Below are 288358 nucleotides of genomic sequence, written 5' to 3' on the forward strand. Positions count from 1 at the left end.
ACGATCCTACATTGTAGCTATTATTATCAAAATCTCCAGAGGAGGAACTGAGGTGAAACCCAGGCTCAGAGAAGTGACCTGCCCGAGGCCACCTGACATAACTGGCAGGCCAAGACATGGGCGCTTATCAGGAACCTGACCACCACCTTCATTTTGTCTCTGCCCCTGAAAGCAGTTTCCAAGCATTAGGCCAATGTCTGTCTCTTGAGCCAACAACTTCCAGATTAGACAGTCAATGTTCAAGATGGGTTTCTGCACCAACTTAAAGCTTCGGGGGTCTCAGCAGCCTCTCCTCCTCTCCGCAATGAGGTGGGGACATGCACATTGGGGATGGGGGGACCCCAGGTGTGCCCCCACCCACAGACCCCCTCATCGGTAAACAGATGTGATCTCTCACTAACAGTCATAGCTCCTCCTTTTATTTCTTTGAACAAACGTATACTGTTCTGCTTTGTTTGATAAATGTATATATTAATCTTATTCTAAACCCCTTGAAGGCACAACTGCCCTTTCCACCTGATGCCAGGTGGGATTCCACTGACAGGGTTAACAATGCCTGCATCTGACCACCAGACAATGGCAGAGTGGGAAAAGCTCGCCCAGTCCAACGTCCTAATGTTACTAATGGGGAGACTGAAGTTTAAGCAGGGTCCGTGACTCGTCCAAGGCCACAGAATCAAGACCAGGACCTCCTCCCAGAATCTCTGAGGGTATGGCCCGGCAATCTGCATTTTCACTGGCTCCCAGCTGAGTCTCTGATGTATACTAAAGTTTGAGAAGTACTGAGCCAGGCCGCTGAGCTAAGAAATATCGTAGGATATTCTCCAGCCTCCCTTGTCCTCCTTCCAATGTGTATCTCCCTTGATCGCCTCTGTATTTATTTATTTTCAGTTTTTTGTATGTTTGATTGTTGTTTTTTTAAAGACTCTGTGAAGTGGAGAAATAATAAATATTAAGGTGTGGTAGGGGCTTGAGTCAATAAAAACCCTGAACTTTATCCTTTCACTCAAAATCTAACAAAAAGATTACATACAAATATTTGTCCCTATAGGATTTTCTACTTATTTTCATGTTCATTAGTACAATGCTATTGATTTATCAGTCTTTTCTGCAGGACTGCGAACAGGATCAAATTGGGCCTTAAGCCCAACATGATGAAAGGAATTATGGATGATGATGACAATAGTAATAACAGCTATAATTGAACATTCACTCTGTCATAGGCACACCACTGTATTACATGCCTGGGTTCCATCCCCAGAGAGTCTATTTAATTGGTCTGGGTTGGAGTCCAGGCAGGCATACTTTTTAAAAGCATCTAGATGGGTCAGGGTGGTGTGGTTCAGTGGTGCATGCACCAAGAGGTCACCAGTTGTATTCCTGGTCAGGGCACATGCCTGGGTTGTGGGCTTGATCCCCAGTGTGGGGTGTGCAGAAGGCAGCCCGATCGATATTTCTCTCTTGTTGGTGTTTCTCTCCCTCTCCCTCCCCTTTCCTCTTTCTAAAACCAAAACAAACAATAAAAACATATTTAGATTTTAAAAAAAAATAAAAGCATCCAGTTTGTTCTACCATAGCCAGGTTGAAAACTACTATATGCTAGTATAACACAGCCTCTGGTTAAGTACGCTACCTAAGGTCAGCTGTTAGTAAGTGGTGGAGCTTGGTTCTGAATTCAAATCTGCCTGGGTCCAGAGTTCGGTTCAATCAACACCATCTCTTTGACCATGACTTCTACCATTCTTATTCCAATACCACCTTTCCTATGAACCAGTTTTACAACTCACACAGCACATTCAAAGACATAGAAAAAGGACGGTTCTCCAGTCAGCATATCTTCTGAATACTGTTGCTTTCGAGAAACATTTCATGACTTCTTAAGTAATCGTCCTACTCCTCCTAGATTTGGCCTCTGAAAGGTATTCTAAGTATAATGGCAAAACATCCAGTTTTCCTATGAGCTTGTAATTGAAGTGGTTCTTTGGGGCAAACAAACTATCATTTTATCGAAAATTTTAATGGAGACAATTCAGTGTCCTGGGAATCAGTTCCAGTGTTTGGCTCGGGTTTCTGGCACGGAGCGCTGGGCCCTGGCCTGGAGCCTGCACCGGGTCACCTTCCAGCTGCACCTCAGGGCTGCTCGCCAAGAAGCCGGCCTCATGGCAGCACTCTCCTCTGGCTTCACACCAACGCTGAGCCTGAATACCCAACCCCGAGGAAAGCAATTCACACTGCAACTCACAAGAAGCAAACAACTCTGAGGAGTCACCTGGAGTGGCATTGTAGCACACACTGACTTTTCTGGGAGAAGAGGGAAGGGTGTTTCTCAAAGTTTATTTTACAGCCACAAAGTTGTGGGTTGACATAGCCATCACATAAAAGGGAAAAACATCTGTCACTTCCATTTGTAGCCAAGTTTCTGGCAGCTCTTTCAAAAAGGGAGAAGACTAGAGATTAGCTATCCTGGTTCAGGGGCAAACGAGGGAAGAGCTTAAAAATGTGGTCCCTCTGCTAACAGGATGGATTTGGATATATAACTTCATCTCACTGTGGCTCAGTTTACTCATATATAAAGTAAGGTTTGGGTTTATTAAGTGAACTCTAAATCTCAGTCCTAAAATTATATGTATGCGTACATAGTTACAGTTTTCCTACTTGGGTATAACCACTTGAAATGCATCCTCTTATTAGAGAAAATTTGAATTTCTGAAAGTCCCAGGTTGACATTAAAGATGAAACTTAAGAACGAGGGGTTGTAGAGTTTTAGCTGTAAGAGACCATTTTGATCATGTACTTCAATTTCCTAAGTTTATCTTCTCCCTTCTGTCTTCTTTTTCCTTTCTTCCTCTTATCAACAAATATTTTCTGAGTTCTCGTACGCACCATACATGAGTGAGCTAAGTGCTGGGGACCGAGACTGAGTCCTCGCCTTAAAGAACTCCCAGTAAGCAGAGATAGACAAGTGAACAGGTGATTGAAACACAGGGAAGTAAGAGCTACAGTAGAGATGACTATAGGGTGCAGTGGGTGGGGATGGGAGTCATGGAGGATTCCTGGAGAAATTACATGGACGTTGAGGCCAGGAGAGGAGGCCCCCTTTCTAGGTAGAAAAGCAGCATGTCTTTGAATATCACAGGGGGGACTCTGGAATGGTGGGGAGGATTGCCCAAAAGTATGCAACTGGCCAGTGGGAAAGGTGGTGGTGGAACTGGAGCTCCAAAGAGTACAGGCTTGATTGAATGTGATAACATGAGTTACTAGTTTTGGTGTAGGTGAAGCATTGCAGTTCCTGTCTGTGCTATCGCCAACTTCATCAAGAGTCAGGTCCCTTCATGGGGCTCTCGGGGCTTAGGATCTCCCCTCTCAGGCTCCAGTGTCTTCAGCAGTAGCTCATCAACAAGGCATGACCACATCACAGGCGCCTCATCTGAGAAGCATCACCACTAGTCTCCTATGGACGAGCATCTTCCAGCTGCTGAGTGGTGTGGACAGATAAAGATCCCAGCTCTGACTGGTTTCAGAGATGAATCTTTGTTAGTGACAGCTGTTATAGGACAATTATAAGCCATGATGATTGTGTTCAAATATTTGAAGGGTTATAAGAAGGGATTAGATTTGTTCTGTATGGATTGAAGAGGAAGAAAAAGAACCAAATGAATATATAGGTACAGATAAGCATATCTTCCCTAAATAAGAAGGACCTGCTTGGCCAGCATGGCTCAGTGGTTGAGCGTCAACCTATGAACTGGGAGGTCGTGGTTCAATTCCTGGTCAGGGCACATGCCCAAGTTGTAGGCCCAGTCCCCAGTGTGGGGCATGCAGGAGGCAACCAATAGATGATTCTCTCTCATGATTGATGTCTCCCTCTTTGAAATCAATAAAAAAATATATATTTTAAAACAAAGGACTTGATGGTAGTTGCATTGGTAAGTAGTGAGTATCATTACACAAAATCTCATTAATATTGATAACTAGCTAATTGTGGTGATAGCAAAAAGTACTTAAAACCAGGCAAAACGACCACTTCACTGGGATGTGACAGAGGGGATTCATGCCTCTAATAGGATTTGGATGACAGAGACAGGATCAAATCTTTCCAGCTCAGAACTTCTTTGCTTCTGCATTTTCACAGTTGGCCTGGCCAACCGGGGTCTAACTACTCTAGTTTGTTATGTATTCTTCACAAAGCATTACTTTAAGTTCTAGTTAATTAGCACTCGCAAGCATACTATCTTTACATTTTTAAGCAAAGATATACATATTGTAGGTTGAGTTGTGAGGGGGGTTTTCACATAAAACATTAATATATTTACTGAGGTACTGAAACTGCCATACTTACATGATAAAATGGGCAATTTGGCATGTGCATACGTGCACACTCGACACCCACACATCTAATCTGGCGCATGGGTACTGCCTCACTGTAGGTATACTCTGCGTACGTACACGCCATTTGCTAGGACTCATTTGCTTACAGACCCAGAAGAAATGTGACAAACTTCCTTTGCTTTCTGTTGTGGAAACTGTGCTGCTGTTCCCTTATTCTAAACATGCAGAGAGGGATGGGAGAGTAGAGTCGGGAAAACTGAGGATATAGCGGGCAGTTCTGACAGGTGCAAGTTAGATTTTGTTAACCCTGAATTATTTTCAGAGAACAGTGGTAAAGATGAGTTATATTGTTTTTTAAAGCAGACTACTCTGTTGCCCACATATTAAAAGGAAACATAAACTTTGTTTTTACCTGCTCTCTATGCTTGGGGTATGTAATGTGTTTTAAATCAAATATATTAACTAATAGTCTGTTTTAAATTAGTATATGGATAATATATTACCTGGGGTCTAAAATATGTATTTTTAAAACAACATAATAGCTTTTTCAAACAGAGAAAAAGAATGCAAACCCATTTTTAAAATGTTCAAAATCAAAACAACATTAAAAGGACCAGTCTAAATGAGCTGCCTCTGCACTAAAAACCACAGAACAGAAATGCCTTTAACATATTGTGCAAAGGAACCTGTTCTGTACTAGCTCCCTAATCTACCTGAGAGAGAAGCTCATGTTCAACTGCACATGAAAACAAGAGGGAGGAGGAGGAGGAGGGAGGGGGGGAAAGGAGGAAGAGGGGAAAGAGGAGAAAGGAAAAGAGGGGGAGGAAGGGGAAGAAGGGGAGGAGGAGAAGGAGGAGGAGGAAGAGAGTTCATAGCTGCTGGTTGTAACAGTTCACTGTACATGAAGAGTAATGCTGGGTGTGGCTCAGGCAGTCCCTAAGCACTGTGTGTGGTTACTGGCAACAGCCTATGGGATAGCTGTTTATTGCGAATAGAACCAGTAAATCATTTCTTTCAAGGTAATCCTGTGCAAGGCTTCTCTTCAGAGTCACAATCGTCAGGCCTCTCGTGCAAATGTATAATTCTAGCTTTACAATGTACAAATAGGGTAGCATATTGAGAAGGGCACCACCAAAAACGCCCAGCAGAACTTGCGGGGGCAGCAGCAAGTAAGCTGTATATTGGCTGGTAGCCTTTCCCCCTTCCAGTTGTTTTTCTTAAGATAAAAATGTTTTTGCTAATGATTTTTTTTAACCACAAGAAAGGCAAAAACAAGGGGCTACCAGGCAAAATGCCCTGCCATCACTGCAGGGACAGAGCCAGAGCCCAGGTGGGGCCGTGGCAGAGGAGGGCAGTAGGCCATCCTGAAAGGAAGACGGGACAAGCAGGAGCAGGGGAAGGGACAAAGTCTGCAAAGCAGAGGAGCAGACGACAGAAGATTCCACAGCTGCTCGCTGCAGCTGCTCTGACAGGCTCCTCTGCTTGGGAGGAGAGGCAAATGTGTTTAGAAATGAAAGGCAAGGGGGGGGGGGTGTAGAAAAAAATGTACCTCCCCTTTCTGACCAGCTGCAGTATAATCTTCACAAAGCTCACCCTGTTCTCTCGAGATGGTTATTTTTAGGGTTCAAATATAGGCAAACTCCTAACCAGCAAACCCTGTGTGCTTCTTAGCTGCAAGCTCATGGGCACTCCATTACTGAGAGCAGGTGGCAGCTTCCAAAGACAAAGTTAGAGTTGGAGCCTTGAGCATTAGAAATGGCAGCGACTTAGGAATATGATAGTTTATGGCCGTGCCCGCCTGTTTCTGAACTCATACAATGCTTTGTCACATGGAACCTTAACTTTTATACGCTTTAAGTCACATAACGGCTGTAAGTCATTATTTTTTGTTTTAAACTCAAGTACAAATAAGGGCAGTTTATTCTTCTACACTGAGCTGATTTCCTAGAACTCTGGACCTATTGACCTCTGTACTACCCTGAGGACTGGCTCTGGTTGGCTTGAAATCTTATCCTGAGGAAATCAATCCACGGCTGGGGAGGGAGAAGGCAGGGGCAGGCCAACTCCCTCCACCCATGTTTTCTTCAGGATCCACAGGCATCTGAAGCAGTACAGTTCTGACTTCCTGATAGAGGGACCACTTAAGATTAGAAAAAGGTGTTCTTCTAAAATGTCAGGGACTGAGGGAAATCACAGGAGAGGGAGAGAATTAACAGTAACTGCATAGTAACTGGGCTGCTTTACAACCTAAAAAATAAAAGAGGCTTAAGAAGATTAAAAAGTCACACAGGAGGGTCAAAAGTCAAATAAAGGTCTATTATATTCCAACTCCCACAAGACACCCTGGAGGTCTCATAATTCTAGAGACCTCTTCCCTCTCGTGGTTTACAGAACACAACCAAAGAATGTATGTTCAGCCGAAACCGGTTTGGCTCAGTGGATAGAGCATCGGCCTGCGGACTGAAGGGTCCCAGGTTTGATTCTGGTCAAGGGCAGGTACCTGGGTTGCGGGCACGTCCCCGGTAAGGGGCGTGCAAGAGGCAGCTGATTGATGACTCTCTCTCATCGATGTTTCTAACTCTCTATCTCTCCCTTCCTCTCTGTAAAAAATCAATAAAATATATATATATTTTTAAAAAAAGAATGTATGTTCCATTGATTCAAAAAGTTGAAGCCATTTCTCAGGCTATCTACACCTTCGCACAGGGGTGGCTCTCTCCCCAACTCCAGTCAGGTGCTTGCAACCACTTAGGCTTGCTCTGAGGCCTCCAGCCAGGCTCAGTCTAAGGAGGCCGAGGGCTAACAGTTGTACCATCTCCCAGCTCAATTAGGCATGACACACTTCTGGAAGGGACTGTGGTCCACAGAGTATGTTGTTATCTTCTGAACAGCCTTAACGACAACAAACATGCTACTAGATGCAGAGCACTTAGTCGAGATGTGTTCTTACGAGCACGTCTAGAGAACTGAGATAATTTCAATGAGCAAATCAACTGACAGAGTAACAATGCTGACTGCTAGCATACAGCCACAGTCATAATCTCATCCCACTCTGTCTAACCCTAAAATATATTACTGCTCCCCAAGTCTGTCTGTTCCATAAAGGATGTCTCGTCATTGTTCCCACGTGCTTCCCTCATTCCTCCCTTCATGCCCAGATGCTATTGAACCTTCTGTCTAAAAAGCCTTCCCTTCTCCCCACCCGGCGAATCCCACCCCATCTCTCAAGGCCCTTTGCAAAACCCACCTTTTCTCCACTGAATGTGCTTATGACTCCAGTCAGCAGTGGCCTCTAAAATCCTGAACAGCCATAAAAAGTCTCCAGCTTCACTCTCAAATTTTATTATGTTCAACTTGGAAGTTGACTGTGAGTGCTCTGTAAACTCTCATTTGTGAATCCTCCAGGCGCTAAATTAAGCATCCTGAAGGCAGAGGCTCTGTTGATGGACTAAAATGACTGTGGCGACAAAAAAGCACCATAACAGTATTATTCCCTAACCCCAAATCTATCCTTTTCTATTTTTTTTTAATTTTTTTACTTTGGGTTTAAACCAGATCTGAGCAGAGGAACACTGCCCTTTGAGACTCATCTAAATTGGCTCAGCTCCCACTCCTGTGTGCAATGGGAGCCCTACCTTCCTTCCTGACTGGGGATTCTGGAAGAGGGTAGGGTGGTTTACTGGTACAATTTCTTTTCCTCGTTGCCTCTGGCTCCAATTTCTTGCATCTGTAGACTCGGTTCAGTGGACAGAAAGAACATATTGCTGTCTCTGAGCCCAACTCCACACACAAAACTCGGCTCCTTTTTCTGCTTCAGTAAAATGGGCCAAAGCAGAAGTGATGTCGGCCTAGGAGGAGAACCGGAAGGGAGGCATGTGTGCCTAGATCTTCATTCATTCTTTAATGGGCTACTCTTTGCTTTTGAAGATTTAGAAGAAAAATACTTTGTGTTAACTCTTTATTGCATAGAGAAATGCTAGAAATTTACTTAGAATTTCTTTGCCATTTTCTAAATATCTCTGATGTATTACTTTGCCACATAACAAAGAAAGGAATGAAAGTGGCTTTATTATTTTTCATGTATAACAGCCTAGTAACTGCTAATCAAAATATATGGACTTTTGAAGTTTCATAGTTTTACCTCAAATAGAAACTACTGTGTTTTCTGTTTCTTTGGTCCAAGCGGGATGCTTCTTGTTGTGAGGGACAGTATAATACAGTGGATGACTACAGACTACGGCATCAGTCTGTGGGTTCAAACCCTATCCCACCAGTTCCTAGTTATGGGCCTCTAACAACTACTTAACCTCTCAGTATCAAAGGGGGATAAAAATAATGCATAGCTCATGTGGATTAATTAAATAAATATGTGTACTGTGTTTTGAACAAGCTAACACATAGTGAACACTCTATAGGGGTTAGTTATTTAACAGTTTCCACATGAAGTATTGACAGTTTAAGACCCAAGACATGCATGCTTCACTTTTGTTTTGTTTCCTAAGCAGACATCACTTTTTCATCTGGTACCACATAGTTTGTGCTGCATATGCATTGCTCTGGGCTGAACTGTGTCTCCTCCAATCCATATGCTAAAGCCTTGACCTTCAAGACCTCAGAAACGGCTGTATTTAAAGTTAGGGCCTTTAGCTGAAGCAGGTTTGGCTCAGTGGTAGAGCGTCGGTCTGCGGACTGAAAGGTCCCAGGTTTGATTCCCGTAAAGGCATGTACATTGATTGCGGGCACATCCCCGGTAGGGGGTGTGCAAGGGGCAGTTGGTCTATGTTTTTCTCTCTCATCGAAGTTTCTAGCTCTCTATCTCTCTCCCTTCCTCTCTGTAAAAAATCAATAAAATATATTTAAAAATATATAAATAAATAAAGTTAGGGCCTTTAAAGAGGGAACTGCATGATAATGAGGTCATTCATCCAAAATGACTAGTATCCTCACAAAAAGAGGAGATAAGGATACAACAGAATAGAAAGAGGGGTAATCATGTGAGGACCCAGAGAGAAGGCAGCCAACCTCGAGCCAAGGAGGGGGACTCAGAAGAAATCAAACCTGCTTATATCTTCATCTTGGGCTTCCAGAATTGTGGGAAGATAATCCTCTGCTGTTTAAGCTGCCCAGCATGTGGTATTTTGTTATGGCAACCCTAACAAACTAAGACATGCATCCAAATTAAATTTTGTTTAAAAAATTAAATATGGTGGAACATTAATGGTTTGTTATTACATTCCTGACTTCACTAAATTAGTAAGGTGTCTCTAAGAGGCTTTGATTTTTGTGAGGCTGAAATCAGAATGGTGAAGAGCATTGTTCTCTAGACCTGGTTCTGCCACTTTTGAGTCATGTACCTTTAAGAACGCAAAACCTGCATAAGCGCCAGTACTTCCTGAATGTGTCAAGGATGTGAGGGCGATCTGGCTGCGACATCTGTCACCCCATTGATCGCCAGGGTTGATTCGGCTGATCTGGCTGGCTAGGCGAGTGTCCCCCTCCTCCCTCACCGATCCATGTGCGTCCCTCCCGAAGCTGCGCGCTCGGTCGAAGAGGAAGACTTTCTCCCAAGAGGAGAGGACCGGTCTTCGGTCAAGGGTATACGAGTAGCTGCGCTCCCCTGCTAGAACCTCCAAACAAGCTCTCATGAATGTGTCAAGACTAAATGAGATAATGTGTAGCACAATGCTGGGCACATAATAAACATTAAGCTAATACAATTCTGTCTGTCTATCTAGCTAGCTATCTAAATGTCTTCTGATGGTGGTGGTGGGGACAACAGGAGGGAGACATTTTTTCAGTATCTGATGTATTATACTTTTTTAAAAAAAAAAAAACTAGATTAGGAAGCTGAGACCTATAGAAATTAAATAATTTTGCTAAGTTATAGAGAGAATGATGAAACTGGGATTCACAGGAGAGTCTGTCTGATTCCAAGACCCATTCTCTTTCCACTAGACCACATTACCTTTCCCATTAATTTTCTAAAATTTATGCTGGTTCTACTATGCTGTCCATAGTACTCACCTTACATGCTTCCATACGGAGCCAGAGCATTAGGAAATTAAATACCATTTTAAAAGAGTCTTCCCAAATATAAAAGAAAAGCAACAAAAGAAAAATAAGTAAAACAAAACCCAATCTTTTGATAGAAGTAATAGCAATTCTGGTAACTTTACTGTTCTATAACAAAGACAGCTTTGGTATAATGGTTTCATAAGAGCATGGCAATAGTGATTTATATTTTCACAACACGGTGTCCTGATTTGAACCAACAGACTATGCTTCCTAAAGGATTATAACTTGTGCTGCTATTGGACCTACCCCAGTGTCTAATTTTAGCACAAAACTTGCTTTGGCAGTATTTAGTCCTCGTTAAATAAACAAAGTGTGTTCTCAATTACTAAATGATAGCTCTCTAGTTCATTTTGTAACTTTTCCACACCCCAAGTCAGGAATCACCAACCAGCTACCTATAGAGTTATTTTAAGATACCTCAATAAGGCGATTTTTTTAACCTAGTTTCTTCAACAAAACAAGCAAATAAAATAGTAAAATAACTTTTTTATGCAGACAGAAATGAAGTAGGTTTTTATTTTATTTTTATTGAATTTATTGGGGTGATACTGGTTTGCAAATCCATGTGGGTTTCAAGTGTAAAACCCAAGAAAACATCATCTGCACTTTGCATCGCCCCAAGCAGTCTCTTTTTGTCCTCATTTGCCCCCATTTTGTCCCATTTGTCTCCACCTACCCCCCTGCATGTTCCCTCTGCTAGCACCACACTGTTGTCTGAGTCTATGTATCATATATATGTTGTCTGTGTCTATGTGTTCAAGATAATAATTTATTGAATCATTTGGTTTTCACTAAATTATTTCCTCCAAAATAATTAATTCCATCATGTGAACAGTTAATTCACATATTCATTTTATTTTTGTTAAAAACAGACAGGCTCTTAAAGACGATACCATGCAACAACCGTTTTTTAAATGGCTAAATGAGAATGGCCAGTCTACCACTTCAATTAAAAACAAAGCTGAGTGATGGGAGTATTTTTTTCTAAGATCTTGTGAACTACTTTGTTCTGGAAGCATTTTTACTACTTCACTAGTTTGTACTATGACAGAAGCTTGGTTTGCATGATATTTAGATACTTGGCTTTGAAATGTGAAAAACCCTATGCTCAAAAGCTTTTTAATCCATTAGAAATGTTTAAGATGCTTACTATAAGTTACAATGAAAATCTGCAAGATAATTAATTGGATTGTTATTGTCAATGGAATGAAGAAGCAAAGACTGAAAATTGGTGTTTTTTTAAAAAAATCATATCAAAAAAATATCAATAGAGCATAATTTAAGGTAAAAAAACAAACAAACAAACAAAAAAAAGACACAAAACCAAAACATTCAGGACTATAAAGGCTTTTCCTGCTCCTTTCGCCCTCTTTGAGAGGGATCCAAAGCTTTTACAAAGGGTCTGAAAATTCACATGTTCTCCAAAACCATTAAACATGGAGCATAGCCTAGGATGCCATTTCATCATTGTCCTATTCTAACTCAAGTACAGAGTTATGATGCCCTCAGAAAAAGGATGGAACCACTCTATGAACAATGACTACATTTCACTTGAGTTTCTGTGATTTGGGGGTCTCAGAATGAGCGGAAGAGCTGAGAGGGTTCCTAAGTAATGCAAGCTTTTTAAATGACATTATTTCCTAAACCAGGGCAATATCAAATTGAAAAAAAGAATCTGTAGAATTTCCAGTCAAGTGGCACAGTGAGTTCATGCTTCAAGTTATCCTATATGCTCTAAACACATAATAATGAAAGATAAACCAAAAAAGAGAAAACTAAAAGGTCATTGCTGTGTTCAAAAAAGGTAAATAAATATCTTTGTGGACAAGAAACACAACAGAAATGAAGTGAGCTGGGCTAACGCTGAGGCATATCAGGGTCTGGTTCTTGAAGCAGCTAGTGGAAACTGGAAATTCAGCTCTTATGGAATGAATACTGGGACTAAATAACTCTACTCAAAATGAGACCAAAGCCAGTACTCAAAGCTAGACCAACTGAGCTGATTTCCCCAGGAGTCTCTTCCTGCTTTAGCACTGAAAACCCCAAGTCCTTGGGAAGCATTAATTCCAGACAAACAGCAATGGTTGATCAACTGACTTTCCCTAGCCCCATAAAAAAAAGGCTGGATAAAACTGCTGCCAATATTCTGCCTAAAGCTGTGAATTTATGAGAAGCAGTGGGCCCTGGAAAGCAAAAGGACAAAAACAAAAAACATCACTACAGCAACTGAACTGAGATATCAGCTGGCTCAACTACTAGATTGGCCATATTTCCAGTATTAATAAGGAGCACTTTAATATCTTGTTCTGGATTGGGGTGTGGGTTGGGGATAAAGGGGTGATGGAAATATCCATCAAATTGGAGATGGGGTAAGAAAGGATGACAACAAAAATATCTCCCAATCAAAGTGATTGTGCAAATCAAAATTCCAAAACATATAAAGAAGTTTTAGTGCTAAAAAGGGCAGTTGGGCAATGATGGAGTAAGTGGTACCAGATTAGCTCTCCTATAAAAAAAAAAAAAAAAAAAAAAAAAAAAAAAAAAAAAAAAAAAAAAAAAAAAAACCTTTTAAATGGGCAAAGGATATAAAACAATTATCTTCAGAATTTGAAAAAACTGGCTATGACCCCTGGGAGAAAGAACACAAATGAGATGAGTCCCACAAATGCCCCAGCTTTTTGCCTAAGGCTCTGTGGATTGACATACCAAAGAGAGAGAACTCAGGCAGGGCAGAGTAGTTTTGCTGAACGTAAGAAACATTGGAACTAGGAAGGTGACTAATTTGAGAAACAGAGTACCAGACCAAGAAGGAGAAAGATGCACAGAGACAGAGCTCCAGAAAGCTGCATGAGGGTCATGTTGAGTGTTTGAATATTAAGATGCACGTGCATAATAAGGCAGTACTCCAAAGGCCAGGCAAAGAGCAATTCCTCAGAGAACAAATCTAACAGCAAGAACTACTGGGGATTGAAGACATGAGCAACACTTTCACAGGGCGAGGAACCATGTGAATTCCACCCAAGGGGGAGACCTCTTAAACATGTGGGTTCTGAGAGACAATCTTCCATGGCATTTCTACAAGTCTTGTGGCACCTTCTGTCCCTGACTATCTTTCCAAAGTTGTTTGTATAGCCTTTGAAAGGTATATTGTTGCCCTTTCGGACAAAGGGAAGATTTGCTTCCTGACCAGGATAATAAAGAGAATGGTTCCTTTCAGGGCAGTTTGGGCAGATTTGCAAGCAGCTACCTTATAAGATGAAAGGTTTCCTGAGGTTAGGTTCCTCATCTGTGATCCAGGCTCACTGTACTAGTATGTGTAATATCCACTGAGCTTACTCCGCATAGCCCTCTTGGGGTTTGGGGGACAAGGAAAACAATAGAACAGGAAGCTCATGAATGCCTGCTGTGCTATGAGTAATAAAGTCTTCTATTTCTGAACTAGAAGTTGTATTTAGGCAACCGTTGTAGTCTCATTTGCTGGTTTGCAAGTAGGGGTAACATCTAGACACTGAGTAGTCCCCCTGACTTGAAAGCAGACACTTAATAAAGACCTCAGGAAACCATACTATAAATGCATGGCTAATGTAGCCCTAGAGTAATGAATTCTTTAGGACAGGGGTTGGCAAATCAGGCCCACAGGACAAATACAACCCAAAGTCTGGTTTTGTATGGCTTTTAAACAATTTTGTTTTGTTTTGTTTTGTTTTACATTTTTAAAGGTTGTGAGGGGGAAAAAGAATATGCTAAAGAGATCATATTGGCCAATAGAATCTAAAATACTTACTACCAGGCCCTTTAAAGAAAAGCTTTACTTCTGCTCTAGACTAGCGATCGCCAACCTTTAGGACCTCAAGGACTACCAGTGTTTTGTGGACCACCAGTGGGCAACCACTGTGTCCAGAGGTTTCCAACCTTTCGTACCTCATAGACCACCTGTTGGCGAGTGTTGCTCAGACCATCTTAACATGACTTAAAAACAAGTCTTGGAAAGATCATGCTGTTTTCAAGTAAATTAACTGCCTGCTAGAAAGGAAGACAAGAAAATCTAGACACTCAATATCATGATAATCACAATTTTCAGCACCAATAAAAAATTTATTAGACAGGTAAAGAAGCAAGGAAATGTACTTCATAACCAGGATAAAATCCATCAATACAGACTCAGAATTGACTGAGACAGTAGAATTGATAAAAAAAGAACTTTAAAATAACTATTATAAATATGTTCAAGGATGCAAAGGAAAACATGAAATAATTTTTAAAAGACATATGTAACTTGTAGAGTGTGAGAATATATTATCTGAAATTAAAAAAATTAATTTCATTGGGTGGGCTTAACAGCAGAAGATTAGACACTACAGAAGATAACTGAACCTGAAAAATAAGCAAGAAAATTATACAACCTGAAGCACAGAGGAGGGGGAAAAAACACCACACACACAGACATCCAGTGACCAGTGGGAAAATATCAAGGAGTATAATTCAGAAGGAGGAGAAAGATTGAAGATTGAAATGTTCCCAAATTAGATGAGAACTCTAAACTCACAGTTTGAAGAAACTCAATAAACCCCAAGAGGGATAAACACAAGACCACCACACCAAGGGATATCATAGTTAAGTTGCTGAAAACCAATCATAAAAAGAAAAATCTTGAAAGCAGCCAGATGGGAGGAAAAAGACATTACATTCAGGAGAACAGAGATAAGAGTGACTGCTGATTTCTCATCAGAAACAAAGCAAGCCAGAAGATGTGTGTTGAAATAAAACAACAACCTAAGAATTTTTTTATCCAGAAAACATAATCTTCAAAAATTAAAGCAAAAGAAAGACACTCTTAACCAGCAGACAATAGAGAGGGTTGGAACGATGATGCTGGAGAGAGGAGAAAGTTGCTAAATCACTGTCTTTAAGTAGGGGAAGAGATGCACAAAGCATGGGGATTTGGAGCAAGGGGCATTTCATTCTTAGTTACAGGAAAGAGGGCGTGGAACATGGGCACAGATACCAGTAGGTGACATGGTGGTGGTGGTGGTGTTGGGGGAAAGGGGTCTATGTAAGTTCTTTTCTGGTTATTCCCATTTCTTAGGAAAATAGAAAATAAGGACTGAAAGGAAGATGGAGAAGGAGGTGATGGTGGCTTGAAAAGCATGAATTAGGAGAGTAAGAGAATGAGTAGATTAAATTTGCCATGTTTGGTCTTTTCAATCGCAGATATTTTTTAAACAGTTCTCTAAACATTTTGCTCCTGAATATATATGCATGAAGAAACCATCATTTTGAAGTCAAGTAATAATCAATGTCACTCCCTCTTTATTATGCATACTAGAGGCCCAGTGCATGAAATTCGTGCACTGGATGGGTAAGGTCCCTCAGCCTGGATTGCAAGAGGGTACAGGCCAGGCTGAGGGAACCCAACAGTGCATAACTGGGCTTGGGGAGGAATGTGGGAGGATGACCAGTCAAGGAGTAATCATGGGAGGGCTCCAGGGCGTGTCCGGCCCATCTCGTTCAGTGGGGATGGGCCAGACCTCAGCAGCAAGCTAAACTATAGGTCAGGGCATCTGCCCCCTGGTGGTCAGTGCATGTCATAGCAAGTAGTTGAGCAGCCTTAGCATTTCATTAGCATATTACACTTTGGTTGAATAGATGACCAGATGACTGGGCATTTAGCATATTAGACTTTTATTATATAGGATTATATTCCAAGAGATAAAAGTCTGTCCTGTAGTAAGGGTAGTGTGCCTTGGAGATATAAGCTAAATGAATGGAATGTTGGCAGATTTGTACTTGTACTTTTGAAGAAATTAGATTGAGGTTTTGTGTTTTGAATTTCTTCTTTATTACAAGACTGTTTAAAAAATCAGCACATTACAAATTTAAATACATTTATGTATATTTCTCTTTACCCTAAAATCATAGCTGAAGTACAAATTTTAAGGAAGAAATTAATGTTATTCAGGAATAAATGGTTATTTTAAGAGGAATATTACTAATTATTTCAAAAAGATCCATGAAGCTTTCTAATGACCACCTGACATGGAAAACTTTAATAACATAAGTGGTTGTTTTTCCATTGTCTGCAGATATCATCTACTAAAATCATCTCAAATGAATAAGGGTATAAGTTTTGTCATAAATATGATATACATCAAATTATAAATCCATACAAGCTCCAATAAGGTGACAAGGAGACTAATGATCATTTTATATTTTGTCTATTGATGCAACTCAGGAAATAGAAAAGCAATCTTGGTGTTTTAAGAGACATGAGCAGCATGTTGATTTTCCCAAAACATCTTACTCTCCTAAAACATTGAATTTGCAAGAAAAAAAATTCATACCTAAATTACCACATTTTTAACTACATTCACATGTATGTATATATTTGTTTCCAGAATCTAAAGCTTTGTAAATATTCATCAGCCCAAACCCCTCTGTTATGGGGTCTTTAGGACAGGTATTCCAAGTCAGGGATCTCCTGCACCCCCAACATGCTGATCCAAAGGACAGGTTCTTAACAACTGGCACACTTTTTTTTTAATGAGGTAATGGATTTTCCCTTTGTGTGTATGTTTATAGAGTATTATTTCAGAAAATTAGGCCACTTCTTATAAACAATTACTGGTCAAGTTTGAGAATGAGAAGTTGTTTTTTTTTAAAAAATCACTGGGAAAATGCAAAATCAACCAAAAACTCAATAAATACACTCTACTTTTTGGTATAACTAAAGCAAAAAATTAATCAAACTAACTCACTGGTTCCTAGAAAACATGTAAGGTTCTAAAAAGGCTGTTCCAATTACTCTTAAAGGCAAAGGAAAACAGTTACAATTTTGGGGCAGAACTATTTATTCTCCTTACTTAAAGTTTCATTAATAACTTTAGGCAGCTGTTCACTTTGAGCAAGGCCCATCCAGTCATTCTCAGATACGTCTGATTTTTCCCATATGGGCAATTTAAAAAATACTGGTTGAAAAATGAATAACATAAATATTCAGATGATATCCAACCCATGATCACCAGGGCCTTTGGATCTGTGTAGGTAATGAGGTAAGCTTGTCCTCTGAAGCTGTTTCTCTACAGGTTAAGATAGCATACCAAAGCAACCTGGAATCCTTTAATACTACATTATGAATAGTTGAAACATTATGGGGAAGACTCAGATTTAAACTAAAAAAAATTTAAAGGGCTATTCAGATTTTCAGCCCATACTACTTCTTGAAGTAATAAGAATAATCATAATTCACTGAAATGCTTTTATTACTTAGCCGATTTTTTTCTTTTCATTCCCTCAGAGAAAGGAAATGTAATGCAAATAAAGGCAAGTTTTAGTCATAATGCCTCAGATATAAGGTGTTCCTGATAAGTTTTTAAAAACTAATCACTAAAATTAGCTTTTTGTTTTATTCACAGGTTTTAATCACCTCAGCAATTCTTGTCCCTCATTTGCACACACAGTTGAATGTTGGCTGTGTTACTGATGCACTCCAATTTCATTCTGCTACATCAGCCACATTCAAATTTTCAGTTTCTCTGGTCTAAATTTCTTTGCTTTATTTTTTAATATGTTTTTATTTACTTCAGAGAGGAAGAGAGAGCTAGAAACCGAGAGGGAATCATTGATTGGCTGCCCACTTTGGACCAAGCCCACAACCCAGGCATGTACCCTTGACCAGAATCAAATCTGGGATCCTTTGGTCTGCAGGCCAACGTACTCTGTCCACCGAGCCAAGTTGGCTCGGGCTCTTTGCTTTCTTATAGCAGTGTATCTATTTTCTGTTAGAAAGGACAGCCTGATTTACATTGATTATTTAGATAAACAGTTAATCCTAATGCCTTATTTGCATCATTAATATCAAACTGAAGCTGTAAAACCTGGGGTCAGCCCCAAAAAAACCCTGTCTTATGTAGAACTTGACTTGTTCTTCCTCAGGAAAAGGAGTCTCTGTGCTGCCTCTGTCTCTGTTTGAGAGCACTCTGTCAACATGCCTCCTGAGGTGCTGTTACAGGCACCACTGGTGGCTTCTGCAGGCGGGGCACCTCACCTTACCCACTTACTTGTCATGTAAGTACTTACAGATATTAGTCCTGAATACATCTTTGTCAAATTGATAAATAATTCCATAAGACAAGGGGTTTGACCTTGATGACCTCCAAGTTCCTTTCCTGACCTAAAATGCTATGATTTCTATTTGTCTTAACTGTCACCTATAGATTTTAAGAACTCTTAGGAATGTTTATGTGAATATACAAAAGTTGGTCATCAATCACTTTCCTGCATTATGTTGCTGATTTAAAACCCAGTGTGAAGTATAATCTTGTTAATGGTTATTCTAGATCAGTGTTGTTCAATAAAAATATGACACAAGTCAAAAATACAAGCTACGTATATAAGTTTGAATTTTACTGTTTGTAAAAGAACCAGGTGAAATTAATTTTAATAATATATCGTATCTAATACATATGTCCAAAAATATCATTTCAACATGTAATTAATGTAAAACAATTGTAAAAATATTTTACATTCTTTTTTGTGTGTGTGTTAAGTCTCCAAACACCAGTGTGTATTTTACACTTGTACATCTCAGCTTGGACTAGCCACCTTTCGAGTGCTGACTTTGGATAGTTACTGGCTGCACTTTTGACAGTGCAATTTTAGAGTGTGATGCTGGAAGTGCTCTGTGGACAGGAGTAAAGCCTTGGAATCAGAATCTGCATCCCAAAAAGCACACCTAGAGTCTAGGTGGTTGTGTGGACATTGAGTTTGAGAAGCACTTTCTAGAGAGAGCATCCAAATCCTTTTACCAATGAAACTTTGTTTTGAATATTTTTTATAACTTTTACATTTCTAATCTGTATACATTTTTAATGAGTCAATATGCTTCCTAGCTTTCCTTCCCACTATTTTTTTAATGAAGGCAAGCAATTTATTCCATTACTAGAGGCCTGGTGCACAAAAATGTGTGCACTGGAGGGGGTCCCTCAGCCCAGCCTGCACCCTCTCACAGCCTGGGAGTCCTCAGGGGATTTCCTACTGTGGGCCTAAGCCAGTCTGGTCTCCCTCTGTGGGAGGTGACAGGACAAGCAATCAGGGGATGGTGCTGCCCCATCACCTCACCACTGCTGCTGCCCAGCCTCTCTCTGTGGGAGGTGACCGGATGGGAAGATCAGGGGACAGTGCCCCTCTTCCCCCCTCGCATCACCGCCTCCCCATCACCGTTTCCTCCCTCTGCCCACTGGCATGCCCCTTGGCTGGCCTGGCACTGCCTGCTTGCTGGTCCCATCCCCTGCTGACTGGTTGTTCTGCCATTTGGTCTATTTGCATATTACACTTTTATTATACAGGATAAGCACTTACACGGTTAGTCATAGAGAGTAGCAGGCCTGCTGGATTTACTGGTGAGTGTAAAACCTCCCAGAGGTTTTTTGGTTTCTCTTCCTCAGTTTGGTGAGCAGGTTCAAATAAGAGATCTGTGGTTCATTCCCTTCAATAGCAGGTTTGATTCGTTTTACCATTCAATAACTCCGTCTCTAACAGTCTTGGGAAATTTCCTCAACTGTAAAATAAGGACAATACCCTTTCCTCAGGGGGCTGTGAGGATTAACACAGTAACATATATAAAGTGCCCCATTAATGCAGTACTTAACACACCCTCTTTTATCTAAGGGGGCATGGGTCAGTAGCGAGGCTATGGCATACCACACTGTGGTACCTGCAGTGGACTCATCACAGAGTATGCCTGGCTCTCTTATTTCAGAGGGTGCTGGAATTACTCCTTCCAGAAAATGAGGCTAATTAGTTTTGGGGGCCTGCTACCATGTCACTCACAAGCATACACACTCTTGGGAGAGAGGATATAAGATTGAGGCCCACTAGCCTATTAGCTGACAGAATAATAGCCACACCACACGAGCATCCGAATCTGGGTGACTATTCACAGATGGGATTTTTAGAACTAGAAGGAATAGGACTGATGGATATCAATCATTCATTTTACTAATCATTCATTTTCCTAGGAGGGTAAGTGACTGTCTCAGGGTCAGAGAACATTGTAATATTTAGAGTTCCTAGTTCTGAGCTGGCCTTGTTTTCAGCTATTCCACCCTTTCTGAATCTTGCCTCTGTTGCTCTATCCATAAAGCATTTGCTCTACTCCTTTTGCTTTATATGCAGGGTGAACCCCCCACAATGTATACAACTGATGTTTATTTTCAGATTCAACCCATTGTAATTATTTATTAAAAGTATGGCTCCGAGTTCTTATCTGGAGAAGGATGCTGGATGAGTGGGAATTTAAGATCAATTGGGAAGAACGAGTGAACGTATAGGTTGGTGTGACAAAAGCATTGGAGTCCATTTTCATTTTCTTGCTTTCATGCCATTTCCAGATACTCTGAATGTCTACTACTACGTATAGGTTCACTATAAACATTATTCCAACAACTTGACTTTAGTTGGTTGAAATTTAGTACCTATGTTCAAATTCCAATTTTGTTTCAATAGTCAGGAATCTTTTCTTGTTGTCTTAGGCATATCTCAGCCAATGAAAATAATTTCCCTCCTATGTCAGAGGCTTACTCAAAGAAGAAATAATCAAAAGCCTACTTTTTAAAAAGTCTGTAAAACGTGAACTTTAAATTCAACATAGAGTATTTCTGTTATAAAGGAAGGTTTCTTTTCCTAACTTCTTTCCTCCTTTCTTTAAAAAACTTTTTTTTTTTTTTTTTTTTTTAATTAATTTAAGAGAGGAAAGGAGAGGGAGAGAGAGACAGAAACATCAACAATGAGAGTGAATCAATGATTGGCTGCCTCCTACACCCTAAAACCCAAGCATATGCCCTGACCAGGAATCCAACCTCGACCTACTGGTTCACAGGTTGATGCTCAACCACTGAGCAATGCCAGCTGGGCCTGCCTTTCTTTTCCTTCCTTCCTTCCTTCCTTCCTTCCTTCCTTCCTTCCTTCCTTCCTTCCTTCCTTCCTTCCTTCCTTCCTTCCTTCCTTCCTTCCTTTTCTTTCCTTCCTCTCTCTCTCTCTCTCTCTCTCTCTCTCTCTCTCTCTCTTTCCTTCTTAAATAAATAGGCCTTAAAAAAGAGCACAAAACCAGCTCTGGCTGAATGGCTCAGTTAGTTGTAGCATTGTCCCATACCCCAAAAGATTGTGGGTTCAATTCCAGGTCAGGGTACATACCTAGGTTGTGGGTTTGATCCCATCAAGGCAGGTACAAGAGGCAACACATCAATGTCTCTCTCTCACATGGATGTTTCTCTCTCTCTCTCTCTCTCTCTCTCTCTCTCTCTCTCTCTCTCTCTCTCTTTCTCTCTCCCTCCCCCCTCCCCACTTTCCTCTCTCTCTAGAATAAAAAAACACACAAAACATATTCTCAGGTGAAAGTTCTTTTAGAAAGAATAAAACCAAACTCCACTGGCAGAAGAAATGGTAAATAATTTCAGAATGGTATGTAGAGTGCATTCCCATCCCCCCACACAGTCCTACTGCCTTCTCTGAGTTCCTGCTAGTTTTGCTGAGAGAAGTAAGGACCCATCATGGACATGAATCCCTGTTATAGGAGATCTTGACTCCCAATTCTTTTATCCCCCATTCTTCAAAGAGGGATTGCTGCTGGTGGTGTTCCAATTTCTGTATTCCAATTACAAAGGAGGAGTTTTCTCATTAAAATTATATTGAAATTGGTATGTGGGTTTCCCTTAACAGAATTAAATAAGTTACTGAGAGTTGGCCTAAAAAGCTGTTGGCCATTTTAAGATTATTTCTATGAGAAAATCATTTATAGATCCAAAAATTGGCTGACCACCAACAAATATTTGAAATACAATCTGTCATAGGTTGAGAAACAGTTGGATATTTTTTAAAATTTGATTTACACAAATTCTTTCAAGTGTGCATTAAGCCACAAGCATTGCTTGAGTTTCTGAATAATTGCATTAACAAATGTAGTACCTGCACTAACATATCAGTTAAAGCTCAAACATAACCTGGGGATCCACCATACTATTTGTTTTCCTTTTGTATATGTTTGAAATTTTTCATAATAGAAAGGATTTTAAGAAACCCTTCAAACATAAATTTCAAAAATCCCCAAAGGATCAACCTAGGGCAAAATTGAGAGGCAGTATAAAAAAACCCTAATAAGAAATAAAAACTTCCCCTAGCCATTGCTCAGTGATTGGAGCATCAGTTCACGAACTGAAGGGTTGTGGGTTCGATTCCTGGTCAAGGGGAGGTACCTGGGTTTCAAGTTCGCTCCCCACTGAGTTGAGGCCTGTCCGGGAGATAACCAGTTGATATCTCTCTTGAATTGATGTTTCTTGATGTTTCTTTCTCTCTCTCTCTCTCTCTCTCTCTCTCTCCCTCTCTCTCTCTCTCTCCCTCCCTCCCTCCCTCCCTCCCTCCCTCCCTCCCTCCCTCCTTCCCTCCTTCTTTCCCTCCCACCTCCCTTGCCTCCTTCCCTTCCACTCTTTCTGGAAAGCAATAGGGAGAAAAATCATCAGGAGAGGATTAATAACAACAACAAAAATAAGTAAAAACTTGCATTTTGAATTGCATGTATAATATAGACAGCAAACCAGCTATCAAAATGTTTAAAACTTTTGAAATAAGGAACCTATTTAAAAATCTATGAAGTCTCACATCACTGTTCTGTTGTTCATAATTAAGAATGTTTTTCAAATGTCTGTAATACTTTTTAAAAAATCCACTGTAATTAATATTAAAAGGAAAATTAAATTCTTCTTTTAAAGTTTTTTTTAGTATATTTTCCTCTTCAAGATGTAGCTTAATAGGCCTATTAGAATTCCTAAGATAAAATTTTATTAAATTCAGAGTTAAAACATTCACTCTTTAGATATCTACAGTCAACTAATAAATTTTCTACAATATCTCTTTGTATCTTTTATAAACAAAATATTTTCAGAACCTACAATGGCATGATATGAGAGTAATAATTATCACAGACAAAAATAATAAATGAAATATGATATGCCCTCTGCTATGTACCTATGAGTTTTACAGAATAATCGTTACAACAGATGTCCTTAGAGAACCAAGGAGAATGAGAAAGTGTAACGGTGGAGGAAGTCATGGAAGATATTTTCTGTTGTCTTCCACTGTGTGGTCTTTTACCGCACTGTTCTTTAAACAAAAAAGGTCTCCGCAAGGGCAAATCCTGCTTCAAATGTCCCCTTGCCCTCCTGACTAGAGAATAATGTGTTTGTGTAGTATATGATTACACCAGACAAGACTATGAACACATGTGATTTACTCAATGATCCTATTCTGCTTCCTTTTAAAGATAAAGAATGCATTTAAGTTGATTGTGCCTGAGACTGTAATAATTCCTTAGAAGGCTCCATTCAAACAGACAACATTAACTTATTTTAAAACACTCAGCGCATAGCCATTTCCTTGGTATTCATTTTCTTTCCAGACAGTATCAATTAATACTTTCATTTATTTCGAAAGAGGAAACTATGACACAAGTAATTACTTTAAAATCCTTTTAATTTTTTTTTTTTTGTATAACCAAAACATCCCCATAAAATGTTCACTTTTCAAAAATCTTCCATCGGTGTAAGATGGAAGGAACAAAAGGAACAACTGAAAACAATACAATCACCAATGCAACATCTCCTAACAGGAGGCCAGGCCAGGGTGCAGATCTCATGAAAACAAGCCTCTCGCATTCCCAGAACCATATCCCCCACGAGGAATCTTGGCCTCTTTAGCTTGCTGGGTGGCAGAGCCCAGAGGAATTACTCAAACTATGAAAATCCCCAAGCATGGTTACCTAGGGGGAAAGGAGGAGACACATATGACTTGAGAATGATAATTATTTTCTTATAATAACTGTAAAGAAAACAATCTTAAATGGTAAAGGTTGCATTAGCTCCAACTTCTTAGTGTATGTATTTACCAAACATAGCAATTGTTAGCTAAGGTGAAAAACACAATGTACACTTGCCATTATACTTGCCATTTGTCTTTAAATAATATTCTCGAAAGCTCGCACACGTATTAATTATGGATACATGTAAATGGTACTTAAATTAATAAAACAAACATTTGAGAGCTGTGTACCAGATGTACTGTTCTAGGCACTTCGTATGGTTTATTCCACTTAAAACCTTGTCTCCAGAGCTCTTGCTTTTAATTTAGCTCCAGTTGTGTAATGGAAAATTGGATTTTTAATCCCATAATCACACTGAACTGTTCTTCCCATATTGTAAATTCTATTTCTTCTCTGTGAACTTTCACCTCTTTAATTCATTGTTCGTCTTCTACCTCCCATTTACATTCCGGTTTTACCTGCTTCCCGGTACAAACTGGACCCCTAGCCACTTCTATTATGCCCAAACGCCTGCCCAGGCCTCTCCTGCTGAAGTCAAATCAACGGGTCACCTGTATCAGCAATTTCTGTTACTCTACTGCTTCCAACAGTGAAATATTACTGCTCATCTAATCCAAGAAAAATTCATACTGCCTGTTGTGAAGTGGTCCTCCATTTCTGCTCAGCAATCCTTTCACTGACATGGAACAGCATCCTTAGCAGCTGTTCCAAACTTCTAGAATTAAGTCCCCAAAAGCACCCATCTATCCCTTTGTTAATTATGTTACTAAAATGGATTTATCTAAAAGTCACCTAAAGGAGGGTTGCCAGATAAAATACAGGATGCCCAATTAAATTTGAATTTCAAATAAACAGAAATCGTATTTTAGCATAAGTATGTCCCAAATATTGCATTATAGAAATACAGTGGTGCCTCACACAACGAACTTAATTCGTTCCAGGAGCAAATTTGTTATGCGAAAAGTTCGTTATGTGAAACGCGTTTTCCCATAACAATACATGTTAAAAAAAATAATTCGTTCTGTAGCATAAAATATGCTAAGATGACATAAAAAAAGATAAATTTTTTGTTATTATTTTTATTTAGATACATCTAAAAACATAATTTTTTTTTAAAAAAAACACATTTTTTTAATTTTAAGACAGACTAAGTAGAGTCTACCGAATCTTGCACATCTTCATCCATTTTCTGCTTTTTGGCCGATGGTTTCATGAAAAACCTGTCCAAAGTCGTTTGTTTTTCTCTTTTCTCCAACATCTGCCGGAAATAACGGACAAGAGTATCGGAGTAAAGATCGTTGATCCTGTTTGCTTCAGCTGAATCCGGATAGTGGGCATTGGTAAACTCCTGAACTGCTTTCCATTTGACCAGGATGTTCTTGATGTCAGCAGTTGGGATTGGTTGATTGTTTGATTGTTGCTCCTCGTTATCAGATGACGCTTCCCTTTGAGCATTGTCCTGTTGCTGGACCAGAAGTGCTTGGAGCTCTTCAGTTGTCAGCTCTTCTTCGTGTTCCTCAATAAGCTCCTCTACATCCTCTTCTTCTACCTCTAATTCCAACCTTTGGGCCACTGTGATGATGTCCTTCACCACTTGTGTGTCATCAACTACTGCTTCTTCCTGGGTCCACGAAGGCACAAGCATCTTCCAAGCAGAAATGAGGGTCCTTTGTGACACTTCTTCCCAGGCCTTCTGTATAAGTCGTATTGCCATAAGGACATCAAATTTCTCCTTCCAAAACTTTCGGACAGTCATATTGTCTCCACCAAACTCGCATTCTTCAAACACCTTATTAAAGAGGGCTCTAGTGTAGAGTTTTTTAAAGTTCGCAATAACTTGCTGATCCATTGGCTGAAGAATGGATGTGGTGTTTGGTGGCAAATACTGCACCTTGATAAAAGGATAATTTTCCTGCAATATTTCCTCTAGGTCTTTTGGGTGAGAAGGGGCATTGTCAAGTATCAGAAGGGCTTTGAGCGGCAGTTCTTTTTCCAGCAAAAATTTCTTCACGGCAGGAGCAAAGGTTTCCAGAATCCATTCGTTGAAGATAACTTGGGTCACCCAGGCTTTTTGATTGGACTTCCAATGGACAGGCAGTTTGGACTTAATAACGTTATTTTTCTTGAAAATTCTTGGATTTTCAGAGTGATAAACCAATAGAGGTTTGATCTTGAGGTCTCCGCTGGCATTAGACGAAAACATAAGGGTAAGTCTGTCCTTCATGGCTTTGTGTCCTGGCAATTTCTTCTCCTCTTTTGTAATGAAGGTTCTGCTCGGCATTCTTTTCCAGAAAAGACCCGTTTCATCGGCATTGAACACTTGTTGTGGGCAGTATCCTTCATCCTTAATACATTTTTGAAAGTTAATAGAGAACTTTTCTGCTTCTTTCTTGTCAGCACTGCCAGCCTCACCATGCATAGTAACGCTGTGGATTCCACACCTTTTCTTAAATCTAAAAAACCACCCCCTGCTGGCTTTGAATTCTTCTTCATTATCTTGATTGCTGCTACTTCCAGGGACGTTTTTCTTTAGATCGTCATAAATTCTCTTGGCTTTGTGACAGATAATATCTTGGGTTGTTACGTCACCTTTCACCTGCCTGTCCTTAATCCAAATCACTAATAACCTCTCCATTTCCTCGTGGATTGAAGACCTATGTTTTTCATGAAATAGTTTTGATACTCCTTTGGCTACTTTGGCTGATTTGATTGCATCCTTATTTGTCAAAATGGTGAAAATGGTGGTCTTGCTGAGGCCAAACTCTTTGACGAGGTCACACTGTTTTACCCCACATTCACTCCTTCTAATTATTTCCTGTTTCATTTCAACAGAAATCACCTTCCTGCTTTTTTTAGAAGCCATGATATAAAAAAAATATTGAGTTTAACTTAAAAGGACGACTGCCGTGATACGTGCGTGATTTAATTCGTAATGAAGAACGATTGCCGCGATACGTGCTTAAGTTAAGCGCAGTGACTAACGACTGCCTGCAGTGCCTGCGCGGAAGGATGCAATACATCGGCAGCGATCGTGGAAGCTCGGGCGAAGCAGTCGTGGAAGCTCGGGCGACTTCGTTGTGTGAAACGAAGTTCGTTGTATGAATCATGAAATGAAGTTCGTTGTGTGCAGCGTTCGCTGTGCGAGGCGTTCTTTATGCGAGGCACCACTGTACTCAAATGCATTTAAAATAATTTAAAAGTAGCAAACTATGAACCGAGAGCCTACCAACTATTGCATAAAGCATACTTAATATTAAAAACTTATTCATTGTTTACCCGAAATTCAAATTTTACTGAGCATCTTGTATTTTAACCTGCTAAATCTAATTTATTCAAATCCCCTTCTCTCCATTCCCAGAAGTGCCCTTCCTTTTTTCAAAGGTTAATTCTCTGACCAATGGTATTGATATTTCTCTTCATTACATTTTCTTCTCCATTCTACACATCCCTTCCCTTTTACTTTCAGACATGCTCAGATCATCCCCACTATGCTATTAGTGGTCCCAATTCTTCATCCCTCCATGAACCTCCATGCTTTTTGTCATGTCACTCTGAAATTTCATGAAGGAGGTGAATTCTATTTCCCTACCCCTTGCAACTGGGCCTGGCCATAAGACCTGCTCTGGCCAGTAGAATAAGTGCAGAAGTGCCTGTGTGCCAATTTGCAGGTTAGTTTCTGTTTGTCCTCTTAAAACTGTTCTCCTATCTCCATGAGAAATGTGTCCACACAAGCCAGACAGACCCAGGAGGAGGATGACAGGTAAATAAAACAGAGTCCAGCCTAGTAGGCTTGCAGATGCAGAAGAAAGCCAGCTGAGATTACTCAACTCTTAAACATGTGAATGATAATAACTTTTTTAAGCTACTGTGTTTTAGAGTGTTTGCTATACAATAAAAACTAAATGAAATATCTATCCTGAAAAACCTCTTCTTGGCCTTACTATACCAAATTTCTTTCTTGCATTTCCAAACTGCTGCAAGTTTCCCCTGTATTTTTTTTGGTCTCTACTCTCCATCACCTATTCTTGTTACCTGAGCCATTCTCTTAAATTACACCAAAAACCTCCTAATGGTCAGACCCATAGCTTCAGCTTTGTCCTCATCCACTGTGGCCTCTGTACAGTACTTGAAACTAGATCACCTGACACCTCAGTTAAATTTTCCCCTTCTCGATTGTACTGCACTCATCTCAATTTCTTTGTTTCATCTACTTCGGGGGTTCACCTTCTCTCTTTCACTCTTCTGGGATTTTATCGATTCTCCCAATGGCAGCTATCATATATTTGACTCACACGTATTTATCTCCACCCCAATTGCCCTTCTAAGCTCTAATTTAATTGGTTCTCAAAGTAGATAGTGTGCATTAGAGCCACCTGGAAGGCTAATATTCAGATTGCCTCACTTTCAGTAAATCTGGGGCGAGGCCTGACATTTTACATTTCTATTGAGTTCTCAGGTGATGCTGATGCACCACTTTGAGAATCACTATCCTAGTTTCATATTTCCAACTGCTAGTTTACACCTGGCTATCCACAGGTGTCTCAAACATCACATACAGGGTCAAATAGGTGTGTTTTTTAAGTCTTTGTTGAAAATATTACATTTGTCTCCCTTTCCCCCCCATTGACCTCTTATAGCCTGCCTCCAACTACCCCTAGACCTCCACCACCCTACCGTCTGTGTCCATGGGGTATGCACATATACATACAAGTTCTTTGGTTTATCTCTAAAGTTTTTATTTGTAAGCCCTAGGAACCAATTTGGGCTAACTAAAGCAAAAGCAAGAATTTATGAGGGAGCTCACAGAATCGATGGGAAGGCTGGTAAACTGTGCTCCAAATAAGAAAGGAACCAGAAAAGAGAGGACTTGACAGTAGGAGCATTACCTCAAAGTCTGAAGAAGTAAACAGTGTTTTGTGTTGTTGATTCTCTCTGTTCAAGATTCAATTTTAAATGAGAGTTCCCTACTCATTCCTCAGTTGTGCCAGATAAAAGCGATAGAAAGGATTATGATGGAAGTAGCCACCAAAGACTCCTCTTCTCTCATGCTCTCCTCCTGCAGGCTCTCATAATCAAGTGGGTGAATTATTACAATAACCTCTTAATTGGTTTTCTAGCCCCTAATCTAATCTCCAAGTCATTTTCCACATCATCTTTAGCTATCTCTTTAAAACACATGTCATTTTCTTCTATGCCTTGTCTGGTGTAATGTTCATGTCTTATCTTGTTTTAAGTAAAAAATAAATAAATGCTTTTCTTTATGTATTGTACAAGTGGCTGGCATACTTTTGCCTTAGCAGACTCATAAAATGGAAAAGTAGTTTTAGAAAGCAGGGAATACTTAATCTCATGATTAAATGAGCACATTAGTAATCAAGGCAAGGGTCAGAGTAGTCCCAAAACTTTGTATAGGACCTCTCTAAGAGCCTTTCAGAGATCAAAGTCTCATCAGACTAAAAATTACCTCATGGCTCGGCCAGTGTAGCTCAGTGGTTGAGGGTCAATCCAGGAACCAGCAGGACATGGTTCAATTCCCAGTCAAGATACATGCCTGGGTTTCAGGCTTGATTCCCAGTAGGGGGCATGCAGGAGGCAGCCACTCAATGATTTTCTCTCATCATTGATGTTTCTAGCACTCTCCCTCTCCCTTCCTCTCTCTGAAATCCAAAACATATTTAAAATTTTTAAAAATAAAAATTCCCTCGTAACAATAAAATGAGCTGGTCCTCATTTTATCACCAGCATCTAGTCATAGTTGGCACTTAATGAAATGAATAAAGTCTTCATCTCCAGGCCTTCCCTACTTTATATTACAGGCATATCTCAGAGATATTTCCAGTTCATATCCAGACCACCACAATAAAGTTAGTATCACAATAAAGCAAGTATTAATCTTTTTGCTGGTAGAGGGTACTGCCTTCAATTCGCAAAAAAATAAATAAATAAATAAATAAAAATTAAAAAAAATCAACATCTAGAAGCACAATGCAGTGAAATGCAATAAAACAAGATATACTAGGTATACTGGTTAATAATTCGGATTTTTTTTCAATAGATAGAAAAAATATGTTTATATATGTGATTTGATATGTATGCTATTTTGTTGTATTGACAGCAAGCTTCAAAACTTCATATGTCAAATTTGCTGAAGGTGTTTAACATCTTAGATATTTTTATGCTTAAAAATGTCAAATTTCGTGCCCAAATAGAGTGTTTGTGGGAAGTTTTAATTCATTATTTTGAAAAAGTGCTGCTGAATACTTTGGGAAGCTTATTGTGAACATGTTCCATCTCAAGATACTTGTGAATGCTGGTTTAAAGGTGATGATTTCAATGTGAAAGACAAAGAAGTCAGGTCAACTGAAAAAGTTTGAAGACCAACAATTACAAGCATTATTGGATGAAGATGTGTGTCTAACTCAAAAACAACTTGCAAAAAGATTAAACGTTGCTCAACAATTTCCGATCATTTACAAGCAATGGGAAAGATGTTAAAGGAAGGAAAATGGGTGCCACATCAACTGAATGAAAGACAAATGGAAAACCAAAAAGTCATCAGTAAAATGTTGCTTCAACGGCACGAAAGTCTGTTTTGCATCGAATTGTGACTGGTGATGAAAAGCAGATTTATTTTGAGAATCCCAAATGCACAAAATCATGAGTTGATCCAGGTCAACCATCAACATCGACTGCAAGGCTAAACTAATTCAGAAAGAAGACAATGCTCTGTGTTTGATGGGATCAACAAGGTGTGGTGTATTATGAGTTTCTAAAACCAGGTGAATCCATTAATACTGATCTCTACCGACAATAAATAATCAATTTGAACCATTCTTTGATCGTGAAACAACCAGAATGGGACAGAAGACATGGGAAAGTAATTTTGCTTCGTGATGATGCACTTAAAAACCAGTTAAAGACATGTTAAAAGTTCTTGCCTGAGAAGTATTAACTTACCCGCTATATTCAGACCTTGCCCCTTCAGATTACCACTTGTTCCAATGGATGGCACACGCACTTTCTGAGCAGCACTTCAAAACATACAAATAAGTGGAAAATTGGGTCTCTGAATGGTTTGTCTCAAAGCAAAAACAAAAAAGTTCTATTGAGATGGTATCCACAAATTACCTGAAAGACGGGGAAATGTGTAGTTAGCAATGGGCATTACTTTGAATAAAGCACTTACGATGTTTCTCTTGAAATTATAGTGTTTTCTTTGATTACAAAATCTGCTAATATTAACCAATACACCTAGTACATGTACTGTACTATCTCTTAACTGATTTCCTGGTCTGCAATCTGTCTCCCTATCTTCTCACTACCAAATCCTTCCTGTATACCACAGCTAAATCAAGCCAATTATTTGCTCAAAACCTTCCGACTTCCCAATACATGCTTGCCTACTCTAAACTCCTCAGTATTCAAAGCCTTCCATAACCTGGTTCCAACCAATTTTCTTAGGCTCTCTTCTACTCCTTATATTGTCAACCAATCTAGATGAATAAGCTTTCTTTAACATAACTTACTTTTCCTGCTTTTGTTATTTTAATTCCAGTTTTTGGAATGTCTTTCTTCCATGGAGTCTATCCTATCCTACATTCAAAGTCTAGTTATATCTGTAAGTGATCTCAATCTTTCTTAACCCATGACCCACCATCCCAGGCTCTTATTGGTCTTTTTCCCTTGTAGCCCATATATTTTAATCCCCTGGTTAAATATCTTTCTATTTGAAGCTTTTGTTAATGTCTTATTTATATACATATATCATAAGAGTTAAATACATACCTCTTAAATTATCATTGTACAGTTGTATTATTTGTCCTACCAGATTTTAAGAGCCACAAGTTTAGTGATTTACACATAGTAGTGATGAGTAAAGTCTGTTGAACAGATGACTAAATGGATGCCTATAATGTGGGGCTAGTGGTTCAGACTGGTTCCCTTGAGATAGCAGCCAGTGGCTATGCCAGGAACTCCTGAAATGCTGAAATCAAGGGGTATCAAACTTGGCAGCTTGGATCTGGAAGGTGAGTCTAAACCAAAGATGATCAGGTTAAACAGAAAATAAAATGCTATGAAATAAAAAATAAGCATCAAATAAAAAGATCCAAAGATGAAATATAGAGCAAAGGGTATGGTGGAATCAGGCAAAGACACAGTAGAAGCAACAGTAGTTTAATAATAAGCTAATGGGGATCTGGGATGGTGGACTCCTTTAGGGGCTTGTACATAGCATTTACCAAGTCCAAATAAGTGGTTTGCTAGTAAAATGGAGTTGCCTAAGAATCAGAAGTTGGGTTGGCAGCCATTTATCATTTCTAGCAAAGAAACATACTGTAACAGCAAATACAGTGAGATATAAATAGACCTACTTTGAGAGGTAGATTTAATCTGAGCTCCATTTTCTTGCTTCTGCCCTGTGACCTTAATCCAATTCACAAATTTGCACAAGTTCACATTTAAGTTCTAATACATTTTTTACTTCTCTAGATTATGAATAAAGAGAAAATATTTAAGAGATATAATATCACAGTGCCCAATATGAAAACAAAAACTCAAGAATTTTTGTGACATTTTTTAGACATTTAATATGCCAATCAGTTAAACTATAATAAGAACACTATACCTCATAACCACTGACTTTTCTGCATTAATTGTTCTGTTCAGACTGCAAAAATCCCAAGAATATTTTATACAGGTTTCTAAAATAAAAACCTCAAAACTTAAAAATGTAAAACAAAAAATCCTAAATAGAAGAAATGCATATTTTATTGTTGAGAACTCTAAAGGGTTTAATTCCTACAGCTACATTGGCCTAAACAGAATCTGTTTGCCTGTCAGTGTGTAAGGTTGGGTTGAGCAGCTGTCTGCCACACATAGCATTTCCTTGTACTAATTAGCAAGCATTGTGGTGAAGACTAATGTCCACATGAAAAGCACAGCAAAATTCACTTTAAATCCTATTGTAAATGTGCAATAGTCCTCTGCATGGATTGTAAAATAAATTTTGTTATTTGGAAATTAAATTAAATGCTGAATTATGTACTCTTTTAAAGTCAGTATTATTCTTCTTGATATTACTGAGAGAGGATAAACTATCATTAATATATTTGGCAAGAGATATAGAAAAATAAAAAGAATACTTAGCAAGGAGCTAGGTAGCCAGGAACTCACTGACTCTGTGTGGTCTTAGGTAAGTCATTTATTCTAATTCTCAATTTCCTCATCATAAAAGCTAAAATTTCAGTGATTCTTGTGGGAAAGACTGCCTGTGGATATTATGAGTTGGTAGATGTAAGAAGGGAGGGCCTGGATAACAATAGCTACACAACATTTCATAAGGGATTCTGCCAATGGTCTAAATAATTTCCAGGGTCTTTTGCAATTCTAAAAGTCTGCTTTTTACATCCAATCAATGGAATTTTAATAGCTCCTAGCTTTCATCATTATACTCTTCTTATTAATGAATAAATGTATTTTAAGAAATAGAGCCGGGACCGGTTTAGCTCAATGGATAGAGCGACGACTTGGGGACTGAAGGGACCCGGGTTCGATTCCGGTCAAGGGCATGTACCTTGGTTGCGGGCATATCCCCAGTAGGGGGTGTGCAAGAGGCAACTGATTGATGACTCTCTCTCATCGATGTTTCTAACTCTCTATCTCTCTCCCTTCCTCTCTGTACAAAATCAATAAAAATATATTAAAAAAAAAAAAAGAAATAGAGAAGCTGCCTCGAAATGAAAATAACTTACAGTTACTGAATGCTTATCAATTCTAAGGTATTAACTCATTTAATATATGTAGTTCAACCCTCACAACAACATTGTGAGGTAGGTACTAATATTATCATCTGTATATTACAGATGGGAAAACCGAGGCTCAGATAGTAATTTGCCCAAAGTCACAGAGCACGTAAGTTGGGAAACTCATGACAGTACCCACCATTGTTCCCATCCAAACAAGAGGGAAAGGGTATTTTTATAAAATCTGTGTGGTCAGAAATGAGGGAAGGCAGAAACTGGGAAAGACAAGAATGAAAGGGAGCCAAGCCTAAGGCTCTTGGGCCTGAGTTACAACTAAAGTCTACTTGGATTCACAAAAGCTTCTCTGAAAAGGGTGAATATCCCTAGGAATGATTTTCCTTTAATTATCATTTCATTCCATTATGTTTGAGACATGTTCTTTTTGACTGATCAAATATTAATTTGTGTTGGCATATCAAATGTGAGGTTCAGATGGTAGAGACTAATACACCATAAAGATAACCTTCCCTTCCCAACAGTATGAAGAGTGATCTAACTCAGTGTTTCCCAAACTTCTCTCATGATGAGAATCACCTGGTGGAGTTGTTAAAATACAGATTCCTGAATCCCAACTAAGAAGTGCTAAACTAGAATTTTTGGGAACATATAGGTAAAATTGTATACTTAACTAGTGCTCTGTCTTAGATTCTAGTTTAGCACTTCTTAGTTGGGATTTAGAAATCTGTAGTTTAACAACTCCACCAGGTGATTCTCATCATGAGAGAAGTTTGGGAAACACTGATCTAACTGAAGTTTGTGGTCCTGACTGTGCAATATTAAATGCCAATCCGCACAGCAATTCTACCTTTTCTGTCTGGATGCACATAGCAATCTGGGTATAGGAACCCAGTTAGAGCTGGTGTCTTGCCAGATTAGTGATAGGAAATCAACAAGGCAAAGGAGATGTGGTTCCTGCCAAGAGAGTGGTAAAGTAACTTTAAAATAGAATGCAGCTGGAGATCAAAGGAAGTGAAGGCAGGAGAAGACTGATAGGGATAAGAAAGAAAACTGTGGACTGGAGGTTCCAAGCCAGAGAAATCTGAGAAGGGTGAAGAAGAGTGGGGAAGAGCACTGGAAATGGGATTCAGGAAACGGAGGGCAGTTGTACTGGAAGTAACTGAGTGAGAAAGCTAGGATGGAAGTTCTGGACAGAGAATATGAAAGCTGCATTTACAAGGTTATAGATGAAACAGATTGGGTGTATGACAAGTTCCATGGTGAGAGAACATAAGCAAGTGGCTGAAGATCACTGGAGACAGCATGTCAAGGAAATCTGAGACTGATGCTTGGAGGGCTGTCTACTTGGGTGATGAATTCATTCAGTATGAGGGCAGGAGTTAAGGTAAAAACGAGACTGTAAGTCATGTGTCAGTCGTTAATAAATTTAGTCTTGAAAGGCTAGGTATGGCTTAGTAAATACTGTGTATTCCAAAAAGGGAATGCTTCTGCCTTACCTTCGAGCTTTTAGTCTAAAAACAATTCATACAGATGCAGAAATAAGTAGCAGCTTTAAGAAAAATGAGTTGCCTTTAATTTTTAAGACTAATCTTTGCTCCACTTTTCAGACTTGGTAAGAATATCTGCTTCACATTTTCATTCTAAGGCTAGGTTTTCTCTGCTAAAATATCATGGAGTGAAATCAACAAGCAAGAAAAATCTCAGTTCCCTGCTCTCATACATTTTTGGAATAAATGTGTTTAAAGTAAATTATACCTTATCACCTGAGATCTGACTTAAATACATCTGATGAGACAAGTTCCCCAATACTCATATATATATGAGTATTGGGGAACTTTTTTTTAAGTAATTTTTTTTAAGTATAATCTTGATAGTACAGGATGGCATGCTATTTACTGACAGACTAACCTTTACAAAAACTTCCACCTTCAACAAGTTGAAATTATTGTTACTAATCCTTCAGAATGTCATTGTCTGCCTCAAAAAGCAGCATGTTTTGTCCAAGTCATACAGAAGTGGCTAGATGGGCACCATTTGGTTACCAAATGGTGCAATGCAGAGGGCAGGGAAAAACTATTTCTGCAGTGTGTGTTACTGTGCAAGGAAAACAAGGAAATGTCAAATATGATTCCTAATGTCAAGAAGCTTATAACTTATTGGTCAGTTACATAATGCTTGAGGCCAGAGGCATACCTTACATTTTTAAAATCACCCACGGTATCAAACGTAAGCGTTTATAGATATCAACAAGAAGTTAATATAAAGTGGAATCAACAGTAGAACAAGTTTAGAATTAAGAAATAGAATACACATTTAATATAGGTGAGAGAAAGAAATAACAGTTGAGCTAGTATCACTGTAATCTATGAAAAATTTTGCTCCTATTCTAACTTTACATTTTTATTTTGGGAATGTAGCGACATGTAGTAGGAATTCCCTATTCCTATCATTGAAATATTTAGGGAAGAAAAGAACCAGGTCAGCTTTTCCTAGAGGCAGGAATTAGAGGTCAGGCTTATTTTGTGTTAGGACATCTAGAGTGGCTTAACTGCCGAAACTGGTTTGGCTCAGTGGATAGAGCATTGGTCTGTGGACTGAAAGGTCCCAGGTTCTATTTCCGCGACCAGGCCAGCAGCAGGGGGCAGTTAGGGATGACTAGGCCAGTAGGGTGGGCAGTTAGGAGAGATCAGGCCAGCATGCAGAGGCAGTGAGGGGCAGTCAGGTCGGGGGGCGGGGCAGTTTGGGGTGACCAGGCAGGTGAGCAATTAGGAGCCAGCAGTCCAGGATTGTGAGAAGTCTCTGTCCAGAACTTCCATCCTAGCTTTTTCCCTCAGTTACTTCCAGTACAATCATCCTCCGTTTCCTGAATCCCATTTTTATACACTTGGAGATCCGGCCTAAACTGGGAGTTGGACATCCCCCAAGGGGTCCCAGATTGGAAAGGGTGCAGGCTGGGCTGACCCTCCCACCACCTGTGCATGAATTTCGTGCACCAGGCCTCTAGTAACAATATATAATCCAAGAGGAGAAGGGTTTCAATAACAAGTTGGTTAATAGTTTAACATGCTTAAAAGGGCTGTTGCTTAAAGGTTGTTTCCTTGGCTATCTGGGACAGAATGCAGGGTTAAACCACTCAGCTGCCTCCTGCATGCCCCACACTGGAGATTGAGCCTGCAACCCAGGCATGTGCCCTGACCAGAAATTGAACCAGCAACCTTTTGGTTCCTGGGCAGTTACTCAATTGTTGGGCGAATAAAATATATATATATTTAATGGTTTTCTATTTAAGACCTTTTATTATTGAAAAACATACATTTTATTGAGAAGGTAAAGTGTTGATCTGTATCTACACATCTGAGACTAGTCTTTCCTGGCCCCTGGAATGTGTATGTAAAATGAGGATCAAAGCCCAGAAGAGTTCACTATCAATAACAAAGATTACCCTGGCCGGTGTGGGCTGTTGGTTGAGCATCACCATCCAGTGCACAGAAAGGTCTCCGGTTCAATTCCAGGTCAGGACCGGTCCTCCCAACAGGGTGAGTGTGGGAGGCAATCAATCTATTGATGCTTCTCGCTTTCTCCCTTCCCCTCTAAAACCAGTAACAACATAATTTTTAAAAATAACAAACATTATTTGTGAAGTCTTCCTAGAATGTGACTTAACTTTGAAAAGTGCTGTGGGCCTTTGGAGCCAGGGAAAACTACTCTTAAGATTTGCTGCTCTATATAGACACCTTGTTTCTGAGATTTGGGATTTTAATTGGACATCACCCTGTGTGTTTGGTCTCTTCCTTCCTAGCCATGATCTACTGGAAATGTTCCAATATAAATTCTAGATAGGATATTTAAATGAGGGTCCTGGAGAGCTTCAGCATCAGATCTAATATTGCTCTTTTCTGAAAGCTTCTTTCATTTTTTGTTCCTCAAACATCATCTTTAATTTATAGGCTCATTGGTCTCTCCCTTAAAACTATTACTGATAATTTATGGAAGTAGGAGAGCTGAGAGTTGTTTTTAATACGTTTTGCTTCTCCTTGTAACAGAGAAGATTAATTGGTTAAAAAGATGAGAACAGAGAGATATTCAGCTCACACCACAATGATTAATTTGACTTCCCTTTAGTTTAAAAAAGAGAGAAAAAAACCCTTTTAGCAAAAAAAACAAAAAACTTTATTTACCATTCAGGCAATACATATTTATGTGGCTACCTTATACCCATGCAGGTATTTAAATAAATTGCATAAAGTTTTATGAGAGTGGTTATAGAGTTGATAGCAATTGCCTCCAGGGTTTGCCCTACTTACTTAAGCCTTCCAATCCCTTCAGCTAATTGATAAGGAAAGAAAGATGGTTCCCACTGCTTTTCTGTGGTTCTGTTCTTTTTCTTAACTGCCAGAAATTGCCATCTATCTCGAATCAATTACCACTTATAGGTATGTGACACATAAAACCCACAGATCACCTTTATTTTTATTTTATATATTTTTAATTTCAGAGGGGAAGAGAGAGGGAGATAGAAACATCAATGATGAGAGAAAAATCATTGAGTGGCTGCCTCCTGCAAGCCCCCTACCGGGGATTACCTGCAACCTGGGCATGTGCCCTGACCAGGAATTAAACCATGACCCCTGGTTCATAGGTTGTTACTCAACCACTGAACAACACCAGCCAGGCTCCACGGATCACCTTTAAACTTTCATCCCAAATATTTGTTTCCTCACCAATGTAGGTAGTATCATTTTTCTGACAATGGGGGAAAATCACTATAATTCTGATATCCCGAATATGCAAATTTTTATTTATTTATTTATTTAACTTGACTATATATTTTGCTCTACTTGAGAATCACTATCAAAAACTGTACAAGACCTGCCGAGACCGGTTTGGCTCAATGGATAGAACGTCGGCTTGGGGACTGAAGGGTCCCGGGTTCGATTCCGGTCAAGGGCATGTACCTTGGTTGCGGGCATATCCCCAGTAGGGGGTGTGCAAGAGGCGGCTGATCAATGACTCTCTCTCATCGACGTTTCTAACTCTCTATCTCTCTCCCTTCCTCTATGTACAAAATCAATAAAATATATTAAACAAAAAACTGTACAAGACCTTCCCTGGATCTATAAGATTATGGTTCCTGGCTGTAAACAGTGGAGTCCACTCTAGTTCAGTGGCGAGCAGTCATTCCTCTGTGGGGGCACTTCATCACAGTGGCATGCACTCTCAGGGACCAGGGATGTTGAATATCCTGCGCAATGAACCGTTTCATTCAAAATACCAAGAAAAGCCCCTGGAGAAACACAGAACTCAGAATCAAGTTCACACGTATGCCAACTGTGCGGTCAGATGGGCCCAGTGCTTGATTTAATGCTCTGCAGTCACCATTTTGAAAATCTTGATACCTTTGTGTTTGAACGTCTATTTTACAAATGAAGTCCAGTGGTACAATGCATCATATACACAAGCAGAGGCGGCGAGGAATGTGTCCTTTCTTCCTTGCCACCCTGTTTGGATACAGTCTTCATGATCCCGCATAAGCACAGGATTCTGGTGGACCTATGACGTATAAGAACTCTGAAGTCACAGAGTGAGTACAAGGTAAGCATATTACACCTATGACTGATTTAATAGAGGTGCTGACAGCTGACAGAGAAAATCATTGAGTGGCTGCCTCCTGCAAGGCTATGATTTCCATTGGAACCAGACCATGCTTCAGGTATAGAAAGAAGGCAAGGCATCCTAACAAAGTGAGAAAAAAAACCTGTCGTACCCTTTCTTATTTGGGCATTACCTTTTACACCGAAAACGGTGCCATAGAAGGAAGGTGTCAGGTAGGGCAGTCCATAGTTGCTTTTCCTTTTAGGCCTTCCTTACCCAGGTTAGTAGATGTGTGCCAATCAAGAAGGGAAATAAAAACAGCCGTGTTGGTTTTGTGCAGCATTTACACTGTTCTGATAAGCACGAAATACATATATGCATGTACAAGCTATGAAATATGAATTGTGTAATTCCCATGTATGAGTTAAATGCCCTTATATTTGCATTTATAAATGGCATTGCACAATATGAAAATGAATGGTAAAATTTATCCTAATAATTTAAAACTCAAATTTTTCTTTACTTAGAATGGCATTAAAAACCAAATAGAAAAATCATGACAAGTTAAAGGAGAGATGACAAGACAAAAAAACACCAACTTTATATTTTAGGATATATGGCACTTTTTCCCTGCCTTTTGAACAAAGGACCCCACATTTTTCATTTTGCTCTGAACCTCACAAATTATATAGCTTGCCATGACTGAACTAGTTGAAACAGAAATGACTTGAAGGATAGTATTTAGCTCACAGATCTCTGGGCGCTAAATACATAGCTAGAAACAACATTCAGGAAGAAACAAACTAGGAAGGACACTCATCTCACATCACAGAAACCTATCCCAGCACCACCTGCCAGTCAGCACCTGTAACTCTAAAAATGGATGTCAGAACTCCCCCCAGCTACTCAGAAGAACCAGACACCTTTGCCATGGTGTTTGCCAGAAAATCCCATCTCCCTGAGTGAAGTTGAGGCATCATTTTGCTCACTTTCACAACCAGGTTTTGAATGGGTGCATCTGATTGCTGGAAATTAGGTCATATTTAGTGATACTGCTGAAGCTATGTCATTATCATTAGCATCTTCTTTAATTAACTCCACATACAGTGAAGTGACTTCAGTAGCTTAGGGTTATTCACACCATGAAAAGTGGCCAGTGCTACAAATCAGGATCTTTCCCCTCCCCCAGCTACTGTTGAAGATTCACTAGCACTTCATTCATCTCAGGCCAGCATTCTTGTTGCAATTGAGTCTGGAACCTGTAGTTTTTATTTTCTAAGCTTCTAAAGTACAAGAAAGCGAGCTAAAAGGGTTGGATGGGTAGTAAGTCATCTTACAGTATCTGCCAGAAAATTATGGTAGCCATTGCTTTCTGTGCTAGGGTATAAATTGCTAACAGGCAGAAGCTAACAGACATTGCACAGTATTGGTGCAGAAAGCTGGGAAGACTTTTACTACAGGCATGCATGGCAATGTGAGCATAGGTCACACGATGAAAATACATTTCTAAGGTGCTAGACCACATGTGTCAAACACAAGGCCCGCGGGCCAAATCCGTCCCGCCAGGCCTTGCAATGTGGCCCGCACCGCGCTGTCATCACTGCCCTCCGCTGCGTTTCCATCACAATGACAGTTTATGACTGTTCAGTAAACCATTCGGCCCGCGATTTAGGCTGGATTTTAGATTTTGGCCCCTTCTCTGATTGAGTTCGACACCCCTATGCTAGACTATAATCTCTATAATGATAGGGACCATGTGTGTTCTGCTTCTTACTATATCTCAAATCACCTGGCAAATAGAAGCCACTCAACAATAACAACTAAAAAGGAGGTACTTTAAGGATATTAAATGTAAAGTTCAATTTTGGCATTTCTCATATTGCATTAAATAAGACAATTTCAAATGATTTTACTGTTTTTAGGTGAGTTAAACTTCTGAAACTCAAGTTTATGATACTTTCACATACATTCTCATTTGAACCTTAAAACATTTCTGAGAAGTTAAAACAGGAATTACTATCCATTTCATAGATGAGGAAACAAGCTCCAAAAAAAAATAGTGATCTGATCAAACTCGTTTTTCATTCTGATTCAAAATTCCAGAGTTCTTTCATACTTCAAGAGAATATATTTATTTAACACATTTTATAGTGATTAATTAGGGGAGTATTACCAGGTTTTCAGTTGAACATCCACTTAAACTCAATACAGGCAATGAACACACTATCCTAGTTTCGTGCTGCAAATATTTTTCAAGAGTGACTATTCTTCCCTTGGAGTTCTAGGATTGGAACTGTGGTTGCCTTTTCTTAAAGTAACTGATTTTGATTCAAGGAGGAGGAGGAAAGAAACACTTTTCTAGAAATAGCTAATCTGTGAAGTGGATGCTTTTTACCTTTTTCTAGTTAGGAATAGAATTAACTTAAATATTATGGATCTATTTTATTATAATACTAGAGGCCCGGTGTACAAAATTCGCACTGTTGAGGGGGGTACCTCAGCCCAGATTGGGAGAGGGCGCAGGCCAGGCCAAAGTTCCCACTGGTGCACTATCGGGATTGTGGAGGGATGCGGGAGGTTGGCCAGCTGGGAAGGGACCAAGGGAGGATTCCAGGGCGTGTCAGGCCTATCTCACTCAGTCCCAATGGGCCAGACCCCAGCAGCAAGCTAACCTTCTGGTCCGCGTGCCTATCTCCTGGTGGTCAGTGCACATCATAGCCAATGGTTGAGCAGCCTTAGCGTATCATTAGCATATTACGCTTTGATTGGTTGAATGGACGACCAGACACTTAGCATATTAGGCTTTATTATATAGGGCAGTACAGAGATTCTCAATCATACATTATTTGAGAATTGTGAATGTGGTGGGTGCAGTTACCAACAATACATATTCCTAGGGGCCCGTCCCAAAAAATGTGATTTTGTAAGGGCCAAATATTCAACTTTAAAGAACACTCCAGTGCCAGAGAATGCTATGAGAACCGCTGGTATTGTACATCTGACATTCAGCTTGTGCAAAATACTTATTTTGGCAGAAAATGCATTTTAACATGGGTGATTATTTTTAAATCACTCCCATAGCCTTCTAAAACTTAAATTTAAGAGGTTATGCATCTTAAAAATATTAGGCCATTTCCTACATATTAGAATTCTTGCCACCTATATTTATAATCATGCTCGGAGCTTGAAAACTGCAGGCTAATTTACTGTGGTAATCAGTCTCAAATCCCGTGGAGCATATATTTATATTAGCATTTTGTTACGGAATTCACAGGCAGCTTCTTACCAGCAATCTGATTTTGAGCCTTTCGATTTTAAAATGTGAAGAACCACAATGGTTTTCAATGAGGACCTCTCACAGCACTTCAGATGGGAACCTACTAACCGTTAAGAGACACCGGTAGTGTGGAAGAATGAGCACTGATTTGGGAAGATTGAAAATGACGGTCAAAAATACTAATTCGGTGGTGGCACAGCTCATCTTGGAAATCATGGTTTCTGCCTCCTACCGCTTTCATCTTCTTGTTGGGAAGAAATCCTTATGGATTTTTTTATTATGTGAAATTGTTTCAGTCTAGGAAACGGAGGTCCTAGGATAGCAAATTTTTTGTTCAAGGTCACGCCCATTATGAGTAACCAAGTCAGACCAAAAAAAACCCCACAAACAAAAAAACCTTATCGGTTCCAATATCATGGACTAACCAGCAGCATGGTATTACCCCTTTTCTTCTTCCGGATTTCAAACTGCATTCCCTACTCCGCCCCCCGCCCCCGCCCCCTTTGACTAAAGTTGTTTGGTCCAAAGGCCCTTCCCCGCCGCGTTTGGCTTTCCGCCTCCGGATAGGAGAGCCTGGCACCTGTTAATGAATAACAACACCGCGAGAGAGTCGTCCGCATCCGACACGATGGCTTTCATGGGCAGAATATTTCTCGGAAAGGCGGCAAACCCTACATTCCTCTGGGGGCGGGGGGCGGGAGAGGAGGGAAGGCACCCGTAGCTGACATGTCCCGACTTGTTCACGCGCACGCCCGGGGCCAGTGCCCTGACCCGAGGTGCACATCACGGGAGGATCTACCCGGGCGGAGGGAGAGGGAGGGGCGGAAGGAAAACACGGGGGAGGGCATTCCGGCGCACGGGCTCTGCCAGCTGCAGGCAGAGCTGAGCTGAGCGGAGCCGGACGGGCATTAACCTCCCCGGGAGGCCGGACGGGACGCTGCGCAGCGGGAGGCTGAGCGTGGCAGCGCGCGCCGCGCGTCCCGGCCGCGCCCCCCGGGCGGCCCCTTTTATAGGCCGCAGCCCGCGCTCTCGCGCGCCCCCGCCCCTCCCGCGAGGCCGCAGCGGCACGAGATCTGCGCCTCCACCCGCTCGCTCCCTCCCCCGCGGGCGGGCGGGCGGGGGGGCGGGTTTCCTTACCTTGTAAAGCGCCGTCTCCGCGCCTCCCCCCACGCCTTCTCTGCGGGGCGCGAAATGGCGGCCGGCGAGGCGAGCGCGAGCGCCGCAGCCCCGGGAAATCCCGCCCAGCCGCCCCAACGGCCCTGAACACGGGCGCCCCCCGACACCCCCCTCCCGCAAGCCCCTCCGAGCCCATCCATGACATCGGCGCTCCACCGCCCCCTCCCTCCGCTGTCCCTCACCCAGGTGGCCGTGCCCACCGGCCGAGTCATCGATCCCCCGCCTCGGGCACGGGCCCCCCGCTCTCCACCGGCCTCCTCCCTCGCTGCGTGCCCGCGGGCGGGGAAGAAAACACCTTTCCCCGCCGCCGGGGTGTCCCGCTCGGGCGCCTTCCCTCCCGCCCCCGCTCCTTCCCTTTCCCGCCGCGTCCCCTCCCCCAACTACTCGCGGCGCTCCCTCCCTCCCTCCATCACACACACCGCCTCCTCCTCCTCCCCCTCCCCTCCTCCAGTGGTTGCGTCCGTGACATCATCATCATGGCAACAAGAGCTGCAGCCTGGGACCGAGGAGCCCGTGTGATTCCCGGCGGCGGCGGACGCGGCGGAGGCAGCACCAGCACCGACGGAAGCGCGAGGGCTCGTCTTCTCCGCTCGCCCCTCACCGGCTGCTCCTGAGGAGGCGGCGGCAGCAGCGCCGACCTCGCCCGCCCGCCGCCGCCGCCGCCGCCGCTCCAGGTGTCCGCGCCCGGGGAGGGGGCCGCCGCGGAGGCGCGGGGACGCCGCTGCGGAAGGCACCGCCGCCGCCACTGCTGCTGCCGCTTCCAGGTCGCCGCCGGCGGGGAGGCGGCGGCGGCGGCGAACATGTTTTCAGTGCGGATAGTGACTGCCGACTACTACATGGCCAGCCCGCTGAAGGGGCTGGACATCTGCCAATCCCCTCTCACGCAGGCCCCTGTCAAGAAGGTGCCGGTGGTGCGAGTCTTCGGAGCGACCCCGGCAGGTAAGCGGGCGCGGGGCGCGGGGGGCGGGCGGGAGCCGGCGGGGCGCCCGGGCTGCCCTCCCCGCCGCGCACACGCGCGCGCTCGCCGCCGCCGCCGCCGCCGGCCCTCTCCGCGGAGCGGTGCCGCGGCTCCCTCCCCTCCGCCCTCGCCTTTCCCTCCGTGCGTGACAAGAGGCGCCACAATGTGGATCCGCGGGAGCGCGGCGCCCCCTCTCCCCCAGCCCCCAGGGCAGGCGGCGGGCGCCTGGTGTTTACACTGCGCGCGGCGGCGGAGTGCGGGACCCACGCGCCGGGCGGCGGCGGGGGGAGTCTGCGCCCGCCAACCCTGGAGGCCGGGCCAGGTGGCCGGCCGCGCCACGACCTGCGGGGACGGGTTCCCGGGGCCCCCGCTCCGAGGTCGGTCGCTGGTGGGACCTCGAACTCCCCCAGGGGCCCCCCGAGTGCCCCTCTCCGGAGGCGGCTTTAGGAGGCGCGGGGAAGTGTCAGCTCCGCGCCGCCGCCTCTCCCCGGCGCTCTCCCCGCCCCTCCCTCCCGGAGACGCGGTCGGCTGGAGAGTGGCGCCCGGGGCCAGAGTCTCCGTCTCCTCGGACGGACTGGCAGTGTGGCTCCGCTGGCCGCGTGTGCAGGTCGTGACTCCGCCGAGTTCACCGCCTGCAGGGCTGGGGGCGGGGCGGCGCCTTCAGGTGCAGTGCCTTCGGGGGAGCTCGCGTCCGTCCGTGGGCAGTGGGAAATGCGGGTTCGGGGTGCCCTAGGTGAAACCTCTCGCTTAATAGCGTACATTTCTTAGGGACCAACGCTACACCGAGCAGCACAGACATTGCACATGCCCCTACGCCGGGTTGTAGAGCTGCCTTGAGTACATTGCACGTATATTTACAGCAGCAGCAGCAACAACAAAACTATCTTTGAAGAACGAGGTGGGGACGGACAAAGGCTCCTTTCTCAAGCTTTTGGGGGTGTGTGTGTGAAAAATATCAATAGGATAGTGGCCAAATTTAAAAGCTGTTGTTGGTGGTTGTGCTTTCCTACATGCTTTCCGAACTGCCTGCATGAAATAACGGAGCTGCCTTGGGAAAGGGAGGATCTTCCAGCTGTGTGTTGTCCTGTGGGGTTTTGGATAGCAATTCCCACTTGATGCTCCTTGCCCTAATCACCCATTCATCTTACCACCGTTTCTGTAGACGGCCACCATCACAGAGCTCCTTTCTCCCCACACAAGCACTCCTTCCAAGCAGTTATCTTTTAATGGGAATTCTCTTTGTTAAAAATGTCAAGGTTGTTAGTGTGATTTGGTAATTTCTTTTTAAAATAGTGAAAAAAGATTTTGGTGATAAAGACCTTGCAAGATGGGGGGAATTTGAGTGCTGTTAACCATTTGTTGAAAATGTAACACTTTAAACTTTGGAGGCTGGAAAATGGAGGCAATGAAAATGTGTTCTGAGGGATAGATTCTCTGCCCTTTTGAATATAGTGGTATGGTATGGTCTTTGTGTCTAATTGAAATTTCAGTGTAATATACTATTTGTTATTCAGGTGCAGAGAATGAATAACATAATGACGTTGATACAGCTATGTTCAGCCAGATTTCCAAATTATAAATGGACATGTTCATAGGATATGCTGTGGCATTTCTGTGTATTGCAGTTTGCATAATTGGAATACTTTTCTATAAATGTTTTTTTTACACCCCCCCCCTCTACACAAGTCATTAATTATGTATCCCTCAGTGATTTTCAAGCTCTGTTTTATAAAAAAGTTTTGTTTGTGGAAGTAAATAAATTTTACTATAAGCTAGCAATAATTCTATGACGTGAAAAAGCGGTCCTTAAATAAAGAATTTGTACTTTCGTGTTTCTCAGTATTTAAAAAATATACATATGTAAACTACTTTATGATAATAAACATTTATATCTTCTGGACATCTTACAGTAAATTACACCACCCCCCACCAAAAAACAAACAAACACCATACTATTTTGTTAAACTTCATCTTGAAATATATAATATAAATTAATATAAAAGTAAGATTTTTTTGTACATATATTGAGAATATAAAACTTGCTACAGAGAAACCCATACTTCAACTTGTTAAGGATTATCACATTGAATTTGCTGTAAGTATAGTTTAAAATTTTTTCTCTCAACAGGTGAAAAAATTTGAAGTCACTGGAATACATTTAGAGTTTACAGCTTTCAGAAATCAAGCCTGCATTTTTAACATGTCCAAAACTCCCAGTGAAGTTAGCATTAATTAATAAACAAAAGCTGTGTAATTATCTGATTCTGAATTCTTTCTCCAAAGAAAACTTCCAGGCTACCTAATAAAATAAAATTTGAAAATAATTAATAAAAAAGGGAGGTCAGTCTGGCTTAGTAAAAATCTGAATGCTGCATTTTTTAATGAAGACACTGTTTGAAAGTACAAACTATGTTTATAGATTTATGAATTAGTAGATTAACAAAAAAAAGTGTAATACCTGATAAACTATGCTAATAAAGTACCATACTTAAGTCTCATATGTAGTAATTAATTTTGGAAGTCTTTAATTCTTTATCTTGGTTTGGAGACAAGGTGTTTCAAAACTTAAGTTTGCTTTACAAATGAGATTCTAAAAGCAGCAGCAGGAGAAATTTTCTTCCCCCAAAAGTGGTGATTTCATATTTATATTATAATTTCTGACCTGATTGGTTTATTATATTTTTACTAGTTCAGTTTTTCTGTTATTGCATGAAAATTATTTTTCTGCTTTAGAAAACAGTCCAGTTGACCTGATTGTCCTGTATTTTTTTGTTGTTTTTAGTGCATATCTTAAATTATTTAAGAAACATATTAAATGTCTTAGTTTTAAAAAGCTCCCATATCTTAAGTTTGTGAAATTTGAAAAAGTATTTAAAAGTGGCATATTCAAATTTGAATGATAAATCCTTACTGATTTAAACCTTGTTGACTGAAGATATTGATACCTGAGAGAATCAGTTAAATTTTCTTCATCTGAGTGGAATGGAATTACTACTACTACTACTATCATTATTACTACTTAGAAAAAAAAACACCCTCTTCTGCTTTTCTTTTAGTCATTCTTTAAGTGTCTTAAACATTGTTTTGACATAACAATGTATTGAGCAGTATAACAACATTTTGGTAGCTTGTTTAATGGAGGGGGAAGTAAGGTTATAAATAACTTAAGTACAAGACTGTTTTTTCAGGCTTCATTGTGAGGAGCTGACTCAGGTGGACCTGGGAATCTGTCCAGTTTCCACATCCCAACTCTAGCTTAGTTGCTGGATGTATGTTGAGTTTAGATGGCTCTCTCTCAGCACCAAGTTAAACAGAATTACACTTTCAGAAAGCTTTCCTGCTGAGATGCAGAGTAGGAGTAAATAGAAGAGTGTAGGGTGAGTGAGATGTTCACAAAGCAGTTAAAGTAGGCCAAACAGACTGATAGAGGGAGCTGCATGTCTTTAAGATTATTGTAAGGAACTCTGCCAGTCCCCTAAGTCTGTCCAGCTAGTGAAAATTCTGGTAGATGTTCTAGATGCTAACTGTAAAACATGAAATCAGATGTTTCAACTTAAGAACTTGGTAATTCTGAAATGCTTTATAATTTATGTTGTTGCTTAATAACCTCAGTTTTTTGGTAAATTTGTGAATTATTAAAGAAGTTTGAGATGATTACAGTTTTTAAAGCTATGGCATTTATCAACTCAAATTATAAATATAATAATTTCTCTAATACAGTCTTGTTTGTTCATAGCCTCTTTTTGCTAACCCATTTAAAAATATTTTAAGATTATATAACACCTATTTGATAAAATTACTAGAAAGATGAGTACTACTGAGATTTAGTGATTTGCCACAAACAAAATTAGTCACTTTATTTAGTAGGTATTTGAAGTCCTGAGAAGAAAATTTTATTAGCTTTCTGTATTATATTTGATTTAAAGTAACAATCAGTAAATCAAAGGCTTAATCAGGAGCCTCTTAAGTCTGTGGACACAGTAGAATCTGGTAATATGCAATTCCATTCATTCAGTGAACAGTTAATGAGAACCTGCTGTGTAATATTTAGCTATTTTTTTAGGTGCAGTTGTTTTGAACAACTTTTACCCTCCAGAAGCTTACAGTGTGGTAGAGATGATAGATATGTAGACATAACTCAAACATAGTTTGAAATATAATAGACATGTGTATAAGAGCCAGGCCTCAAAGAAGGACATGATTAGTGACATGTTCTGGTGGCAGAAAGGGGAGTCAGGGAAGGCTTCATGAAGGAAGTATGGATTAAGTCATTTTAAAGGAATTTTAAAAGAATTTTAAAATTCTGATAGAGGAACAGATACAAGGTAATTTATAAGTGAAATTAAAATTGCTCTTGGCAGGGCAGCTTGGCAATGCATGTCAGAATCCTTGAAATGCTATTTTTTGACCCAATTTCAGTTTTAGGGATTTTAATCTATGAATGTAAATCTTTGGGCAAAGTCTGATTATCTTTTGAATCCATCTACTTTTCATTATTCATTACCACCCTAGTCTAAACTAGCTTTTTGGGGATGCATTTGCAACAATAGCCTCCTAATCTTGGCCTACCCCAGTCCATTTTGTTTCCTTCTAGTCTATTTTCTACATTGTAATGAGAGGGATCTTTTCAAAATACAAACCTGATTATATCACCTACCACTTGATAGGCTTCAGAAGCTTTCCATTGCCTTTAGGATAAGGACAAAGCTACCTATCTTGTGTGGTGGCATCTACATGTCTTATAAGGTCTTGCATAATCTGGCCCCTACCTTTCTATTCAGTCATGACTTGAGCCATGTTCCTCTTACCTTGCTCTTCGTGTTCCAGCCTTATTGTCCTTATTTCAGTCCCTTATTCTTGCCATGCTCCCTCCCACAATGAGGCCTTTGTACCTGCTGTTCCCTCTGCCTAGAATGTTTTTTCTTTTCCTTCACCTTTACTTTGATTTATCTTTCCTCAGGGAAGCCTTCCCTATCAAGACTCTCAAAACTCCATAAACTCTCCTTCATAACACTTGCTCTAGTTGTAATTTTATAATATGTTGGAGATTAATGTCTTTCTCCCCTCTCCCCCCTAACTTCCCTAAATGCTGGTTTTGTGTTCATTTTTGCTCGCCATTATATAGTCAAAGCTTTCTACATGCTTGAAACAAGCATTAGTTGCAGGAATTAGTCAATAGATGATAGTCATCACAGAAAACAACTCCAAGTGTCCAACAATTGGGAAATGGTTACACAAATTGGGCATATTCATATAATAAAATTTGTCTTTAAAATAATGTTTTAGAAGAATATAAAACAATATGGGAAAGCGCTGTCAATATATTATGCAGATAAATCAGTTTACAAAATAGTCATTTATTAAATATGCAGAAAAAATACACCAAAATCTGAATTTTGTTTATCTCTGGGAGGTGTGTTTTGTATTTTTCAGATTTTTTACAGAGAACATGTGTTGATTTTACAATTTAGTAAAAAATTGAACATGTACAAAATTAAGGAAGAACTGATATTTTAGATATGGTTCCTATTTATGTAGTAAAAAAAAAATTGAGGTTCACACTGAGCACCAAAATAAGTATCAACCAAAATGCATAATTGCATGATTATAGTGTCTAACTTGATTATATAAATTCAACATAGGAACTGCAAAATGATTCTTATATTAAAGCAGACCAGTAATTTCTGGTTTTATCATACTCATTTATATGATTTTTAAATGTTTTGAAAAGTAATGTGGTTTTGGCACATGACAGCAATGAAACAGAGCAGACACCAGAAAAAAAAAAATATATATATATATATATTTATGAACTTAGTATATGATAAAAAGAATTACTTAGTAAACAGTGTTGAGATAGCTAGTCATCTAGGGGTGTGGGGGAGTTGGCTTCTAGATGAATCAAAAGGTTTAAATATGAAAACAAGCAAAAAATGTAGGATAATTACTTTTAATATAATCTAGGAACAGTGAAAGCCTTTCAAAGAATGAAGTAGAACCGAAGCCATATTGCTGAATTTCACAACATAGAAATAAAGTTCTGTATAGAGGAAAAAAAATCAAAGTTAAAAGAGAAACAGACTAGTAAATCTTATTTGTACACTTTTCACAAAGAACTAATTTCCTCTTAATATATAAAGGGCTCCTAGAAAATAATCCAATAGAAAAAAAGAAGCAAAGAGAATTCATATAAAAAGATATGCAGTTTTATTTATAATAAAGATGTAAATGAAACCTATCATTTACTACCTATCAAATTAAGAAAGATTGTTCACATACTGTAACCTGAGGAGTGTCAGAGGAAGGGGAAATGGACATTTCATAAATTGCTGGTGGGAATATGAAGTGCTCATTTTCTATGGAAAGCAATTTGGAAATCATTTTCAAAATTAAAAATGCACATATATTTTTGCATTAGTAATTTTATTAAACAATTTTATCTTATAAAAGATTGTATATGTGGCAAATGAACATGTAAGAATATTTGTGGCAGTATTATTTGTCATTGCAAAGGATTGGAAACAGCCTAAACATAAATCAGTAGGGGAATGGGTAAGTAAATTATGGTATGTCTATTCAGTAAAATACTAGGCAGTATTTCTTAGAAATAGTGAGGCAATACTACGTATACTGCTATGATGTCACATCTAAGATATATTAAGGGGGGAGGAACAAGATTCAGGACTTAATGTATAGTATCATGCCATTTGAGTGGTTTTTAAAACCATATTTATATGTAAATATCAATATATATTATAAATATAAAATACTGTAATGTATTTTTGAAAGGATACATAAGAGTTTGGTAATAGTGAGGGGGACTGGTGGCCTAGAGGACAAAGGTAGGAGATTAAATTCTTTTAGTATACTGTTTGGTAATTTTTGAATAATTTTTACCATGTGCATGTAATACCTATTGAAAAAATTAACTTTTATATTATGTTGTGCTTGCTGGAATTGGTATGAAAGAACAAAAATAAGATCATTTACAACTGTTTACACGTAGTTGTAACAGTTGTTAAATGATTACTGCAATACTGTTTAATTTTAGGTTTTGCTGGAGGTCTTCTAATTCAGAGCTTACAATTGATGTTATGTGGCTTACTTGGAGGGTGGCTCTAGCAGAGTGGGATCTGAAGAAAGGCTGTGAGGTTCTTGTAAGCAGATAGCATGATAAACAACTAGCAGTTTCTGCTCCTTTTGATATTTTAAGTGCATTAAAGGAGATGCTCTATTTTGGGGAATCTAGCCAACCACACAGTGCAGAGCTACTTATTTCTCATGGAGAAGGGATCCTGGAGCTGCTACCAGTTTGTAGCATGTCACCCAGTGCAAGGTGCAGCCCACTGAGATGAGAAGACAGTATGGCAGGGATGTCATCCAGGGGGGACCAGCTCTTGGCCTGACTCTGTTTTTGCCTGAATTGGATTCTTCTAGCTCTTGTGTCTGATTTGCCATTTAGCTTGCTGCAGGATGACTGTCTAATAGTGCATCTGTGTGCTGCAAAAATGAAGCATCATTGTTATTTTGAAATATTGTTCCTGATGTGGAAAAGCTTGGATTTTAAATTAGTTCATATTATTACAAACTTCATTTAAACCTTTTCTTCTATAATTATATTAAAAATGTGAGGCTTTTTTTTTCACCAAGCACTGTGTCGATTCCTCCACATGCCCTCCTGTTGGTCAGTGTGCTCAACAAATATTATTTACAATGTGGAAAAGGTTGGGAAACACTTTCCTGGTTAAATAATGTTATTTTATACCAGAAATCCCTGAAAGCTAGGTAAGTAAGCACAGGGATTTGTCCAGTATCCTATATAGTTGGTTGATGTGAGGTTGGGTCTGAAAACTGAGGATTTTAACTCTCAGCTTTCACTGTCTCACACTGGCCCGCCAAACCTGAGAGTTAATTGGAGGAAGACATTGATAGCTGAAAGGTGAATATACAGAACTTTAGAGAAGCTGCATATACACAGCTTAGAAATCTTTAAGGGCCTACTATGCCCAATAGTGCTTAAAAATCTCCCTACAGAATAGGTTATAGTATGATTTTTTTATGATAATTGTAGCTATTGTCTTTAAAAATAATAATAAAGGTTAGATTATAGCAAGAGGAACTTAGGAAAGATACATAAAAATTGATGCTAGAATTGTATGTATAATTTTTTCCAAAGAAAAAGGGCATTCCTATCAGGAAACCTTTCAAGTTCTTTTGCTAATATTAAATTTTCTTTCATTTTGCTTGTGATTGTATTAAAATATGAGTGGAGAATGATTTGGAGTTAAGTAGGTTGGTTGGGATTAAATAGGATTCAAAGAATGTTGCCATTAGCCTTAGATAAAATATGGGATACAGTGTGGTATATTGTCACTTTGGTACCTGCTTGCCATTTTAACACCACAGTGATATTAATAGAGAACATTCTAGAAGTAACTTTGGGTAAATTGTGTTAATTTGTAGTTTCTAAGGTAGGATACAAGGCAAGAGTACTAGGTGTCTTGGGTTTTAAAAGAAAAAAAAAAATCCACTGTCCAAACATAAAATGAATGCATTATTGAGACAAATATAAATTATAAGTAAAATCCTCTTATTTTTCAGTTTTTGGAGGGTCATTCCTTTTAAGTTTTCCAGATCTGTGTTTCTTCCAGTTCTCAATAGATTTTTAAATATTTCATTTTTTAATGAAAAATATTTTATTCTTTAATTAGTACTGGCAAACTGGACTGTTTTCTGCAGCAGAAATTGAATATATGCCTAGCAAAGTAAATTTTGAGAAAAAGGAGTCATAATTGTCATTGGGAAATTTAGGGATTTATTTTTTTTCCAATTCTATTTTCTTTTTAGATGATAGTTGTGGGAAATACTAAGAATTTGAGGTCAATTTCTTTGGGGACAGTTTTTCATTTCCTTTGGGTTGAAAGGGCATATACTATATAAATGATTAAAAAAAAGAAGAAAGTGTGTTACCCCAAAAATGTTTGTGTAATATATAACAATATAACAAGAGTTTTCTATTTTTCTTCCATTTATTACCTTTACCAAGGAAGTATAACAAGAATTAAATGAACTACCTTATTTTGTATATATATTTACACTTCAAAGTAATTTATATATTAAATTAGATTTGTTTGAGAAGATGAAATGGAAGACTTTGTAAGAATACATGTTGATATGTGAAAAAATGTGAAGTTAAAACATGTTGGCATACTCCTAGTTTCTCAGAACAAGAAAATGACTAATCTAAATTTCATTTCAGAATAAAAACCAAGACAAGCCACATAAAAGCAACTTAAAATTAAACTGTCATCATATTATTTGTTTTAAAACTATGGAGTAATATATCTGAGGAAGATTTCTCTCAAAATTGTTTTTCTCAATTTCAAGTAAGTAATTTATTTTGGTTAATATATTGGGGATAAGGGGGGGAGAGCCTTGGCATTGAAATTGATAAATCCTACTTATCCTTAAAGTGACAACTCAAATGTCAACCTCTTTGAAGCCTTCTGTGACTCCTTAGCCCATTCCTAAAAGATTTTCTTTTTAGTTTCCCATAGTCCTAGCCCCCTTTCATATTGCTGATAAAGGACTTACTACATCGGGTGTTGTGTTTGTCTGTAGGAATAAGGCACATGGCACTACCCGGAAGTGCCTCCTAGCACCCCCTAGTACTCTCCACCCTGCTATCTAATGCTGAGGGAAAAAGTTATTTTATTTCTGTGAATCTTAATTTCCACCTTTGTAAAGTTAGTTGATTATTGCTACCTCTTTGGATTATTATGATTAAATGCAATTACCAGCAAAAAAAAAAAAAAAAGTGTATACACACTTTGACAGCTGATGGTTCAATTTTGAAAATGAAATGTATTTTAATAAATACTGCCTTTATAATTATTCAAAGTGTGTGTATTCTTTTTTGGGGACACCTTATATATATAGTAACATAAGTGTCACTTTACCCTTCTAAAGCCAGAATTGGCTGCATTACTTCTGTGTATAGTAAGCACTCTTTAAAATATTTTTCTTTTGAACACACAACACAGTATACTTACGATATAGAATTGTACACTTGAAACCTATAACATGTTATTAACTAATGTCACCCTAATAAATACAATGAAATTTAAAAATATATATATTTTACAATACTTCACTTAAAAGAAAAGTTTGACTTGAATTGAAATGAAAAATGGAATTTTTGTAGCATGTATTCATCCTTCACAATAGGATAAACTAAAATACCTGCACATTGTGGTGTAAGGCTTTTTACAGTTGGTCACTGACTCACATGTCTACAGGCCATGTAATTACCTGTTTGAAACACTTTTTAAAAAATGGGTTTTTTTTTTATAAGTACCCCACCCAGGCTTTCATTTTTTTAATTTAACTGTTGATTTTACACACACACACACACACACACACACACACACACACACACACACGTACGTGTCCAGGCCTGATATTGCTTTGAAGAAGGGCAAGGTTAAGCCATTGATCAAGGAGTAACTACAGTTTTCCAGTGCTGCAGATTAGGTTAAGTGTAATATCTTGTGAAAAAACCTTATTTTTCAAAGCCGAATAATGCCTCCTTTTTTTTTTTACATGATGGTAGAATGTATTGAAAGTATGTGTGTCAGTGGTCATAGTAAATAGGATTTGTTACTGTAGTAAATAGGATTTTTTGCTTTTGCCTTTTGTGAAGTGGTAACACACAAAAAAATTGGAAGCCTGTTGTTTTTAAAACCTGGATTGTGGTTTTAAAATTCTTTATTGCCTGGAGTGAATTCTTTATTGCCTTGGAGTTTTAATTCTCTTCATCATATTTTTTCTACATATATATTCAGGTTTTATTTTGTTTTTTTGGTTTTTTTTTAATAACATTGTTTTTCTTTTTTTCATGAAGTCAGTAGAAAGACTTGAATTAATTTTGATGATCACTCCTTGGTTGATGATGCTTAATGATTTTAAAAAAGAAGTCAGGTTAGTCAAAAGACTGTAATTTTACATCATTTTACAAATGGGTGATAAACCATTTATTGAGCCCTTCCAGTATGCCCTGTTTTAAGTTATTTAATCTCTTTGCAACAACTCTATAAAATAGGTACTGTTATCCCTATTTTACAATTGAGGAAATGAGGCATGAATAGGTCAATTAACTTTTGCCTGAAGTTATCCAGCATATGTTTATTTCATAGCAGGTAAGGATTAAAATGAGGAAACATGTATTAAATGGTCATTACCTGCCTAAACAGAAGTGGAGAAGCAGTACTTCTAGAATTTGATAATAGTCATTATTGAGACATGACTGACCATGCATCTTTTCTTACTACTTTTTTGTATGTTAATATACCCTGGTATTCTGTACTGACCCATTTTTTTTTTCCTTCTGAGTAACGTTAATGTCTCCTCTAATTCATGCTCCCATTTGGACTGAATTATTTTGTTTTATGTATGTGTCTTTATAAGGTGATGGTAGGACTTTTATATCAATGTGATATAAAATATTTTATAAGTTTAGTTTAATTAGACCAGAAGTATATGAATATATTCTCGTTGTGAAATTTTATAAACTGAAACAGATAAAAGCAAAACTTTTCCTTGACCACCAATCCTTTCCCCCCTCCCAACTTGTATGTTTTTGCATTACGTACAATCTCTCCAAAACTCAGTGGCGAAAGTTAATAGCCATTTTTTAGCCCATGAATCTGGGCTGGGCTCAGTTAAGCTCTGTTTCTGCTTCTGGTTGGGCTGGCTTATGTGGTGCAATTAACTGATAGGTCAGTTGGAAGCTGGATATCGGTGCTGCCTGTTGGCTGGGGAGTTGTTGGACCATGTATCTCTAGCAGGCTCCCCTTCATCAGGAGGCAGTACTAGGGTTTACAGGAGTAGAAAGTGAAGGCAAGACCCATATAGTTTTTTGTTGTACCATGGTTCAAAGCAAATCACATGACCAAGCCCAGAGTCAGTGTGGGAGAGGTTTTGTAAGAGCGTGTGACTGACTCATTATGGGGCTATTACTGCAACAATCGACTATACTACTATTTCTGGCTGACTCGTTTTTCAGGAAACATTTCCATTGTGACAGTGCCCTGTAAGCAATTTATTCAACAATTTATGTAAACTTAGTTTATTTGTTCTTGTTTATTTCATTTTCATCATCCCTTAGCATCATTACTGGTCCCATTCACTCATCAAGTATCTACTGAGCACCCAGTAAGTGCACACAGTAAGATATTCAAGGTGAGCAACAGATGGAGCAAAACATAAATTTGCCTACCTGTTTTATTATGTAAACAATTCTATAAAAGCAGACAGTTGTAACAGGTTTGTTTTTTTAACGACCAACAGCCCATAGTAGGTTCAGCATCTCTTGTACTGCATTTTTTAAAATGTCTTATAAGGATTTCATCAAGTGAGAAAAAAACTAATGCAAGATTGTTTCAATCTGTACTCCCACCAGCAATATGAAACTTTTTTCGTGTCTTCACCAAAATTATGTTCTCAAATGCTTTGATCTTTGCCAATTAATAGATAAAAATATGGATCTCAGTAAAGTTTTAATGTGCATTTCTTTTATTATGCATGAGTGTGGCTGTCTTTCCATATGCTTGAAAGCCATTTGTATTTCCTTTTCACTGTACTACTTGTTCATCTTTCACCCATTTACCTGCTACCATTTGGTCTTGCTTTTTAATTCCATGAGGCTCTTCAGATATTAGAAAATAGAAAAATTGGTTTCTCTCTGTATTGAGTTGCACATATCTTTCCCATTTTGTTCGTTCTTATGGAAAATACTTTTTTTTCATTTTATAAAGAACTTTTATATCTTAAATTAGGCTTTTAGATCACATTTAGTTGAAGTTAATTTTAAATATTAGGCATGGAAGAAAAAAAATCCTGATTTTATCACATCATATTTATAGAACTAATCTTTTAAAACCCTGACTTCAAATGAACAGTTTCAAAAGGATCCTATCTTTGATTTACTTTTTTTTTTTTTTTTTTTTTTTTCTGGGTTTGGTTCTATCGTGAGACCAATCCTTAAAAAGAAAAAAGAAAAAAAAAAAAAAAGATTTTTTTTTTTTAAATTTGATTTGAGAGAGAGAGAGAGCAAAAAATTAATCGTCTGCCTCCTACATGCCCCCTACCTAGGACTGAGCCTGTAGTTCCTCCTGTACCCTGAGCAGGGATGAAATGGTAACCTTTCTATGCAGGACAGCCTCCACCAACTGAGCTACACCCTCCAGGGTCACTCCTTTTGACAGATAATCCAAGAAGTAGGATCATCCTTTGGAGAGCTTTTTAGATGATTAAACTGTATAGCATAGATGAAAATACTTTATCATATAGAATAAATTGTTAATGTTGCTTTGAGTTTTATAACATATACAGTGCTCTAATCTATCCTAGATATCCTATATAATAAAAGGGTGATATGCAAATATTGTAAATAGAATGACAGAATAACCGAACAACCAATCAAAGTGTAATATGCTAATGTTCTGTTAAGGCTGCTCAACCACTCACTGACCACCTGGAGGCAGATAGTCAACTGGTCAACCAGTTGCTATGATGTGCACTGACCACCAGGGGGGCAGATACTCTGTCCGATAGGTCTGGCCGATTAGAACTGAGTGAGATGCCGCCCTCCTGCGGTCCCTCCCCAGCACTCAGCCTGGCCTGTGCCATCTCACAATCCGGGATCCCTCGGGAGATGTTAGAGAGCCAGTTTCAGCCCGATCCCGCAGGCCACTCCCCTTGGAAGGGCACAAGACACTGGGTTCATGGCTGGCAAGCACTGCTGCCGGGCCTCTCTGGATTGGGACTGATTGAGAGCGAGCCTGGAGCAGGCACAGTGGGGCTGGGATGAGTGGGAGCGGCAGGGTAGATTAGACCAGTGGGCCCTGTAGAAGAAAGATAAAGAGACTAAGGTTTTTGAGAAAGCACTAATGTTAACTACTACCTAAATAATATCGTACATTTTAAATAAGATTGTAGGAAGCTAGGGAGAGAGGATAGCAAAGGCATATGTGATCTGAACAGCATCTGACATGAAATACTTTGAGTTCGTCCTTTGAAGATCAGAACACTGAGAGGCTAGATAGATTAGCACAGGGGTCTGCAACCTTTAAGACATAAAGAGCCACTTGGACCCGTTTCCGAAGGAAAAAAAAACCTGGGAGCCGCAAAACCATTGCGACATTTAAAACAAATATAACACTGCATATATTGTTTCTTACCTTAATGCTATATACCGGATCGTGCAGTTAGCTGTCAATCTGAAGAAAAAAAGGACTTTTTCACTTAACAATGTAAAATATATTTTTGCAAATTAATAGCTAATTAAAATATTTAATTTACCTGGTTAATGGGATTTTTGCTCCTGAACCTCAGTGCACAGTGTCAGCACATCAGGGCTGTAAGACGTTACCTTCATTTTCACACAGGCTTGCAAGTTGTCGGAGCCGTGGTAAAGCTTCAAAAGAGCCGCAGGTTGCCGACACCTGGATTAGCATGTTTTGAGCCACTTAATTTGTTTTCTAAGTCTTCAAAGTTGGCAGACCCTTCATACATAATTTTGCCCAGCAGCATAAAAAATAAAATGAAAACAGGAATCCTTAAGTGATTTTTAGTAAGGAATGGTTGAAAGCCAATTTCTGCCATACTTTGCATAGTTTTTAGTTTTTCACATCTAAATCATCACTTTTAAAGCACTTAAACCAGCACTCACAAGTATCTTGAGATGGAGCATGTTCACCATAAGCTTCCTGAAGTATACAATAACTTTAAGCAGCACTTTTCTTCAAAATAATGAATTAAAACTTCCTGCAAATGCTCTTTTTTGTTGGCACAAAATTCAACATTTTTAAGCGTAAAAATATCTATGATGTTAACGTCTTCAGCAAATTTGACATAAAAAGTTTTGAAGCTTGTTGTTAACACAACAAAATAGCATACATATCAAATCACATATATATATATTTCTCTCAACATATGTGTAACTCCATCTATTGAAAAAAATTTGCATTATGAACTAGTATGCCAATTTTGATTTAGTTCCATTGCCTCATATGTTATCAAGTACTATTTTTCAGGAGATGCTCATGTGGATTACTTTTCTGAATTCTTGAATAGCTGAAAATGACTTTTGGCTGCATTCACGTGTTAATGGCAACATGGCTCAATACAGAATATTCTTGTATCCCAGGCTTTTCCTTTAAAATTCTCTAAACATTATTCTGGTGTCTTTTAATTTTGACTGAGAGGAGAAAATCCTTTTGATATAGAAATGCTGGTGCTTTTTATTTGGGTATTATTCTTCTGTTATACCTTTGGTTATTGCTTCTATTCCATTGGTTGTGCGTGTGTCTCTTGGCAGTTTGTTCCTAGTGTTTTCCTTTGGCCTCCTTTGTTGTCTTAGCTAAAAGTTTGGAATATTCCGTGACCTCTTCCTTATTTTTTTAGTAGGTTGTTTCTTTAAAGCAATATTCAGATGTTTGTAATGAGTAACAAGAGGCTGAATCTTGGGTGTTTGGTCCAATGTTTATTACCTCCTTTGTTTAGGGGCATTCTCACAATGTACTAGCAGTCATCTTCTATAGAGAAATTTGCGGATTCTGCTAGTTTTTTGGGGCCCCAGGTGACAAGTTACAGTAGTAGTATCAGTGAGACCAGGAATATCTTCTCTCTCCCCCCTCCTTTTTTTTTTTTTGCAATGACCAAGCTGGGATCACTGAAATGGGCATTCACAGTGCAACCCTGAACAGATTTGTGCTTTCTCTGTCCAGCCCTCCTTTTCTTATAACAGGCATGCTCCTTACACAGTAGCAATGGGACACAGCCATGGGTCTCAATACCCTGCTTCATGGGAAAATTTTGTTTGTCACTCCCCCCTCTGAGCCAAACCACATTAACCCTTTCATTCTTTACCCAGAACTTTTCAGCAACTTCTATGACTATATACTTCTCATAAAAAGTACAGGGTTTGCCCTCATCATCCACTTCAGTGAGTTTCTGGCAGTGCGTGCCTGGGAAAGAGATGTTCAGCTTCATCCTGAAGCACCATAAAAGAGCCCCACTTCTTTTTTCACCTCTTTTCCTTCTGATTTTTAACTTTGTCCTTTTGCATTCTTGGTGAACATTTTTGTTTTCATATTCTACATTACTGATATGTTTTTTGGCAGTATTCTGTTTCTCATCCAGTGTGGGTTTTGCTATTGTTGTTTGTATTTTCTTTTTTTCTTATCTCTTGAGTTCCATTTATATCTTAATCTGCATATGTCTATTGTATTTTTATTTATTCCTGATCTTTTTAGCTGATTATCTTCCTTATGAAAAAATGTTTCACGGAAACTTTTTATCATGTATCTTGAGAACACACAGCACATACTTTCTGTATTCCATTTCTCAATGTAAATTATTACAGATCATTTTCTTTGGCATTTTAAGAAGATATTTTATCTGTGCTTCTGAATGTTTGTGTAGGTACCATCCTTAACCATCTATAAACAAGAAGCTATTTATTCAGTTCTGGTGTTTTGCCAGTAGACAGAGTATGGAAAGTCCATATAGTCATCTTCATTTCTCACTCATAATCTGATAGAATTGCCCTCCAAAATATATGAAGCTAATAATTGTGCACAGCCCACTTACATGAAAACATTCATCCAGTGCACCTCTACTAGATTGAAGTTTAAGAGTTTTCCCCCTGTTCTCACTGTATTGTCTCCAGCCTCTATTTTGTAGAAGGGAACTTATTCTTAGATAACCTGAAACAGTGTGGTGTGCATTTGTCTCACCAGAGTATTACATAAAAGTCTAGAGGATGTAAAGGTCCTTAGGACTTTTGAGCATTTCATCAGTGGTGGAAACTATTTAACATCCCAGGATGGAGAGAGCTATGCCCCATCAGTTATGTTGAAATTGGAAGTTGTGAATAGGTGAAGAGAGTTATTGAGTGAGAATATAACCTTACACATCTAAGAAAGTTTTTAGTAGGCATCTGATTTATTTTGGAGCAGATTCTTTGTCCAAGGTAGGGCTGTATACTTAAATATTTTAGTGAAAAATTGGGACATGGGTTATTATGTATTTCATTGATTCTGAGAAGTACATTTCCCTCCCATTTTTTATAACTCAGTAATTGGGGTGTATCTTATAACCTAGCAGCATTTATTTCTTAGTGCAAAAATTAATAGTGTCTTTTAATCATTGACATCTTAGAGTCAATGAAAACTATATTAATAGATGACTAGCTTAGTGCCATTTTAAATTGAATCTCCCTTTTTGTTTTAAGTGTAGTTAATAATAGCTTTTCTTTCCTCTGGTCAGTTTTGGCCTTCCTAGCTTTATTCACCTGGAAACCTGATAAAGATAGGCTGTCAATTGTGTAACCTAGCACCATTGCTTTTGGTAAAAATGATTCATGATTAATAAATTACATATGAACTATAAATACTGGTGGGATATTACAGCTTTGGGTTTTCCTGAGTGTGATAACTTTTATAGTTGAGCAAGTCCTATTATAAGTCTCAAGAAGCTGTATCTATGGGACTGGATCTATTGATGGCTATTTGTTACCTCTAAGGTAGGGTAGCTACTACATCAGTCCATGTGATGGCATGTTCTTACTCTTGACCTGCACACCCAGGAGTGCCAAAACAAATATCCCTTGAATTGCTCTGAGGACTCCTGCTAAAGAATAATTACCTGATACTGCCTTGCTGGCATGTTTCATGTTTTATATCCTGCTAGGTATAACCAATATCTAATGTAGCCTGTTTGGGTGAGTCTCAGTGTCTAATTAAGCCTAACAATAGGCATTATATTTTTATATCATGATTTTCTTTTTCATTTTGTTATTTTGTTTGTAATATTTGCTGAGTGAATCTGCATTATTCTTCTTCTTAAGAATTTTAAATTATGAATATATAATAAATATGATAATATCTAGAATATGTATAGATTAAGGAATAATATAAAGAACATTTGTCTACTACTTAGGATGAGAAATAGAACATTACAAATATCTTTGAAATTCCTAACTGCCTCTTCCTCTCCTATCTATTTTGGTTCCTAAATCATTTACTTGCTTTTCTTTAGTTTTATCTCATAGGTATATTTCCCTAAACAATATAATGTTTAGCTTTATTTTTATTTTTTGGAACTATTTGTTCTTCTGAGAATCTTCCCCCCCCTCCCCCCCAACGTTATGTTTTTGGAAGTCTTCCATGTTGAATAAAACGCTGTAATTCATTTATTTTCACTGCTCTATAGTATTGCATTATATGACTATATCACAACTTTATTTATTCATTCTATTATGGACATTTGTGTTGTTTCTTGTTTTTTATCGCCAATTACAAACAGCTATTATGAAAACTGTTGTACATGTCTGCTACTGATATGTATACAAACTTATCATGGTTATACTATGGGTGTAAGTGCTGATTAGGGACAATTGCTGATTGTGCACATCTACTTTTTTAAGTAATGCCAAATTATTTTTTCAAATTGGTTTATAGCAGAGGGCTTCTGATATTTCATGTCAGCATTTAGAATTGTCAGACTTCTTAAGTCTTAAATTAATTCTTGTAGGTGTAAATGTATTTTATTGTGAGTTTGTATAATTTTTCTTATTAGTAAGGTTGAATTTTTCCATATTTTTTTCATCTATTTGTTCTATCAAATATTGAGAGAGGAGTGTTGAAGTCTCCAACTTGTGGGTTTATCTATGTCTCTTTTAAGTTCTGCCATTTTTTGCTTCATGTATTTTGAAATTTTGTTAGGCCCATATCTATTTAGGATTATTGTGTCATGAAGAAATGGCCTGTGCACCCTGGTATTATCCTTGTTCTAAAGTCTTCTTTGTGTGTTATTAATATTTATATAAAGCCACTCCAGCTTTCTTTTGATAACCTGGTGTATTGTGTAAAGAGTTATGAAGGGTAGGAGATTTTTACCTTCTTACAAACTAGCAAGTTAACCTGCCAAAAATTTAATAGATGCTGGCAATAGACATGAGATTCCTGGATCTCTACTTTATTGACTTAATAAGGAGTAATTGGAGAGATGGTTGCTGGCCAAGTACTGAGAAGCAGATTCACAGACATCTACCTAAGAGAGACCCATGGAGAATTGTCTCCAAACATATCTTTTCATACTTTTACTTTCAACCAATTTAAAATGTTTTTGTTGTAGACAGAATAATTTAGTTTGGCTTATTTATTTATCTATCTAGTCTGACAATCTCTGTCTTTTAATTGTTTTGTTTAGATTGTTTACATTTAATGTAATTAGTAATATGGTTGGACTAAAACCTATCTGTGGGTTGCCGCGTTCCCCCCCCCCCAATCCCGCATGATTCAGGGTTCAAGGTTCAGGTTCAGGTTCCGGTTCCGGTTCCGGTTCTGAAGGAGGCTACACACAAATGAAAGAGACTAGACAAGAAAGTATAAATTTGGGAATATTGGGGGCCAGGCGGGAGCCCAACTCAAGCGGAAGGACTCTGCTTTGCTCAGGCCTCCTATCCCTTTTTTTCAGGTTTTGGGATACACCCATAGCCCTTAGGCAGGAAATTCCAAAACTAACCAATCAGCAAGGATTTACATAAAACTAAAAGGTGGAAGTTGCTTTAGCTACCATTGTGTCTCAACTAGACAGTGGGTGCTTGGCTCTGACCTTTCAGAGCCTTCAAGGTTAACAAGCCTTCCGGGTTCCTTGTCCACCCTCTCTGCTAGTGAAGGCCATGGGCAGCTTCCAGCATCTATCATTGTGTTAAGCTGTTCTTTGCTCTTTTGTCCTCTTTTGGATTACTTGGGTATTATTTTTTATCCCATTTCCACTATTTGCTTACCTATTTATACTTCTTTTTTAAAATTATTTTAGTGGCAAACCTAGGGTTTATCATGTATGTTTGTAACTAATCACAGTCTTTCATCGTATAATAGCACATAGCTTTAAGTACTTTACAACTGTGTACTCCAATTCTTCTGCTCCTCTTTTGTGCTTTTGTTATCATTTATTTTACTTTTATTTGTGCTATCAACACAGAAATAAATTGCTATTATTTTTGTTTTAGACATCTTTTAAAGCAATTATCAAAAAATAAAGTTACACATATTTACTTTCATTTATGTCATTTTCAGTGTTGATTCTTTGTGTGGATACAATTTCTGTCTGGTATCATGTTCCGTCCGTCTAGAGAACTTTTATTGTAGGGAAGTTTGGTGGTAATGAATTAACTCATATTTGAGTTTCTGAAAGACTTTATTTTTTCTTTATTTTTATGAAAAATTTTTGCTGAGTATAGAATTGTGGATTGTCTTTTTTCTTTCAGCACTTAAAAGATGTAATTATATCAATGTCTTGCTTACTTTTACTGCAATTCTTATCTTTGATTTTCTGTACATAAAGTGGTTTTTTTTTTTTTGGCTGTCATTAAGATTTTTCTCTGTCTTTGGATAAGGTGTGTCATTGTCTTTGGATACAATGTGACTTTACCTTTAAATATGATATGTCTGTTTTCCTTTGATGATCTCTGGACATCTTGGTTCTTTGGTTTGATATCTTCTATTTAATGTGGAAAATTCTCAGCCATATTTTTTCATGTATTTTTCTTGAACCTGTTTTCTCTCTCTTTCTGTAATTTCAAGTACATGTATTTTAGACAGTAAAATATTGTCTCACCCTAGTCAGTGGCTCAGGTGATTGAACATCAGCCTGCGTACCAAAAGCTACTGTAATAGCCATAACGACTGGTCGCTATGATGTCCACTGTGGCCAGTGAACTGGCCCAATCACAGGGTGGGGCTAGCCAGCCAACCTCATGGCCCCTCTTCCCTATCACCCTGCCCCTAATTAGACTCTCCCACCCTGATCAAGAGCGGGCCAGCAGGCCAAACACCCCTTTTTTCCCCCCGGCCAGCCCTATCCCCGATAAGCCCGTCCCGCAGCCCCTCCCCATGGCCAGACTGCCCCTGATTGCAACCCGCCACCCCAGTAAGGGCAGGGCTGGGTGGCTAACCTCCTGCAGCCCCTCCTCTTGGCCGTCCAACCCCTGATCGCACCCCCCACCCAAATAAGGGGCAGGACTGGCTGGCCAATATCCCGCAGCCCCTCCCCCCACCTGGACCCACTGCATATCATCCCCCAACCTCAATCAGGGACAGGGCTAGCCAATCATCCATGGCCTATCTCCCAGGCCACTGGACCCCTTTGACACCCTCTACCCAATTCAGGGGCGGGGCTGGCCGACCCACTGCCCACAGTCCCTCCCCATGGCTGGCCCCACCCAATTAACCCCCCCAACCTGCCAATTGCCTGCTGCTCCTTTCCCCAGCCTGTGTGGCCCTGATTGGCCCACCTCCTGTCATCTCCTCCTCCTGAGAGGCCCAGCCCTGATCTTCCCTAATTGAGGCTAGGCCATTGGGACCCCACCTGTGCATGAATTCATGCACTCAGCCTCTGGTAATATGATAATTCTAACGACTTACGAACCAAGTAAGCTATGATTTTTAATATTTTATGTTAAAGTGTTTATTTTTTATCTTTCTATATGTTAATCACTTGAAACTCATTAGATTCTCATTCTGAATTGTTATAACAATAAATATTTAATTTAGAATAAATATAGCCCAAACCGGTTTGGCTCAGTGGTAGAGCGTGGGTCTGGGAACTGAAAGGTCCCAGGTTCGATTCCGGTCAGGGGCATGTATGTTGGTTGCGGGCACATCCCCGGTAGGGGGTGTGCAAGAGGCAGCTGGTCGATGTTTCTCTCTCATTGATGTTTCTAGCTCTCCATCTCTCTCCCTTCCTCTCTGTAAAATATCAATAAAATATATTTTAGAATAAATATAATATTATGTATTATCAAATAACTAGACCCATATATGTTTGTTTTACTCTCATAGGACTCTATAGAATTAAATAGACACGAGGTACAATATAAGTAAGAAATCAACAGGCTTTATTTTGTTTTTGTAGTCTATTAACTGAGAAAATGCTTTAGAAGTGTAAACAGTGTTCCTTTTATATGAGAAATATTTTTACATATAGAAAATTTTAGAACATGAGCCGAAACCGGTTTGGCTCAATGGATAGAACGTCGGCTTGGGGACTGAAGGGTCCCGGGTTCGATTCCGGTCAAGGGCATGTACCTTGGTTGCGGGCATATCCCAGTAGGGGGTGTGCAAGAGGCAGTTGGTCGATGACTCTCTCATCGATGTTTCTAGCTCTCTATCTCTCTCCCTTCCTCTCTGTACAAAATCAATAAAATATGTTTTAAAAAAAATTTTAGAACATGAAAAATTAATAAGCCAATTGGTATAAGTAAGACAAACAATTTTAAAATATCAAAGTGTGGAAAATTTTTTGAGTATACTAGGTATACCAGTTAATGTGGATTTTTTTCAATAGATAGAGTTACACATATGTTGATATATATGTGATTTGATATGTGTGCTATTTTGTTGTATTGACAGCAAGTTTCAAAACTTCATATGTCAAATTTGCTGAAGGTGTTAACATCATAGATATTTTTACGCTTAAAAATGTTGAATTTCATGCCAAAAAACGAGCATTTGCAGGAAGTTTTAATTATTTTGAAGAAAAAGTTGTCATTTACTTTGGGAAGCTTATGGTTAACATGCTCCATCTCAAGATACTTGTGAATGCTGGTTTAAATGCTTTAAAAGTGATTATTTCCATTTGAAAGAAAAAGAATGTCCAGGTCAACCAAAAAAGTTAGAAGACCAACAATTACAAGCATCATTGGATGACGATGCACGCCAAACTCAAAAACAACTTGCAGAAATGTTTCTCAACAAACAATTTCCAATAATTTACAAGCAATGGGAAAGATTTTAAAGGAAGGAAAATGGGTGTCACATCAACTGAACGAAAGACAAATGGAAAACCAAAAACTCATCAGTAAAATGTTGCTTCAACGGCATGAAAGAAAGTTTTTTGCATCGAATTGTGACTGGCGATGAAAAGTGGATTTATTTTGAGAATGCCAAATGCACAAAATCATGAGTTGGTTCAGGTCAACCAGCATCATCGACTGCAAGGCCAAACTGCTTCAGAAAGAAGACAATGCTCTGCATTTGATGGGATCAGGAAGGGGTGTACCGTATTTTTCGGACCATAAGACGCACTTTTTTCCCCCCAGAAGTGGGGGGAAAAAGTCCCTGCGTCTTATGGTCCAAATATAGCCTACACATATACTTTAAAAAAAAAAGTTTTTTTACTTGCCCGGCTCTGTGTGGTCTCTGTGTGCTTGCTTGGCTCTAAAATGGTTCTAAATGCTGCTGTTTACTTTACAGGGTTGATTACATGTGTTTATGACTGTGATGTTGGGTTTTAATGCACATAAAATATTTTAGGACACTATTTGTTTCAGAATCTTTTTTTCTTCATTTCCCTTCTCTAAAAACTGGTGCGTCTTATGGTCCGGAGCGTCTTATGGTCCGAAAAATATAGTATATGAGCTGCTAAAACCAAGTGAAACCGTTAATACTGATCACTACCAACAACAATCAATTTGAACCATGCTTTGATCATGAAATGATCAGAATGTCCCAAAAGACACAGCGAAGTAATTTTGCTTCATGATGACTCACCATCATGTAGTTTCTTCAAAACCAGTTAAAGACACGTTAAAAGTTCTTGCCTGGGAATATTAACCCACCCGCTGTATTCACCAGACCTTGCTCCTTCAGATTACCACCTGTTCTGATCGATGGCACATGCACTTTCTGAGCAGCACTTCAAAACATAGGAAGAAGTGGAAAATTGGGTCTCTGAATGGTTTGCCTCAAAATAAGAAAAGTTCTATTGGGATGGTATTCACAAATTACCTGAAAGATGGGGGAAATGTGTAGCTAGTGATGGACATTACTTTGAATAAAGCACCTTTGATGTTTCTCTTGAATTATTGTGTTTTCTTTGATTACAAAATCTGCCATTATTAACTCTACACCTAATATACAGATGCCTTAAATTACTATAAGTGATAAATGAAATTTAGCTAGTTTTTTAATTACATGGTAAATGAATGAAAAGGAATGTCATCTCAAAAGAAAAGCAAGATATGCTTCTAATTTTTTTCACATCAATTGAGGTATGTCAGATTCACTAAATAAAAATATTTTGGATATATCTGTTCAAGTGTCTAAAGGTTTTATCATTAAAAAATCTTACACTTGAAATCTGAAGCTTGTGGTGGAATAGGTATAAGTATCTTTTTAAAAATTGGTGGGTACTGGTTTATTATAAACACTTTTATGTGCTCTCAGCTTTATCTAGTAAGATTCCTTGTCATGATACGTTGTACTTTTTCACATAGAAGAAAAGTTGTGGTTTTTTGTGTGTGTGTTTTTTGACCCATGTTTCAGTAGCTGGCAGATTTTGAAATGGGAACATCTCCAGGTTGATACTGGAGAACAGCCACATGGAAGGACAGGAGCCAAATGCATGAAGCATTTGCTTTTTTGGCAGAAAACTCCAGTATGTACAGATTCTTTTTAAAAATCCAAGTAAACCTAGTGATGGGTGGTTTCTTGTTTAGTGTTAAATTCCCACTATAGCCCCAGCATACACCCAAGAACAGAGGGTCAAGCTTCTGTTGACAACTATGACTCTACTTTTGCAGTTCTAGAACTAGAACAGGAAATTGTTTTTCCTCTGATAAAAAGGAAGACTCTAAATTAGTTAAATGCAATTGGAGCCTTGATCCTACACATACATGTGTACACACACACAGCGGGAACAGTGAAAATGCATAGTGTTCTTTTATTGTATAAGTTCTTTGATATATTGTAGGCTTGGCTTTGGTAAATATTTATTGATGAAAAGAAGTTATTTCTTTGTATATAATTTAAACAAATGAAAAACCCTTACATGCAGATTTTGGACTTTGAAATACATTTCTTATTCCATTGTTTCCAGAAATATTCCTGAGTTTTATTCTGGGAATAGTTTGGCATTTTGAATGCTTATTTTTATGCTTGGTTAAGCGGGACCAGAGCAAACTTAATCTAAGGCTGATTTTGCTCTACTGCTGAGGCAATTACCTTATGATTATTCTACCTGATGTCTTGTGAAGTGTGAGATTTTTTTTTTTCCCCTGAATGAAACACAAATTATTCCCACTACAATCTAAGCCCCTGTGAATGTTCCCTCTGTTAACTTCTAATTGGTTCTCTTCTTATTTCTGGTAGTTTCTTCACAAACATGTGCTTATATTACTCAATAAGGACTTGAAAGGGGGATCCTCTACAGATTTATTCCACTCTGCAACTCTCTCCTCTCTGGTACTCTACAAATTCTAGCACGTTTGACCTTTCAATTTCCTCAACTCAGGGAGAGTGCTGGGTTCTGCTTGGGTTTCTTCTTCTTCTGCTCCCTGGAAAGAGCGCTGTTGCAGGGAGGCGCGTTTTGTTTTCCTTCTCTTGGGGATTACTCTCATATTCAATCATTGTCCAACATCTGAAAACAATTGTTTTATACATTTCTCTGATGTTTTGTTGTTTGTTTAGTTGTGTCAGGCAGGAGGGTAAGTCTGTTTCCTATTATTCCTTCTAAAATGGAAGCTCTGTCTATTAACTTTTTAATGATTCAGCTCAAGTATTAACTCCTCTCCAAAATGTTTCATAGTCCATTTTCTAGTCAGGAATCATTTAGTTGCAGAGAACCGAAGCCCTTTCAAAGAAGCTCTAATAAAAAGCCAATTTATTATTATAATGCAGAGAAAATTTCTCAGATCTTTATCGCATGGTACAAACAGTTCTGGCTTCTTGTCCATTTTTTCTGTATACCAGTATCCTCCACAGGGTTCTTTCCATTTGCCTTTGGCTCTCACTTGCCACTTGCCAAAGTATTAACTCTGCAAGACCTTTCAGCTCCAGTCCTTATACTGTGTCATCGGATTACCTATTTATGTGAATGGCCCCAAGGAGCCAGAAAATTAATCTTTATCTTGGGTAAGCAGAGTTCAATAGTGACATGACCATGATTAATGATATAATTAAAGTAAAATTTTAATTTAAAACAACTTAAGTTTTTTACGTAGGAAATACAACCTATACATTCTGAGTATGAAGTTAAGGTCTCCGATAATATTCAGTAAACACAGTGTTTAGACCAATGCAGCTTATTTTGCTTTTTGATTATTAAATACTATGATTCATCTGTAAAACATTTGCAGAGCATATATTGTATACCAGACACTGTCCAAAGCACTAGTGATACAAAAGAGCTTATATTCTAGAAAAGGATTTGGTAAACCACAGCCTTGAGAGCCAAATCCAGCTCTACCACCTCTTTTTGTAATTCAAGTTTTATTGGATCACAGCCTCTCCCATTTATTTACGTACTAGTGGCCTGGTGCATGGATTTGTGCACCTTGAAAGGAAATTAATTAGAAGGTGGCCAGCGGGGCAGGACTGGGCGAGATGGGCCAGACATGCCCTGGAGCCAACCTCCCCCGGTCCTTCCCTGGCATCTGTGGAGTGAGTAGGGTCCCTCTGACAGGTGGGGTCCTTCGGCCTAGGCCTGCAGGGATAGAGCCGAAACCAGCTCTCCGAGGTGTCCCGGAGTATGAGAGGGCACTCTGCAAAGTTGCTGTTGTACAGGTATGGAACACAAATGCAAGTGTGCAGTAAACCAGATTTGGGACCTACAGTGCCCCAGCAACAACATACCCACCGCCAGAAGTGGAATCATGTGACCCCACGAGGAGGCTCCCTCTTCTCTGGTTTTGGGGTGCCTCACCTGAGAACCACCACTGCCAAGTCACTGCAGCTCTATAGTTCCTGTATTGAGTGTCTGTTCCCTGGTGGTCAGTGCGCATCATAGCAACCAGTCGGATGGTAGGAGGGACACTTAGCATGTTAGCCTTTTATACATATAGATCATCTAAGGCTGTTTTCATACTTCAACAGGATTGGAGTAGTTGCAGCAAAGACACTACAGCCCTACAAAAGTCTAAAAATGTAATATTTGTCCTATTACAGAAAAAGTTTGCCAACCCCTGGCATAAGGTGATTTTATATATAAAGTTTGACTTCTTTTTGCAATCAAGACCTTCTTTAATCAGGTCTTAGACTTTGACCAAAATTAATAATGTAGAAAGAGGTTGGATTACTTTCCTAAAGTTCTAACATTTTAAAAGTTCTTGATTTCATTCATTAAGACTGTAGGGTTGTTTTCATTCCCAATTAATTCTGGTTGGATTTGAAATGTCTCACATGAGGGCATCTGGGTTTGCTGGTGATTCAGAACACATGTGGTGTGGTTTTTGGCAAGAGGCTAAAGGCCAAGTGTTGCAACCAACCACATAACAATCTTTTGCAAATAATCAAATGTTTTTTTGTAGTTTTAGCAATAAAAACAGATTTTTTTCCCCTTGCAGTATGTGAAAACAAAAGGTAATAAACTTTGAGTTGGTAGGTATACTTGAAAATTACTTGTTTTTAAAATACAAAGAACACAGAAGCTCAGGAAATACCATCTGAGTCTAAAAGTGCTTGTGAAGTTAGTATATAGCTCCTCTGGGTTCATGGTTATTATTAGTTAAGGCAAAGATTTGCATGAAGTTATTCAACTTTTAAGTCTCTGCTACTATAACAAGAATAGATCTGTTACTTTTAATATGTGCCTATCTCTTTAAAATGTCATAGCTGCTAATCTTAGTATCAGAGGCTAGATTCAATGGAGCAGTAGCAGATTCCCATTGAAGAGAACCTAAGAAAGCAAAGATAAAGAGTCCCTGTGATTTAGAGAGATTTTATAACTAAGTTAACCATCCCAATGTGCCTTAGGTGATCCTAATTTACATAATAATTAATGGTGCCCCCCTTTATTCTCAAAAATCTTAATTTGATGACAAGTTATATGGTCACCCTACTTATCTATAATCATGTTATCTGGTGAGCAGCTGGATCTACTTTAAACTTTAGCATTTAAGAAGCCTCAACATTTAGCCCGACCAGTGTGGTTCAATGGTTGAGCATTGACTCGTAAACCAGGAAGTTGAGGTTCAACTCCCCGGTACATGCCTGGTTGTGGGTTCAATCCCCAATAGGGGGCGTGTTGGAGACAACCAATCAATGATTCCCATCATTGATGTATCTATCTTTCCCTTCCCCTTTCTCTCTAAAGTCAGTAAAAACATTCTTTTAAAAAGGAAGCCACAGCATTTATTCTGATTCTAAATCTCACAAGAGAGTTGGTGGATTGATGTCTGTAGGATAGCACAGTTAAACAACTTGTACAGGGATTCATCTGATAGTAAAAACCTAGATTATATGTGTTTCTATGGCACAAAATCATTGAATCCCCACTGCTAGAAATTAACTTCTTGCATAGTGGTTAGGGACTTCCTCAGACTCTCTCCAGTTTTCTTTTCTTGGCTTTCCTTTTCCCATTTTTCTCTTTAGCGTGAGCTCTGTATTTTCCTGAATACATGCTAAACTTTTTCTGACACCTATACCTTTCCTATATTGTTCTCCATTTTTTTCCTGCTTTACCTTTTCTAGTCTCCCTTTCCTCTCTGTGCCTACTAAATTCTTACCCATCCTTTAAAGTCTGGTTCAGGTTCACTTCCATGAAGACTTTTTTTTTTTGCTACACCCTATTCTAGTTAATTTTTCTTTTTTCTGGGCTCTCTAAACATTTTGTTTCTATCGCTGCTATGTGTTACTAGAGGCCCAGTGCACGGATTTGTGCACTGGTGGGGTCCTTTGGCCTGGCCAGCGATCTGGGCCAATTGGGGCCACGTAGCCCAGTCCCAGGCGGGGTGAAGGGGGCTGGCTGCAGAGGGACCCCAGGAGGGCTCCAGGACATGTTCGGCCCTCTCATCCTGTCGCTATTGGCGACAAGCAAGCAAGGTAACCTATAGCAGCAAGGTAACCCCAGCAACAAGGTAACCTGCAGGTCAGAATGTCTGCCCCTGGTGATCAGTGCACCAGATAGCGACTGGTCCAGCCATTAATTAATTGAAGGGTATCATAGTGTTGGGTTTTTGTTTTTTTGTTTTTTTAATGTGTGATTATAAATAGGTACTTTCTAAAACTATTCCTGAAGATTTTCTTTGTTTGGTTTTTAACTTCTTTGAAGTGGTGCTTTGGTACAGTGAGAACACCAACTAAGAATCTAGAGTGCTTCTGGTTCTGAAGTCTTTGGAATTTTCTCAGTTAATTGTATGACTCTAGGTACTCTGAATCTCTTCCCTCATACGTGAAATGGATAAACAAATTGATATAGCTATACAAGGAATTACTATGAAGCAGTATAAAGGAATGAATACCCTAGCCAGCTTAGCTCAATGAATAAAGCATTGGCTTGCAGACTGAAGGGTCCCGGGTTCGATTCCAGTCAAGGGAACATGCCCAGGTTATGGGCTCAATCCTTAGTAGGGGGTGTGCAGGAGGCAGCTGATCAGTTATTCTCTCTCATCCTTGATGTTTCTATCTCTCCCTCTCCCTCTCTGAAATTAATTTAAAAAAAAAGATATATATATATATATATATATATATATATATATATATATATATATATAATTTCACTTTTATGAAGTACTAAACAAAACTATTGTGAAAAATCAGAACAGTGATTACCTCAGGGGAAGTGGGATCAATGAAAAGTGGCAAGAGGGATCTAGGGGGTAATGGGAATGGGAAATGTTTTGTGATAAAGATACACATATTTGTCAAAATAAGTCAGATTACAGATAGTATTTATACACTTCACAGTATGGATATTTTATCACCCCGCCCCTTCAAAAAAAGAACAATAAACAAATATTAAATTCTAGTTAGTACCCTGTTTCCCCGAAAATAAGACAGTGTCTTATATTAATTTTTGCTCCCAAATATGCACTAGGTCTTATTTTCAGGGGATGTCTTATTATTCCATGAAGAAGAATACAGTACACATTTATTGTTAAATGAAAATAAAGGAAATTTATTACGTGTATAAGGTACGGTAGTACAGTGGTTGTCAACACAAACCAGACAAACTGTGAATCCTACAATATCAAGAATTTACTCATTTATTCAATGACAATCATGTTATCATCTTCTGGAACATCATCATAACAATCCAGTTCCTGAATTTCCTGGTGAATTTCTTGTGACATCATTTCTTTCAGAATCAGTGGGCCAAATCTCTCATGTTTAGCAACAGCACTGTCTTTAAATGAGTACTTCTTGTCAAGGTAGCCTGCTCACAGTGCATTTGCAATGCAACTGTCAGTGATTTTCTCCCATGAATTCTTCAAGTCACAACTTCTTGCAGTTTAGGTTTCACACAGTTTCCACGCTGATTTCTCTCCATTCTATTTTCAATGTAGTCATTAATTTCCATGCACAAATTGTCTTTGAATGGCTTGTTTATTGCAATATCAAGTCTGGAGATAGGCCGTCATTCCTGCGGGAATCATTATCTGATCTACTTTTCTTTCGTGAAGAACTGTCTTCATGTCTTTAGCGTGGTGAGTGCTGGCTGTATCTCAGACTATCAGACCTCTTTGGCTCCCTCGCATAACAAGCGGCAAAATTAAATCGACCCACTTCCTTATAACTGCTTGTGTGGCCCAGCCTTTTTCAGTTTCAAGAATAAAAACTCCCAAAACACGTTCGATCTTTTCCTTCTTGCCCTTAGAAATGATTAAAGGTGAGATTTTAGTGCCATCCTGATGAATTGCCAAAATACAGGAAACAGGTGCACTTTTGTAAGCAGTGGAGGGAATGTACACTAAGGAGGCACCCCGCTGTTCAATTGTTGTTTGAGATGATTGGCCCATAAACACTGCAGTTTCATCCATAGCAATCATGTTGGAAAGATTGTATTTAGAGAAGTCAGCATCATCAATAAAAAGCTTGAATGCTCAATAACTTGAGTATCTTCCAACCTAAACAATGTTATAGATCTTCTTAAAGACAGTTCACTTCGCTGAAGGAAATTATCCAGCCAGTGTTGTGATGCTTTGAAGTCTTCGGAGGTTATGTCAAACTGTGGTGCCATTGCAAGGGCAAATTCTTGAATCTGAGCCCTATTCACAACCAAAGCCTTTGTTCTCCTGTCAACAATCCATTCACAGATCAGGTTTTCCAGCTCAGAAAATAATGGTTGCCGACCTGATCCACACTTGCATTTTTTAGCATTTCCCTTGTCCACTTGTTCAGTGAGGTTACCATACTCTGCTCGCCATTTTTGGACAATCGGATACTCAACATCTTCTCTTTGCAGAAAGCAGTCAGATTTTGGCCCCAAGAGTCTTCCACGATTCCTTTCTTGTACTCCACGGAGTAGCTTTTTCTTTTTGTGCTCATTTCTAGGGGTAAAAAAAAGGAATTGGGGTATCAAGGTGGGGGGAGGAGGATCACTTAAAATGACACAGGGGGAATCAGAGGGGAGAATCAAAATGGCACAGGAGAATCTCGGGGATTACCATTTTAGTAACCCCTTTTGATCCTCCTATGTCATTTTGATTGCTCCCTCTGATCCTCCTGTGTCATTTTAAGTGATCCCCTACCCCTACCCCTGTGCCACTGAACACCTTCACCAGACATCCCCCCTACCCCTTTATCAGACATTTACCCCCTTGGGCCTGCCTGGGGACTGTCACTGGGCTTGCTGGGGCCTGGATCTGGGCTGGAGTAGGGTCTGCCACTGACTGAGAACCTTCAGTCATCATGCGAGCGGCCGCGAGCATCAGGTAGTGTCAACAGAGACAGACCAGCATTCACCACCTTCGCCGCATCCCGTCCGCTCTAATCCTGTTTCGCGTCTGCGAAAGTCTCCTCTCTCCCACCCCGCACTCACCACTCACTCCGACCTCTGCTCCGCCTCTACACAGCAGTGATTTCAGGACTCCATGTAACTTCACTGGTTTCTAGACGCCAGTCGGGGCGGCCCTAGTGACCAGTTTACGGTAAATTAATTTTCATTTTGAGACAGAGCCTGGGGGGATCTTTATTTTCGGGGGATGCCTTATATTTCACTCAGAAGGAAATCTGTAAGTAGGTCTTATTTTCGGAGGATGTTTTATTTTTGGGGAAACACGGTAGATTAGTTAAATTCTAATCTTTCTCAATGGTGGTGAGTAATTCCGAACTTACTTTTTATATATTGTAGGATGTGTAAATAAGTAATATATTTAAGATGATGGGCAAGAGAAACATGGACATGGAGATAACTTGAATGTATCTAGGATGTTGGGTTGGTATCAGTATAAACTCATAGTTTTTGTTATATAAATAGAAGGATGGGTGGATAGATAAATATAGGTTTTTGTGTGTGTGTGCGTATACTATTTAATAAAAGAGTAATATGCAAATTAACCATCACTCCACTATACCCACAAGCCACACCCACCAGCCAATCAGATGTGAGTATACAAATTAACCCAACCCAAGATGGCTGCGGCCACAGAGTGAGCAGAAGGCTTGGGTTTTCCTGCCAATGTTAGAAGCCAAACTTTCCACACACCCTGGCAGACCCAGGCCTCCACTCAAGGCTACAAAGTTCAATTATAGAAGATAAATAAACCCCAACAAAAATGACTGCAGTCACGGAGCTGGAGAGAGCAGGAGGCTTGAGTTGGCTCCAGCGATGGAGGAAGCCAAGCCCCCGCAGCACTGGCCTGTCTTGGCCTCCACTCAAGGCTACAAAGTTTCAATTATAGAGGATAAATAAATCCCAGATACTGGGGCCTATGCTTGGGTCACCGGAGGGCGTGTCCAGCGTACAAACTACCAGAGGTCTCCTCACCCAGACTGCCCCACACCCCAAGGGAATCCTCACCCTGAACCGGGACACCCTTTAGGGCAAACCAGCCGGCCCCCACTTGTGCAGCAGGCCTTTATCCCATCTAATCTAATAAAAGAGTAATGTGGAAATTGACTGTCATTTCAACACACAAGATGGCTGCCCAATGTGGAAACAAGTTGGCCACTACAAGATGGCCAGCAGTGGAGGGCAGTTGGGAGGGACCAGGCCTGTAAGGAAGGGCAGTTATGGGCGATCAGGCTAGCAGGGGAGGGCAGATAGGAGTGACCAGGCCAGCAGAGGATGAAAGTTGTGGGCGACTGGGCCTACAGATAAGGGCAGTTGTGGGGGATCCACCCTGCCAGGGAGAGCAATTGGGGGGCACCAGGCCTGCAGGGGAGGGCAGTTAGGGGCAAACAGGCTGGCAGGGGAGCAGTTAGGCATCAAGCTGGCAGGAGAGTGGTTAGGGGGTGATCAGGCTGGCAGGCAGAAGCAGTTGGGGGCAATCAGGAAGGCAGGCAGGTGGGCAGTTGGGAGCCAGCAGTCCTGGATTGTGAGATGGAAGTCCAACTGCCTGTTAGAATCGGGCCTAAACGGGCAGTTTACATCCAATTCAGATTGGAGAGGGTTCAGGCTGAGCTGAGGGACACACGCCCCTGTGCACGAATTTCGTGCACCGGGCCTCTGGTAACTATATAAATTTCCTAGTTCTGTGTGCTTAGAGATGCTAAAAGTAATGGCATCTCCATAGCAATGAGCATACTTTGTGTCCAGATCTTGATTTCTAAACAACATTCTTGATTAAAAGGAGCCAAGACTTCATTCAGAGATAGCTAATTCTACTCCTGAGGCAGAGAAAGTACAAGAAGATAAGCCTGAAATATCTTCTTGGTTCAAAAAATAAGAAAGTGTTCAACGAATGATGGGAACATATCAAAAGGACACAAGAGTTCTGGAATCTAATGAGAATGAAAGAAATTGGAAGTCATCATTGTCCTCATAATAATATCAAAGATGAACAAACTAAAAATCAATAGCACATCTTGGATCCATCAGAGAATTGAGGTCACAGAGTAAAGCAATGCCCACAAAAATACAGAAATAGGCTAATTCCGAGAATCACAGTTTACTGGCAACAGAAGCTGATGAGGCCAGAAACTGGTAGGAAAGCTTAAACTGAGAACTGCTAAAAACTGACTATGGGTTAGTCTGAAAATTAAAAACTCCTGGGAGCTCAGCCTTAGGCAGGGGACTTTCCACACTATCATGAGTTTTTACTCTGTAAGACCTACCAGGTTTGCACAGTAAATTTTTTTTTTTTTTTTTTTTTTTTTTTTTTTTTGGCGTGGGCGGGGAGGGGGTCTTCTCATGCTTCCAGTTGAGGGAGAAGAATAGTAACCATTTTGAACTATGCTCAGAGCATTCTGTTCTCCACTTGCCCACCAGGAAAATGACTAGGAAAAGCGAAATACCCAACTCCAGCTCCCTCTAGCCTTGCTATCTCATCTAAGCAGAAAGGTGGGAAAGCAGAGAGACACTTGTGAAGGCCACAACCTGGGACACAGGCCCACTAAAAGCCCCAGGACTAATCATAGGATTACAGATCTCCACATTCTCCCAGTTTACTACCATATCAACAGGGCTCTTGTATAATAAATAGAGTAGTACAGATGAAAGAACTGCAAAGCTTGTCCTCTATTTGAGGACTTTATGGGGAAACCCAGAAACAGTAGGAGAGACAAAAATAAGGATACTAGAAGAAATTTTAGCCCCTGTTCCTTTAGCTAGAGTAAATACAGCCCAACTTCTGGTCAGATATAGCAGAGATATGAGGATTATGAGACTGTGAATTTAAAATAACTACGATTCTCCTGGCCTGTTTTGCTCAGTGGATAGAGCATCGGCCTGTGGATTGAAGGGTCCCAGGTTTTATTTTATTCCAGTCAGCTCACATGCCCAGATTTTGTGCTGGATCCCCAGTAGGGGGCGTGCAGGAGGCAGCCAATCAGTGATTCTTTCTCATCATTGATGTTTCTCTCCTTTCCTCTCTGAAATCAATAAAAATATTTTTAAAAGATAAATGATTAAAATGCTACGGGCTATAATGGAAAAGGCAGACAATATGCAAGAACAGATAGGTAATATAAATAGAGAGGTTGAAATTCTAAGAAAGAATCAAAAGGAATACTAGAAATTGAAAGCACTGTAATAGAAGTAAAGAATGCCTTTGATGAGCTCATCAGGATAAGTGAGGAAGGAGCAAGATAAGTATTTGAAGTAACAATGGCTGATAATTTTCCAGAATTAATGACAGACACCAAACTGATCCAGGAAGCTCAGAGGACAACAAATGAGATAAATGCCATCCTACATCTAGGCATATCATACTCAAACTACAGGAAACCAAAGACAAAGAAAACCTTGGAAGAAACCAGAGGGTAAAGAACACCTTACCTATACAGGAAGAATGCTAAAGATTACTTTGAACTTCTCTTCACAAACCATGCAAGCAAGAGGAGAGTATATAAAATGTTTTGTGTTAGTAGAAAAAACCCACCAACCTAGACTTCTGTAAACAGTGAAATTATTCTTCAAAAGTGAAGGAAAACGAAAAACTTCCTTAGAAATTGAAGGAATCCGTCATCAGTAGAAAATAAAAGGTAAATGGATATGTCAGAAACTCAGTTCTACATAAAGCAATAGAGAAGGAAAAATGAAGGTAAAATAAAACCTTTTTTGTGTGTGTTTTTTTTTTTTCCTAATTGATATAATAGAAACAATTTATTGGGTGGTTACAGTTTATGAATAAGTGAAATGAATAATTGCAGTGTTGAAAGGGATAGTAGGGATGAATTTAGGAAACTTACAAGGTACCTGTACTACCTGTGAAATACAGCATAGTGTTATTTGACAGTGGACATAGATTAGATGTAAATATATACTGCAAACTATAAAACAACCGCTAAAAAAAAAATCCGTTTTTAAAATACTTTGAAGATGTTGCTCCACAAACTTCTGCTTTGCATTGTTTTTGATAGGTTTGGCAATATATTTCTGCACAAAACTTTGTCATACTTCTAATTTTCATGGTTTATTACTCTGTCTTATTAAGTACCCCATGTGGCCAATTGTATGCTTAGTAGGACTAGTAGCCTTATCAGTCTGGTACTCTTAGTGACTAAATATAGTCTTAAGAAAACTTCTCTTTAATCTATAATAGTAAAGGCGTAATATGCTAATTAGACCAGACTTCCTTCTGGACCACTTTCTGGACAAAGCTGGGTCTCAAGGGAAGCCTGGGTCCTGGGTATCAGAGGGAAGTTGGTGCTGGCAGCTGGGGGAAGGATATCCTACTCTTGCATCAATTTTGTGCATGAGGCCTCTAGTTTATGTATAAAAGTTGTAGGATATTTTGGGGAAGGAAAAGGAGGGGTAAAAGGAGCCTGTGCTGCATCTATCTTTTGGCAGAGTAAATATTCAATACAGTGTATTAGTTTAAGATCATTGTCATTTAGTTTTAATTGTCTAAAAAAATCTTTTTTCATTGATGGTTCTTTCTTAACTTCTTTATTTTTTTGGTAATGATCACTGAAATATCTCTAATTTGACAAAATATCTTTTTTTAAATCTTTATTATTAAGATTATTACAGATGTCTCTCTTTTTCCCCCGCTTGCCCCCCTCCACCCTGTTCCTGCTCTGCCCCAGGCCTTTGCCATCCTGTTGTCTGTGTCCATAGGTAATGCATATATTCATGTAAGATCTTTACTTAATCTCTTCCCACCCACCCCTTCCCTCTGAGAATCATCAGTCTGTTCCATTTCCATGCTTCTGATTCTATTCTATTCACCAGTTTATTCTGTTCATTAGATTTCTTTGTTTATTTTGATTTTTAGATTCAATTGTTGCTAGGAATGTATTTGATGCCAATTTTGCTGTTTATATTTTTGATCATCATCTTCTTCCTCTTCTTAAAGAATACCTCTCAGTGCCACAGTCAATTTGGCTCAGTGGATAGCACGTTAGCCTGTGGACTGAAGGGCCTCAGGTTCGATTCCAGTCAAGGGCACATGCCTGGGTTGCAGGCTCTATCGCCAATACGGGGCATACAGGAGGCAGCCAATCAATGATTCCCTCTCAGCATTGACGTTTCTGTCTCTCCTTCTCCCTTTCTCTCTAAGGAAGGTACCAGTTTACAATATATATAATGATATATATTAACCCTCAACACTTCATATAATACTGGTTTGGTGGCAATGAACTCCTTTAGCTTTTTCTTTTTTGAGAAGCTCTTTATCTGACCTTCAATTCTGAATGATAGCTTTGCTGGGTAGAGTAATATTGGTTGTAAGTCCTTGCTCTTCATCACTTTGAATATTTCTTGCCACTCCCTTCTGGCCTGCATATTTTCTGTTGAAAAATCAGCTGACAGTCATATGGGTATTCATTGTAGGTAACTAACTGCTTGCTGCTTTTACGATTCTATGTCTTTTGGCATTTTAATTATGGTGTGTCTTGGTGCGGTCCTCTTTGGGTACCTCTTGTTTGGGACTCTCTGTGCTTCCTGGACTTGTAAGTCTTTTCTTTCAGAAGGTAGAGGAAGTTTTCTGTCATTATTTCTTCATATATCTTGCTCTCTCTCTCCTTCTGGCACCCCCATAATGTGAATGTTGGTATGTTTGAAGTTGTCCTAGAGGCTCCTTACACTATCTTCATATTTTTGGATTCTTACTTCTTTTTGCTCTTCTGGTTAGGTGTTTTTTGCTTCCTCATATTTCAAATCATTTATTTGATTCTCAGAATCCTCTATTCTGTTGAGTCCCTGTATATTATTCTTTATTTCACTCAGTGTATGCTTAGTTTCTGACCGGTATTTTTCCATTTTTTTGGAGGTTTCTAGAAGATTTTTTTAATAGAAGATTCTTGAGTAACCTTATAATTGTTGTTTTGAACTCTATATCCAGTAGTTTTTCTTCTATTTCTTTCATTTGTAACATGTTTCTTTTTCTCTGCATTTTGGCTGCTTCCCTGTGTTTGTTTCTATGTATTAGGTAGAGCTGCTATGTCTCCTTGAGTTGGTAGAGTGGCCTTGTGTAGTAGGTGTTCTATAGGGCCCAGTGGCTCAACCTCCCCAGTCACCTGAATTGGGAATTCTAGGTGCACCCCTTTATGGGCTCTGAGCACAGTCTTAATTGTAGTTTATACTTGCTTGCCATTGGTGTCACTGGGAGGAATTGACCTCCAAGCCAACTGGCTGTGAGGATCAGCTGCGACTATAGTGGGAGAGCTGCTGTGCAGGAGACAGCCCTATGGAGCAGGAATTGCTTCAGTGGAGCTTTGGTGCTCACTGAGTCTGCCCCTTGCGTGTGTCACTTATGGACTTGTATTCTGGTGTGGTCTGACACTGACCATTTGGTACATTGGCTCTTGGGTCTCTAGGAAGATGCAAAGTCAGCCATTACCTGGGGCCATTCAGCAGGAGATACAGAGAGATCTGCAGATTCCTTCTCTTTGTATCCAGTTTGAAAGTGCCCAGATGAGGCCCAGCTATGAAGCAAGACAGGTTGGTGCTGGTGCCAGGTCTTGGACCTTTTATTGATAGGTTTGGGGCTCCCTGCCTGAGCTGCAGCTTGTTTGAGAGATTTTAGCATGAGTAAGGACTGGCCATTCATAAGCAAAAGCCACTGCACACAGCTTGGGTGGGGTTGTAAATTGGATGAGGCGAGGTCTTAGGGAATCAACAGGGTGGAGAAAACAGAAATGACTGCCAGTCAGCCCTATGACCAGGGAGGTTCCAGGTGACAAAATATCTTAATGTGTGATTCAAGGTTTAAAAATATTTAGTGCATCTATTAAATATAAATAAAGATGTATCAATGGTTTTAGTGGGTTGTGTTTGTATTTCTCTCAATTCATAATTTATTTTTATGATGCAAATGTAATAATTCATTTTGATGAATACATTGACTCCACTGGCTATAGTCAAAATTAGGTCTTCTATTAGAGACCTCCAAAGAATACAGTAAGTATATATAGGTTAAAAAAATTATAGAACAGCTTTACTCAGATGTAGATCACATACCATATAATTTATGTATTTAAAGTATATAATTCAGTAATTTTTAGTATATTCATAGAGAGTTGTGTAACCATCACTACAATAGATTTTAGAACATTTTTTAACACTCTAAAAAGAAATGTCATTCAATAGCAATTACTACCCATTCCATCCAACACCATCAGCCCTTCCAACCACTAATAACCTTTCTATTCCTATAAACTTACTTATTTGGGACATTTCAGATAAACAGAATCATACAATATATGATCTTTTGTGACTGGCTTCTGGGAATAGAATGGTTGGTCATATATAACTATGTTTAACCTTTGAGGAAGCAGGTACACCATTTAACATTCCCACCAGCAGTGTATGAAGTCTCCAATTTCTCTACATTTATTATTATCTGACTTTATTATTATAGCCATCAGAGTGGGTGTGAAATGGTATTTCTTTCTTTTTTTTTTTCTTTTTTTTTTTTTGCATTTCACAGATAGCTACTGCAATTGAGCATCCTTTCACATACATATTGGCCATTTGTGTCTTCTTGGAGAAATGTCTACCTTTTGTTTTAAAATTGAGTTTTTTGTCTTTTTATTACTGAGTTATAAAAGTTATTTATTCTAGATACAAATATGATTTCCCAGAAGTTTCTCTTATTTGGTAGTTTGACTTTTTTACCTTTTTGTGGATAGGTAAAATTTTAAGGTCTTTTAGTGTTCATCTACCAGAAAGTGTGGTTGAACAATTTACTAGATTTGCTTAACCTTATTACCTATAACATTATATATGTATCTTCGAAAGAAAATGCTGACATTTATATACAAATTTAACTAGACAATAAATTTATCTTGATTGGCTATTAATTTAAGGCTTAAAATAGTCTGAGGTGAATTTTCACATTGTAATCTGGTTATTAGTTTTACTTTGATACCTTGTATTGGTTACCTTTCAATTAAAATATAACAAAGATTAATGTCATGACCATTCTTGATAAAATGTCTGAAACTAAAATCAATATTTATTTTACAAACCATAATTTTAGTTTTTCTAGCAAAGGTTAATAAACACAGATTATTTTTATGGCATTTAGTCTGAAAGGTACACATTGGGTTTTTTTTGTTTTGTTTTTTTGTGTGTGTATTGTTTTTTTGCGTGTGTGTGTGTGTGTGTGTGTTTTGTTGTTGTTCTTGTTTTAAGATTCTGGCTTGAAACCACTGCTTGCAGTTTAATTTTTAAAGGCTGGGCTTTTTCGAAAAATATGATACACCATGGTGTGTGGGTCATAGAGCAGTACCCAAATTGAGGTTTTCAGTCACTATTAATGTCAAGGTAATTATTGATTTTTAAAAAATAATAATTGTAAACAATTACATATGAACTTTGGGCATGTCATTTCATCAGTTTCTTGACATATTCATTACAAAATAGTTTGTATGTTGTATTTTGCTATTTATTTTACTGTTGTTTAATATGGAAAGATTAGGTTCTGAAGTAAAGATATGAGATTAAAACCTCAAGGCAGAAATAACCTTCACAGTATCTTAAATGGTATGAAATCTTCCATACTATCTTTCTACAAGTCCAACAACTTAGTTTACCTCAGATATAGATACTAATCACTGTTTCCTCAGTTGAGTCTAGTTTAAATAGTTGGCCCACAGTTAGAGCTGCGTTCATGATAACTATGAACTGTGTCTTTTAAATAATAGAATCACACTTAGTTGCCTTTCTCAACAGGAGATGTTTCCATCGTTAGAGGCACAAAGTAACTGAGACTAACTAAAGAACAGTAGATTTATAAACTGTGCCACATGTCACTAAATAAATTTATTGACTGGACCCACTGGCACCATTTAATTGTGATGTTATATTTATTCATTTGGTCTCTTCCTCTGTTTTTCTCCCCATTGCTCTCAGTCAAAATGTATATATGATGTGATTCCACTGTGTATAAACATATATAGTTGAATTATTCAAGTGAGCTGGTCCTTGAATTAGCAGGTGAGCTAGTCCTTCAAGAATGAGATGTAGTTACAGTGTCTTGCAATCTTAGATGCTTCTGGATGTAGAATTACCCAATACTGTAGTTGTTTATCTGCTCATTTTTATTACATGCAAAAAGGAAAAAATTTACTCATTAAATTAATGGTGATTAATTTATATGTAGTTTTATAATTGAAATAAACCTGAATGTCACCTGAAATAAATATAGCATAAACATTGCTTCATGCTAGAAAATATATTTCCACACCACCTTTTGCTGAGGTTGGCAAACTTTTTCTGTAAAGGTCTACATAGTATATATTTTAGGTCAACTCTGAGTAGAGCCTGTAGCAGAAGCAGCCCAAACCATTCTAAATGGGTATGATGTATACCAATAAAACTTTATTTGCAAAAACAGGCAGCAAGCAGAATTTGGTATGAATTTATTCTATGATATCAATATACCATAATTACTTAATCTATTTTTTGGAAATTTATATTGTCTTTATTATTTTTTCACTGTTGTTAGTAATACTATCTTAGCGTCATAATATGTAAATCATCAGGTCTATTTTTAATATTTTGCTTAGGATAAATTCTGAAAATGTAATTTCTAAGACTAACTTAGTATATTCTTAAGACTTTTAAAAATGAGAATAGGTGATATAATACTTGCCTTCTAATTGTGACTTTGAGTTTTGTTTGGTTCGTTTTGTAGTTTTATGGTGTGGGAAAAGAAAGATGGGATGAAAATTTAGAAAGAAGCAAAGGAAGACCGGAAGGAAGCAGATGAGTTAATGACTGTGATAGAAAACTTTTAGAAAAGATATTATCGGAAAGAAATCTGAAAAATTCTATAAACATAAATTTTCCTGTTCACATACCAAGATTTTTTGTGTGTGATAGCTCTGTAGAGTTTTATTGAAAAATTTGTGTATATCGAGTTTGAGATTTGGGAAATAGGGTTAGCAAATTATAAAGTAAACATTTCTTATTAAATCTTTTGAGATATTCTTAGGCCAGCATGATTTTTATTGTGGTTACTAAAAAAGAAGACAGTAAACCTTTCCATTCTGCATGACGAATTCTAGTTAGTTAGAACAGGGATTGGGAAACTACTATCCACGGACCAAATCCCTCCCATTGTTTTTGTAAATGAAATTTTATTGGAACACAGCCATGCCCATTCACTTAAGTTTTGCCTACGGCTGCTTTTAGACTACAGCAGAATTAAGTAGTCGTATCAGAGATAGTATGGTCTATAAAGTAAAATTTTTGCAGACCCTAGAATTGGAGTAATGGTATATATTAGTCTTTCTGTTTATGAAACACTAGAGGCCTGGTGCATGAATTTGTGCAGGGGGGGAGTCCCTCAGCCTGGCCAGAGATCAGGGCTGCTGGAGGTTAGTCAGGGGGAGGGGCCGAGGGAAGTTGGGTGGCCGGAGGGAGGGGCCATAGGAAGTTGACTGTGGGAGCACACTGACCACTAGGGGGCAGCTTCTTTGTTGAGCATCTGCCGCCTGGTGGTCAGTGCACATCATGGCGACTGGTCGGTTGGTTGTTTGGTCGTTTGGTCGCTTATGCTTTTATATATATAAATTTTACCAATATTCTCTTTAATAATTCATTATTTCTGTATATGTACCTATGTGAAAATGACATAAATTAGAAATTTGATAAGCATACTAGAAGCCCGGTGCAGGAAATTCATGCACAGGGTGGGGGAGGTTGTGTGTCCCTCAGCCCAGCCTGCATCCTCTCCAATCTGGGACATCACTCTAAGAATCCAGGACTGCTGGCTCCCAACTGCTCGCCTGCCTGATGGCCCCTAACTGCTCCCCCTCTGCTGGCCTGATAGCCCCCTAACTACCCTGCCTGGGCCTCTGCCACTGTAGCTTTGTTTGGAAGGATGTCCGGTCTAATTAGCGTATTACCCATTTAGTAGTATAGACTAGGGGGCTGGTGCACAAATTTGTGCATGGATGGGGTCCCTCTGGGTGGCTTGCAGGGATTGGGCCAAAACCCACAGCCCAATGCCACCTGCAGCTCCTACCTGCCACTCCTGCTTATCCTGGCCCCACTGTGCCTGCCACGGGCTTGCGCCAAGTCAGTCCGGATCGGGAGAGGATCACGCTGTTGCAGCAGTGCTTGCCAGCCATGAGCCCTGCGACTGGTGCCCTCCCAAAGGGGAGTGGCCTGCAGGATCAGACTGAAACTGGTTCTCTGACATCCCCTGAGAGGTCCTGGATTGCGAGAAGGTGCAGGCCAGGTTGAGGGACCCCACTGGTGCACAATCAGGCCAGGGAGGGACAGTGGGAGGACCCAGAGTGTGCCATCCAATCTCGCTCAGACCCCAGCAGCAAGCTAACCTACGGGTCGGAGCATCTGCCCCCTCGTGGTCAGTGCACATCATAGCAGTGGTTGAGCAGCCTTAGCATATCATTAGCATATTACACTTTGGTTGGTTCTGCCGTTTGGTCTATTTGCATATTATCCTTTTATTCTATAGAATATTTTTATTTAACACTTACTGTGTGTTTGTGCTGGGTCCTGGGAATATTATGATCATCCAAACACAGTGCCAGCTCCCAAAGAATTTGGGAGAGTCAGATAAGGAAACAGGTATTTTCAGGACAAAATAAGAACTGAGAAATTAAGGATTAAGGAACCCAACATTAACTTGCACCAACATAGTTACATGGAAAGAGCATTGATCTGTTTTTAAATCCTGATTCTACCCTGTTTCCCCGAAAATAAGACAGTGTCTTATATTAATTTTTGTTCCCAAAGATGCGATAAGGTCTTATTTTCAGGGGACGTCTTATTTTTCCATTAAGAAGAATATGGTACACATTTATTGTTAAATGAAAATAAAGGAATTTTATTACCTGTATACGGTACAGTAGTACGGTAGTTGTCAACACAAACCAGACAAACTGTGACTCCTACAGTATCAAGAATTTACTCATTTTTTCAATGACAATCATATCATCATCATCTGGAACATCATCATAACAATCCAATTCCTGAATTTCCCAGTGAATTTCTTGTGACTCCATTTCTTTCAGAATCAGTGGACCAAATCTCTCATGTTTAGCAATAGCATTCTGAGACAGAGCCTAGGGGGGCCTTATTTTCGGGGGAATGCCTTATATTTCATTCAGAAGGAAACCTGTAAGTAGGTCTTATTTTTGGAGGATGTCTTATTTTCGGGGAGACACGGTATTAATATCTCTGTGACTTTAGGAAAGTTAAACTTTATGATATTTGCAAAGTTATTCTAAATTTTAGAAATAAGTATATTTAAAGCACTTAGTCCGGTGCCTGATGAATAAATCATTTCTACACTCCCCCCTCCCCTTCCAGTCATATACAATTATTGTAGTTCCAAAGACTATAAATAGAAAAATCATTCCTCTGGTGCCTTCTTCACAGGAGATGTGAAAATATTTTTTTAAATCTGTGAAGTTTAAAGAAAAAAAGGATGACAAGAATGGGGGAAAAAGAAAAAGCAATATGTGAACTTTGTGAACACCCTTCTTATAAAGAAGTCATTAGTAAAAATCATATTTTATGATTGGGTCTCATAAATTTACCCAGATTTCTATTAAAAATATATGGATTGTAAAATTTATATTTTAGGAACTTACAATATTTCTTATAAATATACTGCTATATTAGTAATTCAGTAATCACTGATCTTAGATTTGTCAACGTAAAAGGGAATACTTCTCTGAATCTCCACCTTTCTTATCCCATGTTTTACCATGCCCGTTTTAACCAAATTGTGGTTTATATCCAGAAGGGTAGTGGTTATAATGTTTTTTTCATGAGATGTTTATAAAGTATTCAAGTATATCATCAGTAAACCAATTAATTATTTTTTCTTAAGACTCGCTATAACTTAATTTTTTTTTCTATTCAAAGAATTAAAAGCTTGGCCAGTGTGCTCAGTGGGTGAGCATTGATCTATGAACCAGGAGGTTGCAGTTTGAGTCCCAGTCAAGACATATGTCCAGGTTGCTAGATTGATCCCTAGTGTGGGCCATACAAAAGACAGCAGATAAATGATTCTGTCATTATTGGTATTTCTATCTGTCCCTTCCTCTTTGAAATCAATAAAAACATGTTTTTTTAAAAAGAATTTAAAAATTTCAATAGTTAGGAAATAGTACTATGTCATATATAGAAATAAAACTAGCTGAATTGGCTTTTAATTTAAAATATTTTATTACCTTGCTCCTAAGTAGCATAACTGAAGCTAAAAATAGAAACTTAAATTGGTCTAACCGCTTGTAATTCCTTCAAAAGTGTGGAAAGTTGATAGTTCAAATCAGAGTACTACACTCAGAAGGATATTGATCTTATTCCATTATGTGACTTATCTTTCCAATTTTGCTCTACTTTATGTAATAATTTCCAGATTTATTAATTCTATTATAATGTACCTTCAGAATAAGACATAAAAAGTATAAATACAATTATCAACAGAACATAGAACAATTTTCTATACATTTTATATAAATCATTCTAAATTATATTTAGAAACTAGTAATCATACAAATAGTTCCTTTCCCACCAAAAGAAAAAGCCCAGTGAAACAGTAGCATAGGGGTTGGGTAAGAAGCATGAGATTGTGTTGGTAGGAGAGTCAGGGATAGTGAGTGACAGCATGAGAAAAATGGATGTGTTCTTCCATCACTGCTGCTCTCCTCTTATGTGAAATTAGACAAATAGCATGGATGCAAAGGGAACTAGGGACAATGCTCAGGGGACAGGAACTACTTCCAGACAGTTCTGCCAGATTCATGAGAGTAGTGGTGTGTGTGCATTTTATTGTTGCTGTTGTTACTTAACCTTGTCACAGATATATTACTGTTTCTTTGGCACTTGTTTTGCGGGTTCTTACTCATATTACTTTCTTTATCATGACTGTGCTGGACTTTCTGGTGGCAAATCAGCACCATTTACCCCTTGCCTGATACAATGTCTCTCTGGGAAGTGTGTGTACTTATTTCTTTTTCCTCTCATTGTGTCTACTTGTGTCCCATTCCATCAAATATGCAATTTAGAAATCCAGAAGACCATTACAGACAACTGATCTATAGAGTTTCTTTTGTTTGTTTTTTTTGTCTTCCTTCTCCCCTCCTCCCATTCCCTTCTCATGCGCCCCACACCCCCATACCCTTCGGCAGCAAAATTCCACACACTGAAACTATTTTTCCCTTCTCCTTAAATTTACAGCTGTCTCAATCTTACGGGAGTCTCTTATTTGAAAACAGTTATGCCAAGGTAGACATTCGTTGATCTATTTAGTTGACGTTCTGTGAATTTTTATAAGCTTCATAACACTGTGCAAGTCGTATTATAGGGTGATTCAGAGAAGTATATAAAACTAGTTAGATTGTGAGGGTGAAATATTCAAACATATTTCCACCAAAACTGCTTAAATCATACTAAACTGCTTATATTTATAATATGCTCCTAAATCTTCTGTTGTAAAATATAGTTAATTACAGGTGACTTTAATTATGGGTTAGTTTTCTTCAACCCTTACCTTAGATAATCTGTTGTCATAGAACATTTAAATGACATGATTTTGAGCCTTGTACTGTTGAAATTTTTAAATGCATCTAAGACTAAACTTTATAATGTGTTACATTTTAGGTCAGAAGACATGTCTTCATCTACATGGCATCTTTCCTTACCTCTATGTGCCATACGATGGTTATGGACAGCAGCCAGAAAGCTATCTTTCTCAGATGGCATTCAGTATCGACAGAGCACTTAATGTGGCTTTAGGCACTCCATCTTCCACTACTCAGCACGTGTTCAAAGTGTCATTAGTATCAGGAATGTAAGTATATGATATCATCTTTTAAATTTTTTATTTATCTGTATTTCTATTGCCATTCTCATTAAAAGAAAACTAACCAATTAAAATGTACTCTTCATTTTTCTTTTCTAATCTAATGAAACTGGAGCAATACAATATAGAATGGTTAACAGTGATTTTTGTTTTAACCTTTTTCATTTCTCTTTCTCAAACTGTATAAGTTCATGTAATTCATTCTACAGATATTAACTCTGTGTACCAGGAACTGCTCTAGGCATCCTATCCAATAAAAGAGTAATATGCAAATTAACCATCATTTCATTACAAAGATGGTGGCACCCAAAGTGGCCAGGGCACGGGATGTAGGCTGAGGGACCCCAACATCCCTGTGCATGAATTTCATGCACCAGGCCTCTAGTTTGGGATATATTGGTGAATAAAACAACGATTTCTGCCCCATGAATGTTACATTCTAGTAATCAGAATAGAAAATGACCAATAGTTATGTCATGAAATAAATTTATTTATTTATTATATGATAATTAGTACTCTAGAACAAAAGATGAAGAACAGGATAAGAATAATCAGTAGTGTGGGGTGGGAAGGTGCACTGATGGCAATTTTATATAGGGCAATAAAGGGAAGGTCTTAATAAAGGGAAGCAATTTGACGTTTGAGCAAAGACTCAAAAGTGAGGAAGTACAAACAGCCTGGAGGCAGGTGTGTGGATTGGAGGTAGAAAGTAGATCTAGTAGGTTAGGGAGATATGAAAGGATGAAATCATGTTGACCAAAGTTTCTCTCTTTTTAATTTAATAAATCTTTATTATTCAGATTATTACAATTATTCCTCTTTTTCCCCCCTCCATCTGGTTCCCACCCTCTGCCCTTACCCCACCCCCCACTGTCCTCATCATAGGTGTATGATTTTTTGTTCAGTCTCTTTCTGCACCCCTTATACCTCTTTCCCCCCGAGAATTGTCATTCCACTCCCTTTCTATGCCCCTGATTCTATTATATTCACCAGTTTATTCTGTTCATCAGATTTTTTTTATTCACTTGATTTTTAGATTCACTTGTTATAAGATATGTATTTGTTGTTCATAGTTTTTACCTTTACCTTTTTCTTCTTCCTCTCTTAAAGAATACCCTTAAGCATTTCATGTAATCCTGGTTTGGTGGTGATAAACTCCTTTAGCTTTTTCTTGTCTGTGAAACTCTTTATCTGACCTTCAATTCTGAATGATAGCTTTGCTGGGTAGAGTTATCTTAGTTATAGGTTCTTGCTGTTCATCACTTTGAATATTTCTTGCCACTCCCTTCAGGCCTGCATAGTTTCAGAAATCAGCTGACAATCATATGGGTGCTCCCTTGTAGGTAATTAACTGTTTTTTCTCTTGCAGCTTTTAATATTCTCTTTGTCTTTTTCTCTTGGAATGTATCTTGGTGTGGTTCTCTTTGGATTCATTTTGTTTGGGGGGTTCTGTGTACTTCCTGGACTTGTAAGTCTATTTCTTTCACCAGGTGGGGGAAGTTTTCTGTCATTATTTTCTTCAAATAGGTTTTCAGTATCTTGCTCTTTTTTATCTGGCACCCCCATAATTCAGATGTTGGTATGCCTGAGGTTGTCCCAGAGGCTCCTTTACAGTGTCTTCAAATTGTTGGATTCTTTTTTTCTTTTTGCTTTTCCATTTGGGTGTTTTTTGCTTATTTGTATTTCACATTTTTGACTTGATTCTTGTGGCCCTCTAGTCTGCTGTTAAATCTCTGTGTAATATTTTTTAGTGTGTATTTAATTTCTAGTTGGTCTTTTTTCATATCCTTGAGGGGAGGGTCTCATTAAATTTATCGGCCTGTTTTAGGAAATTCTTGAAAAACCTTATAACCGTGGTTTTGAACTCTATATCCAGTAGTTTGCTTTCCCCCATTTCTTTCATTTGTGATCTGTTTCTTTGTCTCCGCATTTTCACTGCTTCCTTGAGTTGGTAGAGTAGCTTTGTGTACTAGGTATCCTATAGAGCCCAGTGGCTCAGCCTCCCAGATAACTGAGGTAGACACTCTTGGTGTATCCCTTTGCGAACTATGTGCACAGTCTTGTTGTTGTTAAGCCTTGATTGTTGTTCTATCTCTGGGAGGAATTGACCTCCAGGCAAATTGGCTGTGAGGATCAGTTGTGTCTATACTGGGAGAACTTCTGTGCTGGAGACACCCTTATAAAACAAGACTTGCAAAATTGCAAAAGCCTCTGTGCTCAGCTTGGATGGGTCAGAGTCTCAGGGCAGAGCACACAGCCTTGGCTTCCCATCAGCCCTTCCCTATGAGACCACTGGGTTTCAGTGTCCATCAGTAATTGCTGCAAGCACCTCTGAGAGAAAGTTGCTCTTAAGTTTCACCTGCTGCCAGACAATCCAGTTTCTCCACGAATGAGTCTGTATTCCCAGAGTCTCACCTGGAACTGGAGTTCAGTGCAGTCAGGAGCTTCCGTCTTCCTCCTGCATGAGAAAGCCAGCCGTGCACTCAGCCGTCAGGCCTCTCCACGCATGCGTGCCTCCAGACTCGGCCTTCCACAGCTCCACTGAGTCTCAGTGTGCTTTTCTCTTTCCTTCTAGTTGTAAAATTTCCACTCAGCCAGCTTTCCTATGTTCTTGATCATGTCCGTTTTGTCTTTTAGTTGTAGTTTTGAAATTGTTGTGTGAGGCAGCAGTGTAGGTGTTTACCTATGCCATTATCTTAGTTTCTCCTGACCAATGGTTCTCAAAGCATGGTTTTGTACTTTGATTTCCGTGATCACCAATATCAGCTTTATCTAAGTCTGGAGGCTGTCCCAGCCTCTCCTGGGTTTCTCTTCATTATCTCTGACTGGTGTTTCCCCTAATAAATTTCTTGTACATTTTGGCATCTATTTCTCAAAAGACTTGGACTAACACGTCTGATAACTTCGTCCAAGTACATTCTTGGGTTCCACTACAGATCTAATGAATCAGAAATTTTGGTGGTAGGGCCCAGCAATTTGTGTTTTAACAAGCCTTTCAGATGATTCTGCTGCATGAGAAACACTGCCATAGACTGTTCCAAGGACTTTGGCTTTTACTCCGAGCTATTACATGACTTTGAGCAGCTATGATTTAGCTTAAGCTTAAAAGGATTACTTTAGCAACTGCATTAAGAATAGATCATAGAGTAATAGGACTAGAAGGGAGAGCATTAGGATTCTGTGTCATTAGTCTGGATGAGAAAATACAGTGGCTGGGGCACTAGGGTGATAGCAGGGGAGTAGTGAGAAGTGGTCAGTTTCTGGATCTATTCTGAGAGTTGATTCAACAAGATTGGCTCTCTAAATGGATGAGGGTTTTGAGAGGAACCAAGGATGGATACAAAAGTTTGAGTCTGTCTTATAGAAAGAAAAAAAGAAGGTGCAGGTAGAGCAGACTGGCAGGAAAGATTTGAAGCTTATACTGGAATATGAGTTTGTTATGTCTGTATGAAATCCAAATGGAGATCATAAATCTGTATACTTCTACCTTAATCTAGGCTTTCCTCTGAACCACCGCAGTATCCTTTTAATTGAATTCCCTTCTTTTGTTGTTGTCCAGAACCGTAAAATTACTCATCTTACAGTATAAATTGTATCCTTTTAAATTTAAAATCCTGAGTGGTTTCATACTGATCATAGAATAACATTTAAACTTCTAAACACTACCTATGTGATATGACTCCTGCTGTTACGAGAGACTTAAACTTCCCAGTCACTCGTGGGAGTAAGGTGGAGGTTCTGGGGTGTCACTGAAAGAAGCAGTTCCATGGAAGGATGAGAGATGGTAGAAGATATATTGGTGTAGAGTTACATTTCTCTAGTTCCATTTCTCCCAAGCCAGTTCTGAAAGAGGGGAGAAGCTGGGAGTTTAGCTGAGCCAGAAATAAGACCAGGGTCCAGAGTTTTTGTTCCATGTTGTAGCCTAGTATGGTTCAGCATTCAGGCCAAATTAAAGTCCATTTGTTTAATCCTGTTTCCAGATGTGATGGACAGGCAAGCATTTTCCCATATCACTTAGATCTTACTGAGCATTTGTCTCAACTGCTTTATCCAGTCTTTTTCCCCATCAATCAGCAGACAATAGACTTGGAGAAGGTTAAATGCAGCTTTTTTTGCAAAGCTGTCTTAATGGCATGCCTGTATCTAGTCATCCCATTAAATAATAACCAGGTTTTACAACAGCATCACTGCTATCTTTGTAACTTTGTTCACCATGTTCCGGAACATTGGTCTTTTAGTTTCTCTTATGTGCCAAGCTCTTTCCCACCTTTCTACATGAAGTTTCCTTTCCTTTAGTTCTCTATCCTTCTCTAGCACTTCACCTCTCCAGAGAAATTTTCTTTGACTTCCTTACTTAAAATAGATTATTACTATTATTCTGAATCTCAGCCCATTATGTTTACTGGTTTCTAAAAGCTTTCTTATACGTACTCTTATTTCAAAGTTGAATCTTCAAACAGTCTAATGAAATGAATAATCAATCATTAATCTTTCTATATTTTTTATACGTATTTATTAAAGGCATTGCCATATTTTTGAGTTACAAATCTGGATACCTGGCACAAAAGATGAGCTGTTCAATCTAATTTATGGTTACCATTTTCCTTTCTTTTTGTATTTCAATATTTTTTTGGCCTTTTTCTTACCTAGACCCCCTTTTCTCCTTACCATACATTCTAGCTTCTGTGATTTCTTTACTCCTTCCATTCTTCCTATTCTTTAAGATAGACAAAGTTGTATCCAGCTTCCAAATTAAAGTTGTGCAAGATTTAATTCCAGTCTTCCTAGACTCTACATTATCCTGAGTCTGGGTTAACATGACAGGACCTTAGGCTTATTTCTGAGATTCCTTGCCACTTGTGTGTTAGGAGCCATTGACTCAGTTTGGACTCCTGATGACTGTACTAATAGTGATGTCCACAATGTCCTGTCTTCAGCAGCCCTGCTCAGCTACTATAGACTCTGGCCTATTGCTTCTTTTAGGGAGTCAATCCATCTCATATTTGATTTTCCTCTTTATATTGCCTTCTTTTTCCCCCAGCATTATTGTCTTTTCCAAAAAACCCTAACTTCTCATGATGTACCCAAAGTAGGAGAGCTTCAGTTTTGATACTTAGCTACCATGATTCTAGAAAGTATCCCAAAAAGAGATTTTAAATTGATCTAAGTTAATTAACTGAGATTTGTCCTTATTTGTGCTCATTTTCCTTCTCATCCTATATAATAAAAGGCTAATATGCAAATTGTCCCCTCACCCGGGAGTTCGACCATGGGATGGGGCCGGCCAACCAACCACCCACAGCCCCTCCCCCTGGCTGGCCCAACTCCAGATTAGTCCCCCCCACCCCAGTTAGGGGCGGGGCTGGCCAACTACCCACAATCCCTCCCCCTGGCTGGCCCAGCCCAATCGGAGTGGGCCAGACGGACCCCAGCCCAACACAAATTCGGGCACCAGGCCTCTTGTTATATTAAAGAACTAACTGATTATTGAATATAATTTTATAAGCATAAAAATATCTATCGATACCCTCAAACTCTGCTTTCTTCTACTTTAGTCTCCCTGTTGAGATATTTTGGCAAAATCAACTAAAGCCTACAGTAGGAGGTATGGGTTTCAGTGTAAATTATACAGAGACTTTCTTGGTGGAAAGAAACAGAAAACTGAATTTATAGAGTTTTCAGGATATATTTTGGGGCAATATATAAAGCAATCAGATTTATAAAGAATTTTAAAGGTTTAAAACTTAACTTACATTCAGTTTTTAAAAGTATGAGATTCTATATATAAAAAACTAAAGGTTGTTAGCAAAACCAAAACAAAGCAAAGATAACATGGACCACAGGAATGCAGATTTAATCCCTCCTCTCCATTTATCTGACTCCAGACAGTTATGTTTATACATATGAAAAATATCATAGCAGGAGGAATAAAGAGTTGAATTTTGCCAACAGGAGAGAGAGGTCATTCATGTAATGTGTCTTTCATCCCTTCCTTCACAGCAACAAAGTGGGATGAACAGCAGCAAACTAGACAGGAAGTGTAAGTGTTATTTAAAAAAAAAAAAAAGTAAAGAAGGGTGAAGTTGTTAAGGGATAGGTAGTGATGGTTAGAGAAGGCCTTTCTGAGGAGTGAGTTTAATTAAGCAGAGACCTGAGTGAAGATTGAAAGCAAGTCATGCAAAGTTTAGAGCAGAGTGTTTCTGGCAGAGAAAATGGAATGGCGAGTTACTTGAGAGTAAATCCAGCTAGAAGGACTGAACTATTCAAAAGGGCTAGAGGGAAAAGGAAGAGTGGGTGGTATGATATAAGATTGGAGTGAGTGGTAAGAGTTACATAAAGAACCTTTCAGACCTTGGTAAATAATTGGATTTTTTTTAAAAATAGAATTTGTTTAATAGGGGTCACACAGATGAATCTGATCTAAAGCTTGAAACAACTTTCTAAAAAAAAAGTTTTAAAATATACTCCAAATAATGACTTCACTGACAAATTTCTCCTGTATTTAATATCTACTACACTTTGAGATATGACAGAGAGGTAGTATCCTAATGTAAGTTCTACCTAGTGTCCATCATAAGCGGGCAGTATTTTTAAAGTGAAAGGTGATTGGGTGTACCCAACTAAATATTTAATCAACTGCTTATTTATAGACAAACTCTAAGCAGATATAAAACTTTTTTTAGCCTGAAAATTCATGCCTGTTCACATATTATTTCTAATTAAATAAAGAATGGTCTATGTATCAAATGTACTGGTGTAGTTTTAGGTCCTCCTGAAATGATATTACATGATAGCCCAACTTATTTAATTTTGCATTGAGGACTTGGTTCTCTGCCTATCATGTAGATTTTTGTTTTTTCCTTTCCCCATTCCAGCTGATGCCCCAAGAAAAGCCCAGCCCCAAAATAATTAGGGACCTAAGGAAGTCCATGGTTTTTTCAGTCTCATATATATGACTGAAGGCCTGGTGCACAACTTTCATGCACTGGGATGTGGGTGAGGGTCTCAGCCTGGCCTACGCCCTCTTGTAGTCCAGGACCCCTCAGGGGATGTCCACCAGCAGTGATCCTAGCTTCTGGCTGAGTGATGCTCCCCCCTGTGGGAGCACACTGACCACCAGAGGGCAGATCCTGCATTGAGCTTCTGCCCCCTGGTGGTCAGTGCATGTCATAGCAACTGGTTGTCCCACCATTTGGTCGATTTGCATATTAGGCTTTTATTATATAGGATAGGTATGTGCATACATATACACAATAGGTAAACTGTTTCTGCCTAATGAACTTACAAAATTAATAATAAACAGATGATTAAGGAAAGTGATATACATGCTGTTAATTAAAGGACGTGTAGATGAAGAGCTTTAGTTTTTGACAGAAAAAAATGGGAAATGAGAATGTGCCTGAAAGTCCTCAGTTTTCTCATGCATAGTCACAGTAAAGATAAAAGAGCCACTTTTGAAAAGTCATGATGATTGAAAACTTCTTAAAAGAAGTAACCAGATTTCAGTATATGTTAACCTGCAGTACGTTTAATTGCAAATGTCTTTGAGTTTTTGTTTGATTTGGGGAGGAGGTGAGGTAATATTTAATATAAGTAAGATTGAAATGGGCCAGCCGAGCCGAATTAGGGCAATAAATTACATTATTTCATCACTGAACAATGAAAATAATTTGATATGTTTTTTCTTTTATTTCAGACCTTTTTATGGTTATCATGAGAAGGAAAGACACTTTATGAAGATCTATCTTTACAATCCTGCAATGGTGAAAAGGTACAAAGTTAAATGAAATAAAAATATGAATAACTATCACCTAAGTATTTTAATAATAAAAATACTTGTTTGGTAGCCCCTAACTGCTTCTTTTCTGTCTCAGATTTAGAGGGTTTATGGAAGTGGATAAGGAGAAATGATGGCTATCGTGTATGATCTTAGTGCCCTGTTGGCCAGGCCAGATGTTCAGTATCAAGAGATATTAGCTCTTCAGTGTCAAAACAAGAGGAAAGTGTGAGAGTGAGGCCAGAGTGGAAGGGCTTCTGAGAGATCTCAGAATCCTATTGACTCCTTATTTAGTCCTTAGTGAAATTTTATATCCTGGGTTTTTTGTTTGTTTTGTTTCTATTTAGTTTTCTTTTCTTCTTTCATTAGGTTTCTCTTAAGACCTGTAGCTTATCTCTCTATCATCCTGGAGCCAGTGTTATAGAGGATGGGAATAGCACATATAGAGAAGATTTCAGTCATCCTCTAGGATTCAAAACAGCTGTCTTCACTCTATGTGGTGACAAGTCAGGGTAAAAGTAGCCTTGGAGAAGTGTTGAGTGTTATTGTTTCAGAAGATCCTCTCTGCCAGTAGGTACTACATTCCAAAAGATAACCTTTTGGTTCGATACATATTGGCTGTTTCCCCAGAGGGAATTTAGGTACCATGAGAGGCACAGTCACCAACAGGATGAGGTTTAGTCTACATTAAGCGATTAAGTACACTGAATCACAGTGGTTATTCCCTTCTCCAGATAACCAGTGAAAACTAGTTTTCTCTATTACTTGCCCCCAACCTTTCTCCAAAAAGCTTCTGTTGCATAGGGTACCAAAATAATTTTTGAGAATAGTCAGACAGTGATGTTTCTCTTACCAATTTTCACACTTTCTCATATCCATGGAGCCATCATTGTGTATTCTTACCCTCTTTTGCATACACAGTGACAAAGGTCGTTTTTTTCTCAGGTTTATCCCCAATTGTGCTAAGCGGGGAACCATGAATAATACTTACATGAATATTTTATAAGTAACCTATAAACTATAGTTCTGCTTGAAGTATAACTATAACCTGTTTTTCTTCCTGTGACTAAAGCAATCACATGCTTATTAAATTATTTCCAATAAGTTTACTTTATAGTCATGACCATGCCTATCTGAAATTTCCCAGTTGATTGATGGGTTCATTCATTTATCCATTTTTAATAAATTCTTATAAAATGCATACCTTTTTGATGCACTATGGAATTTGCTGGGTAAACATTAGTGAACAAAGTTTGCATGGTTTATGCTCTTAGGGGTCTTACAACCTAGCAGTGGGGACAGACAATAAATAAGCAACCTAAATATTTAACAAAAAAATGTAATAGATGCCGTGAAGGAAAAGAACAGGGTTCTATAAGACCTTTATACATGAATCATTTATTATAGTATTTGACTAATATATAATATAGTGGTTAAGAGCCCAGACTCTCAAACCAGATTGCCTACATTCAAAATCTGGCTCTACTACTTATTAGGTGGGTGACTTTAGGTAAGTTATTTAATATCACTGTGCCTTAGCTTTCTTGTCTGTAAATAGTGTTGATGTTAGTACACATTGTTCTGATGATAAGTATGTTAATCTATAAATCACTCACATTATAAGTGCTGTGTAAACATTGGCTATAGTATAATATGTAAAACTAGAGGCTCAGTGCACGAAATTTTTGCACAGGGGCCAGAGGGGGTTGTCCTTAAGCCCAGCCTGCACCCTTTCCAATCTGGGACGCATCGAGGGATGTCTGACTAACGGGCAGTCGGACATCCCTCTCACAATCAAGGACTGCTGGCTCCCTACCTTCCTGATTGCCCCTGACCACTTCTGCCTGCCAGCCTGATCATCCTCTAACCACGCCCATGCCAGCCTGATTGATGTCTAACTGCTCCCCTGCCAGCTTATTTGCCCCCACTTCCCTCCTCTGCTGGCCTGGTCACCCCTAACTGCCCTTCCTTTCAGGCCTGATCCCTCTCAACTGCCCTCCCTTGCAGGGCTGGTGCTTCCCAACTGCCCTCCCTACTTTCCTGATCCACCCACAACTGCCCTCCCTTGCAAGCCTGGTTCCTCCCAACTGCCCTCTCCTGCTGGCCATCTTGTGTTTTCGTAGGGGCAGGATCTTTGACCACATGGGGGCTGCCATCTTGTGTGTTGGAGTGATGGTCAATCTAATTCTTTTATTAGGTAGGATAGAGGCCTGGTGCATGGGTGGGGCCAGCTGGTTTGCCCTGAAGGATCAGGGTGAGGGTTCCCTTGGAGCTTGGGGTGGCCTGAGCGAGGGGCCTGTGGTGGTTTGCAGGCTGGCCACGGCCCCCAGCAACCTAAGCGGAGACCCTGGTATCTGGGATATATTTACTTTCTACAATTGAAACTTTATAGCCTGGATAGGAGCCAAGCCTCCTGTTCACTCTGTGGCTGCAGCCCTTTCTGTCTGGATTTGTTTACCTTCTATAATTGAAACTTTGTAGCCTTCAGTGGAGGCTTAGGCCTGCAAGGGAGGCAAAAAGCTTGGCTTCCTTTATTGCTGGGGAAACGCCTCCATCCTGCTCTCTGTGGCTGTAGCCATCTTACTTGGGTTTATTTGCATACTTGCTCTGATTGGCTGGTGGCGTGTTTTGTGGGTATGGCTGGTTCAATTGCAATCAAGGACATATACCTTGATTGTGGGCACATCCCCAGTAGGGAGTGTGCAGGAGCCAGCTGATCGATGTTTCTCTCTCATTGATGTTTCTAACTCTCTATCCTTCTCCCTTCCTCTCTATAAAAAAAAAAAAATCAATAAAATATTTTAAATAAAAAATAAAAGTCAGATTTACTTAAGAGTATTTATGAAGATATAGTCAATATTTTATCTTGAACCTTAGATATAAATCTTAATATTTTATATGACAGTGAAAGTAAGCATAAGCACATCTTTTGTGTGCTGAAGTGCTATGAATGAATGTCTCAAGGAAAAAGCACTTTTAAAAAATGTTTTTTATTGATTTTTTTTTTTTTTTTACAGAGAGGAAGGGAGAGGGATGGAGAGTTAGAAATATCGATGAGAGAGAAACATCAATCAGCTGCCTCCTGCACACTCCCCACTGGGGATGCGCCCACAACCAAGGTACATGCCCTTGACCAGAATCGAACCTGCAACCCTTCAGTTCTCAGGCAGACACTCTATCCACTATGCCAAACTGTTAGGGTGAAAAAGCACTATTATTATTGTTTTTAGTAGCAAGCTGAACTAAACACTGTTTTTGTTAATGGAAAACCATTTTTACTTGAAAGAACAACTGATAATTAAAAGAAGTTATAGTGATTTGCCTATTTGATAGACATCTCAAAAATGAACAAAGTGAGCCTGTACCTTAAAGAAGAAAACTCATAGTATTTGTTGCCCATTATAAGATTTGAGCTTTTAAGCAAACATTAGAATTTTTGATACCACATGTAAATTTTAACAGCTTTCCTATACTTAAAAGATTTTTCTGATGAGATAGATGATGTTAACAAATAATTTTTTTCAGATTGTTTAATGAAATCTATCAACATTTAGGTCTGTCCTACTTAGTGGATCTGTATTTTCCAAATGACCAGTGTGTAATGCTAGAAAGTCCTCCATGGATAAAAGTATTTAAAGTGTAAGATCACCCTGACCAGTGTGGCTCAGTTGGTTGGACGTCCTCCGGTGCACCAGAAGGTCCACCAGTTCGATTCCTTGTCAGGGCACATGACCAAGTTGTGGGTTTAGTCCACATTTGGGGTGTGTATAGAAGGCAACTTGATTAGTTTCTTTCCCACATAAACATTTCTCTCTCTCTCTCTCTCTCTCTCTCTCTCTCTCTCTCTCTCTCTCTCACACACACACACACACACACACACACACACACAAACATTTCTCTTTCTCCCTTTCTCTTCTTCCCTTCCTTTCCCTTCCTCACTCTTTCTTTCTCTAAAATAAATAAAAACATATCTTTAAAAATAAAGTATAAGATATATTAGTAGATTTTAATGTGACAGAGTACAAAAAAGTTATTGATAAGGTTTCAAATTTCACATTGTTTAAGAAATTACCACTCCACTCCTTTTCTGTGTTGTATCAGAGAAAATCAGTGTTTATCTGAAAAGGTAATTTAGTTGCTCTTCTTTTTTCCAACTACATAATTGTGTGGGGCTGGATAAAATATCACAATAGATTGAGCAGAAGCAGATGTGAGAATCCAGCTATCTTCTATTAGAATAGAGAGAAATTTGTAAATGTGTAAAACAATTATTTTTCTCACTAAATTTTTTGTTTTAGAAAATATAGGTGTTTTTTTTATAAAATATGTTAAAAATGGGTTATTTTAAAATCAGTAGAAACGTTTCTTTAAAAGTTCTGTTTTAACTTTCAATATGGTAAGTATTAATGGATATAAACCACATAAACAAAAGGTCTTTAGTGCTGTAAATTATATGTAATAGTGAAAAGAGGTCCTGGGACCAAACAGTTTGAGAACCACCGTATAAAGCTCTTTTAATTTCCTATCAAAGATCCTCAAACTCTATGCACATTTATTCTCTTCTTTTAGATGCCTATCACAGTGAAAGATTTCCCCCTTCACCTCCATAGCTCAAGATCCACCCTCTTTGACTTTTTCTTCTATCAATTATCCTTCCACTCCTTTCCCCACACATTCATACTCATGACACATACACTCATACTCATAGCTATTCTCCCTGAAGATTTATTTATACTTTGTGTATCCAATTTCTTACCTTCCATTCACTCATTAACTTACTCCAATATGGCGTCCATCCCAACCACTCTACTGAAATTGCTTTCATTAATGTTACTAAATCAATACCTTTTTGTCCTTAAGTTTGACCTCATGTCAATGCTTAGTGTCTTAAAATAATTCCAAATGTTGTGGAGTTTTTTTATATAAATCTCTCATGTTCCTTACACCTATCTGATCAGTCGTATCTATGCCACCCTGTTGGTTCCTTTTTTTATTTGTAGGGTTCTATCTTGAGCTTTTATCTTTTCTCTCTATTCTATATCCTCACTCTACAGCTTTATCTGTTCCCAGGGTTTTGTTTTTGTTATCTTTATCTATTGGACTTTCACATATATATATATAAGTAGTCTAAATTTCCCTCCAGAGCTCCTGATCAGTATATCAAATAATCTACTGATAAATAGTATAGCACTGTAGTTAGGAGTAAAGGCTCACAAGTCAAAGAAAATTTGGGTTGAATTTTAGCTCTTCCACTTTTTATTTGTGTGATTTTGGACAACTTTTTAATCTCTCTAAGACTCAGTTTCCTTATTTCTAAAATGGGGAAGGTATTAATAGTACCATAGGTTTGTAGTGAGGATTACTTGAGATTAAGCATTTAAAGCACCTAACACAGTATCCGGTGCATAGTATCTAAATTTTTTTTATTTAAATATATTTTATTGATTTTGTACAGAGAGGAAGGGAGAGAGATAGAGAGTTAGAAACATCGATGAGAGAGAGTCATTGATCAGCTGCCTCTTGCACACCCCCCACAGGGGATATGCCCGCAACCAAGGTACATGCCCTTGACCGGAATCGAACCCGGGACCTTTTAGTCCCCAAACCGACGCTCTAGCCATTGAGCCAAACCGGTTTCGGCCTTTTTGGCTTTTTCAATATAGTTAGTATTAAATTGGTTTTAGAAATCAAAATACTCTTTACTGAAGTTTTTTGTCATTTTTAGAGCATGTGTCTTACTTTAAAACTTGATTTAAACTTAATTTTGTACAAAATACAAATTTCTAGTAAAATTGAAGTAAAAATTTTTGTATGCTAATATGATGTGTTTTATTCTCTATTAGCAATAATCATTGTTTCACAACATTCTAGGAAATATAATTTTATGATATAACTTTTTTCACCCTAATTTAGGATATGTGAACTTTTGCAAAGTGGAGCCATAATGAATAAATTTTATCAGCCTCACGAAGCGCATATTCCCTACCTCCTACAGCTCTTCATTGACTACAATCTGTATGGAATGAATTTAATAAATCTAGCTGCTGTCAAGTTCCGAAAAGCAAGAAGAAAAAGTAAGGTTAATTTTTCAAGTTCAAATTAATACTTTGAAATAAGAGTTATGTAATTGATAATTTATAGAATAATATACATTTATATTAAGAGTGCTGAGTAGGTAAAGAATAAAATACAGAAAATGTATTAGCATTTTTTAGGAAAAGAATCTCAAGTGAAATTTGTTTTGTAACAGCTTATTAAGGTATAATTCACATACCACACATTTTCACCCATTTAAAATGGAAAATTCAGTGGTTTTTAGAATATTGACAGTTATAAAACCATCACTACAGTCAAATTTAGAACATTTTCATTATCCCAAAAAGAAACCCTGCAAAAATTTTCCAATAGGTGAAAAGCATGAGAAAATTTTGTATTAGCATGTATATGTAAGCCATTTATTTTAGTTATAAAAGCCAGATGAGTGTTGGAATGATGATTAGAAGGAATTTCCCCCCCCAAACTATTAACAATTTGAAGGCAGAAATATATGAAGTTTAGTTGAAGGGAAATTGCAAGTATGATGAAATAAAGCATATATTTTAATTCATTATACTGAATAGCCCTCAGGTTTTTTGTGGCCTTTTTTTTTTTTTTTTTTTTTTTGTATAAGATAAAAGGTTATACTGAAATCATGGGAAAAAATAGATGAATCATTTTTCGTATTTTATTTTGCCATGTTATTTCAGACATCTACAGTTGAACTGATAGTAAATCTTACAGTAAATTAATATATAACATATATGTGCATAACTTAACATTTCATCTTATAAGACAAGTTGATATAGTACCTAAGTCATTTTTGAAAGTTAGGTAAATTCAAAAGTGAAAAAGATTTTGAAATTTAATGTACATGCATATATATATAATTTTGTCTCAGTTATATAACCAGTTGTCAACTAAAATGGATATTACTAATTGCTATAGTAGTAAAGGTGAAGTATATAGAAGTACTTATATAGAATAAATATTTTAAGTACCACAGAAGCATTTTATATTACATTTTTTAACATCCACAGTTGAAAAGAAATGTTATCTTTATATTTAATATATAAAATATGTGTATATTAAAGAGTTTCCATGCTCTTTAGGGAAATATGCTAAAATAGTACATAAATTATAGGTAAGAATTAGTTGCATATTTTCAAGGCATGTTTTGTTGAAATAGCAAAGATGTTAATACCTGACCGCAGCCTAATTACATTTTTTTTATCAGGCTAGCCAAATAAGAAAATCAAAGTATTAAATTTAGCTAGAGAGGATTGTAAATTTAATATCCTTAATAACGTTAAAATTCAAGCTTTCTCTTATCTGCACATTTAAATTCCCATAAGATATCACAGAAAATTTGTTAAAATTTGGAGATTACTTCCAAAGCATGACCCTAGAACCTACTTTCTGAAACTCGGACAACTAAGCAGACATGTCCCCTCTTCAACTGCTGGTCAAATTGTATATGTCCCAAGTTCTCAACTCACTGTTGCTGCCATTATTTCTGGAATGCATTATATATTTTCTTTTTGTTCAGGGATTGGTATTATAGTATGTTTTGAATTTTATCTGGAACCTGATTTCTACTAGAATTTTGATTGAGACTTATACAGAATACCCTAGGAATTTGGATTAAAGTCTACAAAAATTGTTGTCATATTTCTGTATAAAATGGGATTTTAAGCATACTCATCAGAATAGCACATTAAAATGCATTCTTTTATTCTAATATGAAAGTCTTGTAGTCATTTCTCTCTCATAAGCATATATTGCAAATATTTATTTCCCCTCTTAGTTTGGAACCATTATTGTCATCTGCTCATATATACATTCCTAGGTGTGTGTGAGTTTTTAGGAACTAGTCATATAGGTTGCATATTATTTTACTTAAACAGGAGTTATATGAAAGTTCAAATTAGAACTTATTCCCTTTTACTTTTTTACTCCCAGGTGATCCACTGCATGCAACTGGATCTTACAAGGACCAGCTAACAAGAAATTCTCTTACTGGTACCTTATTTCGGTGGGAAGAAAATGAAATACCAAGGTTAGTTCATGTTGTATTTACATATATCCTACTGCATTCAGAAATTAATAGTTATCATAATTTTATATATAATTTTTTTATAAAAGCAAATTCTAATATTAGTATGTTACATGGAACCATAGATTTTAAAAAGAGACCATGAAAATATCCCTAATTATCACCAAATTAATAAAAAATCTGGATGTAAATTTTTACACTTCTTTTCAATATTCATCTTCATTGTGCATTCCAAGTTGATACTCTATAACTTGTCTAGTAAAAATCACATAATATTTTTAGTAAAAATAACCCTTTCTAAATATAAAATATTTGTGGGAAAAAGAGGGTTGACATACTGAATATGAATAATATAATCTGTGATTTCTTTTGACTATCATTTACTAGACTACTTTATTTATTTTGAGGAAGGTAACATATTTTGAATATTTAGATATTTAATCAGTACCTATAAAATTATTAATAATAGTTTTATCTATATAGAACTCAGAAAGATTTCTGTTTTATACCACAAAGCATTGCCCAAGCTTTATTGATCAATTAGGTGTTGGCAGGGTGGTGGTTGTTTTCATCTTTTTACTACACATGTCAACTGATGTTTTTTTGTTTTGTTTTGTGTTGTTTTTTTTCTAAAATATATTTTATTGATATTTTACAGAGAGGAAGAGAGAGGAATAGAGAGTTAGAAACATCGATGAGAGAGAATCATCGATCAGCTGCCTCTTGCACACCCCCTACTGGGGATGTGCCCACAACCAAGGTACATACCCTTGACCGGAATTGAACCCGGGATCTTTCAGTCCGCAGACCGACGCTCTACCGCTGAGCCAAACCGGTTTCAGCGCAACTGATGTTTTTTATGTAGATATTTTTATGAAGAATGCAAAGGTGGAAAAAGTATATAAATTACTTTTATTTTATAAAAAGAAAATGTGAATTTATTAATCAATTGATGATAAACTACCATAAAATATATTCATTTTTAACTACATAAATATAATTTATGTAGTTTAAAATCCTAATATGTTGTTGACAGAATTTTCATGTTGTAGAATTACTTGGGGTTTTTTAATATCTAAAATTAAGAAAAAATATCACTAAGTAATGATGGAAGTACATTGTTTAATAATTGGAATGTTATACCAGAATAAAACATATAAGACTTTGAGGTGATGTGGACAATGACTTGCCTTATCTCTTGATCCAGCGTAACATTTATCCGGACTTTTTGATAAACACACATAAACATGCACACATGTGCATTTCTTGGTTCCTTCTAAGATAGAGTGGAAATATTTTTATAATCATATTGAAATGGTATTAAGTTTAGAGAGAATATTATTTACCACATCAAATTCAAGTTCTAATCCAGAACAAAGTGATCAAAAGCTACTTGTTATCTCTCTCTTTTTTTTTTTTATGCCTGTGATGCAGTCTATCTCTCTAATGTTACAGCAAATCAATTTGACCCAAAGATTTTACCTGTTCCCTAGATTTCTTGTTTTTCAGAGTTCTGCATGTAGTAACTTGTTTTTTGCATGCTCAAATTAAAGTTTATTTGTATTTGAAGCCCTTTTTGAATAAACATCTTTCTGGTTAGGTTATAAAGGCTTCACTGATTAGAAGTGAGTTTGGGGAAACCTTATCTATTATAATGAAAAGTTTGAATTTTACAATGTTTTTAGGAGCCTATTTTATTATTTTTAAGAATTAACAAATTATAAGCAAAGATATGAATAGGTAAACTGGTAAAATTAGACAAAGTACTCAGAATTAGAATTTAAAATAATTATGGGGTAGCTACAAATATTTTTATCTCATATTAGCCCATATTTTGCATTTTGGGATGCTTGTATTGCATTAAACATGAAAATCCATAATTTCATTAAGTACAAATAACAATGTCAAAAATTTTTCCCCATAAATCATTACTCTTAGATTAGTCTCATTTCTATTCCCAGTGCTAGCACCTTCTTCTGTGTACCTTTTTTCTTTTTTCTTTTTTTTTTTTTAACAAGGAAATGTTTTATGCCCTTTCACCAACATTATTACAAGGGCCATAAGAGAGAGCAACAGACTTGTAAGTGCTGAGTTAGTAGCTCTACCTACCTTACTAGCTAGCTCATTGTCAGTTACCACATATCCTGGACCTTCAGGATCATTTGCCATTGTGTTGAATATACAAAAACTGAATCTACTGGAGTAATCTCAACACTGGCTACCCATCAGAATGATAGCTGTCTGAGCTTCATCCTCATTGATTCTAATTAGTAAGACTGTTTTGTTAAGTTTTGAACAGATATGTTCATAGAGGCACAGTTATCTACCATCATTATCTTTTATCTCCCTTTCATGGCTGAAATGGTCTGCATGTATTTGCTGACCCAAAATTTTAAAAATCTTGATTGTTGAGAGTATTACAAATGTCCCCCCTTTTTTCTCTTCCCCTGCCTTCTACCACCCAGTTCCCATCCTCTGACTCAAAAAAAATTTTTGTTAACCCTCACCTGAGGATATTTTTCCCATTGATTTTTAGAGAGAGTGAAGAGAGAGGAAGAGAGAAACATCAATGTGAGAGACACATTGATTGGTCGCCTCCTGCATGCCCCAACCAAAGGCTGGAACAAACCTGCAACACAGGGAGGTGCCCTTGACTGGGAATTGAACTTAAGACCCTTGTTTGCTCAGACCGATGCTCTGTCACTGAGACATACTGGCCAGGGCTGACACATTTTTTACTTACACTTTTTCTATCTACTGGAAAGTTTTAATTCTGAAAACTACTTCCTTTCCCTAGAACATTTGTTTTGAATGTCTGAAGTAGCTTTGTAATAAAGAAATAGTCATAAATTCGTACTATGAGATTATATATTTTGATATTATTGTTTCCTTCCTTTGTCCAAAATGTGCTACTTCTGGAAAATTCACCCTTGAAATTTACAATATAATTCTTCCAAAACTTGTGAAACTTTTTAGTACAGGGAGAAAATTGTTAACCATGAACTATTTTATCTAGTATGTCATTTCATGGCAAAATTTACTTTGTTAAGTTATATGAATGAAGAAGACAAACAACATTAAGAATTATTTTTTTCTGAAAGTGAAAAGGATACATTGTGATAGATTGGCTAACATGTTTCTTCTCTATCAATGATAAAAAGATATGTGTATATGTTTGTATCTACACAAATGCATCTCTGTATACATGTATATTTATTTGAATTTTAAAAATGTTGTGGTTTAACAAATTAATTTCTAATGTTCCATCAAAATTTTCTTAGGGATAGACTTTGGGAAATGAGATTTTGCTAATCTGTTTCTCTTAAAACATTAAAAAATGGGAGTGAAATCTGCCATCACCCACTTTCATGGTTTTCTCTTTTTCACTTTTTTTTTTTTAACATCAAGAAACTTAATGGTTACTCTTCCCTCTTTTTCACTTGATGTCCATATTGGGAGGATATGGTGTCCTAATCTTTTTTTGTGGCTCTGATGAAAAACAAAATTTTCTGAATCAAAGAGCATTAGTGGGAACAATCCTCTGTAGTTCTCATAAAAATTAATGATTTTGTGGTGTTAACACATTTCCTACAATAGTAATGAGCCCATTATTAAACCACATGGTTTCTCAAATCTGTAGTTATGGAGAATTTTAAAGCATTATCCAGCACAGCAGTAGTGAGGGCAGGAAGGACAGTATCATTTGCCCACTTTTCAGTATACTCCCCTCCCCTCATTTCTTGTTGCATATTCTCTTTTTAATTTTAAAAAAACAAATTTATGATTGTTAAGAAATGCTTCTGGGCAAATGATTACATATGTGTATGATTTTTTTATGCATTTCTCAGTTGTGTCTCTGTTACCTCTTTCTGTCCTCGATATGACCCATATTCCTTATGTATAAAATATAATGCGCCAAAATATGTAGAATGCACTGCAAAAGGATCTCAGTGAGTTGTACAATAATATAATAATATTTTTGTACTTTTTTCTTCTTGTTTATCATTTCTTTATATGTATAATACCAATTATGTTATATTTGTTAATTAATACATCATTGGCTTTTCTGCTTACCACCTAAAGATAAAAAATTATATAAGAAAAACCTTCAGAAAATTTGCTCTTATGTAATTCTTGTGTTTGTTTGTTTTGTTTTTTTTAATGTTTTTAATACAGCTCTTTAATACTGGAAGGTATTGAACCACAGAGTACATGTGAATTAGAAGTAGATGCTGTAGCTGCTGATATCTTAAATCGGCTGGACATTGAAGGTATATGTACAATTATTCTTAATATATGGGTGTGTGTTTTTAATTAATGGGCAAAGTATAGTAAGATGTTATAGAAGATGCAAAAATTACAAAGATTGCTTCTGTACCTCAAAGCAATTTTTTATTTATATTTTTCATTTATACTTTCATCCACATTAGTATGTTTGCAGTCATGAACCTAAAGTAAATGTAACACTAAATAAATTAATTTTTTTAAATTAATATAATCTAACTTAATGTTTTTAGTTTTTAAGTTATATACCAGGGAGAGAATTCTTAGGTCTATTGGCTATCCTCAGATATTTGAATCTTATTCACTTGATGGGTTTTTGGGAACCACTAGGAAGAAAACTAAAAAAGGACTAACATAAGAAATGTAGGTTAGGATAGTTTGTCTGCTTTATTACATAAAGTAGGAAATTATTTTTCTTTTTTTTTTCTTTTTTTTTAATATATTTTATTGATTTTGTACAGAGAGGAAAGGAGAGAGAGAGAAAGCTAGAAACATCGATGAGAGAGAGTCATCGATCAGCTGCCTCTTGCACACCCCCTACTGGGAATATGCCCGCAACCAAGGTACATGCCCTTGACCGGAATCAAACCCGGGTCCCTTCAGTCCCCAAGCCAACGCTCTATCCATTGAGCCAAACTGGTCTCGGCAGGAAATTATTTTTCTTAAGAGGCAGTATTTATTTTTTAAAAGTTTGGGTTCCTCACATATCTAAGATCTGAAAACAGCCCAAGTGCCCATCAGTAGATGACTGGATAAAAAAAGCTGCATGAATACTATTCAGCAGTAAAAAAAAAAAAAGAAGAAGAAGGATCTTACCCTTTGAGACAGCATGGAGGGACCTGGAGAGTATTATGCTAAGTGAAATAAGCCAGTCAGAGAGAGACAAGTGTCACATGACCTAATAAACAAAATAAACCGATGAACAAAATAGATCCAGAAACATAGAAGTATGGAAGAGACTATGGAATCTCAGAGAGAAGGTGGGAGAGGGTGGGTGGGAAGAGATCAACCAAAGAACTAGCATGCATATATGCATAACCCCTGGACACAGACAATAGAGTGGTGAAGGCCCCAGGGAGGGGGATGGGAGGGTTAGAAGAAGAGGTCAATGGAGGGGAAAAGGGGGCATATGTAATATTTTAAACAATAGATTTGGGGTTTTTTTAAGTTTGGGTTCCCTTTTTTAGGCAAGTAGTTTTTACTTTGACCTTGTAGTAGTGAATTATTATTGTGATTACAGCTCAAATTGATGGAAATCCTGGTCTACAGGCCATATGGGAAGATGAAAAGCAACGGCGAAGAAATAGAAATGAAACTTCTCAAATTAGCCAAACTGAATCACAAGGTATTTACCAAATAGTACTTTAATGATTTTTTTTTAAACAAGATAGTTTTATGGAAAAGGTTAAGCCATTGAGTTTACCTTGACTTTAATTTTACTTTTCAAATTACTTTTAAATTTTCTATATATTTTTTCTATTGTTTTTGCTCTGAACCAGTAATTCTGTACCTCCAAAGTGTTAACTTGTCTCTTTTCCTGTAAGAAATTGACAGCTTTGTTGTCACTGATTTTCACCATACTTTGTTCTCCTGTTTCACGTTTTTCTTCCTTTTTCATTATCTAGTATGTTCTATCCTGTATTTCCAAATAAGTTATAGAATACTCATAGAAGTTCATGAATCCTAACTTAGAAACACTGTGTTTGATTCATTAAGCTTTGAAAATATACCATGAAATATAGCCCCCAAATTATTTTTGGATATATCATACACTCTCGCACTTTGATCATTTTCTACAGTTTTAAAGAAAACACTCATTTTATTATTAAACCCTTCTACTTCAGAAAATAATTTGAGGGGGCTTAAATAAATGCCATGGACACAATAAAAATATTAAAATAAAGGTAAAAGAATAAAAGACAAAATTCTCAATTTTGTAGTAAGCCTACTAATATATTGAAGTCTAATTAAAATTCAAAATTTTAGTGTCTTAGACACTAAAAATAGTTGATAAATTTTGAGTGGCTTTTTTGCTTTTTAAAGTAGAAGTATATTTTAGGAGGAGAAAATTTCTAGGTTCAGAGTCTATGATACTGAACAGTGTGTTGTAGAGAACAGTGTGTTGGATTTAAGTTATAATTATAGAACTTAATCTTGTACTGACTTTTAAGTGATTAATTATATAGCTTCAGTAGCAACAATTTTTCTTTTGTTTGTTTTTATAGTAGAACTACTTTTAAGTGGTATATGTGTCAAGAGAAGGATAGGACATTGCTATTTTAAAAGCTATTTTAAGAGAAAAGAAAATATTTCATTCACTTGCTATCTACATTTTTTAATGCACTTTTAAAATTCGAAGATCGCAGGTTTGTGCCAGCCACAGAAAGTGAAAAAAAATTTCAGAAGAGACTTCAGGAAATTCTCAAACAGAATGATTTCTCTGTGTAAGTGGTTATTTTTTACAGATCTCAGAACTATTTTATTGCTTTGTTATCTAGTTTGTTTTAAAGAATGTGTTTTAATTAAACAGAAGGTTATCAGGATCTGTGGACTACAACGATGGATCCCAGGAGTTCTCTGCTGAGTTAACATTGCACTCTGAGGTCCTGTCTCCTGAAATTCTTCAGTGTACACCAGCTAATATGGTAGAAGTCCACAAAGACACAGAGTTGAGCAAAGGTAAGGTTTTCTTTTCAGGTGTTCAGAAAATGCCCTGAGGTATTAAGATTTAGTTGAGTTTGCTAAGTGTTTCTTTTCCCCCATAAGAAATAAATATCATTGATATTGCAAAAACCTCCTATTCCTTTACTTTTTCTTCATCTCTAAAGGCAAGCACTATTCTGAAGTTGGTGCACACTGTTACCGTATATGATTTTATAGTTTCTTAAATATAGATGGGGCAAAAGTAGGTTTACAGTTGTATGTAAAACAGTTTATTCTTGTATTATATTTATTAGTTATTATATTATTTTTTCATACAAACAAATGTAAACCTACTTTTTGCCCCTACCAAGTATGTATGCCTACAACATATTGTACTATTAGGTTTTGAGTTTTAGGTAAATTATATCCTACTTGTCATAGATTAAACAACTTGCTTTTTTTATTCTTCATATTTTTAACTTAACCAAGGTATAATTTATATGGCACAAAATTCACTCATTTTAAATTTACAATTCAATGATTTATCCTAAATTTACAGAGTTCTGCAAATACCTCCATAATTCAGTTTTAGAACATTTTCGTCACCTCAAAATATTCCTTTTTCATTTGTAGTCACAGCTGTTCCTACCTCCAATCCTAATTAACCACTGATCTACTGTCTTGTCTCTAAGATTTGCCTTTTCTAGACATATATAAATGAAATACAGTATGCAGTCTTTTGAATCTTGATGCTTTCACTTAACATTTCCAGGTTCATCCATAGTGCATCTATCATTATTCTTCTGGCTGAATAGTATTGCATTATATAAATATCCCATATTTTGTTAATACATTCACCAGTTGATAGACATTTGAGTTGTTTTTACTTTTTGCTCTTAAGGATAATGCTGCTAGGAACATTTGTGTACCAAGGAGTGGAATTGCTGGGTCATTTAGTAAATTTGTATTTAATTTTTTCAGTAAACTGCCAAAACTGTCTCCCAAGTGACTACAGTGTTTTACATTCCCACCAGCAGTGACCCTACACCTTCACTAATAACACTTGTTGTTATCTGTCTTTTTTATATAGTCATCCTAGTGAGTGTGAAATTGCATCTCATTATGGTTTTAAGTACCATTTCCCTTATTACTAATGATGTATTTTTATGTTAGTATTATAACTTTAAATCTACCTATTCATACACGTTTCTAGTTTATTCATTTTAGCTGCTGATTAGTGCTCCTTTGTAAGAGTAAACAAGTTTATCTGTTTCTCTACAACTATTAGATGGCTTTCACTTTTGCACTGTTAATAACAGTGTTTTATCTTGTGGCTATGTGCAAGAGTTTCTCCACAAAAGATATGTGGAAGTGTGATTTGTCAGGCCTTAAAGTGTATGTATTTTATATTCTATCGTGTTCTAACAGGGTTTCTGTAATGCAGTTAGCTTATACATGTTTGGGAAATAAGAGAATAATGAAAGTTTTACTTAGAAGTTGCATTGTTTTGTATGCAGTTTATGTAGGCATGGAGAGCCAGACTAGCAGCCTTCAGCATAAAAGGAAAAACCCTTTTTCACTGCTACAATACATTGGAAGCAGGGGCTTTAATATTGATATACATCAAAAGCAGGTCTTCTTTTATTTGGCTTCAAAATTGTCTTATCTACTCTTCATCTTTAAAAAAAAAAGTTCTTCCATGTTAATTTTAGGGTCAAATTGTTTTGGGAAAGAACCGTGTTGAGATTTTATTAGGAATTTGTTGAATTTATAGACTAATCTAATACTTTTTTATTTTTCAATTACAGCTGACATTCAGTATTATTTTATACTACAGGCCCAGTGCATGATTTTTTTTGAATAGTTTGAACAGGATAAGTGCTAATTCTTCTTTGAATGTTTAGTAATGTCTATCTGTGGAGCCATCCTGTCCAGGACTTATTTATTGGGAGCTTTCTTATTACTGCTTCAGTTTCATTGGTTGATATAGGAGCATTTTAAATCTTTCTATATATCAAATCATTTCATCGTTGAGCATGCTATATTTTCATTTTATTTGGTCATTTTTCATGTATTTCAATAAAGTTTTGAATTTTTGTAAAATTATTTTATATCTTTTGTTAGATACATTCCAAGTGTCTTATAATTATTTCAATTGCAAGTTTTATCTTTCAAATTTTTTATTTTCTAATTGCTGCTACTTAGGAGCTTCACTGACATTTGTATATCATCATATATCCAGCAATTTTTATTAGTGCTAATAGTTTGTCTTTTCCACTGAATTTTTTGTGTATAGATTCATCATCTGCAAATAACAATTTTATTATTTCTTTTCCCATCCTCATGCAGTGTAAACTTATTTAAAAATTTGAAGTGTTAATGATATATCTTAAATAGTAACATAATAAAATGTAATAAAAGCCACAAAAATATACCAATGACATGGAGTATTAAAAAACCCTTGATTCTGTGAATTACTAAATACTTATAATCTCTTTAGTCTTTTTTTTTAATTTATTTTTATTGATTTTGTACAGAGAGGAAGGGAGAGAGATAGAGAGTTAGAAACATCGATGAGAGAGAGTCATTGATCAGCTGCCTCTTGCATACCCCCTACTGGAGATATGCCCACAACCAAGGTACATGCCCTTGACCAGAATCGAACCCGGGACCCTTCAGTCCCCAAGCCGACGCTCTATCCATTGAGCCAAACCGGTCTCGGCCTCTTTAGTCTTTTCAATTCTACCTAGTTTGTGTATACAGAGTTATATTACTATGATTAAATCATTGCACATTAAAATATTAAAAGAAAAAAATGTCAAGCAATTATAAGAGCTAACTAGAAACAATTCTATTTTATGTTTCTAGTATTCAGACTTTAACATGATTTATATAGAAAGTCTAATGTACAGAGGGGATAAATACTTTTATGAATAAGGTAAATCTTACAATTTTAGTTAAAGGGAGAGATAGAGAATAAAAGCATATAGTAATAGAGGTAAAAATGATTATATAATTAGGCATTTGCTTTAATGTTTATATATTTTTGTCATCTCAAGGTCACACTATACATAAAGTAGAAGAAGCTCTTATTAATGAAGAAGCAATTTTGAACCTCATGGAAAATAGCCAGGCTTTTCAGCCTTTGACCCAAAGACTGAGTGAGACACCAGTTTTATGTAAGTAACAATTCTGCCATAAGTTTTCAGTATTTTAAATTATTGAAAATGCATATGTGAAGAGGTTATTTTTTTTCTTTGATTTGAAGAGGTTAATGTTGCATGTTCAATAAATCCTTACTCTACTTAGTATAAAAATGAAACTTCATTGAATGAAGTAGCTTTGTTTTTGTTTTCTCCACAGCTTTTTCTAAACAACTGTGAAAGAAAATAGTAACCTTTTTAAAAACTTCACTTTAGTTAAAGGAAAACCATATTGCTTTACTGGGAAAATGGCTTATTTTTAATTAAAATTCTTCAATGTTAAGTATATTAATAAGTTATCAGCCGAAACCGGTTTGGCTCAGTGGATAGAGCATCAGCCTGCAGACTGAGGGGTCCCAGGTTCGATTCCGGTCAAGGGCATGTACCTTGGTTGCAGGCATATCCCCAGTGGGAGGTGTGCAGGAGGCAGCTGATCGGTGTTTCTCTCTCATGGATGTTTCTAACTCTCTGTCCCTTTCCCTTCCTCTCTGTAAAAAAAAATCAATAAAATATATATTTTTAAAAAATAAATTATCATAATTGAGACTTTCTTGGTGAATATCAGAAATTTTCCTGGACAGTTTTGAGTGATTAATTTTTGGTCAGTGTGGGACATAATGACAGTTATTTCTGAGTGTCTTTGCATCTCCTTAAATGCCATTTGCTAGATTTCATTTCAGTAATTTAGTCTAAATTACTGACATCCTTTTCAGAAATTTATTTAAAATGTTATTGCAAAAAATGAGATATCATTGAATTTCATGCCTCTTGTATTGCTTGGTATAGTGATTTTATGTTTCTTGCTTACTTTCTATTTAAAAAAAATATATATATATACATATATATATATTCAAATTAATTTCAGAGCAGAAGGGAGAGGGAGAGGGAGAGAGAAACATCTATGATGAGAGAGAATCATTGGTCGGCTGTCTCCTGCATGCCCCACAGGGAATTGAGCCTGCAACCCAGACATGTGCCTTGACCAGGAATCAAACAGTGACCTAGTTCATAGGTCGACACTCAATCACTGAGTTACACTAGCAGGGTTACTTTCTACTTTTTTTTATTCTTATTGTATCATATCAGATATGGCATCAAATGCATCATACCTCTCTGCAATGTCCTTTTTCTTTTACCTACAATTTCTTTTTTATTCTCTTTCTATTGAATTTATTGGGGTGATACTCGTCAGAATTACACAGGTTTCAGATGCACAATTTCACATAATCTGCACATTGTATTGTGTATGCATCACCCCATGTCAATTCTCTTTTTTTCACCATTAACCCATCCTATACCTTCCTCCAACTCCTCCTACACCTTTCTCCACCTCTCCCTGGGAATTACCACACAGTTGTCTATGTCCATGCCTGCTCTGAGTCTATCTCTATTTTGCTTCATTTTCATTTGAATGGAACATGAATTGACTAGGGATAATACCAAAATTATTATGCATAGTCGTATTTTAGACAGGAGTAAGAATTTTTTTTTTTTTTTAATGAATGGCATATGCAGAAAGAAATGATCCAAAGACCAAAGTAAAAAATTAAATTGATATTTATACTCTAAAATGTTTTATTTTTCCATCTGAATAAATATAGATAAATATATATATGTGTGTGTGTGTGTGTGTGTGTGTGTGTATATATATATATATATATATATATATATATATATATATATATAAATTACATTCTAGAGATTAAAAAAAATACAGTTAAAAGAGAGGGAGGGAGGAATATCCTTCTTTTATCACAGAATCTATAATAATAAAAGTGTAATATGCTAATAAGATCGGACAGCTGAATGACCTTCTGGACATTCAGATGAAGTCGGGGCTCCGAGGACTGAGCCCCTTGCACATCGGGCCTCTAGTACAAATATAATGTGTCATCAACAGATATAATGTCACTTGCATAAGTTTACAAAACTGAATTTTCACTGTTTGTCAAACATCTGAGAATCAGCCTGGCTGGTGTCACTCAGTGGTTAGAGGGTTGGCCTATGCACTGAAGGGTCATGGGTTTGATTCCCAATCAAGGGCATGTACTTGGGTGCGGGTTTGATTCCCTGACCCCTGTCTAGGTGCACGCAAGAGACAACCAATTGATGTTTCTCTGTCTCCTTCCTGTCTTCCCTCTCTGTTTTCCCTCTCTTCCACTCTATCCTCAGGTGATAGAATAAACAAATAAACAAATAAATAAATAAATAAATAAATAAGAAAGATCGGAGAGTCAAATATCTATAATTCATTTTCTAATACTCATTTTTTTCAAGTATGATACAGGAAAAATAAACACTGCAGTTCTAGATTTAAAGAAATGGATTTTTGCCAAAATGGCTCTTACAAACAAGTATCTTCATTTTCCCCCTTATATCTGGTAGCATACAGAATCAATATCTTCATTTTTTCCTTATATCTGATATCATGACAGAATCAATTTCCTTAATGTCTACAAAGAAAACCTGAAATTTGGTATTTTAGTAAACGAGGAATGCATTATCTCATTTTACTGAGAATAAGATTGTGTACTATGTTAGAACAAATCTTCATCTACATGATCTTTTTTTAAATAATAGCTTTTATTGAGATATAATTCACATTATCATAAAATTCACCTCTGTACAGGTCAGTGATATTCATGGCGTATGCAGTTACCACCACTATCTAATTTCAGGACACTTTTATCACCCCAGAAAGAAATCCATATCCATTAACAGTCCCAATTCTTCCTTCCTCTCGACCCCTGGCAACCACTAATCTGTTTTCTCTTGATTAACCTATTTGGGGCCTTTTATATAAATGGAATCATATGAGCTTTTGTTTTTGGCTTCTTTCACTAGGCATGATGTTTTCAAGGTTCATCCATATTATAGCATGTATTCCTTTTTCCTGCTGAATAATATTTCATCATATGGGCATGCCATATTTCATGTATCCACTCTACAGATTGTGGATAAGGGTTTTTTTTGTTTGTTTTTTTGCCTATAATGAACAATGATGCTATAATTATTCATGTATAGGTTTTTGTGTAGGTATACATTTTCAGTTCTCTTGGGTATATACCTAGCAGTGAAATTGCCGGATCATATGGTAACTCGTATGTTTAACATTTTGAGCAACTGCCAAATTTTTTTCCAAAGCAGCTACACCATTTTACATTCTGACCAATAATATATGAGGGTTCCAGTTTCTTCACATATTTGTCAGCACTTTTTATTATCTGTCTTTGATTTTACAACCCTAATGCATTTGAAGTAATATGTAATTGTTGACTTGAAAGTGTTTTAAGTAATCTTATTAACCACTTTTAAAGCTTTCTTTGTTATTTAACTACAGGTTTCATTTGACTATTCTATGAGCTAAGTAAAGCTTAAGTAAGGGATAAAGGTATTTATGTATTGTTTTTAAGGTACTTCCTTAGCATTAATTTATACATTTTATATTTATTTTGAACACTGTGACAATATCGGTTTGATGTTCCTCAAGGTTAATTGTGCAGCAAAAGCTTGGGCAGCTAGTTAAAATGCAAATTCCTGGGTCCTTCTTCATAAATTCTAATTAATGTACACCCAAAACTAATACAAAATAATATTGAATATAAATTTTAATTTCAAAAATATTTTAAAATATTAAAAAAAGAAATTCTGACTTAGACCCATATGGGATGGGTCTAGAATTTTCTTTTTAATAAGGACACAGTCATTCTAGTGCAGATGGTCCAAGGATCTTTTATTTTGTTGTTGTTTTATAATTGTTCTGAATTGTTGAATTATTAAGAAAACTTAAGTTATTTGTTGATGATACTTTACTTGTTTTATAGTGGACAGCAGTCCTGATGAGGCTTTAGTACATCTTCTTGCTGGTTTGGAAAATGATGGATATCAGGGGGAAAGAAATAGGAAGCCACTGCCATGTCTTTCCCTCGGAAACACTAAAAACCCCCAAAATAGTGATGATGAAGAAAATGAACCACAGATTGAAAAAGAAGAAATGGAGCTTAGTTTGGTTATGTCTCAGAGATGGGACAGCAACATTGAAGAACATTGTGCCACAAAAAGGTAACTTTTCTGTTATTTCAGTTACTTTCATATATCATACAACCTATAGTCATCATGTTATACTTATTTATCTTATAACTGGAAGTTTGTACCTATTGACCACTTTCCTCCAGTTCTCCCTTCCCCATAAACCTAACTTTTAGAAATCATCTATTTATATACACAGTATTAATATATCGGTAATATGTGGGACAAAATAGATGTGCCTCCTTAACTCAGAACTTGGATTTAAAATATCCCTTTGAGAGTTAAACTGTTATGGGATGGAGCAACAGTTATAAAGTCAATTTGAAGACAAGGAATGGCTTCTAGATCTTATTAGACTGAAGGAATTAAATATTAAAAATAAATAAGTCTCAGAGGCATACACTAATATTGTTCATTTCTCAAGATAAAGGATAAAATGGCACTGAGGTTTTCTAAACCAATCTCTTGTGAACTTCATTGACTTGAGTCTATGCTTGAGCTGTATGCTCTGTTTGTAGAAAAAATTAGGCTTTTCAGCCTGAAATGCTGCATATGTCTCTCCTGTAAACTTCTGCAGGCAATACTAAGATATCTAAAGTCCACGTTTGAAGATTTCACACACACCGCAAAGCCATTACTGAAAGGCGAAAGAGGTTAATCTATATGTTATGTTGACATACTTACATATTACATACATTACACTACCTAATATAAAAAATAAATTTTTGACCCCTTCTCCAGTTATTTGGGTATAAATCAGAACCCCGTCTTTTATATTTTCATAGTATGCTCAATTCCCTTTGCTGTCACAGTGAAAATTCCCTCAAAGACTCAGCTTCTTGACCTTTTTATTTTTTTTATCCTCACCTGAGGATATGTTTATTGATATTTTAGAGAGAGAGGAAGGGAGAAAGAGACGGAAATATTATTGTGAGAGAAAAACACCGATTGGTTGCTTTCCATGCATGCCCCAAGGTATAGGACAATGCTCCAACTAACTGAGCTACCAAACTAGGGCCCCTTTGACCTTTGAAGACCTGATTTTACCTAGTTCAGACAGAATCAGTATTTTGATTTCTTGACCGATTTGACCTTCATAGTACCTTAAAATGCCTTTTAGTGATATTATCTAATCATTGTAGCTATTCTATAAATTTTGCCATTTTTTTGTATAAACTTTATAAATCTTTTCATGAAATACCTTGTTGGGAAATGCCTCAATCACATCACCTTTTTTTGGAGCATAGGCCATCCAAATGATAATAGACAATGCTGTCACATGGCTTGTTCCTTATTTTTGTCATGATAACCACTTTATCCCCCAAGTTCTGAAAGTTTGTAATTTTAGTGTCATGTTTGATTTGCCTCCCTTTACATCCCTATCTGTTTGTTGTTAAACCCTATAAGGTAACTGTCTCTCTGACTTCTGTTCTATCCTTCCATTCCCCTCCTTCCCAAAGGAATGTCCTATTTTTGTCCTTTATTACCATTTATCTGGAATACTGTGATTCAAACTTTTTAACTGATCTCCTTCTAGTTCTAGTCTCCCATAATAGGGGTGATGATTATGATAATTAAACACTTTGTGGGTATTTATAAAAGAAAGCAGAGAATATCAGTACCTTTCATGAATTCAAGTCATGCTCTATTGTTTTTATATCCTTTTGAAGTATGGTTACTTAGGAGGATGTTTTATTGTACTGAGTCTTAATTTCAGGCAGACATTTAACAAAGTCTCACACGGTAACATCCTTGTGGATAAGGAGAGTACATGGCAGCAGTGACTGATTAGGTGGGTTCACAGAATTTGGATGGTTTTGCATTTCCTCAGAAATCACTTCAGTACTTTCTGTATGCCAAGTATCATGCTGTGTTGGATTGAGATTGTCATATATATTGGAAATTGGTAATGCATTAAATGACAGAATATGGATTCAAAAGTATCTTGAAATCAAATAGGTGGTGCCTAATAAAGTGTAGAATCATATGGTTTAGATTGAATCACTTAGCTTCACAAATATAAACTAGTTAGAACTTTAATTCATTCTGGGCTTAACAATTCTGTGGGAAAGCCATGGATTTTACTTTATGAAGAGTACAATAAGCCGAAACCAGTTTGGCTCAATGGATAGAGCGTCCGCTTGGGGACTGAAAGGTCCCAGGTTCGATTCCGGTCAAGGGCATGTACCTTGGTTGCGGGCATATCCCCAGTAGGGGGTGTGCAAGAGGCAGCTGATGGATGACTCTCTCTCATCGATGTTTCTAACTCTCCATCTCTCTCCCTTCCTTTCTGTACAAAATCAATAAAAATATATTAAAAAAAAAAAAGAGTACAATAAGTCTGTAGTGTTTTACGATTATCAAAATGGTGAATTTAATTATTGTATTGGCTGCTAGCTATACCTATTATTCTAACAGATTTGGAGTTCTATTATAGAATAATTTTAGTATTTATTTGATGTATTTAAGTCTTGCTGAATAAATTGGATTACTTTTTCATATTTTAGCAGAGTTGGTTGACTAATATTTCTACTTGATCTTTTGGCATTTTACTTTTTTATCCCCATTGTTTCTCTCTTTCTTCATTCTTCTCTCATGGTTTTATTTTACATTACCTTCAGTGTACCATTAGAATTTCTTCTATAGTTTCTTAGATTATACCTTGTTTAATTTATACTTTTATACCTGTACTAAGTAGATAGATACACATTCAAATATACAGTATAAAATTCTTATAAAGTCACTATCTACTTGTTACCAGTAGTGCCAGCATAACTATATACAAGAGGCCCGCTGCACGAATTCATGTACCAGTGGGGTCCCTCGGCCTGGCCTGAGGGATAGAGCTATAACTGGCTCTTCGACATCCCCTCAGGGGTCCCAGATTGAGAGAGGGTGGAGGCCAGGCTGAGGAAACCCACAGGTGCACAGTCCAGGCCAGGGAGGAATGCAGGAGCTTGACCAGCCAGAGAGGTTCTGCAGGAGGGCTCCAGGGCATGTCCGGCTCATCTCGTTCAGTCCCAATTGGCCAGACTCCAGCAGCAAGCTAACCTACTGGTCAAAGCGTCTACCCCCTGGTGGTCAGTGCAGGTTATAGCAAATGAAAGACTGGTTGACTGGCCCCTGGTGGTCAGTGCACTTCATAGTGAGCAGTTGAGCAGCCTTAGCATATCATTAGCATATTGCACTTTGATTGGTTGAACGGATGACCAGACAGCATATTAGGCTTTTATTATCCTATATAATAAAGATGTTATATGCAAATTGACTGTCACACCTCACAAGATGGCTGCCTATGATCAGGACAGCTGGGGTTCATGACTGATGACCAAATGACTGAACTAGCAGGCTGCATGGGGCGATTAGGTCAGCAGGGCATTAGTAAGGGATGCCCAAACAACTGAGCAAATAGGCTGCATGGTGTGACCAGACCAGCAAGGGAGGAAACTGGGGAGTGAACAGGCCAGCAGGGGGCAGTTGGGAGTGACCAAGCCGGTGGGGTGGGTAGTAAGAGGCAACCAAGGCCAGCAGGGGGGAGGCAGTTAGGGGCGACCAGACCAGCGGAGAGGGGTGCAGTTGGGGGTGACCAGGTTGGCAGGGGGGCAGTTGGGGGCAATTAGGCTGGCAAAGGGGGGCAGTAAGGGATGACTAGGCCCGTGGAGGGGGCCATTGGGGGCAACCAGGCAGACAGGCAGGTGAACAATTAGAAGCCAGCGGTCCAGGATTGTGAGACGGATGTCCAACTGCTGGTTTAGGCCCGATCCCCGGATCCAGGCCTAAACCAACAGTCGGACATCCCCCAAGGGGTCCCGTATTGGAGAGGGTGCAGGCTGGGCTGAGAGGATCTCCCCTCCTGTACATAAATTTCATGTACCAGGCCCTGATATAGGATATAAAAACTTACCATAAGCAACCGAACAACCGGTCTCTATGATGCACACTGACCACCAGGAGGCAGACACTCAATGCAGGAGCTGCCCCCCTGGTGGTCAGTGTACTCCCACAGTTGGAGTGCCACTCAGCTGACTGTTGAGCGGCATGAGCCTCTTCACCTCTGCAGCAGCACTACCACATAGCGGTGGCAGCAGGTGCAGTGGGGCTGGCATGAGCAGGAGCAGCGTAGTGCCTGGCCTGGGCCTGGACTCCACCCCAGCTGCCTGCTGCTTTGCGCACTACTCCATTTTGTGAGAGGGTGCAGACCAGGCTGAGGGACCCCACCAGTGCATGAATTCATGAATTCGGCTCTATCCCACTATTATAAATATGGTTTATTCTATGATTAACTATTGCTTGTGTGTTCTTTGACTGGACAGTTCTGTGAAAACCATACATAAGTTAACTTTGGGGAAAACAAACCTAAATACTTAATATGTGTATATTAGAGAGATATTGAACAATAGAAGTATAGTATCTAGAAAAGAAGTAATTTAATTCTATTCATATACTTGATATTACATTCTGTCTTGAATATGTACCATATTTTTAGAATACTAAGAAAGTAAAGGGACAGAAGAGGAAGTAAACTAGAAGGATCTGTTAATACTATCACTTAAAGAACTATAGAAAAAAATATATAGTTTAATGACACAAGAATTATGGGACAAATGATAAATGCTTTCAAATATTTTAAAGGTTATCATGTGAAAAATGGCATAGACCTGCTGTATATGGCAATAGAGGACAGCAGGAAGAATGTATGGAAGTTGCATATAAAGATTTTGTGTAATATAGGAGGAAAATCACTAACAGATAGAGCCATTAACAAAAAGATTACCTTGTAAGACAGTAAGCCCCATATACTGAAAAGTAAAAGTTGAGGTATCAAGTCTGTTAAAAATAAGGTTTTTGCATGGGATAGAAAGTTGGACCAGATGACCTCTAATAACCCTTTCAGCTCTTAAAAGAATGATATTAGGACAAACTGATTTGGAAAGGATTAATGGAGACACTGTCCCATGAATAATATGGGATATTTTCAAATTTTTGAGACAGTAGAAAGAACAAATTAGGGGTGGATAGAAAGTTTGTCCAAACAGATAGAAGGGAAATAATCAAGCTAGGTTCTAGTGACTAAATTTAACTCTATATGAGATAAAATTTAAAGAGAGTATCCATCTGGACTTAACAATCCATCTGAATTCCTCAGTAACCCTACTTTATAGCCACTGTTGGATTGACTCCACAACACCTTTCCTACTTCCTGGCCCTTCTCTGATCCCAGTTTTTTTTTTGTCTTTCAACCTTAACGTTAATACTCCTTTACTCACCTTTTTGTTAGTCTTTTCCAGTTTATGATGTAGTGGTCGTGTATTTATGGAGACTTCTTAAAATATATCAGATGCCACCCTTTTAGAAATTACTAGCTTCTCTGTCACCTATTATTCTCTCTAATAATAGAATGAGGGAGAGTACAAAGAAGAACATGATGAGATATGGTAATCCAGGATGTTGTAGACTGTTGAATACAGGAATGATGGTGTCATATAGCTCATATAAAAGGGATTATAACATCTGTTTACAATAACTTTTTGTAGGATGTGATACTAAAGCAAAATAAAGCTGCTTTTCTTTGTAAAGTTAAAATTTTCAAGTCTTTTTTTATTTCGTTTTACTACTTTAGCATCAAATTAGGCAAATTATTTGAGTCTGACATGCTTTTTTCTAATGGTCATACTCACTAGTGAATCTTAATATTCTCTAGATCACTGTGCCGAAATACCCATAGAAGCTCAACTGAAGAAGATGATTCATCTTCAGAAGAAGAAATGGAATGGAGTAATAACAGTTTGCTTCTAGCCAATCTTTCTATACCTCAGTTAGATGGAACTGCAGATGAAAATAGTGGTGAGTAAACAAGTCTACTATGAGCATTTCCTAGTTTAGGGGCTAAAATTACATTTTATTTTATTTTAAAATATATTTTATTGATTTTTTACAGAGAGGAAGGGAGAGAGATAGAGAGCTAGAAACATCGACGAGCTGCCTCCTGCACACCCCCCCACCTGGGTGTGCCTGCAACCAAAGTACATGCTCTTGACCGGAATCGAACCCTGGACCTCTCAGTCCACAGACTGACGCTCTACCGCTGAGCCAAACTGGTTTCGGCTCTTTTAAACTATAGTTACACTTGCTATATAGTTGGTTAAATGAGGCTGTAACAATAGTGTTTTGTCCTTCTCCAGAATTTTTTCTTTTGAGAATAGAGATAAATTATTCTTTCTCATTTTTAAGAGGATAACATTTGTTAATCACTGATTGAAGATTCATAAACTTTAATCAGATTGTAATGTTAACATTTAAGTAGCATAAGAAACTAAGAAATATGTGCAGCTAATTTGAAGTGATGATGAAAAGAAGCATATTATTTTATGGAAACTTTTCAAGGTGACAAGTATTTTCCCTTTATTTCTCCAAAAGGCACTGAATAGGAAAGGAACATGTGTTTAAAATAATGACTAATAATCAAATGTAACTAACTCTTGATTACTTAGATTGAGTTATTATACTAATAGGAGTAATCTTTTTGTTGAGATAGCTACGTTAAACATGCTAATTAACTTCATATAATTTCTTTTATGGTGATGATATGATGGTATGGGAAAATATTTTAAAAGTTAAGAGTGAAAGTGAAATAAATTCTTTTCCCCTCATTTCAGACAATCCATTGGACAATGAAAATTCTAGAACCCACTCTTCTGTGATTGCAACAAGCAAGCTCTCAGTAAAACCTTCCATCTTTCACAAAGATGCTGCTACATTAGAACCCCCATCTTCTGCTAAGATTACCTTTCAGTGTAAACACACAAGTGCCCTTTCTTCGCATGTTTTGAACAAGGAAGATTTAATTGAAGATTTTTCACAGCCAAACAATACAGAAAAACGTCTCGATCATTCAGTTGCTTCTTTTACAAATGAAAGCACTTACTCCGTGAAATATCCTGGATCTTTAAGCAGTACTGCCCATTCAGAAAACTCGCAAAAACAAAGTAGTAAGAAAGATATCCTCCCAGTATCTTCCTGTGAAAATAGTGTTTTTGATTATGATGAAGATATTCCATCTGTTACAAGACAAGTCCCAAGTAGAAAGTATACAAACATTAGAAAAATTGATAAGGATGCTGCTTTTTTACATATAAACCGTCACACTAGCGAAAGTACATTGGGCAAAAATTCTTGCAACTTTTCTGACTTAAATCATTCAAAAAATAAATTATCTTCTGAAGGAAATGAAAAGGGAAACAGCACAGCTCTGAATAGTTTATTCCCTTCATCATTAACTGAAAATTGTGAATTGCTATCATGCTCAGGGGAGAATAGAACTATGATACATTCTCTTGATAGCATTGCTGATGAAAGTGGACTAAATAAACTTAAAATTAGATATGAAGAATTTCAAGAACATAAAACAGAAAAGCCAAATCTCAGCCAGCAAGCAGCACATTATATGTTTTTCCCTAGTGTTGTTCTTTCTAATTGTCTCAGTAGACCACAGAAACTCTCTCCTGTCACTTATAAACTACAACCCAGTAATAAACAGTCCCGATTAAAAATGAATAAAAAGAAAATTGTAGGTCATCAAGAGACTTCTACCAAAACTAGTGAGACTGGATCAACAAAAGATAATTATATACAAAATAATCCTTGTAATAGTAATTCTGAGAAGAATAACGAGTTGGACAGTGATTTAATTAAAGTCACCCGCGGAGCTTTTGAAAATAAAACACCTACGGACAGTTTTATAGATTGTCACTTTGGAGATGGAACCTTAGAAACTGAGCAGTCCTTTGGATTGTATGGAAATAAATACACCCTTAGAGCCAAACGCAAGGTAAATTATGAGACTGAAGATAGTGAGTCAAGTTTTGTAACACACAACTCAAAAATTAGCCTACCTCATCCCATGGAAATTGGTGAAAGTTTAGATGGAACTCTTAAATCTCGAAAACGAAGAAAAATGTCTAAAAAGTTGCCCCCTGTCATTATAAAGTATATTATTATTAATAGATTTAGAGGGAGAAAAAATATGCTTGTGAAGCTAGGAAAAATAGACTCTAAAGAAAAACAGGTAATATTAACAGAGGAAAAAATGGAACTATATAAAAAGCTTGCACCTTTAAAGGATTTTTGGCCAAAAGTTCCTGACTCCCCTGCGACCAAATATCCCATTTATCCACCAACACCAAAGAAAAGTCATAGAAGAAAAACAAAACATAAATCTGCTAAGAAAAAAACAGTTAAGCAACAAAGGACAAATAGTGAAAACATTAAAAGAACTTTGTCTTTCCGGAAAAAGCGTTCACATGCTATTCTTTCTCCTCCCTTGCCATCTTATAATGCTGAAACCGAAGACTGTGACTTAAATTATAGTGATGTTATGTCTAAATTAGGTTTTCTTTCTGAGAGAAGCACAAGTCCCATAAATTCTTCCCCACCTCGGTGCTGGTCTCCCACAGATCCAAGAGCTGAAGAAATTATAGCTGCTGCAGATAAAGAAGCAATGCTTTTTAAGGGTCCTAATGCATATAATAGCAAGATTGTTAATTCCAGTATCGAAAAAAATAGTCGAGCAAGAACACAGGTGAAGAAATCGAAAATAAAGCATGTTAATCCCTCAGTAGTTACTAAGAAAAGGAACAAACGAAATCAAACAAATAAAGTAATAGATGATGGGAAGAAGAAGCTGAGAACAAAACAGAAACAAAAAAATGAAAAAGGTACATCGAGAAAGCACATGACACTTAAAGATGAAAAACTAAAATCTCAAACTGACACTGAAATTACATTTGTGCTGAAACATCAGAATGTATCTGAGAGCTCACATAGTTCTAGTGATTCTCAACTACTTAAACAGAAAGCTGTATCAGTAATGAGCTCTACTATAGATCATCCCCTCTCTGCTCCCCAAACCACTGGAACATATGCACAACAGAATTTATCTGGCTGCTTTTCTTCTTTCTTAGAAAGCAAGAAGCCTGTAGATTTGCAAACATTCCCCAGTTCTCGAGATGATTTGCATTCTTCAGTTGTTTGTAATTCTTTGGGACCTGGAAACTCAAAAATTAATGTTCAAAGGCCTCATAATCAAAGTGCCATGTTTACTCTAAATGAATCAGCTCTGATTCAAAAAAATATATTTGACCTTTCAAACCATTTGTCTCAGGTTGCACAGAATACACAGATATCTTCGGGTATAATGTCTCCAAAGACAGAAGAGAATGCAAATATTCAAAAGAACTATTTGTCATCCTTTGGAAAATTAAATGAATATCGTAATTCTCTAGAATCAAAGCCAGACCAGGCATATGCCCCTAATTTTTTGCATTGCAAAGATAGTCAGCAGCAGCCTGTGTGCATGGCAGAACAGTCAAAGCACAGCGAAACTTATTCCCCAGGAAATGCAGCATCAGAGGAAAGTCAAATGCCTAATTACTTTGTAACTTCCCTGAGAAGTCCAATCAAACAAATACCATGGGAACAAAAACAAAGGGGTTTTATTTTAGGTATGTCAAATTTTAAACCTGAAAGGGTAAAACAGAAGTCAGAAGTAGTTTCACAAACCAAAGCACTTTCTCAGTGTAAAAGTCAAAATGTGTCAGCACCTTCAGCATTTGGTGAAGGACAGTCCGGACTGGCGGTTCTGAAAGAATTGTTACAGAAAAGACAGCAGAAAGCACAAAATGCAAATATTATGCAAGATCCATTATCTAATAATCATCAACCAAACAACAATATTTCCGTTCCCCTTGAGCATAACAAAACAACTAAACGAACACGATCAGTAACATCTCCAAGAAAACCTCGAACTCCCAGAAGTACAAAACCTAAAGACAAAATCCCCAAACTTCTCAAAGTAGACGCCATAAATTTGCAAAACTCTGGCCAGTTGGATAACTCCCTGTCAGATGACAGTCCCATCTTTTCTTCGGATCCAGGTTTTGAAAGTTGTTATTCACTTGAAGATAGCTTGTCTCCTGAACATAATTATAATTTTGATATTAATACAATTGGTCAAACTGGATTTTGTAGCTTTTATTCTGGGAGTCAGTTTGTCCCCGCTGATCAGAATTTGCCTCAGAAGTTCCTAAGTGATGCAGTTCAGGATCTTTTCCCAGGACAATCTATAGAAAAAGCTGAGTTTTTAAGTCATGATAACAAGAAGTGTGATGAAGACAAGCGTCATGCCTCAGACTCATCCTTGTGGATTAGATCTGCTACTCTAAGTCCTGAACTATTTGATAAATCATCCATAGAGAGCAATGAGAATCATCGCCACAATCAGTGGAAAAATAGCTTCCATCCTCTAACAACTCGGTCTAATTCAATAATGGATTCTTTCTGTGTCCAGCAGGCACAGGACTGTGTAAATGAAAAATCCAGATTGAATAGGAGTTCAGTAAGCAAAGAAGTGTTTTTTAGCCTCTCACAGCCTGGCAATTCAGACTGGATTCAAGGTCATACCAGAAAAGAAATGGGACAATCTCTTGATTCGGTCAATGCCTCTTTCACTGCAGTACTATCCTCCCCTGATGGTGAACTTGTTGATGCAGCCTCTGAGGATTTAGATTTGTATGTGTCAAGAAATAATGATATATTGACACCAACTCCTGATAGTTCACCAAGGTCTGCCAGCTCTCCCTCACAATCTAAAAATGGCAGTTTCACCCCTCGAACTGCTCACATTCTGAAACCACTTATGTCCCCTCCAAGTAGGGAAGAAATTATGGCAACCTTGTTGGATCATGACCTTTCAGAAACTATTTACCAGGAACCATTTTGCAGTAATCCTTCTGATGTACCAGAAAAGCCCAGGTAATCAGAATTATATTTTCCCCTTGGGTCTCTGAATAATTACCACGTATATAACGTTTGCTACCTTACTGCTAGTTTTCTGACTGATACTGTATTTGTAAGTAGTATATCATTAAGAAAACTATAATTTGGACTTGTTAAGAAAATTCACAGAATAGCCGAATGCTTACACTTTGGAGAAATTTCTTTAAGCTGATGAGGGTTGGTTTTGTATCTACTATAATTTAAGACTGGCTCTCTTGTCATAATACTTTTAAAGAATTATCATTTTTAAAATGGTAATTATTTCTAAAATGGTAAATTCATAATTTTTTAAAAGAAGTTTATATTTTAAAGTATATCAAAATGAGCGTAGATATATTTTAAATACTCTTATTTTATATCTCTAAGTGAAGATTAAGTTGTTTCTGCAATATATGATATATACCACCCTCTTGTTGCCATCATCTTTAGTCATATTGTTACTGTTGTTATTTGTACAGTTATAAAGGGTGCAGGATGGAATTAACACCCCATTATCTCCTTTCTTTTAAGAATCTTTTCAGAGAAGTGATAAAAGATATGCATACATGCAGCTAATAGCAAAATAGGCGGAATCACAATACTGGTTTACTTATAACCTAGTAGTTAAGTTGGTATCCTATACCATCCGTGTCACTGAGATTGAGCATCCTATATAATAAAATCTTACTATGCTAAGTATCTAGTTACCTGGTCAGCTGTTCAAAGCGAAATATGCTAATCAAAGCATAATATGCTAATAATATGCTAAGGATGCTCAACTGCTCGCTATGACATGCACTGACCACCAGGGGAAAGATGCTCTGACTGGTAGGTGAGCTTGCTGCTGGAGTCCGGCCAATTGGAACTGAGTGAGATGGCCAGACATGCCCTGGAGCTCTCCCCGTAGTCCCTCCCCACCAATCTACCACATCCCTCCCTGGCCCTGATCGTGCATTGGTGATCTCACAATCCAGGACCCCTCAGGGGATGTTGGAGAACTAGTTTCCGCCCAGTCCCACAGGCCAGGCTGAGGGATCCTCCTGGTGCACAAATGTGTGCACTGTGCCTCTAGTTTCTAATAAGAGCTAAATTGGGGAACATGACTTAATCCAGGTTTAAATTGTATTTTCTTGTCCTGCCCCCTGTGTCTTTGACCCCATTTACCTAACCAGTTTCAGAGAGAGAGAAGCAATTTATTTCAGCCACCCAGTCAGAAGCAGGGCAGGTTGGCTAGAACTTGCTGAAGGCAGACCCTGCATAGTTTAAATTGTAGAAAGAGATGTGAAGAGCCAACTAAGGCAAGAGGCCACACTGCATATATACACTTTAGTAGCACCATGTTTCTGACCATAGGAAAAAACACACAGTGAACGCCAGGCAGATGAGCAGGAATTCCCGCAGGAGTCCTTTAAGAAAGGATTGGAAAAAAGTAATCCATCAATATAGGGTAGAAGTTACCTTCACTTGAAGGACAGAAACATACTTACCTAACACACTGTTCTTGCTTTGCTTAATATCCCTATGTGGTCTTTAATATGAATGGGACTTTCTCTTTATTTCACTACCAGGATGTAAAAATGTCTGTTCCTTTGACATTTGTTTCCATTATTTGGGGAGCTTTGTCTTTATCAGTAGGCATGGTATATTTTTTAATTGAAGTGTTTTTTCTACTTCAACCTTATACATCTTTTTAATTCTTAGTTAACATACATGTGCTAGTCATTAACTCTGTATCACTGAATAATTGTTATCTAACTTTGACATTTGTTATGCAGCTGAAATAGAAGGAAGACAGTCATTATTTTTGAAAAAACAATTTTGTTTTTTTAATCTATGTATTATAGAAAATTTAGGAAGTATAAAATTACACCATTACCTACCTGTAATAGTCACTAATAATATTTTAATGGGTTGTCTTAGATTTTTTAAAATGTATACAATTTTAATTTTATTCTTTTATGAAATGTGATCTTATTGTAGTCACAATATTATATCCAGATTTGTTCATTTAACATTATACATTAACATTAAAATTAACACACATTTTCTAAATTTATGAGTTTCTTTATCATTTTAATGGCTGCATAATATTCTTTCGTGTATATTATTGTACTGAAATATCCTTTATTTTGCACTATAGGTAATTATGTGATTAATACCTTCTTTATAAAGCATTTCTTATATTTTGGAGTTTTTCCTCATAGCCCTAAAAGTAGGATTACTCTGACTATTTAAGAAAGCTGAATTTACCATACTTCATCATTTTAAATTTTGGTTTCCTAATAATTTCTGTATTTTAAATTTTAAATATTTTGATATTACATTGCATATGGTCTCATGGCATACATACTCATTTCCTTCTATAGCAATAATTCTTTTAATTTTTTATACAGCTGGGAATTGAGTATAGGGAAGGCACTAGATTCTGGTTAAGTAGTATATCATTGTGAAAACTGTTCATAACTGTGGACTCATTAAGAAAATTCACAGACTACCCTGTTTCCCCGAAAATAAGACAGTGTCTTATATTTATTTTTGCTCCCAAAGATGCGCTAGGTCTTATTTTCAGGGTATGTCTTATTTTTCCATGAAAAAGAATACGGTACACATTTATTATTTAATGAAAAGAAAGAAAATTTATTACCTGTATACGGTACGGTAGTTGTCAACACAAACCACACAAACGGTGAATCCTACAGTATCAAGAATTTACTCATTTATTCAATGACAATCATGTCATCATCTTCTAGAACATCATCATAACAATCCAATTCCTGAATTTCCTGGTGAATTTCTTGTGACTCCATTTCTTTCAGAATCAGTGGACCAGATCTCTCATGTTTAGCAATAGCATTCTGAGACAGAGCCTAGGGGGGCCTTATTTTCAGGGGAATGCCTTATATTTCACTCAGAAGGAAACCTGTAAGTAGGTCTTATTTTCGGAGGATGTCTTATTTTCAGGGAAACATGGTAGTTGAATGGTTGTACCTTAAATTAAGTAGTAAGGGCCAAAATCTTTCCTTCAACTCCTGCTGCTTCTCCTTCAACTCCAAGTCAGGAAAAAAAAAAAGAACTCTAGTTCATTGAGTTTTGTCCAAAGAATGACCAGGACATTTGGGAAACCATGCCCAAAGGAAGTAATAGAAAAAACTAAAAACTGTCTTTTACTCATGAAAAACGTGCCTCACAAAATAGACTTTTTTTTTTTTTAATGTTGCTACAGGAGGCAGAAATAGTACAAATTGATATGTTAAAGAAAGGGAGAGGTTTAGTTTATTACTATTGAAAACTAAAGTAAGCTACCTTTTAATTAGTGGTTCCCCGCATACATATACATTAGTAGCATTTAAGTTATGCATACTGTGGGCTCTGCCAACCCCTAAGGTTTTTGTTAATGTTAAACCTTGCCATGTAAAGAAAGAGGAGGAAGAATTATGGTAATTTACTTCAATTATGAGTGATTTTTTTTTAAGTTTAAGGAAATTTGAGAGGGCAGGTGGGTACAAACATTTGTTTGAACTTACTGGCTCTGCTAAACTACTATATATAATAGAGAATGTAAAAAGAGGCTATAGATTAAATTCAGGAATATAGTCTCTGATGAAAAATTCTTGCATTGTTTTTATTTTTTTGTGGAAACAATAGGAAATTATTTAAAATGAGTAAGAGGAAAGGAATCTGATGAGTTTGTGCCATCTCCTTGGAGAAAAGAAGACTTCGTGGGCACATACAACAACAACAAAATGCTTTCTTTTTCTAATATTAAAGATGATTTTTCCAAAGGAAATCAAGTTAGTGGTCCTATGAGAAAAGCACATTGAGACTGCACAAAATATTTGTATATAGGGGGGTATGGAAAGGGAAGAAAGAGATGGGTATTTTTAAAAATATTTTTAATTGATTTGAGATAGAGAGGAAGGGGGAGAGAGAGAGAAAGAAAATCAGCTGCATCTTTCACCTACCCTGACTGGGAATCAAACCCACAACCTGAATAGGTGCCCTGACTAGGAATGGAATTGGTACACTGTACATTGCTAAACCAAGTGAGCCACACCAGCCAGGGTGAGATGGGCAGTTTTAAGACTACAAAAGGAACTTTAAAAATCTCTAGGGTAGGGAGCTAAATATTTTGGTAATTGCTCTTTGAGACAAAATATTTGTTCTAAAATATGTTGTTTATAGGGAGATCGGCGGACGGCTTCTCATGGTAGAAACTCGACTTCCACATGATCTAGCTGAATTTGAGGGAGACTTTTCATTGGAAGGACTTCGTCTGTGGAAAACAGCATTCTCGGCAATGACTCAAAACCCAAGACCAGGGTCACCCTTTCGTAATGGCCAAGCATTTGTCAATAAAGGATCAACTAATAGCCATAAAATGGTGGAAGATAAAAAAATTGTAATTATGCCTTGTAAATGTGCCCCAAGTCGACAACTGGTTCAAGTATGGCTTCAAGCCAAAGAAGAATATGAACGTTCCAAGAAACTGTCTAAAACTGAGCCAGCTGGAGTTGTAAAATCTGCTGAGATCTTCAGCTCTTCAGTTAACCCAGATGACAAACCTGCAGTGCCTCCAAAAATGGATACAACTCCACATATACTCCCCACTACAGCACATACCAAGGAAGATGTTGATAATTTTAAGATTGCTTTACAAGTTCCAACCACAGGATACAGTCAAACTGCAAGTGAAATTCAGATGCTGCCACCAGTCGTTTCTACAAATGATCCTGAGAAAGATGAAGATGATGATGATGACTATTATTCTAGTTCTAGCTCCTCTGATTCTCTAGTAATTCCACCTTGGCAACAAGCAGTATCCCCAGATCCCAAAACATTGAATGGAGATGACCGACCCTTATCAGCAGTGGAGGAACTATGTTCCCTGGCTGTGGAGAACCTCCTAAAGCCAGTAAAAGATGGTATACAAAAAAGCCCCTGCAATGAACCTCGGGATCCTCTTGTCATATCTCCAATTAATGTTAGGGCAAAAACTGGGATATGTGATTCACTTTGCCTTCATAGTACACCAATCATTCAGAGAAAACTTCTGGAAAGGCTTCCTGAAGCAGCGGGCCTTAGCCCTTTGTCAACAGGTAAGTTTCTAAATAACAGATTTTAATAGCTGTTCTTCAAATATTAAAATGAAAAAAATATAGACTATGTTAATGAAAATAAGGGCTTTTTAAATGAAGTCTTAGCTCAGCTAATGAGAGTATTATTATTTTATCATGTCTCAGAAAAACATCACATGGAAACTTTCATAGCTTTCTGCTGTGAACTCTACATATGCCTTCATCCTATCTTCTCACTTCTGGGTGAACTAAAGGAGCCCTCTAAGAAACCTCACCTTCTCAACTTGATTGCTCCCATTCCCATTTCCTCTTTAATATATACCCAAGTCTCTCTTTGAACTTTAAAACAGAAATAAAGCCAAACAACTGCTTTAACCTTAAATTCTTCAAAGCCAAAATTTTTTTAGAAGATTTCTTAAATATAACAATTTTATTTCTTTACCTTGTACTCAATTCTCAATCTGCTCTAGCTGGATTCTATCCCCATAACTTCACCAGTATGGCTCCTGCAAAGATTCTCAGTAACCTTTATGTAGCTAAAGCCAATGGATGTTTTTTAGTCTTCCTATCACATGCCCTCTGAGCAGCCGTTGTCCTATTGACCACTCCTTACTTCCTGGAGCTGCTTCTCCCCTTGGCTTTTCTTCCTACTCCTGTTTCTTCCTAACTTCCTTTTTTTTTTTAAGTTAAGCTCACATTCTCAGTTATTATCTAAATGTTGGGATTTATTAAGGCTTAGCTTTCACTTTCTTTATTCTTTTTTTATATATATTTTTATTGATTTTTTACAGAGAGGAGGAGAGAGGGATAGAGAGCTAGAAACATCGATGAGAGAGAAACATCGACCAGCTGCCTCTTGCACACCCCCTACTGGGGATGTGCCCGCAACCAATGTACATGCCCTTGACCGGAATCGAACCCAGGACCTTTCAGTCCGCAGACTGATGCTCTACCACTGAGCCAAACCGGTTTCGGCTCACTTTCTTTATTCTTTACTTACTTTATATTCTCTCCCTTTGAGCAGGAATATCTAATTCCTGCTCATAGTATTACTGCAGATAATGCACAAGTTTAAATTTCCATTCAGAACTCAATTTTTAAGCTTCAGAACACTATCCCCCAACTGCTTATTTGGCATTTTTACTTGAATGCTCAAAGGTACCATAAGGTCAGTATTTTCTAAAGTCAGTTCATGATCTCACTGCATGCATTCACTACCAAACATCTAACACACTTGCCCACACACAGAAATTCACCTGGTCCTCTTTAAATTTTTCTCATTGAATAGTACCACCATCTCTGTTACTGAGTTACACAAGTCAGAAACATGGGATTTATTTGTTACACCTACCTGTTCCTAATTCCCTCACTGTCCAGCCTGTGGTTTCCAGTCTATTACTACAAAATCCCGTGATCTTTTAGTTTTCTAAATTACACAGATCACTCTACCATTACTGCTACCACTATAACCTTAGGCCAAACTGTTACCATCGCTCACCTAATTTCCTATAGTAGCCTTCTTACCTTCCCTTTGCAATTTCTCGGTCTTTTGCTCAGTAATTGGAAAATTTCCACACTTAATACTATCCCATCTTTCTGTTCCAACTCAAAAAAGCCTTCCTAACCTCCTGACTATATAAAAATTCCCAATTGTATTCTCTTTTGTTGTATTTACCCGTTATAATTTTATCTTTCTATATGTATTTGGTGAATGTCTGATTCTCTCTAGACCCCCATGAGGATATAGACTGTGTCTTGCCCTCATCACCATAAATCCTGGACAAATAAGTGAATGAATGAATTAAATGATTCCCTAAGATAATGAGTAAGGAATAAAACAGTAATTAAAATGTAAATGTTTTTATTTAAAATACAAAATTTTTAAAGTTTTGTTGATGGGGATCAGAAGATTGAATTGGTTTTGCTAGAGAATTTATAGAATATTCACAAATGTTACTTAAGAATTTAGAACAACAAGAAGTTTTTTTAAACAGAAGCATACAATTTTGATATAAATATTAAACATGAAATTTCTTTCTGCAGAACCAAAAACTCAGAAATTAAGTCATAAGAAAGGAAGTGATACTGACACTCGTAGAAGAATATTCTTAACACAAGCAAAGGTAACTATGCCAAACAAATGTAAAGATCAGTGGGAGACCCAGTGTTATTCTTAGATTTCAGTTAGATAATTGATAACTTTGTGTCTCAATTTTTTAAAAAAATTTATTATATTTTTGCATCATTTTATTTACATCTTTGAGACAACAAGAAATTGCCTGATTTTTTTTTTTTAGTTTCTTTTTGTTGTTGGGATCTAAAAGATTCTTATATATAAATACAAATATTACAGAGAAAGTGAATATGATAGCCAAAATGTGGATTATGAGGATACAAATACATTAACTGATTACTGGCAATATCAGAACAGTCCAATGACAGCAGAGCTCAAGTAAGTGATTTTTGATCCCACCAAAAATATATCCTTTTTCTTGGTTTATTACTTTTTTTCTTAAATATAACATTATTAATTTTTTTCAGTTTATGTTACTAAATAACAAAGAAAAACATTATGATTGAAACTCTGCAAAATCATAAATATCTTTATTCCAATACTAAAAATATGGTAAAACTTAAAATATATGGTTATATGAAAAAAGTATACATTACAAATGTATCCTTGGAAATATATGATAGAAATCACTCCCATATTATCCAGTTCTCATAACTATCATGAAAGACATAAGATATATTTTAGTGTTTCTATTTGGAGATTATAAACTTTTTTAAAAAAACTTTTCTTTTTAAAGCAGAATTGTTGAATTACAGGCTATTTATTTTAAAAACAAGTACCAGAGGATTGTGAACATAAATGGTTTATGGATTTGGAAATCAGAAAACATATTTTTTAGAAAAAAGAAAGAATATATTCTTTCTAAACCCATAAAGATTATTTATGTTTTAACTCATCTTTCAGACACATGGTATGTTAGGGTAAAATACAAATCCAAATTTTCAAATCTTGTTACAAACTAGCCAAACTTGTTGCAAATACCTTGTTTGCTTGTCATATTTCCAGTAAGGGTGAAGATAAATGTTCATGTGGTATAAATGTGAAATCTATACAAGACTATTATTTTCAATATTTTGGGCTTATAAATCAAAGAACAACATATGGTTTACTTTCAGATTATATCAGATATTTCTACATATATCCAGTTCTGGTAATTTGAATTACTCGCATGAAAAGAATGTTAATAAAATACTTATGGCTTCTTTTTGGACTTAAAGAGATATTATTAGTTTATCATGTATTACAAAACACATAAAGCATATTATTTAAGTAGGAATAAGTAGTCAAAATAAAATGGTTGCTTATTTATTTTTTCTCTGGCTATGTGTTGTTGTTTTTTTTTTAATAGAATCAATTTGCAGCAGTAAATACCCCAAAGAAAGAAACTTCTCAGATAGATGGACCATCTTTAAACAATACTTACGGTTTCAAAGTCAGCATACAAAACTTACAGGATGCAAAAGCTTTACATGAGGTAAAATTGCAACAGTAAGGACACTTTCACTGTTTAACTCCTATGTTTTATGCTGTGGAACAAGTACGGAAATTTTTTATTGAGAAAGTAATACATTGAATTCTACACCTGTTAATTATTCTGTTCTTTTAATTCTTACTATTTTATGTATTCATACATTTATATGAAATAAGAGAAACTCTTAAAGCATTCATTAGTTATTAAGACTGCTATGTGGTTTCACAACTTTCATAAATCTTCTAACTGAAATTTAGTTTATAGAAGCTAAAATTAGAAAATAGTTTTTTAACTACTAGAAAATCTCTTATTCTGAATTGTTATATTAGGATGTGATATCACATTCGAAACATTTACTTGTGTTTTCTATTAGTTTGGCTCAATGGATTAGTGCTTGCTACAATTCATTTGTTCATGTAATCCCTATATAACTCAATTACTTTCACTGCACAGGCCTTATGCCAAAGACTAAGGGGTTGTCTTTAAAATGTACATCAGTCACAGGATAGACTGGAGAATATGTCTGGGTCACTATAAATTTATCTCTTAGAGAAAGCACAACTCAAGAATACGTATTTGCCCAGCCAGCATGGTTCCGTGGTTGAATGTCGATCTGTGAACCAGGAGTCACAGGTTCAATTCTCTGTGAGGTCACATGCCGGGTAGCAGGCTTGATTCCCATGTGGGACATTGAGGAGGCAGCTAATCAATGATATTCTCTCTCTCTCTCTCTCTCTCTCTCTCTCTCTCTCTCTCTCTCTCTCTCTCTCCTGCTCCCTTCCTCTATGAAATCAATAAAAAATATTTTTTATAAAACATATTTGGCAATAAGGTGAAAATTAGAGTATATTTTTATTGCTTATTCTTGTGCTATCAGTATGGTAGGCACTAGCAATATGGCTATTGAGAACTTAACATTTGGCTTATATGTCTAGGAACTGAATTTTAAATTTAACTAATCTAGGTTTAAAAACTAATACTTGTCTCATTTATTAGAAAACTTTTTTTTTAAGCATGTTTGGAACAACTTAGGAATGTGAAACTACTTTTCCAACTGTAAATTTTATGATACCTAAATACAGATCAAGTATTTTCATAAAAAATTTAGCATTCACATTGAAATTTGCTATAAATGCACACTAATTTTGAAGTCATAATAGAAAAAAAGAATGTGAAATCTCATTCATAACCACTTATATTGATTTCATATTTTAAAAGGTAATATCTTAGATACATTGAATTAAATGAAAATATTTCTAAATTAATTTAACCCATTTTTACTTTTTTTTAATCTAACTACAAGAAAAATTTAAAATTACATATATGATTTTCATTGTATTTTTAATGGATAATGCTGGTTCTATGTCTTTGCCTTGAGATCAGAGAATTCAGTTTTTTATTTATTTTTTTTTTTTGTTCTAAAGTCAATTCTATCTTAAACTGATCCAAGGCTTGGATAACCATAGACTTAAAAAAAAAAAAAATTAAGCCCTGTCCTCATTTAATCCTAAATTTGAACTAATAATTGTACATTTTTAAAATTAGAATATAGTCTAACTTTCTAAATATATATTTGTACATTTTTTCATTCAACTTTACTTCCTGCTTTATAGCTGGCCCTATATTACTCCCTGAATCTCAGGTAAATTAATTAATAAATTCAGGAATACATATTTTATCAAGTATGAGTTCAAAATTAGAAAATTAAAATACTTTGTTAAAATGTATTTATTAAAGCAGATTTAATAGATCTTAGCAAAAAGGATTTGTTAAATTTGATTACTCTTTTATTATTTGAAAAACATACATTTCTTCTTATACTGTTACTTTATTCACATTACCCCATTTCAGAATCATAAGACTTCTTAAAGTTAAAATCACTTGCTCATAGGTTCTTCCCAACGCAGGCTTTCTTCATCTCAAGGCACACTCCAAACAGCCACCTGGTGGTCAAATTAGGAATGAACCAAAAAAAAAATCTCGGCACTATGCTGTACCTTTTTCTAGAAATTGTGCCCATCGCAGTTTTCTTGTTTTCTATTGCCATGGACTAATCTTTCCCTTCTGCATATACATTTTCTTTTCTTTTTAAATATATTTTATTGATTTTTTACAGAGAGGAAGAGAGAGGGATAGAGAGTTAGAAACATTGATGAGAGAATCATCTATCAGCTGCCTCTTGCACACCTCCCACTGTGGATGTGCCTGCAACCAAGGTACATGCCCTTGACCAGAATCGAACCTGGAATCTTTCAGTCCGCAGACTGACGCTCTATCCATTGAGCCAAACCAGTTTCGGCTGCATACATTTTCAATGCAGAAGAAAAGGGTTGTAATCCTTGTCCCCCTTTTCATTTCTCTTTTTTCTAGTTACACTAAGTAAATTTCTCAGTCTCTTCTTTCTATAGGTTTAAAAAAAAATACCCCTAAGATCATAATGCATTTTGTATCAAGGAATCGAAAGGCAACATTTGAATCTGAAATTTGTCCTAGTAAATAAATTAGTAAACCTCCCAGATTCTATTGACCTGAAATTTCTTTAGTCATCTTCATAACCTTTCCAGATGTTGATTTTTTTCCTAATTAAACTGGGGTTTTAGGTTTTGTTTTATTTGGGTTTAAGGAGAGTTTCCCCATTTTACATTTTTGTATATACTGAATTAATACATGCTTATTGTTTTTAAAAAAAAAAAAATAAAGCAGTCCTGAAGAATATACACTTAAAAGTTCTTTCCTCTCAGTTCCTCCTAATGGTTTTATTTTTATTTTTTTCTTCTAATCTTGGTTTTTTTAAAAAAAAAAATAGAAACAGCAACGTATTTCTTAAGGAAAGTGATGGATTTCTTTTATTCCTTATATCTTATACATGCATGATTAATGTTTTTTTATATTTTAAAAGGTTCTTATGAATTTACTAATAATTTACTAATGAATTCATGTAGTATTTACATGTACATGGGAAAAATTCCAACCCATACAAAAAGATTTATAATGAAAAAGTAAGCTTTCACCTCAGACTAGCAATCTCCTTTCTTACAGACAATAAGCAGATCTATGTTGTTTTATGTCTTTTTGCAGAGATTACTCATATGCTTAAACTTTAAAAAATATATACATATATTTTTATTATTTCAGAGAAGAAGGGGGAAAGGGAAAGAGAGATAGAAACATCAATAATGAGAGAGAATCACTGAATGGCTACCTCCTGCATGCCCTCTGGGAATCGAGCCCGCAAACCGGAACCTGCAACCTGCAACCTGGGATGTATCCGGGCCCAGAATCGAGATGTGACCTCCTGGTTCATAAATCGATGCTTAACATTTCTTACACACATGCATTATAAGCATATAACACTCAACTGGTTCTATCAAAGAATAAAATATTACAATCCTTAGTGAACATTTACGTGCATATAATTTAGCTAAACATATATCTGCAGGATCTATTCTTAGGAGTAGAATTGCTGGATCAAAGAATATGTTTATTTTTAATTTTATAGGTTTTTTTTTTAATTGTCCTCCAAAGGAATTTAACACATTCTATTGCCATCACTAGTGAGAGCCTTGCATTTATATTTCTTCAACAATTACCATGCAAGATACATACAAATTACAAATCCTTTATTAAATACACTAGAGATCCTGTGCATGAAATTTGCATTAGGGTGAGGGTGTCCCCTCGGCCCAGGCTGCGCCTTCTCCAGTCCAGGACCCTTCGGGGGATGTCCAACTGCCAGTTTAGGCCCGATCCTGAGCATCGGCCTAAACTGGCAGTCGGACATCCCTCTCACAATCCAGGACCTAACTTCTCACCTGCCTGCCTGCCTGATCGCCCCTATCTGCCCCCCCCCTTGCTGGCCTGGTCACCCCCAACTGCCCTCCCTGCTGGCCTAGTCACCCCCAACTGCCCCCCCATCAACCTGATTACCCCTAATACTCCCACTGCCTGGTCACCCCACGCAGCCTGCTGTTCGGTCGTTTGGTTGCTTCTCACTGACCTCCTGTCAGCCTGGTCACCCACACAGCCTGCTGCTCGGTTATTTGGTCACCCCTCACTAACCCCTCCCTGCCAGCCTAGTTGCCCCACGCAACCTGGTCAGTCGTCCGTTCGGTTGCGATGGTTGCTTAGACTTTTATATATATATAGAAAAGATTTGAATAATTGCCAATATTGGACTGTAGTCTACTATTTTTCCATTGCCACATATATGTACTTTGCTGATATGATTATGGCTGTAATTTCAGCTATAATCATATTTGTTTTTCCTACACAGAGTTTTTACTTGCTGTGTCGTGATTTTAGAAAGAGAGCCAAGGATTGCAGTTAATAAAAGTTTTTTGGTTGATCTCTTCCCATCCACCCTCTGTTACCTTCCCTCTGAGATTCGACATTCTTGCACTATATGTCAGAGAAAATGTGCATGAGCAAAAATCTGGCTGTTGTGTAGTTGATACCTTAATATTCTTACGATTTTTCTTTTCAGGAAAACTATAGCAATCTGCCTAGTACATATGAAAGTCTAAATTTAAGTAGCCTCATGTAGTAAAGAATAAGGAATTAAAATTTTTAAAATCTTTTTTTTTTAGTTTGAACTATAGGTAAAACTATAGTTAACTATGTAGATAGTAAAAGGTAACAAACTTTTGAATATACACCTACTTGGATTAGTCATTCAAACAGAAATTGAGAAAATATGTATCGACATTGAAAAAAATTATAAGCAAATTTTCTAAAATAAAAACATGAATTGATTTAATTTAATCTTAGAAGTGAAGATTTTTAGCTTTGATCTATAGAGTATTAAACTGTGACTGTGTACTCTGTGGCCATTTTTTTCTGGATTTTACATATGTATTTCCTTGGAGTTTTAGTGAAACATAGTTTTTTCAGCATGTCTTAAAAGTGTTTAAAAACATTTTAATTTTCTTTTATAGATACAAAATCTTACCCTCATCAGTGTGGAGTTACACGCTCGAACTAGACGAGACTTAGAACCAGATCCTGAATTTGACCCAATCTGTGCTCTGTTCTACTGCATCTCATCTGATACTCCACTACCAAATACAGACAAAACAGAACTCACGGGTGTAATAGTGATTGATAAAGACAAGACAGTCTCCAGTCAAGGTAGTGTTCATTTTTATTAGTTTATACCTGTTCCTGTCTGGAGTTCTAAACCAAGCCAGTGTAAGGAACTTCTTTCTAAATTGCTGAGACATAGGAATAAGAAGTGTTATGCATAGCTTTGTCTTAAGACTTATTATATTACTCCAATAATTGTCAGGAGTCAGGAGCAATCCTATATAATAAAAGCCTAATATACTAAGTGTCCAGTTGTCCATTCAACCAATCAAAGTGTAATATGCTAATGATATGCTAAGGCCTCTCAACCACTCGCTATGATGTGCACTGACCACTGGCAGACAGTTGGCCGGTCAATATTCCTTACACAGTTATATATAATATGCATTCTGTTTATTTCTTAGATATCAGATATCAAACCCCATTACTCATTAGATCTGGAATTACAAGACTAGAAGTTACCTATGCTGCTGATGAGAAGGGACTTTTTCAAGAAATTGCAGATATAATAAAGAGGTACTGTTTTGTATTTTTTTATTTTTCCAGTGTTTGTTCAGAGAATACTTTCATCCTATTTTGGTTAATATAAATGAAGGTCAGAAAAAGAGAATGCCTCCTTCCTGTTGAAATAGAGTTATCCCTGAGAAGATTTTGCCCTCACTTCCCACTATCTCCGTCAAGTTAGGAATTGGAAAAAGAATATTTTATCCTCAAAATTGAGGGGTCAGTGAAAGAGATATTAGCTTAGCCTCTAGCTTTCCAAGTTAGATTTTAGCATGATTTTTTTATGTTAAAATAGGCTTTTCCATGGAGGCCAGCCACCATTTCAATAAACTTGTTTTTTTACCTAAGTAAATGTTTTCTGAGCTCTAAACAAAACAATATTTCTAAAAAGCTTTGTAATGCAATTTGTTCATAAATTTAAAAAGTGGATCTTTTTTTATTTTTTTTATTAAATTATTATCTGTATACATATACCAATGCTTCCCCCCTCCCATAGATGCCCTCCCTCCCCAGAGTTTTGTGTCCTTGGTTGTACTTATATACATGTATACAAGTCCTTTGGTTGATCTCTTATCTACCCCAGATCTCCTTACCCTCCCCGCTGTAATTTGACAGTCTGCTTGTTGCTTTACTGTCTTTTGGTTCATCAGTTTATAATGTTCTTTAATATCCATAAATGAGTGAGGTCATGTGGTGTTTCTCTTTCATTGACTGGCTTATTTCACTCAGCATAATGTTCTCCAATTCCAGGTTGCTGCAAATGATGAGAATTTCTTCTTTTTTATGGCAGCATAATATTCCATTGTGTAGATGTACCATAGTTTTTGGATCCAGTCATCTGCTGATGGGCACCTAGGCTGTTTCCAAATTCTGGCTATTGTAGATTGTTCTGCTATGAACATAGGGGTGCATATATCCTTTCTGATTGGTGTTTCTAGTTTCTTGGGATATATTCCTAGGAGTGGGATTACTGGGTCAAATGGGAGTTCCATTTTCAGTTTTTTGAGGAAACTCCACACTGTTCTCCACAGTGGCTGCACCAGTCTACATTCCCACCAGCAGTGCACGAGGGTTCCTTTTTCTCCGCAACCTCGCCAACACTTGTCATTTGTTGATTTGTTGATGTTGGCTATTCTAACAAGTGTGAGATGGTATCGCATTGTTGTTTTGATAAAAAGTGGATCTTTTGCATTTTCTCAAGAGTAGTATTCTAGGTAGCCAAGGACTCTCTTATTAAATGTTTCACTTTTCCAGTTACTTAATATTTCTGCCATTGCAAGCTTTAGATTTTTAAATGCCAAAATCAGGCTAGAAAATATACTCTGAATCCTGATATGTGGATAAAAGCTGTCCTTGAACATGTTGTTATACTCAATCCTCTCTGTAGTTGACCTTTTGTAAAATTTAGTTGAACTTTATAGTGGAATTCTTGTAAAGCCTATAAAACTGAAATTATGTTCTGATATTCTATGCACTCAACATCTGACTGTATCCAAAATAGGTTAACATAAACTATTTTGAAAATTGGAAAACCAGAAAATGTTTTCAACAAAATTAAATTAAATCTCAGAGCATCAAAAATGATATGCTAGTACCGACTACATTGGGGAGGGGAAAAATGATGTATTTTTAGCATTTATAGCACTGGTGACCGGATGGATTCCCATCCATTTGAGTCTTGCAATTGTCAGTCCTACCGTTTATCTTCTCACAGAATTTGTCATGAACATGTCAGATACTTTTGTGCCCATCCATTTATTTCTTCAAGCAGCTTAGCAAAAGGAAAATGTAGAGTTTCTGTCAATACCATTTTTGTATGCCAGCACAAATCCAGTCATGTCCCTGAGCTCCTTGTGCTTTCTTCTCCTTGTTAGATATGTTCCCCAACTTGCCAACATAGTGAGTTTTCTCAATCATGTGCAAGTGCAGTACTTCCTAAAATGTCTATAACTAGAGTTATACTAGTCATTAAGAAAAAAATGCAGTAAAGTAAAATACAACTAACTTTTGATTCTTACTCCAAAGATCATGATTATTATAAAGAGAAAAAAATGCTAAAATATCAACATTTCAATTCTGTAATGTTCTTTATATTATTAGTTCAAACAAACCCCTAAAAGCTTATTATCTCAGGCAAGTTAATGTATCTCCAAACTTTAGTGTCCTCCTCTGTAAATGGGTAATGGGTAGGACAATTAAGCGAGATAATGCACAAGAGGCTCAGCCTTATCAATACTTAAATGTTAACTCTGTGTGTAACGTGCAGTATTGGATGCTAGATATAAAGTTGAATCAAATATAGATGCATACTCAGGGAGTTTTATTAACTTTATTTTTCTATTCTTAATATTTACTCCTCAGATGGCAAACACAAAAAATAGATAAATCCATTATCTTCTTGTCACAATCATTTGTCTCTTTCTATATTTCCTTGAACTGTTAATAATTTTCCATTTTCCCAAACTTCCTAATTTAAATATAAGCTTTGATCCCTCCCTTTTTCTTTTCCCTACATCCATACAATATATCTTATCCACTTAATCTCAAGTATTTCTCAAAATCATTCCTTCTCCTCCATGCCAATTGCCACTGCCCTAGTTACAGCCCCCTCAGCTCTCATCTGTGCAGATGTTGGTGCTTCTAATTTGATAATTACTGTAGTTTTTGCTCTCAATTTATGACTGTAATCAGTTCCTCTCTTCCCCCCATGTTCTTCCATGATGGCCACCATGGAAGTCATAAGAGGAGCCACACGAGGCTCTTTCTGAGTTAGATGCAGATTGTCAGTTCAGTTCACCAGTGCAACTCAATACAATGTGGAAATTTTCTCCTAGTTTCTGATGCTTATCTTTCCCACATTAATCTCTTTCCTTTAATATTTCAGTCTTTCATTAAACTGAATTACTTTCCTCTTAAGTTTAGAGGACAAACTTGTCATTACTGAGGCCTTATTTCACATAAGGACCAGGTCATTACTAAAATCAAGTGAGAAATGGAAGACATTTTTTATTTTCTTTCTCAGCATTAAAAATATTTAAGTCAGTATATGTTAGAGAGATAGAGAAATGGCAACAGAATGACCTGGGAAAATTTTTTCAGAACACAGTATCCACACATGCCCTCACACTTCATCCTGCCCCTACCTGCATTGTATTTTCAATCATACCCTCTCTCGTGTACTTCAGTGGTAATTCCTCTCACCCCAATTTCTATCAGCCTCTTTCCCAAGTCATAAAATAAATACACAGTCTAAGTGAAAACAGTACTTGCTTTATAAAAGTAGCATCAAACAAAGAACTTCTACTTGGCCAATTCCTTCTTGTACAGAAGTTTTGTAGGTGCCACTATATCATCCCCATTGAGAAACATAGAATGTAGACTTTTATTTTTATACTTTATATCATGAAGAAACAATTCTTCTGGTAAAAGATTTCAATGTGTGGTCCTTTTTTGATTCCTTCTGTAGGTATGATCCTGATATTCTGTTGGGGTATGAGATTCAGATGCATTCCTGGGGTTACCTCTTACAGAGGGCTGCTGCCTTAAGTGTCAACTTGTGTCAGATGATATCTCGGGTGCCAGGTATGTAGCATTGTGAACGTTTTATGGGTCAACCACAGAGCAAATTACGAAGTAAATAAAGACAAGATACTATTTAAAAGTACTATTGTCCTAGCCTAATGTCTAATATTAAATTTTCAAGTTCTAGATATATCATAACTTCATTATAAAAAATTTTAAAAATCAAGAAAAGTAAAAGAAAAAGTATCCCAATCGCACTGCTACACACACACACACACACACACACACACACACGTGTGTGTATGTATATGTATATGTATATACAATGGTATATATATACCATTAGTATGTTTTTTTTTCTTTTCATCTTTTTTCATATACTTGTATAGGTTTTTATTTTTTTAATATATTTTAATTTATTTCAAAGAGGAAGGGAGAGTGAGAGAGAGATAAAAACATCAATAATGAGAGAGGATAATTAATCAGCTGCCTTTTGTGGATTGAGCACCCAACCCAGGCATGTGCCCTTGACTGGGAATCGAACCTGGGACTTTTCAGCCCACTGACCAACACTCTACCCACTGAGCCATGCCAGCTAGGGCAGGTTTTAATTTTTTGTATACATTATAACTTTCATCACACATATATCACATTTTTATTATGCTTTCTTCATCCAGCATCTTATTGTATTTTATATTATGAGATAGTCTTCATAATCATTGTAAAAAGCATAACTTTCGCCGAAACTGGTTTGGCTCAGTGGTAGAGTGTCAGTCCGCGGAATGAAAGGTCCCAGGTTCGATTCCGGTCAAGGGCATGTATGTTAGTTGCAGGCACATCCCCGGTAGGGGGTGTGCAAGAGGTAGCTGGTCGATGTTTCTCTCTCATCGACGGTTCTAGCTCTCTCTCTCTCTCCCTTCCTCTCTGTAAAAAAATCAAAAAATATATATATTTAAAAACAAAAGCAAAAACATAACTTTTTTTTATTAACCCTCACCTGAGAATATGCTTTTATTGATTTATTTTTTTAGAGAGAGAGAGAAACATCGGTTGCCTAATGTACACACCTCAACCAGGAATTGAACCTGCAACCTAGGTATGTGCTCTGACTGGGAATTTAATCTGAAACCTTTTAGTGTACAGTACAATGCTCCAACCAAGCCACCACGCCAGGGCAGAACATAACATTTTTTTTATTTGATGCATATTTTTAAAATATATTTTATTGATTTTTTTACAGAGAGAAAGAGAGAGGAATAGAGAGTTAGAAACATCGATGAGAGAGAAACATCGATCAGTTGCCTCCTGCACACCCCCTACAGGGGATGTGCCCGCAGCCAAGGTACATGCCCTTTACTGGAATCGAACCCGGGACCCTCCAGTCGGCAGGCCTTCGCTCTATCCACTGAGCCAAACCAGTATCGGAATGATGCACCATAATTTTATTTATCTGGTTCTGTATTTTAGTCTGTTCTTCCAGAGTTTGATTCTCATTTAAGAGAAGAGCAATAATGAGAGACATATCAAAATTGCCATTTATAAAGCACTTTTTAAATTTTTTTCATATAACTACAAAATTTTTAAGAACTTCATTTTAAAGGCTCCCATAAGTTGGACTAGGACAACATAGAATATAGTTTAGGAGATTAAAAGTCCAAATACAAAATCGATAAAAACTATTCAAGAGATTAGTTTCTGGGAGAGGTTATGATTTTAATAAAATGTGCTAAGTGTTGGTAAATTTAAAGGCAAAATTTGAAGCTAAAAGATTCAAGGACAGTAAATATTTTTTGAGCTTTGCCAACGCTTGGAATATAAAAGCAGAGATACTCTACATTTAGTTTTTTGTTACATTTTTTAATGTATTGAATAATGGGAATAGTGCTATATCTCAATTTTTTTCAACATTTTGAGATATGTTTCAGGAGAAAAAGCTGAGTGCTCAGATGCCCTTATTAATTAGGTTAATTAGCTATAACAGGTAAGACATGACTACATCACAGAAGAATGAATGGAAGCTTGTGTTTTTTAAAAAATCACTGCTGAAATCGTATTTGTAGGGCAACATGGTACAATAGAAAGGGCCTGGTGAGGGAGGCAGCATAGTAAAGAGCACATATTCTAGAGAAAGGCTGCATGGTTCCAATATTCTGGCCATTCTGCTAACTGTCAAGCAAGTTACTTAACCTGTCCATACCTCAATTTGTTCATCTCTAAAATGGGGGTGATAATAGAACTTATCTCAAGGCAGTTGTGAAATACTTGAAATGTGAGAATATAGTAAACATTATAGAAGTGTTTGTTTTGTTAAATGAAAAAAATTTTCAAACATTATCTCTTTAAAATTGAGAAGAGGGGGGGTGAGGTGGGATGTGTACATGGTCTTTGGAATCAGGTAACCCTGGTGTCTAACACTGGTTCTGTTACTACATGACCTGGAGCAAGATAAAAATTTCCAAGTACAATTTACTACAGTGCAAAATGAAAAGTATACTAACATAATAAAGTGGTTGTATTAAAATAAAATAATGTGGCCCTAGCTTCTTTGGCTCAGTGGATAGAGCTTGGGCCTACGAACTGAAGGGTCCTGGGTTCAATTCTGGCCCAAGGCACATGCCTGGGTTGCAGGCTCAGTCTCTAGTAGGGGGCATGCAGGAGGCAGCCAATCAATGATTCTCTCTCATCGTTGATGTTTCTCCTTTCCTCTCTGAAATCAATAAAAATATTTTAAAATAAAAGATAAATACACAAAATAATGTGAGTGAGGTTCTTAGAACATAATAGCTGTTCAGTACATGGTAAATATATTTATTATTCCAGAGCCTCTAATCAGCAACATTTGTGTATACCCAGTGTTATATAAGGAAAACACGTGTTAATTTCCAGTCAAGTAAAAACTTGACTTAATAAACTAGACTCAGAATTCTATTGGCTATAAGGGGAATGAAGACTTCCCACAATTTAGAGAATTTCATCCTCAATATGAACATCATTAATTGATATCAAAAATTTTCAGAGAATTGGTTAGGTTAAAAACTACAATTTTTTTCTAAGAAATGACTGGTTTAATAGTAGACATTTTTCATTTTAGCACCAAACAAATGTAGTAGCCTTAGGTATTCATAAAAATAGCACCAGAAATTACCAAATTTAAAGGGAAAGGGGTTTTTGTTTTTTAAATGTATGTATAATATATTATTATATACACACACTTATTAAAACATATATAGTTTTTAAATACATTTATTTCACAAAATTATTTCATAACTTAAAGAGGAAAGAAAAATAATTGTTACTCAATGATCTTTAAGTTTAAACAAAATAGACTGAATTACATTTCATCTTTATCTTTAATTTTTATTCTCACTTTCTTTGTCATAATTTGCTTAGAAATTTGGTTTCTGTGAGTCCTGATGCAGCCTGTTTTCATTTCTATAGATGACAAAATTGAGAACAGATTTGCAGCTGAAAGAGATGACTATGGGTCAGATACAATGAGTGAGATAAATATTGTTGGCCGAATTACACTGAATCTTTGGAGAATCATGAGAAATGAGGTAAGGTACTTTAGCTAAAATTCTGTTTGTGAATAGATTAGTTCAATGTAATGATTTTAATCATAGCATATTAGTATAGCTTACTGTGTAACTTTTGTATCTGTGAATTTTTTCAGTTACAAAAGTAACCACTTTCTAAAATAAAGCTACAGAAGTATTTAACTTTAATGTTATTGATGAATTTTAACATTTTTATTTGTGTCAAAGGTAGCAGTAACTAGAAAATCTAGAGCTATTATAAAATATACTATATGTGTTGAATGTTGTATACTTTTATCATTTCTTACACTTAAATCATTTTTGCACTTAAGGCCAGATGAATTCAGTTGGCCTTTTTCATTTACTCCAGTAAGAAAAATTTAGTCTAGATATAGGAAGGAACTTTTTGAACCGAGGATATGTATGAAATATATAATAAGTTCTTTGAGGACAGACCATGTTCACAATGAGTGTGTGTGTGTATGTGTATGTGTGTCATATTATATAGTTTCAATAGGGCATCTATCATTGACCCTACAGGCACCAAAAAAGAGCCAAATGAGACATAAATGGTACATGCATTTGGAAGAAAGAGAACTGTCAAGTCTTTTTTTTTTTTTTTTTTTTTTTTAATATATTTTATTGTTTTTTTACAGAGAGGAAGAGAGAGAGAGAGAGAGCTAGAAACGTCGATGAGAGAGAAACATCGACCAGCTGCCTCTTGCACACCCCCTACCGGTGATGTGCCTGCAACCAATGTACATGCCCTTGACCAGAATTGAACCTGGGACCTTTCAGTTCGCAGACCGATGCTCTACCACTGAGCCAAACCGGTTTCGGCAAGAACTGTCAAGTCTTGATGGGGAGTGAGGAGAGAGTGTGAAGGGATAATCTATAGTGGTTAACTTTCATGAATATTGATTGGGAAAGTGCACAAGGGAGCCTTCCAGTGTCCTAGAAATTTTCTGTATCTTCATGTGGATGGGGTGACATATTTTTATACATATATAAAAATTCATTTAAATTTGTGTGCATTTCTTTATGTACTTTTTTTTGACATTAAGACGGGGAAATGATGAACAACTAAAGGAATGAGGTGATGGAGAATACAGGCCACAGGTGCTTACTTGTGGCCTCCTTTCATTATTTTCTGTATCCCTCTGCACTAGATCTGACTGCCTCCCCCAGTTCTGTAAATCTTTTAAGTTTGTTTCTAAAGTGACTAAACATTGTGTTTTGCACATGACTCTACGAATTAATGGAAAAGTGTACGCCTCTCAGCCCACTCCTTTACCAATAAAATAAATGGACAAGCACTGAACACTTTATTTTTATTGATTCTGACTTTGATCTACAAAGTACTTTTACCCAATGTTTAACTCACTCAGATTTCTGACTAAGATAAGTGACAAACTCCTATTTCATATTTTTAGATTCATATTTTAACTTCTACAGTAAACCACTCTGAAGATTGGAACATTCTGAAAATGGATTGCCTTAATTTTATTGAGTTCTTGTTTCCTTTAATATTATCATAACTGAGATTATAAGAAGACTCAAAGTAGAGTGAGTGTAATATAGAGTTATAATGTGTTTAGTCTTAATCAAATTTATGAAATTGTTCTCTTTGAAACAATATCAACACAGTCCATGGATTTGTCACCTGCCTCAAATATTGGGGATGAATTTCTAAGATTTTATTTAAGTTTCGTTTGAGGTCATAAAAATCCCCTAATTAATCTCATAGGTCAATTTATAGCAAACTTTCAGTTTTTCCTTAATGAGAAAACTGCAGGACAAATGAGGTGATCTTTTCCATCTGAGTTTTTTTTTGTTGTTGTTTTGTTTTTGTTTTAATGAAGATGTATATTCCAGCAGTCTAAATATACTCTGAATTAATTAGGTAATCATGCAACTACCAGAGATCAGATGTTTAGCTCCATTTTCTATAAAACTAAATTGAAACTTTAAAAAAAATGCAATTATTAACAAGTAAAAGAGTCATTCGGATATGGAGATTTAATAACATGAGTTATTTATTTTTGAGAGAAGTACTTCTGGACAGTACTGATTTACAAGTGGGGGAGGCGAGGATGGTAATGGTGATTTACTTCTAAGAACTGCTTTATTCTGGTGACTTTAGAATAGTCTCATTCCAGAATTTGAAAGTGTGTGTGTGTGTGTGTGTGTGTGTGTGTGTGTGTGTGTGTGTGAGACATGCGCTCTGAATTATGCTACATTCCAGTGCTGCTGTTCTGGAGATTGATAGAAATTGAAGATAAAGTAGAACCATTTTGGGTCAGTACACTAAGATGAGCTTAACCTTCAATCCCTGTTTTGTATTTGCTGAATTGCAGACATGGAAAAGAAAATATTTCAAAATTGTAATATAATATATAAATGTGTGAAGTGCTGTTTGAACTATTGTTCCTCAGAATCCCAAGCTGACTTAATGGAGAATGCTGATTTCTTAATTTCCATTTTGCATTGAAATACCTGCCATTGTCTAAATTGCTTGTGCCTTGTGGGTATTTCTTATAGACCATCTATTTGTTTTATGAATTTGGATTTTTTCCCCCACTACTTTCCTATAAACACAGCTTTTACCTACATATTTTGAAGACAAGGATACATTTCTGCTATATCCTTTTAATCCTTTGCTTTTGGAAAGAAACTGACTCTATAATGTCTTATATTGCGACTTAGTATTGATGTAATTCTTGGGAGCAGGATGAATGCCTGCCTTTAAATAACTCATGCTCGAATCTGTGGGATTCGAGGACAAAACAGTAAGTATGTGATCAAGGACCAAATAGTAAGTATGGAAGGAACAAAAAATTAACTTGCTTAGCAATGCTTCTGCCTGGCATTATTTATATTGGCATAGAATATGAAAAGAACTGGAATCTATTCAACAGGTATTATATAACCAAGTTGAAGCTCATCAAGTAGATTTTTTTCAATTAAATATTAATTTATTATGGACATTTCTGTCTACTAGGCTACATATATATACATATATATATATATATATATATATATATATGTTTTTATATACTCATAGTTTTAAATTGTGATTGCCACTATGAAAGGTTAGAAGTAATATTTAGAATCTTTTAGAACCAAATTGGTATATAAATACAAGCATTATTATAATGGAATCTTCTGTTTCTGTTATTTTTTTTTAGGTGGCTCTGACTAACTACACTTTTGAAAATGTGAGCTTTCATGTTCTTCATCAGCGTTTCCCCCTCTTTACCTTTCGAGTCTTATCAGATTGGTTTGATAACAAGACAGATCTATACAGGTAATGTTTTATAACTCTGAAGAGGATAATGTTTTTTTAAATTCAGTATTATTGGAGTATAATTTATATGTAGTAAAATACACTTTTTAGTGTATTGTGTGATGACTTTGAAAAATGTATGAATCCTATAACCACTACCACAATCAAGATTTTTTTTTAAAAACCTTTCTAACACCCAGAAAATTTTCTTAAGAAAGCTTTACAGTAAACCTACCTATTTTTTAACTACCCAGTTAAGTATTAATTGAATTTATATGGATATAGATTAATTTTGCCAGTTCTAGAACTTTTGTATGGTTATTTACAACTTACCCCTTTGTTTCTAGTTTCTTTCAAGAAGTTCAGCATAATATTTTTTGAGATTGAACCATGCTGTTACATACAGCAGTAATTTCCATTTTTGTTAGTAAATAATACTCAATTACCACAATTTACTTGAGTATCCAGAGTATACAGTTACCTGTTGATGGACAATTAGGATTTTTCTAGTTTGAGGCTATTGTGAAGTAAAACTGAATGAAAATTTTTGTGTAAGCATACATTTTCATTTTTCTAGGAGTAGAATTGCTGAGTCACATGGTTATTTGTTTCACTTTCTTTAGAATGTATTTTTATTCAGAGAAGAAGGGAGATGGAACGATAGAAACATCAATAATGAAAAAAAATAATTGATCAGTGCCTCCTGCATGCCCTACACTGGGGATCAAGCCTACACAACCTGGGCATATGCCTGAATAGGAATTGAACCACAACTCCTGGTTCATAGGTCAATACTTGACCACTGAGCTACACTGGCTAGGCTTGTTTCACATTTTAAGACACTGCTAAATTATTTTCTTTGGCAAGTCTTCTAGTGCAAGTCTAATGGCAACAAATTGTCTCAGTCTTTATTGTTCCGAAAATAACTTTCTCACCTTAATTTTTTAATATTTTACTGTCTAATTCTGGGGTTGAGATTTCTTTTTCCTCACCACTTTAAGGATTTCATTTCCTTTTCTCTCGGCCTTCACTGTTTCTGGTAAAAAATCAAAGTCATTCTCTTTTTTCGAGTATATGCAATGCATTTAAAAAAAAATAAGTTTTATTGATTACACAGAAGAAAAAAGAAGGAGAAAGAGATACAAACATCAATGATGAGATAGAATCATCATTCGGCTGCCTCCTGCACTGCGGATTGAGCCAGCAACCCTGTCATGTGCCCTCAGCTGAATGGAACTGTGACCTCCTGGTTCATAGGTCAATGCTCAATCACCTACCTGCCGGACTCAACTTTTTATATTTAGCAGTTATATGACTATATTGTTCTAAAAAGCCACATAACTAAAAGTTGCCATATATTTGATCCTTAATATTCTTTGAATGAATTTTCTTTATAACATATCTTTGGGTCATTTTTACATTTTTTTAAAAATGTATTTTATTGATTTTTTACAGAGAGGAAGGGAGAGAGAGAGAGAGTTAGAAATATTGATGAGAGAGAGTCATTGATCAGCTGCCTCTTGCACACCCCCTACTGGGGATATGCCCGCAACCAAGGTACATGCCCTTGACCAGAATCGAACCCGGGACCTTTCAGTCCCCAAGCCGATGCTCTATCCATTGAGCCAAACCGGTTTCGGCCATTTTTACATTTTAATAACATAATATTAAATGAAAACTTCTGCCGAAACCGGTTTGGCTCAGTGGATGGAGCGTTGGCCATGCAGACTGAAAGGTTCCGGGTTTGATTCCTGTCAGGAGCATGTACTATTGGTTGTGGGCACATCCCCAGTAGGGGGTATTCAAGAGGCAGCTGATCGATGTTTCTGGCTTTCTATCTCTCTTCCTCTCTGTAAAAACTCAATAAAATATATTTTAACAAAAATGAAAACTTCCTTTGATGGCTCTGGTGAGGGTTGTTGTTTGCTTGTTTTCTTACCAAAAAGATAAAAGGGTCAATTTTTTTAAAAAGTTTAAATCAAAGAAAATATTTTTTGTTTTCACAGGAAATACTAATTTGATGTACATTTACTAATTTTATGTACATGGTTTCATAAAAATTATTTTCCTGCTTTTTCTAAGTCTTTTTCAATTTACTCTGTTTCTTCCCATGAGAAGACAATTCATGCTTTTTTTTTAGACTGGTATTTACAAATGATAACCCAAAGCTTCCATGTTCTTAAAAATAAAATTATAGATGCCCTGGCTGGTGGCTAGTTGGGACATAGTCCCATACACCAAAAGGTTCCCTGACAATCCCTGGTTGAGGCATACAGGATGCAACAATCAGTGTTTTTCTGTCATATCGATGTTTCTCTCTCACTCCCTCTAAAATCAATAAAAAATTATTGGGTAAGGATATAAAAACACCTTTAAATATTTTAAATTATAATTGTATAATTATTGCATCATGAGCAGTGGCATCTAGGAGAATATGCTAATTTTTTTAGAACAAAAAATAACACCAAGAAAAATATTGAAAATAATTATCTTAAGTCTTATCACAAGTGCTATTTCAAACTTTGCATATTTTCACTAAGTTTTATGCATTGGAAATATCTGAGATTTTCTGTTTAATTCTTTAGCATACTTTAACATACATCATTACTCCTTCAATAACATCACTATTAATATGTATGTTTTGGCAGAATGAAAACAGTACTAATTTCAGGTGTCCCAATTTTTCCCTAATGTGAATTCTCTTTTAATAGATGGAAAATGGTTGATCATTACATTAGCCGTGTGCGCGGAAATCTCCAAATGTTAGAACAGCTGGACCTGATTGGAAAAACCAGTGAAATGGCTAGACTTTTTGGCATTCAGTTTTTACATGTACTGACAAGGGGTTCGCAGGTAGGAAATCCGTTTGGTTGGTTGGTTAGTTGGTTGGTTGGTTGGTTGGTTGGTTGGTTGGTTGATTGGGGGTTTTGCACTTGAAAGTTCTGTATGAGTAATACACTTATTTTTGAGATTTTTGAGGTGATTTTTTTTTAATGTTAAAGAGAAATGAGAGCTTAGAGTTCATTTAATTCATCTTTCTAATTTCCTGAATATATGGGAGATTTTGTCACATGCCTTGATAAAAATGATTTCGTGCACTCATTTAACAAATATTTATTTGAATACCTTTAATTTGTTAAATAAGCATTATTGTAGGCATAAGGGATATCACATTAAATCCCTCAGGTTCCTTCACCTCAAAAGTTCTTTTAATTATTTTAATTACTCTATAACATTCTTCCAATCTATGACATCAGTAATTAGAGCACTAACTATTTTGGCATCACTATTTGTTTATTTTATTTTTTTGTGTGTAAGCTATTTATTGTATTTATTTATACCCCTATAGGTTTTAAAAACTATTTGAGCTGGCTTATAATTTTAAAAAAGGTGAATACCTCAAAACCACATGAGAAGTTTCAGTGAGCCCATGCTAATTCTTGTGAGGTTTTTTTTTCTCCTTTTAAAAAAAACAAAACAAAAATCTTTACTATTTAAAGTATCACCATAAGTTTTCTTTTTCCCCATTGACTTCTCTACAACTACCTCCCCCCCAGCAAATGCCACATACACACACACACACACACACACACACACGGCTGGTCTGTGTCCATTGGTTAAGCTCATATGCATGCATACAAGTCGTTTGGTTGATTTCTTACCTCCTCACCCCTTCCCTCCGCCTTCCCTCATAAATTGGACAGTTTGTTTAATGCTTCTATGACTCTGGTTCTGTTTTTTCTCATCAGTTTATGTTGTTCATTATATTCCACAAATGAGTGAGATCATGTGATATTTATCTTTCTCTGACTGGCTTATTTCACTTAGCATGATGCTCTTTATAAGAATTCCTTCTTTTTTACTGCAGCATAGTATTCCATTGTGTAGATGTACCACAGTTTTCTAATCCATTCATCTGCTGATGGGTACTTATGCTGTTTTCAAATCTCAGCTATTGTAAATTGTGCTGCTATGAACAAAGGGATGCATATGTCCTTTCTAATTGGTGTTTCTGACTTCTTGGGATATACCCCTGGAAGTGGGATTACTGGATCAAATGGGAGTCCCATTTTTTTTTATTTTTCTCCGCATCCTTGCCAGCACTTGTCATTTGTTGATAGCCATTCTGACAGGTGTGAGATGGTACCTCATTGTCATTTTGATTTGCATCTCTCAGAGGATTAATGACTTTGAGCATGTTTTCATATGTCTCTTGGCCTTATATCTTCTTTCGAAAAGTATCTTCTTTCCCGATGTTTCAGAGGTCTTTTTTTTTTTTTTTTTTTTTTTTTGTCCCTGGTGAATTTTTGGAGAGTTTGTTCTAGGTTTTTGAAATATGCCGTTGGTATTTTAATGGGGATTGCATTGAATCTATAGATTGGTTTGGGGAGTGTGGACATTTTAATGATGTTGATTCTAGCAGTACATGAACATTGTCCATTCTTCCATTTGTTTATGTCTTCCTCTCTATCTTTTTTCAGCATCCTGTAGTTTTCTGAATGCAGGTCATTTACCTTCTTGGTTAAATTTATTCCTAGGTATCTTAATGTTTTTGTTACAATGGTAAATGGGATTTTTTTCGTTTCTCTTTCTGTGAGTTCATTATTGGTGTATAAAAAAGCCATAGATTTTTAGGTGTTAATTTTATATCCTGCTACATTGCCAAATTCATTTATTAATTCTAGTTTGTTGTGGGTTTTTGTGTGTGTTTTTTTATGGAGACTTTAGGGTTTTCTTTGTATAATATCATGTCATCTGCCAGTAATGACAATTTTACTTCTTAAGAACTTTTCCAATTTGGATGCCTTTTATTTCTTCTTCTTGTCTGATCGCTATGGCTGGCACTTCCAGTACTATCTGTCAAACAGGAGTGGTGAAAATGGGCATCCCTGTCTTGTTCCTGTTCTTAGAGGAAATGGTTTTATGGTGTGTTTTGGGTTTTGTTTTTGTTTTTGTTTTTAGTTTTTGCCCCCATTGAGTATGATGTTGGCTGTAGATTTGTCATATAAGGCTTTTATTATGTTGGAGCATTTAGTCCATTTACATTTAATGTTATTATTAATAGGTACTTGTTTGTAGCCATTTTTATTTTTTGTAGCTGTGTTTGCCCCCTTTTTCTTTTGCCTTCTTTTTACAACAGTCCCTTTAGCAAAGATGGGCTGGGGTATTGGGAGGCATGGCCGCTGCAGGCTGTGGGACTCTCGGGTGTCTGGGAGGTGCAGGCGAGTGCTTTTTTTAATCTAATATTCCAAACCATCTGCATAGTAGCTGTTATTATAAACAATGAATTGCTTGATTCAATTTTGTGAGTATTAAGCTGATTACCTTTTAATTCTGGAATCTTTGTTTTTCCTTCTTGAAAAATTAGGATAACATTTATCATCTCAAGTCTCCTGAGTTTCATTCTCAAACTTTTCCAAATCACTTTCTAAAAGGTTGGCCAGCCAAAACCGGTTTCGCTCAGTGGATAGAGTGTCAGCCTGCGGACTGAAGAGTCCCAGGTTCGATCCCGGTCAAGAGCATGTACCTTGGTTGCAAGCACATCCCTGGTGGGGCGTGTGCAGGAGGCAGCAGGTCGATGTTTCTCTCTCATCGACGTTTCTGGCTCTCTATCCCTCTCCCTTCCTCTCTATAAATTAAAATTAAAATTAAGTAAAGGTTGGCCAACTTTTTAAATAAGTTGATAAACTATACAGCTATCTCTCCATCTGTTTATTATGATAGAGCTATATTTAAATGTAAAAAGAAATCTATTTGTCTTTTCAATATTGCTTTATGATGTAAGCCTTTCGACATATTTTATAGAGACATGGAAGCATCAAACAGACTGTCAAACCTTATAGAGAAAGCAGGAGGGTGGATGTGGGGAAAAGGGATCAACCAAAGTTCTTACATACATGCATATAAGCAGACAATCGGGGAGTGAAAGCCTGAGCTGGGGGGCGGGGTGTGGGCTGGGAGAGGTCAGTGGGGGGAAGGGAGACATATGTAATACTTTCAACAATAAAGAATTTTTTTAAAAGTATGGGAATACAAAAAGAATTTATAAATGTCCCCTTCAAGCACCTAATAGCTGACCGAATAATCAGTACTAACTTTATTGTAAGAAAGTCATGCAGCCTTATTCTGAAGAGCAAAACATTTCCCTGATGACTATTCCAAAGAACAGCATATTTAAACTATTTCTTCTTCTTCTCTTCCTACCTCCACGTCTCTGCCCACAGTACCGTGTGGAGTCAATGATGTTGCGTATTGCTAAACCAATGAACTATATTCCTGTGACACCTAATGTACAGCAGAGGTCCCAAATGAGAGCCCCACAATGTGTCCCCCTAATTATGGAGCCTGAATCTCGCTTCTATAGCAACTCTGTTCTTGTTCTGGATTTCCAGTCGCTATATCCTTCCATTGTGATTGCATACAACTACTGTTTTTCCACCTGCCTTGGCTATGTGGAGAACTTGGGAAAGTAAGTTTTTCATATTTACAACTAGGTTGTGCTTTGTACTTATTACTAAAATTAGAGTTTGAGTGTCTTTTTGCACTCAAGACTGTCCTTATGAGCAAAATTAATGAATGGCCTGTAGCACGGCTAATTTGTTATTTTCTTACTAATTGACATAGATCATCATATGACTAAGTCAGCATCACCGATGGATGACACATATAAACACGTTGTGAATACATCAGCCTTGAAACTATCTGTTGCACTGTCCATGTATATCTATGGCCTCTCTTTAATTGAGAGTTATATTTAATTTATTGATATAAATCACCTTTCAGTGGAACTGTTTGAGATTTATGATCTTACAACTCCAGCTATCAACTCCTCTTGACTTTTCTTAGAAATAGTTTGAATTTTTTAAAGTTATACTGTTAAATGTTTTAGCTGTTCATGTCAAAGATTATTTTATAAGCTGAATGAGAACAATATTTTTAACTCAAAGGAGTAGATATTTTTCTCAGGATATAAGAAATACTGTCTTTCTTAATAATGATTTTTGTGTATTTAATAACAAATATTGTAATTTTATCTAGAATATATTCACTACTTCATAAAAAGCATTTGTGGTAATTGTATTGATAATACTTTTTATTAAGAACAAAAATTTGGAAAGTTATTTACAATCTTTTTATGGTTTAACTTAGTGTAAGTTAATCATATGTTGAGTTGAATTTGGTATTTCAATATAGACTTTATCCATAAATTTTAGGATAGTGTCATTTAAGAAATATTTCTTTCAACAAATTGTGAATACTTGAAGAACTGTTTTTTATAATTATGACAAGCATATTACTGAATACAAGAATTCATGTTTAGATGTTTGAAAATGAATTTCTAAAAGAATTAGAAAGATTCCTAAAATTGCTTAGAATATCTTATATGATTGGAGAAAGTATTTGCTTAATATTTTCTTCCTTAACAGGGTTGATGAGTTCAAATTTGGCTGTACCTCTCTGAGAGTGCCTCCAGATTTACTTTACCAAATTAGGCATGACATCACAGTGTCGCCCAATGGAATAGCTTTTGTCAAGGTAATACTTTCTTATAAATGAAAGGTGTCTACTATGGCTTAACCTTTGGAGAGCTAATGGTTTTGGTTTTGTTGGCCTATAATACAGAGGGAAAAAAATAAGTTTGCTTGAATACCTTATCTCACACAGTCAAAAATATAGGAAACTTCCAAGAAATAATTTTTAAATACTCATATTATTTTGCATGAATTTAAGTTTAAAATATTTTAATTAGATTTTAATTTTCAGTGAAATATTGAAAGAAACATGTATACCTTCTGCCCTCTTAGAATCTGGCAGACTTAGCTACTTAATGATCACAGTAATGTTAACTTGCAAAGATTTAAATTGCTTTGCTGTGTACATTCTGCTAATTGTTCTTCTATGTTATTTTAAATTAATACTATCTCAGAAAAAATGATACTCTTATTTTTTTTTAATATATTTTATTGATTTTGTACAGAGAAGAAGGGAGAGAGACAGAAAGTTAGAAACATCGATGAGAGAGAGTCATCGATCTGCTGCCTCTTGCACACCCCCTACTGGGGATATGCCCGCAACGAAGGTACATGCCCTTGACTGGAATCGAACCCGGGACCCTTCAATCCCCAAGCCGACGCTCTATCCATTTAGCCAAACTGGTCTCGGCGATACTCTTGTTTATTGATTGTATTTCTAAAAAGATATCCAAACTAATAATAAGGCCTCTTTTTTTCTCTCCCTTATCTCCCTTCAAAAGAGACTGAGGAAAGCCTCATAAATGAATAAATTAAAGACAAATACAAGAGATCTAGGAGAATATTATATTGCCTCTCCTTTCTTTTTCAAGTTCACAAGCCCTCAAATTCATTCTGGTGTATTTAGCAAAGGTAGCATCTTTATCTTTAAAGATATCACACAGCATGCTGTGTTTAAAGAGTATCCTAAAATTAGCCAGTTAGATATGAGGGAAATTTTTACCATAGAGTTCATGATATATTCCTTTTGGGGAAAAGTATGTCTTCACATTATCATAAATATTTTGTCCTAACATAAACCTTGTGGCTTCTTTAAACGGTACACAGAATGAATTAGAGATTAGACTGTTTTCATTGTCACACATCTAGCAGCTTATCTCCTTTTAACATCATTTTTAAAACTTATATCTACATTTTGACCCAATGTGTAAAGTTTAATCAAAATAAGATTTTTTTAATATTCAGGAGTGTGGTTATCCTGTACCTGCAGCTTTAATTGTTCAGTCCAACATGCATTATTACCTTGCATGTATCTGTGAATCATCTTCAGAGTTAATACTGTTTTGTGGTTTTCATTCCTGCTGGAGTTCTCATAAATTCTCCCTAATCTTAATACAAATGATTTTTTTTTTGCATCAACAAATTTTATCACCTCACTATTCATCCCCTCTTCCAGATTGCTAATAAATATAGGCCGGAGGGGATGGCTTAGTGGTCTAAGCATCAGATTTGAAATACCTAGAATCCCTGGAACTATGTCAGCAGAGTCAACCCAGCTCATCATTCTTCCAAGGTAGATAAATGGAGTTCCATGCAGATTACTGGGGTCATTAGGATGAGATCTTTAAAAACAGGTTCGTTGTGAGTGATACAAATCCCGTGTGTTGTCTTTCTGAAAGAGTGGAGGTTTGAATCAAAATTTCCCTCTGAACTTGTTCTGTGGTCTCGCCTACCCACGAATTGACATCCTCCTCCCTGGGGTCTTTGAACTCACAAAATAGTACTTCATTAGAGTTATAACCATTACAGGAACCTTTTAGGGAAAAAGTCCTCTGTAAAAGAAAGAAAATGTGATGATTTTGTATTGACTGCCATTGGTTCTCTGGCCACTTTATTGTTAGAATGTTTCAGTTCATCACAGTTGGCCATTGTTATACTTCCTGCTTACTTTGTGCTTCCTTCTTAATTACCTAAATTTAATGTTTGAGGGATTTCAAACATTCTTTTTTCCTGTCTGATAGCCTTCAGTAAGAAAGGGTGTGCTACCAATAATGTTGGAAGAAATTTTGAAGACGAGACTCATGGTGAAGCAGTCCATGAAGGCTTATAAGCAAGACAGAGCTCTTTCACGAATGCTTGATGCACGGCAGCTCGGACTCAAGCTTATAGCAAACGTCACATATGGCTATACATCTGCTAACTTTTCTGGGAGAATGCCATGCATTGAGGTAAGTGGCATAATTCTATAGTTTTTTCGAAAGAGACTAAAGTAGCGTTAAATGAAAACCTGTTCATTAAAGGTTTTGTTTTGTTTTGAAACTTTAAAGGGTTTCATGTCCATGACATAGGATTAGTTTTCTCAAACTGGGGCTTATATACATACATACTCTTCAGGATTTGTGGATTTTCTCTGAGAACTGTTGTGTCTTCATTAATTTTAGAAATTAGCACACACATATTTCTACATATCCTGAATGACCATATTGTAACCAACTGTTAGCATGAGAGTTCAATGCCACATTTATAGCAATGTTTACAATGACCTTAGTACTAATTCCTTTTAATATTGATAGAGATCTGATGAATAGTTAGGTTGCTTCTCCAAATGTTAGAGTGAACAACAATCATTTCATATTTACTCATTTAGCAGTAGGTGTAAAGCAGAACCTTTCTCATATAATGGTAGTTGGAACTAAAAGAAATTTTTCGTAGAATAAAACTAATTTCTTATTTACTAAAGTGGGGTGTTAATTTGACATGAATTCAATATAATGTAACAGACTAATATGATTACTAGTGATTGAGCAAAGAATGATGTAATTTGTTTTGTTAATGATCTTTTTGTGTCAAATGAAGGCCAGAACATTGTGGGCTACCAATTATTTTCCTCTTTTTATATACAATCTCTTAGCCCTGAACCAAAGTAATATTTTTCAAATTAGAAACCATGGCACAAAGGATCAGATTCTGTTTTAATTTAATTACCACTCTTTTCCCTCTCTTCTGCTCCCTCACTCTCATGCCACTGGATCCTTCAGGTTGCATAGTCTTCAGGCAGGGTAACAGCAAGAGCTCTGACTCTTCTGGGTGTAACTTACATGGGTCAGAGCAGGCAGCAGGAGGTGAGCAGTTAGGTCCATATGTGCAAGTAATTCAAGAGCCATTTGACTTGACACTAGGTGGCTCACTTGCCCAGCTATTTGCCATCACATATTTTGAAGTGTATTTTTAAAGTGGCAACAGATGACAGATTAAAGATTAAAACTTGAATTTCAATTAGATAACATGGTTTTTAAATGTATTAGGTTATAGTTCACCTACTTTTAATGCATGAAAAGGTCTCAACAGAGACCTTTAAATTTTTGCTACAGTATTTCTATTTATCCCTTTGTTCATACACTTCATATCTCCTATAAAAAGCAACTTTAAAGAGCCTTTTAAATACTATTTAATCCTACATTTAATTCAGATAATTCAAATTTTACAGTTAAAGAGAAAGGGATGATTATTACTATTGTTGCTTCTTAACATGAGAGGAAAAAGTATGTAATTCTTTTTTTAAAAATTCTAAAAAAGAATGCTCCATTTGTGCTGATGGGCAATTTTCCCCAACTCTTAGTTTTAATGAGTTAAATAAATGAAGCAGCAATAATAAATACTATGTCATCTTTTGCCATGATCATTGCTAAGACTCACCACTTACAGTTAAAAAAAAACACCTTGTTAAACATTCACCTGCCTACTTGATTTAAATTGATTACTTGTCATGTAATTTCCATCATATAGTTATACATTTTTCTTGTTTTACGATTGTCTAAAAATTTTGTATAACCAATCACTGAGATTTCAGCTCAGCATTAACTTTAATAATACTGAAAAATTATCATTACTCCAACAAAATTTTGAAAGATACACATACTCACACTCATGTAATTTCCTGCTTGGTTGGTTACAAAGGCATATTAGATTAGAAAGTCCTTGAATAAATAAGATTCTATCCCTCTCCTCTTCTCTGTAAAAAATCAATAAAATATATTTTTTTTTTAAAAGATTCTATTATTCCAGGAATTAAATGTAGCGGTGTACCTGTGTAAAATGCAATCCATTGTGCTTACTGGTACATTCATAGGCAAGTCTGTATATTGAATGGCTCCTTCTTTTAAATTCATCTTACTTTCTTCTTGAATACTTGTAAAAAGAATGGTGACCATGGTGACTATTTGGTTTCTTTTTATGCTTTTTTCCCTTTATTTAATTTTAGAAATGTTTGATATTTAAAATTAAGTATTACATTTTAAAAGTCTATTGACTTTACTAAGCTATGTTAAAATATTATTTCAATGTGTTTGTACCAACAGGTTGGTGATAGTATTGTTCACAAAGCCAGAGAGACCTTGGAACGAGCTATTAAACTGGTGAATGATACCAAGAAATGGGGAGCGAGGGTCGTATATGGTGATACTGACAGGTAATGAACTTTCTGTCTTGAAGCTGTCTTTTTGAATCTCTTTAGATATTCATTTCAGTATTTAGAATGGCTTGAGGGTAATCATTCCTAAAATAGAGTTTTATCTAAGTCCTTTTGGTTCTTATGATCAGAGTTAGGACAAGTCCTGATTTACTAAATATGATCCTGAGCAAGAAAATATAAGTGACCTGAGCCAAGCACTGAAGATTCCCATGACATCCTTCCAGTAGCCAAGTAGAGAGTGATCTATAAAAAACTGTGTGCACAGGAGTCTAGTCTGTTTAAATAAACAGCTTTTAATGTGAATAATTCCTCATATAGCTGCAGCTCTCTGAATTTAAATATACCGTATTTTTCGGACCATAAGACGCTCCGGACCATAAGACGCACCAGTTTTTAGAGAAGGGAAATGAAGAAAAAAAGATTCTGAAACAAATAGTGTCCTAAAATATTTTATGTGCATTAAAACCCAACATCACAGTCATAAACACATGTAAACAGCAGCATTTAGAACCATTTTAGAGCCGGGCAAGCACACAGAGACCACACAGAGCCGGGCAAGTAAAAAAACTTTTTTTTTACAGTATATGTGTAGGCTATATTTGGACCATAAGACGCAGGGACTTTTTCCCCCCACTTCTGGGGGGAAAAAAGTGCGTCTTATGGTCCGAAAAATATGGTATATCTTAAAATAAATAATAAAACTGTTCTTGAGGGACAGTTGCCAAAGTTGTGAGTGGTTAACTTTTTACTAAGCTCCAAAGTCTGTTACTAAGAATAATTTTTCAAAAGGAAATCTATAACCTATTTTTTAAAATAAGGCCATATTGGTATAATGAGTATCATGTGGGCCTAAAGAGACAATATTATAGCTTACTAAGGCCTGTTAGTGAATGTTAAAATAATTCAGGTTGTTATTTATTTTGAAGACCTTAATATTGGATAAATTTCTTTCTACTAAAATAATAAGTATTAGCCATTGGTTCTGTTGATCTCAGATTGTAGTATATACTGAAATGTAAAATGCTATTTTAAAGCTAAGTTATATTAGTAAAAAATGACCAATATTTTTGAGTATTTTTTGTATTGGGATTTTTTAATATTAGGAATTCTTTCCTCTTGACCTGCATGTATTGCTGATGGGACTATACCTCCGAAATATCTTTCTGGAATTTAGTTTGACAGTATCTTCCAAAAAATATTTTTAGTGTCCACCATTTACCAAGAATTTTTTTTTTAATTTATGTATAGGAATTTATTATGAGGTCACAGAGGTATACCAAATTATTATATATTAAATATTAGCAAAAAATTTTAATGACCTAAATTTTCAGTGATAGTTTGGTTAAATTATTCTATATGCATACATTGAAATACAATACAACTGTTAAAATAATGTAAAAGAACTAGTGACACTGAAAATGTTCACAATATACCGTATTTTTCGGGCCATAAGACACTCCGGACCATAAGACGCACCAGTTTTTAGAGAAGGGAAATGAAGAAAAAAAGATTCTGAAACAAAGTGTCCTAAAATATTTTATGTGCATTAAAACCCAACATCACAGTCATAAACACATGTAATCAACCCTGTAAAGTAAACAGCAGCATTTAGAACCATTTTAGAGCCGGGCAAGCACACAGAGACCACACAGAGCCGGGCAAGTAAAAAAACTTTTTTTTTAAAGTATACGTGTAGGCTATATTTGGACCATAAGACGCAGGGACTTTTCCCCCCCACTTCTGGGGGGGGAAAAGTGCGTCTTATGGTCCGAAAAATATGGTACTATTAAATGAAAGGCGAAAGTTACCCAATGGTATGATCTGTGATCCAAATGAGAAAAGATTTACAGATATACACAAAAGATTTGGGGTATCTTTTATCTGAATGATAAGAGTATGTATTGTAGATGGCTATTTTCTTCTTTGTGCCTTTTTCTGTTTTCTAACTGTTCTTCAGTAAACATATATTACAAAATAATATTTGTGTCTTTTTAAAGTTGGGTGATTCTAGAAGGAAATTTCCTCCCACATGACAAGTAAAATTCCCATGTCTTTATACTCACATTTTCTCTTATTTTATGATTGACATAATTGTGTGTCATCCAAATCTATAAATGTCTAGGAATGACCCAGGATCTCTTGGCAGCTGTGATAACTGTGAGAGCTGGTCTGTGTGTAACTAAACTAGCAATATCAGATGTCTAAAAGAGCTGTAATAAGATATACCATGTGTACACAAGGAAAGTTGTGATAAAACAAGAAAGCTTAGATCAGAAGCAATTTAATAAGGAAGGATAAGAGGGGGAAATGTTTTTTCTAGTATTAGACATGTTAGGCAGGAAAGTTACTCTTGATGAAACTTTTTTTTTACACTGACTTCCTCATTACCCTACTCTATTTTTAATCTTCTAGTATGTTTGTGCTACTGAAAGGAGCTACTAAGGAGCAGTCTTTTAAGATTGGTCAGGAAATTGCTGAAGCTGTAACTGCTACCAATCCCAAACCAGTGAAACTGAAATTTGAAAAGGTAAGAGAAATGTAATACTAATGATCACATGTAAAATTCAAATAGCTTCTAGACATTTCTGACTTGTTCAATATATTTTCAGAATCAATAACAGTACACAGGCTATTAAAGTGTTATATTGAAAATATTTTTACTTAGTTTTCTATAATTTTCTCAAATCTTTTAAGTAATGCCTTTACATAACTGAAATAGTCTTTTTATTCATTTATTTAAGTATCTCTATAATAAAGAGGTAATGCGCAAATTGTCTGTTCCGGCTTCTCAGAAACAGGCTGCTTGCACAGCAGGGGGACTTGTGTGAGGCTCGCTTCCCTGCCCCTGGCGCTGGGCCGGGGAAGTGAGGCCAGAGTCCTCTTTTCCTCCTGGGTGCATGCACCCCCGTGACCCTGCGCCCTGTCCGAAAGCACTCTGCCTGGGGACACCACCAACCATCCCCCCTGAGGTGGGGGGCCAAGAGGCACCTTCTCGATTATGTATCTTCTTAGTGAATTGATAATTTTATCTTTGATAATATTCCTTGTCTTGAAATCGTCACTCCAACTTTGCTTTTATTAATGTTAGCATGTGTATCTTTTTCCATTTTTTATTTTTAAATCCTTGTATTTAAAGTGGATTTTTAGTAGATAGCTTATAGTTAAGCCTCGCTATAATCTGATCATTTCTGCCTTTTATTGGGATGTTTAAACCATTTCCATTTAATATGATTATTGATAAAGGAAAGGGAAGGATCTATTTGGTAACTTTACAAAAGGGAGAGTGCACATACCCATTGATCTAGGAATTCCACTTCAATTAATTTTTCTATGGATTAATCCATGCAAAGTTGGTGGACCATTATTTGTAATTCCAAAAGACTGGAAACCTCCTAAGTGACCCATAGTAGGTAAGTAGGTAAATTGTGATAAAGTCACATAACGGATTACTATCTCCAAGATAAATTATTAAATGAAACTAGTGACCTGGCACCCCTACTTGACACCCCACCTCTCCACCCACAGCTTGGCCCTGCCCCCTCCCGCCTTCTCTGGCTGTTTGAAGGCCCGCCAGTCGCCTCAGGCTGGTTCCACCTCCGCTGCCATGTTGCCCCAGCTCTGGAGCAACATGGCAGCTCCATCTTGCTGCGCACACAGCCTCCTGCTGATCAGTCGTTAACCGTGACAGGGTCCCAACTATTAGCATATTAGCTCTTCGTTATTATGATGATGGTGATAAGCAAAGTACAGAATGGTGTATAAAGTAAGCTACCATTATGTGTATAAGTATATATATATGTGGATAGACTGTCTCTGGAAGGATACACAGGAGATCAATACCAGAAGATGGCTCTAGGGAGGAAAAAGTAGAGGTTGGGAACCAGGACTTTTCATTGTAAATTCTCTTGCAACTTTTTTAATATTGAGAGTTATCTACTAGATGGGTAATGCTTAAAGCAGTTTTTAATTATTTTAAAAGGTATTACTGCTGACTTTTGAGACAGCAGTGTCAGTTGAGGTAGGTGCAAAATTGATAGTACAGGCAAAGGAGTACATGATGAAGAGGTAAAGACAACTCATTTTGTGTGTTTCACCTCTAAGTGTTATATTGTGAATTACTTGGGGCCTGAGACATATTTAGACTTTTTCTATAATTAACATTTGTTTAAAGAGGGGGGAAAAGACTTAAAAATAGTAGATATTCATGGGGGGGGTGGGATAGATATTCAGAGGGGGGAAATTGGTTATTGAAAGACATTTTGTTTCATTTCCTCACAGGTATATTTACCCTGTGTTTTACAAACAAAAAAGAGGTATGTGGGTTATATGTATGAAACACTGGATCAAAAGGACCCAGTATTTGATGCAAAAGGAATAGAAACAGTCAGAAGAGATTCCTGCCCTGCTGTTCCTAAGGTAAGTTTTATCTTTCTTGTTTTCATCTTTGAGAAATACGCGGCTAAAGAATCTGGCGAAAATCCTTAGCACACATCTAGGTGGAAGAACTATAGCCTATATGCCTATTTGTAACTACAAGAGGAACTAAATGATTGAGAATTCCTTTCTAATGAAACAACTTACCTGATTTTAGTCCTTAGTTTCTAACTTCTTTCCACACCTTTTATCACAATTGCTAAAAAACAACATGTGAACTTGATAAGATTTTCCTGCCTATCACCTGGAGATGATAAATATATTGGATACAGAGAAGCTAGCAACAGATTTCATAAGCAATATAATACATCCTAGATTAATTGAAATTTTGTTTACTTGGATTATCAGATATGTTAGGAAGATTTCTGAAGAATGATACTTAAATTATTGAAATTTCTCAGGTGTGGTAATATTAACTATAGTATATTATATTTAATGTTTCTTTACTCAGTCCCAAATTCTTCCTATAACCAAAAATAAGTGGCATAAATAGAAACGTACTCGACACACTGAGTTTTATGAGAGCATTAAAAGCATATTAGATTATCAATCTGTTATTGTCAGTATGACATATGTAGTGTTATACAAATTTGAGGTGTTATTTAATACTACTTTCTGGAAGAAATATCATCCAGTGCATTCTTTCTCTGAGGGCAGAATTGTACCGAGGCTAAACTAGCAAACGTCTTATGTAAATAAGTATGGGTTCCAGTTCTCGGAACAAGATGCAGAACTTTTAGCTGGAACTAATTTAAATTCAATCCATTAAATAAATTCACGTATGTCAGTCATTTTCTAGTAGAAATAATCCCAGTTCAGAAAATTCTATCACAGTTAGTATATACTTATTGACACCAGAAAAAGACTAATTTTGATTTCACTGCTTGGAGATAGGTTTTTTTCCTGTCCACCTGAATCAGGACCTTTTTACAACGGGGTAAATAAAACAATGCATGAAATCATGATGCCTAGAGCACTTTTACCTGTTTAAGAAAACCGAAATGTTTTATGTCACTCCGCACAGAACAAATGTTTCATTTGCATGTCATTCGATGTGATTTTCCTCAAATGACATGATATTCTATTTTTAGAAATAGCTATATAAAGTCTCTAAAATATTTTCTGATTTCTAATAATTCATCCAATTGTTGTAAATAGCAGGTTGTTTAGATAGATCACATTATCCAGTAGTCACATAATTGAAAATACAACAGTAATGATGATATGCTAGCAGATATTTATCTTCATGAACATATCTTTTTCTTTTTTTTTAAGATACTTGAGCGATCTCTAAAGCTGCTATTCGAAACAAGAGATATAAGTTTAATTAAACAGTATGTTCAGCGACAATGTATGAAGCTTATGGAAGGAAAGGCCAGCATTCAAGATTTTATCTTTGCCAAGGAATACAGAGGAAGTTCCTCTTACAAACCTGGAGCTTGTGTGCCAGCCCTTGAGCTTACAAGGTAATGATGTGCACAACAGTACAACTCTCAGCTCGCAGCAGGTGTAGTCCTGGGGTCCTGAACAGTCTGGAGAACACGGAAAGACGAGTCCATAGGCACAGATACACGCTTGTTTCTTCACCTGCACATGGCAGCCTCGCTGTAGGTGAATGGGCTCCTGCACTTAGTGAGCTCTCAAGAGGAAGGAGGAACTTGGACTCCCTTTGGGTAACTAAAGTCAGTCAGTAGTAGTCTGGGCAAAGCTTGAATCATTGCTTCTCAATCAGAGTCACTAGGCGGTCCTTAATAGTGATCTACCAAAGCACTGACATATCGTTCTGCAATCAGATCATCTAACCAGCTAAACTTTCTTTACTTCCTTATCTTTCATTTTTAGATTTATGATTTTTGTTCTTAGGGGATTGAAAACATTTTTAGCTAGTTGATATCTACTAACTCATATTGCTTTCCAGGTGGTAATGATTTACAGAGTAAGTTTTAAACTCTTACACATATCCATTTGGTGCCAACTAATTATACAGTTCTCAAAAAAGTTGCACCTCTAATGCAGAGTTATCCCTTTTATAGCTTTCTCACGGTTTCAGTGTTGTTTATTTCTCATTTAACTTTCTGGGAAATTGCATCCCATGACAGTCTTTGAGTGCATCTTGTTTGGGTTTAAATAGGAAAATGCTTACCTATGACCGGCGCTCTGAGCCTCGAGTTGGAGAGCGAGTGCCGTATGTGATCATTTACGGGAGCCCCGGAGTGCCCCTCATCCAGCTGGTGAGGCGCCCAGTGGAGCTCCTGCAGGACCCAACTCTGAGACTGAACGCCACTTACTACATCACCAAGCAGATCCTCCCACCCCTGGCAAGAGTCTTCTCACTTATTGGTATTGATGTCTTCAACTGGTATTACGAATTACCAAGGGTAAGTCCTCCTAATGTACCTGTGCTGTGACCGCAGAGAGCAGTCACATAAGACTTCCTGTGGAGCAAATATTTTACTTAATGTTAAAATAGCATTTTACTAAAGCAAAGTATACAGTGTGGATTTTAGCAATCTCAGTTTACTCAGAAGCCTGATGGAGGGTCTGACTGTAATAATCTGGGATACATTACGCTAGGAAAAGAGTAGCTTTTTTATCTCCTTTTCGAATTAGATCTGCTCAGTGATTTGCTGTTATCTCAGACTATGGTGGTATTCAGGCAAATGGATATAGTCAATGCTCACATTATTTTCACTTTCTCAGTAAGCACTTAAGGCTCAAAGTGAAGACTAACCTAGTAAGTCAAGGCTCAAGCTGTGCTTCACAGTCTGTGCTGGTCAACATATATAACGCTGTATCCTGCTCCACGCCAGAAAACTATTACTATGCCATCTCATCACCAGAAAGAAGGTTAAACCACTGGCATTTCTAATAAGCTGGCCTAATTGCTTTCATGCACTGATTTATAAGACACCAGGAGAATACACTAATGGTATAATAATAATAATAAGATGATCATATATCCAATGTAAAAAGAGTGCCAGAAGACAAATTGTTGAAACCAACATTAACTTCAAATGAAAAAGGCGTAGGTGGCATGCATCCAGTTGTATTTGAAATGCTCCAGGTAGTTGTTTCGAAGGTTGTGGGTTATTGTTAAGCTGATTAACATTGTTAAGCTGAAATGCTCCAGGTTTACTTTTGCTTGAATTTTGCACCCTACTGCCGAACAGGTTACTCTTAACCTTTACTTGCCTTCTTTCTATAGCCCAAATCGTGCAGCCTTAAACAGCATCCACTCTCAACCTGGATTTCTTCCATTGCCCTGAATGATCTCATGTTTCTCAACCAAAAGTACCGAGTGGCAGGAGATGATTATTTTTCCAAAACGAAAAACACTATATCTAATGATAATTAAGATGTGATCTATGTGAAAGGAAGGACTTTGTTCATTTCTATACCCTGTCTAGAACAGTGCCTGACACACAGTGGCTACTTAACATTTGTTGCATAAATGAAATAATGCCTCAGTAGACTAGCAGTTAGCATGAGAACAGCTCTGCTATGCAGCTGGCTCAGAGTTATTTCTGAATTGATGGTTTTATAGATCCAGAAAGCCACCAGCTCCTCTCGAAGTGACCCTGAAGGGCGGAAAGGCACCATTTCACAGTATTTCACTACCTTGCACTGTCCTGTGTGTGACGACCTGACTCAGCACGGCATCTGTAGTAAATGTCGGAGCCAACCTCAGCATGTCGCAGTCATCCTCAACCAAGAAATCCGGGAGTTGGAACGCAAACAAGAGCAACTTGTAAAGGTACAACCTCGTTCGATAGACCCAGAGTCCCAAGCAGTCTGATGTTCGGGGATATGTAGTCAGCTCTCCAGTTCTGAGATATCAAACTGGTATACTAGAGGCCCGGTGCACAAATTTTGTCCATTTCCCCACCTCCCCTCTCTGATAAGATTCAAACTCCCTATCGTACTTCATACATTTTTCTCTGTTCTGGCCCCTACCTGCTACCTCTCTATCACCATTTCTTCCCTTCTCTCTGTCATCCATACAATATGATCTTTCAGGTCCATGAATGTACCTTATTCTCTCTCACGGCTTGGCCTTCAAATACCCTATTCCTCTTCCTAGAATGCTTTCCTCTCCTCTCACTGGTCATCAGCTGAGAAGAGGAGTCAGCTTAACCCCCAAACGAGGGGAGGCACTCCATCCCTGCAGTGAGGTCCTGTGTTACTGTGAGGTGTGTGTGTCTACAGTGAGCTCAGAGAGGGCAGAGGCCCGCCCTTCCCCCCTGCTGAGTGGGCTCCTGCACGGAGGCCAGTCTGTGCCAGTGGTGTGTAAACGTGCATTGAACTGTGCCTGCTAACTGATAGTTAAAGCAGCGATTGGTCACTATGTGAGGAAGGACCATCTGATTTTCAGCCACTTTGACTAGAACCACAAAACTCGTAGAGCAACCAATGAAGTCACTGGGAGTTCACAGCTTCTGTTGTATAGGTTGTTGCTCCGACAGCAGCAACCAACCCTCATTAGGCAAATCCCTTGAAATTGGAGGCTGAGGGGTCTCCTCCCTCCATGACATACACTGCACCATTGGTGCCATTGATATAACCAGAACCCTCTTTCAGTAATAGTAGGACTTATTTCTTCCAAAAATGTAGCTTAGAAGAAGTGATGCCGTTTATAAATAAGGATAGTTCGTCATCTTTTAAAATAAATAAGGATAGTCATCTTTTAAAATATTTTTTTTTAACTTGGGTGTTTTTTTAAGATAATTAAAATGTGTGTCCCCTGCACACTAGATAATCTGTAGGAATTTTCATAAAACAGAAATTGAAAGAGATGTAATGAGAGATGGTGAGAAACATTAGTAATAGGGGATTTTGATATGCCTGCCTCAACCCAAGACCAATCAAGTGATCAGAAATAAGAATACTTATAAAAGCATAGCTAAACATCATGATAAGGTAGACCTTATGATTATATATCAAACTCTAACCCAATATTAAAGAATCCTCCATCTCAAATATTTATAGAATGTTAAAAAAAATTGACCATATCTTCTGTAAAGAATACCTTACTAATTTTTATTCTAAAGTAGACATATTACATTTTACCAATACAATGCTATAATGCTAGTAATTTTAAACTCAGAAAATAAAATGATCCTTCCACTTGGAAATTTTAACACTGCTTATTAAACAGACAACATTATATTACGTATAAGATTGTAAGATAGCCATAGCAGATTTCAGAAACGATTTCAGAAACATTCATCACCACAAACACTTTTAATAGTAAACACAAAAGAATGAAAATAAATGAATTAAGCATCTGACTGAAAACTTTTTTAAAAATAAGAAAGCCAAAGGATAGCAAAAAGAATCAAGCCTAAAGCAAATGTATTTTTAAATGTCTGCTTCCTTGTAAGCAAAAGTAAGTATCCAAGTTGTAGTTTTTAAAGTTTTAAACGTAAGCTGAATTGAGCTGCAATGCTTAGGGTTTAAGTCAGCAGTAAAGGATCTAGAAACTGAACATGAAGTTAAATTTAGTGAGGCAAGTAATTCCATCTGGCCTATCTGTCCGGCCAGCACAGAGAGCATAAATATTTATCAGCATGTCCTGCCCCTGAGCGCAGCGCAGCACACAGACTGTCACACAGAAATCCTGTCCTTGGGAACAGGTTTGAGTCCCTTGTCAGAAGGTTAGTGAAAGGCTACCTAGGAGAACACCGTGCTTGGTCTTTGGCTGAAGCACACGTTTCTCAGTGGTTTGCTTGAGGCAGCATCATAATACCGTGTTTCCCCGAAAATAAGACCTACTTACAGGTTTCCTTCTGAGTGAAATACAAGGCATCCCCCGAAAATAAGGCCCCCCTACGCTAAACATGAGAGATTTAGTCCATTAATTCTGAAAGAAATGGAGTCACAAGAAATTCACCAGGAAATTCAGGAATTGGATTGTTAAGATGATGCTCCAGAAGAAGATGACATGATTGTCATTGAATAAATGAGTAAATTCTTGATACTGTAGAATTCACAGTTTGTCTGGTTTGTGTTGACAACTACCGTACTACCATACCGTATACAGTTTCCTTTATTTTCATTTAACAATAAATGTGTACCGTATTCTTCATGGAAAAATAAGACATCCCCTGAAAATAAGACCTAGCGCATCTTTGGGAGCAAAAATTAATATAAGACACTGTCTTATTTTCGGAGAAACAGGGTAGTAGATGCAATAACCAGTGTGCTCAAAAAAACCTGTCTTCAGTTGACTGGAAGATATTGAGGCAAAGAACAAATGCGCTGCCTGAGACACTTCTAAAATCGGAGCTCTGCTGGGATCAGAATTAACTAGAGCAGATTTGGTTTCTCTCTTAAGAGACAGCTTAGAGTAGTAAATATTCAGAAATATTCAGTATTTCTTTTTTAATGGCCTGCATATACTATTCAGGTAAAAAATCGACCTGTATTTTCATAACCCTTGAAATCCTCACTATTCATTCTTTTCAAATTTTTGATGTTTCTCGTGTTTTAGAATCTTTTTTTTTTTCCTATGTGACTTGGCTACATATTGTTTAAAACCTGATTTTTAATTGCCTCGTTGCTTATTATTTTCCCTCAGTTCAGATCTTATCATCAGAATCACATCGGAGCCCTGGGAAGGAAAGATTCTGAGGCTCTCTATCCATTCAGTCTCCGTTCTGTTCATTGGCCCCGGGTGGGACTTGGGCATTAGTACTCTTTTAAGCTCATGTACAGAGTTGAGAACCACTGGTCTAGACCGACTACTTTGAAAGTATCATCCTTTTATGGATCACTTTTTTTATGATTGGTATTTAAAAATATAAACCTGAGCAACTTGAAAAAAGTGCTTATAGCTCATTGAGACAGTGTCTTTGAATAGTTATTGGTTAGCTTAGTATGCAGACCTTAATATAATAGCATTCTACTGTAAATGAAAGCTGATCTCAGGAATGAAATGAATACTTGGGGGATTTTGTGCTCTGTGTTTTGTGAAATAATATTCTTTAGCCCTAGCTGGTTTGGCTCAATGGATAGAGCATTGACTTACGGACTGAAGGGTTCCAGGTTTGATTCTGACTAAGGGCACATGCCTGGGTTGTGGGCTTGATTCCCCAGTAGTTAGCGTGCAGGAGATAGCCAATCAATGATTATCATCGTTGATGTTTCTATCTCTCTCTTTCTCCCCCCCTCTCAAATCAATAAAATATATATAAAAAAGAAATAATATCCTTTAGAAATGTCTCAAGGAGATAAAAACTAATGAAATGCTCTGTAATGTGTTGTGTGCCAGATGTCTGCCAGTAATCTGTGATGGGTCAGAAAGGAGGCCTTACACCAAATGGAAGGGCTGCAAAGGAGACTGGGAAATGTAGTCTTTTAGCTGGATGTGTTATGCCCAACAAAAGAACTCTTACTAAAGATCTCTATAATGAAAGTTTTAAAATATTCACTAATTTACTAAATAAAAAGGGATTAAGACATTTAAGCAATTAAAGTATAAAAGAAGAGGGAAAATGGATTTTGAGAGACACCTAACATTCTTTGATATTCTTATCAGGGAATCAAAATGTTCAGAGAAAGTAGGATATATCCATAGAAGTTATTCAATGCTTAGATTTTAGAATAAAAAAGAAGTCTGCTCTTTAAACCTATTCAGAGGCATTTCCCTATTGTTTTATGTATTCCTCTTCTACTTTCAGATTTGCAAGAACTGCACAGGTTGCTTTGATCGACAAATCCCGTGTGTTTCTCTGAACTGTCCTGTACTTTTCAAACTCTCCCGAGTAAATAGAGAATTATCCAAGGCACCATATCTTCGACAATTACTAGACCAGTTTTAAATTCTCAATACCACAGAATTCCAGGTGCTATTTTTTTCAGTGTTTACCACTAAACTGTTGTGCATGGTGCTTTTTCAACTTTCATCAAGTCAAGTATGTTCATTGTCGATTATCTGAAGACTATGAAGACTTTTATGCTGAATTAAAAATTGTATTTGTTGATCTCTGAATAGCTAACTTCTTACAATGTACAAACTCCTCATCCTTTCACCCTTCGACATTGTTTTATAATGCAGGTGTGGCATTTGCTCCAGTATGTGTAACATCTTGTAAATCCATTTGAGTAGGTCATATTTACTTCCCTGTGGAAGGAACACTGAAAAACCTCTTAAAAAACCATTCGTGTGTTTTCCTTGAACTGTCTGTATCAAGACGTGTTACTTAGAGATATCCATTAACTTTATAATTTTGACTGCGAAATATTTTGTAAATACACTTTTTTACTTTTCAAACAACTGAGTAAAATGTGCAATGAATTTTATACAAATAATTTTCAAGTTGTTTGGTATATTTCCTCTAGGTTTTGCTTGACTCAGAGTAGAGTTGTTATTCTGATCAAACTGTGCAAACAGTAGTACCATGTGTAGCATTTTGAAACATTATTTTCTAAAACCGCTGTCTTGCTATTAGCTATTAATGGGGCATTGTGAGGAACTGTGCAAAGACATTTTTGTTACAAACCTGTGGGCCTGTTGCAATACTTTAAAAATTAAAAATTTTATTCCATTTTTGCTTGTTTTGTATAGACATTTCTATTGCTTCTAAATATGCTTAAAATATTTTCTTTTCTTATGTACTGTACAGTTAATCTTATTTGCCATCATCTTGAACACAAAATGTGTATTTAGAATATTTGTATAACTGTATAAAATGAAGAAGGAATTATGTGATCAGTGCATTGTTTTTTAAACTGGAAATCATTTTGTTTTAAAAGTTAATAATGGAAACCCTATTAAAATTGAATAAAATATGGAATGTGGCAGTGTTGTTTTTATCTTACTATAAATGGTATTAATCTTCATCTGTTTTATAAGCCTGTTTTGTTTACTTCTTACCCTACTCTTTTCTGAATTTTAATTATATAAATATAACTGGTTATATCCTAATTGGTGTTACAATTCTCTTACCAAAACTTCAGGATTAAAAAAAAAAATGACAGCAAGTTGTTTAGGAAAAATTTAGCTCTCATTTTTTTTTTTAAATATATTTTATTGATTTTTTACAGAGAGGAAGGGAGATATATAGAGAGCTAGAAATGTCGATGAGAGAGAAACATCGACCAGCTGCCTCTTGTACATTCCCTACTGGGGATGTGCCCGCAGCCCAGGTACATGCCCTTGACCGGAATCGAACCTGGGACCTTTCAGTCCGCAGACCAATGCTCTACCACTGAGCCAAACCGGTTTCGGTATAGCTCTCATTTTTTTAGAATTCTAAGTATCTACTTGTTAATAGATCTTCTGAGTTCATTTCAATTTATATATAATTAATCTTGAAACCAGGACTTTCCAGGAGGGGGGAGCAAAAATGACATCATTACTTTTCAAAACTTTATATGCCAGTTTTTTTCTATTGAACTTACTTCTATCATAGAAAGTTCACCAAAAATAGATCTTCCATTGCCAAATTCAGTTTCTGAAAATTTTATGGTAAATATGGAATCAAATACAAAATCACATCTTTGCACATACTTCCCCTAAGTCTCACAGAGATATTGGCAGTCCCCACTTCTGAGGTCTATTTTTGTTTGGGAGGTTGGGGCTAGTCCTCAGAAATAGGATTTTCTTCCTCCTGTATGTGTGGCCATGGATAAAGTCTTCTGTTATCTTCCCTTACATCATCTTTCTCGTCATAGTAACTGGACACAATATTCTCAGCAGAATAACCATTCTTAATGTCTTATATTTGGGCACAACTAACCTAAAAATGGCTACTCCGCACGCGTGCCTAGACTCGCTGTTTTAGCCTGGCACATCTCCTCTCCTGTGCTACAGACGACTGCCTTCCAGTGAGGCGTTTGCTGTTTCAGGAACTTGGGCCTCGTTTACCAAAAAATACGTTGTAAGGAGCTTCCAGTATACTTTAATAATTATTTTTCCTTCCTTTTAGATCAACTATTAATAAAGTTTTCTCCTTTTACCCAGAACACACCTATATACAACACACAAATAATTCCCACTTTCTGAACAATGCTGAAGAAATAATTTCCCTTACATTTGTTAAAACATTTCTCTCATTCTGCCCACCTCCCACCAGAGCCTTTCCCTAGATGTGAAGTATTAACAAAAACTACTTAAAACTCCACCTCCTCCCCATCCCAGAGTTCCCAAAGAACAGTGGGAAATGCAAATACCCATCATGCAATGATCCACTCTATTATGATCCACTCGCATACGGAATCTAATGAACAAAATAAACTGATGAACAAAATAGATCCAGAGACATGAACATGGACCTGACTTTCAAATAAGTTTTTTTAAGTTGATTTCTCAATTTCAAAATGGTATTTCTTAGAATATTTGCATATTTGATTTTACAAAGTAAAAATAAACCTGGCTGTCAATTACATTATTAGGGCCCTGCCATGAACAGGTCAGCGAGGCGGAAAGCAGCCATACACCCCTCGCTATTTTTAGGCTGGATATGTCCCCATCTCTCAGCAATGCCAACACTGCAGGACAGTCTGCTAAGCGCACTGTAGTTCCTGTTATCCTGTAATTCTCTCCTATGTGATGGTACTTGTTACCTTTATTTTTTGTTTTATAAAAGTGAAGTCTGGCCCTAACCAGTTTGGCTCAGTGGATAGAGCATCGGCCTGCAGACTGAAAGGTCCCAGGTTCGATTCCAGTCAAGGGCATGTACCTTAGGGGAGGTGTGCAGGAGGCAGCTGAGCAATGTTTCTAACTATCCCTCTTCCTCTATATAAAAAAAAAATCAATAATATATATATATATTTTTTTTAATGAAGTCTGATACCATTAATGCCCCCAGAGTTCTGCTTAATGAATAGCTTTATATAGGAAAGCAGTCATGGATTGTTTTTAGTGGTTGGGATCTGAATAGGGGGTCATAAGACACTGTTATTTCCACACTCCCAAAGCTTTGGCCAAGTCCCAAAAAGTGGCTTACAAAGCATAATATTTTGTAGAGGAGCTCAGATTTATAAAATCAGTTTTCTGTATATTTGGGGGAAAGGTAATATGGCCAGGAAGACAGCTGAAGGCATTTTTTAATTTCAATGCCATTTTTTTGTCTGTGAGTCTTTACTTGACTTGCTGATGCCACCACAGGTGTCTTTTATTGGCGGGAAAGATAGGGAGACAGGGCCCTGGACTTCCTCATGACCACTAATGGGAATACAACTCTTTAGAAAAGCATCTAATCTGTCATAGGTATTCAGTTCAATAATAGTCCTATCCTTTGAAAAAAGGATAATACCACCTGCTCTGATTACCCAATGGAAGCTTTATGAATGGGAATGAGAGCGAATACAAATATCAAACTACAACTGAGCAGACTAGTGCAGTGCAAAGCTGACTAGCAAGGAAGGCGCAAAAAAGCTGTCTAGCCAAGAGGGGCCTGGCCCCGGGGCCACCTCACATGGTGTTTTCATGCTGTGCTATACTACAATTTAGCTGTTTCACACTGAATAAAGTTTCCTTCTTCATGACAAAAGAAAATTATAGGCCAATACCCTGATGAATGTAGATGCAAAATATCAACAAAATCTTAGCAAGTCAAATTGAGAAATACATTTGATAGTGGGATTTATCCCAATAATCAAGGATGGTTCAACATCCACAAATCAATGATACCCCACATTAACAAAATGAATAAAAATCATATGATCATTTCAATGGGATGAAAAACTTTTTGACAAAATACATTATCCAATCATGATTTTTTTAAAAATAAAGTAGATATAGAGGGAAAGTACCTCAACATAACATATGACAAGCCCATAGCTAACATACTCAGTGGTGAAAAAAATAAAAACTCTTCCTATAAAATCAGGAAAAAGACTAGGATGGTCACACTGGTCACTTTTATTCAACATACTATTGAAAGTCCTAGCCAGAGCTATTAGGCAAGAAAAAGAAATAAAAGGCATCCAAATTAGGAATAAGTAAAACCATATCTATTTGCAGGTGACATATTACATGTAGAAAACACTAAATTGATGAGACTTTAGCTAGACTCACCAAGAAAAAAAAAAAAAAAGAGTAAGCATTTCAACTGTTACCTAAGAAATAAAAAAAAACCTCCCAATATTTAATGAATAAATTCAGTAAAGTTACAGGATGCAAAATTAAAATATAGAAATCCGTTGCATTTCTATACACTAAGAATGAACTGTCAAAAAGAGAAATTAAGCTAACAATCCTATTTATAATAGCATCAAAAACAATAAAATGCCTAGGAATAAATTTAACCAAAGAGGTGAAATCCCTGTACTCTAAAAATTATAAGATACTGAAGAAAGAAATTAAAGAAGCCACAAATAAACGGAAAGATATTCCATGCTCATGGGTTGGAAGAATTAGTATTAAAATGTCCATACTCCTCAAAGCAACCTACAAATTCAATGCAATCTGTATCAAAATTCCCGTGGATTTTTCACAGAACTATTATAGAACAAACAGTTCTAAAACTGTGTAAGGAACTATAAGACCCTAAGTAGCCAAAGCAAACTTAAGAACATGCTGGAGGCATCATGCTCCCTGATTTCAAACTATTATAACAAAGCAATAATCAAAATAGTATGGTATTGGCATAAAAACAGACACACAGAACAATGGAACAGTAGAGAACGCCCAAAAATAAATCCACCCATATATGGTCAATTTATGACAAAGGATAGTCTCTTCAATAAACCATGTGGGGAAAACTGAACAGCAACATGCAAAAGAATGAAACTGGACCCCTATCTTACACCATTGTTCTCAAAGTGGATTAAAGACTTAATGTACAACCTGAAATCATAAAACTCCTACAAGAAAATATAGGTGGTAAGCTCCTTGACACTGGTCTTAGTGATGATTTTTGGATTTGACATCAAAATCATAGGCAACAAAAGTAAAAATAAACAAGTGGGACTACATCAGACTAAATAGATTTTGTACAGCAAAGGAAACCATCAACAAAATGAAAAAATACATAATACAAAACATAAAGCACATACGTACATACATACATCAAAATGACAGAACTTTTTTTCTATAAATAAATGGGGAATGGCGATGTAGCCATGAAAGGATGTACATCGGGTCCATGTCACCCGAGGACTGTCTGTGTATGTTTGAAAGCTGCTAAGACAGTAAAAGTTCTCATGAGAAGACAATTTTATAACTATATGTGGAGTTGGCTGTTCAGGGAACCTACTGCGATCATTTCACAGAACATGCTATACACATGAAACTGATACAATGTTATATGTCAACCTTATCTCAATAAAAACAAAGCAAGCAAGCAGAGGATATTTATATTCACTTTATATATTATACATATAATCACGTTTTTATATACAAAGTTATCTTTAGAAGATGCACAAAAATAACAAGAGTGGCTGCCTTCGTGGGGCTTAGGGTAAGGATCAAGGGTAAGATTTATCCTTTAATTCACCTTTGTAGTATTTGAGCTTGTTAAGTACCACATGCTTACATTATCCGTCAGAAGTAATGTGTGTACTCTGGCGGACTGGCTTTTTTGTTGTTAACGGATTCCCATTATATTAGCTGCTCGGTGGGGTCCAGGGAGCTCATCCTCCGCAGGTGCCTGAGCAGAGCGTACCCAGGCCAGGCGGGCGGGTCCCAGCCGCGCTTCTTCCTACTGACTAGCCAGGACGACTCCTGTCCTTGTGACTCCATCACCTTGTTAGCTCAGTGTGTGTGGGGGCGTGGGGGTCCCCCTAGCCTTCCCAGCCGCAATAGTTATAAACACTTTTACTGCTTCCCTTTTGTAGGCGGTTTCTTTTACTAAACCAGGGAGCACTATTTTCTGATGAAGATTTCCCACTTTTGCCTGCTATGTTGTTTTCCTCCGGCCGAGTAACTTTGAAATAACCATCACAGCGATAGTACTTCACATTTATCGCACAGTTAATATGTGTATTAGTTTGCCACCATTGAATAAAGGGCCACAGACTGGATGACTTGAGCAATGGAACCTGCAATTCGAAGCGAGAAGCCTGTGGCAGAGGCATCCGCGCCTTGTGTGTAGACGGCTGTCTTCTCCCTGTGTCTTGTGGGTCCCGGTTCCTCTTCTTATTAGGACACCAGTCATCCTGGATTAGGCTCCACCCTAAGGACCTCATTTGGGCTTCCTTGCCTCTTTGAAGAGCTTATCTCCAAATAGTCAGTCTGGACACTGAGGGCCAGGACATCAACATCTGAATGGGGGGAGGGGGAGCGCCAAGGGGGCACAATTCAGTCCATAACAGTATGAGGCAATATACTAAGGGCTTTATTTTTTCATATATATGTATTTTATTGACTGGAATCGAACCCGGGACCTTTCATTCCACAGGCCAGCGCTCTATCCACTGAGCCAAAGCGGTTTCTGCTGCTAAGGGCTTTACATACGTGACCTCCACCATGACATAGTCCCACTCCCTCCACCATGACAGGGAGCCGGTGCACAGAGAAATCAGGTTTTGTGGCGAAGGTCGTAGGCAGCAGTCAGAATTAGAATCCAGGCTGACAGCTCCAGACCCCGCTCAGAACCACCACACCACACAGGAGTCCATCACGTTTCCCCGAGGACAGAGAATGAAACAGCTGCTGCAGTGAGCAAATCAAGAAGTCCCACTCCCCCCACCACAAAAAAACAAAACAAAACAAAAAGGTTCCACTCCCAAACCATGATCGTTTCCCAGGGTCACAGAGGGGCCCCCGCCTCTGTGCCTGACCCCATCCTTCCGGCCCAGGGATCCCTTAGGAGCAGGTGGTGTGGCGCTCCACTCCCGTGCCTATCAGACCCACGGAAAATGAAGCGGGCGTGGAACAAGGAACCAAGCCCCGCATCCTCATGGAGAGTGTTGGGGCCTTTGGAGAGCACAGTTATACATGAAACCCTATCACACCTGGTCCAAGGCCAAGGCTCCTAGAGTTTCGTATAGAGGAGCCAGAAGAGCCCAAACTTTGCCCCGAGTCCCTGGCATAAGGCGAAGGAACGAAACGATCCCTGCCCAGAGTGAAGTGCATGGCCATAAACGCAGGCTACTGAGCACACAGGGGCCGCACGTAAGGACACCTGGAGTGTCCTTTATAACTGCTCAGATAAGACAACGTGACTGTGGTGCTTTAGTTTCCCAGCTTAAACTTTCCTGTTAAAAATATCTTCCCCCCGCCGAAACCGGTTTGGCTCAGTGGATAGAGCGTCGGCCTGCGGACTCAAGGGTCCCGGTCAAGGGCATGTACCTTGGTTGCAGGCACATCCCCAGAAGGGGGTGTGCAAGAGGCAGCTGATCGATGTTTTCCTCATCGATGTTTCTAACTCTCTATCCCTCTCTCTTCCTCTCTGTAAAAAATCAATAAAAATATTTAAAAAATAAAAATATCTTCCCCTCCAAAAAAAAATATCTCCCCAGCCCTAGCCGGTTTGGTTCAGTGGATAGTGTCGGCCTGTGGACTGAAGGGTCCCCAATTTGATTCTGGTCAAGGGCAGAGGCCAGGGTGCGGGTTCGGTCCCCAGTAGGGAGCCTGCAGGAGGCAGCTGATTAATGATTCTCTCTCATCATTGATGTTTCTCTCTCTCTCTCCTTTTCCTTTCTTCTCTGAAATCAATAAAAATATATGTAAGTGAATAAATAAAAATATCTTCCCAAAACTCTAGTAAAATGTGAAGGGGTGGAGAGGCTGCTGTACCACCTGAATCTTGCTCCAAATTAGAATAATTTACCAGATTATAATTGTTTTAAATAAGATTTTTTTTAAAGTAGGTCTGTAGTTACTAGCAGCGGCTTTCAGCTGCAGGCCCTGAAGTGAAGGAAGGAGAAGCATCTTAGTTTCTGCAATTGAGACCCTCCTTCCCATTCTGAAACAGACATAGCTGTAATCATCTTAACTAGCGAATTATCATTCAAGTAAAACCTTACTAAGATCTCCAACTAACAGCCTCTTTGGTAGACTTCTCAAGTTAGAAATTAGATCACAAACAGAAGCTGTGTGGGGAAGCAGGGGACTTGGTCAGAAAGTCTGTAAGGAGGAAATTCCGAAAGTCTGGAACCTCCGGGGGAGCTGGCTGAAGGCAACTGCCTGCCTTGACTTTTCCAAACAAGTCTGAGCCCCCGGAGGGTTCCCCGGAATCTTTACATTTAGACTTCAAGCGTCCTTGCTTAAAGGACCCTGAGACACGTGTCTTCTCAAGTTGTTACCCTGCTGATATTACAATAAAAGCCTAAGGAGGCAGGCAAACAGGGCTGCTTGGTTGCTATAGCCAAGCAGTCCCTTAGCCCTCTCTTTCACAGAAACGTGTGTCAGAGTAATCATTTCTCTGTCACTCAGCCCTGGCAAAGTTGAAGGGCCAAGAATGTTAGATGCCATCTGAGATATTAGATGTCATTTCTAAAATATCTATGAAGTGAAAATAAAACACTATTCACATTTTAGGAACCCCATACAACTATCACATTCATTTTGGAGCACTCACAATCTCAAATCTGAAAATATTCTTGACTAATTTCTGGCGAGACACCAAATTAATTTTTAAACACCCATGAAATGAGACACAAATCTTATGTTAAAAAAGCGTCAGTGTTTATTTATATCAATATTTTATTCAGACACGCTTTTACACTGTACAAAGCCGTGTAAACAATGAGCAGTCTTAAATCCAGATGCAGTACATCTATAAGATCACCCCTGCCCGTTATGTCCTACCAAGTCAAAATTGATCAGCAAAAGCTTATCTATAATAGAAGGGCAACCTCCAAAAGGCCCAGGTTTGGTTTCGGTTTGAGCAGGGTGTCAACCAGTATTGATTACCTTCTTTACTGACCAAGCAGCAGTGTAGCTGGCAAGTTTCCTTCAGAGAAAACGCACAAAACTGTAAGCATCTACAGAAACCACGTGACTTAACCCAGCTGTAAGGGAGTCTTTAAAAACCACTGCAACTGCCGGTTTGGCTCAGTGGATAGAGTGTCGGCCTATGGACTAAAAGGTCCCAGGTTCGATTCCGGTCACGGGCATGTACCTTAGTTGAGGGCACATCTCCAGTGAGGGATGTGCAAGAGGCAGCTGATCGATGATTCTCTCTCTCATCGATGTTTCTAACTCTCTATCCCTATCTCTTCCTCTCTGTAAAAAATCAATAAAATATATTAAAAACAAAAACAAAAACAAAAAAAAACACTGCAACTAGCAGAGGCCCGTGGTCGGCGCTGAGGAAAGCAGTATGCTTGGCCTCGAAGGCACGTTGCAGTGACTGGGGGCACTTTATCGATAACCAGGCCCCTCCCAGGCCAATCAAACTCTTATTTAAGTAATAAATCATCTGTTTTGAACATGTCCACGTGACCTAACAGCAGCCAGGGTTAAAAACCATTCGAACAAAGACTAATCACTTGACCAGAGAACAAGAAAATGTGTTGCAATCGCATTCACCCTTGGCCTTCTCCCTCCTGCAGGGTGCACAGAAGCACAATGTCACTCTGTCCTGCTCAGGATGACAAAGCACTTCCCATACCACCGTCCGGAGACACTCTGCACCGAGATAAATCACATCATGTAGCCGGGCCCGCTAATTGTTCTGATCTCAAACCTCAACCATTTCCCATCAGCCCAGCTCCCCAGCAAAGCAGTTTCATCCCTGGTTTCTGCTGTGCTGACGCCTAGAGACTTGTCACGACTGGGAATCTGATAACCATGTGGAAACAGACTGCGGGGCCACCATGAACTGACTAATGCGAACGTGGAAATCGTGGTAGGTCTGGCTTTTCTCCTTTAAATACTGGGCTTTTATTTGGCATGGTGACCCTAAGTTAACAATACTATCCATACTAATAAAAGAGTAGTGTGCTCATTAGACCAGGAGGCCTTCCAGACAACCATCCGGACATCCTTCCTGACAAAGCCGGCCGGGTGCAGCCGCCTGGAAAACAGAGAAGCTGCCCGCCCTGTGGTCCCAGGTGCCAGCCTGTGGCCTGGGAGACAGGTTCCCTCTCCCCCACCTGCAGCCATTATTCCAATATTCCCTTCCGAGTTTCTCTCTGCTGCCCAACCCAACTCCTTCTCATCTGAAGGAGAGGGAACAGAGAGGGCAATGTTAACAGCTTACATCTTTAAGCAGGTAAGGTTGCTACTTAAACATATACATGGAAACTAGATCCTTAAGGTAACAAGGCTAGAAAGGGAGGGGACAGGGACAGGGCAAGACATATCATATCCAGCCATCCATGTGGGGACTGAAAACTTTGCAATGACGACAATCAGTGAAGATATGAATCAACTAAAAAGGTTGACAGGGACAATTCTTCCATCTTTGAAAATATCTATATCAAGTCTGTTTAAATAGATTTTCATCTGCATAATAGAACACATTCTGACAAGACCACAGCCACCAATGTGGTCACTGTTGTGCTGGTAAATGTTTAACAACTGGCTCTCAAAGAAAACAAAACCCTGATTTGCAGTACCGGCCAGTTTCTGTGGCATAAATTCTCCATCCATGGCTGATTTCGGCTGCTAATGTGATGCCACTAAATGCAGAGCTGAGGAGAAAAGTGCAGTAATACACTATTATATCCCACCAGAAAGACCCAAAAGATATAATGTCAAGAGTCAGAACAGTAAAGTATGGTAAACAACTGAGTGATAAATTTAGAGTATGTATTATCTTTGGTTTCAATGTAATTTATTCACTTTTAAGATTATATAATTTAATTTTTAATAATGACCATGTTTAACAACCAGGTTGCAAATTCCTGAAAATTTGTGAGCCAGTCAGACTCCCGCACAATGCTGAGTGGAGAATGGCTAAAGGGCATGGCTCGTGGATTTGAAACGAGACTCGGCCACTTTCAGGTTTCACTGGTCAGGTTACCTGATCTCTCTGTACCTCAGTGTGCTCATCTGTGTAATTATAGTACCTACTGCACAGAGTTGTTGCAAAGATAAAATGAAAGCTGTATATGGCAGCACAGCACCTGAAACAATAATCCACTCAATTTGTTATAAACTTCCTACATCAATACGTTGTTGACAAAATTATTTTGCTCATGCTTGAAGAATGAAATTCTATTGATGAGAAAATACCTTATTTTGCGATCTACATGGAGACAGTCCATTTTGCTTCCTAGGCAGTAGATGGTAATCTACTACTAGAAACTGAAAGGGGGAAAATGACCCAATCGTCACGATTGAGGCAATGTATTATTAGTTGGATCAGAAAGCAGAGAGGATGCCATGGATTCTGGGATTCATCTGCAGTAAGAGGCTTCACCTCAGGTATTAATTCTGATCAACTAAACATCAGACTTAAGGTGAATGGTGAGAAGGATTCTGAGGCTGCTTCTAGACTTAGCAGGAATAGAACTTTAATACATAAGCAACCATCAGTATGGTTAATGATAGCGAGAAAAAACACAACATGATCTATATTAATAAAAGGGTAATATGCTAATTAGACCAGACGTCTTCCGGACCACCATCCGCATGTCCTTCCTGACAAAGCTGGGCCCAGGCAAAGCCGCCTGCCAGCAGTCCCGGGCACCATCGCCTGCTGCTAGCTGCAGCCACGGAGATGGAGAAGCTGCCTGCTTTGCGGTTCCGGGTGTCAGTGCCTACAGCTGGCTGTGGCCTGGGAGACAGAGAAGCTGCCTGCCCCGTGGCCCCGGGTACCAGCGCCTGCAGCCTGGGCAAAGCCAGCTGCCCACCATCCTCTGCGGCTGCAGCCAGCCCAGGCCCCAGTGCTGGGCTGGGAAGCCAGGGTTCTGGATGCCTACGGCCAGCTGGAGGAGGGAATCCTGGGTCCCAGGTGTGGAGCCAAGCAAAGGTGGTTAGGAGCGATAAAGCAAGGAGGGGAGCAGTTAGGGGTAATCAGGCTGGCAAGAAGTGGATAGGGGCAATCCGGCAGGCAGGCAGGCAGGCAGGCAGGCAGGCGAGCAGTTAGGAGCCAGCAGTCCTGGATTGTGAGAGGGATGTCTGACTGCCAGCAGTTGGACATCCTCCAAGGGGTCCCAGATTGAAGAGGGTGCAGGCTGGGCTGAGGGACATCCCCAGAACCCCTGTGCATGAATTTCGTGCACCGGGCCACTAGTATTGTATATTTAAAAGTTGCTAAGGCAGTAAAAGTACTCCTTGCAAGTAAACGTGTCCCTTCCTAAGTGCTCCTACCTCTTGAGTCTACTGGTATCTTCAACAAGGGTCAAGGTCCAAAGAGTGCCTGGACTCAGAACTGGGCAATCTCCGTCTCAGAGTAGAAGGTTCTCTGCGAGTGACACGTGAAAGGGCTGAGGAATGAGAACCTGCTCCGTGAGCCCACAGGTGTGGCCCATGCAGTGCACCACGACCGTGTCCTTCGCACCGAACAAGTCCCCGCTGGGTCAGACTCCGCGCTGGAGGCTTCCTAAGCAGGTTTTCACTATAATCACCTCCTCTGCACTGAGCTAGGTAATGTTCACAAAACTCTAAACCAAGGGTGACCTCAACGATTACATGTAAAAATACTGGACACGAACAGACACAGACACACACCAGGGAAACAGGAGCTCCCTACTTTACTGCCTTTTCTGAAACTACATAAAGCCTATTGCATTCAAATGTATTGGCTCTTCAGCTAAGGGATTTGTTACAGAAAATCTTACTTGAAAGCTTGGGGGAGGCGAGGATCTCATCGGCCCAGTCCTCTGCTATATTCCCAGGCTGGTTGCTAAACATGCTATGTGCTCAGTAGGCATCTGCCAAATGGCTGAAAGCGTGGATTGGAAATCTTTCTGGTCCACAGAGAGGAGAGCTGTAGCACAACTGGGAACCCTTTTGTATCTCCCTCATGCTACCCTATTAGGACAGAGCTATTTTCCTTGGTAAAAAATCAAACAGTCGCCGAAACCAGTTTGGCTCAGTGGCAGAGCGTCTGTCTGCGGACTGAAAGGTCCCAGGTTCGATTCTGGTCAAGGGCATGTACGTGGGTTCTGGGCACATCCCCAGTAGGGGGTGTGCAAGAGGCAGCTGGTCGATGTTCCTCTCTCACTGACGTTTCTAGCTCTCTATATCTCTCCCTTCCTCTCTGTAAAAAAATCAATAAAATATATTTTTTAAAAAAATCAAACAGTCCACTACTAACCATCTCTAAGAACGGTAAGTTCTGCAATTGAGTGTGTGTTTTTTCAATTCTTTTTCAAAACATGAAGCAGCCGAAACCAGTTTGGCTCAGTGGATAGAACCTCGGCCTGTAGCGGACTTAAGGGTCCCGGATTCGATTCTGGTCAAGGGCATGTACCTTGGTTGTGGGCACATCCCCAGTGAGGGGTGTGCAGAAGGCGGCTAATCAATGTTTCTCTCTCATCAATGTTTCTGACTCTCTATCCCTCTCTCTCCCTCTCTGTGAAAAGCAATAAAATATATATTTTTAAAAACATGAAACAGACCATCATTGCCAGGGCCTGACAATCTGCATTCCATTCAGGCATCCACTAGCAAATATTCACGAAGCCCCGGGACACAGCTGCTGGGAGAAAGAGGTATAGAGCAAGCAGCCTGGCCCCAGCACTGGGTCCAGCTCCTGAGGGCTCCAGGCCCAACCCAGCCCATGGTTTCCCTGATTCCAAGGTGGCCAGAGATTATACATCAAGAGCACACAACACAAGACCGCTGGGTTAGCAGAAAACTGGGGTCAAAACCACAAAACACCTGGTGGTGACACCTGGTCGGCCACGGCCAGGAGAGGAAGCTCACGCTTCATTTATCGGACTTAGCCCACAGGGCGCTCTCACATACTTGCCCAAAGACAACCAAAACTGGAAGGAGAGAGAACACAACTTTGAGGTAGATGCCTAACATAACCTCTTTTTTTTTTTTTTTTTTTAGTTTAATTACACAGCATATGAGAGAACTGAGATGATTTTAACGGGCCAAAAGTCTGCCTAGCGTTTGAAGCAATACTAACAAAAGTCTGTTTCTCTATCCTTTGCCAATAGCAGGTCTCTTCAGGAAAAACTGGATTAGTACAATATCTAAGCCAAATAATAAAAGAAAGCACCCCCCCAAAATTAAAAATAATCATATGTCCAGCAATTTCACTTGTGGGGATTTACCCAAAAGAATCGAAAGCAGAGATTCAGATATCTGCACACCAATGTTCAGAGCAGCATTATTCATAATTGCCAAAAGTGACAATCTCCCATGTGTCCATCAACAGATAAATGCATAAGCAACATATACATAAAATAATAATATTCAGACTTACAAAGGACATTTAACATACTGCAACATGAATAAACCTCTAAGACATTGCACTGATTGAAGTAAGCCAGTCATCAAAGGACAAATACAGTATGATTCCACACATATGAAGTACTCAGAGTAGTCAAATTCATAAAGACAAGAAGTAGAATTATGGGGTGATCACATTGTAAGGTATAAAAATATCAAATCACTATATTATAACTACTAATTAAATACCACTGGTCTTTCAGATAAAAAAAAATTTTTTTTTTTTTTAGCCCTCGCCAGCTTGCTTAGTGGTTAGAGTGCCAGCCTGTGAACCACAGTGTTCAATTCCCAGTCAAAGGCCATGTACCTCAGTAGCAGGTTTGGGGCACATTCAAGGCAACCAGTCAATGTGTCTCCCTCATATTAATGTCTCTCTCTCTCTCCCCCCTCCTCCCTCTCTTCCACTAGCTCTAAAAATCAATGGAAAAATATCCTTGGGTAAGGATTAAAAGAAAAGAAAATTCCTAAGACAGAAAGTAGAAGGAGGTTGTCACGGGCTAGGGGAGAGTGGCATGGCGAGTTATTATTTAATGCAGTGGTCGCCAACCTTTCGGACCTCACGGGCCACCAGTGGTCTGCGGACCACCAGTTGGCGACCGATGGCTTAATGGGTACATATTTCAGAACACAGGGAAAATGTTCTGTGGATGATGGCAGTGATGGCTACACAAGAATGTGAATGTAATTAATGACATTTAACTAACCATTTAAAAATGATTAAAATGAGCCCTAGCTGGTTTGGCTCAGTAGACAGAGCTGCCAGCCTGCAGACTGAAGGGTCCCAGGTTTGATTCCCGCCAGGGGCACATGCCTGGGCTTCGGGCTCAATCCCCAGTGGGGGTCATGCAGGAGGCAGCCGTTCAATGATTCTCTCTCATCAGTGATGTTTCTATCTCTCTCTCCCTCTCCCTTCCTCTCTAAAATCAATAAAATATATTTTTAAATGGTTAAAATGATAAATTTTGTTATGTATATTTTATCTCAGTTAAAAATAAATTGTTCAAAGCATCTTATAAACTCAACAAGATTAAACTCAGAAGCTGTAAAGCCTAACCCCTGAAGCTACTCATGTCATTGAACAACTTCAAAACATTTCTCCAGGCCTTCCAATAACTAACTAATATAACCAAGTGCATCAAAGGCAAGTTGCAATACATTCTGAGACCAGACACAAACAGCATTCTGCAATTTAAAATATAAGCCAAAAGGAAGACATTAAAACAATATATAAGAATTAACAGCCACAGTGCAAAAGCTAAGGGATCATCTCTGAAAATTTTAAAAAAATAAACAGGGCAGGAATAGAGGACAAGAGAGGACATAAGGTGACCACAGAAAAATGTTGGAAAATAAAGAAAAATTCTCCCTGACTGTAAAAGTTGTGTTGTAAAACCTTGAACAGTAGATATGAAACTGTTTTTCACTAAATAAAAATCCAACTCAAGTTCAACCTAATTGCGATGACAATTAGCCAAAGTGCATTGAGGGAAAGAGCGTACGCCCTAGCAGTCTGGCTCAGTAATCAGAGCATCAGTCTGCAGACTGAAGGGTCCTAGATTTGAATCCAGTCAAGGGCATGTACCTCGGTTGCAGGCTTGACCCCCGGCCCTGGTTGGGGTGCATGTGGGAAGCAACCTATCAATGTGCCTCTCTCACATCAATGTTTCTCTCTGTCTCTCCCTCTCCCTTCCGTTCTCCTAAAAATCAATAGAAAAATATCCTCCGGTGAGGATTAAGAAAAAAACAAAACTGATTAAGATGAATGCTAATTCTTAGAATTGTACTAAGTCTTATTCTTCCAATATGGAAATACATTATCAAACTTTAACAATGCCTATAACCTCATATGGCCATTCACATTTTGGTTTGTGCAACTCTAGTGAATTTTCCAGTGTGGATTTTTAAATTTTCTGCTATGTTCTTATTACCATCCTTCTCTCTCTGAGCTGCATCTCCTTCCCCTTAAATGTAGCTGCCAAAAAGCTGCTACTGTCTAAATTCCAACAAGGAAGGACAATAAATGGAGCAGAGGTTATCTCCAAGTTCTGGGTAAGAGAAAAGCATAGTATAAGGAGAGCAGGAAGCATAGGTTGTCACTCTTCATTTCTCCACCAGCCCTCTCCAAAATTGTTAGATTATTACTATAAACTAATATATTGGCAGGTATAGAAGGTGAACGGGCAGTAGTCAAGGAAAGAGCTATCATTCATTTAAGAAAAAAACAAAGGCAAATTTATATACTTAAGAGAAAGCAGACATACTGCAATCAGGTAGAAATTATCATGCCATCATAAAACTTAGGAAAGAGAAGTGAACAAAATCTGTCAGCAATGCCAGTAATTTTTCAAAGGCTGACCCACATCAGCTTTGCCACACTCTGTATACGAAGTGCCTTTGTGATCCTTGACTCCGAGGCCACCAAGCCACTTTCTCATCATTACTCTGATTTCCTAGGGGTTTCAATTCCAGGAAGAAGAGCCCTGGAGAGGGAATACAAGTTTCCCAATCACTGGGAGCTGTGCCTGATTGCAAGTGGAACTGGCGGCTGGCTTACAGTGCTCACAGCGTGATCACCAATCAGACTCAGGAGGAGCCTCAGATCCAGATTTTCGGCAGAGGCAGGCAAAGGACCTCCTGAGACCCCGGTCACAGTCCTCCAAACCTCATTTTAACATAGAGAAAATCTGCATAGAAAAATAAACTTTCTTTTTAAAATGATTAAAAATAATCTCCATAATTGAATGAGTTGCATATTCCACTGGATCTAAGACACTGGTTGTAAAACGCAACATTATAGTGTATATGGAAAAAACTGTCAATTCAATTTGTCACAATGTTAATCATTGATTTTAAGACATTCTGATTTCAGAAATGTTAAAAATGTGAAAAAACGTTATCTTAGAATCGATGAAATACATTTAAAAATGTATTCTTTAGAGTCTCTTAAATTGACATTCATAGTCAGTAGCACATTCTTGAAGCTATCAATTTTGTTTCACTTCTCATTTGAAATGAAGAAAGGGGTGGCACTTAATTTCTAGCATTCATCTTACACAGACTTTAAAACTTAGGGATTCCTAGTTTGAAAGTAGTCTCAGCTTCACTTACAGAATCAGAGATAAGAGCGGAGGTGCACGAGGTAAGTTAGGTGACAGGGATCCAGGCCGTAGGGCGAGGGAGCCAAGGCTTGAAGCCAGGTCTCTAGGGCCCTGTTCTGTGCTCTCTTCCCAGAAACCAGACATCCACTGAGGCATGAGTGTTCTTCGGTCCAACACTACAGATAGGGTAAATCATGAACCACCTCTGTCCTTTGTCAAAGAGGCCATTTAAAAAAAAAAAAAAAAAAAGAGGCCATTTTATGAAATGACACTCTTCAACTTCCCTGGTAAGATACTGATGATTGATAATTTGTTCAACTAGTCAATTCAACTAGATGGTTTCACTCTATTAAAACACCACCCAACTTCTCAAAACAAATGCCTTCTTTGCATGCTCTGAGCGGTGAAGACCATAAAATACACCTCATGAGCCCCAGGCCAAACACTAGCCTGACACGATCCTGCTGAGACCAGTGGTTCTTTACGGAAGACCCTGGGAATTACAGAATGTATCAAACCTTGGCAGCATTTGCTGCATACAGACACAGACATTTTGATCCCCAAAGCATGTTGAAATTCTGCTCATGCTCTGCTCGAACTGGCCTCTGGAGAACTGGCAATTATTCAAGGAAGTCCGTAAATAATCAACCTTGTCTGTGTTAGTCCCACTTGTCCTGGCTTCTTGCAGGGCGATTCCCAGGGGACTTGCCGGCAGTCACTGGAGAGAACTCGCACACTAACGCATCGGAGTGGAACTGGCTGGAGACTTCGGCGGTGAACTCCATCACAGCATTTCTAGCCGTCTCTTCTACAGAATTCCTCATGGCGTCATCCATTTCAATCACTTCAAAATCCATTGCATTCCATCTCTCTGCATCATCTTCTTCATCCTCCTCCTCGTGGTCATTTAGCCCAGAGCTGGAGAGCAACGATTTCTGGTCCTCGCTTTTCCTGTGTTCTTTTCGCTGACGGCTGAGGGGTGAGGTGGCCAATTTATACATCACAGGAAATAAAACGGCCGTGGCTACTGCTGACCCCAGAGAGGTATACATAACGACAGGCAGGTCAGGGTATCTGCCTTGAAGAATCCCAATGACCCCGGGAATAGCCATTTCTCCCAGGGAAGCACCCACGACAAAAAACGCTGCGGCTTTCCCGTGGATGGCCGTGTACTGCTCAATCCACGAGACGCCGCTGGGGAACGTGGTGGCCATGGAGGCCCCGTACACGGACGTCGCGATCCACAGACAAATGGGGCTCTTGTTGAAAAGCACCAGGAGCAGAGAGGACAGCAGGCTGCCGATGTTGCTCAACACAATCATGGTTCCAGGCTGTAAACACGTAGCAAAGAAGATGGCCAGGCCCCTGCAGGTGGCAAAGGTCCCCCAGAAGATGGAGTTCAGCCCGGCCGCTTCGCCCTCCGTCATGCCGGCATGCGTGGTTGCAAATGAGAAAATGTAAGAGCCATAAGTCACTTCGGCTCCAACATAAAAAAAGAAAAACAGGAAGAGGAGACAGAGAAGTGCGTTGTGATATTTAGCTCTTCGAGACCTCTGAGCGGAGGTCTTTGCTTTTTCCTGCTGTGATCTCTTTGTGAAAAGCAGAGCAAAAAGGAAGATAGACACTACAAATATGTAAGTAGCGATAACAGCATAAGCCCACAGTAAACTCATATTGTCCGGTACTCCAAACAGAGGCTCTGAGTCGGCTTCAGGTGACAGGCGGAGGGCAGAGCGGTTCCCGGTGGCCTCTGTGTGGTTTTCGGCAGACGCTGGCGGGCCCAATGCCAACTTAGCCAGCAGTGGGGCCAGGAAGGCACCCAAGGCAAAACTGAAGTGTAAGGCCTGCATATGAGGGGCTCCTTTGTCCCCCCAAATAGCCAAGATTAAGACGTTACCACCTACCAATGAAAGGTGAGAAAAATTATTTACCATAGTGACTTAGTAAAACAAAACAAAAACAGTTCATTACTATCAGAAAGAAGATGGGTCTACTTGACATGGCACAAGGATTATAATACTCGTTATCAAATGTTGCAACTTAAGTCAATTCCATGATTAAGGAACACTAAGCAGACACCATCAGAGAACTCCAAGCACTGTAACATCAAAATTCACAAACTGAATTCTACGAGCTGGTAAGCCACTACCTCCTTGAACCAGGCACATTCTCCTAAGGCAGTTTATAAAACAGTTCCAATATCAGCCGGGGGGGTGGGAAGATATGCATACATTTATGTATAAACATTTTAAATATATATTATCATCAGGTCATGGACAAATTACCAACTCTTTCTGTACTTGCGACTGACAGTCACTTAAGAATATTATTTATGTAGATAGCAGATGGAAAACACATGTTCAGAAACCCGAACACTACAGGATCCTGCTGTGCCCCCTGCAGGAACAGGGGTACCCTTGCACCTGCAGGTACACTATCTACACACCCAGCGAGGTGAAAGGCAAGCAGCATCAAGTCTTGAATTTTTCTTTCTCTTTCTTTCTTACAATATATTTGCACATAAATTCCACCCTGTAATTTCACAACCAAACTAAGCCTAAAGTATAAAATATTTTCCCCTCCTATCAAATAACAGTTGAGTGGGGAAGAGGAGGGAAAAGCTGGTTTTAGGAGTGAACAAATGTCATGTACGTTATTTTGTAGGTTTTAAAACATATCAAGGCACATGATACATAAAGAAGAACTCCTGCAGGAAGGCCGGGACTTTTAAGAGAAAAGGGAGAGAAGAAACATAATACATAGCACAGGTTTCTCTGGGTCTGAAAGGCAGAGTGCGTTTTAAATTCAAGAGCTGCTTCTATGATTTCTCAGCGAAACAATCGTTCCAAACTTGGTTCAACCTATTGACCCATCGGTGCTTCCCATACTACAACGATCCAGTTACACCCCAACATGAAAACGTGCTCATCTGCACTGAGTTACCTGCATGGGGAGTGTGGAACAGGGCCCTATTTGGATACTGTCAATCAATCATCTCTCACAGACCACAATTATTTAAATTCTCTGCGGCTGGCTGCTCAAACACAGGTGCCCTGTTTGACAGAAAGAGTGCTTGCCAGAGAGGAGTTCTGACTAGGGGACCCCATAAACGCCTCGGTAGGCCAGTGCCTGCCAGTGACAATTCAGTATCATCGGCCCTGCTTTTTCTAGTACACAGTTCTTCATGCCGGAGATGACGCTGAAAGGCTCACTAACCTGTATCCAGAATACCCATGGAAACACCGAAGACGGCCGTCATGACAATCAGTAACACTGCAGTCTTACAAAATGGGACAAGATAGAGACTGACTGTGGTGGCCAACATCGACACCCCTGAGGAGAAAGGTGAAAGTCAGCTGTGAGAAACAAGGTTCGCGCGAAGAGGCATGGATCAAGTCAGCACCTGAGAAGTCACTTCAGTTACAAGCTTTTAAATCTTTATGGGCTATAAAAATTATTCGAACTTGAATGCATTTCTAGCACTGCTAATAATCAAACTATAAACTATACCACAAGGCAAAGTTTTATAGCAAAACAGACAGCTCTAAAATCATTTACTTCAATATTTCATTGAAGTAAACCTAAAGAGAATTTTAGATCTGAGGTTAAAAAACAAAAAGGCAAAAAATAAAATGCAATTACGATAGTAGGTTGCAGTAGAAATGGATTAAGTATGTTATTTGGGGACTAGGGAGGGAAATCAAAGAAGTATATTCTTTCAACACATCTAGAAATCAGAGGATTATTTATTTATTCATCAACAATAGTAAATTATTTTCCTTTTTTCCAAAGCAGTTTCATCACATAAACCCAAACGTTCTGTGAGCATGTCAATTTATTTTAAGAAGAGTAAGTTAAAAGCTTTGCCATCTCTTTCAAGGGTGAGGTAGAAAGGTCTGGGGCCATCACTGACATGGGGGAGCAAGGACAAAAATTTAGCTTATGTCATTTCATTTCACCACCCCTCTGCCCCCTCCATTCTCAGCCCACGGGTTAGCTTAGGCAGGTTCAACAAACTCATTTTGATCTACAGAGACCCCAGATCTGCCCTCCATCTGACAAGCAGAGCTCTTTGGACAGCTGTCTGTGACCTGGAGGTGGGCCTAAATGACAATGCCAAGGACCGCTAACACACATTAGGGCTGAATCACCAGAGTGGCCCAGCGCAGGTTCCGGGAGCGGCAGGCGGCAGGGAAACTGCCTTCTCCTGAGGAGGCCTACCACCCACTTGAGTTGTCAACCACTCTGCAAGCTGGTATGTTTCAAACTTAAAAACAAAATTATAAATTCCCGAAAGTCATAAAGAAGGTAAATTTACTTACCCAAAAGTAGAAAGGGATTCATACAGTCAAAAAGAACTCCACCGACCACAGAGCCAGTCAAATATCCAGTCGCACGGCCCACAAAAATCAGAGAAAGACTGCTGATATTACGGTTTACGTTTGCCGCCAAATCTTGAAACGTGGGTCCCAGGATAGCGATGCTCAATCCCTAAGATTTTAAAAGACAAAAGACTTCTTTACAACCATTAAAATAATGCCTACCTATGTGGTAGCTTTTGCCCACTAGTTTCAGCGTGCCAATTCCTACTGTTTTCCTAGTTTTAACAGCTCCCAATTTTTTTAAAAAATTCTTTTAATTCTTTTGGCTTTTGCTACCATTGTTTCCTTTTTGGACGATACCATAAAAGACTGTTTTGTATTAACAGATAGTAAAATGTAACATTAAGATAATTTTTGAAATAGTTCTGTATATTTTGAAACATAGTACATGCAATTTAGATGTTGCAATTTTTAACTATTAAACCATCAAAATATTATTCCCCCTTTTTGATGTTGTTAAAATAGACGACAATATGTGTAATCTAACAAGCAAACTGAACTATCAAGCAAAAGAGAGACAGATCCATAGCGAGAAAGCAAGCGACAGCCTGAGGGATTGAGGGGGGAAAAAGAAAAAGAAAGAATTCATGGACATGGACAACAGTGTAGTGATTGAGGGTGGGGGAGGGCGTGCGTGGAGGAGGAAGAAGATATAGGGAGCTATATGGTGATGGAAAAAAATAAAGAGGAAAAAAATATTTACTAATATATTCCAGCCACAGGCTGGGACCTCTTGTGCTAACATTTCCAGCCCAAACGCTAGAAAGACAGTGGGAATGCCAAACCAGCAGTCAAATGAAGCCCGTAGGTGAAGAGGAAGGAAGGAGAGGTGGGGGTGGGGAACAGACAGCAGTATTTCCGGATGCACATGAGGTTGGTGACTCCTTTGAATAATGGCAAATAAAACACGCAGGAGATAAACAATTTAAACATTATAAACCTACGTTTTTCTTCAAAGAAAACCCCACGCCATCAGTACTATCTAGAAGGCTTTCTTCGAGAATATTACATACACGTGTAAACAATTACTTTAAAAATAAAATTTTACTCAAAGACAGTGTAATGTTGGCAAGAAATAAGGGTTACTGTTGGCTTTCAGAGGAAATTTGTCGAACACTTAAAAAATATTTCTAATTGGCCTACATGTCAAGAATAATTTTTTGCATCATTATTTACAACAGCCAAGATTTGGAAGCAGCCCAAGTATCCAGTAGAGGAGTGGATTAAAAAAAGCTGTGGTGCCTTTACACAATGAACTACTACTCAGCCATAAAAAAAGAAGGAACCCTGACTCTTTGCAACAGCATGGGTGGACTTGCAGAGCATTGTGCTAAGTGAAATAAGCCAGTCGGAGAAAGACAAGTACCCTATGAGCTCACTCATATGCGGCATCCAATTAACAAAATGAAGTAACAAGCAGAATACAGAGCAGCCTGACAGCTGTGGGGGCGACTGGGTGTAGAGGGATTGAGCAAAAAGGAGAAAAAGCTCATGGACACATACACAACAGTGTGGGGAGGGGGGGAGGAGAGGAGGAGGAGAGTAAAGGGTGAAATGGTGATGGAGGCCTGACTTGGGGTGGTAAGTACACAATACAGTGTACAGATATGTTGTCAGAATTGTGCACCTGCAACATAAATATCGCTAACCAATAACACCCCAATAAATTCAATCAAAAGGTGGGAGAACAATGTATTCCCATTGCCCTGCTCTGAAGGCTGCTGCGCCCCTCCGGGCCCAGCTGGAGCAGCCCCCAGGACGGGCACAGAGGAAGCCCGGGAGGGAAGGCTGGGCCACCGGCTGTAACCAGTTTCTGCCTTCAAAGCATTGACTACAGGATCTGGCCCACAGCCAGGGGTCACCAAGCGGCTGCAATCATTCTTCTTTTCTCTACTCAGAACATTCTAAGTGAATCAGTGATGGCTCAGAGAAAGACCCTAGGTCAGTGGTCGGCAAACTCATTAGTCAACAGAGCCAAATATCAACAGTTACAAGGATTGACATTTCTTTTGAGAGCCAAATTTTTTAAACTTAAACTTCTTCTAATGCCACTTCTTCAAAATAGACTCGCCCAGGCCATGGTAAAGGGGCCAAAGTGCCACATACGGCTCGCGAGCCGCGGTTTGCCGACCACTGCCCTAGGTGACCAGACTCACCCTCTCCACGCCCCAGGGTCCCAACATTCAAGACGAGTTAGGAGGGGTAGGCTTCCCGGAATAAGGAAAAGGCGGGGTTTGGCAAAAGAAACGTCCAGCCTTGCAGCTAGCTCTAAGAAAAACACCGCAGCACCTGAAGGTTTGTTTTACACGGAGTCGTAAAATAAGAGAGATGTTACTCCTGGCTCTGCCTCTTAACTGGCTGTGTCGTGGGCAACACTTTCCCTCTCTGGCTATATTTCCCAAACTGCAAAAAAAGAAGGTTTGGCTGACTGTGGTGAGAAGAGAAAATCCCAGAAAAGTCGTTTTGTTAATAATTTGAAGGAGGGTGGGGGGGGGACAACCCCACGGAGGAGGGGTAGGAAGGTTTGCTGAAGCTGGAAAAAAATCAACCACGCTCTTGACAATAACCCTCCGAGAACAGAGCTGTGCCCATTGTCCGGATCACAAAACTGAGGCCCCGGCAGGTGAAGGTGCCAAGGGCACACCGTTTGCCAGTGGCGGAGGGGGTGAGACCACAGTCCCCGCGGGACGCCCGCTCCTGCCCCGACCCGGGAGGGTTCCGGCCCCGCTCTCACCAGCCCCAGGAAGGAAGCGCACAGGATGGCGGTGATGAACCAGCGCAGCGAGCTGCCTGCCCCGCCGCCCCGCCGGGAGGCTGCCGCCGCCGCCGGCTCGTCCTCCCCGGGCGCCTCGGCCTGCAGGAGCCGCTGCCCCGCAGCCGGGGGCCCGGCCCCGCGGAGCTCCACTTCCAGCTCCAGCTCGGCGGCGGCTGGGGAGCAGCGGTCCGGCTGCTGCCGCCCGGCTTCTCAGCGGGGCCTGGGCGCAGCCTCGGGCCTCCGGACCCCGCCGTGCCCGCTGGCGCCACCTCCCCGGGGGCGGAGCCCCGCCGGGGCAGCCCAGTCCGACTCTGGAACCCGCCGGCGGCCGCGGGCTGCGCGCGCACCCCGCCCGCACACACGCGCACGCGCGCGACACCTGAGCGATCACGTGGCGGAAATGCGCCCTCTTTCCCAGGCTGCGCCGCAAACAAGCTGTTGACGTCGTTGCCTAGGAGACCGGGCACGCTCTCCGGTCTTAGCGCATAGCTGAGCCCACAGAGGCCCGCGGCTGGCGCCCCTGGCGGAGCGAGCTGGAGCTGCAGTCTGGGCCCGGTGAATCTGGAGGTGAGACAAGGCGGCCGTAGGGTCCGACCGCTCGGGGCCGCCTCTCCGCGCAAAGGGAGCTCGAAGGCCTGGCCTTTAAACAGCTCTCTAGCCGAAACGGGTTTGGCTTACTGGACAGACCATCAGCCCGCGCACGGAAGGGTTCCGGGTTCGATTCCCGTAAAGGGCATGTGCCTTGGTTGCGGGCACATCCGCAGGAGGCAGCTGGTTGATGTTTCTCTCATTGATGTTTCTAATTTTCTATCCCTCTGTCTTCCTCTCTGTAAAAAAATCAATAAAATATTTTTTAAAAAATAAACAAATAAACAGCTCTCTAAAATTCTCCTGCTGTCGAGACCTGTCGCCCATGGATCTGTCGCTTATCTGTCACTTAACTTTTGTTGAAACTCACATGTAAGCGTTCACAAGTCTGGCCTCATTTATCCCTCATAACAACCGTGTAAGAAGTGCCATGTGATCCTCGTGGTGCAGAGAGGAGGAGGAAGACAGAATTCAGCCACCGGCCCAAGCTCGGGCAGCAGGCCAGGGGCTGCATGGACAGCGTAATGGTAGCTCTGCTCACGAATCCCTGCAGCCAAGCCCATTGTTTTAGGAACTGGAGCGGGGCATCGATTTGCAGAATCCCTGGGTGCAGCTATGCCAGCAGAGAAGGTTTGGCCTTTTGCTCTTTGACAAACAGACCACAGACTCAACATGTGTGGATATTTTTCTCTATCGTCTATTTTGCACCTGATTCTCTCTCATCCACTTAGGCTCCCAGACTACAAACCTGAGTCTCATTAGCATTTCCCTTCCCATGCCGCCTCTGAGCGGCATGCACTAGGGTCAGTAATTCCCTTCCCATCCCACCCCAGATGCTATGACTTACGAGAACCTGTTTTAGGTTTCAGAGCCAGGAAAGGTCTCTCTGAGGAAAGTCTGATCTGGTTGAAAAGAAAAGTATCTGTAACCTCATCCCTAACAGCCCAGTCTATTAAAACCAACGCTCACACAGATTTTATTTTGGTAAAGATAACGTTTATGTTTGTGCTAAGTACTTTGAAAAGTTGGAAATACTTTTTTAAAAGATCTGACATCAGTGTGTTTTACATCATTAATATTTTTAATTAAAAATAAAAAATTACTGATTTTTAAATTAAATTTTCTTTTGAAAAGGTAAACAGACTTTCCTTTAGCTGGACTCGTAACATTTAAGACTTCCAGGACTCTGAACCTACCGTCGTAATGGTCTCCTGTGTTGTACTGAACAATAAAGTCTTTGCTGTGCTTTACTGTTATTAGCCAAAACCAATGTATCAAAAGAATAAAAAACAAAGCAACGAAAATCGAGAGTGGGGAACAGAAGGGGAAAGGGAAGGGAAGAAGGGAAGGGACCCTGGTAGGTGCTCTCTACGTGATTCGGTCTTCCTCCCATTCTCCACAGAGGAGGCCACTTACCCGGAGTTAGCTACTGCTTTGGCCTGGAGCAAAGGACGAGCTGGGAATTACAGACGGCTTTTAGCCATCCTTGTCTGATCATTGCCAGCTATTACCGCACTTGATACTGCCTGCCTTCTTGGGAAATGTCCAAAACCTCTGTGGAAATCCCCATAACGGCAAGGGCTGTTGTGTTGCTAAGCTAGGAACAAACATCAGTACCAATATTTTTATTTTCCATTTTTTAAGTAAACTATATAAAAGCCTACCTTGACTCAGATATTAGTTATTAAACACCTAGTATGTGCTAGGCATTCTTCTAACAATGAAAAAATGGACACAAATTCCTTCCCTCATAGACAAGATAGACAAAGGACAAATGCATTTGTAATATGATGTCAGAGAGTGATAGTAAAGAGAAACACAGCAGAGTAAAGGAGATAGAGTAATGGAAGGGGGTACTGTAAGGTATGGTAGTGCTGGGAAAGGCTTCTGAACTGTCCTGTGGACATGCTCTTGAACAATAACCTCCCTCAGCCTCACTTTCCAAATGCCCGGGTTACATTAGGTGATCTCCAAGGCTCCTTGCAATTCTGATTTTGAGAAGAGCAGCAAACAGCTTAATCCATTTAAAACCATCCCTGCCCTCGTCGGTTTGGCTCAGTGGATAGAGTGTCGGACTGGTGGTTCCCGGTTCGATCCCGGCCCAGGTGGCAGCTCACTCCCCAATGGGGGCTGTGCAGGAGGCAGCCAGACGATGATTCTCTCATCATTGATGTTTCTGTCTCTCCCTCTCTCTTCCTCTCTGAAATCAATAAAATAAATACATTTTTTAAAAATAAAAATATAGTAAAGCCATTTCTTACTCTCATTTTTGTCCCAATAGTAAAAACAACTTGAAATGGGTTTAATACCAATTACTACTGTTACTTCCTTCTCCCCAGCCTGGAGTTACCCTTCAAAGTTTTGTGGCAGGTAATTATAAAAAAGGTTAGCATATGTGCTGCATTTTAACAATTCTTTAACAAAATTATTATATCCAAAACCCGGGCATAAAAAGTCACTGCAAAATTCCATTGTAGACATCCTAGATCAGTGAAGGAAGATTTACTCAAGTCCCAGGTAAACAAATTATTCAAATTTTGTTAAACAGGTGGGTCAGAAAAGGCTTGGGAATTTGCACTGAGAAGTCAAAACCAAGTAAATGAAGGGCAGAGAGAAAACGAAGCATTGTGTGAACCTAGACCACATGTGTCAAACACAAGGCCCGCGGGCCAAATCCGTCCCGCCAGGCCTTGCAATGTGGCCCGCACCGCGCTGTCATCACTGCACTCCGCTGCGTTTCCATCACAATGACAGTTTATGACTGTTCAGTAAACCATTCGGCCCGCGATTTAGGCTGGATTTTAGATTTTGGCCCCTTCTCTGATTGAGTTCGACACCCCTAACCTAGACCCTCTGATGACGCTCAGGAGAGATTTGAGATTTGAGTCAGGATTGGGCAAGGATAAACTTTAAGAGGCCCTTGCAAAGTGGGTTAAAAAACAGTGAGTCTGATTCCTTTGAGTGGAAAGTTCTCTCAGAGTAGTAGTCCAGAAAGGCATTTGGGGGGCAGATGGTGAAGGACTTTGAAAATCACACGGAAGACCATCTTTTGACTTTAGGAAGCTATCTCTTAACTGGGTGAGCCTTCTTTCAGCCATGCCAGCCAAGCTGGCATGATCCTGCCGATCCTGATCCTGCTGACTCACTCCAGCTGCGCTGGCTGAGCTCCCTGGAGAATGTTCCCCAGATGGAGGAAGTCCAAATGCTAATGTTGATATGTTTGGAAGCCATTCATTTAGTCAAGAAATAATTATTGAGCACCTACTCCCTGCCAGGCACTTTTATAAATGTTGGAGATAAAATGATAGACCAAAAACCCTACCCTTATATAGCTTAGCCCCGTGGTCGGCAAACTGCGGCTCGCAAGCCACATGCGGCTCTTTGGCTCCTTGAATGTGGCTCTTCCACAAAATACCACGGCCTGGGCAAGTCTATTTTGAAGAAGTGGTGTTAGAAGAAGTTTAAGTTTAAAAAATTTGGCTCTCAAAAGAAATTTCCATCGTTGTGCTGTTGATATTTGGCTCTGTTGACTAATGAGTTTGCCGACCACTGACCTAGACCAAGCATATCCAACTTGCAGCCTGCGGGCCACATGTGGTCCTCAATGAATATGTTTTTGGCCCAGCCAATATAATGGTATGTAGGAAACGTTCTAATAAATATTTCTTAGTTTTTACAATATCCTGTAATACATAATTATTAGTAACAAGGTCTGGTGCATGAAATTCGTGCACGGGGGTTGAATCCCTCAGTCCAGCCTGCACACTCTGTAATCTGGGACCCCTCAAGGGATGTACAGCTGCCCATTTAGGACCAATCCCAGTAGGATCAGGCCTAAACGGGCAGTCGGACTTCCTCTCACAATCCAGGACTGCTGGCTCCCAACCGCTCACCAGCCTCTGCCTAATTGCCCAAACCACTTTTGCCTGCTAGCCTGATCACCCCCTAACCACTCCCCTGCCAGTCTGATTGTTGCCTAACTGCTCCCCTGCCAGCCTGATTGCCCCTTCCCTGCAGGCCTGGTCACCCCTAACTGCACTTCCCTGAAGGCGTGGTCCCCTCCCAATTGCCTTCCCCTGCAGATCTGGTCCCCCCAACTGCCCTTCCCTGCAGGCCCAGTCGCCCCTAACTGCCCTCCCTTGCAGGCCTGGTCCCTCCCAACTGCTCTCCCCTGCTGGCCATCGTGTGGCAGCCATCTTGTCCACATGAGGGCAACCATCTAGTGTGTTGGAGTGATGTTCAATTTGCATATTACTCTTTTATTAGATAGGATGAACTATGTTCGCCAATGACTGATTACTATAACCGTGTTGCATTCATTTCCTTTACACACCTTACTCACATGCACATCATTTCTATCCACTAATATCAGCAGCAAATATTTTAGCAGCCAATTGCCACATCATTAGTCTTGGACTGACTTGCATGATGTACACAACAGGAAATATTTTGCTTTGTGAGAACAAGACAAATAGGTTTATTTGCGTTACTCTTATTAATTTGTGCAGTTATTCAGTGTCTGGTAAGTTAATGTTCAAGAAAAAATATTATTTTATTAAAATGTTCTATTTTATGTTAATGATTCCTCATTTATTTCAGCCCTTTGTATTCAGCATGTCTCTATCGAAAAAATAAATTTTTTATGAAAATTGAAGCTTTTGTTTTTTTGTGGCCCTCATAAACTTAAACCGTGTTTCTTTTGGCCCGTGTTAGCCTTTGAGTTTGACATGCTTAACCTAGAGAGTGAATATAAACAGATGAGAGAAGGGGTTCAAAAATAAGCCACAGATGGAGGAAAATCAGGTAAATGTGCTGTACTGCAAGCCTGATTCAGAGATCAGGACTGATTCACTGCACCACATGAAATGAGGGTTGAAAAGTGCTATTGACTCATACTACTTAACACAGTGTTTCCCAACCTTCTCTCATGATGAGAATCACCTGGTGGAGTTGTTAAAACACAGATTCCTGAATCCCAACTAAGAAGTGCTAAACTAGAATTTTTGGGAACATATAGGTAAAATTGTATACTTAACTAGTGCTCTAAGACAGATTTTATATACAGAGCACTAAGTTAGGTATGCAATTTTACCTATATGTTCTCAAAAATTCTAGTTTAGCACTTCTTAGTTGGGATTCAGGAATCTGTGTTTTAACAACTCCACCAGGTGATTCTCATCATGAGAGAAGGTTGGGAAACACTGACTTAACAAAAGGAAGATAATTCAATCAAAAAATGGGCAAAGACCTAATAGACACTTTTCAAAAGAGGACATAAGGAAGGCCAAGAGACATATGAAAACATGATCAAAGTCACTCATCATCCAAGAGATGCAATAAAACAATGACGTACCAGCTCACACCTGTCAGAATGGCTATCATCAACAAATCAACAAACGACAAGTGCTGGCGAGGATGCGGAGAAAAAGGAATCCTCGTACACTCCTGGTGGGAATGCAGACTGGTGCAACCACTGTGGAGAATAGTATGGAGCTTTCTCAAAAAGTTAAAAATGGTCCTAGTTAGTTTGGTTCAATGGATAGAGTATCAGCCTGCGGACTGAAGGGTCCCAGGTTTGATTCCAACCAAGGGCAAATGCCCAGGCTATGGGCTCAATCCCCAGTTGGGGTGAGGGGGAGGGTCTCTCTCATCATTGATGTTTCTATCTCAACCTCTCCCTTCCTCTCTGAAATCAATAAAGACATATATATATAGTTAAATATATTATAGAACTCCCATTTGATCCAGTGATCCCACTTCTAGGAATATATCCCAAGAAACCAGAAATACCAATCAGAAAGGATATATGCACCCCTATGTTCATAGCGGCACAATTCACCATAGCTAAGATTTGGAAACAGCCTAAGTGTCAATCAGCAGATAAGTGGATTAGAAAACTGTAGTACATCTACACAATGGAATACTACACTGCTGTAAAAAAGAAGGAACTCTTACCATTTGCAATATCATGAATGGACCTGGAGAGCATCATGCTAAATGAAATAAGCAAGTCAGAGAAAGATAAATATCACATGATCTCACTCATTTGTGGAATATAATGAACAACATAAACTGAGGGGGGGGAAATAGAGCCAGAAGAGGGAAAATATTCTAGAAGCAATCCTATCATTTGCAGATTTTTAATATTTCCTACAACTTTTGTGATATTCAGTTAGTACAGTTTTAGTAATATTATTATACTTAAAATTCCTTTATTCTTGAAATATTAATGTTTATTGCATGTAATATCATATTTAAAATAGTTTTTCTTGAGATATTTAAAAAGAGTGCCTATTGGAATTAATGCTGTGGAGGCCAGTAATAACCTTGAGAAAGGTTACTCAGTGGAGTAGAGTCAAGAAAGAATGGGAGGAGGTAAAATTGGAGAGAGTAGGTAGAAATTTCTTCAAGAATTTTTGGTGTGTGTCTTTTATAAATGAATGGAAGGAAATGGGGCAATAGCTACAGGGGGCATGTGGTTTAAAAGAGATCTCCTCTCTCCCCCAAGCTGCTATGTATATAAGTAGCTTGTATATATGCTGATGGAAATGATCCAATAAAGAGAGGGTAAAATGATGATACAAAAGAGAATAGACAGTTGAAACTGGAAATATTTAATTTGGGGAAGGTGATATAGAGGCAACTAGTGAGGTGAATAGAGTTTTGAAGATTCCAGGTAAGTCTTAGGGAAGAAAGTAGAGACTGAAGAGATATGACTGAGACAGAATGGGGAATGGGTGGGAATATCAAGGGAAGGATGATCTCCAAATGGAAGAGCAGGCCCAATGGAAGGGAGGAAGAGGGAATAAAGTTATAGGAAGCTGTGATGAGAGGGATGTTGGTTTCTAAGATTTCAAAGATGAAGCCTTTTCCAGAGATGACAAGGTTACAAGGATCTCTCTTAAGTAGGTGAGAAAATAAAGTTACTCCACATGAATATATTTTTTTTAATATTTTTTATTGATTTTTTTACAGAGAGGAAGGGAGAGAAATAGAGAGCTAGAAATGTCGATGAGAGAGAAACATCGACCAGCTGCCTCTTGCACACCCCCTACTGGGGATGTGCCCGCAACCAATGTACATGCCCTTGACCGGAATCGAACCCGGGACCTTTCAGTCTGCAGACCGATGCTCTACCATTGAGCCAAACCGGTTTCAGCAATGAATATTAAATGTTGGGCCAAATGCCAGTTGCTGGGTTTGGATATAAGGGAGTGGTCCGGGAGGCCCACAGATGACCACAGCAAGGACAGGTAAAAGGAGGTAGAGCTGGAGGAGATGAGCATGGGAGGCAGAGGGCTCCGCTCTGGACACCACTGTGTGAGGTAGTGAGCTTCCTGTCCCTGAAAGGGTCAAGACACTGGTGAGTCTTGAGGATTTTAAAAAATAAGTCTTAAATTAAAATTTTTAGGTTTATCTGTAGGAAACTATGAAAAGAGAACTTTTAAATCCTTAAAGTTTGATACTATGATAATCAGATTTTCTGTATACATTAGGATTTTAATTTAATCCATAAAAATTATTTTTTTCAGGAGAGCGAATTTTACCTTGCTCAGAATCAGTAACAATTTGATACATCATTCTTTTCTAATTTTCTCCAAAGCCTTCCATTCTGGCCACTTATATGCAGGCATGTAAGAAATTACTGGATTAAGTTATGTATTAAAATTCCATGTTCTTGAGTTTAATGTAAAGAAATCTTTTTAGCACCATTCAATATAAATAATGTCTTGCTCTATAGTTAGGACTCATGAAATAAACATCCTCTGAATGTGGGTAATCCATCATAACAGGGCCTTATTTTTTTAATATTCCAGACTGGTTCTTGTCATTCTCTGAGATTATCAATGAGGAGGAGGTCACCTATAATGGCTCAATTTAACAAATACAATCAGTATAAGTAAAAGAAACATTAATGTACATCTATATATATAAAAGCCTAATATGCCAAGTGTTCCCTCGGGAGTTTGACCAACCAGGAGTTGGGTCATTCTCTATGACATGTGCTGACCACCAGGGGGTGGCACGGAACGAATGAAGGCTCTGGTCGGCAGCGGCTAGGGACCCTATCCATGCACCAATGTCATGCACTGGGCCTCTAGTTAACTATTTAAAAAATATCAAACAGAAATAGTTTTTAGACTCTCCAGTGCTTTTGGGTCATTTTTACCCTTGCCCTTGATTTCAGAGGAACAATAAAACCCAAATATACTTGGAATAGATTGATACAGCTTAAAAATCGCACAGCATATTATCTTTTATTCAACACAGATTTTTTTTCATTTTAGTATAATTTTTCCCCTTACTCCCCAGCAATTCCATAAATATAATAATCATAAAGCCTTATAGATATTTGCTAAAAAATTTTATTATATTTACTGAGAATATAATGTTGTTCCACAGTAAAATGATCTTAACTTCCTAATGATTATAAAACTCTTTTCATTTAAAAGATTTTGGTTCTCTATATTAAATTACACATTATAAAAAATCAATGATAAGTTAAACTCTTTAAAAAGAAACATTTTTTAAAAGGCACATACTAAAATACTGCATACTGATCAAATCCAACATAACCATTTCACACAGTGTCCACACTTAAACAACTGCTGTGCCAAAGATGGCATCTGTGCAGGTGGGGAGGCAGCACTACATTGCAGTGTACAGCACGCTCTTGGGATAATTTGGTTTTGATGTCTAAGATAAAGCATGTTTTTTCTAACTTTGAAAACATACAAAATAATTTAAAAATTACTTTTCATATAAACATTAAAATACATTGGAATGAAAAAGGTCATATTATATACTAGGAGATAATTAAAATATCCAAGCTCTCTCTCTCTTTTTAACATATATATATATATATATATATATATATATATATATATATATATATTTTATTGATTCTTTACAGAGAGGAAGGGAGAGGGAGAGAGTGTTAGAAATATCAATGAGAGAGAAACATCAATCAGCTGTCTCCTGCACACCCCCTACTGGGGATATGCCCGCAACCAAGGTACATGCCCTTGACTGGAATCGAACCTGGGACCCTTCAGTCCGCAGGCCGATGCTCTATCCACTGAACCAAAAACGGTCAGGACCCAAGCTCTCTCTTAATAATACTGTAGGGTTCAGTCTATGATAGCTATAATTTTCAGGTTAAAATAAACTGGCAAGAGACCAAACTGACAAAATGCAAATTTGCCAAGCACCTGCAGTGCCTGCTCAATCTTGCACTTCTCAAACCACAATACGTTATTAACAGCTACATCAGAAGTTACTATTAAAGGGATATCTAATCTCTTTACTTAACTTATGGTTAACAAGTTCCCATTCTCCCTTCCACACATAGCTCATGTTAACATACAGAGAAGTTCTTAGTTAACAGAGAATCCAAGAAACTATAGTAGATTCTAAATGTATGGTTTTCCTAGTTAGTAAAATGATAGTATCATTTTTCTAATTTACATTTAGCACATCCTCATAATAGAGTTAAGGCAAAGTCTATACAAGACAGCAGGATGAAATAAAAACCTTTGGTCACCACTTCATCTGAGTCCTACATTCAGGTACATTAGGGCTCAGAAATCCATGTGGAATTCCAGATGGAATTTTAAGTGAGTATCACACAGTCACAACCATGATGCTGACAGCCTTTGGTAAATCCGAGGTATGAAATTTGCTGAGCCTGAATCAAACATAGTCCTTTCTAATTTAAGTCTTTAGGTTAAATCTAAAAGATGAACAATAATACTTTCAGTGTGAATTTTTTTAAGGTAACTCATTGTTCAAGTTTTAAGATTGATGACCCCCAGAACTCTGATTTTAGCCTGAAAAAAAATCTTAAAATATCTACTTAAACAAGTGCAATTGAAAGTTATTTTGTATGTTTATAATTGTATAACAAAATATAATTTTTTACACACCCTCAGAATTATAGAATACTTTGAATAGCTAACTTTGTGCTAGAAACATTGACCAGAGATGTTTGGGGCTATGTTTGGCATTAAGTTTTCATTTGGTGATCATTTTCGTGTAAGTTGCATAATTTAAAGCCTTATGTGCTTACCAAAATTATATACCTCTAAGTAGATATTTGAACTAAAAAATTGCTTTATGGGTGAGTTTTTCCTCCTCAGATATATATAAAAAAATGTAACTTACATAATACTGCCGGATCTATACATTTCCTCTTGTGTTATATATATTTTAAGAGAAAAAATAATTTAGTAAGAAACATGAAATTTAGCACCAATCTTGATCCAATCTTTCTTTGGTAGGAAAAAAAAAAGGGGGGGGGGCACCAAATTCACAGTCTAGGGTCAAAATACAGCACTTTTGCCAATAAGCCCCGAGTCCTTAAAGTAATATGCCAATATAGGCTGAATCATGAAACATACATTTGCCCGTTGCTTTCTAGCAATTAGTACACACTGTAGAAGATTATACTGAGGGAAGATTGCAGTAGAAAGTATTTGTGTTCACTCACATTTAAAATAGTTTTTTAAATATATTTTATTGATTTTCCACAGAGAGGAAGGGAGAGGGATAGAGAGCTAGAAATGTCAATAAGAGAGAAACATCAACCAGCTGCCTCCTGCACATCCCCTACCGGGGATGTGCCCGCAACCAATGTACATGCCCCTGACCGGAATCAAACTTGGAATCCTTCAATCCTCAGACCAATTCTCTATCCATTGAGCCAAACCGGTTTGGGCACATTTAAAATATTTTTTAAATCCACTATTTTAATAACTAGCAGACACTGAAAAGTATTATTGATAAAGAATAAAAGTCATACAGGGTGGGGCAAAAGTAGGTTTACAGTTGTGAGTACATGAAACAGTTTATTCTTGTATTATTATTTACTCATTATTGTATTATTTTTTATTCGCACAACTATAAGCCTACTTTTGCCCCACCCTGTATATACAAAATAGCATCACCTATCTCAATTGATTTCTTTTTTAAAAAAATATATTTTATTGATTTTTTTTACAGAAAGGAAGAGAGAGGGATAGAGAGTTAGAAACATTGATGAGAGAGAAAGATCAATCAGCTGCCCCCTGCACAACCCCCACTGGGGATGTGCCCGCAACCAGGGTACATGCCCTTGACCAGAATCGAACTGAGCCAAACCGGTTTGGCTCATTTGATTTCTTAATGTTATTTTATGTAGATAGTTCCTATCACTTACATGCTTAGCGACATTCAACTCCAAAATACTCTTCTTACAGAGCTCGTACTGAAAGGCCAGGAACATCCTTAATTAATTTGGAAACTTGTGGGTTAACTTCTACACTATAGACACAGACAACCACCACATTTTCAAGAACTCCTGTGAGACCAAACATCATCACCACGAGGAAAGGGGAGCCTTGAACAGGAGGTCAGCATGGAAGCTGAAAGGCTAAGGCACAAGCATGCATCTGCTGTCAGTGGCCCTCCATCTCCCTGCCAAAGAGAACACAAGTGAAAACAGGACCTCGTCATCAAACAGCCAGCACGATTTGGTAAAGCATTTTAGTAAGTGTTCATTACACAGAAGTCATACATTTCTTCAGCTTTCCTCTGTCAGATGATCCACCAACCATATTAGTTAATATTCCTTTTACATCCATTCATCAGAACAAAGCACTTAAGAAATCTTACTATTTTGACCTTCACAACATGCACTCCCTTTCCCTTTAATCCCAGAATCACCATTGGCTTCCTTCTGATTAAGCCAGAATTGATTCAGCCATGCATTTAGTTGGACACTGAAAGCTGAGGTAGGTGGACTGTCGTGGTCAAGTGAGCGTCATGATCAAGTACTTGGAAAGGTTTCCTTTCATTCCCAATGTCTTTCCAATGCACCGATAAAAAATCGAAATCTGCTGTGTCGTAAGTGAGGTAGTCCTAGGTTATATGTCAAGAAAGTAATACTATGGAGGATTTTTGTGAATGTATGGAAGTGAAGATGATTAATGTTCACTACTTAAATATTGATCACTTAAAAAAGGGCAAGCTAAGTAAACTACTACATATAGTAAACTACGAGGTAAACCACTATGTCCCAGATTTCAAGTTTTTAAAAAAATATATATTTTATTGATTTTTTTACAGAGAGGAAGGGAGAGAGATAGAGAGCTAGAAACGTCCATGAGAGAGAAACATCGACCAGCTGCCTCTTGCACATCCCCTACTGGGGATGTGCCTGCAACCAATGTACATGCCCTTGACCAGAATTGAACCTGGGACCTTTCAGTCCGCAGACCGACGCTCTATCACTGAGCCAAACCAGATTTCAAGATTTTTGAGTCAAAGAGATGGCAACGAATTGTTTCATGGGTCTTTATTGTCTCAGAAGGCGTCATCTGATAAAGTCCTCATTTATGGTAGTTCCGTAATTGTGCTTCTACGCTGTATTCCAGTTTCACATGTAGCTATAGGCCTCTGGCCCCTTAGTCTTAAGAACTGGAACCTGTCGCTCTCTAGTGCAGCGGCCGCCAGCTGGTGGCCTGTGGACCCCGGGTGGCCCTGAGGTCTGGAAGGTTGGCGACTGCAGCTCTCGTGTTTACAAAACAAACCATGATTAGCCTCTGCCAACAAGTAAACTAATAAACACGCTGCGGCTATGAAATAGCAGTGAGCGCAGGAACTGCTTATTGCTGTCCACCTCTGACTCTGCCCCTGAGCCTTTCTCAAACTCCACTCTAGACGGTCTTCTTACTTTCTTTACACCCAGCCATCCACAAACACCAGTGAGTAGAATATGAGCAGAATTAATGATTACAAGTAAAGTAGCAAGCCTGCCTTCAAGGGATTACCATGTCACCATTATGGATGACAAATTGTTTTGTTTGTTTTTTTGTTTTAAAAACAAAGCAAAAGGTTTGAGGTTTTGTTTTTTTTTTAAAGAGTTCATTAAACTATATGGATGATGTACTTTCCTATCAGCCAAGACAACACTCGTCTTTCAAATTAAAAATAATATAGATGTAAAAAGGCGCTTACTTTTCACAAAAAAAGCAATGACTTTTCATCTACTATAGAAAGTGCTCCTTCATGTTTATGCCAGCAACAATAAAGTTTTCAGTGTTAGAATTTTTTTAAAGAGTTTAAGAAAGTTTTCAATACTCAATTTGTTTACATATTTAAAAATTGGAGCTAATTAAATTTTCCACTTGTACCTCTAAGCTCACCAAGTGTGGCCCAGCCTAAGGCAGGTCCGTTGGGAACTGCATCCCAAAGGCTCACTAAACCCAAGGCATCCTCCATGATGTGCTCTCAGGACTAAGATTTAGCGGAACTTTAAAGAGCAAAAGCAAAGTTAAAAAATGAGTCCTCCAGAAACATTCTTGCTAAGAACCTGACAATCTTTTCTCTCAAAGCGTTTACCTTAAACATTTAAGTAAAGTTTTATAGGTTAACACCAAAGATGCCAATTACATGAAACTTGTTTCCCCCCACATTTTCATCGCATAATTTTAAAATGTTTTCATCGTAGACCATTCGAAACTCAAAGTTGACAACCGAGAGCAAGCCACTGTCCAGGTCACACAAATTGAATGGGACTCCAGCCTCCGTCACCACAGGGACCAGAAATATTGCAGTTGAGCAGTGAGTAGAATTAAGCAAGAATGTTAATGGACTCTTAGGCAGCTGTTTTGAAGGACAGGAGGAAGTAAAAGGGAAAAAGGATGATAAGGATAAAGATAATAGGAAAAGAGTAAAGATCGTTTACTTTACAACTAAGTGTACATTTACTTTAAAAAATGTGAGAAGTTGAAGCTACAATAATAGCATTAAAGGTTTCTCAATACTTAGGCTGAGCCCAGGTGATAGTCTGCAAGTATGAATAATCAGATAATATATGAACCATGACATGCAAACGAGGCCTTGTTTCTGTTTTATGAATAGAATCGGAAGATTAATGCAATCACTATGCAATTTTCAGTGGAAATTACAAGTCTTGTAGTAGGGCTGTACAGTAAGCACTGCAACTGTGATCAAAGATATGTACAAATTTTGAAGTATCAATAACCTGGGTGGGTTTATTACTGAAATGGATGGATCCCAACAATATCCACTGCAATAAAATTTAACCAAAACATTTCTGGAAGATCTTTCGGTATCTGTCACCTGTGTATCTGACCCAGTTTCTGTAAAGACGAGTACTAATTGCTCCCCTTCTTATGTAACTGCTGGCCTCAACTGCAAGGACCTTTCTAATGTGAGAATTTGCTTAGTCCTATCAGAATTAGGATGATGTGCTAAAAAGTAGAGTTCTGATTCTATTCTTTTTTTCTCAAAAAAGTGTCTGAATTGAACAAAAAAAAAATTTAGGCCTGCCTGGTCACTTTATTACAATAGTAATACTTCAGAAATTGGAAAGGATTTACTTTAACTAAAAGATTAAAGTAATATTTCTTTGTCTGAAACATGAATCTTTATGGATATTAGTATTTTTCATTTTTTTAGTTAATAGAACTTTTAAAATATTTTATAGCAAATATATTACTAAATTTGCATTTTATGGAATTTATCATTTTACCTTTTATACTTTTTCTTTTTAAGTTATATTACAGCACAGTACTCTATTATTGTAGAGATTTCTTGGTGTTATAGATCCTGTTCGACTCATTGCATTAGACTAGGGGTGTCGAACTCAATCAGAGAAGGGGCCAAAATCTAAAATCCAGCCTAAATCGCGGGCCGAATGGTTTACTGAACAGTCATAAACTGTCATTGTGATGGAAACGCAGCGGAGTGCAGTGATGACAGCGCGGTGCGGGCCACATTGCAAGGCCTGGCGGGACGGATTTGGCCCGCAGGCCTTGTGTTTGACACATGTGCATTAGACTGAAAACTACATACGTGTAATATGTGTGCAATATTCTGAGATCTAAGTTTTATTATAAATATTAAGTCACTTTGCTCTTTTATTATGAGAACTAACAAAGCAGATCAAGTCTTTGAGTTTCAGATTATTACATTTTATTTACCCCTAAAATTAGCCAAATTTTGAAAGGAAAAGCACTTTGGAGATCTTTTCAGAGTAAATATTCTATTTTAGAATTATTCTTTCTGTAAAATTGTAGGTGGGAGTACTAGGAGTCTTATAAAAACTATAAAAAATATAATGGCAGGAATGATTATTGGTCTTAGTTTTATGTTTTTGCTGATCTCAAAAGCACTGATAATGAGGAAATTATGTTTTTATAACTGGGCATGAGTAAATGAAAACCAGAACATTTATTACATTATCATTTCTAAGTCATTTTCTAAAAATTTAAAATAAGAACATAAAAGGGCAGTGTGTTCAGATGTAGGGTTTTTCATTTTCTTTGTAACAGAACCATCCAAAAAAACAAATTACCTAAGTTCCTGAATATGAAATATGGACATATTTGAAGGAGTAAGTTGCAACGGTGTGTATGGCCACAACAAGTTGTTGAACGTCTTCACAATCAAAATTACTTAAATCCTATTAAAAGATTCTGCATTTAGTGTTTATACACTTTGAACCTTCAAGGCTGCAGATAAGAAAGTTGATTCTGAAAGGAAAATTATTGTGTTTTCTTGATGTTGAATGAACAGCCTCACTTTCCTCCCACCTCCTGGTCCCCATCAAGTCTAAGTCCAGATGCTTTCTAGGCATCTCCATCCTCAACTAGAGACAAGGAATGGAAGTGCTTTGCCTTTCAGAAGCAATAGGAGCTGAAAAGAAAAGTAAGGACATAATACACTTACTTTCTTCCCTCACAAAGAACTTAGAAACAGGTGGATCCTAGAAGTGCTTCAGAAAAGGACAACATTCGTCCTGGCCAGGTGCCATCCCTATACGCCAAGGTTGTGGGTTCAATCCCCAGTCAGGGCACTTACACGAATTAACTAATGAGTGTATATAATAAGTCAAACAACAAATTGATGTCTCTTAAAAAAAAAAAAAAAAAAAGACAACATTCTTCCCAGATGAACAAGCTACATTTGAAGAAGATCTAATAAACATCCATATTTAAGATTTAAATATACGTTGCATCTTATTAATTCTTACACACCTCAATAAGAAACAAAAATGTATAATTTCAGGGATTAGGAAAGTGTTCCTGCTTTTTGTAGATGAGCATGGGTCATGACATGATTTGATTGTAATTTTAGATACTTACACTCTAATAGCTTACTTTCAATTGTCTGTGTATAAATAGAAAAATGTACTAAGCATGTTAATGGGGAACACACTAGGAGAAATACACACAAATGCAAATTTCTGCCAGAAAGTTTTGGAAATGTAGTTGTTTCTCTTTATAAATGCTTCTAACCTTTCACAATCCATTACTTTCATAAACCAATTTGAGCAACTGTATCTATCAGAAATAGATATTTTCTTTACAAACACAAAGATTTTTTCCCCCCACTGTGCCTGAGACTGCAACTTGACAACATGTTCAATATGGCTATGTTTAAATATCGGGTCCCAGTGCTAACAAATTCAGAAGCCAGAAATATTTTTTGTTAAAACTGCCAGAGTATCTTTCATTCATTCTGTTTTTCTTTATTGTTATAATTTAAACAAATTCAGAAATTTGGAGCATTTCTGGCTACTCCAGTAAAACATACTGCAAAGCCAAAGGGAATAAACGTAAATGGGAGAAATGCCAGATTTTTTAACTGCTCTGCTCTTATGACCAGGAATCTCACATGCTGGATCTGAATACATTGCTAGCATTTGCTCCAAAAAGATCTCTGACACTAGAGCAAGTCAGAACCCCTTCATGTCAGGACCAATTTAATGGCAGGCAAAGCAGCTTTCACACACACTTGAGGTTTAGGTAAATAGCACATTATCTAAAAGCCAGACTTAAATTTTGTAAAAAGTCTCCAAATAGCAAAAGAAATTAAAATCTAGATAGATACCAGAACTAAAAACAGCATGTGAGACAACAAACAATATTTCCAGTCAAACCAAATTACAACCTTTTCAGTATAGCTTGAGGTATTCTTAAATATTTGTAGGAGCTAAATAGCTTTCACAGTTTCCAAAGTTGCTTTCTACGGAGATAGGTCAAATTCTCATTATATTTAACTTTCAGAGATGTTTTCATGGACCAGAGTCTGTCCTCAGGCTCATGGAAATGTCAGCTATTCGGTGGCAAAAAATGGTTCTTGTAGTAATAAATGTCCGATTTCCCATTATTGTGCTATCCTTAGGATGTGATTACAAAAATAATTTGCAATTTATATAAAAGGAAACCTGCTTAAACTTCAGAAAGCAAATCCAGTCTGGTGGAGGTATAGAAGACATTAAATAACAGAGTCAGATTCTTTCTTCACGATTCCAGATGAACTTGACAGAGAGTTCTGGTTCCCCAGCATTTTCTCCAACTTTTCTCCTCCTGTGGTTTTATCCATCTCTCTTTGCTTCTTACTATGGATCCATGGGATAAAGCAAAGGACTGCGCCTCCAATAAGGGGAGGGACTCCAGCGAGATAGAATGCCACATCATAGGAACCCAGCTTCTCACGAAGTAACCCTGCGAAGGGAGGAAACGGTCACCAGAAGAAAACAGGTGGTGCCCTCAGGGTCTCTGATCAGTCACAGTGGCGGCCTGCCTAGTTCCAACCTAATGACTTCATCTCAGCAGAACTAGTTCAAACATCTCAGATTATTAAACACTAGGCGCCCGGTGCATGAAATTCGTGCACTGGGGGGCGGAGGGGGGGGGATCTCCTTAGCCCAGCCTGTTCCCTCTCACATACTGGGAGCCCTCAGGGAATGTCCTACTGACAGCTTAGGGCCCCTCCCCTTTGTGGGAGACAACTGGGCTGATCAGGGAAGGCACCAGCCCCACCACGCCGCTGCTGCAGCCACTGCCAGTCACTGCAGCCACCAAGGTGTTTTCATCAACACAGACTCCATCCAGTCCCTTCACCAAGAAAAAAATGACAACTGTCTTTAGGCATTTTCAAGATGTGTTTTTGATAGGATATGACATTTCTTTTTCTTTTATCCTCACCCGAGGATAAGTTTCCATTGACTTTTAGAGAAAAGAAAAGGAAAGACAGAGAGAAACATCAAAGTGAGAGGAACACTTTGATTGGTTGCCTCCTGCATGAGCCCTGACCTGGACCCAGCCAGGGAGGAGCCTGCAACCTAGGTACATGCCCTTGATCAGAATTGAACCAGACCCTGCTGTCGGCAAGCCTAGGCATTATCCACTGAGTCAAACGGGCTAGGGCAGGATATGACATTTCTTAGTCCTCCAACAGCGGACCTTTGTTTTTTTTCTCCAGGAGTGTGATGGAAAAGACCTAGATCACCTTTTTGGATTCTTATATCCAAGTCACTAAGAATATTACCAGTGGCATACAGGGAGCTTAGCCAACGAGCGGTCAGAAAAGGTGTTTCCTGGGTAGTTCACATCTATCTCTTCCAATCTCCGGCTCCGACCCTGCCAAGGCCTAAAGCCTCCAGCCCTGGGCAGGGAACCCCAGCTGGCTCGATTGCCCAGCTCTACTTCCGGCCAAGGCCTCAAGCCTCTGGCACTCTAACAAATCCTAGGGTTGTGTTTCTGAACCTGTTATTTAGCATACTCCTTGAATCTAATTTATCTAACATACTCCAATTTTTAATTAGTTATCTTACTGTTTTTAAACTTTTAAAAAATATTTTCATTAATTTCAGAGAGGAAGGGATAGGGAAAGAGAGAGAAACATCAATGATGAGAACCATAGATTGGCTGCAATGAATTGAGCTGAACTTTAACTGAGTCCTTCACATGCCAGAAATAGAGGACAGTACATACAATTAAATTTTATCAAATTTTCTTATCATAAAAATTCACATTAGCACCCAAGTAATACTGAAATAAGAAATCTTTATACTATCATTCAGAAGATTTCTAAAGGTGAAATTTACGTAACATAAAATTAACTATTTTAATGGCATTTAGGACATTCACAATGTTATGCAACCACCACCTCTATCTAGTTCCGAAATGTTTTAATTACACTAGAACAGAACTCCAAGCCCATTAAGCAGTTATTCCTTTATCCCCTTCCCTCTGGTCCCTGACAACCACACATCTACTCTCTGCCTCCATGGACTTACCTACTTTGGATGTTTACATAAATGGAATCATTTAATACGTGGCATTTTGTATTTGGCTTTTTGTAGCACACAAAAAACTAGTAACTAGTAAATTATACATTTACATATAAGTGAGACTTTGGACCTGTAGTAAAAAATGCTATGAATTAATATAATTACTGGAGAATAATTACAGTTACCTGCAATGGGTGGGCCCACAGTCATGGGTATAGACATGAAACCGAGCAGAAATCCAATTGCTTGGGAAACATCCTGGGCACCGACTAACTCAAAGGCAATGGGGGCCATAATTGAAATGAAGCATCCATCGAAGAGGCCCATGATGAGACAGACAGCGATGAGGGCCCCAAAGACGCTACACAAGGGAATCATCATGGACATCAGACCAATGAATACAAAGGAGAGCACCTAGGACAGACACCACATGTCAACTCCGCTGTCAGGAAAAGTGAATTTTACAATCACTGAGCAATACGTTTAGAACTTTTAAGAAGTCACTGCTTAGTCATCTCCCCAGCCCCATTCACCTTGATTTTACACACATAATCAACTTCCTTAATCAACTCCCGGAGTTCCCTTAGCACTTTCTCAGTATTTCCATGAAAGCCATAATTTCCAACCTTTTTCATCTCACAGCACACCTAAAATAATTACTAAAATTCAGTGGCACACCAAAAAAAATTTTTTTTTTGACAAAAAATAGTTGTAATTTTGGTTCATTCACACGATGCCTGTTGTTGTGTTGGTTGTTGTCATTTTTGTTGTTGTTGTTGTTAATCCTCACCCAAGGATATTTCCCCAGATTTTTTGAGAGAGAGTGAAAGGAATGGGGAGAGACAGAAACATCGTTCTGAGAGAGACACATCAATTGGTTGCCTCCCACACCGGTCCCGATTCGCACTGGGAATTGAGCCTGCAACTAAGGAATGTGCCCTTTACTGGAATTAAACCTGAAACCCTTCAGTCCTTGGCCAACACTCTATTCAAACTGGCTAGGGCTGTTGTCATTTTTTTAATGGACAGTCTAAGTGAAAAGAAGTCAGTGCCCTAAGTAGTCAGGTATTACATGTTTTATTTATTATTATTATTATTTAAATATGTTTTTATTAACTTGAAAGAGAGAGGAAGGGAGATGGAGAGAGAGAGAGAAACATCAATGTGAGAAACATCATTCCGCTGTCTCCTGCACGCCCTCTACTGGAGACTGAGCCAGCAACCCAGGCATGTGCCCTGACTGGGAAGCCAACAGGCAACCTCTTGTTCATGGCCTCATGCGCCATCAGCTGAGCCACACTGATAGGGCAGGTATTGCATGTTTTAAAAATTCTTGAAAATTACTGTAATGAAGAAACCAGAGGAAGTATTTTTCCCTCCCAGCCTGTAAGCTCTTTGAAGTCAGAATCAGTACAAGCCACCTTTGAATTAGATATTTACAAGGTTTAAAGACCTTGCACCTGGTCATTGCTTAATAAATATTATTTCTTTATGCCCTGGCTGGTTTGGCTCAGTGGATAGAGTGTCGGCCTATTCACTGAAGGGTCCCAGTTTGATTCCAATCAACAGACACCATCTCCAGTAGGGAGCATGCAGGGAGGCAGCCAAGCACTGATTCTCTCTTATCATTGATGTTTCTCTCTCTCCCTCTTCCTTCCTCTCTGAAATCAATAAAATATATTTTTTAAATGATAAATTAAAAATAAATAAATTACTAGTTATTTGAATATCAGCTCAAATTCATTCATCAAACATTTGATTCTAAGCCCTGGCCAGGTAGCCCAGGCAGTTAAGAGTCTGCCAAGAATGCAGGTTCAATTCCTCAGTCATGGCACATACAAGAATCAACCATTGGCCGAAACCGGTTTGGCTCAGTGGTAGAGCGTCGGTCTGCGGACTGAAGGTCCTGGGTTCGATTCCGGTCAAGGGCATGTACCTTGGTTGCGGGCACATCCTCGGTAGGGGGTGTGCAAGAGGCAACTGGTCGATGTTTCTCTCATTGACGTTTCTAGCTCTCTATCTCTCTCCCTTCCTCTCTGTAAAAAATCAATAAAATATATTTTTTTTTAAAAAGAATCAACCAATGAATGCATAAATAAATGGGACAACAAACTGATGTTTCTCTCTCTGTGGGTGTGTCTCTCTCTCTCAAAATTGGTAAAATAATTTATTTTTAATTTTATCTTTAAAATTACATATACTTTATTGTTATTAAATAAAAATAAAGAATTATTATTTTTTTATAATAATAATTAATTATTATTAATTCAGTGGGCAACCAATGAATTTGTGAATGGATGGAATAACAGGTTGATATTTCTTTCTCCCTCTCTCCCTCTCTTCTCTCCTCTCCCTTTAGGATATCAATTTTAAAATATTTTTTAAAAAAGAAAAAGCTGAAAGTTTTGTCATGCAACAAATGTCCTTTAGAGGGCTCCCTTGACACTTGAGAAAACAAGACCAAATGTTCTGCTCAATGTTTGACCAGGATATCCACAGTTAGGTAATAATAAAAGGGGGGATGGTCAGAGTACGATAAATACTTTTAAAAGTAGCACTGCCCCACACTTCCTTCTAGCTGTGTTCGCAGACTCCGTCCTGTGGCGTCTGCCTGGACCTGCACAGACAGCCACGGTCTCAGAGTCCACCTCTCCCCGTGGAGGTGACATCACCTTCCTCCCAGGGCAGGGCGAAGAGTAAAGGAGACAATGCATCGTGGAGGTGCTCAGTGTGTGGTGGTTGGTATTGCTTCACGTCAGTTAATGAAGTTCTTCTGTGTGTGTTACATACATGAGCGCGCTCTGCCTCCTGGCGCCCCCGTGAGTGAGTGAGTGACATCCGCAGCGTCCTGTCCTCAGCAGCCCTGCCCAGCTCCTGTGGACGCCTGCCTGTGGCTTCTTTTAGGGAGTCAATCCACCTCATGTTTGGTCTTTCTCTTTATGTTTCCTGTTTTTCCCAGCATTTCTGTCTTTTCCAAAGGACCCTGCCTTCCCATGATGCACCGAAAGTAGGAGAGCTTCAGTTTTGCCATTTTTGCCTCTAGCTATGTTTCCGGCTAATTTGCTCTAGGACCCATTTGTCTTCCTAGTGGTCCAAGGTATCAGGAGAGCTCTTCTCCAACACCATATTTCAAATGAATCATTTTTTTTTTTCCTATCAACCTTCTTCACTGTCCAACTTTGTATCCACACGGTAAATTACCTTTCTATGCCTTTTCCAATCACTCTCCCGTGCCCAAATTCCAGCGCTCCTTCAAGGCCCTCCTCCTCAAATACTGCCTCTCCTCTGCAGAGTGAGCAGATATGCTCAGTCCCCCACCCCGGAGCCCCTTTGTGGCTCTCCTTTACCTTCCTGCCACAGCCAAGCTTGTGGGCAAAGTTGTCTAAATTTCCATTTATTCAACTGATGATGATCAGGCTTCAAACATTGTTTCCCAGACATAATATACTCCATTACACTTTCACCTCTTTGCACATATGGTTTCTCCTGCCTGTCCTTATCTGTCTGATTTTCACCATTTAATACTCTGCCAGCCTAGGAGGCCTGCTCACACCCCCATGAGTGATCCAGATGCTTGGCGCCTATGTTGCTATGGCACCCATCTAGCATACATATATTCCACTGTGCTATAACACTTATCTGTCTTACCGTGATACCACTGGCTACTAATTGAGGGTACAGATCATGTTTCATCTGTAGCATATAACAGTGTCTGGTATGGAGGAGTCACTTAAATACTTGTCAGAGGAGGTCCATATGCTCTTAGAATTAGCATTTGTTAATTCTAATTACTCCACAATACCCAGAGGCAATTTCAAATAAGGAAGCTCAAAAAGCAAACATGCACACCCTTGAATTTCACAAGATATTGCAAAAGGCACATGACTATAAAAACTATGCCAAAACCACAATTCTAAGAAAAAGGAATGGGCAACAAAACATTTGGATTCGGTAGAGTTCTGTGGCAAAACAAAGAAGGTTGCTGCTTGATGGCCCATTTTTCATATTGAAAACCCAAAACTCATAACTGATTTTGCCCTTGAAAAACTGCTAGAAGTTAGGTTCTAGAAAATAGTCCTCATTTTTACAGAAGGATTTGAGCAAATACAGACATACAACGAGACTCGAGGCGATGGGATACTTTTGCTGGGGGACAGGACTAACGAGAGTACCTGCAGGTAAACCTTCTTCACGCCAGGCACGTAGTCTGCGATCCGGCCGAAGAGCAGCCGGCCCACTCCCGAAGTGATGCCGATGCACATGAGCACCACCTCCTTGTTGGGCTCGTCTTTAAACCTTTCGTTCACGTATTTCACCTGCAGACCAAAGAGAAGGCGGCCACGCTGAGTATGGCGGGAAAACAGGACAGGTCTTGAAGCACGGCGCAAATGCCTTTGGAGCTCTACAACGTTATGGAATCTCAGCCCCTTGTAGCTTCAAATATTTATAAAAGTGCTCTGTCAGAACATATGAAGAACAGCTAACGTGATTTAGTGTGCATGAAAGAAATGAGAATTTTTATAAGGTCTTTTTAAATTGTAAGGAAGGGACCTGGCCGGTATGGCTCAAGGGTAGAGCATCGCCCTATGAACTAGGAGGTCAAGGGCTCATGCCCGGTTGCAGTCTCGATCCCCAGTGTGGGGGGTGCAGGAGGCAGCCGATGCATGTTTCTCTCTCATCATGGATGCTTCTCTCTCAATTCCTCTCTGACATCAATAAAAATATTTTTAAAATAAACAAATTTGTAATGAAGGGTTACCAACACACGCTTTGTAAGCGAACATTGATCCGTGCGTTAGCCAAAGGAAGAGAACAGCCTTGTGAACACAGCACACAGCCTTGCTCTCTCAAGGTCACCCGAGGATCCAGCACATTCTCTCCTCCCCTGGAAGGCAGCTTAGGGACCGAGGCTGGAGTTTCAGCTCCTCGAGGAGGGCCTGAGTCAAACTTCCAGCCCTGGAGTAAGTGGTACTGGAGCTTCCGGGATAAAAGCATAAGGTTCTCTACCTGCGAATGTGCCTATTTCTGTGGCCTTAGGATTCGGAGGCAGTTTAACAGTGTTGAAAAGAAAAGACTCCAGAGAGACTGCTTGGCTTCAAGTCTTGGTTCCATCTCTTATCAGCCTGGGAAAGTTCTTAGCCACCAGGACCTGGTGAATGGAGACAGCAATAGTACTTCCGGAGGGTAGCTATAATTATCAAATATCTGTAGGAAGAACTTAGAAGAGTACCTGACACACAGCTAAGAATGATCAGGTAGTAGTTTTAGCCTAATTATTTTAAAGGGGCCTTTTCCTTTCATTTACAGTCTGCTTAGAACAATGACTGAGCCAACAGCCTGACACTGTTTAAGAAGGCAGTGTGACCAGGCAGGTGTTACACTGGGTGACAGCACACAGCTCGGGCACAGCCAGAGTTTGACAGTTTCACATTTCGCCCCACCTCTCTTAGCATTTCCATTCTCTTCATGATCATCTATCTGTGCTCACAACAAGGAGAAAAAGCACACTGTGCTTCTACTGAGATGTTACAACAAAACACAAACAGCTGCTTCAAACAACCAGACTCCCTGCGCCCCTAACCAGACACTGGCCTGGATTCTGGGAGCCTGCAACGCAGATTTCCCAGCAAGTTCAAAGGCCCACACAGCTCCCACGTGGCACCAGCAGCCCTCCTGGATGACATCCCCTTAAGAGACTTCCAGTTCACGTTTTTAGCCTCCGTGGTTATGCCAACCCATCACATCTGTCTTTTCGCTTTCAAAACCGGTAACTGCTCTCCTGTATTTCCACACTGGTCCAGAATAATCCTCCTACCTATGGCTTGATCTCATCAATCCCTTATTCACCAGTTTCCTGATGCCTACATTTATACTCCTTAGTTGAGCATTAAAAGCCCTCCTTGATCTGTCACCAATCCACCTTTGTACCTTGATTACCTACCAACCCTTGACTCAGAAGTGGAGTAAATACCCAAATGTAATACCTGCAGCACTCAGGCACAGTGCATGAAACCGGCTGCTGGAGAGGGGCGTATGCCCGCAGAGGACCGCCAGTGCTGCCGAGCTACCTCCCAGCCCCCTTTTGTTTTAAAAAGAGCAGAAATCTGGACTTTTGTGTGCAAGTGCTGGCACCTGACTGAAATTAGAACGCCACATGATCCAACCCCACCCAGGCAAGCCAAACAAAACATGTCTGCAGACTGCATTAGGCCTGCTTTGATCTCAGCCCTAACCCATCTGGCCCAGCAGGACGGGTCTACTCAGTGTCTGAAACATTCTGACCTCACTACATTTCTGCTGCCTCTTCTACCTTCTCTGACTTTCTAAATTCTATCCACTCTTTAAGAGGCCGCTTGAACCCCCCCCCCCCCCCTTTTCTATAAAGCTGCCCTTGATCGCCTCAGCCTCACACCCCCTTCTTGTTAACTGCCTAAAGTTTTCACTGGCACCTTAAGTACTGGGTTCCTTCCCAGCCTGTGTAGCTTCTAACTCTAAGTAGACTCCAGCAAACTCTTCCCTGTCAAACTGGACATATCCACCTGACTGTGACAAAAGTACCTCAGGGTCAACATGCCCCATGCTGCACTCAGGTCCCCTTACAGCCTGTTCTCCTTCCATGTCAGTTAGCACTGCTGCCGTTGGCCCAACTACCCGAGGTAGGAACCTGGTAACTATCCTAGATTCCTCCCTCCTTCCCTCCCTCTCTTCAAATCCAACAGTGACCACCCAATTCTGGTGGTTTGACCTCCTACATCTCTGTCAGCCCATGTTCCCCACAATGTTTATTTTATTTTTTATTAATTTCAGAGAGGAAGGGAGAGGGATAGAGAAACAGAAACATCAATGATGAGAGAGAATCATTGATCCGCTGCCTCCTGCACGCCCCCTACTAGGGATTGAGCCTGCAATGGGGCATGTGCTCTGAACAGAATTGAACCCAGGACCCTTCAGTCCATACCCCGACGCTCTCCACTGAGCCAAACCAGCTAAGGGCGAACCAGGTTCTTATCACTCCTCACCTAGACCACTGCAACAGCCTCCTAACAATGCTTCTTGAACCTCACTCCTAAATCTCTAGCCTATATTTTCTCAAACCATCAAGTTAAGTTCTCTACCCAAGATCCTTTTACAGCGCCCATAACCTTCAGGGTAAAGTTCAAACTCTTGGCTTGACAGATAAAACTTTCCTCCTTTGCTACTGCAGCCTCACCTTCGGCTGACTCCTCATATTCTCCGTGTTAATTAACACTGTGTTGTTCAACATGGCCTGAGTTATTAAGTATTTTAAATGTGGCTAGTCAAACTGGGATGTATTGTAAGTGTAAAACACACAGCAAATATAGAACACTTGGGATGGGGGGACACGCAAAATATCTCAATTTAAAAATATTGATTCCATGTTGAAATAGTATTTTTGGCTATATTGATTAAATGAAATATGAACTTTTTTTTTTTTACTTTTTAAAATATGGGGAAGGGGGTGGGGGAGGTAGAGAAGGGGACAGGGGTAATAAATGGCGATGGAAGGAGACTTGGTGGTGACACAGAATACAGTGTACAGATGATATTTTGTAAAATTGTGCACAAAATTGTATAATTTTGTTAACCAGTGCCAACCAATAAAGTCAATAAAAAGGAAAAAATAAAATATGGCTACTAGAAATTTTTCAATTCCATATGTGGCTTGCATTATATTTCTATTGAACAATGTTGGTCTAAGTAAGAAATCTACTTGTAGCTGCAAAGATAAGACAGCTGTCAATAAAAGACCCCAAACTGGCTTATTCCTCTGAGCCCTTATTACTGCCCATAGGTGAGATATTTGATAAAGTAGAAAGAGATGGATTCCATCTCAATTCTGAAGAAAAAGCATCACCTGATCTAAAGCAGATGGGATAAAATTAAGTGTGTTCATTGGTTTTATTTGGAATTTGAATCCAGACTCTACTGTTATTAACCAACTTCAGGCAGCACCCAAAGGATCTATTCTAACTTTTAAAAATTACTTTTATTTAGCCTAAACTGGTTTTGCTCAGTGGATAGAGTGTCAGCTTGCGGACTGAAGGGTCCCAGGTTTGATTCCAGTCAAGGGCATGTACCTTGGTTGCGGGCACATCCCCAGTGGGGGGGTGGGGGGGGTGCAGGAGGCAGCTGGTCGACGTTTTTCTCTCATCGACGTTTCTGACTCTATGTCCCTCTCTCTTCCTCTCTGTAAAATATCAATAAAACACATTTTTTAAATTATTTTTATTTATTTCAGAGAGAAGGAAAAAGAGGGATGCCGAGAACCACTTCCAGCATGTAATAATGACAAGAGTTTTACCAAAAGGTTGGTGAAGCTTGGGGAGCTCAACAGGACGGAGTCATATGTAGCTTACCTGTTGGAAACGCTACAAAGAGTCTCTCCCAAACCTGAATGGTATCATCTGCTGCCAGATAGCTCAGGGCATTTTGTTGCCTCCTGTTGGCCAAACACCTGAGCAGCCGTAGGCTATTCCCAAAACCTACAATCTCTGTAAGCCCTTTGATACCATATCCTTTGAAGTGTATATCTCCACCTTGCCTTGGGACAAACTGTGTTTAATAAAAACCTGGGTCCTTGGTCAAGGAGAGTCTTCTAGCTCCTTCAGCTGGAAGCTCCTCTGACTCCCAATGCCTCTCAAAAATATCTTTCATCCACAGACTCCTTCTTAATCATCTACACACAGCCCTTTCTCCAGAATGCTGAACCTTTGTAAGGCTGGGGGAAAGAACCCTGGCAGAGGGAGAGAGAGAAACATCAGTGATGAGAAAGAATCCTTGATTGGCTGCCTCCTGCACACTCCTTACTAAGGATTGAGCTGCAACCCAGACTTGTGACCTGACCAGAAATCAAACCATGACCTCCTGGTTCATAGGTTGATACTCAACTACTGAGCCACATTGGCCAGGCTCCCTCCACATTATCAAGGGGTTGGGTGGTTTTTGCATAACGTCTTGTATATAATGTTTATGTAATTTATTACATTGCAAATATGATCAAAACATTGGAGCATACAAGTTAAACTACAGGCATACTCTGAGGTATTGTAGGTTTAGTTCCAGGTTACCACAATAAAGCAAGCATCCCAATAAAGTGAGTAGAAATCTTGTCTTCAATTTGTAAAAAAAAAAAAAAAAAATCACCACAGCAACTATAAAAGCAGTGAGCATCATAATAAACAAGATATACCTGTATATATCTTTGGTTAATAGTAGTTCAAAAAAAGGGGGGAACTGAGAGAGACTTCAAACAAATATAGCTTTCTTTCTTTTCTCTCTCTCTGCCTTTCTTCCTTCCTTCTCCTCACCTGGGGATATTTTTCCATTGATTTTTAGAGAGAGTGGAAGAGAGGGGGGGGAGAGAGAGAGAGAGAGAGAGAGAGAGAGAGAGAGAGAGAGAGAGAAACATTGATGTGAGACACATTGATTGCCTCCCACACTCACCCTGACCCAGGCCAGGAATCAAGCCTGCAACCTAGGTACATGCCCTTGATGGGAATCAAACCTGAGACCTTTTGATCTGAGGGCCAAAACTCTAACCACTGAACAACCAACCAGGGCAAAGATAGCTTTATTCCTGACGGTGGACTTGAAGTAACAGCTGAGTGACTGAAAGTACCAAGTGCTTACAGGGGCAGTACTTTCGGATGCTAGGAAAGCAGGGCCAACAGAGGCCCCATGGAGCCCTGCAGGATATGGAACTAAAAGACTACAATGGCCTTTGCAGAATTGAAGGGGAAACGTCAACAATATTTGCCACCCATTGTTGTTGCAGTTACTATGCACTTCGGGAGATAAACAGATTCCAGGCATGCAGTCATCTGCCCTTTTCTGTGATGATTTTGATTCCTCTTGCCCTTCCTCTTCAGATATCTATCAAACTCATAAGAGGGGTAGAAAGCAGGTAGGCAAGTGCACCCACCTTGTCTCTAGGAGAATAAAGTCTTTGGCTGGAGCAGGGGACCTTATCTTTTACATGGGCACGGTTCGTCCAAAAACATGGCGGGAAGTCCTAAGACTGTTTTCAGTGGTGTGGGAATGCAGAGTGATTTCTGCAGGTCCCTCCTTTCAACAGGGATACTGAGTTCAGGACACTTTCACTCTCTGCTTTTCACCCCAGAGATTAGCAGCCTCAGCTTGCTGCCTCTCATTTGCTTGCAGTTTAATTTCCAAGACTGTATCCCATTCAACATTTAAATGCCATTCCATAACTCTAAAAGAGCATTCTGCTTAACTATACATTTTTATTTAATTTGTTGGAGCGACACTGGTTAATAAGATTACTATGTAGGCTTCAGGTATATTAAATACACGTTTTAAAAGGTAAGCTCAAACAAAGGAGGCTGGCCCCTTTAAAAAGTTGAAGCGCATTTGAAAAGGAGTAGACAGCCTGCTAGATGGTTAATGGGTAATCTCGGAATTTGTTGCAAATCAAAACTTAACACTACCCTTTGACTTCAAGGTAAGATGAACAAGTCTCCTAATTGGAATGAGGGTTTGGTTTGTTTCTTCTTTCTTTTTTAAACAACTCTTGTTTTCTCCATCTCTGTGTTTGCTGAGAAAAGGGAGTAAATTAAAACAAGTGGGGCATTCCCTGAGAAGCTTTACATGAGCACTGCACCCCAGTGAGGTGATTCAAGGTAGAAGAAAACTAACTCCACAGATTCGGGTTCATAAAATTAAGCCCTTTACATCATATGATATTGAAATATGACTTTATGGCCAATAGATATGTATTGATTAGGTCAGCTGTAAAGTGTCATTTTAGCTTATTAAATCTGATCAACTGCGCTTTGAGAATAAACAGCTCTAAGAAATGCTTGAAGTAAAAATATAAAATGTCGTTGCCTGCCAACACTTTTAAGGACTATCACTTTTAGGCACCCCAGTGTCTGTTATTAATAAGATTTTCTGTCAGGACTACATTTGTGGTGCAGGTATCTACTGCCTCCTCAGCAGCTGACCGAATGGAGAGCAGACCTTTGGCCCAACAGGAACTCTGGAAGGCATGAGTAGTTGGTTCTGTTTGTTTTAAACAGCCAGTCTTTCCATTTCATTATGCTGGGTTTCCATGGTGTCCGTAATCACACATGGCACCATTAAGACATGTAAAAACTGGGACAGAGAAAAAAGAGGGAAGAGTTTCCAGAGTGAAGATTATTTAACAACCATAGGGGTTGAAAAAGAAGAGTTCAGAAGGAAGAAAGATGACTGATGGTGGTCTAATTTTGAAAACTGTGAACATTCTTTAAAACCTTATTTTCCCTTTAAACACACACACACACACACACACACACACAATTTTCCTTAGATTAAAACAAAACAATCCATCCTTGATATAGCATTATTTAGATCAGATTGAGATTTGACAAAATGTCTTACAGCAATTATCAACCCAAACCATTTTGGAGTCCAGCTGGTGTTGCTCAGTGGTTGAGCATTGACCCATGAACCAGGAAGTCAGGATTCTATTCCCACTCAGGACACATGCCTGGATTGTGGGCTCGATCCCCAGTAGAGTGTATGCAGGAGGCAGCCAATTAATGATTCTATCATTAATGTTTCTCTCCCTCTCACTTCCTCTCTGAAATTAATAAAAAACATATTTAAAAAAACAACAATGTGGATTTAGATGCCAGTTCAAATAATCCTAATTTTTTTAAAATTGATTCTAGAGAGAGGAAAAGAGAGTAGGGGAGAAGAAAGAGAAAGAGAGAGAGAGAGAGAGAGAGAGAGAGAGAGAGAGAGAGAGAGAGAGAGAGAGAGAGAGAGATTTGTTGTTCCACTTATTTTTTTTAAATATATTTTATTGATTTCTTACAGAGAGGAAGGGAGAGAGGGGGATAGAGAGTTAGAAACATTGATGAGAGAAAAACATTGATCAGCTCCCTCTTGCACACCCTCTATTGGGGATGTGTCCACAACCAACGTACATGCCCTTGACCAGAATCAAATCCGGGACCTCTCAATCCATAGGCAGACACTCTATCCACTGAGCCAAACCGGTTTTGGCTGTTCCACTTATTTATGCCCTCATGGGTTGATTCTTGCATGTGCCCTGACCAGAGATTGAACCCACAATCTTGGCGTATAAAGACAAATCTCTAATCAACTGAGCTACCCAGCCAAGGCAGTCCTGAATTTGTGAAATTAAAATGGACTTCATCTTAAAATAGAAAATAAATGACTAGGATTGTAAGGTAACTTGAAATTATTTAGGGACCCTCATAATAATTTCTGTGTTATAAACTTCACAAATTATCAAAAACTGTACTAGCCTTGGCCCTGGTCCCTTGATTAGCTCAGTTGGTTACAGCATCATCCCTATATGCCAAGATTGTGGGCTCGATCTTGAGTCAGGGAACATATATAAAGCAACCAATAAAGTCATAAATAAGTGGAACAACAAGTTGATATTTCTCTCTCCTCCTTCCTCTCTCTTTAAAATCAATTAATAAATTAAAACATTAAAAATGAAGTGTACTCGTCTGTCCTGGAAAAATGGAATTTGTTTAATTTGTTGGGACTTTTTTTCTAAATTATAAGAAAAAGTTTACTTAGTCACAGAGGTATTAAGAGGTAAGCCACAAAGAAGTGGGCCCAGGAAACCTTACTGGAGCTTAGGAATAAGAACCCTTCCACTGTCATCATTTCCATATTGCTGAGATATGCTCCTTGAGGAAAGGCGCTGGGGAAGGCTCAGGCGTGCTCCAGAGAGAGCGCCGCAATCTGTTGGCCTATTTACATTTTTATTCGTTACACCTAAATCCAGATGTGGTTCTGGACAGTGTCTTTCTTAGAATCTCATTTTGGCACACCAGATTCACTACTCTCTGACCCTTGATTCCTGGCTAGTTCATTCCATGGATGAACACAGTGGAATGTGAACTGTTCGGACAGTGTCTTTCTGAGCCGGAGTTACAGGGCGTCTGCTCTGGCCATCACGTTGGCTGCAGAGGGCTCAGCCACAGTCTACAGCACTTTGAAGAAGCACAGTGGTAGCAAAGGCTCTTGCAGATGTGATGAATGCCCTTATGTGGCATCATGTGTTTTCCATTTGTTTTTATTTTTTAAGGATATGCTCTTTTAAACTTACTCCTGGATTTACCTGGTGATAAAGTCACCCATTGGCTAAATGTGCATGCAAACAAACCGATGTGTGGGTTATGAAGTCAGTAATCAGTAGATGAATTGCATGAATTTGAAGAAGTAGTCCAAAATGAACAAATGCACTAGTTCAAGTAAACCTAAATTTTAGAATTTTAAAATAAATTCCATGTTAAAATAGGAAGGGATAATTTCAAAAGTATTATTTAAGTCACTAGAACTTTACTTATTTAATGACCCGGCAAGAATGTCAGTAAGTCAGATATTTTATAAATTATCAAAATTGGTTCCATTTCTTCTTTTTGTTTTTGTGTGTTGATTTTTTCCTTTTTATTGAATTTATTGTGACACTGGTTAACTAAAGTATGTTTCAGGTGCACAATTCCACAATACATCATCTGTATGTTGTATTGTGTTCACTACCCACATCAAGTCTCCTTCCATCACCATTTATGCCCTCTATACCCTCCTCCACCTCTTTCACCCCTCCGTCTAGCAATAACCACACTATTTCGTCTTGAGCAATGAAAGATGTGTAGACTGGTGGTTTATTGAAAATTATTTTTTACTTTTTTGAGAGAAGCAGAGAAATTGGAACATTAGTTCTTATGCAGCTTCTTAATTTTACCCTTAATTCTAAAGTTTGAACAAAGATTTATCCTTCCATAAAAATTCTACCTTCTAACTTCACCTCACTAAAATTCCATCAGACCAGTGATGTTGGCTAGAGAATGCCTTTACCACAGCCTCTATCTTCCTTTCTCCTATAGACTTTGTAAGGCATAGAATATTGAGTCTTTTCTATTAATTCTAAGAATTATCTCATTTCTGACTTTCTCCCTTAGTATCAATTCAAATTAAATTTTAAAAAATCTGGATGAAGATTAAAATTGTTAGGGTTAGGCCAAGATCAGTTTTACTTTCACTGTTGTCATTTCCACATACTTCTGAGATTGTTTAGCCCTATTTTTTACCCTTTCTTAAGAATAAGACTATTCTAGAGTTTGGGGAGGATGGGTATGATTAACATTATTTTAAACATGTTCAGTTCTATCTTGTGATTTTAAAATACTTGGGGGAGCTGAAACCGGTTTGGCTCAGTGGATAGAGCATCAGCCTGAGGACTCAAGGGTCCTAGGTTCAATTCTGGTCAAGGGCATGTACCTTGGTTATGGGCACATCCCCAGTAAGGAGTTTGCAAGAGGCAGCTGATCGATGATTCTCATGGATGTTTCTCTCTATCCCTTTCTCTTTCTCTCTGTAAAAAATCAATAAAATATATATTTTTTAAAAATGCCGAAACCGGTTTGGTTCAATGGATAGAGCGTTGGCTTGGGGACTGAAAGATCCCGGGTTCGATTCCGGTCAAGGGCATGTACCTTGGTTGTGGGCATATCCCCAGTAGGGGGTGTGCAAGAGGCAGCTGATCGATGACTCTCTCTCATTGATGTTTCTAACTCTCTGTCTCTTTCCCTTCCTTTTGGTACAAAATCAATAAAATATAATATAATAAATAAATAAATAAATAAATAAATAAATAAATAAATAAATAAAATAAAGTGTCTGGGGGGAAAAGAACCACACTCCTGTAGGAGGATAGATAAGAATATGGAAGGTCTAAGTCTGGATTAAGGCAACTGGCATAGCAGAGAACACTTTTGTGGACTAGGAGTTGAAAGGCCTATGCAGAGTAGGAAAAAAGAATGTCAAATTATGAGCTCTACTCATTACTAATCCTAAGATCTTAGGTATCAGTTTCCTGATCTCAAATATAGAGTAGTACTGGCTCACAATATGGGTAGTACCCTTGGGAGTATCTTTCCAATACAGTTGTACCCAAGAATTACATATTTTAAAATAAATATTTTAAACTATTACAGAAGTTCCCATTTTAATTTTTTATTTAAATAAAATTCACATCACCTTACATTTACCACTTTAACCATTTTTAATTGATTTTTTAGAGAGAGGAAAGAAGGGGGGGAAACATCAATTTGTTGTTCCACACTGTTGTCCCATTTATTTATGTATTCATTGGTTGATTCTTATATGTGCCCTGACCAAGGATCAAACCCACCACCTTGATGTATCAGATGGACATGCTAACCAACCGAGCTGCCTGGCCAAGGCCACTCGAGCCATTTTTAAGTGTACAGCTCAGTGGCAATGACATACACCCAACTTCCTGTCAATCATCACCATCATTGATTTACAGAACTTTTTCATCTTATCAAATGAAAACTCTGGACTATCAAACAATAACTCCTCATCTCTCCCTTCCTTCCCCCAAGCCCTTTGTAATACCCATTCTTTCCATATCTATGAATTTGACTACTTTAGGCACCTCATCTAAATGGAATAATAGTATTTGATCTTTTGTGTCTGGCTTATTTCACTTAATATTTCTTCAACGTCCATCCACATTGTAGTATGTGTCCCAAGCATTACCTTTTAAAATATATATATAATTTTTAAAATGTTTTTATTGATTTTTAGAGAGAGAGGAAAGGAGGAGAGAGATGTTAACATTGAGAGAGATAAACATCAACATAGATTCCTTGCCTCCTGCACACCCCTGCTGAGGACTGAGCCTGAAACCTGGGCAAGTACCCCTAACCGGGAATTGAACTGGTGACCTCCTGATGCATAGGGGGACACTCAACCACTGAATCACACCACTGGGCTAAAGTATATATTATTTTATCCATAAATTACTTCTTTTACTTCTACTTTATGTTATAGGTAGACATTGACTTTTTATATATAAAATATATTTTATTGATTTTTTTATAGAGAGGAAGAGAGAGGGACAAAGAGTTAGAAACATCGACGGGAGAGAATCATCGATCAGCTGCCTCTTGCAAACCCCCTACTGGGGATGTGCCCACAACAAAGGTACATGCCCTTGACTGGAATTGAACCTGGGACCTTTCAGTCCACAGGCAGATGCTCTATCCACTGAGCCAAACCAATTTCGGCTAGACACTGACTTTTTATAAAAGTATGAGTACAGGTAGGTTTATGATCCAGGAATTTTATTTCAAAAAAAAAAAAAAAGGAGCCATTGGATCTGATATACTGCTCTAGACCTGTGACAGGGTTGTAGAGCTTAAAAAAAAAAAAAAAAAGAGGTGGGATGGGACACTAGATCTGTGCCATCCCAACCCCTGGGTTCAGAGTGGCCCTAAGAGTTGAAGAGCAGGAGCAAGGAGATGCCTGGCAGAGAATTATGAAAAGTTAGGAACATAAAAGGAAACCATGTGATCACATAAACAAGGGGAGTTAAGTAGGGACAGGGGTGCTTGATTTATGTGGTCGCTATTATAATTCTTTTTAAATTCCATAATCAATATGTGGCATTTTTAATCCCAGAGACGTGTACATGGTAGAGGGGCCTGTGTTAGTCTGCTTGCTGGTGCGGTCACCCGCATGCATCCCATTCTCCGGAGGCAGCTGGGAGAAGGTACAAAGCATAGGAGGTATTATTTTACATTAGCAGGGCTGACTGCGTACCTCTCGTCACCCATTTCCTCATCGTTAAATTATTCTACATTGAAATCGGAGTAGATAAGCATACTTTTACTTCTATTACGTAAGCTTTAAACCACACCGTGTCACTAACTATGTGACCAGAGAAATACTTTAAACCAGTTAACTCCTTTCCTTGTAAGATAGAAATAAAACTGTTCCCACCTTCAGGGGTTACATATTAAAGATCAAAGAAAGAACTTGAAGGACATATGGTATTATTAGAATGAAAAGTAGTCATCAGCAGAGAAATTAGTAGACCTCATATTTCAGCAATTCAACCAACCTACAGCTCAGCCTGAAAATGGTCAAAACATCTTTGCATGCCAGGCACATGCTAGGCGCTGGGGATGGAGCATTGAAGAGGACTCTGTCCCTGCCCTTGCAAGTGTTCAGTCTACCTTACCTGTTTCTTCTGTATCATTTCCTGAGGTGTCAGGACACTTCCAACATAAAACTCAATGTCTTTTGTAGACAAATCCACAGTTTTCACCAGCCTTTCCCATACTTTCATTGAACACATTATACAATATACTACTGCTACATTTCAACTTAAGTTAAAATTAGATATTTTTAAATACTTGTGGATTTCTTTCTCCCTAGCAAATTTTAAATCCTTTGGTGATTTGGGGCCTATATTCTAGGGATAATTTTCATGCCTGAATAAATCATGCATCGATTCTAAAAAACTACTGAATTATGTACAAATGCTTTTTTTTTTTTATTAACTAAATATAATTTGGAACGTGTGACAAACTTCTGCCTTACTAAAAGCAGCATCTCCGTTTTAGTTTAATTACTGGTAATTGATTAGTTTTCTAGATTTCTTACGTATCGTATCCTGTTCGCCTATCAAGATCCTACACTAGTATATTACAATTTTTAAAAACTCAAAATAAAAAAAAAAGCGCCTAGCTCGTTTTAATGAGAGTGTTCCATAGATGTTTAACTTCGCCATTAATGAGTCACAAGTAAAGACCCTTACTCGTCTAAAGTAGGAGAATGCTGGTGAATACCGCCCAGGGTGTAAAATGGAGAAATGGGCAAATGGGCACTAACCTGAGTGGTCAAATTGCAGCAGATGTTGAGATCTGCAGGGAAATAAATGTAAGGTTAGAAAAGCAAGAAAAGCATAGACACCATAGAAAAAAAAATCTAAAAGAAGTGGGGATAAAATGAAGGAGAAAAGATGTCCAATCATTCATGTCAGAACCACATGAGAACTGAGCGACAGTAGTGTATTATTAGAAGATATAAGTAGTGAATAAAGTCTCTGAAGAAAAAGCAATGCTTGGGTACACTGTAAAAATTAATTTTCAACATGCATATTTTAACACATGTTGGGGCAAAGGTAGGCTCACAATTGTTCGTATGGTAAACAATAATGAATAAATAATTACACAAGAATAAACGGTTTTTGCACACTCACAACTGTAAACCTACTTGGCCACACCCTGTATACAGATAAGGTTTGGGCATCTCTTACACTGACATTTACTTGGCATAGCAGACAGGATTCCAAAGAAGCCCGCACAGGCCCACCTGGAGGCCTGGACCTGGTGCAAGGCACCAGCAAGGCCCGTTGTGCCCCACCAGCTCCCGCTGTGCTTTGGGTGAACAAGTCTCTCAGAATCCCAGGCCTGTGTTAGGGTCCTGACTTTGAGTTGTTCTAAGAAAATCCTCAAGGTGGACAGGGTTGAGATAATCCAGGGATAGGGAAGATGAGTGGCTGCTTTTAGCTGGATTGTTAAAACTTGTAGTCTGAACAAAATCTTCACTGGTTAAATGAGAGACTGAGGTCTCCCCAGCTCAGAAAGAGAAATGATACTTGCTTCCAGAGTCAGTGGGGTGAAGATAGTTGTTTCAGGTCCCCAGATCCGAAGCGGCAGACAGAGGTGGGCAGTACCAGGCATCCAGGTGGTAACACAACCAATCCCCGAGAACTGGTGCCTCCCAGGTCAACAAGTCCCGGGTAGTCCGCCTTCCATTAATACTAAGAAGGCCAAGATGAGTCTCCTTTAATATTCATAAATTAGTATTTTGCGTGCACAATTAGAGAAAGCCAGCTGTATTTTCACTGGTCTCTCAAAGCTTCGAAAAGAGGATTTACCATACACAAATAGATCAACAACCTATGTCTTTTAGGTGTCAAACCAATCCTTTAAGGTATTAAAAATGATGCCCTTATTTTTAAATGGGGAAAAGTCATCTGGAACTTGACTTGTCAAGGACAGATATAAACAGTGAATGCTTCGAAAACAACACTTATATCCAACTGTTCTTTTATAAACTGAGTTTTTCTCATGACAACAGGTCTCTGTTTAGGTCTGTGTCTATACTAGTATATGTATGCTGTAAATTGAGAAAATTTTCTACCTCCAGATGGTATTATTATTATTTTTTAATATATTTTATTGATTTTTTACAGAGAGGAAGGGAGAGAGAAAGAGAGCCAGAAATGTCGATGAGAGAGAAACTTCAACCAGCTGCCTCTTGCACACCCCCCACTGGGGATGTGCCCGCAACCAAGGTACATGCCCCTGACCGGAATCGAACCCGGGACCCTTCAGTCCGCAGACCGACGCTCCACCACTGAGCCAAACCGGCTTCGGCCAGATGGTATTATTAAAATTAACTTAAAGGCAAGCAGTTGTAAAGATTGTGTATTCTAAAATTATCAGAAATATAGAAACTACCTCAAATGCTTTTCAAGTGCACGTGATCTATGGTTACTCTTTAGTAAATAAAAGTTAAAGTTTGTTGGTTTAAGTAGAACAGACATGTCTTTTGAGTTACTGAATTCAAATACACTATTTCTACTTTACCTGGGTTTACAAAAATAAGGTAATGTTAATAATTGACTCTGACATCATTGAAATATGTTTATAGAGGTTATAAAATTTCTTCATAAATTTACCAAGCGAAATAATGCTAATTGCTTACTTCTTAGTTTTCAGTGCAAATTGAGGTTTAAAATCTCAATATATGTAGGAAGAACTTTGCAGTGTTCCAGAAGCCCTTGGATCACCTCAAAAGATTTGTTTTTATGTTATGTTAGAGGCCTGGTGAACAAAATTCCTGCATGGAGGAGGGTCTCTTAGCCCGGCCTGCACCCTCTCCCCAGCCGGGACCCCTCGCTCCTTACCACCCACCTGCTTGCTGCTCCTTAGCGCTGCCAGGGAGGCAGGCGCGGATCCTGCCACTGCCATGTGCTCGCCAGCTGTGAGCCCGCCCATTTCTGGCTGAGCAGTGCTCCCCTGTGGGAGCGCAAGGACCACCAGGGGGCAGCTCCTGCGTTGAGCATCTGCCCCCTCGTGGTCAGTGCACATCATGGCGACCGGTCATTCTGTTCGTTCCGCTGTAAAGGTGGCTTAGGCCTTTATTATACAGATGGCATGGGAAGCATTGTAAAACAGGCAATGGAAGAAACTTCCAGGGTGTGTCGCATGGGTAAACAATAGTTGGAAATTACACAAATAGGGCTTGGGAAACCCAAGACAGCCACTTACTTGGTTCTTCGAAGCTCCTTAAACAACCCCATTTTTTGTTTTTTGCATTCCTTCATGCATCATAGTGTGTTTAAGCTGGAGTTAAATTAGGAGAAGGAACTAGACATAGCTGACATCTTACACTATTGCCAAGGTGTGATAAAGTCACTCCAAGAAAATGACAAATAGATAGCCATTTCCTTTCACAGTGAGCTTCCAGGAGACAAAGAGTTTAGATTTTGTTTTTTGGAAAGGACATCAAATATAAGGAACTTTCCAACCTCGTTAGAAGGGACCTTCTCAGGTGCCTAACTTCAAATGGACATCTATCCTTGTCTCTGACACTCGCCTCCACCTTCAACAAACATCAAAGACTCCTCTAGGATGAGAAGCTGCTGGCATCAGAGATGGACTGCTATCCCAAGTCAATAAAGCCAGTTTAACTGCTACTGGCAACTTTGAAGAACTGGACTGTCAAAATGGTAAAGTGGTCAATCTCTTGATTGGAAAAGGAATCCTATGAGTTTACTTAGGCTTATGTATAGTGAAAAACAATTTCTTCTCTTGATTACATAATTCTGTTTTTACTATGTACACATATACATTTTTGGCTATGATAAGCTTTCATTTATGGAGCATGGAAATTCTTGGATGTTACACCTGGTTCTGCCACTTGTATAACTGTGAGTTCTAACAAGCAACTTAATCTTTCTGTGCGTTAGTTCCTAACCAGTCTAAAAAAAAGAAGGATGAAACAGGCCAAAATGGAGTCACTTTTGCTAAGCCACATCACCAAACCAATACTTAATATCCTAATTGCAGTTTCAGCCTCTCCTGGGAGAGGCATTTTAAACCAGTGAGTTTGAGATTTCCTGAACAGTAGTGAGGTCATCTGCCTGTTTAGACTCCCTGCAGTCTCCCAAGGGAAGGAGTCCTTGCCTGAAATAATCCACTCTTTTAACTTCTTAGTCCCACCCTCTTTCTACCTATAAAAACCTTCCATTTTGTACAGCTCAGCAGAGTGTCCTTCTAGGTGCTAGATGAGATGCTGCCTGATTTATCAATCGTTTAGTAAAGCCAACTAGATCTTCAAATTTACTCAGTTGAATTTTTTAACACATCTGGTGACACTTGAGAAGCAAGTGAACTTCGGATGGCATTCTAGGACATTGAGAAACAGGCACAGCGCCACAAACACAATTGGAGAAAGTCCATCGTCTTTCTCCAAATACCCTCAGGACATTGGTAAGTCCGTCCCCCCCACACTCCCCGGCTTTTCACTCTGCTCTCTGAGTTCAGCTCCAGATCTAAACATCTTTCCTTTCCAGGTCAGGTCTGTTTGAGATGGGAGACAATTCTACAGAATTTCTGGTACCAACAATTAATCACACACCACCTTATTATGTGATGTGACAATAAGATGCAATTCCATCATATGACCTATATACTTATGGTTCAAGACAGGGCATTCACACTTGTTGAATTGGCTGTTGTCAATTTTTTATTTGACAACCTAAGGAAAAAGAGGTCAGCGCCCCTGACTAAATAGTCAAGTATTGCAGGTTTAAAAATTCTTCTGGCACACCAATTGAAAGTCACTGGGTTAAAGGATTCTGCCTGCAGCCAATTGAGTTAGCAGACTCTTTCACCCAGAGCCAAGCACCTAGCCTTTCAGACCAAAAGGAAAGTAGGATGTATTTTTTACTACAAAAAGGTATGAGAAGTGAAGCTGCATTTTTGTTAAAGGAAGTGAGAATAATTTTGTCTAAATTAGAATTTCTGGTTATGAAGAATAAACTAAATATATACAAAAAGCTGAAGAGAGAGAGAATTTTACCTGTGGCTAAAAATTATATTATTAGTAAGGATTTTTAAATTAATTTAATATCAATGGTGTATTTATGTAAAACTAAAACTTATTTTTTTTCACCCCCTAAAGGTTTTTTTGAGTAATCTGTTGAAAGCAAATCTCTGTGTTTTATATTATTTTAACCAGGTCTGTGATTACTTAAGAAAACTGAATCTTCTCAATAGTAAGAGCTAACTTTCTGCATTTGTCTTTGTAATCTTTCATTGTCACTTTGGTAAAATATATAATGAAATACTGTTTCATAATAATCTGTGATCCTTTTTAGTCAAGTGTTCAAACCTTTTGATATTTCTGACAAAACTCCAAAAATCAAATTCTAAGTGAAGTCTTTTTGGATTTCACACTAACTGGGAGATTTCCCAGAGAGCCCCTAAGAGACGGAAGGGAAACTTGCAAGATGAAGAAAACTTTGGTCTAGGTCCAGAGTGGCTGATAACGGGCAGCTTTCCAACTCTGACCCAATGAAGGGCCAGCAGACTCTTTCAAAAAAAGAACATAAGGCTTAGAGTGTTCAAATCTCAGATGAGCATAACTCATGAGTGACCTTGAACAAGTGCAGCTAGCAGAGTCATTTCCTTAGGTCTGAGTATATACAATAGTTATTTATTACACTTATTTCACTCAGCCTTGTGATGGTTATGTGAGATTTTTGTGAACATGCTTGACACATGATAGAGTCTTGACAAGTGAACCTGAACTCCCTCCAAGGAAGCCACACAGTTAAAAGCTATTCCTAGTTGCCCTGAGCTCCAGGCTTAGTGCAGTATTCCTGCTGGGACTGCAACATGAACAGAGGTTTAACAGCCACATTCCATTTTTGACCCATGAGAGCGTTTGGCATTAATCAAGGCTATAAAATATCTCTCGAGGCACTACATGTTCAACTTACTGATTTGTTTGCCTCAAATTTTCATTTCTAATTAAAAAGTACAACTTGTTTGTTCCAAATTACAACTGGTCGTGGTGTCCACTTAATGACCCTATCAGCAAGCAAATGATTTGTCATTAATCATGGCGTCAGGCAAATGAGTCCGTCTATTAGGTTGAAGTTTCTTTTGAGAAAGTCGATTACTATCTGCCATAAAACTGACACACATATCTAATTATGATTTTTAAAAAAACAACAGGCTAATAGACATGCTGAAGATTTCAACACGAGTCAGTCATCTTTTCTTTGACAGAGAACTATGTGGATTTAAAACTTAAAAACTAAAGCTACCCCGCTATCCTGTTACAGAGTCGAAGAACACAGGTACTAAATATCTGTTTTCAAAGGTGAGTGAGTGGTGGTGTGGAGATGTGAAGCAATTAAAGTTAAATCCTCTTCCTCATATTGAGGATGGAGCATTGAGAAACCACTGAGAAACTTGTGTCACCATGGTCACTGCTCTGTGGTCAGTGCCCTTCCAAAGCTATGTGGACTTGTAGTCAGCCTCCGGCTCCCGCATCCTCATCCTAGTCTTATACACACCACCACGGCTCTGTGAGCTTTCAGTTGCTACACAGGAGGCAGACACCAATTGTCTAGCTTTCCTTGTTAATGAGGATGGCCACCAAAAATCCCTTTTCCCTCCATCCCTACACTTACAATTATGACAGAGACACTGAACTTTCTTCGGTTTATTAGGTTATTACTTCAACGTATGCCTTGTGGTTCAAGGCAAAACACATCAACTCTTTCCTCCATCAACAGATGGCATTAGTATTATTCAATTATTCTGAGGTTTGCTGAGTTGTGCTTATTTGTTAATTGTTTAATGATTATGAATACCAGATTGTCTTCCAAGTACAAAATACGAACAGTAATTGTGGCATCAAAGCAGAGAATTTTAAAGATTAAAATAGTGAGATTAAAATAAATTGCTTATATGAAACCATCAATAGAATAAAAAGATCTAGGGTGTCTTGCCAGTGTGGCTCAGTTGGTTGAGCATCGTCCCATGCACCAAAAGGTTACTAGTTTGATTCCCAATGCAGGAGGCAGCCAATTGATGTTCCCCTCTCACATTGATGTTTCTTTTTCTCCCTCTCCCTCCTCTTTCTCTAAAAATCAATAAAAAATGTTTTTTAAAATATGCTTTTAATTGATTTTAGAGCCAGAAGAAGGGAGCAAGAGAAGAGAAACATCAACGAGAGGGAAACAGATTGGCTGCCTCCTGCACATCTCCTACTAGGGATCGAGCCCACAACCCAGGCATGTGCCCTGACTGGGAATCAAACTAGTAACCTCTTGATTCTTGGGTCAACACTCAACCACTGAGCCAATCCTGCTGGGCAAAAAAAAAAAAAATAAAAAAAAATAAAAATAAAAATAAAAAATATATATATATATAGATAGATAGATAGATAGATAGATAGATAGATATAGATATAGATATAGATAGATAGATTGAGGGGCAAGCTGATATGCAGGAATCAGGTGAAAAGGAGTCAGCCAAGAAACTAAGAAGGAATGACGTATCATCTCATTTCCAATGGAGAGGTAGGCGGAAAACTAAGAGAGTGTTGAGCTTCTGGAAGCCAATGAAGAAAAACTGGAGAAGGAGAAGCCATAGCAACTTTACCCAGAAAACTAAACAAATTCTTAGTCAGAAGGGGCACCTCATAAAAACGGGAGCAGCTGCTATTAGAAATGGTTATTTAGAGTCAGGTCTCAGCGAAATTCATCTGTACCCTCACAATGGAGACTGTAAGTGGGCAGGCCTAAGAGAGATCATGTGGAGCTTCCAAGGAACAATATATGACGCTTTATTTGTAAAAGTGACACTAAAAGATAAGACCTCCAACCTTGCTTTGAGAGCAAGATTGCTATAAAGCATACAGAGCCCCCTCTCAAATCATCATGAACAGTCTAATAAACAAGATCTTAGGATTTTAACATAACCACAAGAGCACTTCATTCTGAATCTTTAAAAAGACCTAGATAGACAAATTAGTTCCCTAGTTGATTAAGGATTCGGTTTTAACCCAAATCTTATGCTCAAGGCCCAATCCTGTGAAGTCTTTAACTAACCACCGTTCCAAATGGATACCATCTTTCTCCTTTGATGCTATAGCCCCTAAAACTACTTAATCGGCACCCACATTGTCTTAAAATAACTCATATTTATGCCAGACCTGGATAGATGCTTTACATAGATACATTTTCTCTAATCCTTACAACAACTTTGTAAAGTTGGGTTTATCCCTATTTTATAGATGAAGAAACTAATGCTTGGAGAGGTTACCCAAGGTTGTCCAACTAGTAAAGAACAAAACCAGGACTCAAACCCAGATCTGTCTTACTTCAGATCTGTCTTACTTCAGAACCTTTACCTTTTCCCATCCTACAATCCTGCATTTAGGTACTAAACTATTTATCGGTCACTCTCTCTGTGGACCCCCAGGCAAATTTTCAAATCTCAGTGCCTCGGTCTTCTCATCCATGAAGAATGATACATCACAGCAAACGCATTATTTTGAAGATTAAATAAGATAATTTATGTAAACGTCCTTTCTAAGCTATAATGATCTTTATGACATTACTAGATTTTATGTTCCTTCAGGACAGATTCTTACCCTTAGGTATCTATGCCCTTCAACACCCAAAAAGGGTTTAATATGAACTGAACCTCATCTACTGGTCTTTGGAAAGATTTGAGACACCTTTTCCCACGCTGAGGAGGAAAGAGGTGTCACATTCCAGAAAGTCTGGATTAAATGTCCTTAATTCAAACCTTACATTATAACAGATGGACAACTCAGTGCACCCATCAGACACGAGTTTCAAACACCTACATGGCATTTAACTGTCTGGTGTTTGCTCTCCAACATGGCTGTCAGTGCCACAACAGTTTGACAAAGAGAAAATCTCGAATATCAACACCTTTCCTAAGAAAACATGCCTAAAGGAGGAAAAGCAGAAAGAGGCCTGGCTTGATATCAGAGCCGGAAAAAACCTCACTGCTCCTGTGTTTCCTGATTTATAGTCTTCTGGTGACCAAAGTGTCTGTAGCACCATCTTCCTCATCACTCACTACTAAGAAATTTGTTTAAGGACGTGACCATAACATATTTATTAAGTTTTATTAGGCATATTCACTTCCCCCCAGTAAGATGAGCATATCTGCCCTGGCCCATGTTTCTCAGTGGATAGAGCATTGGCCTGTGCACTGAAGGGTCTTGGGTTCAATTCCTGGTCAAGGGCACATACCTGGGCTGCAGGTTCGATCCCCACCGCAATCAGGATGCATGCAGGAGACAATGTATCTCTCTCACATCAATGTCTCTCTGTTTCTCTCTCTCTCCCTCTCTTCCCCCTCCTTCCCTTCCACTCTCTCTAAAAATCAATGGAAAAAATATCCTTGGGTGAGGATTAGCTACAACAACAAAAATAAGATGGGCATATCCGGTGGTATAGCCTGGGAAGTAGCCCATTGTGCTCCAAAGTGAGGCTATACTAGATGTGCCTCCAGGTAAGCACAGTGGGAGGGAGCCAAGCCATGCTTTGCTGTTATATGATCCTTAGGAAGTCACTTAACATCGTTTCTTTTCTTCTTTTATTTTGAGGCTATGTTTATTAAAGCTGGGGGGTAATGAAACACGGAAGGTCTTAGGATAGAAGAAGCAACAGGAGAAAGAGTAGTGGAGCTGCTGTGGCTCACTGAGAAGTCAGACACTTCTTTCACGGGGTGAGCCTGGGAGGAGCTGTCTCTGCCCACTGCTCCCCTGGGGGCAAGTCTCCGGGAGTCCCTCGGAGTTTAGGAGAGCTGTGCCTGAGGGAGACAAGGAGGGGAACGGGAAAGGTGCAGGCATGCTCCATGGTGGGAGAGAGAAGCATCTTTGTTAACAATGGATCTGCTTTCCAGGCTAATGATATTTATTTTGCCTCAGATTTCTTGTGATCAAATGAAATAGTATATGTTAAGTTTACAAATTATAAAAATATTACCAGGAATAACTAGACAATTGCCTACTACTTGTGCTTTGATAAATATTTGGTATAGCAAAGCTGAGAGACTGATTTATCTGGGTGTGTTCACCTTATAGTACCAAAGAGAATTTTTTTTTTTAAACTCTACTCATCTTTGAAAAGAACATAACAAATGTTATCTTAATAAGAGAAGCCATGGAAGAGGAAATTGGTAAAGCTGATCCTTCCACAATGGATCTGTAGCCCAACAACAAAAATATAGTTTCCAATGGTTCAGATATGTCTTCCTAAAAAGTGTGCGATGGATCATTAGATTGAGATGTAGCCACTTACTGCATATGTGACAGGGGTCACATACTAACTCATTTTACCTAGAACCTCAGTCACTAAAAAATGCCAAGTGCCTCACAGAACTAAAAACTAGTTCTTCTTGTCTTCCCTGTGGTCATCCCAGATGCTTCCCCCACGCCTCTGGCAAATAAGGAATAAGGAGAACTGAGAAATAAAAGTATTCTTGAATCCAGGACATGCCTGGCATCTCTCTTCATGTTTCCTTAACCTAATTCCTATGAACTGGGCATAGGAACCCGCAGTGTTGAACATGCAGTTTACCAGCTAACCCCTTGTGCCCCGTAATTTTTTTACCTATGTTACAAACTTTCGCTAAAACTTTAAGGAAAAATCACACGAATGTCCAAAAGTAGGCTAAAAGCTAAATAGGATTCTGGTTCACACACATAGTATGCATACAAAAGAAAAATGTATCTTAGTATCATTTATCTTTATCAAGTATGTTGACCTGTAAATACACTATCAGCCACAGCGGTAAGAAGAAAGGAAAAACACATGAAATAAGTATCTTAGAGCAAATACCTGCCAGGGGCAAATATTTTAGACACCTTCGTGGTTCAGTAGAAATAGAGATAAGCAATATAAATTGTTTGAGCTCTTGAGATCCTAATTTCCTGTGAAACCCTTCCCTCTATTCTCCTTGAGAACTTGGTAACATTTCTTAAATAATCAATCCCAGAAGTAACCCACAAGTGAATGTCAGGCTTCTTTGTGTCAAGGCCACTGGCTTTCCTATTTACCTAATTTCCGAACGGTTTCAAAAAGAATTTATTGAAGTTGGCAAAAATCACTGCGCCATCTTTGCCCCAAGTTATAGGATTTGCAAGACACTTGAAGCAACAGTGACCCATCAAGTTTTTCAGACCGATGCCTGAAGTTGTTTTTGTTTGTTTAGGTTTAGTGATGTTTAAAATATCAAAGCACACCGTTAAACATTCCCTCTCTTTCATGATCTGATAGCTGTTGTCTTAAAAGACCTTGAACTTCAGGAGTCCCTGAATTGTGATCACCAGAGATTTTTAAGGCCAACTTCAACCTGATCTATGTGCTCTTCTAGGCTTTCCTGTTATGAAATAACATCTGTCACCAGCAAAGCCAAGGAAGCATACTCACCAAGTGAACATAAGGCACAAAATATCCAAAAAGTGCGAGCGGTATTCCAACTGCCCACACTGCGTAAGCCTTCACCTTGAAGATGGCAAAATTGAAAATTTTTTGGGGAGGACTGAACTTCCTCCGGGAAAAGAAGGAGGATCTCTTGCCTCCTTTGATTCCACTCTCTTTCTCTCTGACACTGGGAACAAGAGGTCGGTAAGTAAAGCCAGCCAGAAAGAGAACAAACATGAAGATGCAGAGGATTCTCAGCGTGTAAAAGAGGTCCAAATTGTCGGTCAGAACCCTTAGGAGGAGAGGCAGCAAGATTGTGAAGAGACTGCTGCCAGCGGTGACGATGCCGTTCACCAATCCGAGGCGCTTCTTGAAATAGTGGCCCAGAATGACCAAGGAAGGCTGGTAGGCAAAGGAGCAGCCGCTGGCAAATATGATTCCGTAGGTGAGGTACAGCGGTTCGATGGAACTGTGTGAAGACGAAAAAAGATGGAAAGCGGCTTTCATTATTTTTATCATGTGCTTGGTAGAATAAAACCTTCGCATGCCAGTGGGTTTAGTTAATCAGTGTATTTTCTACAAATAAAATGTAGCTAAAGACAGGTGGAAACCTTGGTAAACCAAGAACGTAGCACTAAAAACATTTTAACTTAATCTGAATGGGTAACAGAAATGCCTCAGGTATGTGAGAAATGACCGCTAAGGTCATCGGTGCTTTTGTTCCTCCTTCTCTTCCCATGGATCTCCGGCGAGCCCTGCGGCCCTGGGTAGAAGCTGTGTGCTCTCCACTCTCACACAGGACGGGCCTCAGTGAAAGCGACAGGGTTGAAAGGAACACAAAACAACTCAGTCTCAATAAACGTCTAAACTATGAAAACTCCTTATTTTATGGGGTTTTCCCGGGCACAGAGGAAAAGGCTGTGCCTTATGTTTCCTCCCCAGGTTACGTTCGGGTCACCTGCACAGAAGAGCAGCTGCATCTCATTTTGCTGGCCTAAGGGCTGCAGACCAACCTTCGCCCCGTTCCGCACTGTCCTCGGCATTATGCAAGATAGCAAGGAGTCACGCTCTCACTACAGAAAGAGCAGATGGAGCATGCTCCCAGTTCGCAAGCTATAAGGCCACATACGTCTCAAAGAAATAAGGGGTCAAGAATGTCATAGTTTAACCAAGTAACGTAATTATACATATCTTATAAAAACAAAGGAGCATATCATTACATTCGTTGAAACAATTCAGGAGAAAAGGAAAACAATATTTTTTTTCCCTTTGAAATGTCTAATTCAGAAGGCTATTTATCAAACTATCTAATAGAAATTAAGATAAAGTTGGTTAATGATTAAATTTTGGACAATAATACTAGTCTAGCAATATGCTGAGGTAGGCACAGGAACTCTAGAATCTGATAAAAATTAAGCATGTCTGCAAACCTTTCAGGTGCCCTTTCCCCTCTGTTAATCCACAACTGCATCATCGTTTAATCAGGTTCCAGAGTCACTCCCAGATTAACGTGACCTCACCCTGATCACCCATTACTGTATCTCCACTCTTGATTCAATAAATACATATTCATCAGCTACCACGTTCTAGGTGCTTGGTGAAAAAAATATTTAAAATGTGGTTATGCCCTACTCATAGTCTGCTTAGTAAAACAAGATATCTATTCCATATACTACAGAACAAAATATAAATAACATTTCATTTATTCTGCATCAATTTTTTTTCCACAGAAATAGTTTTCCAGATAATTGGAACTTACTTCTTAAGGCACTATTTCTTTATTTTTATTTATAATTTTCTTTTTATTTAATTTTAAAGGAAGAATCTAAATCTATTATACATTTATCTGCTTTCTTCAAGGTGTATATTAAAAATGGTATTCACCAGGGGAGGATGAGCTGGGGTGGTGGTAAGAGATCAACCAAGGGACTTGTATGCATACATATAAGTATCTTCAATGGACACAGGCAGTAGCGGGGTGAGGGCATGTGCTGGGGGTGGGAGAGGATAATAGGAAAAAGGAGAATTACGTAATACTTTCAACAATAATGAATTGGCTGGCGCCATTTTGATGCTTAGCCATCTAGTTTTCCAGATGACCTAATAAATTCATAATTATTTAACAAAACAAACAAAAGTAAAGAATTTAAATTTTTTAAAAATGGTACTGACAACAGTATCATCATGAACGTCAATTGCTATGTGATTACACCCCAGTGCTGTAGAGCTGTCAGCTGGAAGACCAGGGGGCCAGGAATATAAATTGAAAACATTCTTTGGACACCGTTTTAAAAACGAAATACCTCCTATCTCTCCCAAAAAATCAAGTACAAAAGCTTTGTGATGGCATTTTTGCTGCCACTGAGTCCTTCTCATTTACTTCTAAATTTTCACCTCAGTAACAAATGGATCAAATTGTTGAAAGTCTGACAACTGAATAAGTGCAGTGTAAGTCAGTAAGATGCCAGTCACGTGTGTAAAAAGGATTCAGAGAAGGGACATGATGTGCCCTGGGATTGCTGGAGAAGGTTTTCCTAAGAAGGCAGAACTTGAACTACAAGAAAAGTGGGTCCACTGTTCAACACTTTGAACTTATACCACATTCCCCCTTGCTCCTGCGTATTGCTCTAAAAGCGCGGTATCTTTCGCCAGGCCGGTGTGGCTCAGTGTTTGAGCGCTGACCAGGAAGTCATGGTTTGATTCCAGGTCAGGGCACAGGCTTGGGTTGTAGACTTGCTCCCCAGTAGGGAGCATGTAGGAGGCAGCTATCCAATGATTCTCTGTCATTGATGTTTCTATCCCTCTCTCCCTCTTGCTTCGTCTCTCTCTGAGGTGAAAAAAATATTTAAAACCACATATTTTTAAAATAAATAAATAAAAGTTTGGTATCTTTTGATCAATGGGACTGAGTGGAAAATATGAGAACATTACATGTAGTAAATATGGTTTCAAGACATTCTGTTGAGTCGCAATGTAAAACACATTTCATAATTTTTATTTTTCAATCATCAAAAAAGTTTGAAAAACATTGCTTTCTGTAAGTAGGTTTGTATATATGTTTTTTGTCTACCAAATAAGGTAATAAATTACATGGGTTTTCTACCTGTTGGTCATCTCTCTACCAAAGCCTGATTGTTAATATATTCAGCAAGTGCTAGGGCCCCAGGTACTGCAATGGATACCTGGAAGCTTCCAGATCAAAACAGGTATCTGACACGTTGGTAATAGCACAATATTGTATTATTGCCAAAAACAAAAACTCAAATTAGCCCTGGCTGGTGTGGCTCAGTTGGTTGGAATGTCATCCCATGCACCAGAGGGTCATGGGTTCAATTCCTGGTGAGGGCACATGCCTAGCTTGTGGGTTTGAGCCTGAGTTAGGGAAGCAACAGATTGATGTATCTCTCTCATGTCTATGTTTCTCTCTCTCCCTATCTCCCTTTCTCCCTCTATAAAAATAAGTAAATAAAAAGGTTAGAACTTCCTTTAAATACAAAGTGAAAGTAATTACCTAAGCAGAATCTTATTTCAAACAAAATTGTTTTGTTTTTTTACAAGTCAACTTTAGAAGGGAAAAAGTCATAAAGGCACTATAAAAATGGAATATATATTTTCTATCAAGACATAAAAATAATTGTTTAGAATCCAAATAAAATTTATAGCCCTAGCTGGTTGGGCTCAGTGAATAGAGTGTCAGCCTGAGGACTGAAGGGACCTGGGTTTGATTCTGGAAGCTCGATCACCAGACCTGGTCAGGGAGCATATAGGAGGCAACCAATTGATGTGTCTCCCTCACATCAATATTTTGCTATCTATCTCTCCCCCTCCCATTCTCTCAAAAAAAAATTTTTTTTTCTAAGTTAGGTGAAAGAAAGGGGCTCATTTTAGAGATGAGGAAAGGGTACGGGTAGGGTGGGTGGGAGTAAAATTAGTAAACCAAGGGTTCTGTTTATTAAATCCAGAATCTTTAAAAAATAATCTGAGCAACAAATGTGAATGTGTGGTTTTTTTCTAATGATTCAACAATGCTTTTCAACTAGTGCATGAAGATAGTTAGGTAAGGGAAAGAGGCAAAAAAATTAGGATTAAACCACTAAAGCAGACATAAATGGACATCATTTTAAGAGGTTTTTCTTGTTAATCACCTGTTAGCTAGAGCAATATATTAAACCAGTGTTTCTCTGGGGATTATTCTGAGAATGCAAAGGGATTTACTAGCAGAGCTGGAGCTGCAGGGAGAAGTGCTTCATGCCCATCAGCTCTTTGCTGTTAGTTCCTCGTCATCTGCATGAACTACATCTCTAACAGACACAGGCAAAGGGTACTGATATATTTTTTTTTTTCTTTTAAGCTGTATTTGACCATTTCATTTTGCCATAATCTTTTTTTTTTTTTTTTTTTTTTTTTTTTTTTTTTTTTTTTTTTTTTTTTACTTTTGTGTGTTCTTTAAAAAAAAATGCACACAGGAGTCCTCTACCTGGGTTGAAATAAATAACCAAGTTTTTTCCCATTAGTAAAAATATTTCATATCAAGCCTATGGAACAACTGCTTCAACACACCACTTACTTTACCTTTCAGGCCTCAGATTGAGCTGACCTACAACTAATGCTTTAGACAACTCATTGTACGAGTCCTTTTAGGATTGTTATGTGATTAGAAAAAGACAAAAGGAGAAACATTTTTCTTGCTCCAGGGAACATATAGGGTAAATCCTGAATAACATCTGTTAGGCACTGTAAGCAAAAAACATTCAATTTCTCGAGCTCTGATTTGCTGCTATGGATAACAACGAGAAAGTCATATTGCTTACAGTTTAAGCAACAAAAAGGAAGATTTTTATTTATTTTTTTTTTTTTTATAAACAGCAAAGTTTCTGAAAGGAAAACTTTAAGGTATCTAACAGTTCTCAAAAGCCAACATGAAGAAACCAAATCCTTACCTTACAAAAGAACTGGACATGAGTCCAATGAATCCAATAGCAGCACCCACAACAGCTGTTTTCCGACAACCAAATATGTCTGTGAAGATGCTGACTATTGGGCAGCAAAAGAAAATCATCCCCATGGAGAGAGAACTTACCCATGCTGTAAAGAGAGGAAAAAATGAAGGGATATTACGACAAGGTAAATTACATTTGCACTTATCCCACAAGTTATAATACATATTAGGAAAATAGTAACAGTCAAAAACTGGAAAGAATCCAAATGTCCAGAAATAAGTGACTGGATAAACAAATTATGCTATATTCATATAATAGAATACTACTCAGCAATAAGTAAGAGTGAACTACTGATAAATACAGCAACATGGATCAAAACCAAAATAACCATGCTAGGTGAAAGAAGTCAGACTAAAAAGGAGTCTATAAAGTATGATTCCTTTTATATAAAATTCTAAAAAATACAAATTAATCTATAGTACCAGAAAGTATATCAGTGTTTACCTGGTTAGGAACAGGTGGGAGGGAAGAGGGAGGAGGGAGCTGGAGGAAGAGATTACCAAGAGGCACAAAGAAACTTTTAAGGGTAATGGTATGTTCATTATCTTCACTGTGGTAGTGGTTTCACTGGCTTATACACATATGACAAAACTCACCAAATTACATACCTTAAAAATGCTAAACAGTTTATTATTACATCAACTATACCTCAATAATGCTGATAAAACAAGAAATGAATCTATGTGGAAGAGTTCAACAGCAACAAAAAATAATGTCATAAAAAACAAACACACAAATAAAACCCAGAACTAGAGGGAGAACTAGACAAATCCACAACTGTAGTTGTATATTTTAGCACAGCTCTCTCAGTAATTAATAGAACAAGAAGACACCCCGCCCCCCCCAAAAAAATCAATAAAATATACAATTCTGGATGACACTACCAACCATCTTAACCTATTGACATACATAGAACTCAATATTCAACAATTGCAGAAAAATTGTTTGCTCTTCCAGGGAAATCATTAATCACTGATAAGGGTTGGGTGGGACAGGTGCAGGAGAGAACTCATCTTTCTGGAATGCCTTCTAAACCACGGGAAGGACCTGCACAGAACTGTCTTAGATCTTTAGGCAGCCCTGCAAGGTATATTATCTTCATCTAAATATGGGAGAAAGATTAGAGATGTGAAGCAACTTGCCAAGGTTATGCAACTTTAGTGGGATTAAAACAAACATTCAAGGTATAAACAGAAATAAGAAGATATACCCAAGAGATCTTTATTTAAAAACATCCACCACGAGTACCCACAGGCAAGCATCATACCATATATATGTAAATTTTAAATTTTATTTCAGAGAGAAGAAGGGAGAGGGAGAAAGGGATGAAAACATCAATGATGACAGAATCATTGATGAATCGGCTGTCTCTTGCCAGCCCCCCACTGGTTCTCTTGCTGAATCTGAGATTTTCAGTGTTAAGATAAAGCATGAAACTTAACAGACCTGGTTCCAAATTTGGAATTCAAGGAGTCAAGTGGAAAAAAGTGCAAACCATTAGGTAGGGAGGGTGAGGAAGGAGAGAATCAAATGAACAAAATATACCTGCCACTCAGAATGATCCTGCAAACTCAAATTCCAAAAAACTGAAGCAAATCCAATGCTAAGAAAGATAACCAACAAAATCACCAATTAGCATATGCAGTCACTCCATATGAAATTAATTCTATAGACTAGCCTGACTACCACACCAAGACGAGTATGTTTAGAATGTTTAGAGAAATAAATTTTTATTTAAAAATAGAACAAGAAATTGTGAAACAAATAAGAAAAAAAAATCAAGGGCAAGTACATAAAAAAGAGTATTCATTAGAAATCCTAGCCCTAACTGGTTTGGCTCAGTGGATAGAGCATTGGCCTGCGGACTGTGGGGTCCCGAGTTCGATTCTGGTCGAGGGCATGTGCCTTGGTTGTGGGCACATCCCCAGTGGGGAGTGTGCAGGAGGCAGCTGATCGGTTTTTCAAGACATAAGTACAAACATGAAGGAAAATATGGATGAGATCTAACTTCATTAAAATTTACAACTTCTATGCCTCAGAAGACCCTAGAACCAAAGCAAAAAGAGATGATTCTTAGAAAAGATCACTGTAGTGCATATAACTAGCAAATTATTATCATCTTGCATTTATAAAGAGAGCCTATAAATCAAGTAGGTTAAAAACAACCCAACAGAAGAACGGGCAAAAGAGTTGGGAGGAAAGAGACAGAAGAGAAAACCCAATGGCCAACTGACATTACTAAGGTGCTCATTAGTAATCTAAAAAATGCAAATTAATAGAATAAATCACCAAAATTTGGCAAAAATTTAAGAAGTCTGACCTTAACAAATTTTAGTGAGGCTATGAGGAAATGGAAATTCTTATGCATACCACATAAACTGAAATTACCATCGTGAACAGCAATTTAGTAACATCTAGGAAAAGCCAAAGATGTGCAAACCTCACATTCTACCACTTCCACTTTCAGGTATGCACTCCAGAGAAATTTCACACATGTACACAAGGAGACATGAATAAGAACGATCACTGAAGTGCTGTTTGTAAAAACTGGAAACAGCCCAGCTGCACGCTTCAGTGGCTGAGCTCAACTATGAACCACGAGGTCACGGTTTGATTCCCGTTCAAGGCACATGCCTGGTTTGTGAGCTCATTCCCCATAGGGGGCATGCAGGAGGCAACGGATCAATGATTCTCTCTCATCATTGATGCTTCTACCATGTTTCCCCGAAAATAAGACATCTTCCGAAAATAAGAACTAGTGCATGGAAAGATAAGACATCCCCTGAAAATAAGACCTAGCGCAACTTTGGGAGGAAAAAATTAATATAAGACACTGTCTTATTTTGGGGGAAACAGGGTATCTCTCTTTTCCCCTCCTTTTCTCTCTGAAATCAATAAAAATATTTTTTAAAACAAACAAAGAAAAAGCAATCTTATGCTTGTAACTAGTTTTGTCTGAGCTAGAATCTATTTCAATGAACCCAGCCAGAACATCCAGGCCTTGAAAACATAAAGACAAATAAGCTTCCTTTCACAATGAGAATATCTGCAATGTGAAGGGAAAATGGAGGGTTAAAGTAATTGCTACAGCGTAAACTAGAGAAGAAGGGTCCTGACTATGAACAGGCGGTTCACCAAGCCATACCAGTCCTGCCAAAGAAGGTAAATATCAAGCCAGCCTAAGTGGAGAAAGACATTATTCCAAAAAAGTCCTTCGTGAGATCTTGAATAATTTAAGAGTGATTTAAATCATAAACCTTTATGTTGCCATTTAATACTTAATAGCAGCACGTGTTATTTAAAAAGTAAAAAGGAATATTAATACCTCACAGAGCTTAGAGTGCTAAAGGTCATTCTGGACGGCTTATACTATCCCCATCCACGCAAGAGGAGCGAAAGAACTGTCTACTCCAAGCATGTCAAACTCAAAGGCTAACATGGGCCAAATAAACAAGGTGTAAGTTTATGTGGGCCACAAAAAAAACCCAAAAGCTTCAATTTTCATAGAAATGTAGGTTTACGGTTTGGCTCAGTGGTAGAGCATTGGTCTGCGGACTGAAAGGTCCCAGGTTTGATTCCGGTCAGGGGCATGTACCTGAGTTGCGGGCACATCCCCAGTAGGGGGTGTGCAAGAGGCAGCTGGTCGATGTTTCTCTCTCATCGACGTTTCTAGCTCTCTATATCTCTCCCTTCCTTTCTGTAAAAAATCAATAAAATATATTTTTTTTAAAAAGAAATGTAGGTTTATTTCAATAGAGACATGCTGAATACAAGGGGCTGAAATAAATGAGTAATCCTGTCTAATAAAAGAATAATATGCAAATTGACCATCACTCAAACACACAAGATAGCTGCCCCCATGTGGTCAAAAATGGCCACCACAAAATGGCTAGTAGAGGAGGGCAGTTGGGAGGGACCAGGCCTGCAAGGGAGGGCAGTTGAGGCAATCAAGCCTACAGGGAAGGGCAGATGGGGGGACCAGGCTTGCAGGGGAGAGCAGTTATGGGCAAACAGACTGGCAGGGGAGCAGTCAGGCATCAATCAGGCTGGCAGGGAAGTGATTAGGGGGTGATCAGGCTGGCAGGCAGAAGTGGTTAGGGGCAATCAGGAAGGCAGGCAGTTGGGAGCTAGCAATCAGGAAGGTGAGTAGTTGTGAGCCAACAGTCCTGGATTGTGAGAGGGCAGTCGGATATCCCTCGAGGGGTCCCAGATTGGAGAGAGTGCAGGCTGGGCTGAGGAACACTCCCACCCCCTGTGCACAAATTTCATGCACCAGGCCTCTAGTTATTAACATAAAATAATAGAACATTTTAATAAAAATTAATATTTTTTCTTGAACATTAACTTACCAGACAATGAATAACTGCACAAATTAATAAGTATAACACAAATAAAACTATTTTTCTTGTTCTCCGAAAGCGAAATATTTCCTAATGTTCATAGCAAACAAGTCAGTACAAGACTAATGATGTGGCAATTGGCTGCTAATATATTTGCTGCTAGTACATATTAGTGGAGTGAAATGGTGTGCGCCTGTGTTTAAAGGAAATGAATGCAACGCAATTATATTGATAGTAATCATTCATTAGTAAACGTTGTATTTCATTATTAATAACTAGTGGCCCGGTGGACGGATTTGTGCACATTGAAAGGAAATTAATTGGAAGAAATATTTTAATATCTCTATTCTCCCTTTCTCTATAATAGAAGCATCAACCAAATTCAAGATCAACAATGACAGATCAAAACACACACGTGTGATTGGCACCAGCAAGAGTTTAATATGTATCATGCATGTACTAGTCAACTTAATAAACCTGTTTAATTAGATATAGAATAAACTTGTTTAATTAGACTTGCTTTCTGATGTAGCTAAACTTTTTTCAACCCAGTGAGGCACCCCAACTTCTCCTTCAGGTAATTGTCAGCAACACAGCAGTAAATATCAACATGAAGTAGATTATTATTGCAGATCACACAGGGAGAACAAAGGGTAAAATATTTAACATCAGCAATATTTGACTATATTCTGCACAGTGAGAAAACCTGAAGTCATTTTCAGGGTCCACCATTTCTTACTTCTTGTCAGTTGGATCAAGTTTCTAAACTTTCTAAAACTCTGTTTCCAGTTAATAAAAAGAAAATAAGATTCCCCTGAGTCTCCTATCTACCTACTGTAGGACTTCTATGAGGATCAAATGAGATGAAGCACAGAAAATGCTTCATAGACATTTGGTTACAGAGTGAAATGTTTGCACCTGGCTACAAAACAAGTTGGGTTTCTGGGCTGAAGAAACTCCAAGGAGGCTAGTCGATAGGGAGAGGAATCCGGACAGGAATCCGGACGTTGCTACATGATCTCATTACCCAGCATGCATAGCCACTATTTCCAGGCTGGGCTGGGCTGTGGGCCACATTTTGCACCATGGGGTCTCAGCAGTGGCTGTGATTTGGTAGGTGTGGCTCCGGGTTGGTGGCAGGGCCTGTGTCCCACTTGGGAGAAGCTTTTTGAGTACTCGTTCCGGGGCACCATTTCTCTATAAATGGCCAATGCGTGTCACAGCAGCTCCTGTGTTGAGTGTCTGCCCCCTGGTGGTCAGTGCATGTCATAGCAACCAGTCGGATGGTAGGACACAGCATATTAGCCTTTTATATAGAGAGAAGATTATGTATTATAGGATATTGTAAAAATTAAGTTATTAAATTTTTATTAAAATGCTTCTTACATACCATTATATTGGCTTGGCTGCAAAAATATTTGTTGTGGGCCACGAGTGTGACATACTTGGTCTACTCCATTTGAAGGGGTTTATCTGAGTACAAGTAACTTAGTCTAGGAAAACTCCAAGGTAAAATCTCAAACCAGAGCCTCTTCAGTAGCCCAGCACAGAGCTTTGTATACATTTCCTACAGAGTTTTGTGCTAAGTTACATGTATTAGGTGCTTCCTATGTACCAGGCAGTTTAAGTACTTTGTATGTATTACTACTTTAATCCTTAAACAACCCTGATGGAAGCACTCTTATTATCCTTATAGAGGAGGAAACTGAGGCAAAGAATGGTTAAACAACTTGCCCAAGGCCACAAAGATACGAAGTGGAGGAAGGGAAGCCAGGCAGTCTGAAGACGGAGTTTCAACCACTACACACCAGCTACCAGGAGCAGCCGATGCCTGTGAACAGCCATAGCACACCTCTGGAGACACCTGGAGCACCTCCTCCTAAAACTGCTCTGTCCGAACAAGACCTGGTGTTCCAGGAAAGCAACCACCTGCACAAATAATTCTCAGCCTAACAGGTAGATTTCTATCTTCATCCTAAGGGCTAACAAAACAAAGACTCTCAGATCAGCATTCCTGGCAAAGATTAATTCTTCAGGGAGTTACTTACTACTGAATAGCAGAAAATTAAGAGATGGCATTTAAACTGCCAACATAAGCCATCAATTGCATTTTCAGGCTGGGTTGCAAGCCACGGCTCTCACTCACATTCCTCCCCACCAGAGGATATTGAGCCTAGATAAGCTTTTCCATAAAGAGTTTATTAAGACAAGCTGAGTTGATGAATAACTGAGGGAAAAAATTGATTAAAAGAAAAGATTCCGGAGAAACCAAGATGGCGGCATAGGGTAGACACCCGAATGCAGCCTACCACAACAAATTTGAATTTGTAACTGAAAAACAGGGGAGGCATTGCCCTGAAATGCCGGACGGCTAGCTGAGAGAAGGCTCTGCCATCTGGGAAGGAGAGAGAAGGCACGCTGAACCTCAGGAACTGTGAAGGTACGGAGAACTGTGTGTGCGAAAAGGCGCTGGCTTACTCCCAGCGCGGGGAGAGGAAGGGCCGGACCGAGATTGCTGCTGGCTTACTCCCGGTGCACGGAGAGGGCGGACAGCTAACACGCAACTGGCTTTCTTGTTCGAGAGGAAAACAGAATCAAAACGGAATCAGCCTATTGCTCTGATAGACGGCCCCAGACAGGGAGAGACCAGACTGTCAGGCAGTGGGCAGAGATCTCTCGGAGGTGTGTGAAGCCAGAGGCCATTACTCAAGAACTTGTGGAGGAGCCTAAGGGAAAACAAAGTTTGTCTGCACCAACCTGAGACTCCACCCCATCTTTGGCTGAGCACAGAAGCTCTCCCAGAGGCTGGCTTTCTCTAAGGAGGGACTGGCAGGAACCCAAAGCTTGTCTGTGCCTTTACCAAAGAGGTGTGCGCGCCTGCAACCAATCTTACGAAACTCTCTGAGAACAGGTCTTTTCTAAGGCGAGACTGACAGGGAACCAAAGATTGTCTGTGCCACCCTGAGACCCCACCCTATCCAAGTGGAGTACAGAAGTCCTCCTAGCTGAGACTCTACTGATCCTCACAGCCAATTGGCTTGAAGATCAACGCTTCCCAATGATACCAACAATAAGCAAGGCTTAACAACAAGACTGCACACACAGCCCACAAAGGGCTACACCAAGACTGTCCACCGCAGGTAACTGGGAAGGCTGTGCTACTGGGCTCTACCAGAACACCTAGAACACAAACCTATTCCATCAAATCAGGGAAACAACTAAAATGCAGACAAAAGGAAGGAGACAAAGGAAGGAGATGGAGGAAAAGAAAAGATTGGACATTGAGTTCAAAACTACAGTTATAAGGTTATTCAACAATATCCTAAAAAAGGCTGATAAAATAAATGAGAACTATGAGGATATGAAAAGGGAGCAACTAGGAATAATAAGGGATCAACTAGAAATGGAGAAAACATTGTCTGAAATAAAAAATATTATACAAAGTCCTAAAAACAGACTGGAAGATCGCAAGAATCAAGACAAAGATTTAGAACACAAAGAGCCAGAGGACACTCCTCTGCAGAAGGGAGAAGACAAGAGAATCCAGAAAGTTGAAGATAGTGTAAGAAACCTCTGGGACAATTTCAAGCGAACCAACATCAGAATTATGGGGATTCCAAAAGAAGAAAGAGAGCAAGATACCGAAAGAATACTGGAAGAAATAGTGACAGAAAAATTCCCCCACCTGGGGAAAGAAATAGACTTATAAGTCCAGAAGCCTGCAAAACCCCAAACAAAAGGAATCCAAGGAGTACCACACCAAGACACATCATAATTAAAATTCCAAGAGCAAAAGACAAAGAGAGAATATTAAAAGCAGCAAGAGAAAAGCAGGTAGTTACCTATAAAGGAACACCCATACGATTGTCAGCTGATTTCTCAACAGAAACCATGCAGGCCAGATGGGAATGGCAAGAAATATTCAAGGTGATGAATAGCAAGAACCTACAGCTAAAAATAATCTACCCAGCAAAACTATCACTCAGAATCAAAGGACAGTTAAAGAGCTTCACAAATAAATAAAAAAAGCTGAAAGAGTTCATCACTGCCAAACCAGAATTATATGAATTGCTGAAGGAGGTTATTTAGGAAGAGGAAAAAGATAAAGATAAAAATTATGATCAACAAATACGTAACTATCAACAAGTGAATCTAAAAACCAAAGGAATTTAAAAAATCTGATGAACAATATTAACTGATGAATATAATAGAATCAGAGGTATGGAAGGGGAGTGGATTGACGATTCTCGGGGAAAAGGGAAGTGGAGGTGCGGGAAGAGACTGAACAAAAACTGTGCACCTATGGATGAGGACAATGGGGGATGAGGAAAGGACAGAGGGTGGGGTGGGAACCTGGTGGAGGGGAGCAACTGAGGGGGGAAAGAGGATCACATTTGTAATAATCTGAACAATAAAGATTTATTTTTTTTTAAAAAAAGATTATACAGGGAAGTGCTCAGGTTAATAAGGGACTTATTAAGTAAATAAACACTTGATTATTTTAATTTTTTAAATAAATAAATAAATAAATAAATAAATAAATAAATAAGATTCCAAAACCAGTCATCTTTTCCTCTGTTCTTCTGTTCTGTTCTAGAAATCTTGACCTTCTTGCTATGCCACAAAAGGAAAAAAAAGAAAAAAAAGATTTGTCTTAGCCAAATCATATTTATCTCTGCCATTCTATTCAATCTCAAATTGGCTAGGCTGCAAAAATATTTTTTGTGGACCCATGTGGCCTACAGGCCACGAGTGTGACATGCTCTCAACTTGACAAATAAACCTTCACAACAACAAAATTAGGAAATATGTAGAGTTGTGTGTTGATAGATACAAATAACAGGCATCTATTGAAAGTGTAACAGTGAAAAGCGAGATGGATGATCAGCCCAGGCCTAAAGATGGGGTGACGTGACCAGCAGCACTCCCTTAGACACCCACCGAGGGAGCCCGGCAGGTCACAGGTGCCCTCTCTCACAACAAATCTTATTCCAGAACACGTGGCGGCTCAGCACCGACACCGTGAGACTCTCAATGCTCTTGTTCGGAGCTCAAAGAAGTCCATTTCCACATCTGCTGTCCTATGTCCTAAAAACAAAGGGATCTCATCTAAAGGCCATGAAGTTGTGGCTGTGCCACTGCCAAACTCCCAACTGGCAGTTGACACAGAGGACTCTGCGTGCAGAGGACTTGAGCAGCAGAAGCACTCAGGTAAGAGAAAAACTAACTTAGCAAGTCTTTCTGTAACACAGCATGACTGCCGCAGTGGATTCCTGCATAATGAAGTTTCACTTCCAAGTAGAGGTGAGTATTCACCCCTTTTCTTTCTCTTCTTCCTGTTCCACTTCATGGTTCTGATGGCACTCACCAATTAGCATGATAATCACAGCCATTGCACATGAAGAGAAACATTTGGCAGCATTAGAAAATTCACATTACACTATCTGTTTCTTAATCCTCACCCGAGGATATGCTTTAATTGATTTTAGCGAGAGAGAAAGGGAGAGAGGGAAGGAGGCTTGGAGGAGGGTGGAGAGAAAGAGAAAAAGACAGAGAGAGACCGATTTTGTGAGGTGGAGAAACATGGATTGGCTGCCTCCCATACACACACAGGAATGACACTCCAACCAACTGAGCCACCTGGCCAGGGCTAATTCTCAATTTCTTTACAACGTAACTTTAGCCTGACCAGCATGGCTCAATGGTTCAGCATTAACCTATGAACAGGGAAGTCATGGTGGGAATCAAATCATGGGGGGGGGCTCGCTCTCTCTCCCTCTCCCTTCTTCTCTGAAATCACTTAAAAATTATTTATAAAACAGCAACACAGCCGAAACCAGTTTGGCTCCGTGGATAGAGCATCGGCCTGCAGATTGAAACGTCCTGGGTTCGATTCTGGTCAAGGGCATGAACCTTGGTTGTGGGCACGTCTCCAGTAGGGGGTGTGCAAGAGGCATCTGATCGATGACTCTCTCATCGATGTTTTTAACTCTCTATCTCTCTCCCTTCCTCTTGGTAAAAAAGTCAATAAAAATATATTTTTTTTAAAAAGAAAGAAAGAGGAAAGAGCATCTCAGAGGTCACATCTGTGGCCCTGATGGATACTATTATATAAATCTTCCAGCTAAACTTGATAAAAAGCATGGGTGAGATGGAGAAAGTATGCTCACTTTGTTTATATATAAAAACAGCTTTTGAGGATTTAAGTCAAACCACACAACTCTCCCGAATCCTCCTTCCTGAGGCAACCAGAGACGATCTATTTACATCAGCCCCGGCACTGTGAGAAGAGCTGGGAAGGAACCAAGGGAAAGGAACATCCAGCCAGCACCGGCCAGGCACAGGACAAGGGCTTTCCATGGTCATTTAATCCCGGCAGCAGCCCTGCCAGGCAGGGAATACTGACTCTATTTTAACGGTAGGAAACCTGAGGCTCACAGGATTAAGTCTCTAAAAGGCCACAGAGCAAGTTGGTAGAATGCTGGCTCAAGGCCAGTTCACTGAAGATTCCTCAAATATACCAAATTCATGGATTTATCCAAGGTGGGAGTAAGATCTAGGAACTGGAAAAATAAGTGAACATCCTGATAACTAAGACAACCAGACGAGGGGTTGTCAACCTGCCATCTTGACTGCCCATCTTTTTATTCCTTCTGACTCTTGCTAAGTAACATTTTTCTGAATTCTCCAAGTTTTCAACAATGTTAGTGTATTACTTTTATAATTAGAAAGAAATATTTGTTTACTTTATGCTTATATAATGTTTACCATATGCTAGATATAGCTCTAAGTGTTTACACTGAAGTATGGTAGTAAAAACTGCTGTTTGGTTTCTGTACTTATTTGTTTGCTAAAACAATAGAAAGCTCTTTTGATTTTCTGAACTTATGTATGCTATCCCAATACTCCATTGATGATGGTTTGGTTTGAATATGCCATTGATTATGATCTCACTGGTCATCAAAGCACTCAAAGCACATTCCTGGGACCCAAGAGAGTTCAGTTACCCTAAATTGCCTTAGTAGCTACAGATAGTGCATTCCTGTTGACTCAGTGATCCCAGAATCTGGACAGCATAATCGTTCTAAATTGTCCAGGTGGTCGGTCCCTGATAATGTGTTCTGTTGATTCAGTGGTTCATAGATAACTAAGTTGCTCAAATTCTGCTTCTATAAAATCTTGAAACAGGCTCCTTATTCCAGATCCAAAGATGTAATTGATACTTTTGTGATATTCTGCCAATATAAGGCAGGTGTGGCAAGCTGTTCGGGGCTGCAAGATTTGTGGAGCTTTAGCCCCTCGAATGCCACCGGCCATTAATAAATGACTCCATAATTTGACTTTTTGAGGCGTCCTTTGTAAGATGAGGGTTACACTACAACAATACTAATTAATGAATGCAAATATTAATTCATTTAATTGCCATAACAACCCTATAAAGAAGGAGTTATTAATACCCCTTTTAACCTAAGGAAACCAAAGCACAGAAAGATTAAGTAACTTGACCAGCTAGTCAGTAACCCAGCCAGGACTCAAGCACAGGAAGTTTAAATTGTGCTTTTCTATAATACTATACATTACTGCCTATTTAAAAAACAGATTATGCCGAAACAGGTTTGGCTCAATGGATAGAGCGTCGGCTTGGGGACTGAAGGGTTCGATTCCGGTCAAGGGCATGTACCTTGGTTGCAGGCATATCCCCAGTAGGGGGTGTGCAAGAGGCAGCTGATCGATGACTCTCTCTCATCGATGTTTCTAACTCTCTATCTCTCTCCCTTCCTCTCTGAACAAAATCAATAAAATATATTTCAAAAAAACAAAAACACAGATTATGCCCTAGCCGATTTGGCTCAGTAGGTAGAGCACTGGCCCATGAACTGAAGGGTCCCGGGTTTGATTCCAGTCAAGGGCACGTACCATGGTTGTGGGTTCAATCCCCGGCGCCAGTCAGAGTGTGTGCAGTAGGCAACCAATCAATGTGTCTCTCTCACGTTGCTATTTCTCTCTCTGTGTCTCTCCCCCTCCCTTCTACTCCCTAAAAATCAATGGGAAAAATACCCGTGGATGAGGATTCACAGAAAGAAAGAAAGAAAGAAAGAAAGAAAGAAAGAAAGAAAGAAAGAAAGAAAGAAAGAAAGAAAGAAAGAAAGAAGGAAGGAAGGAAGGAAGGAAGGAAGGAAGGAAGGAAGGAAGGAAGGAAGGAAGGAAGGAAGGAAGGAAGGAAGGAAGGAGGAAAAAAATAAAGAAAGAAATACACAACAGATTATCCTTGTGGGAAAAAGCTACTCTAGTATCCTAGTGCGTTCCATCAGAACAGGGATGGCCAGAGGGAGCATGGGTGCAGGCCACGTGGAACCGGGTCTGGGCCTGGGAGGATGTGCGTTCTCAGAAACAGAGGCCCCAGCAAACAGCAGGAGCGAACACGAGTGGCTTCTCTGCCTGGCGAGGCCGCAGCCTCCCTCGAGGGCAGTGTAATGTGTAGCAGGCCACCGGCAACTCCACACACACAACGGGATGCTGAGACACAGTGTTACTCAACTGAAGCGCTCCCCCAAAATGGTAGAGGCCCCTCCAAAAAATACCATCTTGGAGAAAGATGCTTCTTTCTAGGTACTATTTATGTGTGAACACAAAAGAAGCCACAAGTGAGAGCAAACGGGTCCACTGAAGACTGTCACAAAAACAAGTTTCCGTGGCAGAGAAGAAAGCCTTTACGTGGATGTAACAGGAGGTCTGCTCCCCTGGAAACAGCGCTGTCCCCGTGCTGACTCCGCTGTGGTGGCATTTCATTTAGAACACGTCTCCCCTGACCATATACACGTTCCAGTACCAACATCTGTCTCACATTCTGTTAATGACGGAGGTAAGGGGGCAGAGTTTTAGAGCACACACAGAGAAGCGTCTTAAAGCAAACAAATGTTCCGATATAATGATGTGTCTCGTAATTAAATATTCCAGTTCATGCCTCAAATGTAGGTGTCCTTAATTTAAAGTGTAATGGCCTGAACTTAACATAAAACCTAATTTTGGAACTCTAGTTGGTGTAAACTATGTTCTCAGAGATTTGCTGTGTAAGATGAACTCGATCAGATCATCCATGTGTCGAAGCCAAAAAAAAAAAAAAAAAAAAAATTACATTGAATTTTACTTATTTTATAAAGGAGAAAAGAGGAAACAAGTGTCTCCAAACTGATTTACCAGGATTTCTACTTTATCCCGTTGCCTTTCACTCAACTTACCTCTTGTCACATCTGGCTGCACAAGAGTACAGGGTAATTTGAATGAGGGAGCTATTGGTAGAGATCTAGAATGTGTCATCGCTCCTTAGGGTGTTTGGAGTTAGATCAAGGAGGCCTTTGCATACCATGTGGCTTGTCTACAGTTACACAAAGTTGGAACTTAAAAGCCACTTTGAATTAAACTCAACTTAAATACAAGATAACAGCGTTATCACTAAAATAGTATTTGTCAAGCACTTTGTTCTGCCAGTCTGATAAGACTGCTTTTATCACCACTATTGATAATTCTGACAAGGATGCACGGCCCATTCCCTGAAGCTTTACCCTCCACTAAAGTACCGTATCAGGTAGGGACTGTTTTTCCTCTTTTGCAACACTGAACTCCAGCAGCTTGTGAGTTTCACATCGGTTCCAAGTCACTGTATTTTTCCATTTCCCCCTGACTTCCTTGGAAGCCTGACAGACTCCATGGAAAGATGAAGAGTTTCCAAGGTCCGAACACAGCTGCTCCTTCCAAGGCCAGCTCCAGCTCTGACGCGGCTGCCTGGTGGACGTCACCCCAATCGACTGCGAATGCCTTGCAGCCTTTTCATATTGCAATCTTTTCCTTTGCGCTGGATGGACTTACTGCTTAGCTTTAAAGCTCACTGCATATCACATGATGCTAGATGAAAAATGGACATTCTCTACGTGTGTACAAATGATACACAAATAAACACAAGCACTGGAAGTGAATGTGAAAAAATAAAAACAGTTAATTTGGGGATACTATTTTTCTTGACATAAATTTTGTTATTAATAATATTATATTGTTTTACAATAGAAAACCACTAAAGAGGTAATAACCACAATCTGTAACTGGTAAGCCACTTTTTTTTTTTAGTATATTTTTATTGAGTTCAAGAGGAAGGGGGAGAGAGAGAGAGAGAGAGAGAGAGAGAGAGAGAGAGAGAGAGAGAGAGAGAGAGATCAAAGATGAAAGGGACTCATTGATTGGCTGCCTCCTGCACGCCCCCACTGGGAACCGAGCCTGCTGCCCAGGCGTATGCCCTGACAGGGACTTGAACCATGGTCTTCTGGTTCATAGGTTGACGTTCAGCCACTGAGCCATGACAGCCGGGCAATAAGCCGCTTTCTGAGGGACAACACAATAAATAGCCTTCCTTAACACATCACACTTACTGGTGTGCAGTGGAACACTTCAGGGCAGAAAGGTTTAGAAAGGTGCTACAGGACTTCTACATTTCTTCTTAAACTAACTGGTATTGTCTGGATCAGCTAGTCTACTTTCTTCAGGAAAAGACCACCACTCCACCCCTTTCTTATCAGCCCATAAATAACCACGTGAGGACATATTCTTCAGCCTAGCGTTAAGCATGGTTTGAGTATTGGTTTCACCGACCTGCTCTGGGACCACAAGCAGATTAATTGACCTCTCTGGGCCTCGTTTTCCCCACAGTAAAACAGAAAGGATAGTAGTGTCTACCTCAGAGGGTTTAGGATTGGTAGAATAAGTAGATAAAGGAGCTTGTAACTAGCTCTCAGTAAGCATTAAATAAATGTTAGCTATGATAATAATTACATATCATTACTAGAATGTTAATTGATTAAATGAATGGGATGTTTCAAAGAAGCAGGCTGCCAAGGGACTGGAAACCTATTTGGAGAAGAAAACACAAGGGTATCGCTGCCCCCTTTGCCCTCAGTGGAGATGAGAAAAGCTGCCATTAAACAGTCTCTAGCTACAAAGCCGAGGTGGCACCTGGGGTTGGACAGCCTGGAATCACCAACCTGGGAGAGACATGACTGGGCCCTCGCCACCTTAAGGAGCCGCATCTCTGTGCACAACAGCACTTGCATTTCCCCTTCACTCCCTACTTCCTAATCCCTGTTTTGTACCCAGTGTTCAGAAATAGCCTCTTTTTCCTCCCTGCCCCCCAACTCTGCCTCCATCCTCCATGCCCTTTAGACTGGTAGAGCGATTCATTGATAGATAACAAGAACCGTAGTGTCACTTCAGAGATGGCTGCTGGAAGCATACAGGACAAATTGCATCCATTATCAGATTGGGAGCACGCCAGCAGAAACACTGCTTTATGACACCAGGAAGGAAGCAATGTTCTGCCTATACCTTTGTTTCCTTCATAACACCTTACCCAGTGCTTGCCCAAAGTTGGACGTATCCCTCCCTTGCTCTTTACCCTGGCCTGCAAATCCTACACAATCCACCCTCTCCCCTCCCCACCCCTTATCACCCCCCTCTCCACTCAGGACAACGTCTTCCTGTTCTGTGCCACTCTCATCCTGCCTCTCAGACTTTGCGCTGCCATTTTCCTCCTCCTGGAAGGCTAATCTGCCAGGCCTTCTTCTTTAAATTTATTTGAGTCCTAACCTGGGCAAGTGCCTGCTCAAACCACTGACCTTTGGGTGCATGGAACGACACTCAACCAATCAAGCCACACCAGCCTGGGCAAAGTATGACTATCTTTAACGCACTGTGCCACTTAGCCATCAGCACTTATGATTCAAAGTCATATTAATTAACAATGAGGACAACTTCCAGATAATGTGCTGTGAACTGAACTTGAACTCTGATGAAAATGCAGAGGTAGGAAAAACAAACAGCTGATAAACAATTTATAAACATTTGTTTTTCCTATAGGAAGTCTATCAAGAATACTTCCTACTTCATGTTTCCAGAGATTTATTTTTACGACGTACCAAAGATCACACTAAAATTATTACTGCTCAATAAGGTAAGCCGGATTAAAGTTTTAGGGATTCGATGAAAGAAAAGCACTCTATTGGAGGAAATAAAAAACTTTTAAAGGTATGTGTTTTTTTCAAACTCTTAAGTACAAAAGTCCATTTCTCAGCCATCAACCAACTCCAAATAATTAGGCTCAGAATAAGCAGATAAATGGGCCTAATTGAAGAAGAGCTGAAAGCATAGGGTCCTGTGTGTTACTGTGGCCAGTCCCATCACCCAAAATTTACTTACTTTGAGGCATCTTAAAAGCCAGCCCACTGCTAATCAAGAATCCCTGCATCTTTTCTGAGGATGAAATCATCCTGGATTTAGAGCAACTTTCTCTCAGGACCCAGAGTGTGTGCGTGGCTGACGATGTGGCCTCTCACGGCTGCCTGGGGTGGGCGCTGGAGCCCGGGGCCCTCTCCCACCTCCAACCGGTGAACTTCCCTGCTGCTGCTGGCCCCGCACTGACCCCCTCTGGCACTTCTTGGAGGTTTCCAAAGGAAAAAAAGTGGGGAGGGGTGGGACTCAGGCCAGTGTCACCCTGATGGTAACATAATGCACAGTCTCCTTTGCACTGACACCACCTTCCAGAGGGCATTCGGGTGAGAAAGGACCCCTGGAGCCGAGGGTCATGGGAGTCAGTATGGAGGAGGACGAAGCCTCAGACCCAGCACCCCAGGGAAACCAGCGGTGACAAGAGGCTCCACTCCGACCCTGACTCCTACTTGCCTCTTAGACCTAACATCAGGACATTTAGGAACTTTTCCTGGCGATTTGTCTGTTGGAACACAACAGCATCAGCCAAGGGCGCCGTCAGCTCCTGGCTCTGGGGCTCCAACTGCGAACCCAATAACGAGGGAGCAGCAGGTCTCCAGCCAGGAGGTGTCCCGGATTTCGTCCTGACTAAATGAGACGCCGAGGAAGAAAGCTAATATCAGACACAGGTCCTTCTCCAGAGGGAGGCACAGTCTCAGAGCTCTCCTACCACGAACCTGAGCACGGACATGAATTACAGAAGTAAATAAATAATTGATCCAGTCAGCAATGAGACAGGGAAGGTTCTTTTACGCTGCTTTAATCTGAAGAGACTTCCTTGCAAGCATTAAAGCATCCTGGGCCTTTACATTGTAATTATCAGTTGCTCATGAGAGAATTATATTGGACAAGGGGAAGAAGAAATAAAAAATACAAAAACAGAGTTACAGTGGAACCAGACAGAGATCAGCCTGACAGGATGATGACAGGTGGGAGGAATGGGCTAGAGTCTGAAGGAAGCATCTGATGATTAAAACATACATGGGGTGCCCAACCGGTGTGGCTCAGTGGTTGAACGTCAACCTATGAACCAGGAGGTCCCGGTTTGATTCCCGATCAGGGGACATGCCTGGGTTGTGGGCTTCATCCCCAGTAGGTGGCAGGCGGGAGAATACGGCTGATCAAAAACTCTCATCACTGATGTTTCTATCTCTCTCTCCCTCTCCTTCCTTCTCTGAAATCAACAAAAACATTTAATAAAAAAAAAAAAAAAACACCATACATGGAGAATATAAGATCCAAATCACAGCAGGCTCCCAGAGAACTGATCTTTTCAGAGGGAACATTAATATGCAACATGTGAGTGAAAGCCAAGCACAAAAATATTATGCCATGAACAGGTGAGGCAATGTTTGTTTTCCAGATGGGATGATTCTCAGTAATGATGTAGTAAATAAAATAATAACAGCGGTGCCTAGCGATCATGCCCAGCACTCCTCTCCCAGGACATGGGTGACAGCAACTGAGGGTGAACTCCGGCCATGCAGAACAGCTTAAAACAGAACCCACCGGTCCTCTCCGGGGAGGCAGGAAGCAGGCGCAGTGCTGAGTGTGATAAGAACTCGATAAGGACCTGGTAACAAGAGCCCTTCCTTAACCAGGTGCTACTAGTAAGTCCATATGGAAGAGCTGCAGCTGAAGGGACCTCAGTTGTGCCCTGGAAACTCAAAGAGCTCAGTGAGATACAAGGCCCGGTTGCTCCCAGCCAGCCCGCTGTGGAGAAAAGAGTTCTCCCTGGTGGGCAGCCCAACAAGCATTCAAGTTTCTCTCGCCTGGAAAACCAGGGACCAGCGTCCAGCCAGAATCTGCACTCCTTTCTCACAGTCAGCAAATCAGCTTCCAACCTTACAACCCAAAGCACTGCCTTTGCTGTCCACGCAGCTCAGGTGGGTTTGTAGGGAATGCCGAGATGTGGACCAGTCCAGCAGTCGTCAACCTTTCAGACCTCACAGACCACCGGTTGACGGCCGCTGGACAAGCCTGAAGCCAAGGGGCAGTGTCAGGCCAGGTTCAGGACACCTAATAGTAAGATACGAGGCTGTCAATGAGGGGAATGAATGAATGAATGAATGAATGAATGAATGAATCATAGCTATCAAAGCTGTAGGACTCCCAAGCAACTGTAAGGGCAAGTCATAGTCAAAACGTCAGACATGCCCTAGCCGCTTTGGCTCAGTGGATAGAGCGTGGGCCTGAAGACTAGAAGGGTCCTGGGTTCAATTCCGGTAAAGGGCACATGCCTGGGTTGCATGCTCAATCCCCAGTAGGAGGTGTGCAGGCGGCAGCCGATCCATGATTCTATCTCATCATTGATGTTTCTATCTCTCTCTCCCTCTGAAACAAATAAAAATATATTTTTAAAAAAGTCAGACACCAGGAAGCTGGCAAACACAGGTAAGAAACTCAGTTTGGATAAGGAATTATTCATGTAATTACATGTTCACATAAAAATGATATGTATGGTAAAGATGTGTTCTTGCAGAATGTACCATATAGAGTGGGAATGTTATATTCAGTGGGATTATTCTTCTCACCAAAAAACTTCACAGGCCCACTTCATCACACGTCAGATTTCTGCATGTCTGTTTGATTCAACTATAAAGAGAGCTTATCTTTCTATTTGAAATAAATCAACACAGAGGCCACTGACTGTGCAATCACAGTAAAAAAAAAAAAAGAGAGAGAGAAAGTTTAATTATTAGCATGAACTTTACCATTGCCTTTATGCTCTGCAATGCCAGTTTTAGTTTTATTTTATTTTCCATTTTTGTAGGGTGGGAGGTAAGTGAATAGAGCAATGCTTTCTATCCAATTGTCTCCCAAGCCCATGTTTCAAAGTCCCAAAGTTTAATTAACATAACTGGGAGGATGTCCTGAACACAACACTTTGAAATGCAATGCCAGTTTTAAGTGCAAATATAAATTTAACTCATATGTAAAATCACCTAAATTATGCAATTTGTATTTCATAACTCATCCGCAGAGGTATCCCAAGCCAGCCAGAAAAGACAAATCCAGGCCAGACTCAAGAAGGTTGGAATGAGGAACAGAGGGTGCCCCCTGCATGCATCCAACTCAACAGAGAACTCTTTGGACACAAGGATACTCGTGGGAAAAGTGCAGATGCTCACGGGGGAGGGGGAGGAGAGGGGAGAAGGAGGTCTGCTGCAAGCAAACACTCAGGCCTGACAGCTGCCGAGTTTTGCCTTGAAACCACCCACTAGACCAAGGCCGTGGGGAGACAGAGCCAAGGATCTCCCCTGCCCATTGGCCAGCCATCGCAATCCACGGTACAGGAGGGAAGCCCAAGAGTCTGTAAAATTCCACACATGGACATACTATGTACTCAGACTGGGGGTGAGTTAGAGGCTGGCTTACCAAATATGCCAGCATGCTACCAGAATGGAGGTGGCCACCACCACTACTGCCCACAACACTACAAGATGCAAGCACCTGACCCCAACCCTCCCTAAGCTACCTGCCTCCCCATAGGAGATAAAGGGCGACAGCAACATGGGTTTCCTCCTCCCCAACATCACCCATTCCCTCTGCAGGTGAAGGGCAGCAGAGGACACAGGGCAGAGCCCCGGGAGGTGGGGAGGCAGAAGGCACATTCACCAAGGTCCCAAACCCTGAGCACAGGCTCCATTGTCCCACCGGACTTCATTTACAAAACAAGATCAAATATTAAGTTATTAGGAATTTTAAGATTTTGATAGGAAAGAATTAAACCAAAGATGAGACCCTTCTGAGCACAGAACCCTACATGAGTGCATAGGAAGCTGGCCCTAGCTGGTTCTGGCTATCATCTGAAAATCAAAGAAAAGGGGGTTCGACACCCCTAGTCTATAGCTTTCCACAAAGTTGCTCTAAATGGGAATAGAAAAAAATAACATAATTTCTATGAAAGCTATGATCCTCCAAATTCAGTGAGATCTTGATTAGGCTGGTGCCACAGAACTAAAGTCATCCAGGCCTCCAGGGGAGCCAGGTGTAGCTCCAGCGGGGGTAGGAAGCACGTGGGTCATCATTTTTACAGGTGACATTATTTGACACATGGCTCACTTAAACTGGAGTTTTAAGATCACGTGACAACACACATATTCCAAATGTACTTGGAATGAACAAATAATTAACAGAAATATTTGACAAAACACTATTTTTCCATCAGAGAAATAAAACTCCTATTTGCCTCATTTCCACATGCAGACATTTTAAAAATAATTCCCCATGAAATTTGCTTTCTTTCAGAGCAGTGCACTTTATACCACAAATTCTGAAGAAAAATAACCTGACACCCTCTATCACATTTGATAGTGATTAAACACTATCAAATCAATTCTTTTTTTAAAATATCACATTGACACTTAACAGTGATCGAGAGAATCCTAGCATCTTGTTCAAATACTAATAATCAGCATTATGACATGCTGTTCTTCTCCTTTTTAAAAAAGCTGTCAAGTAAGGGGGTGGAAGCGGGCCCATATGACTCAGTGGTTGAACATGGGCACATGCCTGGGCTCCATTCCCAGTGTGGGGCGTGCAGGAGGCAGCCGATTGATGTTTCTCTCTCATCGATGTTTCTACCCTGTTTCCCCGAAAATAAGACAGTGTCTTATATTAATTTTTTCTCCCAAAGTTGCGCTAGGTCTTATTTTCAGGGGATGTCTTATTTTTCCATGCACTAGTCTTATTTTCGGAAAAACACGGTATCTCTCAATCCGTCTCCTTTCCTCTCTATAAAATCCATTAAAATATTTTTTTAAAAAAATAAGGGGACAGGAGTAGGGAGGAAGAGGTCAATGGGGGGATTAAAATAATTTCAATAATAAAGACAATTTTTACAAAAAGAAAACTAGTACACCAAGTTGTATTTTTTAGTGGTACTCAGTGCTAATAAGGCAGATCCAGATCCTGTCAACCACTACTGATGGGAATGAAAATTACTACAGACCCTTTTGAAAAACAATTTGGGAGTAGGTTTTATGAGGCCTAAAAAGTTCATTCCTTTGTCTCACTGACCTTAATGAAAAAATTTGAAAAGTGGCAAGTATTTACATACAAAGATTGTCACAACAGCATTGTTAATATTAGCAAATAAGTAGCAAACATTAGGAAAATGTTTAAATGGGGTTTTGTACATCTGCATAATAGACTGTCATAGAGCCATTATCAATTATGATTATAAATTATGAATAACCTTTAATGGAGTGATAAAATGCTTATGACAGACTGTAAAGTTAAAAGAAAAATCTTAGTGCATAAAACTATATATTCTGTACGATATCTGCAGTTACCTATTCTTAAGTATTGATTGAGAGATTCATTGGGAAAACACTGAAAGATAAAAAGACTAAAAAACTAAAACTAAAAAAAAATTTAAAAGGTGGTCAAATAATGTATAGCACCTACTGGCTCAGCATAAATTAAAGTCAATGAAACCAGTGCTTAAAGCGGTCCATGGCGGGGGCCCAGGCTGTGACCTATTGATGTCCAGTTCATAACAAGATAACTAAAGAAACTAAGAGTGTTTCCAAATGTTTATAGCAATTGAAAGGGTAATTTTATGTCTGATATATCTAACAATGTATAATACAAATAAATCCAAAATCGTTATATTTCCCTCCTTTTTTTTTTCTTTTTTTTTTTTTAATATATTTTGTTGATTTTTTACAGAAAGGAAGAGAGAGGGATAGAGAGTTAGAAACATCGATGAGAGAGAATCATTCATCAGCTGCCTCTTGCACACCCCCTACTGGGGATGTGCCCACAACCAAGGTACATGCCCTTGACTGGAATCGAACCCAGGACCTTCCAGTCACAGGTTGATGCTCTATCCACTGAGCCAAACTGGTTTCAGCAAGCCTCCTTTTTTCTTTTCAGTCTGGACTGGAGATATGCATATAATAAAAGATTCTGATTGGACTTCTACTTCACTTCCATTTAAAGTATAAAATTTATATTGTGTAGGTACTCTATACTTAGTATATACTTAACTATATAAAAGCAAATTTTTTGGGGGGGTTTTTTGTCTTTTTTTTTTTTTTTTATACTTAACTATAGAAAAGCATATTTTGAAAATGTAAAGCTGCCAAAGTTACCTAGCCCTAAATTAGTCTACAAAATAATTTAAATCTCTAAAACAGTGACATGTAGGCAAATTGCCATCTATCAACTCTAACCTCTGATTTAGGGGCCCATTTTTGTGTGTTTATATATATATATATATTTAAACAATGCTGAAGAGCACTTTTCACACTTAGTAAACGCCTTTGATTTTAAGTAGACCCAGAGGAAATATCTTGGTTATTTTTCCAAGAAACTGAGAAAGTATTACACACAGATAAATGAGAAGTGAGGAAAACGCTTCAAGAAACCCAAAGTAGGGATGTAGGAAGAACAGTGTCAGCATGTTTCTCTGAATACCAGTGCAGCTCTGCAATGTGAAGATAAGTGCAAATCAGCTTTTATGAAAATAGATACAGGCATTAGCCTTATGAGCACATTTTTATATTTCTAAATATTTAAGTTAATTTCTATGATGAATATCCCATTGACATTATTTAATGGTTTAAAGTAACTTGATATTTAAAAAAAAAAAACCATACCTAATCAACTTTAAAGTTAATTCCTTTATCATAAAAATTATGAGTGTGGATATATAAAATATTAAAAGAAAGACATCCAGTGGGAGAGAATCCAAGATGGCTGCTCAGGTAGGCAACTAGCTGCAGCCGCACACAACAATTTCAACAAAATACAACTAAAATATAAAATGGACATTACCCAGAACTACAGGAAAGTCGACTGACTGGAAATTCTACCACAAGAAGCAAGGAGAAAACCAGAAGGAAGCGCGGAGGAGCTGTAAAAGCCCAAGGTACGGAGACACGGCGCACGTGGAGAGGACAGAGCCGGAGAGGAGGGAGGCCGAGTGCCTGGCTGGTGGTCCCAAGAGGGAAGGAGAGAAAAGCTCCGACTGTGCTGGGCCCAGCTCCAACTGCTCTGAACCCCAATTCTAGGCCAGACCCCGGGGACCCAGGCTCATCCATAGAGAGCCGGACTGTAAGGCAGGACTCGGGGGAAGCGGCGAAAGGAGGTCCCGGAGGCGGCGCGCACACTGTGCGCAGAGAAGGGCCGGCCGGCTGTGCCACGGGATTGCCCTGACGGGAAGGAGACAGGGGCTCCAGACTGCTCTGAACGACACCTCCAATCCCACTACCAACTGAACTGAACCCCAATACCGGACTCATTGGGGGAGAGCATAGACAGTTTGGCAGCAGGCAAAAATCGAGGGCACCTTTCTCTCAGAGGCGCTCGCAACAAGTACTGAAGGACCCTGAGTCTCAGGAGTCGCATAGGGTGGGGCTGACGGAAGCCAAGGCTGTAGGCTCCACCCTGAAACCCCGCCCCATCAGGAAAGCTGCCTGCGAAAATGCCTAAACCAAATAGATCACAAACGAAAGAAATGGAGGACAAAAAGCGACTGGATATAGAGTTCAAAACCACACTTATAAGGTTGTTCAAGAATCTCCTAGAAAAGGCCGATAAAATAAACAAGACCTATGAGGATATGAAAAGGGATCAACTAGAAATAATAAGGGATCAACAAGAAATAAAGAATACATTGTCTGAAATAAAAAATATTTTATGGAGTCCTAAAAACAGAATGGAAGATCGCAAGAATCAAGTCAAAGATTTGGAACATAAAGAGCCAGAAGACACTCCTCCGCAGACGCAAGAAGGCCAGAGAACCCAGAAAGTTGAAGATAATGTAAGAAACCTTTGGGACAACTTCAAGCGAACCAACATCAGAATTATGGGGGTCCCAGAAGATGAGAGAGAGCAAGATATCGAAAACATACTGAAAGAAATAGTGACAGAAAACTTTCCCCACCTGGTGAAAGAATTAGACTTACAAGTCCAGGAAGCGCACAGAACTCCAAACAAAAGGAATCCAAAGAGGACCACACCAAGACAAATCATAATTAAGATTCCAAGAGCAAAAGACAAAGAGAGAATATTAAAAGAAGCAAGAGCAAAGAAGGTAGTTACCTATAAAGGAGCACCTATACGATTGTCAGCTGATTTCTCAACAGAAACCATGCAGGCCAGACGGGAATGGCAAGAAATATTCAAGGTGATGAATAGCAAGAACCTACAGCCAAAGATAATCTATCCAGCAAAGCTATCACTCAGATTCGAAGGTCAGATAAAGAGCTTCACTAATAAAAAAAAGCTAAAGGAGTTCATCACCACCAAACCAGAATTATATGAATTGCTGAAGGGGGTTCTTTCAGAAGAGAAAGTAAATAAAGATAAAAATTATGAACAACAAATACGTAACTATCAACAAGTGAATCTAAAAACCAAGGAAACTAAAAAAAAAAAAAATCTGAGGAACAATATTAACTGTTGAATATAATAGAATCAGAGGTATGGAAGGGGAGTGAACTGTTTATTCTTGGGGAAAAGGGGAAAGGGGGATGTGGGAAGAGACTGAACATAAACTGTGCACCTATGGATGAGGACAATGGGGGGTGGGGAAAGGGCAGAGGATGGGGTGAGAAGGGGGGGGAAAGGAACATTTGTAATAATATGAACAATAAAAATTTATTAAAAAAATAAATAAATATAAAATAATAAAAGAAAGACATCCAAAATAATAAAAAATGAAGACCAGAAATCCTACCAATACTGTGGTTTCCAAACCAGTAAGATTATAGTGTTCTCCTGCGGTGTTGCTCAGTTTCCAAAATTCCAAGTCCTAGGTAAGGCCTGGAGGTGATCCAAGTTTCAGACTACATATAAGTTTTTTCACCTTAACTGTTCTGTTGGTTTGTTTTCTTTCTTTCTTTGAAAGCCAAAGATAACAGCCCTGACACAGTGGGGATAGTAGCAATTAATTAAGTTCCAAATAAATGTGTTATGTTTTGTTTTATTCACCTCTTTAGAGCAAGAGGTAAAGACCTGCTTTTTCCTTTCTTATGTTGCTCTACTGATACCCTAAGCACATTTGTGGATTTAATTGTGAAATCTAAATGTAACAAAAGATATTCATAATTCATAATTCATCATGATTTCAAAATGCCCCAAATTCAAACAAACAATAACAATAAGCATCATAAACAAGGACAAAAAGCAAATGTCAAATTGTGAAAAATATTTGCAACTCATATTATTGACAAATGGCTGGATTTCACAATAAAGTAGTAATTCCTACAAATCAGTTCTTAAAATGTTAAAAATCAGTTCTTAAAATGTTAAAAAGCTAACATTCCAATACAAAAAATAGACAAAGGATAAACCTGACAGTTCAGAAAAAGAAAGTACAAATAAGAAACTCTTCATACAAAAGAACACCTCTAACTGTACTCATAATAAGAGAGAAATACAACTCATAGTGAAATAATTCTTTCTCTAACAGATTGTCAGAAAGTGTTAGCAATGTGAAGATATGTGCAAATCAGCTTTTATGAAAATAGAAAAATTGGGAAAAGTTGTATTGGAAAAGTTGGGGGTAAATCGAGCATTCTCGTGTACTCCTCTTGGGAGTGTAAAGTGGCACCAACTCTACAAAGAAAATCTGGTCATTTTTTATTAAAATTAAACATATAGACCAAAAAGAGCATTACTAGGTCAAATGACAAATTTGTGATATGGATAATATATTGTAGAGAAATACATTGTACTCATGTTAAATTTATTAAAATTCATAACTTAACAATGGTTATAAAAAAGAATGCCCTTATTTTCAGGAAATACACATGCATTTATTGAAATAGAAGGGCCATAATATACTCAACTTATTTATAGGATTTACAGGTATTCTTTATATAGTTGTTACATTTTTTTGTTTTTTGTTGTTGTTAATTCTTCCCCAAGGATATTTTTCCATTGGTTTTTAGAGAGTGGAAGGGAAGGGGAGAGACAGAGAGAAAGATCGATGTGAGAGAGACATTTATTGCTTGCCTCCAAGGCTCGTGCCCTTGACCAAAATCAAACCAGGCTGACACTGTAATATACTGAGCAAAACCAGCTAAGGCGATTCCTACTCTTGCCACTTCCTTTTTTGTTTTTTCAATCTTTATTGTTGAAAGTATACCATATGTCACCTTTTTTTCCAATTGACCTCTTAATCGCCCACCCCCCAGGCCTGCATGGGAGGGCATCTGGGGGGGACCATGCCTGCAGAGGCAGACAGTTGGGGGGGGACCCAGGCCTGCAGGAGAGTGCAGTTGCGGGGACCAGACGGCAGGGAAGGACAGTTAGGGGCAATCACGCTAGCTGGGGAGCAGTAGGCATTGATCAGGCTGAGAGGGGAGTGGTTAGGGAGTGATCAGGTTGGCAGGAAGAAGTGGTTTGGGGCAATCAGGCAGAGGCAAGTGAGCGGCTGGGAGCCAGCAGTCCTGGATTGTGAGAGGGATGTCCAACTGCCCGTTTAGGCCTAATCCCACTGGGTGGGGGAGGGGTTCCAGACTGGAGAGGGTGCAGGCTGGGCTGAGGGACAGCGCCCTCCATGCACGAATTTTGTGCACCTCGCCTCTAGTATATTAATAATTTATATGTATAACAATTCTTTATAACATTGCTTGTAATAGCAAAAGATGTTTGCCAAGGCCAGATAACCTCCATCCCCTTAATCTTGGCTTCACCGAACCACACTTGGCTCCAGTGTCACAGAAAGTCCCAACCCTGACTTTTTCAGCATGCCACCCTCCAGGAACTGTTTGGATTGTTCTCATTTTTGGCTTTGTCTTCCTGGGGCTCTCTGTTTCCTCATTCAGATCTAAACCAGACCCTCGGTTTGTGTTGGTGAGGAGAGGAAAGTAAAATTAGGTGCTGGTACCTATGCTCAACTGTTTTTGACTTGAGCTTCCTCCTTAGTGTTTCCTTGTCAGCAAACATCACCTGAGGTCATTCATCGATGGCTGAGTGAATGAATAAGGAGAGGTTTAAAGCTACCACAACTTTCATAAAATTTATTGACCAGGTTGTACTTTGTCTTTACCATTTGCATTAGCTTTATTTTCCATTATAATTACATTTCTAAAATTAGAGAAGATTGTTAACAAGAAGCCCTATTAGGGCAATGGTCTGAATAACAAAGTTTGTATGTAAATGTTTTACATTCAGGTAGCAATATGCATTAATTTTATTATTTACATATCACCAGTTACTTTACATATTTTTGTGTTGATCATTTTTGGTGAATTATCTATTCACGTCTTTTACTTATTTTTGTTTTGGGATGACAGTCTTTATAAAAACTATAACTTAAGATGATAATGACATCAAATTCAACATCTGTCCTTTCTGAAAAAGTAGCCCCTCAAATGTCAATAATTTGGCTCAGCTCTTCTTTCCTTCCTCCTCTCCTTGCAGTACAATAGGAAGGGCATTAGATTTGAAGTCTTAACACACAGGGTCATTGCTGAGTCTCTGGGACTTATTTCCTTAACCTATAAAGTTGAAGGGCTGGATTAATTGGTTAGCAAGGCTCTAAAAGTCTAAAAATTTTTCCATCTATTCATCTTTTTCTATTCTCTCAATCATGACCAGCCCCATTCTACCTATGATGGCAAGATGACTGCATTGTGAATTAATTATGGGAAGTTTTATTTGGTAGCCACAAATCAGTGATCACGTTAAAATATTAAAAAAAAAAAAAAGGCCCTGGCCAGTACAGTTCAGTTGGGCATGGAAAGGTTGCCCCTCCGATTTCTGGTCAGGGCACAGGTCCAAGTTGTGGGCTCAATCCCTAGCAGGGAGCATCCAGGAGGCAGCAGACCGATGCTTCACTACCGCATCAATGTTTCTCTCTTTCTCTTCTTCATGTCTCCCTATTTTTAAAAAAATCCAAAGAAGAAGTATAGAGAAAACAAATAATCCTTCATGTCATATAGAATCTTAGTTAAGATTCTACAATCTCAGGGTCAGACTTTGGCTCTTTTAAGGATGTTAGTGACATTATTGCAAATAAATAGCTTCAAAGCAAATAACCAAATATTGACTAAAGTAACACAGTCCAAAAATTTGGTTTATTTGGTAGTGCAAAAGAAAAAGCCAGTCACAATGGCTTTGATCCTCCCACTTTTTTTTACCAATCCTCTTCAATATTTTGATTTCCACACTATTGCATTAAGCCAACGTTCTTCCAAAAGATAAAATTAAATAATCAATATGTGCATTGCTAAAGCAATCTGGCTTAAAATGTTTTAGTTTTATCTTCAAAGGTCCACTTGCTTTTTGTTGTTGTTGTTAATCCTTACCTGAGGATATTTTTCCTTTGATTTTTAGGTAGAGTATAGGGAGGGGGAGAGACAGAAAGAGAGAAACATCGATGTGAGAGACATATCAATTGGTTGCCTCCTACATAGACGTGACCAGGGCTGAGGCTCGAGCCTGGAACCAAGATATATGCCATTATTCCCCATCCCCCATCTGCCATTTTCTTAGAGACACTCAAATTTTTCTTTAAAAGATCTGACCACTCCCCAAAAAATAAGTATAAATTTATTTTACAAATGGTGAAGTAAGAAATTCACTCAAAATTCTATCATTCCAATGCAACTTTTTTTTTCTTCTCTATTCTCTTCATCCTTATTCACATTCATGCACATGTTTAGTCATAGTCATGTGGTATTTCCTATTCTTTTCATCATCAAGCATTTCCCATG

The 288358-nt window shown here is 38.7% G+C and overlaps 3 protein-coding genes, 2 long non-coding RNA genes, 1 other non-coding gene and 1 pseudogene across 22 annotated transcripts in view; 2 read left to right on the top strand and 5 right to left on the bottom strand.

The window, feature by feature from the left end:
- Positions 1-38776: 38776 nt before the first annotated feature.
- On the bottom strand, positions 38777-41138 carry LOC118705634. The gene is made up of 3 exons (XR_004983746.1): positions 39818-41138; positions 39136-39582; positions 38777-38901 (listed from the first exon to the last, which is right to left on the bottom strand). It is a non-coding gene; the product is annotated as an uncharacterized LOC118705634 (long non-coding RNA).
- A 2640-nt stretch (positions 41139-43778) lies between these two features.
- REV3L (REV3 like, DNA directed polymerase zeta catalytic subunit) lies at positions 43779-182285 on the top strand. Of its 17 annotated transcripts, XM_045573090.1 has the most exons (33): positions 52738-52759; positions 54295-54421; positions 91518-91707; positions 99416-99490; positions 105410-105570; positions 107495-107591; positions 111765-111859; positions 113113-113217; positions 114232-114316; positions 114403-114551; positions 117575-117694; positions 121543-121780; positions 127449-127591; positions 128404-132556; positions 136742-137655; positions 139678-139757; positions 141057-141182; positions 146114-146306; positions 146666-146777; positions 150232-150347; positions 153726-153844; positions 157012-157130; positions 159821-159962; positions 163334-163578; positions 164537-164645; positions 166603-166809; positions 168940-169049; positions 171465-171579; positions 173331-173468; positions 174762-174952; positions 175618-175864; positions 177031-177240; positions 181166-182285. In XM_045573090.1, the coding sequence occupies exons 3-33, from the start codon at positions 91613-91615 to the stop codon at positions 181304-181306; spliced, it is 9150 nt and encodes a 3049-aa protein (XP_045429046.1). In that variant the 5' UTR covers positions 52738-52759; positions 54295-54421; positions 91518-91612; the 3' UTR covers positions 181307-182285. The 17 variants fall into 17 exon arrangements, 16 of the variants coding, with proteins under 16 accessions (XP_045429055.1, XP_045429053.1, XP_045429054.1 ...); XM_036414529.2 differs by lacking the exons at positions 52738-52759; positions 54295-54421 and adding an exon at positions 44492-45016; XM_045573089.1 differs by lacking the exons at positions 52738-52759; positions 54295-54421; positions 177031-177240 and adding an exon at positions 44487-45016.
- Positions 60338-61091, bottom strand: LOC118705423 (annotated as a pseudogene).
- A 16800-nt stretch (positions 182286-199085) lies between the features above and the next one.
- On the bottom strand, positions 199086-208128 carry MFSD4B (major facilitator superfamily domain containing 4B). Its single transcript, XM_036414387.1, has 6 exons — positions 208070-208128; positions 206281-206624; positions 205950-206179; positions 203156-203324; positions 202050-202166; positions 199086-200733 (listed from the first exon to the last, which is right to left on the bottom strand). The coding sequence occupies exons 1-6, from the start codon at positions 208126-208128 to the stop codon at positions 199493-199495; spliced, it is 2160 nt and encodes a 719-aa protein (XP_036270280.1). The 3' UTR covers positions 199086-199492.
- Positions 208129-215025: 6897 nt separating this feature from the next.
- LOC123651381 lies at positions 215026-215404 on the top strand. Its single transcript, XR_006740054.1, has 2 exons — positions 215026-215148; positions 215202-215404. It is a non-coding gene; the product is annotated as an uncharacterized LOC123651381 (long non-coding RNA).
- A 7670-nt stretch (positions 215405-223074) lies between these two features.
- Positions 223075-288358, bottom strand: part of SLC16A10 (solute carrier family 16 member 10) — an 88801-nt gene continuing 23517 nt past the window's right edge. Inside the window, exons 2-6 of the mRNA XM_036414579.2 lie at positions 258970-259114; positions 254036-254498; positions 229818-229961; positions 225831-226059; positions 223075-224074 (exon numbers count right to left, since the gene is read on the bottom strand). Coding sequence (XP_036270472.1) covers positions 223845-224074; positions 225831-226059; positions 229818-229961; positions 254036-254498; positions 258970-259114 — 1211 coding nt within the window. The 3' untranslated portion in view covers positions 223075-223844. The remainder of the gene's footprint in view (positions 224075-225830; positions 226060-229817; positions 229962-254035; positions 254499-258969; positions 259115-288358) is intronic.
- Positions 278444-278571, bottom strand: LOC118706226. The gene has a single exon (XR_004983949.1). It is a non-coding gene; the product is annotated as a small nucleolar RNA SNORA36 family (small nucleolar RNA).

Source organism: Pipistrellus kuhlii, unplaced genomic scaffold (genome assembly GCF_014108245.1).
Source record: "Pipistrellus kuhlii isolate mPipKuh1 unplaced genomic scaffold, mPipKuh1.p scaffold_m20_p_5, whole genome shotgun sequence".
NCBI classification, from domain to species: domain Eukaryota; kingdom Metazoa; phylum Chordata; class Mammalia; order Chiroptera; family Vespertilionidae; genus Pipistrellus; species Pipistrellus kuhlii.

What these genes read in the sequence shown, in the direction of transcription:
- REV3L (XM_036414529.2), top strand. Translation starts at nt 44,878, where the DNA reads ATGTTTTCAGTGCGGATAGTGACTGCCGACTACTACATGGCCAGCCCG. An exon ending in ATGGAATAGCTTTTGTCAAG is followed by an intron (nt 164,646 to 166,602) that starts GTAATACTTTCT and finishes CCTGTCTGATAG; the next exon opens with CCTTCAGTAAGAAAGGGTGT. An exon ending in AACAAGAGCAACTTGTAAAG is followed by an intron (nt 177,241 to 181,165) that starts GTACAACCTCGT and finishes TTCTACTTTCAG; the next exon opens with ATTTGCAAGAACTGCACAGG.
- MFSD4B (XM_036414387.1), bottom strand. Translation starts at nt 208,128, where the DNA reads ATGGGGATTTCCACAGAGGTTTTGGACATTTCCCAAGAAGGCAGGCAG. An exon ending in GGCAGGCAGTATCAAGTGCG is followed by an intron (nt 206,625 to 208,069) that starts GTAATAGCTGGC and finishes CGTTTCGGCTAG; the next exon opens with AGAGCTGTTTAAAGGCCAGG. An exon ending in GCGCTTCCTTCCTGGGGCTG is followed by an intron (nt 203,325 to 205,949) that starts GTGAGAGCGGGG and finishes TTAAAATCTTAG; the next exon opens with GGATTGAGCATCGCTATCCT.